Genomic DNA, 254,548 nt, shown 5'->3' with positions numbered 1-254,548 from the left:
TTTTTAAGATTTTATTTATTTAGAGACGTCTGGGTGGCTCAGTTGGTGAAGCATCTGCCTTCGGCTCAGGTCATGATCCCAGGGTCCTGGGATCGAGCCCCATGTCAGGCTCCCTGCTCAGTGGGGACCCTGCTTCTCCTTCTCTCTCTACCTCTTCAACCCTGCTCGTGCTCTGTCTCTCTGTCCCTCTAAAATAAATAAAATCTTCCAAAATTTATTTATTTATTTGACAGAGAGCACTAACAGGCCCTATGAGTATAGTTGTATTCTAGGTGTCTGTGCCTGGGAGAGAATCCCCGCCTGCCGGCCAGACGGGAGTCCTCCTTGTTTCTTCTAGTTGGTGTTGTTATCCACATCCTCCCGGAGAGGCGCCGTCGGGACGTTGGGTGGGTGACTGCGTTACCGGGTAATTAGAGGGGACTTACAGCGTTTCAGTGCTCTGGATTTTAAGTGGTAACCACCTGTTTTCAGATGAACACTTGAAGCAGCCATCAACTTCTAGTGGAGCCCCTGCAGGGCTGGGAGCAGTTTCTGTCCTTCCGGAAGGAGGACAAACTGACGTGGAGTACTGATTAGGAAAACCTGCAGCCAGTGGGACCTCGTCCCACCGATGTGAGGCTGAGTGCCTTGGGGAATCACTCCAGTTAAAATCCACCTGCTCCAGTGTCCCCGTGGGTTTGAAGCCCTCAGCTTGACCTTGGATTGGCCTCTTCAGTAGCTGGCCACTGCTGGTGCCGGGGAAGGGCCCAGGAAGTGGCTGTCACCAGAGGGGAGCCAGCACAGCCCCGGCAAAGGCCGGGAGGCAGCTGGGCGGGTGAGACCTTTCTAGCTGGGGCCCTCCACGACGGCCTACGACTACCCAGTGGAATAGCTTTGCTGCAGGGTCTAAAGCAGAAGAACAGAATAAGGAGCTTCCTGACCCTTGTGGAAAATAAAACAACAAAAGCCTAGAAGCTTTTCCAAAGAAAAGCTCTATTAGACCAAGTGCACTGAACTACTTGTGGTTTAGGTCACAGTCCCAGGACTGTGGCGATACTCAGAATAAGGTAGAGTAAGCCAGCGGAGAAGGGAACGCGCGTGAGCTTCTGTTTGTATTTGCTGCCTTCCTGATCGGTTTCTTTATTTCATTCACATTGTTTCTTCTGCCCACACCCTGCTGCCCCAAAAGCCTCCGTTTTGAACAAGGCCTGACTGTGGTCAATGAACATTGTAATACAAAGGCCGTATTTCAAAACTCAGATGAGTTACCTCAGAAAACCTTGGTGTCTGGATCATTCTGGGCAAAGACATTGGTTTCTTGGCTCCATCAGACAAGGGCCAGCCACCAGAATCGAATGAACTCTACAGTTGTTGCAGAGAAGAAGATCTCAGACACCAGGACAGGGACTGGAAGGTTCTGGTCCTCACGTGTGGCCGGGCAGTGCATTGTCCTCAGGAACCCGGCCTCAGCATCAGGCAGGGAGGGAGGTGGGCAGACCCACCCATGAGGTGGAGGTGGCAGTTGGCATTGCCCACACCTCCTGTGACATGTGGGGCACTTACCCTGCCGGGCACCAGACACCTTAGCATATGGCTTGGCATATTCCAGAAAGGACAGAATCAGCCTCTTCAGAAGGCTGGAACCGACTGTGTGTGACTAAAAATTGCCAATTTGCCATGCAGCCCATTATATGTAAGTGTCTTTGGAGAACTCTTGCCCCGAGAGCCAATTATATGTTAGTGTTTCTGCGAAGTGTGGCATCATGTATGAGCAACTAGTTACAAAGTGGTCCTAGCTCTTCCAGAAGTCATAGCCAAGTAGAAAGAAAGCTTCTCATCTCATAAATAACAATATGCAGGTACAAAAGTTTTATTCCTTCCATTCCCCCCTGTGGCTTACACTTGGTTCTGTTTTCTCCAAGGAAATAGGGTACTGACCTCTTTCTCCAGCCTGACAACTGGTGTGAGGGTTTGCTTGTCCCGGGTTAATGTCTAATGTCCCACATCATTCAATAAGAAAGGGTCACAACTTCAACCAAAGTCGTGGTAGAAAAGATCATTCACTGGGAAGATGAGATTTTAGCTAGTAGCTCTTTCCCTAGCCTTGGCTGTCTTTCTAAAATACTTCTATTCATTAAAAAATTCAAAATAGTACTACCAGGGGAGCCTGGCTGGCTCAATTAGTAGAGCATGCGACTCTTGATCTCAGGGTCGTGAGTTCAAGTCCTATGTTGGGCATAGAGCTTACTGGAAAAAAAAAATTGTACTACCATATGATCTAGCAATTCTGCTTCTAGGTATTTATCCGAAGAAATTGAAAACGCCAATTTGAAAAGGTATGTGTAACCCCATGTTCACTGCAGCATGATTTACAATACCCAAGACAAGGAAGCAACCTCAGTGTCCATCGATGAATGAATAGATGAAATATAATAGCCTTTAAGAAGAATGAATTTCTGCCATTCGTGACAACATGGATGGACCTTGAGGGAATTAGGCTAAATGAAATAAGACAGAGAAAAATACTGTATGATCTCTCCTATATGTGGAATCCAGAAAAAAAAATTTATATATAGAGAGAGAGAGCGAGAGAGCGAGCGAGACGCTCATAGATCTAGAGATCAGATTGGTAGTTGCCAGAGGTAGGAGAGGGGGAGTGGGAGAAATGAGTGAACTGCTTTTTTTTTAAGTTAGACCGATAAAAAAAAAAATGCATTGAGTTTCATAATTGAGAGCTTCCCTGCAGTGAATAGAATGTAGAAGGAATGAACAAAAGAAGGAAGCAGGTACGTGGTTTCTGTTAGTTCAATAGATTAGAAAGAACAAAACAGTTGCATATGTTTTTATTTTTATTTTTTTTTAAAGATTTTATTTATTTATTTGACAGAGATAGAGACAGCCAGTGAGAGAGGGAACACAAGCAGGGGGAGTGGGAGAGGAAGAAGCAGGCTCATAATGGAGGAGCCTGATGTGGGACTCGATCCCATAACACCAGGATCACGCCCTGAGCCGAAGGCAGACGCTTAACCGCTGTGCCACCCAGGCGCCCCATGCATACGTTTTTAAAGTGTCAACTTAAGATCTGGAGTTGTGGGATTGTGGGATTTTTTTATTGAGGCATTTTGGGGTCGCTTTCATCTGTTTCAGCATAATGCCATATACATAGATTATTGTGGCTTTGTGAAGTATGTCCCCTTATCAATACTTACCAGTACTTACCAATAGAAGTACGGTGTCCAAAGTGGGACAAATGCTCTACTCAATCTTGTGCCAGTCCTGGCCACCATCCTACAAGAAGAGATGATGACCAGTTAGGGGGTCTGGAGTCTAGGACAGAGGGTCCACATAGAAACAAAATGGTAGGGGCAGTTGGGAAGATGGGGTGAGTGGCTTGGTTGGTGCAGCACTGACTCAGGAGGGAACGTGGCATTTGTCTCCAGACTTCCTAGTCCCCTCTTCCATGTGGTGCATATCACCAGGAGTCAGTCCTCACTCAGTGGGGAGAGCGAGTTCCAGTGTCTAGAGCTGCCCGACTCTGGGACACGACTCCTCAGAGAGCAGGGACCACTCGGCTCGTTACTGAATGTCTTCTACCAGAGGCAGCTCGCAACATTGGAAGGTCCCAGAGGCCGTTGTCTGGGCAGGAAGTGGCCTTAACCCCAGGCTGTGGGCTTGAGCAGGACACCCCAGCCGGCCACCCTGATCTCAACTGAAGGGGAGCAGAAGACAGCCAGGAAGCAAAGCCCTGACCCCTGGGTTCCTGGGCAGAGGCTGTTTGCGATGAAGAAGGAACCTGAGTATGAAGACGATGGCCTCTCTTCACAGGATGCCCCCAGCTCCCAGCTGCTCACCTTCTTCCTCTTCCTCAAATGGAGGTGCCCACGTCCTCTCCGTTCAGGGGTAGCAGCCATCAGCACCAGGGAAATCCATGTCAAGTAATCTGAAAAGATGGCTGGTTTATTTGAAAATTTCTTTGCACCATTACGTTATCTTGTTTTTCCTTATGGTTTTCAGTTAAGAATCTTTAGGAACAAAATTTTAATCTTATGAACTGCACTTATGTAGCCCTCAGGGGATCTCACACAACTACATCCTCATCCCTTTTGTGAAGATAAAGCCTACCCTTCTGTCAAGATTTTGATTTCACACTAAGACATGCAATAAATTTTTATAAATTCTGTGTATCATGAGCTAAGTTCTGAATTCTAAAACATGAAGTATGGTATACCCACACACACACACACACACATACGTGATTTAATTCTGATATCTCATGTGATTTTTATTTTTTAGCAAAGTCAGTCTACAGTCAGCAACTTTGAAATGCAATCAGATATATTGCATTTGCTTCTCTCTGGTGGTTTCTTCTGGGGGAAGGAGGATATGATGAAGGAAATTCATGAAAAGCATCATGAATAATAGCAGAGGTCGGGCAAAGCCTGGCGAACCCGCCCTACGAATTCTCCCAAATGTAAAGAGGGATGGCAGGTCGGGGGGCCCCAGGGGCCACAGGCATGGCCAGACACTTGAGCCTTCTCAACTCTGCTGCTGATCCTGGAGAAAGGGGGCTTCCCGTGGGGGCCTTCTCTATCTCCCTCTCCCACCTTGTTCATGTTGGGGATGGGGGGCAGGTGCGAACAAAGGGTCTCCACCATCAGAGGCCGGATTGTGCAGCCTGGCTCTCCCTCAGCTGTTCCCATCCCCACTGCCTGTCATCCTCCCCCTTTACAGAAGCTTCTGGAATTGGAAGCATGAAACTGGGGAGAGCATCGGCTATCAGAATGTAGGTCCTTGTGAGCAAAGTGAGAGATGCAAGGAAAAATGCTTATGATTAAAAGCTAGGATGTGTGGGGGCATCAACAAAGCAGAGGGGCCACCGCTGAGCTTGGCTTTGGTGGTAGTATCCCAAAAGGCCAGAAGGTGGGAATCGTCATTAACGTAGAAAATCTTCCTGTAGCAAAATGTCAGATCCCACTTTCCGGGGTTCTTTTTACACTTCATTACAGAGGAATAAAAAGATTTGGAGAAGCATGTGCTTTTTAACTTCAATTCAGAATTACAACATCACAGCACATACTGGCTGTGTTTTAAGTTCTTCTGTAAGCCAAAAATAATTCTTTTTTACTATTATTAATTTCAGAGGTAGAGTTCAGTGATTCATCAGCTGCGTATAACACCCAGTGCTCAGCACATCACGTGCCCTCCTTAATGCCCATCCCCCAGCTGCCCCATCCCCCCTACCTCCCCTCCAGCAACCCGCAGTTTGTTTCCTAGAGTCAAGAGTCTCTTATGGTTTGCCTCCCTCTCTGATTTTGTCCAAAAATAATTTTCAAACACTCTTAAAATTTTAAAGATTTCAGATCTTTGCTTGCCCAACTTTTCAGTAAGCCATGAATTGACCTTTACTTCATTATGTGTTGTTGACCCCTGAGGCGATCACTTTCCATCGTGGTGACTTCCCTCCACCACCATCTTTCTGTCTCTTCCCTCCATTTTTCCTTTCTACATCTCTCTGCCTCTGACTCCTCTCTCTGCAAATTTCTCTCCTTCTCTTTTTTCCCTCCCTCACTTTCTCCCACCTCCCTCTGCCATCCCCTTCTCCCCTCTCTCTCTGTCCCTCTGCTCCTCCCGCTTCTCCACAGAACCTTGGTGAGCCCTGGAGTCATTCCCTGACTTTCCCCTCAATGTGGAGGGGACAGTCTGGGATATTCCTCCTAGTATCTGGGTCCTTCCTTTCTGTTCTCTGGCATCCTGGTTCTGAAGTCTCACTGCCCCACAGGGACTCTTACCTGCTCTCAAGTAGGGATGGGGGAGGTGATCCTTTGTATCAAAGACATCACGAGGACAGAGCCCCCCGAGAAAGAGGTGAGGCTTCAACAAGGAGACAGAAGACCCTTTATAGCCAGGAACGGATGACAGGATTTATTTTACTGACCCTCGGGGCCCGGCCTGCCATGCCATCCCTTGGGGCTCATGGGAATACTCAGAAAATCCAACAGCTGCTTTCTGGTTTGAGAGAGGGAACAGCAGAGGGAAGTGGACCAAAGAGCATTTATTAAAGAAACTTTTATTGAACTCTTCTAAACCACTAGATCCTGGGGATGAACGAGAACAGTCTTTTCCATCAAAGACTATCAAGTAGTGGGAGGACACACACACAAATACCTCCTGTCACCAGAGTGATAACAGTATATGAAAAAATAATCAAGGAACAATGGCTGTATTTTCTCACGGAGAAATGGGGATACATTGGCTGAACCATGTTCTGTCACTGGGGCAGAATATTTTTAGAGGAATTAGTGCAGGAGAGCTGTACGGGCCAGAGAGAGGTCAGGTGTGAATGTTACGTCACACGATGAATGTGCTTATTTGACGGAGTGAACCTGTGTGACACTGGTTCCTCTTGGGCCAAAGGCTGTGGGATTTGCCACTGGGAGAGTCTTGGGCCAGTAAGTACAGGCCCAACAACTGCGCCCCCGTTTAATCACCCCGATGTTACACGGCCAGAGTGTAAGGTCCACCTGTGTTAAAATTTGTGCCTAAAGGAGAAATGATTAAATCTGGAGGGAGAAACCTGCTCCTGAAGAAGTCAAGGACAACTGAACACACGATTTCCTGCACCAGGCACACCCCCGTCTCCCCAGTCCCAGGAACTAGAGAAAGATGGAGTAAGATTTGTCAGGGACTTCCTCTCCGGGGGGCCCCAGCCCTTAGCAGTAACCTGACCTCGGGCAGCCTGTGGTAAGCCTTGTGGTAGCAGTCACTTTTTGGTCACATTCACCATCCAACCAGGACAAAAAGTCTAGCGACCATGAGTAATCAAACCCCAAAATTGAGACCCATGATCTGCAAGATAAGCGTATTCCTGGAGATAACAGAAAGGCATCCAGAAGGATTGTCACCCTGCTCTGGGCTGTAGAGGGCTGGGAGAGTGAGAAGATGTAGTCGGCTTTCTCTGAGGTCAACAGCGTTACAATGACAAAAGAGAAATATTTAACCACCTGGTCTGACCTTGGTTCAATCATCTTCCAAACCAAATTTTTGGTCCACCCCCCACCTTCCTGGAATGTGTCCACCTCCTTTGAGATGACGCCCTTCCCATGTCTGGCCAGCAGAGGGCAGCAGAGGACACCTTATGAGCCTCAAATGCGGGTACAGGGTGCCGCGCTCACTCAACAACTGTGTTGAGTTTGGGATGGGGCAGTGTTCTAGCCACCGTGGATACACAGTAAACAGGACACACAAAGTCTCTATTGATCCCGAGCAAGGAGAGAACAATAAGCAGGTTATCCGAGACCATAAAACCTTCATGTCACGGGGCCGGGAAAGGGAAAGGCCCTGCTGCTGAAACCGGCATTCCTCCAGCAAACGCATCCCGGGTGCCGACTAGGCGCCAGGCCTCTCGGGACAGCCCACAGGACCGAGACCTCTGCCCTCCTGGGGCTTACAGTCGAGCAGTAGGGAGAGGACACAAGAAAGGAAAAGGTGGTCGGGCAGCATTTTAAAAGATAGCAGGTGTTTGGAAAAAAGAAGAAATAGGGTTTGTGGGTTGCCGGGGCGTGGGGCAGAGGGACGGGTCAGGATAGGTTCGGAGGCTCAGATCGAAACGTGTTCCAAGGAGGGAGTCAGCCGAGCAGCATGGGGGACCCACTGCAGCCCATCCTCAGCCTTGCCCACTGGGATCACATGGGGATGCTGGTCACACCCCGGCCAAGTTAGGGACTGCTGGTCTAGAGCACAGTGCCTGAGGGAGAGCAGGGCTTGCAGGGCTGTACACGGCCGTGGTGGGGCGAGAATGGGGGGCTGGTCAGGGAGGACAGGAGCAGCCCAGGGGGACAAAGGTGGTTCATCCCCTGTTGCGGGAGACCCGGAACGTGAGCACAAACAAGCAGGGAGCAGTGGGAGGGGGGTTACCTGGCCTGAGGGGCCAGGACAGGAAGTGGTTCCTGGACTAGGGAAGAGAGGGGGGAGAGGCAGAGACAGAGAGGGAGAAGAAGGGGTGGGGTGGGAGCAGCCTTGAGGCCACCCTGCCGGGGGCCAGGGGAATAAGTAGCCCCTTATCTTTCTCCTTCCCCTCCTCATCTCCTGTCCTGCTCCCAGGAGCCAAACCTGGACAGTTGGAAACCAGGGGGAGAGCAAACTGTGGCCCAGCAGAGGGGTGTCCAGCCCGCAGCACAGGCTCTGAGGGCTGCTGTGGACAAGCTGCTGCGGTCCTGTATGGACCCGGCTCTGGAGGAGCTCAGCTCCCAGAACTGTCCCCTCCTCTCCGGGGATCCCTGCCTGGAGGCCAGTGGGCCCTGGCTTCTGATTGGGACTTTGGAGGATGTGAAAACGGGGCCCTATCTGCTTCCACTTGGGGAGCAGTCCCAAAAAACCAAGGGGAACGCAGAGTTGGTGGGTTCAGCACGGGGCTCAGACACGCTGGAGGTTTCCAGAGAGCTGCACGGGGTTCCCTGCGGTTCCCCTGTGTCCCTGCCAAGGAGCCACACAGTACCACCTGCTTCATGGGAGATGGCAGCATGGAGCAGTGAGGAAGGTCCTCTGGGGAGGGACAGGACCCACCCATACAGGAGGCCACCCAGAGCCCAGGAGGCCCAGGGTCCAGGTGACTGGAGGGGCCGGGACGGGCCTGGTGCAGGAGAGGGGTGCGAGCTCCCCCAGCCCCCCCACCCCAGAGCAGGGAGCCGAGCAGACCTAATCCTTGGAAACCCCACTAGGTCCTGCTCCTCCAGCATGGCCTCGCCCTCTGCGTGGTGGAAAGTGCTGGGAGACTGTGCTCCATGGACCCGACTTCGGGGTTCAGCCTCTCCAGATGCGGGCTGTCCACGCTCATGCTAGCGAGTCAGCAGCATCTCTGGGCCTCGGCTTCCGGGGATAAGAATACCTGCTTGGTTTCCTTTCTAGGGACATTGGGACGATGTCGGGGAGGTGAACACTGAGTGACAACCCCAGGGCACGCAGGAGGTCAGCACTGTTGCCGGCCCCCTGCTCTCCATCACCCTGCTTCTTGTACCCAGGCGGGAGGTCAGTGCCGATCCAGGGATGGCCCTGCTTCCCAGCCAGCTCAAGCCCTGCTTCCCAGCACGCCGGCCGCATCTGCGGGTGCTCTGGGGCCGCTGGTACATGTGCCCCTCGTTAGCCCAGGAAAGGCTAGCAAGTAAGACATTAATCCCTAATCGGCTTGCTAAAATTGCATAGATAGACAGATGATGATAGATGATAGATAGATATAGATAGATAGATGATAGATAGATGATGATAGATGATAGATAGATAGATAGATAGATGATGTCTTTTTGCTAAAATACAGTGTGCCAGAAGTTGGCCCAGACGTCCCATTCTGGATCTTTTCTATCTCTGAGATTTCATCCTTCGCTTTCTGGTATGTTGTGGATCAGAAGCCATCAAGGTCCAGCCTGGGAAAGCCACCTGCACAGGGAAACCTCGGGGGTCGCCATGATGCCCTCGCTTCCCACTGCCTATTGATGGTCTGCAGTGCCCGGGGGGCGGAGGGCCCAGGAGTCCCAGCCACAACCCTCTGATTGTGTCTCACAAGCAACCATGGCTCGTTCAGGAAGAGGATTCTAGAACAATCCCAGATGTGATATGTGTAGTGGCAAGAAGACCTGTTGTGTCACTAGATATATTTTTCCAAAAAAAAAAAAAAAAGGGAGAGAGAGAGAGATGAGTCACGTGGCCCACGGTGTGTGGTGCTTCTGAAGGAAAGTTCTGGGTTGGGTTCCTGACTGTTTTTTGTTTTTTGTTTTTTTTTTACTTAGCAAGCTATTAGCCTGTTTGGGTCTCACTATTCTCACTTGTAAAACGGACACAGTGATTTTGCTTTACAGAGTGTCAGGGTGGGAAGACGGGGCCCACTCGGCCTTTCCCCCTGTCCCAGGGCCTGGCATACACGGGTCCGTCTGGTACCAGAAGGCCAAGTAGAAGGGAAACCATTCATTACCAGGGGACATGCAGAACGTGCAGGACACATTCTAGGGAGAGGCCAATCTTTCTGGGGTGAAAGTTAGACCTTCTAAAAGATGGGATCCCAGAGGAGGCCTCTCCCATGTTCCCTGTTCCTGCCTACCCCACCCCCAAGCAGCAAGAGAACCCAATGGGGAAAAAAAAGGAAAAAAGAAAAGATCCCAATGTGGACAGACAGTCCAGCTTAAAGTGGGGGGGGGGGGAGCGTGGGGGGAACGAAGGGATTACAGGTCCAGGGAAGTGGGGGGGATGACAGAAAGGGGCAGGTGGCTCCCCTATCTAGATCTGAGGAGCCAGGAGGGCAGAACGGCTGTAGGATCTCCACCCCCTCCCCACCTCCCTACTGAGCACACCTCTTGAACCCTAAGAAAGTACTTTCTTCTGAGTCTGTGTTTTACCAGCCACCCCGTTCGTGGACTGCCCACCGTTCCTTCTGGTAACAAGGGACAATTTCTCCTCAGATTTGCTCGTGTATGCAAGTCTCACAGCACAAGGGTGGGTGCTCAAAACATGGTGGGTTTTATGGAGAAGGATGGGGAACACCCAGGGCCCAAAGCGGGCTGGAGGTGTCCAAGTGCTTTAGAAGAGGGATTGCCTCCAAGTCAAACCAAAAGGTTTTACTAAACCTTAGGATTCAAGCTGTGTTGACCCACAAAAAGTGGAAAACAGAGGCTCCTCTGGGCTGTTCCCCACAGCAACTGCAACGTTTTGCTTTCCCACGCAAGGTGTACGAGTTTCCAGTTTCTCCACATTCTCCACGACACACGCCGTCTTTTCTTGTTTTGACAATAGCCATCCTGACAGGTGGGAAAGGACATCCTACTGTGGTTTTGAGTCGCATTTCCCTGACGATGAGTGCTGTTGGCATTTTATCATATCCCTGTTGGTTATTTGTATGTCTTCTATGGAGAAATTAAAAGCAGAACGACCAAATGATCCCGCAATCAGTTCTGGGTATTTATTCAGAGAAATGAATCTGGTTCTTCAAGGATTCGCACCCCCATGTTCACTGCAGCATTAGTCACGGTAACTAAGAGGTGGAACCACCCAAGTGTCCGCCAGCAGACAAGTGGATAAAGAAAATGGGGTCTATACATAAGATGGAATATTATTCAACTTTTAAAGAGAAGAAAACTCTGCCCCATGTGACAACGTGCAGGAACCCTGAGGACATTATGCTGAGTGAAATCAGCTGGACACAGAAGAAGCAAATATGTCAGGATCCCACTTCTCCAGGCACACCTGGGAGATCTGGCAGGTTCTCTCCTGGGACCGCTGCCATAGAGTGAATATCACAAGTGAGTCCAATCAGTGTTTTGGTGTCGCAGTGCAGATACAAGTTCTGTTTACACAAGACTGGAGTCTATTAAGTGTGCAACAGTATTGTCTAAGAACATAATGTGTGGACCTTAATTGAAAAAAACTTCATTGCTAAAAATCCCATCATCTGAGCTTTCTGCAAATCACAATCTTTTTGCTGGTGGAGGGCCTTACCTCGATATTGTTTTTTCTGTTTGTTTTTGAAGATTTTATTTATTTATTTAAGAGAGAGCAGGAGAGAGGACAAGCAGGGGGGAGGGGCAGAGGCCCACACAGGACTCGATCCCAGGACCCCGGGATTACGACCTGAGCCCAAGGCAGACGCTTCACGCACTGAGCCGCCCAGGCGCCCCTTGCCTCGGAGCTGGTGGCTGCTGACTCATCAGGGTGGTGGCCGCTGAAGGCTGGGATGGCCGTGGCCATTTCTGAAGACAGCAATGACTTTGTCGCATCAACTGACGCTTCCTTTCAAGGATGGTTTCTCTGTGGCTCGCGGTGCTGTCTGACAGCATTTTGCCCGCAGTAGAACTTCCCTGAGAATCGGAGTCGGTCCTCTCCAAGCCTGCCGCTGCTTTACCACTGGAGCGTCTGCGACGTTCTGAATCCTTTGTGTGCATTCCAGCGAACGTCACAGCGTCCTCGCCAGAGAGTCCCGCTCACGAAGCCGCGTTCTCTGCTCATCCCTAAGAAGCAACTGGTCATCCGTTAAAATTTGAGCACGAGATCGCAGCCCTGAAGCCGCATCGTCGGGCTCCACTCCTAATTCCAGTTCTCTTGCTGTTCCCACCACGTCGACGGCGCTGCCTCCACTGGAGACTGGAACCTTCGATTTGAAAAAGACAAGATATCTGCAAAGCACGACAGGCAAAGCGCAGTAATACAAGGCATGGCCGCCTAAGGAGCCTCCACTGGTCACAGTCACAGTCCAAGCGGACTGGGGGTCGCCGGGGGCTGGGAGAGGGGGTTACTCATCAGCAAGCATAAAGTCTCAGTTGAGCAAGAGGAGCAACTCTAGAGCCGTCCCGTACGACACGGCGCCTGTCGTCAGCAATACGGTCTTGTACACTCCAACGCTTGTTAAGAGGGTAGATCTCATGTGTGTTCTTATCAGGATAAAACAAAATTAAAAAAAAATCAGAAAACAGAACCATGACGGGTGCAGCCCAAGCGGCCGGAGGGGACGGTGGCCAAGAGCTCCTTCATTGCTATCCAGCCTGATGGGTCCAGCACAGCGTGGGCCTCAAGTGCTTTAAGCCAAAGAGATTCTGCCTCACTGCTAGGAAATTAATTCAGGCTTTTGCAGACCTTCTCAAGGAACAACACTATGTGCACCTGAAGGACCGTGTGTTCTTTGCCGGCCTGGCAAGGTGCTTGCACTCAGGGCCTGTGGGTGCCAGGGTCTGGGAGGGGCTGAAGGTGCCGAAGACAGGCCACGTGATGCTCAGGGAGACCAACCCTGCGGACTCCAAGCCTGGGACCATCCGTGGGGACTTCTGCACCCGAGCTGGCGGGAACATTATCCATGGCTGTGATTCCTCAGAGAGTGCGGGGAAGGAGACCGGCCTGTGGTTTGGGCCCTAGGAGCTGGTGGATTAGAAGAGCTGTGCTCAGAACTGGACCCACGAGGAATGACAGGAGAGCGGACCCCGCGTGCTCTGCCCACTCTGCTCCCTCGGCCTCTCACGGGCAGGGGGCCGGGCTCTGGCAAATCGGGTTATTTCTGAGAACTTCCTTAACGACTGGAGGGGAACTCGTGGAGCTGGACGTGTTCCCTGTAGTATTATGTGAAACCATCAGATTAAAATGTTTCATCCCGTGTTACAAAACAACAAGAGAACAGAACCATGAGGGGGTCACGTGGCAGCTGGACACGAAGCATTGTCTGCTTGGCTTAGTCAAGTGACTCAGCAGGGTGTCTCCCTGCACACGGTGAGGTGCCCGGGTGTGGAACCAGGGACAAAGAGGATCCTGTGTCTACCTCTGGGCATCTTTCGTACAAGGGTAAACAAGGTAATCTTTCCAGAATGGTCCACATTATTCTTGCCAAGAACTGGCAGCACAGGTTTAGGGACCGATCAGGGTCTCCCCGTGATCTGATGATTAGCACTGAAATAGGAAGGTGTCAGAAGAAAATCTGCTCCTGCTGGAAGGGGCCCCAGGGGTGTAGACTGCAGGCCCTATGTGATCTGAGAGACTCTGAAAGTCCTCCCAGCCCAGATGCCCCTTCCCTCCATCGCTCACACCTTAGAAATCTGTGCTTTGTCTTCTAAGCATCTCTGATGGAAGATAAAAGCCCCCAGCCCTCCGAGGGGGATAAACTGTCTCCGTTAATGGTTTAATGTGAAATAGTTAATTGCTATCATTCATTTTAATTCTTTCAGCCAGTCTTTCCAGAAGAATCTTGCATAAATCAAGGACGTGGGTTTTAACTATTTCCCAACTGGCAGCTTGGGAACACCAGTGAGACCCCGGTTCCTGCCTCCCCAGCAGCCAGGAGGAGGGAGGCGCAGACATAGGGAGCCACCGTTTACGGAGGGGACGGTTCAGTGCAGAGTGCTATAGAAACCTGAAAGAAGGTTCTGGAGGCCAGGACGGTTGAAAGTTAGGACTTCAGGGATGCAGAGCAGGGCCCAGACAGGAGTGAGGCAGAGGGCCCTGCGAACGAACAGGCTGGAAGTGGTTGGCAAGGGTCAAGAAGGTTGATTAAGACCTACTGATGACAGGTCATGGCAGGAGGATGTTTTCCTTTGTTTTCAGTTACAGGGCAGGCATGGGGGCTCCCGCTGTAAAGGAAAGCATTGTTCTGTGAATGTATATGCCGTTTTTTTTTTTTTAGGACGAAGGTCCATAGAGTTCTCCAGATTTACAGAAAGTCTATCATCTGTGAAGCGTTAGGCCCCCCGTCTTCTGCAGCCCTTCCAGGATCCCAGTCTCTCACGGTTCTGTTGCCAACACCCTCTCGTGACCAGTGGGCCAATGTGCGTGGGCAGTGAATGTGTCAGCCCTCCCAGGGGACACCTCCCTTTAGTCATGCCTATTGAGACACGGTGTCTCGGGGCGCCTGGGTGGCTTAGTGAGTTCAGCATCCAGACTCTTGATTTCGGCTCAGGTCATGATCTCAGGGGTGTGAGATCGAGCCCCACGTCTGCTCTGCGCTAGGATGGGAGTCTGCTTGAGATTCTCTCTCCCTCTGCCCCTCCCCTCTGCTCACATGCTCTAAATAAATAAATAAATAAATAAATAAATAAATAATAAATAAAATCTTAAAAAAAGAAAAAAGACATGGTGTCTTAACAGAAGGAGCAGTAGAAGGAATAATGACCCTGGAAGACAGCTGTCCCTGGAACCTGTGAACGCCTCGCCTCCTGTGGCAAATGGGAATTTCAGTACCAGATGGAGTCGAGGTTGCTGGTCAGCCGAGCTGGGGTCAGGAACTGGATTGTTCTGGATGATCCGGGGGAGCCAGTGTCATCACAAGGGTCTCTGTAAGTGAGAGACTTTCCCAAGTGTGCTCTCGGGGGAGGAGAAGGGTAAGAGACGCAGGGTTGCAGCCGCTGAAGATGGAAGGGGCTGCAAGTCGAGGGGCACGAACAAGTTCTAGAAGCTGGGAAAGACGTGGCCGCGGAATCCTCCCCCGGTGCCTGCAAAAAGGAACACGGACCTGCAGACACGTTGATTTTAGCCCAGCGGGCCCTGCGTTGGGCTTCCGAGGTCCAGACTCGAAGACACGACGTTCGCACTGTCTGAGCTGCCAGGATTTGTTACGGAAGCCACAGAAAGCAGCTGCGGCGGGGATTCCAGGCCGTGGGGAGACTTCAGGGCAGTGGAGACATTAAGGAGCTTCTCAATAAATTCGGTGCTGACAGACACCCGGGGCTCCATTTCTGTGGGGCTGGCCTTGCAGGAGAGCGGAGGGAGCAGGTTGTAATGGAAAGAGCAGGAACTCGGGGGCAGGTCACGCACCAGCATCTGTCTTTGTCCCCCCAAATGCACGGATGGAAGGCCGCGTGGAGAACGCCTTCTGTGCTTCCGAGTCGAGGAAATGAGCTCTAATTTCTCCCTGTGGGTGTGGGGGGGCACGACCTAAAGGAGATCGTAGAAGAACTTCGCAAGTGGTAAACCCCCGCGAACAGGGGCATGGTCTCCGGAGAGGCACCTGCTCGCGGCCCTGGGAGTTCAAGCCTAGGAGGATGTGGCCGGTCGGGTCAGGAAGTGCCCCCTGCAGGGACAGGACCTCATGCGCCATGTGGAGACACAGAGGACGGTGTGGAAGAAGGTGGAGCAGACTCTCCTTCCGGGGGCCCCTCCGGGCGCAGACAGGGCGGCTGTAAGCAGGGCGGGCACCTCCAGCCCTTTTCCTGCCTCTCACACCTTCCCCTCCGGCTGAACCTGGCTTTGGGGAGGTGGAGGCAGGACCTGGGCATCACAGTGCAGGCCATGCACCCGCAGGAGGAAGGAAGCGCTTGTGCGGTAAGAAGTGTGCTAGTGGGGCCAGGACTTCTGGATCCCAGTCCGGGCCCCGTTTGTTTGCTCTGATCTTGAGCCTGGGGTTCTTCATCTTTTATAGAGAGAAGATGGCCCACTGCAGGGGGTGACGGTAAGGGTCCAGTCCTAAGGCCCAACAGTGGAGCGCTTTCCCGGGGCCCGGAGCTGCCGAGCAGCGCGTCCGCATTACCAAGCGGGGTAAACAGAGTCTGCGAGCACGCTCTGTAAAGCTCTGCACTCGTGTCCTAGGGCGGCTGTAACAAATGCCCAACACCTTGGTGGCTTCAAACAACAGAAACGTACTCACTCAGGATCCCAGAGGCCAGCCGCGTGAGCCGGGGTGTCCGCAGGGCCCGGCGCCCTCCAGGGGCTCTGCAGAGAGGCCATTCCTTGCCTCTCGTGACTTCTGCTGGCTGCTCCTTGGCCGGTGGTCACGTCCCTCTGGTTTCTGACTCCGTCTTCTCACTGACTTCTATTCCGTGTGTTACATTTCCCTCCATCTCTCTTTCGTAAGGACCCTGGTGATTGGACTGAGGCTCCCCTGGGACCATCTCGGATCATCTCTCCACATCAACATCCTGAAGTGAGTCCCAACTGCAAAGACCCTTTTCCCTCACGTAGACGCTCCAGGAATGAGGACGCAATATCGTTGGGTGGGCATTATTCAGCCTACCGTGGTCCATCCTCTGGCTGCCGAAGAGTCCCGTCTCTCCCACGTGCAAAATGTATTCACCCACATCCCGGAAAGGCTCAGCCCGTGACAGCTTCCACTCAGGCTGAAACATCTCGTCTCTGTCTCACCAAAAGTTCCAGATCACATCATCTGAACTGGGTATCTATAAAACTAGAAAAGGAGTTCTCTCTTCCCAGAATGCGCACAGTGGGACAGGCACAGAAGAACAGTTATAAGGTTCTCATTCTGAAAGGGGCACAATGAAAGGGGAAGGGGATAGGCAGTCCCAAGCCACGTGGAAACGCAGCAGGGCCGATTCCGTTAGGCCTGCAGGTCTGGAGAACCCTCTGTGGCTTGAGGCCCCGCCCTGTGGGCCTGTGGCTCAGACACTGGGGATTGGGACCTAATACCCACGGTGGCCCTTCCTGCGTCTACCCCAAGGGCTCTGCACGTGTCACTTGGTATTACTGTGTGTCCCAAAGTACATTTTTTGTTCAGAGTCTAATACCTTTCAGCATGACTGTATCTCAGGCACAAGGCAAGCTGGCCTGACGATTGTCACTCAGGCCACCTGGCCTTACTGCACTAACCTTTCCAGGCCCTTCTTTCTTCTTGGCCTGTGGTCAGCTCTGGCTGATGGCGGGCGCGAGAGGGATCACGAGGAGGACAGCAGAGCCGGTTTTGAACTGGACTCACAGGCCCTGGGGTGGCTGTTCACGGCCGGTTCACTCCTCGCTCGCATTCCCTCGGCAGACGCGGCCATTCCAGCCACTCCCTGGTCGTGGAAGAGCAGGACAGGGGACGGAGGGCGCCAGCCTTTCCTGCAAATAGCTTTACCGATTGCTCACAGTAACGTGGGAGGCGAATCACTTCACGCGAGGACGTGCCAGCTGAGATGGGCTCCCTGCCCTGTCGGGTCACCCAGTCTGATCCCTTCTGCCACCCTGCGCCCTCCAAAGAGCGGGCTTTCCTGTGAGGAGACGCCACAAATTCCTACGTGAACAACGGCCCTGCCCCACCGGTCCTGCTTGGCCCTTCCGGAAGTCTTCCACAGAGACTGCTGGGAAAGAGCCCGACATGGATGTGTCTGAAGGAGCCAGCAGGGGGAAGAGGCAGGCTGGGAACTGGCCTCGTGGTGGGAAGGTTGCTGGGAGTAATGGGACCTCCCTCGGAATCGCAGATCTGTCTCCTTCCTTCAGTGGCTGCAATGACGAGGATGTCCCCAGGCTGAGGACGTTAACGGGGCTTCGGTCTGTGGGAGCCCGGAGGAGGGCTCCACCCTAGGGCGACTTGCCCCGGGACCCCTTCTGCTTAGCATCTCACGTCTCTGTAGATTTCTTTCGGGGTGCTTCATGCTGCTCACTCTACCCCAACCTCATCTGGGTGCCCCCCATTTCCTGTCCCAGTCTCAGAACTGATCTGTGTCCTGAGAGGCCGCAGGCACTCAGAGCCCAGAGTCTTTAACCTGTGTGCAGTGAGAATCCCAACAGGAAAACGCCTAAATACAAAATGTCTTAGGGAAAAGCATTCATGAGCTTATGGGAAGGGCAGGGCGGTGGGGGTGGTGGTCTTCATTTCCACAATGACGGTGGGACACAACAGAAAGAGCCCTGGAGGCACCTGGGGGCTCAGTCAGTTAAGTGTCTGATTCTTGATTTCGGCTCAGGTCATGATCTCAGGGCCGTGAGATCGAGCCCCACGTTGGGCAGAGCCTGCTTAAGAGTCTCTCTCTCCCTCTCCCACTGCCCCCTCCCCACTTTGTCCCTCCCCCTCTCTAAAAAAAAACCAAACAAATGGAAAAGGAAAAAAAAAGGAAAGAAAGAGCCCTGGGCCAAGCTTGAGGAGCCATAGGCTTGTCTGTAGGGACCCCACTGCCCCATCTGCCCTGTCTTCGTGTGGGTGGTGGACCTGGCTTTCTCTGGCTTCCCTGTGCTATGCTCTCTCCTCCGGAAGACACTTGTATCCACGGGACACACTTGTAATGATAACACTGTGGGTGGTGTGACAGTGACAGGCGGTGCTAGTTTGGAGAATGGGGCCTTTTGGAATCTCTCAATTCCATCACCCAGCAACCTCTCCACGCCAGCGCTGGCTTTGGACTCCCGCCACTGGAAGGCAGGCTGTGTCCCTGACGCACTGACATGCCAGAGACCATCCCTGCTTGCACAGGCTTCTGAATTGGAGAAATCTTCAACAAGATGGATTTTCTGTCTCTTGGGCCAACGTGGCTAAAAGAAAAGGACAGCGTGAAAGGGAAAGGAGAAAAAACAGAGTGATCACTGAGAGACAGAGAGAGATTGGTGTGGCTGATGGAATTCCGGTCAGGTGTGAGAGACGAGCTGCCAGCCCTAGCAGCTCTTTCCCCAAAACTATCATTATGGGAAGAGACTTTTGACAGACAGCAGTGTTTATCACTCTGGCAACTCTGCTCCACGCCCCGCCTTGGCGAGAGCCAAGGTCCTCTCTGGAGGCCTGCTGTCCCCAGCAGTGGGAGGACACAGTGGGTGGCCCCTGGAGGGAGCAGTCTGCTCACTGAACCACTGAACGTGGCTAGGACTCAGGACCACACTTCCTCCCCTTCCCCACCAGCCAAGAGCACCTTCAGAAAGGCTGGGAATTTATTATAATAACAAAGGGACAGCTTGGGGAGTGTGTGTTAGAGGGGTTGGGTGCAGCTAAGCTTGCCTGGAGAGTAAGGCAGAGAGCAGCCGCCTGGAACTGGTGTCCAAATTGGATCCTTATTGCTTCTAGAGAACTGACCCAAAGCCCATCTACTTCCTTATGGAGTTGATAGGAACAAACCGATTAAGCTCCTAATGTAGATGAAAAGGGAGAATTTGTGCTAAAATGCTTTCTGGAACACATTTCTGGGTTCTACTTCCTTCCCCTTCCAGGGAGGTGGTGGAAGTTCGGCCAGTCTATATCATTTTATTTGTCTCCAAATCCCTAATCCAAGACGAAAAGAACAGAGCTGGTTAGAGGCGTCTGTTATAACGCAAACCTTTTCCCCAAGTTGAGGAAGGAGCCAGCCTGCTTCAGCCTGGAGCTCAGGGGCCAAGGAGATTCGATTTTCTGGGTAAGTGCTCAGCTCACGACCCGATTCGGTACTCCCATGAAGCTCTCACTGTCCATATTTGAATGCTTTGTGCCACTCTTATTCTTTTTATCCCCTACTCTGATTTTCAAGATAAGTTATGTCACTCACAGGCTTCTGAACCCAAGGATTCCAAATTGAAATCACCAAGTGAAGACCCATGGTATTAAATCCCTTTGAGCTGCAGACGCGGGGAAAACGGTTTTCTGACGAAGCAGGTCAGAGTACAAGCAAAGTGGGAGAACCCCATTATCTTGCTTGTACAGCTCCATTCATATCATATCCCCGTTTTACCAATGAGAAAACAGAGCACAGAGAGGTGAGAACACTTAACCCAGGATCATACAATTAGAGTCCAAGTGCAAGCTCACGGAAGCTGGTCTGGCTCAGAATCCACAGCCTGAACACCACCTTACGGCTTCTCACCGCTGCCTGGGACTCAGCAGCAGACTTTTGGGGTTCTAACCAAGTGCTTTGTTCCTTCAAGTGCGCTCTCTGGACCAGAGGCCTCCGTGTCCCTTGGGAGCTCCCTAGAAACATCAATTTTCAGGCCCCACCCCAGATCTCCGGAATTGGAAATTCTGGAGGTGGGTGCAGGAATCCATTCCCACGAGCCCCTCCCCCGGTGATCCCAAGGCATGAAGCTGGAGAAGCCCTGGGTCTGGTTCATGGCCTGGCTGTGCTTCAGCTCCCCCGGGGAGCATCGCAGACACTCTGCAGCATAGCCCCATCGCTCTAGGGTTGGTGTGGGTCCCTGCTTTGGGGTTGTCTTTCAGCTCCCAAAGGAATTGCAATATGCCGCAAGGTTTGCGACTTGGTTCTGCTCACCACCAGCCGTGTCTGTCGAAGCCCCACTTTGCGCACCGGGTGCAAAGCTGGAAGTGACCTCTGGACGAGACCATTCGGAGAGCAGCGAGCACGGTCTCTGGCCAACTGCGGGCACTCAGTAAATGGGAGCTCTCACCGGACTAACCGGCAGCCTACTCACGCCCCCAGCTGGTGCCCGAGCCCCGGGGTAGGAGTGCTGGAAGGAGGTCTGGGATGCTGGGAAGCTCGCCGTCTGATGTGACCTCTGAGGCCCTGTCCTGTGAAGGCCAGCCCTGGGGATGTGCTCCCGCGTGCTCTCTCTGCACATCTGGTTTGGAGCTGGCAGGAGGCTGAGCCCAGCTGTGCGTGGGGATCTGGGGATTCCTGAGGACACCAGCCTTTGTATGAGTTTACAGGGCCGCAGCGAGTACTAAGTACCACACAGTGAGGGGCTGAAGCAACAGAAATTTATTTTCTCACAATTCTAGAAGCTAAAAGCCTCAGATCACGGATTCCCAGGGATCAAGGTGTTAGTTCCTTCTGAGGCCTCTTGTGGGCTAGTAGATGGCCATCATGTTCCCTCTGTGTGCGTGTGTGTCCCGATCTCCTTACAAGGACACCAGTCCCATTGGATCAGGCCCCTCCCCCCAATGACCTCATTTAACCCTAATGACGTGTCTCAAGACCGTGTTTCCAAACACAGTCACATTCTGATGTGCTGGGAGTTAGCACCGCAACAAATAAATGGGGGGGGGGAGGCAATTCACTTTGGGGAGGGATATCACACTCTGCTTTATGACCCCCCAAACTTATGTCCTTCTTATATGCAAAGTACATTCACCCCATCCCAACAGCCCCATTCCAGCATTAACTATAAGGTCCAAAAGCTCATCTAAACATAAAGCTGATACAGGTGAGAGTAGAGGTAAGATTGTTCTCGACCATCTCAAACTGTGGCCTCACACCAGACAGCAAGTTGAAAGAGGACTTCAACCACCTCCATTTTGACCTCAGCTGTACTAAGTAAATTCCTCCCAGCTTGTCTCTTAACACGGGCGAAAGCATCCCGTGCTGGGAGTGGAAGCCACCCCCGGAGCAGGCGGGGCTGCCCTGAGCCAGCGAGAGCCCGAGTGACTGACTGCAAGACCGCGAGGGACCTGACCTTCACGCCCCACTGCATGGACCCACCGACCTCGGTCCCGCGTTCTCCTGATAGAAACTCACAAGTATTTGCACTGCTCGGGACACAGTCTTTGAGACACTGGTGCGCTGTCTTCTCGGTGTTGGCCTCACTGAAATAAATCCCTTTCTTGTTTCACCCTCTTTGGATTTCTTGTGTCTCTGCCTTTGGATTTGGTCAGCGGTGAGCAGCTGGACCTGGTCTGCCGGGGACCCCCAAGCCACGTGCTCTCGCACTTAGCCATCTACTTCCAAAATATGGTGGGTCAGGCACAGGATAGACATCCCCAGTCCCAAAGGGAGACACTGGAAAGAAGAAAGGGGTGATAGTCCCAAGCTAGTCTGAAAGCTGCCAGGGCAAATTCCATTAGATTTTAAGCTCAAGGTTAATTCTCTTTGGCTCCATGCTCTGCCTTCCGGGCCAGCCAGGATGGTGGCCCTGACTCTCAGCCCTGTGACCTCCGGACTGCCTTCCGCGTCATTCTTGTCCTGCCTGGCGGATAAGGCGTGCTGTGCTCCCAGCTCGATGGCTCTGCTGGGCTGTCCTATAGAATCCCAGAGGCCCAGCAGCCTTCCTTCGTTTTGTGCTCTCTCTGGTCCCCTCGGTCTAAGCTGGCATCTCTGCTGCTGTAAAATTCCTACAACACTTGAGATGGGTCTGATGGGTCCAAGCCGTCAGACGGGAGGCTCTTGACGGATCTTTCCCGGATAAGGCCGTTTCTATTCCCGGCTTCTGTGGAGATGGCCGACCAGATCCTTAAGGGACACACATAATCTCTTTCTCATTTTTTGAGTGTAGACAGGCTGAGAACTTCCAACTCTTCAAGTTCTGATTTCTTTTTCGATTTGTCTCTCTTCTCTCGCATTTGACTACAGGTAGCAAGGAGAAAACCAGGCTGTGCCTCCCATCATTTGCTTGGAAACCTCCCCAGCGATGCAGCAAGCTGGCCACTCACGAGTTCTGCTGTCCAGAAAACACTAGAACACACTTCAGCCAAGTTCATGGCCACTTTCTGATGAGGACTGCCTTCCTGCGGTTTCCAATTACTGGTCCCTCACGTGGGGGGCGGGGAACTCGTCGGGAGCACCTTCACCGCCATTTGTGTTGCTACATGCACCTCTCTTCTTTTCTCGAGGAGCCCTCAAGAGAATTGTCTTTCACGTCTATATTTCTACCAACAGTTTCTTCAAGGCAATCTAGGCTTTTCCTAACATTCTCCTCGAATCTCTTCCAGCTTCTACACATTATCTAGTTCTGAAGCCACTTTCATACGTTTTAGGTATTTATTATATAGCGACCCATGTCCTGGTACCAAAAGCTGCATTATTTCGCTAGGTCAGCCAAGGAAGGTCCCATAGATGGTGCTTATGAACAGAAATTTATCTCCTCGTAATTCTGGAAGCTCAGAGTCAGAGAGCAGGGTGCTGGCATGGTTGGCTCCTTCAGAGGCCTCCCTCCTCGCTGTGCAGATGGCCATCTTCTCCCTGTGTCTTCGTCTGGTCTTCCTTACGTGCATCTGTGTCCTAATGTCCTCTTCTTATAAGGACACTAGTCATATTGGATTGGAGCCCACCCCAAGAGCCCATTTTAACTTCTTCATCTGTTTAAAAACCTTTATTTCCAAATAGAGTCACATCCTGAGGTACTGGGGGTTAGGACTCAACATGAATTTTTGGGGGGTGGGGGGAACATAACTGAGGCTCCATAACGAGCCTTAACCACTGTTTACCACCTCCTCAGAGCTGACCCATGTGGTGTAGTGACGTCACTCTGCAGCTGTGTCCTGCCAGCCCTTCGAGCTGCTGTTGCCCCCTAACGGAGAGACGTGGGCTAAGCTCTCACCGAGCCTCGCTCCTGGCACGTGGCTGTGGGGAGGGGAACACTTAAAATCGAGGGGTACGGGCACCTGGGTGGCACAGTTGGTTAAGCGTCCAACTCTTGATTTTGGCTCGGGTCATGATCTCAGGGTCGTGAGATGGAGCCCCAGTCAGCGGGGAGTCTGCTTGAGATTCTCTCTCCCTCTGCCCCTCCCCCCTGTGCATGCTCTCTCTCTCTTTCAAATAGAGAAAGAAGATCTCTCAAATAAAGAAATACAATCTTAAACAAAAAATCGAGAGGCGCTTAGCTGTCCCTCTCCTGAGGCCTGTGGCGTGACTTCCGGGATGTGTGATGGCGGCCCGACACCGCGCACTTTCTTGCCCACACAGTAACCTTCCCTGGGAGCTCAGAGTCTCTAATGCGGATGGCCTCGGTTCCCCGTTTCCGGTCCCCCCTCCCTCTGGGGCCCACACATGCCCACGAGCCTGCAGGAGAGGCCACAATGGCTTGTGGCAGCTGCAGCCCCGGCCCAGGAGGGAGGCGCTCTTCCCGTCTTACCTCTTCCTGACGACCACCCTGTGAGGCTAGTCAGCTGTGCCCGTTTCACAGACCTGGTTAAATGTGGAAACACCACATCTACCAATGTGGAAGCGCCACCTCTCAACTCCCAAGGCCTCACCTTTCACTCACGCGAAGTCCCCTGAGCCTTCTGGAATTGTCCCTCTGCCAGGCCTCGGGGAGGGGGGGCATCGACAGCCTTTCCCACCAGCACCAGTCACCTGCCCTCTGCTCCCCCAGACCCCTCTGTCCACCGCCCTACCCCACTGCAGCTCTGCCCCTGGGCTCTGCGCTCCCCCTTAACCAGCCTCCGACCCCCCCCCACCCTTCCCTTCGGGGCTCCTGGCCGCCCCCCATGGGGCGAGGACGAGGACGGATGTGGCACTGGTGCTTTTCTGTGTGCTGTGCGAGTAAACTGGACAAAGGCTTGGCTTCTAGGAGTCTCAGTTTCCCCGACGGTGAAATGGGGTAACAGCTGTTCTGTGGGCTGGGAAGATTAGAGGTGACTTGGAGGGCAGGGCACTTATTCCAGGGTCTGGCAAGTCACAGCCAGGGTCTTGGGGTCACCCCCAGTACGTCCTTCCTCTTGCCTTTCTTGCTTCTCAAGCCTTACTCCCTATCCTTAAACTTCGGTCCCGCATGGCACCCAACAGCGGTGCTGGACCGTTGATTCGCTCTGCCCCTTCCCACCCCACTCCCCCGCAGGCCGTGCTGAGGAGCTCCGTGGAGGCCGGTGGGCAGCACGCATGCACGTCCAGAGCTGCAGTCCACACAAGGTGGGCCTGGACATGACGGGGTCCTGGATGAGGCCAGGCTCGTGGCAGTCAGGAAACACCTCCATCTCTCTTATCAGGAGCACTTTTACCAAGTCCTTTTTCCGGCTCCTTGCTCACTGGGCAATCTTCTCCCTGTATTTCCCATGTGGCTCCAATATGCAGAGAGGTTGGTCAGAAAATCCCAGGCCCCTTATAGCCCACATGTCATGGGTTCAGCGGGTGGTTGGGTGTTCTGAGCACTTGGTGGTTCCCCTGCAGCTCCTCCTGGGCTCCCTCGCCCACTGCCCAAGGCATTTACTAGCTGTTATTTCTCAAGAGAAATGCAAAGTCAGTGACTAGGAGTCTTAGGGTGTGTGGTTCCCACAAGGCAGTCCCCAAGGGGCTCCTCTTCCCACTTGGCCTTCAGAATCGGGGTGGGAGCTGAGGTCTGGGGTCAATGTCAGACTCCCCTCCGCTTCGCTCTGCCTCCCAGGCCATTTCCAGCTGACGCTGCAGCAAGGAGACAGACCCCCTGAGCTGAGGGATGGTCCGAGATCACAGACGTAGCTCACAGATGTCATCCACACCAAGGTTCTTAGAATCCAGGGGATCCAGGAACTTTGATGGGAAAAAAATGACATCATTATTTTCACAAACCTCCAACTGAATATAAAACTGGGAACTCTGTTACCAGTTTAAAAAAAAAAAAGATCACAGATATTTTCATATTACATTAATTATTGCAGATTTTTCAAAACGCTGCTCACGCTCGTCACGACTTTGAAATCACAGTAGCTATTAGATAGGAGGCCTTGTTATTTAATGCATTGGGAAGCACATATTATAAAAATATTTTGATAATTGTGTCTCAGTCTAATTAGTCGTCTCTGTAACCCAGGCCATGTGTTTTATTCATTTGAAAACCTCAGAAGAAACCCCACGTTGCCAGCAGACATCAGAAGACCCAGAAGCCACTGCTCAGTGAGGGTGCAGTGAGAGTCTTCTCCAAGGAGAAGAAGGAAAGGAAAAGAGAAGGGAGAAAGGAAGGAAGGCAAGGCAAGGCAGACAGGAGGGGAGGGAGAGGAAGGGAGAGGAAGGAAGGGAGGGAGAGAGGGAGGGAGGGAGGGAGGGAGGGGAGAAAGCCAGGAGCAAGAGCCTGGGCGGAAGGGGTGGAGGCAGGGGTGGTCAGGCAGAAAGTCTTTCGTTTTTGTTCCCGACCATGTCAAGCCCCAGGATGGACCTGGAACCCTGTCACCTTTGGATTCCTTGTTATACAAGACAGTAAATGTCTCTTTTAATTTAAACTGCACGTAATTGAGATTTCTCACGTTCAGCTCCAAGTGCTCCAACAGAGAATCTTCTGCAGTTTGAGAGCAACATGACAGCTCATTTCTGTAAACGCGCCAGTGGAGCCTGGCCTGCTGAGGTCTCACGTGTCGGCCTCGGATGGTGACCCCCTCCCCCAGACAGTTCTCCACGCAGCACTGAGGAGGCCTGTGCCTTTTTGAGGCAGTCTTTGTTCTCATAACTGCATTCAAGGCCTGGTTCAAAGTCTGGCTCCCCGCGGGGGTAACCTGGGGTGAGGCCCACAGTGGTCTGTTCGGCAGCCCTGTCCCAGTGCTGGCACCCTGGGTCCTGGCCCCCAGGGGTTCAGGCAGGGGCTGCCAAGCCATCTCTCATTCCTGCTTTGGGACCCTCCAGTCCTACAGTATTTTGGAACCGATGTGTATCGTTTGCAGCAAGTATAATACAGAAAATCAAATACGTACACGTTGTATTACTGGTAAACTGGTTACGAATGGCAATAAACTGGTCTCAAAAGAGTTTTCTTTTTTTCTTTTAGGTAGGTCCATGGACAGAAAAGAGCATGAGAAGAGATTTTATTTTTCTTGGCTGAATATTTTTTAAAACGGTGGTGGGTACTGCTGCGTCAGGTTACAAACTTTGTTATAAATAAATTTTGCAAATCTGATCCTGAGAGCTCCCGTCCCCCTGAAGCCGCAGAAACTCCCTCCACACCCGACTCCACTACCGAGTTGCGTCTCTGCGAAGCCCCCACCCGGACCTGCACAGCACCCTGTCCCGTTGCTTGGCCTTGAACCTTTCCTCCCCTGCTAGGTCCTCAGGATGGTCAGGACCACACAGTTTCTCAATAAATACCGAATGAATAAACTCTTCCCTGACACCAACGCAGGAACCACACACACACACACACACACACACACACACACACACACATTTCTAAAGGGACACTGAGTGTCTCTGAGGGACACTGCACAATTATGCTAAGAGCTCTCTGTTTCTCAGATGGCAGGAGAACTGGGTTTTTGATCGTCTCAGATAATGGGGAAAGAGGACACAGAAATGTGGTCTCTGGAACATTTGAAAAACCTCATCTGGGCCAGCCTGTTCAGTATCCCCCTCCCAGCGCCCAATCCCCATCCAAACTGCCAGATAAAGAACAGGCCATGGCAGTTGTTTTCCTGATGCACCTGTGGGGTTTTTCGAAGGTAGGCATGTTACAAGGCTGAGGATGATGGGGAAGGCCCTCAGCCGGCCTCGGATGGCACTGGGGAGCCTCCGATAACTGGTAAACAAGAATCTGGATTTTAAATACCATAAAAGCTGTGAAAATATTTGCCTCCCCACCCCCACCGCAGTTTGGCGTGCAGGCTCTGAGCACCCAGGGTGGACTCGGGAGTGGCGTGACCTTGAGCAGGTTAGCCCGTGACCTTGAGGACGTTCAGGGCTTCCAGCAGCAGCCTCTCGGCCAGCTGTGAAAGGCAGCCTGTGGCACTGTCTCACAGGTTATGGCGAGACACGTTCAGGGCTTGGCTCAGTGCCTGGCCCATGACAAACACTGCACAAATGATAATGGTTAGTGTCACACAGCACGAGGGCACAACAGCTGAAAGTGAACACTTTTTCAAAGTGTGATAAGAAATGGTCACTGATGGGGCGCCTGGGTGGCTCAGGCATTAAGCGTCTGCCTTCGGCTCAGGGCGTGGTCCCAGGGTCCTGGGATCGAGCCCCGCATCAGGCTCCCTGCTCTTCTGGGAACTTGCTTCCTCCTCTCCCACTCCCCCTGCTTGTGTTCCCTCTCTCGCTGGCTGTGTCTCTCTCTGTCAAATAAATAAATAAAATCTTTAAAAAAAAAAAAAAAGAAAGAAAAAAGAAATGGTCACTGAGCAGGGCCCCCAGAGTAGACAGACCGTCTCCCCAGTCCCCCAACGCTTGTCGCCAACCTCCAGTGAAGGGCAAGAATGATGGCAGCCACCGCCAGAGAGCGATATCTATAAAGTATCTTCTCTTTATTTAAGTTAAACAATTTTCAAGGATGGTTTCCATCTATAAAATGGAAAAAGTACAAGCTCTGTACAGCAGTTCTTCTTAAAAATCAACTGGAAAAAAAATTACCAAACTATATTTTGAATTTGCAAAACATACTCACAGAGACCATCATTTTAGCTTTGATGACGACGTGGGAAAGACCGCCACAGACAGGACAACTACCTTCACCAGGCTGTGCTCAAAGGGCTCTTGGGAAAGAGTGTGTACTTACAGAAACAGGAGAGGGCAGGGTCGCCCGATGACTAAGAAGTAATGCCACCACAGGAAGTCACCTTGGCACGCTGTTGTCTTGTAAACATAGCTCGCCTCCAGAGAGCCCTCCCAGCCCCACCTCTGCCACTCAGGGACGGCATGACCCCAGAAGGGGCTGGTGGGCCTGTTCCGATGGTACAAGGTCCATGAGAATTCTGGGTGGGCTGGGGGTGTGCGGGGGAAGGATTCGTCAAGAACCTGACTCGAATTTGCTTTGCCTTAAAGCCAAATCTGTTTCCTAGCCATGGGGTATTTTTTGCGAACACTGGCAATGGCTCACAGGTGACAGGGTCTAAGATGGGACCCAGGGGCTCGGGCTGAGTCTGGTTCCTGCCCCACCTGTGATCAACAGCCTTGCACAGATACCTGGCCCTCTCCCCGAGGCCTCCCTGTAGTCAAGACCAGCCCCTGAAGACACACGTGTGCAGAGGTGATCCAGCTATGGCCTCCCTGTCCACAGAAGGGACATCTAGTTGTGGGGCAGAGGACAGTCCCTTAGCCACGCCTCTATGCCTGACCCTGGTGACCTGGAGCAAACACATGCGGGTCTTTTGCAGTGAAGGAAGAAAAACCAGTAGTGTCCCCTTTCCTAGAAGAAAAGGGGGGCGGGGAAGAGAGTGGCACTTCCCAGAATGTCAACCCAGCAGAATCTTCAGCAGCCACTTCTCCCTCTGTGACCTCCCAGGCCCACCCCTAAGGGGCCCCAGGATGTGCATTTCTGATGCACATCCCACCACGCAGCAGCCGCCGCGGGTGGCCTGGGAAGGGCCAGCCTCTCTGAGATCCGGCAGGTGTTCGGGAGGGGAGAAGGAAGGAGGGTGTGGCCACGAGAATGACCCAGGGGCCATTCTGTAGGGGGCTGGGGGCTGCCCTGGTACGGTATGTGGGGCCACTGCAAAGGCAAGGGGGGCTCTGCAGGGACATTCCTGGGCATCTCTTCCTGTCACGACTTCTATTTCCTAACTGGCTTGTGGTTATACTGACATCTGCTTCCTAATGCACATGCCTCCTGTTTTGTGCCCACGATGCTCCATGTCATCTGATCGGGCACTGGGTGACTTCCACCTCTCCTAATTCTTGACCCAATGCCCCAGGACCAAAAAGCGGGCACCTGGGCCTGGGAGGGACAGTGTGGGCAGGCTGGATTCCAGAGCCCAGGGACCAGCTCACGGGACACTCACTATTCGCCCAATGCCAGCCCAGGACAGCTTCCTACCGTCGCTTACTGGGAACTGTGAGGCTGGGTTTTTGTTTTTTGTTTTTTTCCCTAAGAGAAAAAAAAATTAATTAAAAAAGACCCAAAGCAACGTTTGTCAAAGTAAGTCACCCATCCGGGTTTCCAGACACCAAGGGCACAGCAGGTGGATCCGACACTTAGCAGCGAGTCCCAAGCTGCAGCCAGCGGAGGGGCCCGGGCCGAGGCCGGAGTCGGGGGACCGCGGCACCGCTCGCCTCTTGGGGCTCGGCCGCAGCCCCCGTAGCACCTGCTCACCGACAGGGTCCAGGGGGCAACAGAGGCCCGGCCCCGAAGGGCCCCGTCCCTCTTCCTTACGGCCGTGAACTAACTGCTTTGTGGGGAATTGACAAGATGAGGACAACCTACAGAAACCATAGGGAACTGACCGTACATTCTCTCTTTATATATATTTATATTTACTGTCCCACCATAGAAAAGTTCATATTCAAATAGAGCAAGAACATCACGTGGAAGAGGGGGTCTGTGCTGGGAAGACAGCTGGGAACAGAGGAGCAGGGACAGGGGAATACGACGTAAACCTGCAAAATGACTGGGTTCGGTGTCGTGGAAACCAGACGTGATTTCGATGGGATCAAAAATGGAGATTTCCAAAGAGTTCTCCTCACGGTGACGTAGCAACGACACCCCTTCCGCCCTCCCTGCCCCCCACCGGTCCGCGTTGGGGCCGCGACTTGGCCGTCCCAGGGGTTGCTGGGGGTGCGGGCGGCCGCGGCCTCGGAAAGGGGGCCTGGCCGCCTCCTGTGGGACGAGGAGCGTGGTTCTCTTTCCTGGCCTCTTCGCTGTCCACCCAGGCCCCGTGCCTTGCACGAGTTCTCCGACGTTCAGACCATGATGGAATACTGAGGTATATAGTTTCGCAGAAGGTTCAAGAAACATAATTGATAACGTGATCACCAAACTCAGCCGGCCGGCGTGGGGGCCGGGCCGGTGCGGCCTCGCGGGCTCTCCTACTGCTGCAGGTTGAGCGTGAACTTCCACTGCTGGGACAGGGCAGGGCCGCACACCTCCACACTCAGGCCCCCGTTCTTGGCCGTGCGGCTGTCCAGGCACAGGTTGCTGCCCACGTGCCGCAGCTTGGAGTTGCCCTCGATCTGCTCCCATTTCTGCAGGAGACAGGAGAGCGCCTTACAATCCCAGCACACACAAAACAGGAGGACACAGAGCCGTCCGCAGGGTCTTCAGCTCTGCTAAAAACCAAACCACCAAGTCTTTGTTTCAGTGTGGGGGGATCTCTGATCATAATGGAGGAGTTACCAAACGCCCCAAGACAAAGCAGCCCCTGGGGCAGCTGAGCGTCCAGGAAAGAAACCTATGCTTTCTGTCTCAGTTTGCAACTCAAAACCTCCTTTCTGGGCCTGCTAGGGGCCGAGTGTCCTGCCTCACCCCTTCGCTCCTTTGGCTGTCCCCTCATCCAAGCACCAGTGCTCTGGGCACCTGCCCATCCTCGGTCATGAACGCAAGGACTTGAGGTAGGGAGTCTCCCGTAGGGAATGTGCGTTCGTCCACAAGAAGGGCGCATCTGGTGCTATTTCACCTCAAGGAAGGAGCCCCAGGAAGCTGAGCCAGCTCAGAGACCCCCATCCTACTGGAAGGCAGCCTGGCTTGGAGGCCATGGCTTGGGCACCTCCACGCTCCCACTTAGGGCCTTCGGCTCAGTTAGACCAGGGGAACGGTGTCAGGTCAAACGAGAGGGAAAGAGATGCCTGAGTGGACAGAATATCATGTTGAGGAACCCGTTTCTAGACTGTTTTCTCGACTAGTCTGTGAGCTCCTTGGTGGGTGTGAGAAACCTGTCTCAGCCACTCTGAGGGCCCCCAGTGCTCTGCATGGCAGGGACCAAGCAATATTTGCTGAGTTCCAAATGTGACTCTTGTAAAGCACAGGGTGTAATGTCTCCTTATTTGAGTGTGCAGACCCTCCCCCACCAAGACCAAACCCATCAACCAACCTACCAACCTCAACCAACTAGCTAACCAAACTCAATCGCGAAACCAGTCAACCAACCAACTCACCAATCAGCTAACTAATCAATCAACCAAACCAGAAAGAAAACAAAGCCCACATCCTAGCCTAAAGGAAGTCTGAGGCCCCTCACCCTGTTGTTTACCCCCATGTAAAAATGTTTGTTCTTTAAAAGAAAAAAAACTATCACACTTTTTTCTCCCAAAAGCTTTCCCTTCATTAATATAGTCTGTGATTCTAATTAATTTTTTACACTGTGTGCACTAAAGCTCCTTTCCGTAAGTATTTTTGCAAATCCCTTTGACACCATGGAATTGAATTCTCTTCCTCCTGCCTCCCCTTCCCCTCTGACTCTGCAAACGCACACACAACACGGACACACAGACATGCCTGGAAACCAAATAGCCCAACTGGCAAGACAGTGCAGCTTCGAGATAAAATGAGCTGAGGAGGGTCCTCTCAAAGGGCAAATGGATGGGGTGGGGACAGAGGCAGAGAGAGGCAGAGAGGAACCCGGCACCCCAAGAATCAGCCTTCTGCACAGGGAGAACAGGATGCTGGGATGTTCTCGTAAGGACTCTATGATACTCATTCCCGCTGCCCGCTAACCTGGAGTTTCTGCCAACAGTGAAATTCAGGGCAATCAGATGAGCGTGGGGAGGTTGCGGCTGCCTGCCCATCATTGCCTCCTTTCTGGCTCCCTGGCTGTCAGTCTTTCCTCATGCTGGTTTCCTCCATTGTCATGTAAAGTGTGTATGCACTGCTGACAGCCCTGCGTGGCTCTGAGTGGCCAGGAATCAGCCTTGACAGAGAATGTGGAATGAATGGAATCTGATTCCCTTCTCTGGAGGGGCTCTGCCTGTCAGGTGTCAAAGCCTCAGCTAAACGGGGAAGGTCGTTTAAAAAAAATAACCAAACTCCAGCTCTGTCTCTGGAAGGTAGAATCTTCAGCCCAGAACCATGGGTCAGATTTCTGGGCCATCGAGGCTCTACCGAAACAGCCCCCACACGGCTCCGCACTGGGTGAAGTCTTGGGACATTTCCATCCCGTGGTGTGAGCCTCTTGGGGGTGTCCATTATGCCTCCCAAGAACTGGGATGGCACCGGGAATACCTGTCAGTTCTGGAAATAAGGCAAGCTCCTACTGAACTCCTCCAGACATTGAGTGTCTACCGGAAACCGGGCTGGGGTTCCGCAGTGTAGGAGACAAGGGGCACCCCGTGAGCAGGCCAGGGATGGACAGATGCAAGCATTTTCCTGACAACTGAGATCTAAGCCAGGGAACTGGTCCCGGCCTCGGTCCTCCCAGGTGACACTGGAGAGGAGGTGCTGACCCTCTGGGTCTCAGCCTCCCCTTCTGTGAAATCCGTCTTGGACTAGAAGCCCACTCAGGCTCCTGGCTCTGGTAGGCTCTGTGCCTCAGTTTCCCTACACCCATCTATCTCATAAAAAGGGACTGTACAAAGACAAGCCAATGCTCCACTCGCTGGCACAATGGAAGGTCCTTTTGTGGCTGCAATTCTCTTTCTGACACGAGTCACTCCCCCATGGCTCAAGAAAGGGCTCGCCTCCAAGTGACCACCAGGGAGTATGTCAGAGAAGGGAAAAACTATCCGAACTGTCTGGAAAAAGTAATATATGCACATAGGGGCTTGAGAAAGAGGGAGTGTGTGTGTATAAGGTCTCACCCACTTGAACTTACTCATTTAGCACTTTTGTAAATTTAAAAAGAAAAATATTTAACGAATAAGAATATGGAATTTTTCTTTGAAATATCCGGTGGCATGGGAAGAATGAGAACGTCATCAGAAGTAAGCTACATCAGACGCTGGCTGAAGAAACAGAGGTGTTGATAGGTCTTTCCTTCAGGGCTGTGGGCTTATCAGCACATCAGAATGAAACAATGCAAACGCCTCCCTTTGGTGACACGGTTATGGACCTGGCTTTCTTTTCTAGTACTTATTTGGGGGTCAGTGTTTTGCTAACTTCTCAGGGGGCTCTGCGCCTGGGCCGAGTTCCCCGCCGGGCGTGGCTGGTCACCGCCGCACGCCTGCTTGGCCTGCCCTGTGCTCCCGCTTCCGTGGAGAAGCCGCGAGCCGGTGTGCCTCTGCACGCGGGGGTCTGATGAGGCAGAGCTGATGGGGCTCCAGGTATCACGCCCTGCACGCGGACGTACACGCGCACCGCCAGCAGCACCCGCCTCTCCCCCGCGTTCGCCGGCGTCACCAGACAAGTGCTTTCAGGAGGCCCACGTGCAAGCGGCTGCTACAAAGACGCTTCACTGCTTACCTGCCCGGCACAGTCGGTGCTGGGGACCCTACTGCGGCGCCCAGCCTGGAGAAGGTGCTCACAGACCTTCGTAGGAGCTGAACATAGAAACGTGGCCCCTTCCTTTCCAGTCTGGCTGGAGGGTCAGGCACAGATATAAACAGATCAATCAAGAAGGTATGGAAGGGGGTGCCTGGGTGGCTTGGTCAATTGGGCCTCTGACTCATGACTTCGGCTTGGGTCACGATCTCTGTGTCTGTGTCGTGGGATTGAGCCCATGACTGGGCTGCAAGCTCAGCGGGGAGTCTGCTTGGGAGTCTCCCTCTGCCCCTCCCCCTGCTTACGCTCTGTCTTTAAAATAAACAAACGAATACATGTTTACAAAAAAAGAAGATACGGAAAGACACACCCTGGGATGGGCGGAGTCATGGTGGAGCCTCCTGCAGGGGGAGAGGACGGAAGGCACGCTGCCAGAGCCGGTGCACAGGGGCAGCAAAACAGCCTTCCCAGCACGAACGTCCGGATCCCACGTCCACCCAGCATGGGATGCACGGAGTGCTGGCTGCCCGCCAGGAGCTCCAGCTCGGCCGGAGACGGCGGCCAGCAGGAGCCCAGGCCCGACATGGCAGCTGGACGTGATTAAGCTGCGCTACGGTCAAGGCTGTGTGTGTGTGTGGGGGGGGCAGAGGGGCAGGGGCGCCCTACCTGTCTGGTGTCGTTCTCTCGGCAGCCCTGCAGCTTTATGACAGAGCCGGGCGCCCGGTCCACCACCGTCAGGCACAAGTCCATGTGCTTCACCGACTTCTCCTTCGTCAAGGCCCATTCCTGGAACACAACACTGGAGGTCAGGGCCGCGCCCCCCCCAGGGCTGTGAAGTGACCGGCCCGAGAGGGCAACGGTCACGCTGCCAAGCAGAGATTCCGAGCCCTGAGCCAACTCAGGGCTGACACAGGACTTCTTGCAGAAGGGCACATCTCCACCTGCGGGTGCCGGGGCGGGGGGGGGGGGGGGCCCTCCCAGCGCAGCACCAAGTTCAATGACTCACGTGACTGGAGGGCTTTGAGAACACGAGTAACTAAGATACAGTAAGAACCACTTTAGCCCCGGGCGCAAACCTGAGCGCCACACCCGGCTTTCTACCACAAAAGGTGAGCTGGAGCGTGGCTCCCACAGGGTGGACAGTTCAGGGTCGACTTTTCTGCCTGCGTTATTTTGCCCCCCTGCAGGTGGGGTTTGGAAAGAGCCTTTACGAATGTGGATTATAATGTGTGAAAATGATAAATTATACATGGCCCATTTAAGTAAAATACGCAGTGTGTAGTCTCACTGCTGAGCAGTGAGTTGATTTGCTGATGCTCACGGAGGTTGAGATCCCTAGGGATGGATCTGTGTATTTACACACACACCCCTCACGCTGACATCAGCCGCCTACTGTGTGCTGGGCACCACTATGCCCCGTGAGAGGCTGTTACTACCCCCATTTTACAGAGGGGAAAACTGAGCCAGAGGGTGCTAAAATAACTTGCTCATGATTTTTACGAATAGAAACACACACACACACCCCTTAAGGGCTGAGAGCACAACCATTTATGCGAAGTGCTAAATACGGTCTAAAAGAGCAGGAAGCTAGGGAATGAAGATGGATTGGGGGGGGGCAGGCAGAAGGTTCTGGGTGGGGCCACGGATGGGACAGGGGAGGTAGCTTCCGACCTTCACTCTAGTACCTGACCCTCTCAAAGGCATAAATACCCAAGTGAGCCCCCAGGATCCAGAAGCAGCCAGGTGTCTTCCAACTCAGAATTCCACTGGGACACACTCCCTACCACTGGATCCCTTTCTGCTATCTGCCCAGGAAAGCTGGGTAGATACGACTCAGCCGTCCTTCCATTCCAGTGATGTCCATGGCGCCCTGCAATGCCTCAGGTGCTGTCCCAGGGCCCAGCCCACAGCGGTTAACAGACAGGCAAGGCCCCGACCTCGCAGGGAGAATGCCTCACCCACAAATAAACGTATTATGTAACTTTAGGCGCTATTAAGTGCTATGAAGAAATTCTTTTTCTTTTTTTTTTTCTGTTCTCAGGGGACAGAGGTAAGGGAGGGAATAAATTATTTTTTAAAGAAGTCTCACTATTCAGTACCTCGGTCACCTTGAACCAGACGGTCTGCCCTGGACGGGCAGCCCATCTAGGAACTGGAGAAGCCCCCTAGCCTGTTCGCAGCTTCCTTTTCCCCTAGCAGGGAGGCAGTCCCCTCCTTCGCCTTGGCTTCAATGTTCTCACCTTTTAATGAGTGTTTCTCAAAGTGTGCTCCATGAGGGATTCTATGAAAAGTTAGTTTCAGGTCAAATAAGTTTGGGAAATAGTGAGTTTGGGCCACGTTTCTTTCTGCAAAGCCACAGACAGGCTCTTCAAGGCTCTGGAAGACTGAGCATAGCAGACAGGCTTGGACTGTTTTCCTTAGCGTCTCTCAAACTTGAGAGCACGGAGCCCCGTCCCCATCTGTCCCCACTGGCAGCTCCTGGTGGGGAGCTCTGCATTCTCTGGGAAGGGCCCCACGCCGCCCCTGAGGGTCGATGCCAACCTTCCATGACGCTGTCCCTCCAGAGCCGGTACATCCGAGGCGCCAACGGGCACTCAGCGTGACCTATACGTCAGGGCGGCAAAAGGTCCCAGGAAGGAGCGCATGCACCCCGCCTTTCATTCAGATACGCATCACGCCTCCGGTGAGGCTCGTGTGACTTAATGGCAACAACCCGCCCCCACTCGTGGGTAAGATTCTAGATGCTTCTTAGAAGCAGGTGTTGAAAAGATGTTGGAAGGGCTGCAGGTACCCAGTGAAAGCTCATGTACGAATGTTTCTACAACTGTCTTGCTATTGTATGCTTAATTATTTTAAAGCAGACTTTACAGTGAATTCCAGAAAAACTAATTCAGCTGTGCAAACAACGGAGCTGGCTGCCACTCTGTTCTTCTGTTGCATTTCAATGATCTGAATTTGTAAAATAAAGTTCATAAATATTTAAGAATTGCTTTTTTGAGCTGCCACTCTTAAAAAAGCACGGCCATTAATTTTCCTATTTCCTGTATGTCTGCTGAGGCTCAGCCAGAAACCAGATAAAAAACCGTACTCGTCCAGAGCATGGGGCCCTATTCGCAGTTAGGAAATGTTATTTACCCTCTCATTTCTCACCCATGTGGCACAGCACTCGAACAAGCATCACTTCCCATCCGTTCGGACGGGACTTACTCACAGGAGGGTTACGAGCTGGAACGTCTGCGAGCAGCGAGCATGAGCCCTGGCCTCCTGCCGCCTCCGGAACCGCGCTCCCCAACATGGTGGCCACTGTCCACCTTGACTGAGCCAAGTGTGCGAACACCTGACATCCTCAGTCACACTAGCTACACCTGAGTGATCGGTGGCCCATGGGGCGGGTGCGCACTGTACTGGATGGGGCACACAGAGCACCGGCGGGTGGTGCTGACCTAGGAGGCAGCTCTCTGGGCCGCAGCTGGTCCACGGAGGAAGGTGCTCCCCGCTGTGTGGTGAAGGTATGCCACGCGGTCATACTGCCCGTCACCCACTGGGGTGGCCTCCCCTGCTAGAAAACCCTCGCTGTGCACTTGCTCGTTTAGAATCGCCCACTTCCGGAACGTTCACAAACCCCAATGCTCTGCGACCCCAGGCCTATGAAATCGGGATTTCTGGACAGGGGACCTGGCATCGGAATTTCTGAAGAGCTCTTGGGGCGATTCCAGCACAAAACCATGGGAGCAGGGCTCAGAGCAAGTAGAAACCTGCTCCCCGGGTAGGCAGGGCCGTGTCCTTCTGTCCAGGATCCCTGAGCATGCAGCAGCTGGCGCAGTGGGCACTCAGCAGATATGCACTGGGAGGTGGGAAAGCTCCCCCGCCCCCGTGTGAGAACAGCAACGGTGGGTCTCGCAATAGCAAAAGGAACAAAAGAAGGAACGGAGTGCTCTGCACAGGCCATGGTGTCTGCTTTTCACGATAGCCCCGAGCAGAGCACTGGGACAGCCCAAGTCTGGCGGGGCCACGGCCCAGCACTGTCACCTGTGCACACAGCTGGGAGTAGCTGCCTCTGGGTGGCCTCCTACACCGTCCCAATCTCCTCCTCCCTCCAAAATGGCATCCTGAGAGCAGCTCGTCATCAATGAGCTCCACTGCCTATAAATATGGGGGCTATACCCAGGTCACCTTTGAGACGAAAAGGGGGAGCTACGAAAAACTGTGCGGGAGACAGGTGTAAAGCCGCAATGCGCCGGGCAGGCCAGGACGGTCAGCTTCCCACGGGCTTGCAGGGCAGTACTCGTGGGCTCAGAGACCAGCTTGCCAGCAGGATCCGGGGATCCAGAGCCACAGCCACCAGCTGTCACAGGCGGCGGTGACCATTGCTGCCCAGCGGCCACCAGCTTTTGTTACCGGCTGTGGGATAGAGGGTGCCATCCAACCCCGAGGCCATGCTGAGTGAGCAAGAGCTAAGCACAGAGCTCAGGACAGAAGCTGGCACCTGAGACCGGCGAGGACAGCGTGGAGAGCAATGGGAAAGCCTTCAGTAACAGCGCCCTACGTACTTTTCAAACACAACCGTCCTACAGAGTCAGGCTTCTCACTGCCCAGCAGAGCTGCTGACATACACGGGGGTGACCCCATGATGGTCGCTGAATCATCAGAACATGGCAGATGGGACCGAGGGAACCCCGGTGATTAAATGGGGGACGGGGTGAGGCCCGCTTGGACTCACAGTCTCACGATACAGATGCTATCTAACTCGGGTCCACACCTCCCCTGAACTGTAACGCGCAGACCGACGGCTTCACCAGCGCCATGCGCATTAGCCCCACTTCTGAGTTTCTGCCTCGAAGACCAGAAGCACCGCCTGCTGACGAAGATCAGACGAGCTTCTGGGGACATCACATTCGCTGTGTTTCCTGTCTTCCCAAAGCTTCGCTTTTTGGAAGGCAACACTTTAGTTCATTTTCACTCGACTATGGCCAGAAACAGAGAAAAACCCCACCTCTCCCTGCGCCCTCAGCCCCCCCCACCTCACACCCAAGCCCCAGACCCCTGCACGCTTCATCCCTGCAAGGTTCCCTGCAGTCAGACCTGCACCACGTGACCCCGTGCCGCCAGTGCTGTGTGCTTTGGGGGGACAGAGGCCACACCCTCCCCAGCAGGAAGTAGAACCACATTTCAGTGCCCCAGACGCAAGGGCTGACAAGGACACAGAGACACTCCAGGCAGGCACGGCGCCCTCCCTCCCTCCTGTCCCCACCCAACAAATTCCGCAGGACTCAAGTCTTCGCTCCTATGCTCCTCCTTCTCTCCCTCCTTATAGCTCCTCCTTCCAGCCGACTCCTAACATCTGTGGGGCCTGTGAAAGAGGACAAGCGGGGGCCCACCCGGAGGCTGGCTGTGTGCTCACTCAGAGCTCCCAGCCTGTCCCTGGGGAGCATGCGCAAGGGCCAGAGGCCGTGCTCCGAGGACAGAGGTGAGACCCTGGGAGCCCGGGTGTGGCATGCACATGCTGGGCCAGCCCTGGCCACCTCCTGAAGCCGCTCCCCCTCCCCTGTCTAATTTAGGATGTCCAGACTGGTCCAAGCAACTGCTAAGATGACGTCAGCAAGTGAAGAGAGGAGGCAAAGCATTTGGGGATTGCAGTCTGCCCAGGTACTCCCTGGGGGGATTCAGAACCACCAACTTTACAAACAAGCCAGGGCCCTCTCTTAAAAATAGTTCAAGTTACAGAAGGTTCTGGAATCAATAAATCTGGGATACACTGAGTTAACCACCCCCCTTGTAGGTCCTCTGAGAGCTTGGCATATTTTCAAGGAGACAAGAGTACCTAGCATTAGCCAAACTTTTTTGTGCACAAAGCCCACATTTTACCAAATACCTATGATTTTCTAATAGGAAAACTGCTTTCTAGAATGTTGTCCTCTGGAACATGGAGGCCACGGTTAGGCCTAACACACCTTCACTTCTCTGTCTTGTTTTCAATGAGGACAGAAGGTTGGGGGGGGGGCGCTGGTATTATGCTTCTAGGACAAGTTCTGCATGCGTGTGTGTGTGTGTGTGTGTGTGTGTGTGTGTGTGTCAGACTGAAGCTAATCATCATTACTATTTTCTAGCTAAGCCAGTGTTATCTAACAGGCAGGGACCAATAACGACTTTGGCAGCAACCACAGGGTCTGTGGTAAAGCACCTATTAAGCTGGGACCGAGCCGGTGTTGATAAGCACGCTTGGAGACCAGACACAGCTGCAGACACAGAACAGGTGCTCTGGGGACAAGCACACGCCACAGGGATGACAGAGGCGGCAGGAAGATGAGGAGGAAGAGGAGGAGATGAAGGTCACCAGCCCTGCAGCCCTGTCTTGATGAGAGATGCCAGATGTCACGTCAACCACTGTGCCTCTCGCTGTGGTAGCAGAGGCTGGCCCGGGGCTGATGGCAGGCTCCACACGGCTGTCAAGACCTGGGGTGTCCCACCTGAGCCTGTGGCTGCCTGCTAGCAGGTGACCAGCTGGAGCCAGGTGCTACCTCAGACATCCTGGGTCACGGGAGAAAGGCAGCAGCTAGGACTGTACGCTCAGGGCCCCTTCCCTGTTCTCTGGGCTTCCGGGGGCTCGAGCCCACCCCCCACACATACCTGGTTCCCCCCTGCATTGTGACACTCATAGACTCCAACGACACCATCAGCAAAATGTCCCAAAGTGTCCAGGCAGTTGGTTCCCTGCTGCAAGGCCCCAAAAGCTATATCCTGGTGGTCAGGGACCCTGGAAAGCAAGGGGAGAATCATCTGCTTAATTCCGCAGGCCCCCCGACTCCCGCCGCCCACCCCCTTGCTCGGTGATTCTGTCTCCGGCAGCAGGAACAGAAAAAGGCCGCTCCCCTGGCCCGTACCCCTCCTCCCACAGGCAGGGCTGTGTCAGCCGGGCGGCATTTCTCGCACGGCCTGGATTTCTAACCCTAAGTGAAGATTTCAAGTTGGAGAAGCATCCTTTCCAAATCAGGAAAATGTTTCTGGAAAGGAAAAGCTCCTACACTCTTCAATGTTAGCCTGTTGGAAGCTCTTTAGAAAAGCAGTTCATGAGATCAGATCCTGCTGTCGTGAACTTTCCAGGAGACTGAAGACCTGACCTTTACCAAGTAGAGGGGAGAACTTGAGTGGCTCTGTCAGGCGGCCTGGCACCAACAGAAACAGGACACAGTGGGCGGGGGCCACATGCCCTAGGATTCGACCCAAATCTGCGCCCGGGCCTGGGCCCCGCACCAGCTGTGGCCTCTGTCGGACCCCCACCCCCAAACTCAAACCGCTCTCGTGCACGGCACTCGCGAAGCAGATCCGTTGCAAGTGCCACAGAAAACATTTCACCGGAAGCACGTGGAGCCCAGGGCCTGGCACCCAGGAGGCGCCCAGCGCACGGCAGTGATTGTACAGACACCACACGACGATTAGGTCGCTGTCTCCCTCGCCGGGCACGTGGGGGGAGGCAGATCCCCCCGCTGGTGCGGTGCTCAGTGCTCTAGATACGGTCTGACGTGGCGCCGGCCCGGCGTCACCCCACATCATGGGCGTCTTCAGGGTGAAGCTGCATTTAGTGTCACTCAGTCACAGATGACCGTGACGGCAAAAGCAGAGTGGGCACCATTATGGGGCTACAGGCCACTGGTGTGAAGCACCCCCCTGGGTGGAAGAGAGACCGTGACCAGGCGCCCCCCGCGGGTGACCAACACTGTTCTCAAGCCCCAGCGAAAGCCGTCCGTCACAGAGGGGGCCCGAGGGAGGAGGACGCTGTGCTCCCCCGCTCTCTGCGTGCGTGGCACCGAGTCGTACACTGCTTCACGAGCAGGAAACCGTTCCAGAGGGTGACGGCTGTGAAGAGCAGCGATGGGGCACAGCCGCATTACCTAACTCTCAAACAAATCTCTGTGACAAGGGCTCGGAAGGAGCCATTAGCACAAAAGATAATGGTGGGGACTCCCGCATTCCCGTCCCGTGTCGGAGATATGCGACTCGCTGGGAGATGCTCGGGGAATATTCAGAATAAGGGATGTGCCACATTAAAGCAAAACCTGTCTGGCAATCCCTTTACGAAGATGAAGTTCGGCTGGATCCCGAAACCCGCAGACCTGCAGGCCCTCTGATGAGGGTCTCAAGTGCTCCCTTAGGACGCAGAGCTCACGTTAATTTAAGGTGAAGCAGCGGGTGTAGAAAGAAGACGCGGGAGGGTACTTCTGCCATCCATCAGTGAGTCTCCTGGAGGCAAGCGGGGGGCCGCCGCTGGTACTCCCATTTCCCGGGGGCTAAGAAGCGGGTTGGAGGCGGGAGGCGCCACTGTGGCCAGGGGCCCGGTTCCCAGGCTCTGCTGGGTGCAGCCCTCTGTTCGCTGGCCCACAGGACGGGCAGCGGCATCTGGGCAGTGGGAACAGAGTGGGAGGTGGCGGAGAGGATTTATTCTTCGGTCTCTGCCCAGGTCAGTACTGACCCCGCCTCCGGACACTCACTCGCGAGGGCAAGACGAGCAAGGAGGGCGGGGCCCTTGGAGCCAGACCGGGGAGGCCGGGCAGAGGCACCTGCTGGTGGGGAGGACCCAGAGCACACGCTGGGGGAGGCTGACCGCTGCTCCTCGGGCCACTTACAGAGCCGGTGAGACAACAGCCCTTGTCACTTAGCCCCATCCTCTCGCCAAGAGGGCATGAGGTAAATGAGGCACCCCCTGGGACTGTTTCTGCCTCTGTGGGGAATGGGAAGGTCTCTCAGCAGGAGGCCACCGTTCGGGGAGCGCATTCTCAGGGGTGCTCAAGGACAGCCGTGGGGTGAGGACACGCAGCTCTCACTGGGAGCCTCAGCTCCTGGCCTCTCGCCAGGGGCACAACCTTCACGTGTCACCCTTCTGGGCCTCCCCACCTCTCTGACATCCGCGGCTCCTCAACCCTTACCAAGCGAGAGCCTCGATCCCGGCGGCTTACCTCAGCTCTGGGTAGACGTTTTCTAAGTACCACTTGAAAGGCTTGCAGCTCAGTTTCTTCCTGAGCTCCAGTCGGCTCTGAATACTGGAGGAGAGGGAAACAAGATTCCTTTAGCAATTTTAAGAACAGACAGGCTCCTTACATCAAATCTGGAAAGCTGCAGACAATGGAGGCAGGTGGTGGAGCTTGGACGGTCCACACTCCTGTCCCACGGTCCCGGCCCACCTCCCACACGCCTCCTGCCTCGGGCCCTCATCCAGCCTTGAGAAGAGGCCCCAGCTTTGACACCTCGGCGACGGTTCTAGACTCTGGCAGGAGAATGGTTCATGGGGTGCGGGCTGACTGCAGGTTCCCCTCATCCCCCAGGATCCCGAGCAAAGTAGCACGAGAGGGCTCGAGTGACACTTACTTTCCGTAAGGAACGTTTCTGGCAGAAGGCACTGCTGCGTAATAGAAATTTTTGTATTCATCCATCCAGACCTCTGCTGCCCGGCGGGTGTTACTAGAAACAAAATAAATCTGCTTGAGCTGTGACGTGCTTCCTTTCCACGGCATCACCCCGTGTGCCCTTGTCTGCTCGGAGGCTACTTAGAAGGTCCTCCGAGGTGCGCCGGCAGCTGCGGCAGTGATGCAGAAAGCAGGCGTCCCCGCTCGGCACCCAGGCCCAGATTTGCGGGTAGCGGGCATTCAGCGGGTGCTCACTGAACACACAGAAGCCGCCTTCTCGTCTTCCACAGAAACAGATGGTCAGAGAGCAAAAGTCAGCGTTAGAACTGCAGCACAGGCAGGCCCTGGGAGGAAGAGACTGGGGCTGGACCAGCAAGGAGGACACAGAGCATCACTGCGGCAACCCGCATTATGTATGCACGGGAGGCTGGTGGGGGGGAGTCCAGCCAGGAGATCCTTGGCCTCTATGGCCCTTCTCATCACGGCTGTAACAGGACTAGATAGCCCTGGGGAAAAGTTAAAAATAGATAAGAATTACTATTAAAGAGACTTTTCTCCCTGCAGGCTTGAGCTGAGAGAGTGTCTTGTTTGGACAAGGAAGAGTGATGGGAAGAGGAGAAAAGCTTTATGCCCCACATCTGGGGCTCCGACTAACTACACCGTGCTAGAAGGACCCAGAGAGAACAGGCTTTTCTGCCAGGCAAGAAAACCGTGTGCTTAAATTTCAGAATCATACCTACTTAAATCTCAAAGCCATGCTGCATGATCAGTTAAGACCACTGGAACAGCTACTTTGGCATCTCCGGCCGGTGTGCAAGGCTCCCCCGTGCATGGGCGTCAGCATCTGACCCTGCCAACAGTCTTTTCAGGGCACGTACGAAGCAGCATTCATACAGTGAGCTCTTTGCTCCCATACCCTGGACTCGGTTCCAAAGCAGACTCACTCCTCCTTAAGAACCCATATAGAAGACATTACGCTCTTCCAAAATAAATATATTAAGGAGACAATGTTCACCTTTGAAAAGAATTCCTTTTCTCTACCAGAAAGGTCTCTTTTAAATAGTGAGCCTTTCAAATTACCTGAGCTACAATTATTAAAATAACTTCTATTCGGGGCATCTATCTTTCACACAGAGTGATGTATAGCCCCTTTCTCCTCTTCGTGAAGTAGAAGATGAACTGGTGAGAAGGCCATCTATGAGACAGGTGGCCCGATATGAATGAACACACCCCCTCCTCTGATCCGGCAGTTCCCACTTCTGGAAATTTACCTCAAGGAGAATATATAGCCGAAGATATGCTCACTTCAGCATTGTTTATAACGGCAAGAAAGTTTTTTAGAAACCATATGGTCATCGACAGGGAAACGATCAAATAAATGGATGACTCTGCAGCCACTGAAAATCCCAGTGGACATTTCACCTGCTGCCGTGGGACGATGTCCCTGATTGTTGTTGGGTGAAAGACCAGAGCACAGTAGGTCCGTGTGTGCAGGGAGAAGGGAGAAGGGGGTGGTGAGAGATAGGGCTGCCACATTGTAAGACTGCTATCTTTGGTAATGAGATTGAGGATATTTTTTACTCTCGCTCTGTAAGAAATACATATGTACAGCCGTGTGCATTTAAAGATCTGAAGTGCCTGGGATACTGGAGCCTAAGCATTACTTCTCAGACGAGCTACTAAACACTCCTCCTGGGATTTTGGGGGCTTACACAGTGGCCCATGCCTCAACTTACGCCCAATCCCAAAGCCGGTGTGTGACTTCCGTGCTCTGGGACTTGGATTGCTCATCAGGAAGATAAAAGGCTTGGATTCAAGCATCTCCTAGGTCCCTTTTAGCTCTAATGGCTTCGAGGTTTTGTGAATTCCAATCACACAGTGATTTTCAATCACCTAAGTCATGAAGTAATTAAGTCATTTCTTAATTCTAAATGCAAAACAACATCTCTCTGTCTACTTACTAGAGAAGGATATGTACGTAGCCTCAACGAGTCAGCGCCATGGGCTACTCAGTGCTAGTTTCAGTTCATTCATTCAAACGTTTCTTCGGTACCTACCATATGCCCAACAGTCTTGTTGGTACCATGGCTACAGTGGCACCCAGAAGGGTCCACTTTGACTGATCCAGGTTCTCCTCGCTTTCGCTCCCCCTCCACCCACCCCTAAACTTGGTGCAAAGAGGTTCTATCGGGAAGCAGGCAGCAGAGAGAAGGTGGGATTCGCATGGGCCAGCTCTACTGCTTGGTGGTAGTAACAGAAGAAAGTTCAGTAAGAGACTAACTTTAAACCACTGGTTTCCTCTAGCTAATTTCAATCCTATCAGTCAAGTCTCACCATTAACCCTAAACCGAAAACCGAATACCCACCTAAAGATCCACCTTACCTCCAGGCTGCTATTCTGATCCGGCGTCCCTGGCCCCAGGGGAGACTCCAATGAACACATCCCCTCAAGCACACACACAGCGCCCTCCAGTCTCTCAAGGGCTTGTGGGAGGCTAACTGGAAATGCAGCGAAAAACATACCAACTGGATCGCTCTCAACTGGTCTTAAGGGATGCGGCTGCCATCGCCAGGGACAGGAAGGAAGAATTTGCAGGTGGGTCACATCACCCTACCCTAAGTGCAGGTGCCCTCGTGCACAGCCGGGGGTGGTAAAACAATGTAAGACCCCACTGGGGTTACTTGCTTCATTCATTCATTCATTCATTCATTCATTCATTCATTCATCATTCACTTACTCACTGACAAACTAACCTACACAAATGTTCTATTGCCCATTTTAGAATCTGTACCTAATGGACGAATTCCACCGACCTCAGACACTAGCTGCCCCTACGGATCTAGATTAAAAAGATCAATGTGTGGTGACGACATGGAGTCCGGAGCCCAACGGCCCAAGTGGCGACCCAGCTCTGGCGCTTTCCAGCTGTGTGAAGTTGGGACTGTGGGACTGAAATTTTCGTGCCTCAGTTTCCTTAATAGCACTTCCTTCATAAGGTTTTATGAAAATGATGTAAGCTAATATTTGTCAAGTACTCAGAACAGCCACATGCACACAAAACGCTATATAAATATTAGCGGTTTCTGACGTCCCACTTTTTAAACGGTGAAATACTTATACCTTCGTGCCACAGACTAGAGGAAATCAGAGAGAACCTGGAACTGGAAAGGGATCTCAGAAATAATATAATTCTACCTTCTTATCTTTTAGCTGAGTCCATGGAGGCAGAGGGCCATGGAGCCCCACGGAAGGCCAGCAGATCTCGCTGCCTCAAATATGGAAAGCCTGGGTCTGTCTTCTCTCCAGGCCTCTAGTGTTCAGGCTCCTGGGCCACAAGACACAGTGAGGACGTTTCCCTTCTAAAGAAGAGTGCTTTAGGGGTGCCTGGGTGGCTCAGTCGTTAAGCGTCTGCCTTCGGCTCAGTTCATGATCCCAGGGGCCTGGAATCAAGCCCCGCATCGGGCTCCCTGCTCAGCGGGAGGCCTGCTTCTCCCTCTCCCTCTGCGCTCTGCTTATGTTCTCTCTCTCGCTGTCTTTCTCTCTGTCAAATAAATAAATAAAATCTTAAAAAAAAAATAAAGAAGAGTGCTTAAAAGTGTATAAAAGTATAAAGCAATGTCCTGTGTATGTTAACGGATTCTTTTCTACAAGCCCGCCATGTGCTGGTAGCAACCAATGGCTTTGATTTGGATATTTGATATGTCTACACAGGAGGTTTTGGGGAGGAATCTCACGTTGTCCCTGGGAAAAAACATACTTATCACTGTCTGTTTGATTTTGTAGAGCTCACTGGATAAGAACATATTTTTGTTCTTAAGAATAGTAATGAAGTCAGACAACATTCGAGAAAGGACAGGCTTTTGAAAGCAGGTAATTTGGTCAGAAGTTACTTGCTATTTGGCTTCACTAAAGTTTCCCAGAACCCAGAGTCTCTACGCTAAAACTAACTTCTGTGTACTATGTGTGTATTGTGCGATCTGTACTTTGAATCAAAGTTCTAAAATCCTACACAAGAGATAAGCTCGTCATTCTCCCCAACTCACTTCCACCCTCTCTCAAGTGCTCCTAGTTTGGTGGGGGCAGCAGGTCAGCAAAGTTATAGGACTGAAGGCCAAGGACTCACTCTTAATTCCTGGCTCTCGGTCTCTGGCCACTGCCAGGCCACTGTCAACGCTGCCCCTGGTCCAGCCGCCTCCTCTCGGCCTGGGCCACTGCAACAGCTCTTAGAAGTGTGTTGTCCCCCCCTCCCCCCTCCCCTGCTGCTCCTGTGGGGGAGGGGAGGGATACTGGAACCATCATTTCCTCCAGGGGTCACCTCGCTCACTAAAGCTTAAAACAGAGAAGTCGGTTTGCCTCAGAGGGGAGGGGGGTGGGGGAATGGGATAGACCGGTGATGGGTAGTAAGGAGGGCACGTATTGCATGGTGCACTGGGTGTTATACGCAATTAATGAATCATCGAGCCTTATATCGGAAACCGGGGATGTACTGTATGGTGACTAACATAATATAATAAAAAATCATTAAAAAAAAAAAAACAAAAAAAGCCCCCAAAAAACAGAGAAGTCAGGTAGCTGCTCAAAGGTCAGGCACCTACAGCAGCCTCCCCCAGCCTCAAAACAACAGCCAGTTTCCCAGGGCCCACATGGCGGCTTGGCTGGGGCCGGTCGAGCTCCCCCACCCTGTCTACTGTCCCCTCATTCCCTAGGCTCCAGGCCCAGCTGGGGTCCTCCCGCTCTGAAGAAGCCACGCAGACCTCGGCACGGAGGACCTGCTCGTCCTGCGGGGAGTCCACAGCTCCTCCCTCCCACCTGTCTGGGCTGAAACAAGCGCCATCTCCTGAGAGGGTCCCTTGGCTGCGTGCCACCCTGCAAACCTCTCCTCCTGTCCCTCTCGTGCTCGACCACGTGGCCACATGTTGTCTGTCTCATGGCATTTATCAGCGGCTGTGACTATCCTATTTAGCTATTCATATATTGGGCCGACTACTCCCACTGCCCGGACGCCAGGCGGGCTGGCTCCTATGCTGTTTTATCTTTAGCATCAGAAAGAATTCCCTAGAAAAAACCGTGGGCCCACGACTGGTAATTTGCCTATTTTCTTCGGAAAGCTCTTCATTTGGCATCTTCATGTTTGCTAAAATGTATCTATTATGTATCATAAATCCTGTCTACGTGCCGTGTGGAGTTTCTGGCAGCTTCACTTACACACTGTTCACGCATTGTTCCTTGGATGGTAATACATACAAGAAAATAAGCTCCTCTTCTTTACGATCATGTTTCCTCATACATTTTTGGGCGTGTACAGTTGCATGAGCTTTCACACGTGTACAGATTTGTATGACGGCCACGTGAGGACGCAGCACGGCACCCTCACCCCGGCCAGCCCTCCGGCTGCCCCTCTGTGGTCCCACCCCTGCCCCAGCCCTGGCTGCCCTCCATCGTTGTAGCTGTGTCTTTCTGAGACTGTCCTAGGTTGTAGAGTATGCGACTTTTCACGCAGCACACTGCCCCCGAGAGGCACGCACGTTGCTGTGTGTACAGGTGACCCTCGTCCGTGCCGTGTGGTATCCTGACAAAGGACACCTGTTGCCATGCAGCGCAAGGTTAAGTGCTGTCTGGATGGTGGTCACCAATGGCTTGGTCCTGCTCAGCCTCTCACGGCCACTTACCGGGCAAAGACCGTGCCGCTGCCACCCGGGAAAGTGTAGGGGTGCTGCTTCCGGAACACGTGTCCCACGCGGCTGCAGGGGACGATCTCCAGGCTGCCACCGCACTGCCACACGCGGAACGAGATCTCTGAGATGAGGAACGAGACAGGGTGACTGACAGAGCCCCGGGCTGCTCTGAGCAGCAGCCACGCCAGACAGGGTACCCCCCCCCCCACCGCCGCCACCATCCCATCAAAGTGCTCTCGTGCCCTCAACGGCTGAGGGAGATGGGAATAAGGAACCTGCCTCCCTCCAGAACATGGTCCTGAACTTTCTGCAGTGGAGACATCCGGCCCACCCTGGGTCTCCCGGCTCCACGGCATAATCCGGAAAGTAGGTGCAAGCGGATGTGGTACTCAGCTCGACTAGTGAGCATCTCACGAAGTACACATACCCTAAATGTATACAATTTCAAATTGTCAGCAGTCCCTCAACAGAATTGGGAAGACAAAAAAGATCGAATCCGAGTTCATACTTGGGTGTTTCCACAACAGTGATGTTTTACAGAAATGTAAAGTGATGTGGACAAAAAGAAGAAAAATGTCAAACCAATTACCTATGCTGGGACATGTATGATCTTAGATTTTAGCACAGATCCGAATTACGGAAGCCAAGGAGAGCTCTGTCACCAAATCCTGTTTTCACTAAACGATTTCAAAAGAGAGAGAGAGAGAGCACACGGAAACATTTTTCAGATTCTGATGAGACACCTTGAGACAAGTGGGAGTCTCTGGACTATTCCGAATATGAAGGACCCCGGGCATAAGAGCACGCATGTCTGTGTAGCACCACGGTATCGACCACTGATGTGCTTGCACCGAATTCTTCCCTAGCTGGGTCGTGATCCAAGCCCCTGCGGCGAAGGGCTTCTGACGTTCTTTCTCAGCGTCCGACAACACTTTGAATAAGAAGTTCTCTGTATCTCAGGACGTAAAATTTAAATATACATTTGCCTAACTGGAACATTCAAAAGCGGGGGCTAGGAAAGCCCTGTGGCTTCCATATGCGGAAGCTGTTAAACCAGGAGGGGATCCGTTCAGGGATCTGGTGGGAGATTCTGAAGGCCACATATGATTACAATTACATTCAGCTCTGATTTCCCTTGAACTCGGGGACGCTACAACGTGGGAATGGTTCCTCAAGATAACCTGGTGGATTCTGACCAAGGCGGTTTGTGTTTACATCTTGGCCTTTGCTAATGACCAGCTTTGAGATCTTGGGCAAGACCTCGGTCCTTCAAGAAAGCATGAGATGAAGTGTACGGAGTTGTCAGAAATCTCTATGCTGTGCACCTGAAACTAATGGAACCGTAACACTGTGTGTTAGCGATCCTTAAAAAAAAAAAAAAAAAAAAAAGGAAAAAGCAAGCATAAAATGAGCTGGAGTACCGGAAGCAGTTAGCCTCTATCCTAATGCTGTAGAGACACGGCACAAAGGACAAATATGCCCAAGGAGCCTGACCCCTGTGTCTCCCAGGGGCTCTCGGGATCAGGTTCTTTGCTCACATGACCAGCTAGGAAAAGTGGAAGCTGCAGTGGTTCTTTCTTCGGGGGGCGGGGGGTGTACTTGGAGGAGGCGGTTTTGGATTTTACTCCAGCATTCCTGGACCCCACCTCAGCCGACACACACATCCACGCATGCCACGCAGGCTGGACAACTGCCGGTGTGCACCCAGCACTCAGAGAAAGAAGTCACAACGGTCTCAGAAAGACTCAGACTGGGGACTTCTCTTGCTGAAACCTGTGCGCCTGCTTGACCTCTGAGGACAGTGGAAGACTCCTCGGGAGTGGCTTTACCAAGCCAGGCAAGGGGAGGGAAGGTGCCAGATGGGGCCGGGCAGGGGCTGCTCCAGGCCCTCCCTCCCGGCCCCACCCCAACCTGACCCCAGTCCCTTCAAGCCCTTCCGGGAACCTCCCCTATGGCACAGCCACATGAATATAAAACCAAGCCAACAACAACCAACAAAGCAGGTCATTTAAGAAAACTCTCCCTTCCTCTGGTCTCTCAGGGAAATGTCCCCTTTGATGCTTCAATCAACACTCTACCCTGTGACACAAAGACTGGCAGCCACCTCATTTGCCTAATCCGTGCTTTCAGCTAATAGCATTTTGAAAACCACACCGTGGCTTCAGGAGCCGGTCACCTAAGTAATGTGCTGTCCTACGGGGGGGTCCTGGCTGCCCCGCTCTCCACGAAGCCGTCAGGAGATGTCTGTGGAGCAAGGGTGACTCAGAATTCTCTTTAGAAGGTTAGTAATTCTTCTGAAGCCTTTCGTGCTCAAATGGCTTTAATACAAGTCCTCCCTACCTGTCAACGTATCATTAAAAAAAACCAAAAGGAGTCTGACTCATGGTCCTTTGTCCCAGCGTAGTTATTGAGCCTAGAGAAGCTTTCAACATCAAGCCACGGCAGACAACCGCTCCACAGCAGAGACGCTATCACTAACTTTAACATCAGAAAACAGAGAAGAATAAGAGGCTGGTCTAGATTTTTCTTTTAAACAAAAAAAATCCAAGTTTCTGTTACAGGTAAAACTACTAAAAATGACAGTGACGTCATGTTTCCCTCCTTGTCCTTGCCCTGCTTCCTCCCAGGGCACGTCCACCCAAGGGGGAATTAATTCAACAGCATCAGGGGCTGAGGAGACTCCGTTCAGAACCCCAGCAGAAAACCCTAAACAAACGATAAAACAAAGTAAGAAGAGTCTTTTCATCTTCACACAATAAATGACACACATGGCTAGTAATGTAGACCGAAGTCTATAAAATTTCATTGTCCCTAAACCTAAGGAAAACTGATCTGCATGGGTTATTAAAAACAAAAACCAAAAAAATCAAACCAAATTAGAACCATTCACAAAGTAGTCAAGAAGCGCTTAAATGTCAAGGCCTCTCGGCTCCGCGTGACTTCCAGCATCACAGCTCAGTTCACCCCATGAAGCTGGCCAGGGCTGGTTTTCTACCCCACACAGCTGAACACGATCCCACAGCCTGCAATGATTCCCCACATTTGGAAGCTCGCTGTCCAAACCCTCGGATCCAAAGGACATTAGAGTTTGCATTTCCCTTCAGTCTTCTAGCATCCTGCGCTCTAACTCAGGGCGACAGATTTAGCGCCCAAGCCCAGACACGGTAGAAGAAGGGATGCTATTTACACTTATTCGGGGAACTGACGGCACGTGATGAATGGTGACTAAGGTCTTTACAGGTTTTTTTCTCCAACTGGCTCCCTGCATACACCAGCTCTTGCCTAACAGCCTTTTCAAAGCTTCCACTTTTCATTTTGACGCCCTTGGTGGGTAGGAAAAGGCCATGGTTTCATCAGAATTAGAAAGTGAAAACACAGGCTCTCATGTACCTAGGTTTTCTCCTCCCCACACGTCCATCATCATGTCATACTTCCCCAGTTCTTCAAAGTAGAGCTTGTCCATCACGAAGAGCCCGCCAGCAATCATAGGGGTTCTGGAAAGGCAGAGATGGTGAAGGGAAGAAAGGGACCAGCCAGAGGTCAATGTTAGATCTCCTGCATTCTAATGCCAAGGTCAGGTCTATAAGCTGACCTTAAAAACCACAGCACAGCCATGGCTCCCTATTCAGAGCTAGTGATGCCCTCACTCTCTTTTTCCACTGCTGACTTCACATGCCTCCCACCTGCCCTGCTCAGACACTCCCACAGCACAAGGGACTGGACCCGATGTCCCTCTGAGTGACCGTTGGAGCTGGGGACACTCACTGACAAGCAGCCCTAGGCAGGTACTTGACCTTTCTGTGCCTCAATTTCCCTGAAGGATTACAAAAAATAATACGAATAAGGGGAAATGCTTGATAATGTCAGCTATCCTCCTCCTTTCCTGTTAGCTGGACCCCTCACCTTTGTGCTTCCTCAGCCTGGGAGGGGGCTTACTGAGCCCCTACGTCCTTTCCAGTAGATGCCCGAACTCAATGTCGAGTGCTGGCAGTCTAGAGCACACTGTGATGTTGGTTAAACGCTTGTGAGTGCCGGTGGTCAGTGTGCATGGTCAGTGCCTGTGGTTAGTGCCGGAAGTCAGTGCTTGGAAGTCAGTGCCGGTAGTCAGTGCCGGAAGTCAGTGCCTGTAAGTCAGTGTTGGTAGTCAGTGCCGGTAGTCAGTGCCGGAAGTCAGTGCTGGAAGTCAGTGCCTGTAAGTCAGTGCCGGTAGTCAGTGCCGGAAGTCAGTGCCTGTAAGTCAGTGTCGGTAGTCAGTGCCCAGAAGTCAGTGCCGGAAGTCAGTGCTGGTAGTCAGTGCCTGTAAGTCAGTGTTGGTAGTCAGTGCCGGTAGTCAGTGCCGGAAGTCAGTGCTGGAAGTCAGTGCCTGTAAGTCAGTGTTGGTAGTCAGTGCCGGAAGTCAGTGCCAGAAGTCAGTGCCTGTAAGTCAGTGTTGGTAGTCAGTGTCCATAGTTAGTGCCCAGAAGTCAGTGCCGGTAGTCAGTGCCGGAAGTCAGTGCCGGAAGTCAGTGCCGGAAGTCAGTGCCTGTAAGTCAGTGTTGGTAGTCAGTGCCGGTAGTCAGTGCCGGAAGTCAGTGCCTGTAAGTCAGTGTCGGTAGTCAGTGCCCAGAAGTCAGTGCCGGAAGTCAGTGCTGGTAGTCAGTGCCTAGAAGTCAGTGTTGGTAGTCAGTGCCCGGAAGTCAGTGCTGGTAGTCAGTGCCCAGAAGTCTGTGTTGGTCTTCAGTGCCCGGTAGTCAGTGCTTGGAAGTCAGTGCTGGAAGTCTGGCAGTGCTGCCGCTGTGTGTCTGGCCTGAAGAGGCACCCCACATTCACACCCACCTACAGGTAGTTGACTCCTGACTCCCCACCTGGACTCCTCAGCAGGGCATGGCCTGAATCTGAAAGCCAAGTGTTAATGGCCACAAGCTCTGTCTTCTGTGCACCAGCAGGAAAGCAGAGGCAGCTCAGGGATGGGAGCGGACCAGGAAGGGCAGCAGCAGAGGGGACTCATGGTCCCCCAGCCCTCCCCTTTCCCTGGTCCCTGAGTTCAACTTGAAGAGCCCGCCCTGCTGGAAACCGTGCTACAGTATAAACGTGAGGGAACTCCCAGAACTCACAGATCTGCCTCCTGTAGTTGTAGGTTAGGCTTCATCTGAGGAAATCTCAAAGTACTTTATTCTATGATCCCGTGGCAGAAACTCTCCCTCGAGCCAGGACAGGGGAAACGGTGTTGGCGGCAGATAGGAAGATGAAGAGCCTAACTACGTCTCTAGGAAACAGGGCCAGAGCGGGGGTCTTACCTAGGAGGGGCACCCCGAAGGCACTTACTTTATGGGGGCGACCGGGTTCCCTTGCCGGGATCGCCTCTGCTCTGGGGTCATGTAATCCCATTTGAAGACCAAGTTCCAGTCAAAACCTGCCGGCCGTGGGAAAGAAACAAAACATTAGGTGCTAACGAGAACTGAGTGTGCTGGCACCCCTGTTCCTCCCAGCTTAGATGTATTTGATATTTGGACAGGACTCACTGAAAACCACAAACAGCAAAAAATTAAATAAAAGCACCACCACTAAAGCAGCAGCAGAGGGGAGAACCTGGGGCAGGGGGACCGGGGGGAGGGTGCACACCGACTTCTTCCCCGAAAAGCTCACCCCAAACAGAAAATGTGGGTCAGCCCTTCCTACAATTAAAATGCCTGAGAATAACTAAAAAGGAACAGAGGGCTGCAAGGACAGAGAAAACAGGTGGGACAGAGTCAAATCTGCCACCATGCCTCCCACTCTGTCCCAGGGCAAAAGAACCCAGGGGAGGGACTAGAGCAGAGGTCCCCTGGCGGGCCAACTTGGCCTCCTCCATGACTCTTTTTTTTTTTTTTTAAAGATTTTATTTATTTACTCGACAGAGATAGAGACAGCCAGCGAGAGAGGGAACACAAGCAGGGGGAATGGGAGAGGAAGAAGCAGGCTCGTAGCAGAAGAGCCTGATGTGGGGCTCGATCCCAGATCGCCGGGATCACGCCCTGAGCCGAAGGCAGACGCTTAACTGCTGTGCCACCCAGGCGCCCCCTCCTCCATGACTCTTGACTGCAACTAAACTACAGGGGGCGAGGTGGCAGAGGGAAAACTTTTAGATGAAACCAAGCTGAAGCAAGTGGCAAAGCGGGCAGCAGGCTGCGATTTCTGAGAAATACAGCAGCTGTCCCAATTCGCTTTCAGAATCCACAGGCCGCTCTGGACGGCCGAGCTTAGGCCGGGTGCGTGGACCTGGTTTCTGACATTCGCGTCCAAGCTCCTGGGTCTTGCCCTCACGCAGAAGGCACCCCGCTCGAGCCAGTGGGAGCCAGCACACCCCACCTGCTGACGTTCTTGAGACGCACGAGGAGACCACTTCTTGGTGACAGGCGGCTCACTGCATTTCCAAAGGTCTGACAGCCACACCTAATCACTCCAGGGCCACCTACCCTTCAGCTCTGTGCCATCAGGCTTTTTGTCGGCAGGGCTTGTGCAATACCTGAGTTTGGCTTTCTCTTCAGTGTGCTCTGAGGTCAACGTTCGTCTGCCCTGCCAGCCCTCGTGTCTGTAGCCCGAGCGGGGCAGGATGGGAGGTGTGGGCTGGGGGGGGGTGTCTCCTGGGCCAGCACAGTGTACTTCATGGCCCAACCAGAGGCATGGGACCAAAAAGGTCTCCCAGCTATTATTGCCAAGCGTGGCAGGCTAGCAAAGAACAGCGAGCAGCTGGGAGGCCAGGCGGCAGAGACAGCAGCACACAGGGGAAACTGAGGGAGGCCCCACACGGGCTTTTCCTGAAGAGCCCAGCTCTCCCTGAGGCAGAAGGCATGCCTCAACCAGGGGAACAAGAAATGTCCTGCCTGTGTTATGAACAGACAATGCAAAGGCCTCAATGGGCCAGTCGACATAACGTTACCGCATTTTTTGAATGATCATTATTATTTTATAAATTTGGTCCAAAGAGACAACTTTATTAGGTTTGGAGAATCTGCTAAAAACATCATCCTTGATTTTTTTCCCTAAAGGGATTTGAGAAAATGCTCCTAGAGTCAATTTGGTGCCTCCTCTTCTTCTGACCCAGCAGGAGGACTGCACCCCTACCCTCCCCACCCCCCCCAGCCCTCCCCCCTCACCCCCCATGGCATCTGCATCCCTACACTGGCTCTCGAATAAGCAGTTGCTGTGGGAAAAAGAGAGCCCATCAATTCTCAGCTCTTGCAAATCTCCGCAGGAAGAAGACATTCTGAACACTAATGTTCTCTTGATAACTAGGGATCAGTCCTCTTTAAAACCCCAAACCTTCTCACCACTCGCTGAGAGTCTTTTCTGAATGTTACATTGCCTGACGTAAGGAGAGTCCTCCCACCATGACCGCCCTGTTGCTGATGCTTGAGATGGGGGAGCTGCTCGCTCACATCACTGACCTCATGCTGGCTACTCTCATCCCTTCGCTAACCCCTGTGGTGGGCACTCCCATTCCCCCCACTTCTCGGATGGGGATACTGAGGCGTGGGTGAAGTGGCCAGCCCACAGTGACATGGCAGGTGGGGTCAAAAACCCCAGTCTCACTGACTTTCTCAGCATTCTGTTTTCTAAGGTTGTGCCCAATTTTATAGTTTCACGGTCTTCTTTTTTTGATGCTAGACTATCAGCTAATCCTGTGTCTGTCTATCTGGAATAGTCCATCCTCCTCTAATCAGCTTCAAGTGTTAGAAGGTGGGGAAAGAAGCCCCTCGTTTCACATAAAGCAACTGGGGTGCTGGACAGCTGGAAAAGAAACTATGGATCTTAGGTGTGAAGAATCAATAGTGAAGAGATTACACAAACAGAAGCCAACGGCTTTGATATGTCTTTCAGCTGCTTCAAGCAGTCTTTGCTGACCTCTTGGCTCCCGGCCGAGTTCTGAGGCGTGGCTACCAACCAGCTTGAGTTTGAGAGCACAGAGCATTCCTTGCTGGGCTGTGGGAGAGCCTCGTGGGCAGAGTCACCAGCCCTCCCCACCTCCCCGGTCCTAGGGACACAAGGACGACTAGTAAGAGCCAGGCGTCACATGACCAGTTCCTTCGAGGGGGCTGGTGTGGCTCCTGTGTACCTCTCACACCATGAAGTGCTGCGTCCAGGAGCCCACTGGGGTCCGCCAACCCTTCGGGGGTCTATCCCATCAAAACTACTTTGATATTTGCACTAAGACCTTACATGCCTCCTTCACGCTCACTCTTTCAAAAGTACACGATGGAGCTTTCCAGAAGCCGTAGAGCGTGTAACATCGGTACTCTGATGGACAACGGGATGTGTACTTGCACTGTCTTGTGTTTTAACAATTTCTTGGCTTTCATTTCTAACACAGCAAATGTGGCTACATACAGCCCACATGAACAGAAGTTCTTTGGGGGCCTCTGATAGTTTTTGGAAGGTAGAGAGCATGAGACAGGTTATTCGTGGGGCCCCAGGGGTGGGTGGGTGGGAAGGAACACATCCGGAGGCTGTGAGGACCAACAGGAAGCTGATGCGGCCATTCCAAGCAGGATGTGGATGGCTGGCAGGGTGAGGAGGAGGGCTGCACAACCAAGCCAGGTGTAGGGGTGACGAGAGGGCTTGGGCGGTCAGCGGGAGCCTGGGAGGACCCAGGGGCTGATGGCTCTGTCACCAGGGAGACGCAAGCTGTCAGGGGAGCCGGTGTCAGAGAGGAGGCATGGGCGAGCCCGGCCCTTCCACACCGCAAACGCTGAGCTCTGACGCTCACCACGGACCACCTGTCAGCTCTGGCGACGTCTCGTCCCAGACTCCAACTTGGGAAGGCTTAATCTTTCCTGATTAAAATGACACCCGAACTGTGTACTAAGCCACACGTGCCAACCCAGCCGCAGAAGGTCAAGGAGATAAGAGGAAGACAGGAAGCACAGGAAGTTCTTTAAGGGAAAGAAGGCTATTTTTCTCTCTCTTTATGAGATTCTACTTGTCGGGCATGGAGACGCCCTTTGCTCGCGGCACGCGCACTGGCGGTGAGCAAGCTGCTGTCACTGTCACTCGTGACAGAGTGGGAGCAGTGCTCAGCCGCCATGCAGACGGCCAGAGCAAGGCAGGCTGGACCAGGAGCGGCACCTACCGCCTTTCAAATCAGCGGACGCGCCCACGTACTGAAAGTTGTCCATATTAATGACATCGATGATAGGGGACACAACCCGAGTCCTGTCCTGAAAAACAAATCAACAAAAGACGGGAGTCGGTATCACAAACAAAACAAAGCATCCCGCCCAGCAGAGGTAGATACTGGTGGCCGGCAGTTTCAGGGACACCCCGCGCCCCTCTCACCACCTGCCACCCCAGGCCCACGGAGGCCCCGGGGCTCCCCATCCCACGCGCCCTGCCCTCTGCCGTCACACAGATGGCGTCTGTTCTGTGCCGAGCGAGGTGAACAGCGAGTGGGCAGAGAGAATCGCTCCCTGAGCGGACAGCCGTGGCCATGGGATACCTCCGGCATTTGCTGCCCTGGCTGACGGCGAGGACTGCACCTGGGTGTCCCCAGTGTTCTTTCCTGTTTTCCCAAATGTCAAAACTTCCAAGCACAGGACTGCTTTCCTTCTGACAGAATCTAAGTTCAGCTGTCCTTAAGCATCCTATTCTGTGAGCTTCGCTCAACCCCGGGAATGTTCTCGAGGCTGAGACAGCCACGCGACAATGCTAGGAGTCTGTTTCTGGGGGCCTGTGATGAGGAGAGCATGGATATCATCACAGCCAAAGGTAGCCCGAGTCAACTCGAGAATCCCAGATTCGAAGTATGTCTCACCTGTGAGTCTACCCAACAAAACATTTTTTCCCCTTAGATGGAGGCAAGTCTTTTTGCCCCAGTTATTATGCTGGTGGTTTGTGAACATAAGGCCTTTTAACTTTCCCGCCCTCTTTAAAGCCAGATGCTTGATGCTGGTGCGAGGCGTTGCCCCATGCGGCTAGTTAACAAAAGAGCAAATGCGTTCCTCGAGCCGTTTACAGAACTTGTGGCAACCAGAAGAAAGGCTGCGAAAAACAAATGAGTAACAGAATCTGCAGAGCTGAGAACAGAATCCGTCGGAGGCACATGAAAGAGAAGAGTACAAAGTCCCAGTAACTGCAGGTGCCCGTTTATGGGGCAGGAACCCCCGTGCAAGGCACCGAGCATAGGGAATCCAATCTTCCTTGCCTGGCTCCTTCTGGACCTGGGGGTTCGAGTCAAAGAACATAATGTGCTCAACTTCAAAGGCCACTTCTTTTGTTTTGACTTCTTTTGATAGGACTGGAATTAGTGAGAATTACGGCTTTCCACTCCTTCCATGCTTACTCGAGGAGAGGGTACTGGAAATAATTCTGACAATTCCGCCGGGGAAGCATGGGGTCTTTGCACATGCCAGCATCTTGGCTGTGGCTTTCCTGTGTCCTCTGCCTCCCTGGGGAACAGCCTGGTGCGGTGAGGACTGGCCCGGGAGAGGTGGCGTGGGGATTCCAGAGGGGCTCTTCTTTCAGCTAGGTGGGTGTGATGTGTAAGAGGGCCATCCTGGCTCTCCCTCCTGTGTGGACTTTGGGAGTGATATTAAAGTTCCCTGGACCCCAAGTCCCTCATGTGTCAAATGGGGGTAATACCTGGCTTAAAGGTAATGTGTCTAACATGTGGTTAGTAAAGAGAACTGAATATCATCTTGTGTACAAGATCAACATCACTGTATCGTAATTACTAGTAGCTTGTGGTTAGTTACTATTTCAGGACTTACTGTCAGCTATGTTCTTGTCACGCCTGACTTGTAAAAGGCATGACTTGTTCATTTTCTATTTCTCTACGACTTTCATTAAGTTTGCTTTATCACCGCAAAGAAACACTTTCTCAGTAGGGAGGAAAGAAAGTCAATAGAACAAGTAAAAGGCAAGAGAAATGGCAAAAGGCCAAAAGTAATACCACTGATGATGTTTCTAGAGACAGAGGTACACAGAGTGTGCCACGGGTCACCCTGACAGCCTCAAAGGGTCAACGGTGTGGTCACGGGCACCCGTCCCGCCACAAGCCCGCAGGCTGGGTTTCTCAGCGAGCAGCACAGCAGGAGACGGCCACCCCACCGCCCCAGCCCTCACGCGGCAAACGCCCGGCTCGCGCTTGCTGGATGCCCGGCGCTGTTCTAAGCACTCTGCCCCTTTTGAGCTCAGAGAGTTGGCTGCGCAGCTGCAGGCAAGGAGGGAAGGTCCCCCGAAGAGAAAGAAAAGGGCTGTATTAAACTCATCAGGCTTTCGCCAGCCTCTGCTGATCCTTGCCTCCCACCTGGCAAGTGCTTTTCTCCCCAGCTGTAGATTCCTACGGTGAATAAAATACTCTTTGAACAGATGTCCAAGCGGCACTTCTTTCCCCTTTCCGGCATCAAGGCAAACCACAGCGCGAGCCCCGCGCCTCACCTCGGCCACCCGCTCCAGGAGGGGCTCCAGCCAGTGCTCGTTGCACTCACAGTGGCTGTCCAGGAATGTCAGGACTTTGGCCTGGGCTGCATCGGCTCCCCGGACCCGTGAGCGCATCAGGCCTGCGGAAGGGATTTCAAAAGCGCATCAGGGTATCTGAGAAAAAGCCCCAGAACAGCTCGTCCAGCCCCGGCATCGAAAGCCCACACGGCGCTGCAGCAAACCTGGCTGGTAGGATCAATTCTGCCCTGTGGTCACCAAGACAGAGCTCTGTCGGGACTTCTTTTGCCAAGTCAGCTGGATGACCGGGAAGACAACTTTCTTAGAACTATTGCCCTCTGAGAAAGGCCTTTACATAACTGAAGTCTCCTCTATCAAGCCACTCAAGCGTGGAACTTCCACAACTACTTTCCTGCGACACAGCAGCAGAGTTTTCCAATTAACTGGGCCATGGAAGGTGTTACTCAGATGCTTCCAGGGCTGACGGAGCCGAGTTTTGTGGTGATATTGTAACGAGAACAGTGTTGCAAATATCTTTGTCTTCCTAAGACTTAGCACAGCCCAGTAACATACATGACAAACCCCAGGTGATGGGCTTTTACACAAAAAATTAGTTTCACCATCGGTCAAATGATGCTATTGATATACTTTTGATCTGTTCCTAATACAGGGTTTTTATGATCACGCAAAGTCTTATCACAAGCAGTATATGTGTCACTGGAGGCGGTGGTCATAAATGCCTTCTGCGATGGATGCTGGGCTCTATACCGTATCGCCTGCCTCGTCTGTGGCTTTGCTTTTCACAGATTCAGTGACCCATGGTCAACTGCCGTCTGGAATCAAATGGTCCTCCTTCTGATGTCTCCTCAGAAGATCAGTAGTAGCCTGACGCTGCGTCCCTAGGTCTCAGTCACTCATGTCACGTCATCTCGTCACGTGGGCATTTTATCGTCTCACGTCAGCACGAGAAGGGTGAGGGCCATCCTATACTGCACTTTGAGAGAGACCACATTCACGTAACTTATATAGTACACTGCTATGACTGTCCTATTTTACTATTATTGTTGTTAATCTCTTACTGTGCCTAATTTATAACTGAAACCTCGCTGGAGGTACGTATGCATAGGAAAGAACAGTCTATACAGGGTCCTGTATGACCCGTGGTTTCAGGCATCCCCTGGGGGTCTCAGAACGTATAAGGGGGGATAACTATATATGAAGATGATGTGACTGTTCACAGCCAGTGAGGACCAGTGTTTTGAGTTCCTTCACACACAGTGGTCAAAGTGGGTTTTCAATGGTTCTTATAAAGCTGCATGCCATGGGAGGGAAAAGAAAGCCTTCTGGTCCCGGTGTTGCGAAGGCAAGAGTATCAGTGTGTACTGGGCAAACCCTTGCTCAGAGCACAGTTATAAACCCTCATCAAGATAGAAAAGGCAAGTATTGGAAAGGGCCAGACAGCAGTCAGAAGCAGGAAGAAACGGGAAGGGGTTCAATCCTTAAAAGAAGAAAATCACGTGGAGCGAAGTGCCCCTGCTTGTGGCGTTTCTCCTGAGGTTTCTCGATGACCACAACAACACTGCCTTTTTGGCCTGCGGTGTCAAGAGGACAGAGTCCAGGGTCTTTAGAGTGGCTGGAAACTGAAGGAGGAGATCCCGGAAAGGAGGTTAGCCCCCAGTCTGGCGATAACCTCCCCATAAATCCTCGGCTGACGCCCGATCCTCAGGCACAGGGGAGACCCCAAGCAGTCCGTGAAAAGGAACAATCGGAAGGCAGAAAGAACAGAGATTTCAGCTGGTAACCACCCCAGGGACACAGAATTTGGCACATGAGTCCCGCCAAGGTCATCTTTGAAGTTCCTCAGCTGATTCTAATAAACAGTGAGGTCAAGAATCACTGGCACAATAAAATCCCCAGCACTAAATGAAGCTAAGCTGTTCCTTCGCTGCCATATTTCATGCAACTGATTTTCTCTGTCATCTACTAGCAATACTGTAGGCACCTGTCCATATGTTCAAATACATGCGATATTTACACACACACACGCGTACAGCCAAGGACACATATATGTTTGTGTGTGTGCATTTTCTCACTCAACTATCGCACACTTCGTTTGTTCCAAACAGGCTTCCCACCCTCTGCCTTCCCCCAGCAGCCCCTCCTCATCCCGTTCTAAAACATAGCATCAATATGGGCTCTTACCCAAACGAACATCCTAACTTCACCCACTCAGAAGCACTGATTTCTGAGGTTAATGGCACTCTCTGACCAGGTTACCAAGTGATTTGTCAGTTATAAAATGCCAACACGAAAAATAATTTCTTTTCCTCCTCTTCTTTTTTTTCCCCCCTGTGCTAGAAGCCACTTCGGGTTTAAATTCAAAAAGTTATTATGCAGTTTGTCTGGGAGCAAATTTAAGGCAAGATTTTCAGTCTGATCTCAAGGTTTTGGTTTATGCTAAGCTTGGGAGCCAGATGGGAGCCCAGCAAACAGAGCTTGCTTGGGAGCAAGGCCGGTCCCATTGCTTATGTATCTTGAACATCTGGATTGATGACCTAGGTTGGTTACAATATGGTGCTGATGGCATTGTCCCAACAGGCTCAATCACTTAACCGCGGCTGAAATTCGTGCTAAGAAAACTGTACTGCTTGACTCCGGCTGGACTGTCCAGGGAACCAGAAGAAAGAGTATCTATTGATCAGGAAATGCAAGCACCACTCCGAAATCAACACAGTCATCCTCAAACAACCAAAATGGCATGTTTTAAGGCTGTGCAGTCTTCCTTTCCTGAAAGGTTTCTCTGGACTCTGATGGAGTCTAGAATCCAGTCACCGTGCCCTCCAACAGCACTGATACACGGGATGTTAATTACCTTGTGATTTGAGCTTCCTTTCCAGACACTTCAAAGTAATACTTTCCCCCTCTGGAGTCTCTCTTAGAACTGCCAATAAAGTCGACTGGATGAGCCCAGCTCCGGCAGATAAGACTGACAGCAGGTTCTGAAGCTGGCATTTGCAAAATCCAATGAGCATGTAATTGCAGCGCTATCTTCCTTCTCGGGATGCCTCACCTTCAGCGGGCTGTCAAACTTGAATCCCTTACTTTATCAGATGCCTGGAGCATGGAGTCATTAAACTTCTCACTGCTAAATCTTTGTTTTTCTTCTAAACTCTAGTACTCCAGGGACTGATAAGACTTCCTAGATTGTAAAAGGAAGAGAGGAGCCAATTTTCTAAATACATAAATAAAAATGTAATTTGAACGGCTGCCCTCGTATACAAACAATTTCAATTAAGCTTTCAATGTCCTCCCTAGGCTTTGCTGGGAGAGGCTCCCAAGAGGCTCTGGTAGAGAGAGACAGACAAAAAGACTAGAAAGTTAATTGTTCCTTTAGCTGAAACATTTCTTTAAGTTATTGCCGGGCTCGGGAAAAGTCAGAATTCAACAGTCTTGGTATTGAATTAAGAAAAAGGTCTTACCTTCTCGCCGATCATTTCTGAGAACCCTCACCTTCTCAATTTTCCCCAAGAGAGCCCCATCTTCAGCTAGGCAAAGAGAGAAGAAGAACATTTGGAAGGCGGCTGACAAGGGCTTTGTATTCAGGTACTGTGAATCTCGGTCATCTGTGGGCAGAGGAGCTCCTGGGGCATCAGAGAGGCACCTCTTCTTTCTACGGGCCCTGATTTCTGGCCTTTTCAGGAAACTCGTCATTAGCACCCACACTAAGGGAAGCTGGCGTCCAGGAGAAGGGCCGGGTGAGGGGGAGGACTCTGGCGTGGTACTCACGGTCACTGCTGTAGTCATCAACCAAGATGATCTCTTTTATGAGGTGGGGCGGGCTTTTCTTAAGCACACTGAGGAAATAGAAAGATAAAAGTTGGAGGCCTTCAGGGGTATCCTGTGGGGTGGGGAATTCTCATGTGCAGGTCCCAATCCTTGGCTGGAGAAACCATCGGCCACTCCTCCTGCTGCAGTGAGGGGACCTGCCTGTCCCCCCCACAGACAGCCCTGGTCTGGGTGTGCTGGGGACGCGGGGACATGTCTAGCATCCCTGCCAGCGAACGCCTCCCACACGGTGCAGCAGGTGAGCAACGGGGGGCCTCTCCTGCCCTCACCTGACCACTGTCCTCAGCAAGGCCGACCTGGCTTCATTGTGGAATGTGATCACCACGCTGGTGGCTGGCAGGTCCACCCGCCACTGCTTCCGCTGACACCTGAGGGGAGAGAGAAGACCGTTCTCTGAACGAAGAACCTGGACCAGCCTCAGGAAGGCTCTGGAGAGCACAAGCAGCCCGACCGGCCGGGGTGGACATTCTCGGACGAACTGGGTGTCTGCAGAAGGCCCCGGCCTATTCTGAGAGAAAGTGACAACGGGACATAAGGAAACAGGAAAACACAACCGGAGTTACATTTTAAAAGAGGATTTCAGCGAAAAGTAACATATTGAGAACATCTTTCTAACGCCGAAATAAAAAAAGCGTGTTTTAAAACAGTGAAGTCCCATTTATTCTCACATGCAGATACACCTCTAGAGATGTGCTTTTCACAATTCACAGTGGTTATTTCTGAGGGGTGGAACGAACCGCGTGTCGATGTTCTTTTCGCATTTCTGCAGCGAGCACGTGGGGCTTCTGGCATTCTTGGCAAAGCTGTATGTGGAACCTGGCTCTGTCCCGCTGACCGCCCTCCCCCCCGCCCCGAGGCAACAGGGACACACGTCTGTCACCCTGCCAGGCTGGAGCAGGGGGAGGGCCCGCGGGAACCTGAGCCCGCCCGCTTGCACCTTTCACTTTAAGGAGTACTGACCCCTCAGTACCCAGGCACTGCCTCTGAACAAAGGCGGTCCAGGGGGCCGGGGATAAACGATGGGCAGATCAAAACAAGGCACTTCTCAAGTCTGTTCTCCACAAACAGGCATAACGCTGCGAGGACACGGAATGGCTCTTTTAAGAAATCGGACTCTGCCAGATCAAGGTTGAAGACGCTAAAGTATCCCAGGCTAGAGGCAGAAAGGACCCATCACGGTAGACCCAGCTCGGCAGAAACCATCCCGGGGACCCTTCAAGGCAGGCTCCACGGACCTGGAGAACATGCCAGATGGCTCCAGACACAGAGCAATACATCTGGGATGGGCTTACGGCCTGTCAGGACCACGAGGCCACCGTCAACTTGGGGTTTCAGTGCCTTCAGTTTCCAAAATGGTGGTACTGTGGACACCAGCTTGGAAAAGAGGCTGGGGAGACAGTAAAGCATCTTTGCCCTGAGGAAAACCGTTCTCGAACAGTCTTTTCATACCCAAGGTCCAAAGAGTGAAAGAGTTGTGCTGGGAGCCTGCAGCAGGGTAGGGACCTGTCTGCCAGCGCCCACAACGAGGTCGCTCCACGCTGGCCTCTGTGATCTGTACACTGTCCCTGCGCTTCACACAGCGAAACACACTGCCACCAGCACGGAAGCAGCTGAAAACCTTCCACGGGGCCAATACACTTCAGAAACCTCGTTTTACCTGTCAGCTCTTAATGCAGTTTACCACGGTGGCGAGGGATCGGCTTCTAGAACTAAAGGCATCTATCTTAAATGGCAAATCAGTGGGAAAAGGAGACAGATTTCTTGAAAAAGTCATCTTTGGAGCTCAGCCACAGCTAAAAGCATTGAAGCAGTTAAGGACTGAAGTGGCCGAGCGAGCAGCTCACGGACAATGGCCAGCAATTCCACACAAACCGGTACCTCTGAAAGGAAAATGGTCCACAGACACTAATTTCCCCTCCTCACTAGGAGAATGACTTCAGAGAAGCAAATTTTGAAAAGGAGCAAGAAAAGCAGTGCAATTAAGAAGCAATTAGGTCAGAATCACAAAATGGACTTCTTTTGTTTATTCTGGTTATCTGGAGAGCTTGACTTTCATTAATCATGAGAAAACTGCATAATCTACCAGTCATTGTTGTCCGGGGGACAAATGCATTCTGGAATTAATATGGTACCTCATTATGGCTCCCGACAGCCGGGTCTTTAATGACAAGTAGACAGGCTAGTTCTGCGGTTATTCCTTTTCTTTCAATTTTAAGATTCAGCCAATTGTTGGATTAAGGAAGGATGTGCAAGGTTCAGCTGTAAACAAATACCTGAAGACGGTCCCTCCCCGGAACTCAATCCGTAATGCTAACGAGGAGCACGAGAAGAGCGATACCCTCTGCAGCGAGGGGCCACCAGCCCGGCGGGCAGCGCTGAGCTGAGCAGGCTACACGCACCACGGCTCACGGGCTCACCGGGCTCCGGCTCACGGAGCGAGGGCCGCCGTGGTCATGGGAGCATTACAACAGGGCAGCACTTTTCCTCCTTGAATCATCATCCACTTAACCAATCCAATCATGTCCTATTCTCTCGGCTTCCTCTTCTCTGCGGGAAGCCTCGTTCTCCGCGAGCACTGGGAAGTCTCAAGGGGCCCTGGAAACGTTTTTCTAGAACACAAAGGGCTGCTGCATCCACATCATTTTATGAAAACTCCTCTACATATTCATAAGGCCCCAAGTTTGGTAGGACTTGGCAGTCAGGAGGCATCCCATTTTTAAGGCAAAGAGGGATAACGAGCAAAAACTGAGAACTATCTTACACCCCATGAGCTAAGAGTGTATGTGTGTATGGACGTGTATGGATTCGGATCCGAACTCCTCCCGTGAGCCAAGAGAAGGGGGAGGGGGAGTGCAGAATTTCTTTAAAAAGAAACAGAATAAATCTTGCATTTAAAGAGTCTTCTCCGTGCCAACCAGTCTCCACTACTGCAGAGCGAGTGAAAGAAGGCCCAATATAGCAGCTCATCGGGGACTTGGCTGCGAGGGGCACGTTCATGCTGGAGCTTTCTTGGGGACTGGAGGACGAACCGCAGCTTCCTTCCAGTCTGTGGCAGGACGAGTTTGCAGCCGACGCGAGCTGGAAGCTGTGGGATGCCCGGGGTGCGAGACAGGGCTCTGGATCACACGCCAGGGACACAAGTTCGCCTGAGTCTCCACCAGTCTGGTACTAGAGTGGTCATTCTGGTAGCTTCCTAGCGGGTAAAGCGCAGACTTTAATCACTGTACACAAAGATTTTCTTTTTTAAGTCTTAAGTTTTAAAATTTCGCTGCAACCACAGGGCTATCAATATCGACTCTTGAGTGGCTGCAAATGGAAAAAATGGCCTATCTCAACCACCATGTGCTCCCGAGCCCTTCTGAAGACTGAATTGGTCTCTGGGGCAGACTCGTCTCTGATGCGGGGGTTCTATTTGGGGTTGATCTAAGGTTGCATCCCCAAACGCACTGGGAAGCCAGGGGCTCTGCTTGAGAACGCAGCAGTTGAATAATGTATGTTCTCCACTGCCATGGCTCCCCGCCATCCCGGCTGGTCTAGTATTTCTGCAAAGGGCCTGTGGTAGCCTTGGTTACCTACTGTGTCATCTGCGAAGATGGCTCTCCTAATCTTGCACGGTTATTGGAAAAATCAAATAAAAGCGTATGAAAAAAACTTCGAAAATGGGAAAGGCCACTGTAAGTATAACTCAGGGGTGTAATATGCATTTGGTGGTTGTGCATGATCCGTGCCTGTCATTGGCACATGGCGCTTAGCATGGCGGTTTTCTCTAGGAACTTGGAGTTGAGGCCGATGTGATGTCCACGAGACAGACTAACGCACACCACGGTCTGGGGGAGGACTGCACAGTCACTCAGGGGAAGAAGGGTTCCTGGGCTTGCAAGAAGAGCTCAGCAGATGGAAAGGCGGGGGATGGAGAAGCAGGCTCCAGTAGAAGAGAGAATTCCAGAACCCCTACAAGGTGCGAAGCAAGGCCACACTTAGTGAGATGGGGTCACAGGAATGAAGAAACACTGGGCAACTATGTTCCATCTCCCTGAAATGCTCATTCAACTCAGATTTTATAAGGAAAATACCAAACAACTTGACTGATTCATAATAAATTTAGTAATTAAATTAGCAATTAAGCATTATTCTTTGTTAGCATAAAGACTGGTTTCTGTGATGGAAAAGATGGGAAATACACACACCTTAAAAGATAAAAAAGCAACATCATAAACCATGTCAAGCCCACGATGGCATTTTTTGGTCTCCCAGCGCTCAGAGCTGCTCAGACCCTTTGTGAAGCCCGTGGGGCGCTTCCGGCCAGTCCCAAAAGAGGGATGTGTAGATCCCATACCCTGAGCATAACATGCAGTCCATATTCTGATTACAAGCTGGAGTCCCGTGTCGGAGGAAATCTGCCGGCCACGGGAACCTTGGATGTTAGTCTCTACAGCAGACACTTCTCACCGTGTGCCCCCAAGTCACCCTGGGGCCACGTCTCTGCTTCCCGTGGAACAGCTCAAGGGGAAACAACACCAGGCTCAGGCAAGGCCATGGGATTTCAAGGTTCTGGGTGCTGTCCTATGTATTTCTCTTTACAAATTATTAAGCTGGCATTCTGGGTTCATTGGATCTGTGAATTCAGTTTGAGTCTGGCCCTGAGAGACAAATCTAGCTTTGGTTTGCAGACAATGAAACAAAGCAAAGCATGGCGGGGGGGGGGGGCGCGGGGCAGGGGTGAGGAGCAAAAAGCAAAAGTTTCTGGGTTTGCAAAGCTAAGGGTCAAGTCTCGGACCACGATACATTCACCATGGTGAAGAGTTTCCCATGGCCTCTTAGGAAGAGAGGTAGCTGGCCTGCTTTTGCCCAGGCAATCTCTGCACCATCACCACTGGTGAGTGTCTACACGCAGAGGATTTCACACATACAACCTAGAGAGCATTGCACAAGAACCCATGCACCCTCCACTCACCTTTATCAAGTCTTAGTATTTTACGGGGAGCCTGGGTGGCTCAGTCAGTTGAGTGTCCGACTCTTGATTTCAGCTCAGGTCGTGCTCTCAGGGTCATGGGATCGAGCCCTGAGTCGGGCTCCACACTCAGCACAGAGTCTGCTTGAGATTCTCTCCCTCACTCTCCCTCTGCCCCTCCCCCTCTCTCATGAATAAATCTTAAAAAAAAAACCCCTATTTTACAACATTGGCACGTGACAAGTAGCAGTTCAGTCCCTTTGTGTCCTTCCCACCGCAAACCCCATTTTCGCTAGGGGTAACCACCATCCTGAATTGGGTGCTTCGTTATCCCTATGTGTGTTTTCAATAAACTACATATGTCCATATTCATAAATAATGTATAGTACTGTTCTGTGTATATTTGAAAGTTATATGGGTGACACTGCACAGTGACTCGCTTTTTGCACTTTGGGGAATACGCCTGTTTTGATCCACGTTGCTCTATTTACTTCACGTTCCCTGCTGACTAGCTTCCCACAGTAGGCACACAGCACATTCCATCCCTCTTCTGTGGATTGCCAACGTCTCTCTGTTAGGAATAACGCAACAGTGGACACTGTCTTTCAGCCTGCGTGAGACAGCTTCTCCGCATGGTCTACCCACAAGTGGGACTGCTGGTCGTAGATTATGGCCCTCCTCAGCTGAGCCTGAGACAGCCAAACTGTGCTCTAACATGGCTGCTAGCGGTTTCACTCCCACCCACAAGGTCAAGTTCATGTTGCTCCACGGTCTCACCACCCGTTGGTACCGTCAGAGTGTTTTAATTTTGTCAGGCAGATTGGTATGAAATGACTGCTTAGGATTCCGGTTTTTATTTCCCCAGTTACTACAGGCCACACGTCTTTCCGTAGGTTTATAAGCTGACTGGAGTGCTTCTTCTGTTATCTGCCTGCTCATATTTTTTGGTCTACTTTTTAATTAGATTTTTACCTCACTATTCCTCGATGACAGCAATTTGTATATTCTGGACATTATCCTTTGTCCACCAGAGGCACTGGAGAAACTTCTTCCAAGTCTGTGGCAGATCCTTTAGTTTTGTTTGTGACGACTTCTGTCAGACGTACGTTTTAAGTGTGCTTTTCAAACTGTGGCCCTGGGGTCATGTTCTTGTGCCCCAAGATCACTGATACACTCTCACAGATTTTCTTCCAGATATTTTAACTTCTACAAATACTTGTCACGTTACGTTCTCCACCTACCCCTAGATACTCTCATGAATGGCAGGACTAAGTCATCTCATTTTTCCAGCGTGGAAGATCCGTTGCCTCAGTGCCAGTGAAGAGCTCATTTCTTCCTCCTGGATTTGTAATGTCACTGCTGTCACACCACATTTTTTATACGTAGACATCTATTTCCGGTTCTACTTCTGCTCTGCTCATCTATTCGCGTAACCCTGCGTTCACACCACGCGGCCTGAACTGGAAGTAAGTCCTCACACCGACAAGGCCGGCTGCCCACGATGTGTTGTTCTTCAAGACTTTTATTGGCTATTTGGGGCCATGTGCCTTTCCTTTTGAATTTAAAGATCAGTTCTTGAGGTTCCATGAGAAAAAGCACCGTATGACACTGTACTGAATTCCCACTTTAAGTTGAAGAGAATTCATATCTTTATAACACCGAGTAGGGTTTTTTGGGGTCCTTCAATTATGTATTTTTTGTTTGCTTTTGTTGTTTTGTTCTTTAAGTAATGTCTACACCCAACGTGGGGCTTGAACTCAGGATCCCGAGATCAAGAGTCGCAGGATCTACCGAGAGAGCCAGCCAGGCATCCCCCTCGGTTATGTTTTGTACTTTTCTAATTTTCTCCAGAAAAGTTGTGCACATCTTGTGTTGCGTTCACTCCTAACTACGTTCTGCTTGCTCTGAAGAGCGGGGTCTGCTGCCCTGTTTCCTTACAGGCCCGTGCTGGTGCTCGTCCACACCGTGCTCGGCAACCTCACTGGGCTCTCTTCTTTGTTCTGACAGTTTGTAGGTTTCTCTTGGATTTTCCACTCATCAATTCATCCACATTTTGTCCTTGTCTTTCCATTTCTTACATACATCATGTTTCTTGTCTCAATAAGGTGCTGGTGATGGCCTGTAGCATAATATACGATTTAAAAAAACGAGGTAAAGAACATCCCTGCCTCCGTCCCATCTTTAATGTCCATGTGCTTGGATTTTCATCATCAACCATAACGTTTACTGTGGATGCTTTACTGATACCTTTAATCAGGCTAAGGAAATTCCCTTCTAAGTGCTAAATTTTACTGATTTTTTTCCCCTTCCATCTATTAAGGTGGTCATATAGCTTTTCTTATTTTTTTAAAAGACTGTATTTATTTGACACAGAGAGAGAGAGAACACATGCATGTGTGCAATTGGAGGGAGAGCCAGAGGGAGAGAGAGAATCCCAAGCAGGCTCCACAGCTGAGCATAGAGTCCGACGCGGGGCTTGATCTCATGACCTGAGCTGAAACCAAGAGTCGGACGCTCAACCAACGGAGTCACCCGGGCGCCCTTAGCTTTTCTTCTTTAATCCACTGAGAAGGTAAATTGTATTAATACAGTTTCTTTGCTCAGTCATTCTTGTAGTCCTAAAATTAACTGGCTATGATTTTTTTTTTTTTTAAATAGAGCTGTATTAGATCTCTGAGTATGTGGTTGAGATCTTTTGAATCTATAACCACAACCATGACTGGTCTACAAGTTTATGTTGTTATGCTTTCCTTTTCCAATGTCACAGCAAGGTATTCCTGCCCTCATGACGCAAATGGGGTAGCTTTCCTTCTTTTTCTGTGTTTTCTGTAACCCTACTTAAGCCTTGTCAATTTGGGGAAGGCAAACTTTTTATTGCTGTAACGATCTTTCATGGCTTGTTTTTATCCATATTATTTCTTGAGTGATTCTGATAATTTCCACGTTCCTAAAAACCTATCCATTCTGTATAATGCTGTCACATCGATTTGCATATAAGTGTACTTACAATTTTCTTATGGTCTTTATGAGCTCTACTGTATCTACAGTAATGTCTGTGCCTTTTTTCCTAATACTATTTAATCATGGTTCTTCTTTATTTCGGTTCATCAGTATTCTTGGAGATTCTATTTTTTTTGAAGAGCAAGCTATATAATCCTCTCTACTTCGTGTTTTCCTAGTTCATTAAATTCTTCTTTTTCCTGCATTATGTCCTTCCTTCTGCTGTTGGGGTTTTGCCCTGTCGTATTGTCCCACCTTCTTGAGTCACAAAGTGGGCCTGGTTTACCCTGTGGAACAAACAGGTGGCTTCAAATCCAATCAAATTCTATAGACGGAGAAACAAAGGCAGTTCTGTCCTTAACCAAGAGGAGGGTGTGGTGAAATGGCGAGAAGTGGCCTGAGGTGTAATAATTCACCTTTTAACTCCAGGAAAGAGCGACATGGCACGTCTCCATCCTATGCCAAAGTACACACCGAGGGCCGGGCCGGGGAGACAGCCGCAAAGGGAGCCCTGGGGCTGCGTGGACCGCCCTCTCCAGCACACCTAGCACCTGACAGTGTGCCAGCCTCCACGCCCACCTGCTGGCCAGGTGAGACAATCCAGGAGAACCTGCGTGAGGGTCAGGCTCAGAGGGCAAGACCGGGGCATTTCAAAAACCTTGAAGTAGATGAAAGTAGATTCCGTCACTTCCCAGCCCCTTCGCTTGCTGCTTGTGTAGTGAGATGTGTGAGCAGGAGATGTTAAGGCACAGGACACTGGGAGGAAGGCTCCCAACAGCAGGGGACCCCAAAGAGGCTCCGAATGCACATTTGTCCCCTTGCGCTCACCCACAGAGACCACTTCAGTGATTTCCATTTCCACGGGAAACAAGGGCGGGCCTGTTGTTTGCTTGTGTTCTGGCGTCCTGACACAGCTGTCCCCATGGGAGCTGCCACTTCCCATATAAGCCGTCCAGCCGGGGCACCTGCCAGGCTGGAGCCAATCAGCGTGTAGGCACCTGCTGGGCACATACCCTTCCTTCAAGATGCCAATGTACTCTGGGGGCAGGGCAGCTGGCGTGGACTCCTGGTCACCATGGAGTCTGGACACTTAGTGTCAGACTCTCAGAAGAGCTACTAAATGCAGATGCCTTGGTCCTGCCCTCCAGAGTAGGTCTGAATGATGCCTGAGAACCTGATTTTAGAAGCTCCCCTTTTCCCCAGGTGAAGCTGATGCAGGCTGTCCTTAGGCCTCATTTTAAGAAACTTTGCAGAAGACTGAAGGACATTGGTCCCCTCTAGGGAGCTGGACTAGACTCATCTGAGGAGCCCTGGAATTATACACTGAATTCTGATATGGACCACATAGCAGAGGTTTAAAACCACTTCTCTAGAAGATTTTGCTTTCCCATGCCCCGTAGACCTCAACCTGTGTCCCAGTGCCCATCAGGTAAGGACTGTGCCTGTGCTGTGTTCCTCATGCCCTCCGTTGGCTGGGAAGCCCAACACTTCAAGCCAAGTCCGAGGCCTTTGGAATAAGGCCCCAACATACCCAGGGCCCTGTGCAAGAAGACCCAGCCCACCCGTGAAGTCTGGACTCACTACAAGAGGTGGGAGGTCCTTGAAACAGGCTGGCCCTCTACCTTCAGAGCACGACAAGCATTTATAGGCCAGACTGGGTGGGATGCCTCCTGTACCCCCAGGCACTTCCTCTCTGGCCACCCACAGACAATCAGCCTCCCATGGCCAAGTTCACCGTGGGTTTTGCTGCGGAGTTCTAGGAAGGCTGGACAGGCCTGGCATAAGAATGGGTGGTGGAAATGGAACAGGCGGAAAAATTGAAAAGGAAGAAGAAAAAAAAGAAGAAAGCTAACTAGTTGTCATAGAGGTTCGTTTAATTAAAACACACTCCGAATAATCCTCCGAACAGTGCTCATGGCACTATAATATTCCATCTAATCAACTAATTTCTGATCAGTCCTAATAGCTAGAGGGCTTATTCTACAGAGGTCTCTTAAAGCGGAAGAGAACCAAATCCTAAGACATTTAAAAACCTCTACAGGACCCATCTGAAATTAAGCTTCTTAAAAATCTAGTTGGCAGGAGATGTGACTAAGCCCCATTAATCACCATGGGTTTGTCTCACTTTGAAATTATTAGTCTAAAACAGCTCTCTCGAATCCTGCAGCTTCTTGTATCCTGAGCTGCATACGAAACCGAAACCGGGGCGTGTCCTACAACAAAATATTTACCCCTGCTGTGACACAAGAAACTCGAGCCGGTCTTATTTACCACCCTCCCCGGGAAGTCCTCTGATGCCCTTGGAAAGCCAGGGGTTCCAGAGGCGAAAGCACACACACACACACACACACACACACACACACACAAACCCCGGGCAGGCGGACGATACACCAACACACTCTTCACTCACCGAACACCCCACGCTCAGGACTGACCACAGAAAAGGCCACCTGGGATCCAGGGCGTTCTCCTCCCGGGGAGGGAAAGCACCAGGTTTCCACTTGCTGCCTGCAGCCAGCACCGTCTGATGGAGGAAAGCTGTTCTTTCATTCCAAGAGCATCATCTGCCCTTTACTGCCTCCAGTTTTACAGGCACTAAATTTTAACTGAAAACTTTTTCAGGAGTCAAGAGCTATTGAAAGTTGTGAAAATTACAGCCCTGGATGAAGCCGTCGGAGCTTCCTGAGGCATCCAAGCACGCTTCTGCTGTCTGCTCCCGCGCACCGTCCGCATGGAGTCAGTGCAGAGACGGAGAGCACAGGACTTCACACTTCCTTTCCTCCTGATGCCAGCAAAAAAGCTGTCCTCTCTGGAGGGAAGCCCACGCTGTGTATCCGACCATAAGAACCATGTGCTCCATTCCTTGCCCCGTGCCTGTAGCCGGGGACACGCGGCACCAACGGTCCCGCTCAGCGACACCAGCTCTGCTTCCAAGCTGCCAAGGACTGAGTTTTTATTTTCACTGCTCTGTGCGGAGATGTGCTTTTATTTTATCTGCTCCCTGGTGTCCCGAAGTGAGTAATCTTTAAGAGTATTTCTCTTAGGGATTATTCAGGCAGTGGGCTTCCTTTTCCGCCCTGTATCTTTCTCTTTTGGCCGTGGCCTCAAAATAATGGAGTCTGGGTGGCCGCTGAGCAGGAGTTCTGACTTTTGAACTTGGCAGAGGAAAGCTCTGTGCCGTCAAGGATGATGTTTGAAGGAATCACTCTTCTCAAAGACACGGTTAACTGCTCTGTGTTGTTGACTGTCGGACACAGATCCACTGTTCATGCAACGATACGAGGACTAGCAATCGAAGGCTGCAGCGGATCCATTCCCGCACAAGGATGACGGCAAACAGCTCGTACGTCCCTGGACAAGTGTAATAGGGACACCTGGGCGGCTCAGTCGGTGAAGCGTCTGCCTTCGGCTCAGGTCATGATCCCAGGGTCCTGGGATCGAGCCCCACGTCGGGCTCCCTGCTCAGTGGGGACTTGCTTCTCCCTCTGCCTCTGCTCTTCCCCCCCCCGCCGCTTGTGCGCACGTGCTCTCTCACTCTCAAATAAATAAAATCTTTTTTTAAAAAGTGTAAGACTGTAACCTTGAAGTAGAAGATTCACTATTTCAACCGTCCCTGTGGCCCCAGCCTATCAGTGTTCTGTACAGAGAACCAAACACCCCATGTTTGTCTTGGCAAGGCTTATGCACATTTTTTCCAACCAATGTCAGGGTAATTTGTTCGGTTCCCTAATCCCTGCTCATGTCAAATGAAACAGCAATTTCTGGAATCTTGGGAAAACACATCACCTTCTAGTTGATGACAGAATGGCATGTTATGGTAAAGAATGATAAGGTTGTCTGACATATCTGGACACTGACGGATCAGTGTCCTTCTTTTTACGTTCAGTCCTTCTGACTCTACGATTCTGTGGGATGCCTCTAGGCACACCTGAAGGAGGGTACATCCTTCTCGGTATTGTAAAAATCGCCCTCTCTTGCTCCTTTCTGACAGATTTTGTTTTGGGTGAACTGCCAAGCCCCTGAGCTAAGTCCTGACTGCCCCAAGAGAAACTCATTTTCTCAGCCTCAGTCACGCTTACAAACAGCCATGACTTTGTTCTGGCCCAGGGATTGTAACAGAAAGTCTGCTGGGCAGACTTCCAGAAAAGCAATAAGCCACTGAAGAAAAGAGCATTCCTGACCCCTCTACTTCCTGTCTTCAAAGTGATCGCGATGCATGGAGCTACCGCAGCCTTTTTACAACGAGAAGGGAAAGAAAAAAAATGCTGACTACAGTGGCGAGGACATCAGTTCTCGGCCAGCTGAAGCAGCCTTAGGGTTTGCCTCCAGACCTCCTGTTAAATAATTTAATAAAATGTCTTTTTTGCTTAAAGTATCCTCACTGACACAACACAATAAACGAACCTGATCAGAATACTAAACAGAAAACCATGAAACAACATATAAGAGTTTCAAAATAAGACACGCCACAAGAATTCTATGCATTGTGAATTTACCGCTTGTGTACGTAGGGAGTGGAAAAGTAATTCTCAGGGTGCGCAAGCCCACAGAACATTTCAGTTATCTGAGCTGCCTGAAAATACATTTGAAGATCTACTCTAAAATAAATAAATTTTAAAAAATAATAATAATAAAACCAAGACTTAACTTACAGCATAATCTGGTAGGACGCATGAAAACTACTTCAACAGTGCGATCTAACAGGTTTGTGTAACGTACCGTGGTGTAAACGAAAAACCGCTTAAAAAATCCTTATATAAAATATAATTAAATGATTATATAAAACAACTTTAACAATAATCTGATCGAATTCCAGGTAAATCAACAAAACCAGAAAGTGTGTGGGAGAAAGTAAAAGCATATTAATCTGTCACCTGGAAATACATACGGTTTTATTCTTGGCATTAAACCAACACTCCTTTAATTTCAGTGTTTTTGTTGAACTTCTATAAATATGAAAAGGTGCAACTAGTTGACTCCCATGGAGGAAACAAACTTTCTTAGCCATGGGAGGGAAAAACAACTGACAAAACAGACGACCAGCAAAGTAAAACACAACGTGTTCTCCACATGAGGGAGGAAAGAAAATGGTGAGAAAAGCAGGTATGAAAAAAACGGAATGACATAAAGAATCAGAAAACAGATCCACCATACAAATGGTTAGCGTTCTGCAACACTTCAGACCATCAGGTTGGCCTAAAAATAAAAACACAGGACCGGTTGCTTACAAAAGGCAACCCTTAATCAAAATGACAGAAACAACACGAAAAGAAAACTAAAAGAAGACAACAATATATCAAGAATAAGCAGAATCAAGTAGGAAATTTACACTATTAAACATAAAATGCAGGACAAAACAGAAAAACGTCAGGTGCAATGCCAGAGGGTAAGTTTATGTTCATAAAGGTGAAACCCATCACGAATATATAATCTCTAGGTCCCGAATCACAGTAGTCTAATACTCTGAGAAATACTAGCAAATACTCTGAGAAATAAGGAGAAATTCATCAAACTCTTCCATCGAGCTTCAAACTCTTCCATCGAGTGGATAGTAATAAGGATCAAGAGCTTTTGAATACAATTAATCCAGTTGGTTTAACAGGTAAATTTTGAACTTTGAAACAGTGATAGATACTACTGGCTTCAAAAGAAACAAACAAACAAAAAACAAAAACCAACCCAAAAACAAACCCATCAGATATTTATAGAAATGAGAAGGAAAGATTGTAGTCTTTGAGTCAGGCTGCAGTTGCTTAGACTATCCCATTGCCGAGTTACGCAACTTGGGGATCCTGTATCATCAAGTATGAAACCACAGTACCAGGAGGAGCACCTGCGTCAGAGCTGTGGCGGGAACGACATGAGTAATGCTTGCGAAGTGCTAAGCATAGTGTCGGGGACCAAAACACTCGGCTGCAGGGAACTACCAGGGCCATCGCTCACACCACAGATACAGCCCTCCGTGTCCTCCATGTCAAATCGTCCTATTGCAATGTCCAACTACACCACAATAAAGTGGAAGAAAAAAAAAATAGAAAACAGCTTATGTTTAAACAGGTAAAAAAGAAAAAAAAATCAATTTCTTTCAATTTTCCAAACTGTATCCAAAATAAGCGTGGTATTAAAAAAGAATCCAAAAGTAGACTTCCAGATGAGTGAGAAATGAAAGGCCATTTAGAAGGAGGCTTAAACAACAAAAATTATAATGCTACATTTCCTAATAGGGGAAATTCAGCCAAAGTGGCACTCAGAAACAAATGGTACAGTCATAAAGTAAACAGTCAGTTCTAATGGGGACGGGAGGAAGAAAGCAGAGGGAAGAAAATATAAAATAACATAGGCTGACATGAATATGCTAGAAAACAGATAAATCTTAGAATGTACGTATCATCCCAGGACTTGGTTCCGAAGGATGAAAGGAAGAAACGGTAAAAGACAAAGAAGAAGAGAAAGGGAAAAAACCCAGAGAGACAAACCCCTGGCATTTCTAAATAGAAAAGAGATTTAAGCGCATATGCACACAACACACGCCAATAAATCCGAAAACCAAGGGAAACTTATGATCTTCTGGGAAGATACAAATTATCAAAATTAATTCAAATACAACATAGACAAACGTACCATATGTCAACATCCATGAGAGAATTTTTAAAAGTCATCAAAGGACTGCTTTGAGTAAAACAAAAACAGTTCTAGTTTCAGATGACTTTTATATGTGAATTTCAGGAAACAATTCCTTTGTAAATAAGTTTTTCTTAAGCATCTTTTAAAAAAAAAATGATTGTAACATTTCGTTTTACAAAGTTAGCATAAACATGAAGCCAAAGCCAGATGAAGGGGAGGGAGGAAGGGAGGCAGGGAGAGAGGGAAACCACAGATAATTTCAATTATGAATCTTAATCCAAAACCCAAAATCAAATAGTAGCCAAACTCAGCAATATATGGAATACATTCCGGTAGATTTCTCAGAACTAAGTAATACAGTGACATTTAAAACAGGACATCTTTGGTTATTCAAAAATACTCACCCCAACACTATTAGCATTAAAACCGAAAAGAAACAATCCTCACTTCCTTCACCAGAGAACTAGCTAAATAAACATAAAACGGAATATATAAAGCCATTAAAAATGAAAGCTATATTTAAAATGTTTCCTATGGATCAATGAGTGAAAAAGAAGGAGAATGCCAAACAGCAAATATAGTAATGTATTTTTATATAATTACATGCATCTAGCTATTGGAGGATAATATAAGAGATCAGGAAGGACATTCACAAGAATGCTAATGCTTATCCCTGCCTACTGAGATTTTCAGATCAGGTGAAATTCCTTCTAACTCTTTGGTACGAGCTCCTTTTGGGGGGTGTGTGGTCATCTTCAGCAAACATGTACCTACTTTTTAAAAGCTACTGTCAAAAAAAAAAAAAAGAAACTAAGAAATTAGGTGTCCTTTGAGGACGTCTGATACAAGCTGTCCTATGCAAGGTAGAACGGATCCTTCTGGATGGATCACTACCGTTTAGATGAAACAGGGACAGATTTGCCAACCATGGGAGGGGGTGTCATCATCACCACCACCAGCAGCCCTGTCATCCGTGTCTTGTCCACAGCTCCTCGGGGCTGGAACTGCTTACACCCCAGAATGGACAAATCATAGGGCCCTCTTCCCCTCTGGAGGCCGTAACAAAAGCGTGTTCAGATGACGACACTGCCGTGCACTGCTGGGCACCTCTTTACAAACGGGATTCTAGAGGCAACGGTGCCAACCGAGTCATTTTATAAAAGCAGCCACCATATCCGGTTCTGCTCACTGGGCAGGTGGCGGAGGGTGAGTGAGTTACAAAGCGTACCAGGAGCTGTGTTAGGCGTTCATCTCCAGCGTAAACCTCCAGATAACTCCAGAAGCCTTCCAGGAGATCAAGCTGCTTGAAGACTATTCCTGGGGTCTCTATTCCCCTCTCCACCTCTCCCCCACCATCTCACATGTCTGATAACTCGGGCTGTCTTAGTCTCACACTATGCCAATGCGGGAGGAGTAGGAGTAGTAACTGCTATTCACCATGGGGCAGCAGCAGGACGTTTATTTGCTACTCTTCCTTATTTACCTACCAGGAGTCCAGAATTCCTAACCTACACTTCCGAAATCTGACACTCTTAAAACAAAACAACTCCTCTCATATTTCGTGGCAAAACCTGAGCGCACCTGAATTCATTTGCCAGGAAAACCTGACCCGGACTGTGAGGTCTATCAGCTTTATTCATCTCGCTTCGTGTGAAAGCTCATGAAGTTTCCCCGCAAAAATATTAGCATTTAATTATAAGGGATTGCCCCAGAATTAAGGATATTATGTAATTAATCTATCTATGTAATATCTCTCCGGAGTGAAAACAAAGTCTGAATTCCTCGGGAGTTTAAGCGAGGGATTGGGGAGCTGTTAAAGCACAGATAGCTGACGAAATACCTGGAGGAAGACTATGTGAGCTGTGAAACAAGGGAGCCCCTCCGGCACACAGTGGGGACGGGCAGAGTGGAGGGCAGGGAGCCCCTGGCATGGGGCCGGTGGGAGGCGGCCCTTGGGAAGAGGCATGTCTTGGAGGACGAGGCAGGGCAGGAGCCAGGGCCAGCCGCTGCAGGATGCTGCTGCAAGGCCAGGAGCGTGGGTTATACTCGCGGTGGTCTCAGGTGGTTTCTTGCATGGGAAGGAGCAAGACTGGCGCCTGGGAAGGTGGGTCCGGGCGCTGCACCGAGTCACCTGACGTAGGCGCTCGCGGCAGTTCCGAGGGGAGGAGGCAGGGACTGGAGCGAGAGTGGCAAGGAGAGGAAGGAGTTCGTTTGAAAGGGATGCCAGCCAGAAGAAGAGCAAGGCACTCCAAGCCACGTGGGCCGTTCACAGTCCCACGGGCCTGTACATACCAGATAACCCGAACCAGACAGGCAGGGCCCTGGTTTCCTTTTAGCTCAGAACAACATCGGGGACTTTTCCAGTGTCGAAACATAGCACTTGCCTATGAGTATCGAAAACAAGAATTACCTTGGCCTTTGCACTTAATAGAAGAGAATATAAAAAAGAATTAACCATAAAAAGGTGTTGGTTTCAAGGGTCACAGTGTAGGTACCAGAGGAAATTCAACAATCACCATAAAGGAGAAGAATTCCATGGAGAACAAACCTATTAAGACCGAAGCCATTTTGGGGATCAGAAGTATCTCTGTGCTTAGTAACACACATTCAGGGGTGGAGAGCAGAGTGGTTTTAAATACCACGTAGAACCGTTTCAAAATCCCAAATGCAGAGCTTCTATCCAGGCTTGTGCCCCGAATTCCAGATTTTCACATATCTCCACTGCCCGCCTGACCCTTCCACTCGGATCGAAAGTTCTCTCCTAGTCCTCGCAGCAAGGCTCCCCTAACCACGGCTGACGTTCATGCAGTGCCTACTGTGTGCTGGGGAACTTCCAAGTGTTAACTCATTCACCCCTCACCACGGCCCCATGAGATGCCCACTGCTATCACCCCAAGTCACACCTGACAAGAGTGGCTCAAGGGGCTCAGGGATGCGCTGAGGGAACACCAGGATTCGAACCTGGGCTGTCTGGTGGCAGCACCCTCCACACTCCTGCTCTTCCTCGCAGGAGAGGGCCTTCTTCAGGCCGCGCGGACAAGGACGCTGGCCTCATCCTTCACGCTCCGCATGCTCCCGTTCAGCCTACTTCTTGTCTCTACCTGCAAAATGCATCCGGAATCCAACCACTTCTCACCAGCTCCTCTGCTAACCCCCTGCGACGAGCCACGGTCAGCGTCATTTCCACGGGTTTCCCGGGTTCTGTCCTTGCATCTCCCACTCCACCCCCAATAAGCCTGGTCTTACTGCAGCTACCTTTAAAAGAAGGAGCCTTTACACACCTAATTCGGATGATGCTCTACAACCGGCTGTGGCTCCCATCTCTCTCGGAGGAAAACCCAGTGTCCTTATAAAAGCCTCCAGGCTTCCCAGATGCCCTGGCTCCTGTCACATCTCCTGCCCCCTGCCCAGCCAGGCCGGCTTCCCGGCTGCCCTAATGTGCCGGGCACACTCCCTCTTTCGGGAACTTTCCCTTGCCCCGTCCCCGCTATCCAGATGGTGCTCCCCTGTCCCTCCCTCAGATCTTTGCCTAAATGCCTTCCTGTGAGAAGCTTCCCTACTGACCTGTTTATTTTCCCCCCGTTTTAGTGAAATATAATTGCTGTACAGCACAACGGCTGGACTTAATATTGTGATGTAATTACCACAATAAGTTTAGTTGACATCCATCACCTCATACAGATGCAAAGGAAGGAAGGAAGGAAGGAAGACATGTAGTTTTCCTTGCGATGACAACTCTTAGGACCCATCGCTCAGCACCTTTCCAACACAGCATACTCCGCTGTTGACCAAAGTCCCTAGGCTGCACAGTACTTCCCTAGTACTTACTGCTAACTGGGTGTGAACCTTCTGAGCGCCGGCCTTCAATTCTCCCTCCCCACCCTCGCCTCTGGTAATCACAAATCTGATCTCTTTTGCTATCAGTTTGTTCTTCTTTTTCCTCTCCTTTCTGTTTTGGGGGGGTTCCAACCATATGTGAGATCAGATAATATTTGTCTTTCTCTGACTTTTGTCACTTAGCATAATACCCTCAAGGTCCATCCATGTTGTCACAAATGACAGGATTTCCTTCTTCTTTATGGCTGAGTAATATTCGTGTGTGTGTGTGTGTGTGTGTGTGTGCGTGTGCGTGTGTGTATCACATTTTCTTTATCTATTCATCCATCAGTGCACAGCAGGTGCTCCAGGTATTGGCTGGTATAAATAATGTTGCTGTAAACATGGGGGTGTGGCTATCTCTGAGCCAGTGATTTCGTTTCCTCTGGATAAATACCCAGCAGTAGAATTATTGGATCGTAGGGTGGCTCCTTTTTTTCTTTTTTTTCAGTTTTTATTTATTTAAGAGAGAGAGAAAGAGAGGGAGCACGAGCAGGGGGGAGGGCAGAAGGAGAAGCGGACTCCCTGCTGAGCTTGATCCCAGGCCCCTGGGTTCATGACCTGAGCCAAGGCAGATGCTTAACCGACTGAGCCACCCAGGTACTTCTCTATTTTTAATTTTTGGGGAACCTCCATACTGTCTTCCACTGTGGCTACATCAATTTACATGCCCACCAACAATGTACAAGAGTTCCCTTTTCTCCACATCCTGGCCAACATTTCTTATTTCTTGTCTTTTGATGATACCTGTACTAACAGGTGTGAGATGATACCTCATGGTGGTTTTGATTTGCATTTCCCTGATGATTAGGAATGCTGAGCACCTTTTCACCTACCTGGTTGGCCATTCACGTACTTTCTTTGGAAAAATGTTTATTCAAGTCCTTTGCCCATTTTTAATTAAATTATAAATTAATTATATATATTAGTTATTAAATATTTTGTTATTGAGTTGTATGAGCTCTTTATATATTTTTGATATTAAACTCTTATCAGATATATGATTTGCAAATATTTTCTCTCATTCTGTTGGTGCCTTTTCATTTTGTTGATTGTTTCTTTTACGGTGCCTAAACACTTAATATTGGACTTTGGACCTCGACTATCACACTGTCTGACCACCCTTTTTTTATTTCTCTGTGTTGCCTTTAACATCATCTTATACCATATAATCACTTATTTTACTGTCTTCTACCCCTCCCCTACAATGTAAGCTCTATGAAGGCAGAGATTTTCTTTTTTAAATCAGTTTTGTTCATTGATGTTTCCCTAGTGACCAGAAAAACACCTGTCACACAGTAAGTCCTCAAATGCTTGCTAAACGAATGCATGAACGCAAGAGTCAAAAGAAATCAACACTGAATATAAAACTTCAAATCCGAGTGCAATTTTCCTAGTGGGATATTTCCTTCTTTTAATAGGCTTGGATTTCCAAAGACGTGGATTTTCTTTTTCTCTCATCATTGTCAGATGGAGGAAATCACAGTTGATGTGGTATAGTTCAGATGGGTGTTATTTTAAAAGTCTGTACTTCTAATTTTACAGACTGAGATGGAGACCTGGGTTCTCACAGACCCCACCACTAACACCTACCACTCCAGGACACAGGTGAAGTGGTCAGTTACACCGGCAAGCAGGTGGACGTTTAGGTGTAAGAACGCAGGTGCCATCAATGGGCAACGCCACTTCTTTCCAGCTCTCAGAAAAGTCACAGGTAATCTCTGAAATACTGTTTCAGAAAGAGTAAAATACACAGCCTAAGGGATCGAGAAAGCTGAAACACGGTTTATCCTGTTTTGACTACTTCCCAAAATATACGAAACCCTTCCGTTAAAAGAAGAAAAATTTTTAACAGTTACATGGTGATGGTGAAGCAATGCGTTCTAGTGGGTGGCTGACAGAGGAGGGTCTGTTCGGACCCAAAGATGCATCTCATTTACCAACAACATGCTGATGACCCCCATTTTTCTTGCTCTAATTTCTTTCTGAAATAGGTGGAATCACCCTGTCAAAATTATTTCCTCAACTGTTTTTGGTCAATAACAACACTCTCCAATGTCGCACTCGCATGAGAAGACCCACTTACCCCTCAGCACAATGGAGGCATTCATGCAGAGGAGGCTGAACGCCTGTCCTCAATGGCATGCACATATCGAGAGCAAAGCTTAACCGAATAACAATTCAGTCTTTGCTCAAAGCTGATTTCTCATATACACAAGCTGCTAGTCACGTAAAATAACAATACAATAATATCCTGTATTTGTGTAGTTGTTTGCAGCTTATGAAGTTCTTTCACTGATGTCTGAGCCTAATAGCAACGTGTAAGAGGGAGAGCGCATGCGTTATTGTGGCTTTGCAGATAAGAAACCCAGAGTTTACAGAGATTATTTCAACCTTAGTCTGGGAGTTCAGTGACCGAGCTATTAAGCACTCAAGCCCACAGTGTTTTCTACTTATTTTCCTTTGTGACAGACAATGCTGCTCAGGGCAAAATTTATGAACTGGCAAGATTCAGACTGAATTTGGATTCCAAAGAGAACACTCAGGTTTCTTCCTGCTTTCAGTGACAGTAAAGTTCCTTGGTACAGACCAACCTACCCACTAAAAGCAACTAGAAATTTTGAATGAAACACACCAAAAAAATCTACTTGAAGGCGTTGGAGAGTTAACGAGGCATCTGGGTGTTACAGGGCCAGGTTCCCAGAAAGAAAAGAGGTCCCCAGAGTAAGGCCAACTTTCTCTGTTCCTCTTGCCCTCAAGCAGTGTGAAGCCAAGAGACTGGATAAGCCAAGCAGAACTGAGGGCTTTGCAGGTGGGGAGGCAAGCCAAGGTTCTGCAGGTGGCATGGAACTGTGGAGACCAGAACTGGAGTTCAGGTGTTGCCAAGGAAAAGGGGCTCTAATAAACATCCCAGACTTCCCAGGTGGAATCCCAAAGGGCTACTTCCTAGTAACAAAAGAGAGCCGGAAACTCACCAGTGCTCTATGGAAAACTGAAACCCAGCTTTAAGCCAGCTCAATTCCAGACCTGACCCACGTGATCTGCCCCATTTTAACTGTCTGCCAGGGAGCAAAACTAAATCCTCTTTGGAGGATGAAAACATCAGCTAGGGCCTTTAAATATCTTCATATTTGTTCATACCCAACAAAACACAACAACTAAAATTATGAATGCAGTAGATGGACTTAAAAGGAAAACAGATATAGCACAGGAAAGAATCAGTGAACCAGAAGGAAGGCCAACAGAATTCTACCTAGATTAAAGCACAGGGAACAAAAAAGAATAAATAATATGGAAAAGAGCACAAGAAGGCACAGGACATTTGGAAATATCTAACAAAGATGTAATTAAGGCCCAGAGGGAGAGGGGAGAGAAAATGGGGCACAAGCAAAACTTAACCAAAGACATGAAGCTACAGATTCAGGAACTCTACAAACCCAAACAGGTTCAATACAAAGAAAACACCGAGGCACATTTTGGTGAAAACCAAAGACAAAGAGAAATATCTTTAAGGCAGCTAGAGGAAAAAGTTAAAATGCCTGCAAAAATGCTACAGTAAGATTAACAGTTGATATTTTACCAGAAACAATGGAAGCCTAAGACAACAGAACGGCTACATAAATGTGCCCCAAGTACTGTCAACCTAGAATTCCAAGTTCGGTGAAAATACTTTTCAAAATTAAAAGTGAAATAAAGGTGTTTTCAGACAAATAAAAGGATAGCATTCATTGCCAGAAAAGTGGTACTAAGAGAAGTTCTCAGACAGATGAAAAATGGTCCCAGGTGGAAAAGTGAAAATTATAAGAAATAAGGAAAAGTGGAAACATAAATATATAAATAAACTGAAAGGATATTTACTGCATAAAATAACAGAGGATGTCCTGTGGAGTTTACGCATAAAGAGAATTAAACCATATGACAACAAAGAGTGTCAAAGGGGAGAGGAAAGCTAACCAGATAACGTGCTATAAGGTCCGTGCATTGTTTGGGGAAAATAAATTATTCATTTATATTAGATTCTCATAAGTCAAGAACGCAACAAGCTAACAGAGGGGGAAATAATTAAACCAAAAGAAGCAGAAAAGTGGAGGAAAAGAAACACAAAGCAGGTGGTGGGAATTGGATACTGACAGAGGGATGCTAGCGTAAAACCCAAATACATCAGAACTTCTACTAAATGTAAAAGGACTAAATAGTCTAATTAAAAGACAAGATTGTCAGAGTGGATAAAAATCCCAGCCCAATTAGCTGCTACTCACAGAAGATATGCTCTAAATATAAGAACAAAAGGTTTGGAAGTGAAAGCATGGGAAATGATAGACAACAGAAACCACTAAACCAAAGAAAGATGGAGCAGTTCTACCGATACTGAGCACGACAAAAGCGTTATTAGCGGTAAAGAGGGCATTTCATGAGGATAAAAGGGCCAGGCCGCCCAGAAGATAACAGCAACTCACAATGAGTCTAAAACCTAAAGAACAGAGTGCAATGAAGCACAACTTCGAGTTGGCTCGGTTGCCCTTCCTAGACTGTGCAAGTGTCTGTGTATCCATCGGCCTCTCCCACTGCACTGCAAACTCCTCGAGGACCGAGAGGACTTTCGTGTTCATCACTGTCTTCCCAGGATATTCGTGGAAAGGGGACCAAAGAATAAAGAAACAAAATTACGTTACTCGTTTAGGACCATGCCATCTCTGCCCAAACTATAACCCACAGTCACTGCCAGGGAAACTGAGCCACATGTGTGCACAGCCACTTGGGGATTAAGCTTTCAGAACGTTTGCTACTAATCTTTTAAGAGAGGCCTCCATCAGACCCCTCGGAGCTGCTGACCGAGGCACAGACAATCTCCACTGTCTATGCCTTATGTTGTCTCCCAGTTCAGGGCATTTTTTATTTTAGATACAGATAAGGCCCCAAATAATCAAAAAGGGGAACACATAAAGGGAAAAAGAAGAGTAGCCTGTCACTGGAGTTGGTTTCATAAAAACACTAAAAATAAAAACAAGGTGATGGGTATTAAGGGGGGAAGGAATTGATGGAGCACTGGGTGTTATACGCAAACAATGAATCATGGAACACTACATCGAAAACTAATGATGTACTGTACGGTGACTAACATAACATATTAAAAAATTTAAAAAACCAACAACAAGCAAACAAACACAAAACAAAAGAAGCTGGTGAATGGTGGCAGGGCTGTGGTCGGAATTTTGCACGAAAGGTGCAACTCAGGCCCTAGGACAAGGTGGCAGAGAGCCTTGCAGCCGGCCGCCTCCAACTGCACACCCTCACGTCTCCCACGGAGCGGACACAGAGCGCATTCTTCCACTACATTCCCGTGGAGAACCTGAGACTGGAGGGGGAGAGACAAAAACCTTGCTTCTTCTCAATTTCTCAGGAGTCCATCAGCCTGTGGCCAGTGGAGAACCAATGCGTCTCAGGCTCTAAGTCACCACCTCTTGCTGCTTTTTAGGTACATTAAGTCCTCATGCCAGGACTCATGCCTGAAAACCAGGGTGGGAAAGACACCTGTGAAGAGCGATGGCAAGGCAGCCACGTTGGAGACAGAACTCCAAGTGGGCAGCCAGGTGCCCGGCGCTCCGGTTTCTCCACTGACCGCCGTGCCCGAGTTCAGGCAAGCGGTCCAGCTTCCGAGGCTCAGCTCCCCATCCGCCCCACAGACATGCCATCCACAGCACGGCCTCAGAACTGACACATGCTAGGACTTCCCAGGGGCTCAGGGCTCTAGATATAGGTGGTGCCTTAGTGGGGGCTGGGATACCCCAAGTGCCTGCCGAGCCCCGAGTGTGCTCCTGCTGACAACGTGACAAAGGGGGAAAGCCGCCTCCGCCCAGCACGCAGTCAGGGACTCTGCCTCCTGCGTGAGGCTCCCGTGCTTTCTGGAAGCGGACTCTCAATTCACGGGCTTCTGGAGACCAGTGGATGATGTCATCAGAAGAAAAATCTCCCTACCTACTTCGCAGGAGTGCTAGCAGATTAAATACAATCAATGCACATAAAAGGCTGAGCACAGGCCATGACTGATAAAATGTCCAATAAATATTCTGTTATTGTTATTATCGAACAGACTTTAAAGGCTCACTGCTATGCTACAGCCAAACTCCCTCTGCCCCACTGGCCACAAGTGCCCACAAGGCCACTTGAACTTAGAGTGTGCCTCGTGGGGCACCTGCCTCCTCCACTAGGACCCTGCCCGCCCCGACGGAGGGAGCAGGTGCTCTGAACACTCCTGCCCCGAAGCAGTCACCACATCGGGAGGTCAGCTGCGCGTGTTTGTAAGACACCACTTTTATAAGAAAAATGTGAAATGCAAAAAAGCCCTGAGTCCCCCAACAGCCCTCCTCTTCCATGCCCCCACTCACGAGGAGCCAGATTCCCTTCAGAGATAGACTTCTCTTGCTTCCCTGGATCCTCCGTTCTCCTAAAAACCAAACTCTGAGTCCTATGATAATTGCACCAGAGTGTCCTTCCGAGCAGCTGAGTTTGCGTAGAAAACTTTTTCTTGGCTTCCACAGTGTTTACTCTTACTGAGTAACAATGAGAGGTTCAGATTGTATCTTTCCCCACCACCCTTAATCCTGATGGGCCACTCTTAAAACAACTGACATCAACGCCGACATTCCCGCCAAAATAAACAGCACAGCCCATGACTTAAATGCCTGCCTTCTTGTTGAAATTTTCTAAAAAATAAAAGGAAGAAAGGAAGAACGGTCCCCTCAAGAGTCCTGGTCTTTGTGTTCGGGCACCGTTGCGGCCAGACATTTAGAACACCGGTTCAAAACACAGCCCTTCAGTGATGATTCCAAACAAAACCAAACCCAACCTTCCAACTCTAATTTATGGACGGAGTAAGAACAGTGTTTTCTCGACTTAGAGCCTGCCAGATGAATCCATTAGGTGGGCAGTTTGGGCACAATCCTCTCTGAGAAAAGGATCCTTCGTGGGATGCAGTCGAGACAGCCCTGTTCTCAGGAGCAGTATTCAGGTTTGGACTCAAAAATGTCTCAAAACCCTTCATTTTTAATTTAGTGATCAAAGGAAAGGGTGGTGACACAGAAAGAAACTTCCTCGTCATTTAACTTTTGCAACCTGAGCAAAACCTATTCTTTCACCAAGTGTTTCTCATTTTTCAGTGACTCGGATAAATAAATCCTGTTTGGCTGAAAGGGAAAAGAAGAAAACAAGAGAATAAGCTTCCTCCCCCTACAAGTTTATTTGATTTTACTTATGTAAACAATTTTAAGGCAAACCAGCTCCAGCTTTCCCCAGCAGACAGAACGATACTCTGTAAACTTCTCGGGTTGCACTTGATTTCCAGACTTGACGTCCCCATCAGACGCATTTCCAGGCAAACAAAACAACACACACATGCAAATGCAAACAAAAAACAAACAACACAAAACCCTTCTGAGTTGGATGCTGGAAAGGCTTTCACCTACCCCTACTCTAAAAAGGCAACAAGAGCACTTCTCCAATTCTCAGCACCCACAGGAAATAGTAAGCAGTCTACCATGTTGGACCCAACTCCAAGTGTTAGCCTTGGCTTCACAGCTTTACAGCTGAAAATTTCAATGGTGGAGTCATCCAGAGCTTGGTCTTTGGGCCTCTCCTTATTTCTGTCTACGTTTCACTGCCTTGGAGATGACGTCCATCGCATGGTTTTAAATACCATCTGCATACAGACCATTTCCAAATTTACACTGCCACCAAGACTTTTCTCCTGAACACCAGACACACAGCCAATCACATGCAGCGCGTCTGGAACTTAACATGTCCAAATGTTAACTCCGGATGTGTCCCCCACACCTGCTCCCCTCAGCCTCCCCCATCTCACTTAAAGGCCACCCGTCTCTTTCTGTGTTCTAGCCATAAACCTTGGAGCTCTGCCCCAAGGCCTACTCCTCCTCCAGTCCATTAGCTCGTCCTGTTGGCTCCCTCTTCAGTACGTATGTGTCTGGATCTGTCCGACTTGCATGATCTGTTACCAGGGCAGTAACAATAGCTTCCCGGAGGTGGGAGGGGGCAGAAACAAATAGTCTGAAAAAGCACTTTTGAAATTCCCATTGGTTTTTAATTTGCTTTTAGTTTTGATAGCTTATTTGAGATTTTAAATAACATTAAATGAGGTAGAGAAGCTTTTTTTTTCTTCTTCTTCTTCTTTGAAGTGGAGAAACTGTATTTTCAAGACTAGCATGGACCACTTTCTAACTTCTCAGAGTTTCCTATATGTCAGACCTGGGATTTCACTCCGGGCAAGCTCTCCTAGGCTCCCTGCTTCTATGTATGTATTTTTTTTTGGCACAGTATTTTTTTAAATACACTTAAAAAGGTAAATAAAACGTAGCCCAAATGTGTGGGGTTTTTGTTTTGTTTTATTTGGTGTTTTTGCAAGGCTCTGGACCCCTGATTCCTTGTATCTGTCCCAAACGACAGACAATAAGGAGTAGATTGTATTTGCAGTACTTTCCAGTCCTGGAAGAACATAAACACGGCTTAAAAATCTCCCTTTCACTCTCCTTTATTCTTTTATGACGGTTAATATCACTGATGACTCAGTGGGCACTCACCATATGTCAGGCTCTGTGCTAAGCAACACACTCACTCAACAAATATGCACCAGTTTACTGACTGCCATGAGCCGTCCAGTAACAGCCCTGCACGCGCTATCTCGCTATTCTAATGAGTAGGGGCGCCTGGGTAGCGCAGTCGTTAAAGCTTCTGCCTTCGGCTCAGGGCGTGATCCCGGCGTTCCGGGATCGAGTCCCACATCGGGCTCCTCCGCTAGGAGCCTGCTTCTTCCTCTCTCACTCGCCTGCTGTGTTCCCTCTCTCGCTGGCTGTCTCTCTGTCACATAAATAAAAATAAAAATCTTTAATAAAAAAAAAAAAAAAAAAAAGACAGACGACCGTGTAAATACGTCAAACGCGTGGTGTGCAGGTGGTGATATGAATTATGGAGAAAATCAAGGGTATGGGAGATTAAGAATGCTGGCGTGGGGGCCAGGAGGCTGCACTCTTAGGGGAGGCGGTCAAGATCAAGGGCCGCCTCGCTGATGTGGCTCCCGGACCAAATATTGTGGGAGGAGGAACCAGTCCTTGTGAACATTCGATTTAATCCTCACAGTAACCAGAGGTGATCGTGGGACATCATCTTATAAATGATAAAGGCCACAGAATTAAGCACTGGAGAGTCTGGGATTGTGACCAAGATCCGTGTGACACCAAAAACCTTGTTCTTAATTAACCACGTGCATTGCTTTCAGATTTACCCCAAGCGAAATATGAATTCAAACGTTTCCATAACCCTGGACCAAGGGGATATTGCAGAGACAAACAAACAAAAAAGTACATTTGTGTAGAAGGTCATATGCTGTAACTGCTCTCTGTTACAGAGACGGTGGGGGTGGGGGGATTCACGGAGCTAGCTTGATCTCCTTCACCTGACATTTAATTCGAGCAGTTCTCCTAGAGCTCACACTTTGAAGACAGGACTCTGGCTCCGTTCCAGGCATCTGAGGGACTTGGGTAGACTTTAATTTAGCCAAAGTCAAACAAACATGGAAGGCAGCCCAGCTGTTCCTTTAACACATGCAAATGAACGTGACACAGTAACTGGAACCAAAATTAACCCCACCTTTAACACATCCCACCATGAGATGAATAGTCAAACATCTGTTTGGACAAACTCCTATCTCAAAAACTGAAAAGAAGCTATGCGTGTCTATATATAGTCTGGGGGACTTTCAAGGGGCTCGCAATGGAGGCAGAACCACAGCCCACACACTGATGAGTCGTCACAAAAGGCACTACTTTCTCGCAGCCCTAAGGAAAAGTCGGTGGAGGAGGAGCCAGGGCAGAAAAACCACTCCCACCCAAGCGGTGCGGTGACAGGCGCACCGTCTCATGGAGCTGGGACTCCAAACAGTCGAGGCAAGCCACCAGGTAAGGTTTCATAGCTAGATTCTGCTAGAAGTTTAACCACTCTCTTGGGTTTAGCCCAAGCCCCTCTTAAAAGCCACATTGCCCCTTTCTGGCCTTCAGTCAGCTGCTCCTAATCCCTGGGCAAGTTTTCACACAGCGGGAGCCTCCGTGTCCTCTCCGTGCAGTGAGGACAACCTTTGTGTCCAGCGCTGAGTCCAGAGGATGGTTTGAGGGCGCCCCAAGGAGCGTTTGGCACAGGCGTGGTACAGAGTCCAGTCGGCCTGGGGAGGGATGGTGGTGGGGATGCAGGCCCCCGGGGGCTCTCCCCAGACACGCAGGCGTGTCCACACCTTGGGACGGTACACGCGGCTGTGGGACTTTCAGGGTCCCAAAGCTGCCGTGTGGGTCCCCCAGGGTCCTTATATCCCAGGTCAGCAAACCCTATTTTAGAGAGGGTGTTAAACGGTTAAGCACGCTGTCTTTAACCAGGAGTGCAGCATCAGGACTGCCCTTGAAAAAGAAGGAATGGATCGCAGGAGACGTTCAACAATCTCCACGACTGGATTTAGAAAAATGGTAAGATTTTAGTATCACATATCACATACATTTACATATCCATCATATGTTCCATAGATTAAATATATCCTACACACACTGCACACTGACTTCCCCAGTCCAAAGACTGGTAAACCTGCATCCTTCTGTGCTGCTAGGGGTGAACAGAGCTATCCGGAACGCAAAGAGGACTGTTAAGGGAGTGAGCACTGGCAGCTGAATGGTGCCTACGGTTACGTCAAGTTCCCCTGAAAGTAGGAAAGAAAAAAAAAATACTTTCCATGTATGCTACTGACTTAACAAAATAAGGCCAAACTTTTAAGATGTGCTCGTGTGTGATGTCGCTGACTTTCGTCTCTCGTCAGCTTACCCTCCTCTCAATCCCCGGACACACACCCAGAGCAATGAGACCCCAGGCTGGCTCCCTGGAAGCCCGGCGCTGCCTGTCACAGCCTCGTCCCTGCCCTTCCTTCTGGAGGCCTCCAGCTCAGGACCCACCCCTCCTTGGGGCCTTTCCTGGCCTTCCCACCTTCTGGGGGCCCCTGAATGCACTCACTGGGAATAGACTGTCCAGGCCTCACAGTACTGCACCCCCTTGCTTCCTGGTGCACCTGTCATCCGCCACCCGCCAGGACAGGACAGGGCTCTTCTGACTGGAATCCCAGGACCCGAACATAGCGTCTGAGTCATAGCAGATATGCATCCCCGATGTGCCATCCCTGACAGAGCTACTCCGTGAGCAGGAATGCCCACCCACACCCAGGAAAACGGCTGCCCTCTAAATGCAGCTGCTTGTATTTTCACAGTCCGAAAGAGGATGCATCCCCAGTGAAGCCCGTGTGAACAGCCTCCCAATCAGAGGTTCTCACCAGCAAGGCTCAGAGGTAAGAGTAAGGACTATGGATACCACTTTCCGCGTAAGCGGTAACGAACACACATTAGTATGGCTGGAGACCTTGTCAGCCAAGCGTGGTAAACCCCAGGGTGGCCTCCACCCTCAGGTCCCAGATCCCTGAAGAATCAAGAGAAGGATGCAGACGAGAGCTCCTCGTGTGGTCAGAGGTCACCCTGTGCCTCCTGTCTCAATGTCACACCTACCCTGCCAGATTGTTTCTTTCCCCTTTCTAGTCTCTACAGCATTTCCGACTTACAAGCAAGAATTCAGATTTTCTTCCTTCCCACGAGGTTGTGAACAACGGAAAACGATGCTTGTGTGTGGATGGACTTTAGAAATGACAAGTGATGAGTGAACATAAGGGCAGCAGGACAACCTTCTCCTGCTGACGCCCACACTCGGGCCAGCAACCCACAGCCTCCAGGTCCGGCCTCAGGGCATCCGAAAGACTAGAATCTGATCCCAAATGGGCCTGTCACTTCCCGTGGCTGAAGTCCCATTGTCGTATGCCTCAGAACTTTTCTTAGCTTTACCACCCTGTAAAGGACACAACACGGGGTCAGCTGCCCAGAGGACCAGAACGACGGTGGTGGCACGGTGAGGCCACTTACTGGGCTGTGGGAAAGCAAGTGAAGCCCCGGGCCCACACACGGCTCCGTACTTACTGGTCGTGTCTGGTGTCAGGTATGGCTCTGTCCATCCTCAGCTTATCACTCTCCACCTGGTTGAATTTGTTGCGGGCGTAGGGGTCCTGCCCAGAGCGGACCATCGTCCCTCCGACGTAAGCTTCCTGGTTGAAGTCCCGCCACCGCACTTTTCCTGCAGGAAGCAGAGCAGAGGGTGTGGGATGAGGGAAAATGAGCTCAGCGTGGCCAGCACACACCACAGGAACGGTGCTACCTTAGGAATTTGTGCCCAGGGCTTCCTCTCCCGGCAACTGTCGTCAGCAGACTAGCTGAAAACAGCCCGAGCAAGCACCATCATGTCCATATGCTGGAGAGCTGAATGTTTACAGTTTGCAACAGGGAAGTTCAAGACTTGGACGTCAGGTGTTGTCTAGTGAACAACAGTCTCTGCCAACCGAAGTATGCATAAGTACGGTACTGTGCACATTTTCTACTAGGGGAGATTATTATCTGCTTGTCCCACCTTTCCAGGGATTACGGTAATGCCCCAAAGCACCTCAGATATGGTGAAAAAGATAAAGTCCAAATTAAACGTAAGGCATCCCATCGTCTTCCAACAGGTGACACGAAAATAAATGTCTTTTAAAAAAGATTTATTTATTTATTTTGAGAGAGAGGGAAAGAGACCGTGTGTGCACATGAGTGGGAGGGGTAGAGGAGAGGGAGAATCTCAGGCAGACCCCACACTCAGTGTGGAGCCCGATGCAGGGCTCGATCTCATGACCCTGAGATCATGACCTGAGCCGAAACCAAGAGTCGGATGCTTTCACCGACAGGACCACCCAGGTGCCCCACAGAAATAACCGTTTAAACAAAGAATAACACCCCCAAGAACAGGCTGTCCAAACACCGCTCGGTGAGACTTCCTCAGGGATTCTTCTCGCAGCTGTTGCCACGTCTGACCCCATGACGGGGTGAGGGAAGCCATTCCTACCACACACACCTCCTAGCACACGGGTCGCGAGGGAATGGAGCCACGGTGGCCTGTCCACGCATGCAGCGTGCTGACTCATGGTCAGAGATGCAGCCGCCGCTCTAGAAGGCCAAGCACGGGGTTCTCCGGGAACACGACGAGCGGGCAGCGTTTACTAGGATCTGGCGTAGGGGCTGTGTTGGCAGTAGCCTGGGATCAGAAGAAAGAGCACTGCAGAGTGGGGTAGCCTGGACAGGCCTGGGCGTGAGGAGGGAAGGACCTGGAGAAGCAGGCGAAGGCGTCAGCACTCAGAGGGAAAGAGGTGGAAGGAAAGACAGACTCAAGGCAGAGGGAAAATTCAGGACCTGATGTCCACCCTGGCTTTAGACCGCCGTTTGCCACTTGCCACCTCCACGATCGTGGCCAAGTTTTTTACTCTTTGAAACAGTTTCCTAAAGATAAGTAAATTTAAAACAATGAAAAAAAGGTTCTTCATGAGGACTGAATGGCCTACTATGTGCCAGTCTGGCAGGTGTAGCAAACTCAAACCAAACTCAAAGAAAGAAAGAAAGAAAGAAAGAGAGAGAGAGAGAAAGAAAGAGAGAGAGAGAGAGAGAGAGAGAGAGAGAGAGAGAGAGAAAGAAAGAAAGAAAGAAAGAAAGAAAGAAAGAAAGAAAGAAAGAAGGAAAGAAGGAAAGAAAAGAAAGACAACTATGACAACAACACTGCCCCGTGAAGCTCATGAAATTCCAGGTGATCCCAGTGCTGTGAAGAAAAGGCACGAAGGGGCAGATCATTCTGGAGTTGCTGTTTCATATGGGGTGTCTAACAGGGGCTCTCTAATAGGGTGACTTTGAGCAGACACCCAGACAAAGGGAGGGAGGGGGCCATGTAGCCCCCTGGGAAGAGCACAGGAAAATGCTCAGGGAACCGCAGTGCAAAGGCCCTGGGGTGGCAGTGAGCTCGCCTGTCCAGGACCAGCCAGGAAGCCAGTTTAACAGAGTGAGGTGCTGGTCAGAGAAGTGAAAGCAGGCCGGTTGACAGCTACCCAGAACAGAGCCACGTGCGCAGGCAACAGCTCTTCCTGCCCACATCAACCCTGGGCTGGTTTAGGGAAGATCAACAGTACCTACATACATGCTTTTCCAACATGGATCTCTCCACATACAATCAAAAGAATGTCCTGTTCCTTTCTCTATTCCAGAGATAAGGAAACTGAGATTCACTTCTAGGAGATCTGTTCAAGGCCATAGAGTAAATTTTCCATCTGAAAGCTCATCTGCTTCTTGTTGCAAATGTCCTGCAAGGTCAAAGCCCCCATCTCATCGCAGCTGGTTGCTGTGGAAATGATGGTCGAGGTCACAGAGGTCCAGCCTCTCAAATGGAAAAGCAGTTTCAACACTCGCGAGCTCCCTGGCTGTGACGATGCCGTGCCCCCGATAAATGCCTGGTCGTGGGAGTCGGCCAGAGTGTCAGCATTTTCTCCCACCTAAAATAAAATGTTTCCAAAACATTTATTTATTTTTTTTTTGGAAACATGTTTTTCATGCTAAGGCAACCCTCGAAATACTTATTGATCCTCCCCTCTCCCCACCTTTCCGCCTCCCCCCTCATAGACTCTTGCAGAGAGAGGAGAAAAAACCACCCATCTGTGCTCAGACTAACACAGATCAGAGCCTCAGCTAAAATGTGTACCTGCGACACTATGGAATCCGAATGAGCTGGTTCCAATTAATGTTTAATGGCCTGACTACTCTTTACTGCAACGAGGGGCTTGTAACGATGGAACCGGGAATGGTGGAGCCCCATCCGCAGCCAGAGAAGAGACCATCACCAAGAGATGTTCCATCTCAAATTCTGCTTTTGCTTTCTGTGAGTGTCACCGGGAGCACTGGGGAACGGGAAGAAGGAGGTCCGCTCACTCTCGGGCAGCGTGGGTCTGTGTGTGGAAAAAGCAGTGGCTAAGGGCCAAGGCCTCTGCCAAGCTCCTGGGGCTTCGATCCCACCCGTACATCTTGTGCTATCAGACCCCCACCTCCTTTCTGGAAAAGACCTGAGTCCAGCAGAGGGTTTTATGGGATGCCTGATGTCAGCTGACTGTGGGGCCGTGCCCCAAGCCACTGCTGGATACTAGGTGTGGACTCCATGCTAGGCATCGTGTTGGCTCCTGCAGGTGCAATAAGAAAAACCAGACCTGTCCCGTGGAGGTCACGGTCTAGAAGACGGAGGGAGACGGACAATAAAATGACCATCCTAATCAATGTATCATTAAAAACTGAGCCAGGTGTTCTGACGGCAAGAAACGCAGCTCTATGGAGGCATCTAACGGAGGAAACGGATACAGACGGGGGAGCAGGGAAGGCTTCCCCGGGGAAGGACCATCTGAGCTGAGATGTGAACAGTGAGTAGGAGTGACAGAGGAGAAGCCATCCTCCAAAGACTGTGGGAACCCACTCAGAGGCAGCCCGCCGTGATTGCTGCCGACTAGGGAACATCTTCGACAGGACTCGGGGGCTCTGCCTTGCCTTGTGACCATTACTCTTCCCACACCATAAGACCGTTTTACTAGAGACAGGTTATAACTGGTTTCTCTTCCATAAAAGCTTAGCAGTATGTCGGAACCCAGCAGGGATGTTCGAATATGTTTGACTAAAGGACACACGTTTCCTCTGCTGTCCCAGATGTCATGACGTGCGTGTACGCACACAACTGAAATGAAGGTTTCGCCCTTCCGGCGTGTCGACGGTCTGTTCTATTTTTCTTACGTGGGTGTGAGAGGTCCTTTAATAAAGGGTCACAGCCATAATCTGAAAAACACAGGGCTAAAGAACCATTACAGAAAGGAGTTATTTCTGTGTTATACAGAATTCCTCAGGTCGGAGCCACCTGAAGAGGCAGAGGCAGGAGAGAGCAGGGTTCCCAGAGGCGTCGTACGCCCCAGTCCGATCCTGGGCAGCAAGGGAAGCCCCCAGATGGGGAGACCATGGAACAGGAGGGGCGTAAGTTACAGGTTGGAGAGGAACAGTCCAAACAGTAGCTATAATGTCTGAGTATTCTTTTAAAAAATGCCATTCATATATCATCTTGTACTTCTATTGCCTCTTTAAAATTTTTAGAAAGAGCCTTGCCGATTAAGAGCTTTAGAAAGCAAATGCACAGAAACACATGCAAATCTAATGACCGTGCACTTGGCTAGGCAGAAGCAGTGGATAGGAAATACCCCGGAGATAGAACACTTTACAGGAGAAGCCAGAAACCAGCTTCATCCCCAAATACGATGGGAAAACAGCCTGCAGTTAAAGAACACGACGGCAGAAAGCAGACATTACCCTAAGAAGGGCCATGAAAACTGCTCTTTTATTAAATGAGGTTATGAAAATAGTGATGAAGAAACTGATTTCCAGAAGATAGACTTCTCTGAGAAGGAGGGACTGTGTGGCCTCGGGAGTGTCGAAAATACGATTCTGAAAATCTGAGACTCTTCCTGATGGTGGCTGTGCGGGCAGGACGAGGCACCTGTCTGTGCCCTCGTTCTCACCGATGGGGCTGGGGGAGTTCCAGCCGAGCCCTCAGGCAGCCTCCCTCAGTCCCTGTCCCCTCTGTGAACACACGCAGCCAGCATGAGCCCACCCTGCCTTTCAAGGTCAAGCTTGCCCTTCAAGGTCAAGCTTCTTGGAGAAGCAGGAGGCTTCCGATGCTGCCCCGCCTGCCTCTCGTCACCCCGGGCACGCTCCTTCTCCTCCCAGCTGGACTGGGAAGAAGCTCCTCACCCAAGAGCCAAATCTGCTGTTTTGCTGCTATTTCTCACCCACGGACCCCAACACCGCACGTGCACTGCACGCACACGCTTGCTGACCCATCTACTCCGGATGGTCTCCACCTGGGTCTAAGGCACTTGAGGCGGATCCAGAAAAAGCAACCCAAATCCTGCACACAGCCTGGAAGAGCACAGCTTCAGACAGCCTCTAAAGAGGGGTTTCATTGTGCTGCTGACACCCACATCGGAGAAGCGCTCTCCACCCATGCCCGATGGCGGCCCCGTCCATTCGTTTGCTGGCACTGCTGCCCCCGTGAGCTCGTCCCACAGAGAAATTGAGGACACGGGTTAACGGCGGTCCCGTACCAATGCCGGGGTCACGGATGGGGCTTGGAGGTCCACAGCCAGCATTCACGGAATGTGAGTGAAGCAGCCGTGAAGAGCAAGGGCCCCAGGCCTGAGACCCAGGAGTGAGCTCAGTCCACCCCCCACACCGACCCTCCGGTCTGTATGAAATCAGAACAACATTCCACCTCTGAAGTTGTTATGAAAAATAAATGAAGTAATGACAGCAATAATAATTCCTAAGCCACTGACTCCCATACGACATTAACTGACTTTGTAGGCAGAACTGGCCGAACACAAACACGATTACCCCCACTTTGCTGATGTAACCCCTACCAAGGCTCCTCACTGGGGAGGGTCGCTGGGAGCTGCGGAGCCCACCCGGCCCCTCCACGGCTTCCCCAGGGTGTCCCACCTCTGCGGCTGACCCTGGGGAATGAGTGGGAAGCACTGGAGGGGAGCCTCATCTGCCTTCCAAGGTTCCTGTGGGCACCTGCCCAGGTGAGCAGAGGCCAGAACGTGCAGGAGAATGCACTTCACCCCTCACTGCGGCCCAGGCGCACCTTCTGCCTCTGACCTATGCGCCCAAGAGAAGAGAGCAGGGGGGCCTTGGGTAAGTTAACTTGTGTCTGCACCTCTATTCCTCTAGCCCCATTTGTGATGCCCAAGAAACACCTGGAAAAAATAATAAATGCAATGTCAGTCTCTGCTTGCTTCAGGCAGGGGGACAATGTAATACCATCACATTTCAAACGTGGGCAGGGGAGAGGGGAGGGAAGGCTTGCTGAGAAACAGGGGTGTTACTGCCAGGAAGAGGAACGGTCAGGACAGAGCCCAGGCTGGAACACAGGAAGTCTAGTGGCCTATTCTCAAGAGAGTATTAGTTTCACTGTTGGTCATACCATGATCATTGGGGCCCCTCAGTTTCTCAATTGTTTTCGAATTTCTTAGATGAGATAGACACCCCAGGAGTGTGGCCAGGAAGCACAGCGCCCAGCAGCCTAACCTGCATGCCAGGGGGCGCCTCCCTTCACCCTTCTGTCCTGCCCCCACCCCACCCTGAGGGCTGCGGGGGCCAGCTGCAGACACAGATACCCTCCTTCTGCTCGGAAGGGGATGGGGAGGCAGGGACCGGGCCGCCTGGGAAGGCCATGTGTGTGTGGGACAGTCTGGGAACAGGTTTCTGGTCCCATTTCTACCTTCTCATTTCCTGGGGAGCCCCGGAACCCACCCAGTCACATCTGACAGCTAGAAGACTCTCTTTTAAGGGGCAGCTAGCGTTTTGTGCCTGCTTATATGTGCAGTCCTGGGGAACTGCTCACGGCATCAAACAGCCGTTCTATTTCGGGCAAACTTACTGTAAGGAAGTTCTTAATTTTGGAGAAAACATCCACTGCCTTCTGTTTTCCCCAAGTTGGGTGGAACGGGCCAGTCTGGAGAAAATGCCAACCCTGAGCAAGCACACGAGACGGGATGCAGCCTCTGCCCTTGAGCTGCACACACCTCGTGGGAAAGGAGTGCCAACGAGCGATGTGGACAAGACGAGAGGAGTCTGGAATCCAGGGGCAGAAAAAGCCCCGGAGAAGGGGCATCTGGGCTATGCCTTGAGGCATGGGTAGGAGCCTGCCAGGCCCGGGGAGGGCTGTATTGGAAGATGCAGCAGGACGAAGGGAAGGGGGTATGAAGACAGGGGATGGCAGGAGAGGAGAAGGCCAGTCTGTGCCCAGGCCTGAGTCTCAGCCCTGACTCAAGCGCTCAAACTGTATTCTCTACACTCCGGGGAGCAGAAGCTTCGAGCAGGTGAGTGCTGACCAAATTCGCACTCCTGGAAGTGATTCTGGCTGTGAGGAGAAGGATGGATGCTCAGAGGGGGAACCCCCAAAGTAAGGGAGTGGATGATCCCCCAAACACCTGCCCCCTCCACTCCCTGCTCAGCAAGACCCTGCCTGTACCCGCGGAGGAGTCCCAGGTCCCCAGAAGCGCATTTTTTCTTCTCTAAGCCAAGCGTCTGTGGGCCCTGAACCTCGCTGTCCTCCGGTGTGCGTGGCCCTGCTCTGAACCCCCAGCCTGTCCCGTCTCCTCAATGAGGAGCCACAGCAGAATCCAGGGCCCCTGTGTGGCACCCCTTATTTATGGCTGAGTCTCATTCCCGTTCTTGTCAGCCTCGTCCCTCTACCCTCTACGGTCTACCTGTGAACCCTTACTCAACTGCCTTTCCCCATCTGCACAGAGCCCAAGCTGTGTGGACGTACAAATGAGATACCATAACACTGCAAGGCCGGGCTGCTTCTCAACGTGTCCACCTCCTCCAAGAGGCCCTCCCGGGTGTCCCCAGCTACGGCCTCTCGCTACAGCATTTCCTCTTCCCTCTTCCTCACACACAGCTCCATTCCAACCACAGCTTTGCCACAAACCTCCTACGCTCTAATAATTGAACTCAAAATTCTGCTGAGGAAAGAGCTAGGTCCACCCTTGGAAACAGACGAGCATGAGTGCCCCGCCTTCCCCAGGAATTACAAGCAGGTTCTGCAGACACCCATGGGTCCTCGCGGTGCCTGTGTTCACTTTGGTCTGCACCTGGGGACGCGTTCGTTAAAGCGGTCTGACATGACTGCTCGGCATCGCTTCACCCAGCTCTGCCTACAGGACCCCTTCTCACGGCGGCAGGTGCGCCCTTTTCAGTTTGGACATCAGTGTCTGGATGGAGGCGACGGAAACCAAATAGAAAGGGATGAGCTCTGCCTTCTCCCCCTGGCACCCCAGCTCTGAGCACAGGAGCAGGGCTGGCCTCCCTCTGTGGCCCACCCCCCAGCCCTGCACAGGCCCGGGCACACCTCCACTGCACCTTGCACACACACTCACATCGCCTGCTCGCAGCTCTCTTGGCTGCCTGGTCTCTTTGCTTGTTCGCTTGTTTGTTTGCTCTTTTTGCTTCCAGGCAGGGGCCCAGCCTCGAACCTGCCGCACAGTGCATGGTGAATAATGCAAAGAAGCGTCCCACAAAGGGAGCCTTCTGCAACCGGGGCATCGCCCACAGCCGTGGTGGTGCTGGAACTCTGGACCTCCTCTCCTGCCCGATCTGGTCTCTGCTGGGAGCAGAAGCCAGCCCAGGGTGGGGCCAGCTACCAGCAGGAGGAAGCGAGTGTTCCCACTCACCACCCTGGGATCAACACCCCGAGGCCTTCCAGTGTGGGCCGGTCCCCTTCTAGCCTTCCAACTATAAGAAACAACGTCCAGAGGCCGGAGAGGGTGAGGCCTGGGGCAACCGCCTTGGGAGAGAAGAGCCCGGACCTGAAGGGACAGACCAGACCCCCACCTGGGCCTCATGAGTCTCCACTCGCGGCCCCTGCGGGGAAGGGGTCCTAAGGTTGGTAGTGAGAAGACAACTTCCTGCCACTTGTACCTGCTGGTCCACGCCGCAGACGCGCACCTGCCCGCTCTGCAGCCATCACCACAGGCTCCCCGGCCACACCGACCTCAGGCCCAACAATTTCTTTTTGTTTTCTTTTCCCGTCTTTGACTTACACAGCAAACCTGCCCACTGACATGCTTCCTCTGTCACACCTGCTTCTTGAAGAAGTGTGAGGCTTCTTGATGCTGGAGTTTCTTCTCTGCCCCCTAATCCACCCCAGCAGGCCCCGATCTCATCCACACTGCAGAACTGCATAGCAGCCCTGGGGCGGAGGGGCCAGCCGGTGATCACAAGCACACACGGTCCCCGGGGTCCCCAGGGCCCAGATGGAGTCTGCGGGCTGCACAGGTGCTGAGGTCCGCGGCAGGCCCCGCTCTGTGGTCCAAGGTCAGGGGGGCCGTTCCAGCCACCGCGGGGTCCTAAGTGGCACCCAGGACAGCATTTCCGCAGAAGAGCTTGTTCTAGGCGCCTAAAAACCAACCCTAAAACTGATGTTGTGGAAAAGACATTTTCCTAACCGTTTGGATGCATCTGAATGACTCGTTCCGTTAAATCTAATTTATAAGAATGACACATTTCCGAACAACGTCATTTCTTTCTTAACACTTTCCGGTTCACTAAGCCTCATCTTTAAGGCAACAATGACGTCAATCTATGAAAATGAACCTTCAAAGGGTTAACACCACAACACATATGAAAACCTGAGTGCTCAGGGACATACCCGCGTGGTCTCCACATTAGAGACCTGAGACCTCAGGGGGGACGGTCCTCTGGCCGATCAGGACTGTGCTGCCACGTGTCCCTGAGGACAGCCTGTTGTCCACACTCACAGGTGTAGGAGGGGAAGGAAAGTGCCTGGGCCGGTGTGGGTCCCAGGGGGCCAGCGGATTCGGCGGGGGTGGGGGCGGGGGCAGAGTGAGGGAGGGCAGGAGGCTTCTGGATCCCACGTTGCTGTCAAGGCTGTGCTGTATTGTAGTGCTTCCCTCAAATCCTCCCCGGGAAGGACGACTTAAACAAATTGAAAGCTAGTCTGTATAAAACAGAGCAGCCTCTTCCGGGAAAGCAGCCAAGAAGGGAAATAGAATGTATTTTAAATCAAAGGACAAAGCTCTCAGATTTATTTTAACCTCCTGGTTGATCTCAAATGGAATGTAATTTTACTATGCTTAAGAGAAAAAAAAAATCCCTAATATTTTTCCTCTAGAAGGTCATAATGCTACAGAACATGAAAGAGGAGATGAGGGCAAGGCTGAGGCTACAAATATGTCCGTTTAAACGACAAAGACATGTACATAATACTTTCTTGTTATTTGTCACTGGGTGGCTGCTATGACAGGAAATTTTGCTCACCCATGAGAAACTGTCTCCTGGAATAAGAAATCCTACACAACTCATTTTTAAGGATGAAAGAAGAAGAAATTCAAAGAAGAGATTAAAAGTTCTTTCATCACTTAATGAAAATAAAAGAAAAAAAATCAGATGTTATAGGGTAAATACCCTTAATTATTTAAAATGACTGGTGCCATCAAGATAACTACAAAAACCCTGTCAAGCAGTTCTGTTTTGCATTACGAGGTCTACCCCTGGCTTGAAATCATGGAATCTTCCTATATTTCTCTTCCAAATTTTAAATGGAAACTCTTCATTTTTCCTCTAAGTGATAGAGTCTAATTATAATTAATCTAGTTTGCTGCACTTGGTCTCTACTGATCACATATTTTTTTTTTTAAAGATTTTTATTTATTTATTTGACATAGAGAGACAGCCAGCGAGAGAGGGAACACAAGCAGGGGGAGTGGGAGAGGAAGAAGCAGGCTCATGGCAAAGGAGCCTGATGTGGGGCTCGATCCCAGAACGCAGGGATCACGCCCTGAGCCGAAGGCAGACGCTTAACCGCTGTGCCGCCCAGACGCCCCTCATCACCTATTTTATCCCGCTATTAGAAGTATCAAAGTGGACAGCGTTGAAGCTGATGCATGGAAGGTACAGGTGGACATAGAAGGAGCCTATTAACCAGTGACCACAGGACAGACACGCCACCCGACCCAGTCCACAGCATACAATCACCCTGGAAAATATGTATTATTATTACTGTGCCCATTTTACAAATTGGGGAACTGAGACTTAGAGGTTAACGTGTAAAATGACGGCATCACAATGCAAACCCAGGTTTCTGTCTTCCCAATGCCGCACTCCTTCCACTGTGGCCGACAGCTCACTTTAAAGGAATCTAAGCGAAGCACCAAAGGCGCCCCACACGTCTGTGCAGGTCCCACTCCCGCTGGCAAGCACCCTCCCATTCCCCCGCCCCGTCCCCATCCCCGTCCCGGTGGCTGGTGCGATGGAGTCTCTGAGTGGAAGCCATGCGCCCCTCTCCTGAAGGCTGACATCCCATGTGACTGGAGGCAGAAGGAATCAGGGAAGCTATTTCTCTACAAGTGTGAGAATCTCTTCATCACCACCCCTAGCATCCAGCCACCGCTTCCGAGTTCCCAGTGATGGAGAAGTCATTATTTCAAGAGGGGCCTGTTTCACCAGACAGCTGGAATTGTTGGCGCAGGCCTCCTTACACCATAACGAAAACTGCCTGCCTGTGACTTCCACTCTCTGGAGTCTCAAATAAAAAGAAAAGAGTGAGACTCCAGCCTCTTTTCTATGGCGACCTTCCAAATATTTGGACATCACGATTCCATTTCCCCCTTCTAAGCCCTTCTGTAAAAACATGCCGTTATTTTAAGTGCTCCTCATCGGATGCTGTTTCCGGCCCCCTCACGTCTGAGTCACATCATCTGGACCTACTCTAGCTTCCGAGCATCTCAGCAAACCCCGTGCCCGGAGCGGAGCAGAGGGGTTCAGGTGCGGCGTGCCAGCACGGACAGCACCAGACGCCATCGGAATTGTTCTGGATGCCTCATTTCTACTAAGAAAGCTCAAGACAATTCTACTTTAATAGCTTCATCCCTTCCGGCTACTGACCTGATCTATGTCCTCGGTTTTTCTTTCTTATTTGTTGGAAGGTGGGGGGGAAGGACATGAGAAGGTTTGTTTTTTAATGCTGGCCAGGGTGCAAGGAACAGGCCCCCCCTTCTTTGGAAGACAATTTGGCAATTGATATACACAACCCTTAAACACATGCCTTGCTACTGACCCTGCAGTCTCACTTTTAGGGATTTATTTCAGGGAAGTAATTAAGGGCATATGAAGATTTACCTCAATGGATGTTTGCTGGAAACCCTCTATAGGTCCTACAATATGGGATAAGTTCAAGGAGCTTAGGTCACGGGTACCCTGGTGTCATTAAAAATGCTGTAGAGGAAGTATTTATGGATATGAGGAGGTATTAATGATAGACTACTCCAGGAAGAAACAGGTGAAGTCCAGTGTGGTGCCACATGTATAAAAATGTCGACGTCACCAGCTGGTAGGGGCTGCTTGTGGCCTGTCCTGAGCCACCCCAGGAGGAGGGAGGAGGCGGGAGGCGTCTTCCATGACAGACTCGGGGAGAACCCTGAGGTGCTATTACCGGGAAAGAGGAGCATGTGTGGCTAGACTTCTCAGCTAATCCCCCGAATCCTTAGCAGTGTTACTCGCCTGGTGGACTACTTGGATATGTCTTGTAAGAACTCACGAAACCACTGAAAAGCCCAGGAGCTGACTCAGACATTGTGTCTGGGGCCCCAGGCCTCCTGGACCTGGGCCTGGCACAGCTGGATGGACACCCGCTCCCCTTAGGCAGGGGGGTAAGTGCGCCTGGATGTATGCCTAGGACGAGAGCGGAGGAACGGGCAGGAGCAGAGGAAGAGGGGTCACTTTGGGGTGGTAGAATTACGTGTGAATAATCTTATTTTTGCTTATCTGAATTTCTTAAATTTTCCACAAATAACATATTGCTTGTTTGTAAAAAGATGCTTCCCCGAAGGATACTCAGTCACTTTGTCTCCCAGTGACAATGCTGTGCAGAGCCCTGGGCCTCAGCCTGGGTCACAGCGAAGCAGGAGGAGCTAGCTGTCCCACGGCTGTCACCCAGGGCTCCCCGGACAATGTGGCTAGCAGGGCACATGGTGCAGAGAGATACAGGGGAAGAATGTTCGACCCTAAGAAGCAAGGAAACTCTGACCCAGGCTACCACATGGATGAACCTGGAGAACACTGCACGGAGTGAAATACAAAAGGACAAGTCCTGTATGATTGCAACTTTATCTGGGGTGTGGAGAGGAGTGGAGCTCACGGAGACAGGAAGTAGAATGGTGGCAGCCAGGGACTGGGGGAGGGGGAATGGGAGTTAGTGTTTCATGGAGACAGAGTTTCAGTCTGGAAAATGAGAAAGTTCTGGAGAAGGATGGGGTGATGGTCGCCCAACAGTGCGAATGTGCTTAGTGCCAACTCTACTGTAATGCTTAGAAATGGTTAAAATGGTAAATTTTATGTTATGTGTATCTTACCACGATTTAAAAAAAAAAAAAAAAAACACAAAAACACACAATGCTGGAACCCAGTAAATCCCTCAGAAGGAGAAAAGGTCAAGGGAGCATTTCTCCCGACTCTGCAGCAAAGCTGAATAAATACACAAGTGGTTCATCTCATCCTTCTTCCGGCAGGTGGGAAGTAGAAAAGCTAAAATGTTTCCATTAGCATCCGTGGCAATTCACACCAGGATCGAGGTTCTATTAAACACTTCGCCATTGCCGTGTCATTCATCTTTGTGTGAACGCGAGCAATTTCTGTTTGGAGAAATCAACTGTCTCCGGTAATGAAGCAGCGGTGGGCAGGGCTGAAGACAGCCCTGTGGGTGAGCGGGAGAAGACATTGCGACAGATGGGGGGGACCTCCCAGACAAGCCACACGTCATCAGGACTCTCCCTTCTCCACTCTCTCCCTATCCGTTTCTCTCCGAGGCCTTGCCCCCTTACACGAGGTTATAAGAGAACACGAGAATGACACCAAGGTTTCAGGAAGGCAAAAAGAAAATCTGCTCTCAAAAGACACATCACCACCTGAAGGACAAGCACTCCCTACGAAGGACCTCGTCCCCAGCCGGCCTCAAAGACAGACCTGGGCCTTTCCACCCCTGGCCGACCTCTGCTCTTCACCATCCTGGATCATCGGCCAATCTGCCTGCTAATCTCATCAGTCAGATCGAGAGAAGCTGAGGACACAAGAGGAGGGGATGCAGGATGGACAATTACTGGGAGAGACTAATTTGTCAAAGCAGAAAGCTTTTTCTGTACCCAGGGAGTGGCGGGGGGAGATAAAATTCGTCTCCATCAGATTTTCAAAAAACAAAAAACTGACGAATGAACACTCTGTTTGAAATAACGCTTTGAAAATCAGCACCAGAAAGAAACTTCAGGGACTGAAACGGAAGGAACTGGTCCCGCAACCTCAGGGCCAAAGGCCTTCCATTCTAGATGTGAAATCTGCAAGGGGGGTGCGAGAACACGAAGATGTATTCTTACCCCATCTCCAAGGCAGTGCGGCTGGTGAACCTAATCTGGGAAGAGGGATGGAAAGGCAACAGAAAGAGTTAAAACAACAGAATCAAGGGATCTCAGAGCGAGAAAGGGTCTCTGTTTCACAAAGAAGGAAAATGGAACTGCAAAATAGTCACTATTTTCTAAGCCCAGATACCTGGGGGCGGTGCTGAGCCCGGAGCCCCAGTGCCCAGCTCAGGATGCTGTCCTGGCCTTGCCCCCAAGCCCTGTGCTCCTCGAAGACCACCCTCACGTTCTAGTTGCTATGTGGCCGCTAGCTCAGAAATGGCACAAGCACTGGAAAGAGGACATGGGGAGTGCTCACCCAACCTGCTCAGGAGTTCACAAATCTTGCAGCTCCTCCTCAACTTCTAGAAAGCAGTTGTCCTAGAAGCACGTGTCCACTTGGGAATGCTGTGCTCCCTCTCCGAAGCCAGGGGACGCCTAGGCAGCACTGGGGGGGGGAGCAGGACTTGTCCCCGCGAGCATGACCACGGCCTCCTCTATGAGGCACCAGGAAACCCTCCCTGGGAGCAAAAAAAAAAACAAAACAAAAAAAACAAAACCCAAAGCACTCCCTCCTTTCTTGAGCCAAACGGCAGAGAACTCTCGGACTTCTATGCTGCCTGTGACGTAGACAAGGGGCAGTTCTATGACGGGAAATGGAGGATTCGCTTGAATGACCACTGAATACAGGGGGCTTCCACAGAAGAACCTGAGTGAGGTCAAAAGCAGCCCGCCTCAAACTGCACCCGGTCTCCCTGATGACAGTGGGATCCAAATAAATGGAAGTGGAAGATGATGTTGACCAGATGTCTCACCCCAATCCCCAGACATCCTTCAAGGACTGGCTTTCAACTGGAGAACTTGGTGAGGAAATCACAGGTCTCTAAAAGGCAAACGTCGGATTGAGTTGCTTATAAATTCCGCTGCTGGTGTTCACGTTTGTGGTTCTGCTCCTGTACAATGCTCACAAAACCCTTCTCGGCTATGCTCTGGCTCAGGGTACAGCTTGGTCTGTGCTCCTCAAGCCCCATGAATCTCCTGCTGGAACACACGTGACTGAGCTTCCAACAGAAACTGAAGGCCGGGACCCCAGCCTCCAGGCCTCCCCTCTACCACAGCCACTTGGGTGGCATGCTTTATTGAAATTCCAGATTCTACCCGAAAGTAGGCTGGGCTGGGACAGGAAATCAAGTTAAAACAATAACCTGGGCTTTTGTGGCCATGGCTGACCCAAGAGCAGAGATGTCCAAAGTGGGGCCACATACGACACCCTTCTGGGATAAAGAAACGGTAGAGATTTTCAAGTATTTTTCCTAATCCTTTATAATACCATATTTAAAATATGCTTTGGAATGCATCAATAGATCAGTGTGGTAATATGTGTTTAATCTAGCAGTATTTTAAGATAGACAGAGGGAGAGTGATCTATACTCGAAATATTTTTTGCTAATAGGGTGCTTGGTCACAGAAGTTGGAGCCATTGCCTGGGGGCATCATCCCTGTCTTTAATCTGGCTCGTACATCTGTCAGTGGGTTTTGTGGCCATGCTGGAAGACACCAGGCTCCTATATTCGGCTTCGTGCTGCCTCCTCCCACCCATCTGTCTACAACTGCTAGATATCCAACACCTAGAACACAGGAAGCTACTGAGTTTCTGGGCAACCCACTTTACACAGTGGAAAGTGCGATGAGCAGTGGTTCCTTGTGGGCCACAAAATTCTGCCAGTGCCCGTCATTCTTGCGGAAAATATGTTTCTTAACCATAGCAAAATAACTTCTAAAGGAAAAACTCACGTGTAAGCCGATTTAGTGAGAAAAAAAGGTCACAACGAAAACAGATAAAGTCCACTGGCAAAATAAAAGGACACGGTGCCTTCATCAAAATTTATTAGTAATAACTCAAAAAAGAGGAAAATCAGTACATTTCTATCTCTGAAGAAAGTCAACTGTATAACAGCGGAAAACATGAAAGCCAGGGTCAATACCACACTGAATGGATTTTAACTAGTATGACTCTTAATAGTAACATCTAGTGTATGCCCTGAAGATGGCTTCCCCCTCCCTCTCCATATACGTCTTAAAATCCACCAGAACACTTGTTTCACAGGAGGTCTCTCATTAATCCACACAGTAGAAGCATATCCTATTATTATAATAAAGAAATGCTTATTAGCTAAGTATTCCATTCAGATGCTCCCCACTGAGTGGGTAATGCCTATTTTACATAGGAAGGAACTGTGGCTCAGGCTGAATGACTCATCCAGGAGTTGGGGAAGAAGAGAGGGGTCTGCCCTAACAGACAGATCTAATGCACGCACACATACATTCCCGTCTAGTGCAAGTGGGACAATGGGAAGGGTGCAGACAAAGGAGAGCCTGTATGCCCTGGGGTGATGCTTACCCAACCTCAGTAAGAAACATGAATATACGAACTCTTCGTCACCATCAAAGTAAAAGTTCCATGAACTAACTTCCAGTTTCTGGTCCAGTGTGTAAAGAGCTTGGAAATCATCACTCCACCCTAACCATAAACAAAAAGCTGAGCAAGGCAAAAAAATCAACAACTCTTCTTAGCTCACCCGGAGAAGTGAGCCCATAGAGCACACGACTACTCTAAAAGCTGGAGAGACCAACAGGTGAATACAGGGAATCACAACTTACTGGAGCACCGGCCTCTGGGGGCACCTTGTCTGGGTAGTGAAACCGGAACTGCAGTTCCAGTGAGCAGCTGGAGGGCACTGTGGACAAGCCTGAGAGATAAAAACTCCAGGGCCATCGGCCATAGGTGGGCGCCCATACCTCGGTGAGTTTTATCGCCAGGAGCTTAACTAGGGCTCTCATCGTGAATACAGGAAGACAGACCCCTTCATGCTTCCAGCAGGGGGAGAAGAAAAAGAATCATTTTGAAATATGCCAGAGCATTCTGTTCTTAACAAGGCCTGCCCTCAAGAGAAACTGTTTGACCATAGCTAACCTATTGGCTGTTTATCAGAGCCTAACCAACCTGGGGAAAGGAAAATACTCAACTCCAGCCTGTCCTTAGCCTTCCACAGGGAGGAAGGGAAATACTCATTTTTAATCACCTCTAGCCTCCCTATCGCACCTCTGTGGGAGAGAAACTGAGAAGCATTTGTGAAGCTGACAGCCCAGGGGCACAGACCTATCATATGACTATAGAATGTGTCCCCTCCCTGCTCTAGAACTTATCACCACATCACTAAAGGCCTATATACTGGAGCTCCTTTTACCCAGCACATCATACCTAGTGCTGAAGAAAAACTTACAAGGCGTACTAAAAGGCAAAAACAAAGTTTGAAGAGAGAAAGCAAGCATCAAAACAGATTCAGATATGACAGGGATGTTGGAATTATCATACCAGGAGTTTAAAACAACTATGATTAATATGTTAAAAGCTCTAATGGAAAAAGTAGACAACATGGAAGGACAAATGACTAATGTAAACACAGAGATGAAAACTCGCATAAAAAAATCATGAATTACTAGAGATCAAAACCACTGTAACAGAAATGAAGAATGGCTCTGATGGACTCATCAGTAAACTGGGCACAGCTGACGGAAGAATCTTTGAGTTTGAGAATAAGACAGTAGAAACTTCCAAATGGAAAAGAAATATTAAAAAAAAAAAAAACCCTGGGGCGCCTGGGTGGATCAGTCGTTGGGCGTCTGCCTTTGGCTCAGGGTGTGATCTCAGAGTCCTGGGATCGAGCCCCACATCAGGCTCCTCTGCTGGGAGCCTGCTTCTTCCTCTCCCACTCCCCCTGCTTGTGTTCCCTCTCTCGCTGGCTATCTCTCTCTCTCTGTCAAATAAGTAAATAAAATCTTTAAAAAAAAAAAAAAAAACCCTGAAAAAAATCAGAACAGAGTATTCAAGAAATGATGGGCTACTACAATACATGGACACACAATTGTATGGGAATACCAGAATGAGAAGAGAGGCAGGACTAAAAGAATTATTTGAAGTGATAATGACTGAGAATTTCCTCAAATTAATGTCAGACACCAAAACACAGCTCCAGGGAGCTCAGAGAACACCAAGCAGGATAAATAACAAAAACAAACAAACATACAAAAAACATAAAAACAAAAACTATACCTAGACAGGCATAGCACATTTAAACTGTAGAAATTAATGATTTTTTAAAAACCCCTGAAAGAAGACAGAGGGGGGAAAACAGCTTTAGAGAAATAAAGATTAGAATTCTATCCAACTTCTCATAAACCATGCAAGCAAGAAGAGAGTGGAGTGAAATATCTAAAGTGCTGAGAGAAAAAATGAATGTCAACTAGAATTCTATACCCTATGAAAAGAATCTTCAGAAGTGAAGGAGAAATAAAGACTTTCCCAGACAACAAAAATTAAGGCAGTATGTTGCCAGTAGACCTGCCTCGTAAGAACTATTAAAAGAAGCTCTTCAGAGAGAAGAAAAACGATACAGGGCAGAAACTCAGATTTTGGTAATGCAAGTAAGAACATCAGAGAAGGAATAAGCGATGGTAAAATGACAACTTTAGTTTTCTTATTCTTAATTTATCTAATAGATAACAGTTTGTTCAAAATAATCATAGCAACAGTGAACTTGATTATGTACGCTTATATATATGTTTATGTACACACATATAATGTGAAAGGAACGACAGCAATGATACAAGGAATACACAAGTGTTATACACTAACTGAAGAGAGCTAGAGCTATTTGAAATTAGACTTGGATTAGTTGTAAATACATATTGCAAACTCTAGGGCAATCACTAAAACAAAGGGAAAAAATAGGAGAGAAAAATGGAATCATGTAAAATGCTCAATGAAAGCTACAGAAAGCAGAAAAAAAGTGTGGAAGACAAAAATAAGGACAGAATAAGGGCAAGGAATAGAAAAGAGTAACAAATATGGTAAATATCAATGCAGCTATATTAATAACCACTTAAAATGGCAATGGTCTAAATACAACAATTAAAAGACAGAGATTGTCAGAACAGATCAAAAAATAAGACCCAACTGACTGAATGTTATCTACAAGAAATCTACTTCCAAAACAGAAAGCACTGAGCCCAGATGGGTTCACTGATGAACTCTACCAAACATTTAAGGAACAAACCATACTAATTCTCTACAATCTCCTTCAAAATATAGATGCAGAGGGAATAGTTCCTAACTCATTCTATGAAGCCAGCATTACCCTAATAACAAAACCAGACAAGGACATTACAAGAAAATAACAAGCTACATAGATGCAAAAATCAACGAAATATTAGCAAATTAAATCCAACAATGTATAAAAAGAATTATATACCATGACCAAGTAGGATTTATCTTAGGTATGCAAGGCTGGTTCAACATGTGACAATCAATTAATGTAATCTACTTGACAAAATTCAACTCATTCATGATAAAAACTCAGCAAACTAGGAACAGAAGGAAAACTTCTTCAGCTTGATAAAGAACATCTACAAAAAACCTAGAGCTAACTTCATATTTAATGGTGAGAAACTAGAAGCTTTCCTGCTACGATCAGAAATATGGCAAGGATGTGTACCACTTTCCAACATCATACTAGAGGTCCCAGCTAATGCAATAAGACAAGGAAACAAAAAGTGTAATATAGATTAAGAAGGAAGATGTTTGCAGATGATATGACTACCTGTGCAGAAAACTTTAGAACCAAAAACTCCTAGAACTAATAAGTAATTACAACAAGGTTGCAGGATACATGGTTAATATACAAAAGTCAATTGTTTTCTTATATATGAACAATGAACAAGTGGAATTTGAAATTAAACACACAATACCATTTACTTTAGTGGCCCCCAAATGTAAATACTTTGGTATAAATCTAACAAAACAGGCACAAAATTTATATGAGCAAAACTCTAAAACTGATGATAAAAATAAAAAGAACTTTAAATAAATGGAGAGATATTCCACGTTCACAGGCAGGAAGCCTCAACAGTGTCAAGATGTCCATTCTTACCAACTTGATCTATAAATTTGACACAATCCAAATGAAAATCCCAGAAAGTTATGCCATGGGTATCAACAGATTCTAAAGTTTATATGAAAGGCAACAAGCAAACAAACAGAATAACCAACACAACATTCAACAGAAAGAACAAAATTGGAGGACTAACATTAACCGAATTCAAGAATTACCATAAAGTAATCAAGACAACATGGTATTGGCAAAAGAATAGATTATTAGATCAATGGAACAGAACAGAAAGCCCAGAAATGGACCCACATAAATACAGTCAACTGATCTTCGACAAAGGAGCAAAGGCAATACAATGGGGCAAAGACAGTCTTTCCAACAAAAGGTGCTGGAACAACTGGACAACCACATGCAATCAATCAATCAATCTAGACACAGAACTTACAACCTTCTCAAAAATTAACTCAAAATGGATCACAATATAAAACCAAATTATAAGACTCCTGAAACATAATATAGGAAAAAAAACCTAGGTAACCTCTGGTATGATGATGACTTTTTAGATAAAACATCAAAGGCGTGATCCATGAAAGAACTGATAAAGCTAAACCTCATTAAAATTAAAATCTGTAAAGAAAATGAAAAGACAAGACAAAGACAGAGAAAAAATATTTGTAAACAACATATCTGATGGAAGACTGTTATCCAAAATACACAAAGAGTGCTTAAAATTCAATAAGAGGGATGCCTGGGTGGCTCAGTCCTTTAAGCATCTGCTTTCGGCTCAGGTCATGATCCCAGGGTCCTGGGATGGAGTCCCACTTCGGGCTCCTTGCTCAGCAGGAAGCCTACTTCTTCCTCTGCCTGCTGCTCCCCCTGCTTGAGCTCTTTCTCTCTCTCTCTGGTAAATAAATAAATAAAATAATTTTAAAAAAATAAAATTCAACAAGAAAATGAGCAACCCACTTAAAAAAATGGGTAAAAGACCGGAATAGATAACTCTCCAAAGGAGATAAACAGAGGGTAAATGAATATATCAAAAGAAACTCAGTATCATGTATCATTAGAGAAATGCAAATTTAAACAATGAGATTCTACTTCCCACCTGTTACGACAGCCCAAATTAAAAACACTGACAACACCAAAAGCTGCCGAAGACATGGAGCAGCAGGAACTCTCCTTCACTGCTGGTGGGAATGCAAAATGGTACAGCCGCTTTGGAAGACAGTTTAACACTACACACAGTCTTACTACGTGATCCAGCAGTCTTCCTCCTCGGTATTCACCCAAATGAACTGAAAACGTACATCTACACAAAACCCTGCACACAGCTCTTTACAGCAGTTCTTTTCACAACTGCCAAAGCTGAGAAGCAACCAGGATGTCCTTTAGTAGGTGATGGATAAACCGTGGTCCATTCAGACAACAGAATACTACTCAGTGATAAGAACAAATACACCAACAAGCCACGCAAAGACGTGGAGGAAACTTCACTACACATTATTAAGTGAGACAAGCCAATTTGAAAAGGCAACATACTGTATGATGCTAACTATAGGACATTCTGGAAAAGGCAAAACTATGGAGACAGGAAAAGGATCCGTGGTTGTCAGGGATTAGGGGGAGGGACGGATGAAGAGTCGGAACACAGAGGCTGTTTAGGGCAGTAAAACTCTTCTGTAGGATACTGTAATGGTGGATTCATGTCTCTATACTTTTGTTAAAACCCACCGAATGTACACCACCAAAAGTGAATCCTACCGTGAATGAACTGTGGACTCTGGGTGACTGTGATGTGTCAATGTTGGTACCCTGACTGTAGGAATGGACCACTCTGGTGGGATATGCTGACAGTGGGGGAGGTGCACATGTGTAGGGGCAGGAGGTATATGGGAAGCTCTGTCCTTTACACACAATTTTGCTGTGAACGTGAAACTGCTCTAAAAAATAGTCTTTTAAAATATTTGTGAACCAATATACTATCCTATATTTTCTATTTTAGTCTATTTTTTTTTCTTTCAACAAATTTTGGTCACCTCCTAGTAAACTTATTTCACCACCCACTAATGGGCTTGAAGGAAGTCCCCAAAACATTGCTATAGGGCAGTGTCTCCAGCAGCCCTATGAAATCCATTTTCTATCCCAGAGGCTCCATAGGGGCCAAAGGGCACATTCAGCTCATTCGCAGTTTCTGAGCAAGAGTACTTCACAGCCACTAGCCACCAACCACCAGCCACCAGCCCAAGACCGACGGGTCACCAGGGGCTGCCGCAGTACCTGGAGGGAGAGTCTCCACGCTTTGTGCTTTCTCATCCCCGTTGCTGTGATGAAGGTCTTTCTTTTTAATTGGGTCAATTTCATTCCAGTCCTCCTAAGGGGAACAAAGACACCAAATGAGTTGATCAGTTTTCCGAGCACACCTGCATTCACCAGTTCAATAAATAGTAAGTGTTAGGATGCCAGTGGTCCCTGGGGATGCAAATGATGAGGGAGAGAGAATTCCCATCTCCAGGACCTGCATCCCAGAACTTCTCAGATGGTAGAGACATGAGGGGAGAAAAGTGTGGGAGTGACCTTTTCCAAGGAAGGATTTCCACTTCCCTCTTCGTTTTATATTTGCATTGCAAATCTATGGGAAGGAAATAACTCCGGAAATTCCCAGGGCTCTGGATCTGTGAAGGTAGGGAAGGGAGATGGGGAAAGTAGATTAAATAAAATAATTCAATAGTGGTTAAATTAAAGCCATTAAAATCAGGGTAGCTGTCCAGACATCTTAGATGGTTTAAGGACACCCTAGGACCCGATTCTCCCTCCGGGCCCCTTGGAGCCCTCCTCTGCAGTTGCTAAATGATTTAATTCCACTGAATAACAGTGGAGGGAGGGAGAAGGACCAGCCAAGCTTTTCCTAGGGCTTACTCTAATAAGACTGCCAATGAAACAGAGCCGTAAATTAAGGGTTTAATGTGAAACCAGAATAAGATATAGCTCTGGCAGAATTTATTCAGCTCATCTGCACAAACAATTTACTCTAATCCATCAACATTAAATCAAACTAAAAAACATCTCCATGACCACAGAGCTAAATATATTTTCAACCACTTGAAACCTGATTTCTGCGAATCAAGTAAGAAAGGCTTCTGTATATAACCCAGATCAGAAACGTCCCATGGCTAGTCATCTTCCTACACAGACTTCTGAGAGCCAAGCATCGTCAATCGGCCATTCTCGGCCATTCTCCCGAGCAGATGCTGCCGGGATAATCTGCAGCATGAAGCCCTCCCTCGGGGGAGACCCGACCGGGTCCACACAGGTCTGTCTAGCCAGCATTCCACCGGACCAGCATGCGCTGCGTGCTGTGCAAAAGCTGACCACTGGAGACATTTTGGCTCTTCAAACTGTAAAGTGAGATCTGCAAGGAAGGCAATCCTCAGGGGCTGGGCCAAATCAGACATTTTTCCCAAATGCAACTTGCTTTGCCAATAATCTGCATTTTTACTCAAACAGTACAGTAATTAAAGAGAAGCCATGCCTAAGCTTCCTCCCTCTTGAGGCCAGCTTTTCCTTTGGCTGCTTCTTCAGTGATACAGCTGGGTTTAAACCACCAGGGTCAGCAAGGAAATGATGGGGGGGGGGGGGACCCGGGAGGATGACCCCACTGCAGAAACAGCGGGCTGCTGAGGAACCTTCCTGTGCCTTGGCGATCCTAGCCCCACCCAGCTGTCACAAGGCCTCAGTCCTTCAAGTGCCCCAAGTGCTGGGACTTTTGAAGATTCTATCCTGCATTTTAACAAATGTATTAAAATGTATCATTTGCGTCCTAATTCAAGTATTTCTCCCTGCAAAAGTTTTTTTCAAAGGTATTTATAATTTGGCTTTTGGGATTATTTGGTTAAAAATAAACTTTCAATTTACTAATGGCTATGATTTCGCAGCAAGCCTGGCAACCGTGTGGGAGGGGGAGAGTCTAACCTAGTACCTTTAGAATATATGGAAACATGTGAATACTAATTCAGTAAGTAATGGAGTAACCAGAGTCACGCTGTGCAGACTTTTAATTAAGCATTATTAATTCTTATTTTGCAGCTTGCTTGTAGCATTTTGTGGCTAATAACTTTTTTCCCCACAGGCATTACACTGGCTAATGGATCAAACCATTTAACCTTGTACTTGAACAAAATCAAAAGTGAAAGTTGCTGGTGGGGCCGGTGCCTTACTTTCTACGTGTGAGAACCAAGGCATTAGCTGTACTGTCGACAAAATCAACACTGAGGCAGGTCAACCATCCATGTTTTCTTGGAAAATAAATGCTTCCCAAAGGCAAGACGGACTAGTCCATATGCAACACTCCTTAGCCTCCCACCCCCCTTCCAGTCCCCCACGCCCACCACAAAACTAAAGCTGGAGCCCAGAACATGCCAAACAGCAAAGTCCCGAGCAGGTGAAATGATGTTACGTGGCATTTACAAATGCCTACTCTGCACCATGTGTTCTCGCCCCTGTCACGTCCCCTGTGGCCGTGTATCACTCCTCTTTCACAGTGGAGACCTGGAAGATCGGCGAGCCCAAGCACCTTGCCCACACGGGTCACACAGTGAGCAAGAAGCTATGGGTGACTTTTTCTCAATCAGGACGCAGTTTGAACCAAGTTACAAGAGCCCGAGTCTCACAATATCATAAAAATCCAAGGATACGTTTCTAGGAGGTCATTCACAAAGGACTCTTTTATTCTGGACTCCCGAGTCAAAAACTGCCAATTACCATGGTACCTACCTGCTCCTAGAGTAAAGTGAGGAGCAGGAGGAAGAAAAGGAGGAGCCGCCTAGGCCTCTAACACTCAGGGCGCTTCGGAGGTGCCGAGCCCCATCCTAGACACTGCACATACATTGATCCTCCTTACGTCGCTCTTATTAGCCCCATTTTACAGATGGGGAAGCTGAGGCACTGAGAGCTTACGTAGCACAAAGGACAAAACAAGGCTAGATTCAAACCTCGGGGGATTTAGTATTGATTTCTTGGTCTCAGTCATTCTCCTGTACTGCCTTTAAATAAACTATCTTCCCCTCTAACCAACTAGATAGACAAGGGTAAAGCAAAACAATGTATTAACCATTCATCTCAGGATATGTCTCATCACCGTAAATTCCTGATCGTTCAGGATCACTGATGGGATCCACTGGCTGAGACAGCCGCTGCCGGTGTAGGACCCACCACCTGTCAACGGCTCACCCTTCCAGACACTTGTCATGTTCCACTCTCTTCTCTAACCCTGACCCGTAGCCTTTGCTGGATGGAAGAAAGTTCCCAAAGACATGGTGGGGACCAGGGAACTTCACCTTGGCCGAGCGTGCCCGATGGGGTGCAGACAAGCATCCAACAATGATGGCACAGTGTCACACCCCCTGAAGACCGTGGGGGGCACGGCGCGCTGGCAGGAGTGTTGGGAAGGCTCCGAGAAGCCTGTGCACAAGAAGTGACATCTCGGCAGAGATCTGAGGGCGTCAAGAACTGACCTGGCAAGATGAAATGATGGGGGTGGGGAGATGAAGGTGTGATGGAGGCAACTGCACGACAGAAAAACAGACATGGAAGTGGCAAGATCCCGAGACTGAGACTTGTGTTCCAGAAACATCGCTTTGGCTGTAGTGTAGGGAGCAGATGGAGGGGAGAGAAGAGAGGCCAGGGGGCCAGGAGGGCAATGCAGCAAGGGACTGTGGTGAGCTGGTTCAAATCCGGGTCCTAGAGATGCAGAGAGGAGATTGGCACAGCCGTGGGGCCGTAACTGGAAGGGGAGAGCAAGAAGGAAGGCAGGAATCAGAGATGTAGGCTTCCTACCCGGACGTTTCAGACAGGAGGGGCACTCACGGCTAGGGAGCATGAGCGAGTGGTGTGGGTGGGGTAGGGAGCGGCACTGGGAAACAGAGACGAGTCGGTTGGGGAAATGTTGGGGTTACTGCGAGATCCCAAGAGGAGGTACCTGGCAAACACAGTAGACAGACAGCTGCAGTGCTGGAAAGGCAGGAGACAATCGAAGCTGCTGGTGAGCACGTGGGAGCATCCAGGGAGGGTGGGAGCCGAGTGAGGACGGGTCCCGGGGCAGGGGGGGGAGATGCCCACACTTAGGGGGCAGGCAGGACACGCGGCACTTGGGAAAGGCCGTGGCCCAGGAGCTGGAGCCTCGGGTTCTAGCCACGGGGGTCTGAGGAAGCCACCAGCCTCTGTCCCCTGGGCCACTGGGCTGAAGGATGTGTGGTCCCTGCTTGCCCTAGCTTTCCTGGGGACCAGACGGAGCCAGCACTTTCTGGTACTTTCTACCTACCTCACATACGTTTGGTATCCAAAAGCACTTGAGGTCCTTGGAGGGCTGGAGGGCCTTGTCACACTTCCTGCGTATCCTCACGGGGCACCAAGTGTGGCACTGGTCTTATGTTAGTTGCATAATAATACATTAGAGTTGGGAAAAAAATCCCCACGCTACTGTACTCAGATTGATTTGACTGGCTTCGCCCACTCTGCAGTGGAAGTGTTTCGTTACAACAACCCCCTGCCATACATCTACATACATTATGAGACTTATTTACACCCGTGGAGGCTCGTTTCACAGGGGAAGCTCGAGGAATGTAACTATATGGGGAAGCCTCTTGTGCCCAGGACCCACTGACAGCCAGGATGTGCAACCAACTGATCTGTTTGTTTGCTCCCTGTTAAGAGAAAATGACGCAGTGACAGACAGGTCCCCTTTTTAGTGACAAGGAGAAACTGCTGAGATTAGAGGAGTAACGATGTGGTTTGATGCTGGGTCAGAAGTTGCAGAGAACTCAAAGCCCGTGATCTGGTAAGCTTATTCCCAGGCACAGCCCCATCTCTGCTTTGTCTCTCCCGCCCTCCGAGGAGGGCTGTCGACACCAGATGCATAATGACTAACCCGCAGACAGCCTAGGCTGCTGACCAGTGTGGACAAGGGCGGGCTCAGCGGTTCTAGCCCAACCCTGGATTCTGCCAGGGAAGTTGAAGCAGCGGTCTGCCAACCACATCACCAATTGTGGAGCGGGGAGGATGCGGCTGCCCCGCTCGACGTTCCCATTTTGACCACACTGCAGGAGAGACCTGGAGAGCCTCACCTACGGCATGCAATGGCCTCGCCCCTGTTAAACAGTGTTTGAGCCACAGAATACTAACCCGATTTCCTGTCCTCCTACTTACTAACTGACCTGAGCTCGCAGCTGCTATTGTTCGTATTTGAACTGGGTGAGTTTTCATAGAGCCTTTAGAAGCTCTAGATATGCACTTTGCCCCCATTGTTCTTACAAATGTGTACAACAGCAGCAGTCTATTACCTGAAGTGGCACAAATGGAATTAAATCAGGCCGGGAGAGAGATCAGATGGAAATAAATGACTGACTGATGTCTACTTACCTACCGTAATTACAGAGTACAACAGCCCAAATTCATCCTATTTCCAAGAAGATAAAAGAACAACGAGTTTTAATAAAATGACATTCTTTTCAGAAATAGTAAATCCAATAGGTTGGTTTACTGAGTAGTTATGAAAATTAATTAAGTGTAAATATAGCTTTACTTATTAAGAGAATATTCCCCATCATATTCCCAATATGATCTGTCTGTTTCAAAACAAGAAGAAATAAGTAACAAGCGGGCTTGGCTTTTGCCAGAGACAGGTGTCAGTGTGTGGAGACAGGTGTGGAGACAGAAAGGCCAGTGTGGGGGGAGCAGAGAGGGTCAGCTGGTTTTGAGAGCAGCCTTTCACGTACGAATAGATTGCCATCAGCTTGTTCCGGGCACTGTTTTGTCCCTGTTTCTTGTCCCAGATGAGAAAAGCGACCCAGAAGGGCTAAGTGACTTATCGTGTATCAACCACTGCAAAACAAGTTCCCTCAAAACTGAGAGGCTTGAAACAAGAAGGATTTATTATCTCACACCGCTTCTCAGAGTCAGGAATCTGGGTGGTTCTGGCTCACATCCCCCGTGGGGCAGCAGTTAAGATGTCAGCCAGGGCTGCCACCATCTTAGGGTCCGACTGGGCTGAGGGGCTGCTCCCAAGATTGTTCACTCACATGGCTGCTGGCTAGCGGCTTCAGCTCCTCACCATGGACTCATGCAGAGGGCTGCTTGAGTGCCCTCACAACATGGCAGCTGGCCTCCCCCAGAGTAAGAGATCCGAGGAGAGGAAGGCTGGGGGAGACAGAGGAAGAGAGGCAGACGCCAGTTCCCTTTTACAACTTAGTCTTGGAAACCAGACGCTGTCACACCAGCACATTCTGTTGACTAGGAGCACATCACTATGTCCAGCCCACAGACAAGGGGAGGGGAATTAGATCCCACATTTTAAGAAAAGGACTGCCAAAGAATTGGTGAGCACATTCTAAAACCACTGTGTGTCCATGCCTAAGACCAAGAGTGGCAGAGATGAGGACAGAATACTCCACAAGGAGACAGAACACCTCTGCGACCCAGACAGTTACCCACACATGGGAGCCATGAGGTGATGGGAGTCCAAGAGATGAGTCACGAAAGGGTCAAGTCGGCCCAGTAAAAAATGTTACTTCATCTCACACTGACCTCTTGTCCACAGTCCAATATAAAGACTAACACCACTTATAGCAACACGTTTGAATCATGAACCACCACCGAAGCAAACATGCTTACACACATAAAATAGATGATAAAGGTCGGGGTATACTGCGGACTCAGCAGAGGCTGTCTTCATAAATTTTAAATGGCTAACACTGTATTTGTTAACAGAGATAAAAATATCACTGTGGAAGGAAAAAAGAAAATAAATAGGTTGTTTTTAATCTCCCGTTACCGAAATATATTTTGTCACTGTTAAATTATTTCAGCCGACTAGACCATATGCTCAGAGGCAGATTAAGTAACCAAAAATACCATCCGAATGACTACTTGATTTTTTTCCTCATCAACTGTCTACGTTCCACTGTTATTTAATGACTGTTCAGTGATCACCACCACAGCCAAACCATATAGCAATATTTGCGTTCTGGGGGGGAAAAAAAGCCAGGCTGCCAGATCTGTTAAAAGGATGTAATCATTTATATTTCCACAGCCCACTGACACTGAAAACTAACTAAATTGTTTACTTGAAAGCAAATTTTTTAAAGAGCAGACTCAGTTTCTTGCTAAAGACCAAGACCTCCTATGCCCCAGCATTCTCACTATGAAGTGATCCACAGAGGAACAGAAGGACTATTAACTGCTTCTAATTCTTCAGGGTGGGTACCTCACCAGATTAGTGCAGAGAATAATTCCTAGGTCTTCTTAAGAGAGGATGAAAAAACCTGCTGATATAAGGTGTCACTATCGAAATTTTACTTTCCAAATAGGGCGGGTGACCCATTAATAAATTGGTAAATGTAATTTTAACTCACTGGTAAATAGAATGCTCAGGGAAAGCCTTCTTAGCTAGGCTAGGAGTCAGGTCACTCTGAACCATTACCAAACTTTGGTGAAAATTGAAGCCTGTACCCTACAAACACTGACATCTACGCGTTTATAAAAGAGATGGTTTCTAGAACACTGTATATCAACTATACTTAGATATTAATTTCTTTTTAAATCAAAGCAATGAGATATGAAAATAACTGAGGGGAAAAAGATTTCTGCTTCTAAATAGGAGTTCCCACTGAAAGCAATAACTTAGGAGGAAGAGTGTTCTCCTGCCTCCTAATCATCATCAGAAGAGGAAGGGGACTGTAGAGACCAGAACCATGCAGGCGCAGTCACTCAACCATTTCCGAACATACATTTTGTGCATGGGCACCAGTGAGAACCCCCAACGCCATATTTCATCGCTTGGGGAGAGCAAGTCAAACAAGCTGGAAGAGTAGGAAAAGCTCAGGGTGAGCTTCCAACGGCAGCCTCCCAAAAGGTTCCATAACTTTTTTTCAGGTAAATATCAAAAGATAGGAAGGGGGATACCTGGGTGGCTCAATTGGTAAAGCGTCTGCCTTTGGCTCAGGTCATGATCTCACAGTCCTAGGATCGAGTCCCGCATGGGACTCCCTGCTCAGTGGGGAGACTGCTACTCCCTCTCCCTCTGCCACTCCCCCCAGCTTGTATTCTGTTGTGCACACTCTCTCTTTCCGTCAAATAAATAAAAATAAAATCTTAAAAAAAATGATAGGAAAGGTTTAAGAATCAGGATCTGGGTAGAGTGGCAATAGAAGAAACAAGACAGAAAGGCCAAGTCTCCTGGCTTTCTCCAAGGCCTGGTCCTTGCTCCAGCTGGGGGGCGGGGCCCAGCTTGGGCATTTTCTAGAAGCTCCCCAGGTAGCTCTAATCCACAGGGTTGAGAACCACTGGCTTCACTTTCCCATTCATTTCTCCAACATGAAACTCAATGCTGCTAAAATGGAAGGGGCAAATTTCTACTGTGGGTTCAAGTCACAGGCTGCTTCATACATAATCACTTGCTCACAAATAAAAAAACATATTATGATAAAGGTCACTGCTTTGTTTATTGTACAGCGTAGTTTCAGAAAAACGTGGGCTGGTGAGAAATACTGTGGGGCTGCTCGTTATTTGGGAGCTGTAATGATCAACTGTACTGAAGTCATGGGTTAGAATAACATTGCTTTTTATCCTCTGTTATTTAACTTTTCTAACATGCAGAGGGCCAGGCGCACCATCCTGTACGCTCACTCCATACACGGCCAGTCAACTGCCTTAAAGTAGTCAGAATCCTCCTGTTCAAATCGCCATGGTCATGTACAGATGAAATGTCCATCAGTGACCCCGCCTGCTCAATCCAGAAACTCTAGAGCCTGAGATGTGACGAGGAAAGGTGTGGGATGTGTCGTGGGCATGGCGAACTGATCCTGGTCTATCTCTATCACCTCGGGCACCTCAGGGCCTCAGGTTTCCAAGACGCAACACAGAAATTTACAAACCCCTCTATCCTATCCCATGAAATGTGACAGGGGCTCCAGTGGACTGTAAGGCATTATACAAGTTAGACATTAAGTCCCATTACTGAGAACATCAAACTTGCCTCTTCCAATCTGAGGGACCCGCCTTCACCCCTCTTTTTCCCTACACTACTCAGGCTACTGAACGTCCGTCCTCCTTCCTCCCCATCATTAGCTAGTTCACTGACTTGTTAACATGTAGACATGTTACTTCTGTGGTCTTCCTTCCCCAAACCCTAAACCCCAGTCTCATCATGAGGAAAACATTAGATAAGCACCAAATGTGGGATATTTTTACCAAATCCTTGACCACAACTCCTCAAAACCATCAAGGTCATCAAAAGGAAGGAAAGCCTAGGACTGTCACGGTCCACGGGAGCCGAAAAAGATCTGACAACCCAATGTAATGTGGGATCTGGGCAGATACTGGAAAAGAGAGAGAGTATTAGGGGAAAACTCAAGAAATCTGAATAAAGTAGGGACTTCAGTTCATAATAATGTATCAGTATTGTTCTTTAATTGTAATGAATGTACCATACTAATTTGAGATGCTCATCCCAGGGGAAGCCGGCTACAGGGTATATGAGAGTCTCTGCACATGTGTTCCCACTTTTTCCGCAAATCTGAAACTCTTATAAAAAACAGTCTAAAAAATTTTTGAACTAAATGTGGGCATAGATCTTATTTACATAAAAGGAAAATAATTACATTAAACACTCCTGGTCCAATATCTGTCAACTATGTATTTCTAGGGTGTCTGTCAATTTCTAATACCAATTTTAATTCCACTCCCTCTCCCTGCAGGGAGCTAAGGTGTGAATCTTTTGATAAATGCTGATTTTAAAGCCAATTTTTGCAATGAGACGCAGAGCCCAGGAGCAATCTATTTCACACCACAATTCTCTCCTCAAGAGCAATCAATCCATCCTAAACTCCCATGCTCACAGTAGATGACCAAAGCAGTAGGTGGCCCAGAGCAGGGGGGGGAGCACAAGCCAGGCTATTAACATGCAGCTTTTCCTTATTCCTGCTTCTAAGTAAGAGTTTATGAAGCAAGACGGCTCTTGGGCCAGGTCATAAACATTCCCGAATGCAAGAGCAGCAGGCCTTTTAATACAGAGTCATGGGCTGGCAGAATTAGAGCCCACAAGTTAGCTGAGCACCTGCTATTTTAAGGAGCCATTTATGGCCTCATTTTTTATCACTTGGTCTGATTCCCACCTCCTTCTTCCTGTAAACAGAGAAACAGCTTCTCCTATTTGGGGGAGGGGGGTCCTCAGACAAAGCCCCTTCTTCATTGCTGCTCCACTTCTTTATTCTAGAATGTTCAACATTAGCTGAAACAGGTTCTCTTGCTTTAGAGAAATGATGCGTTGTAGCAACCTTGACAAGAAAATGTCTTTTTTACAAAAAGAGAATGTATTTTAGAAAATTACTGGGATGCCTGGGAGGCTCAGTCAGTTAAGCGTCTGACTCTTGATTTAGGCTCAGGTCATGATCTCAGGGTCGTGGGATCAAGCCCCGTATCCGGAGTCTGCACTTGGTGGGGAGTGTACTTGAGAGTCTCTCTTTCCCTCTCCCTCTGCCCCTCCCCCTGCTCATGCATGCACTCTCTAAGTAAAATCTTAAAAATAAAAGACAATTATGTCCCCCTCTGACTTTTGCAAAGATCAGCTGTATATTAAAGTTAGGAAATCATAATTCTCAGTAGATGAGAAAAAGCGGGAAGAGCAAGGTTAAGCAGGCAGCCAGCAGGGAGAGACAGGTGGCATCCTCATCAGCCTTGTCCAGCCAAGATCCCCCCCGCCCCTGCCTCTACGTTGCACACCTGCGCCGCCGCACCTTCCCCCACCCCAATGACCACCAGGATTCCTCCAAGCCTGGCAGCACCCCAACTTGGGTGTCAAGACCCTGGCAGAGCTGCCTCCCCACTTTGCTTCAGCTCACATGTGTATCAGGTCTTGTAGAACATTGCCCCAGTGCTCCCCTGTCATCGGTAGCTGCCGCCCACTCGTCCATTTGCTGAGTAAATCCCTCCCGCTGGGGGCCCAAGGCCGCTAAGATTGGTTCCTTCCTTGCTCAGCTCTCTAAGCACTGGAGCCAGAACTCTCTAAGGGAAAGCGCCTCCATGGACATCAGATCTGTTCTGAAGAGCATCCCCAGGAGAAAAGCAAGTCCTAGAATACATGCTAAGGGCTCCAAAGGGGCCCGGGGTTAGAAATTAAATGGAAAATTTGACATGATGTTTCCCACCCCTCCTTATGGAATCACAGGTCATTAGAGTCAGAACTTGCTGGTAGCACAGGCCAGGTGCAGCTGACCAGGTGTGAGAGGGAGGGACCCTCTCTTATTAAAGCCTCGCCCCCCACGAAGCCCTGCGCCGCAGCTTGTCTTCCCTCGCTTATTCCTCCTGACCGCCCAGCGGGGTGGATACAGCCATTGTGCCCCCAGCCCGAGGTTCCCCTAACAGGACATTACCCATGCTCCTCAACGGGAAGACTCTCAGTCCAACTACAACTGAGATTTCAATTCCCTCTTCTGTGGGGCCAATTAAACTCAGAGAGATCTGAATGTTGGAAAAAGGAAAGAAGCAGAGCACTGAGGGGAGGAGAGGAGGCTCCCCCAAAGCGGCCCTGCGAAATAAGGGGAGGGGAGCAAAGTCCTGTACACCCCCACGACCCACGCCAAGGCTGTGCAACCTCAAGGCTGAGGAAGGACGTGTTTGGAAAATAGATGATAATTTGTGTCAAGACTAATAGGTAGATGATGGGGACCCACCTGGGTCTTTTTAGAAAATCACTGCACGTGGCTAGAGGACCAGAGACACCACGTGCAAGGCACAGCTCGGAAGATGCCTGTCACGGGCAGGGAAGGAAAATAAATCCATGAGTACCTCAGTGAGACGGTGAGGAGGAGTCTTCTGAAGTTTCTAACAAATGAGTAACAGCAAATGGGAACTACACAGCATTTACCTTCATGATTTTAAAATTTACTGTTGTCAATAACATTCTCTTCATCTGGGGTTCGATGCCTCCCTGCCTGCCATACAAACATACGAACATCACCCAAAAACCCTAGAATGGTTGTCTGAAATCTGCTTTCCTCATCAGGCTTTCATTTTATTAATTCCACATATTTCTTTCACAAAGGATTTGTGTGAACAGAACACCGCCATCCATCATTAGCCCATTTCATAGATAAGCAAACACGTGGGGAAAGGCAGTTGAGGCGGGACCCCTCTGGCCTGTTCCTGAACAGTGTTTTCTCCCACAGCTCCAGGCTCTTTTCTTAGGAGGTTATTTCCATGAGATCACAGAAGCCACGTGGAGTGTGCATATCTGTCCCCTAGTGTGAGCGGCATTCAGCCAGACTCTGCACCCAAGGACAGCGAAAGCCCAGCCCAGCCGGGCACCGTCTGCCAGCATGTTCCACGGGTGCTGCTGGTTGCCACAGAAGCTTCCCGCCCTCCTGTGTTCTGTCATGGGACAGGACGGACAGCCCTGGTCAGGGACAAGCTGTTTGATCCCTCGACCCCGGGCACGTTTATTTACACGTCCATTCTCTGCCTCCAGCAGCTGGGACATTTTCCACACTATTCCAGTATGTGGTATCACAACATGGGTTGCAAACGTCCCACTATCTTATTAAAGAGCAAAAGGAGAGGGTGTAAATTAGTTCGACCTGACTGGGAAGCAACCGGGCACCACACATCAGGAACTAGAAAGACACTTATAACCTTTAAGCTGAGAAATCGCATTTCTGTGAGTGTATCCTAATGAACTAACCCAGAATAAGGAACAAATCTCATGCATGAATGTTGCAGCATTGTTTCTAAGAAAAAAAAAGAAAAAAAGTAGTCACCAATAAGACGTTGGTTAAATTATGTTATAGCCCCTCAAAAGAACATTATGCAACCATTAAAAATTATAATTATAAGGATCACACAGCCATATGCAAATGCTTATAATATGTTAAATGAAAAAGCAGGAAACAAAATTTTATGTACACAATGAAACAACTATATAAAACTACGTAGCCATATGGATTAGCTTGGAATGAAACACACTAAAATAAAAATGGTTTTGTTAGAGTGAAGAATAATGAGTTTTGTCTCTACTTCTCAAACTTTCTGTCATGTTTTTAAATTACCTTCATGAATAATAAATTTAAACACAGACACGTTTAGGTTGGAACTTCAAACCTATGTACTATTTCACATCATTAAAGGCATCGCGGCAGTTGGCTCGTATCTGGCCAGAGGGTACAAGCCAGAGAGGTCTCCCCTCCCCCCCAGGAACTGGAAGGGTCGCTGCTGTTCTGGGCAGGGTTTGGTACTGCCAGGCCTATGGAGGGGCCCATCTCTGTGTGCATCTCTTTCCGTACCGAGTGTTCCTTCAGAAACTGGTCAACAAAAGACCAAATTGATCTTGTATGCTTATGGCCATTGCTGGCGCTGACCTTTTGAACTAAGGGGCACACTGGGCCCTAACACTCAGTTCATGGGCAAGTTCATGCACAGAGAGAAATCAAAGCATGCTCGTCCACCAGGCTGCCCATCCATGCTTCAACTGCCCCTGTTCCTCCAGCGTAGAACATGGAGGGGATGGGAATGACCATGGCAGTGATGCCACCCCCACAGAACAGAGATTTACAGAGAAGTTCCTAAGTGCCAGGAGTGGTAGGGTAGCTGTACGTACGCTCTTTCTGTCATTCTTCTCAGCGTTCTGGAGATGCAGTATTAAAGTCCCCACTTAAAGACGAGAAAATTGAGAACCAAATAGAGAACTGAGGGCCTGTGGCAAGCAGGCAGTGCATCCAGGGTCACACCCAGGTCTGATAGGCCCAAAGTTCCTGCTCCATCCACAATACCCGGCCAGGTCTGGGACGGACTGGCTGACTCAGCACCCACCCGGGTAGTTAGAATAACTAAATCCAGCTCATCTGAGTAAAGTGTAAGGCTCACAGTGTGTAAGACAGTAACTGGGGAATGCCCATCCTTCCTCTTATCTTCTCTTATTCAACTTCAGAAAATTATAATCTTATGCTAATATTTTGTTTCAAAGGCTGTTTTTCCTACTCACACACTTTATCTCATTTAACCATAATGGGAAAGTTGGGGAGAAGGTGATCTGCTTCAGGGAACTCAGGCTTTGCAGGCAAATTCAGATTTTTGGCTCTGGAGCTCACAGCAATAAGGATCGTGTTTTCCACCCATGGTGACGTTGCAAGAATTAAATGAGATAACATGCATGATGATGATGGTGCCGGCAGGGTCTGACACATAGTAGGTTCTAGATAAAAAGTGAGGCACAAGAAATCACCTGAGTTACCCAAGACCCCATAGTTACTGATAACCAGTCACAAGCCTTCTTTCCACTGCAGACCTGCAGTCTGTGGGATCCAGGAGTGGCCACCAAGGTGTGTGGACGCCACAGAATTCACTTCAAGTGGTGCGTGTATATGACGTCTACTGCACACTGAGGTCTGGGAAATTAACGCTCTTGACACAGCTGGTTTTTTTTTTAATGCTGCATTCCAAAGAGCCTGTTGACCTGCTAATTTACTCTCTGTAGGCCCCAAAGATTCACGTGCCCATTGTCTTTGAAACAAGGAAGAAATAGATGCAAATCCAGGTTCTAGGACTTTATAAATGATCCATCTCTCTAATACGTGGTGGCATCATCCAGAATGCTAGCCTCCGAGAGGATGAGAGCAAGCGTACCTAAACAAAGCAGAGGCTCAGATACAGAAGCCTCATTGTAACACCTTGAGATGTGGTGGACCAGATGTAGTAAGTGCCGGAAGGAACGCACCAGAAAGTTGGCTGGCTTACATGGTTGTGACACACGGCAAAGTTCATCGGAGTCCAGTCAAGCAGGACAAGCAAACTTTCATTCCTGTGTATACAAGCTTGGGCAATAGTACTAGCACCCTGAAGCTTACCAGCAAAACCAATGAACTGGGAGTGCCGGGAATTTTTAACTTTTTAAGGAAATTTGCCAGTAAGTCTTATCAAAGGTTTCTTTCTATCCCATCTTCTTCCAAAAGGGACTGGGTAGCTTAAAACAAAAGACATAAAAGATGGGACCCTGAGACTGAGGAAATGTGGAAGCAAGATTCTGTGGTCGACTTGAATTTCAACTCTGAGCTTCCCAGGGACAGAAGTTAAAGGAGCAACAGGAACGAGAACCGGGGTGTAATGAGCATCAGTCACGAGCCAGAAGAAATGGATGCAAGTAACCTGTCAAAGGCAAAATGCTACATGATCCAAGTAGCGTCTCTATTCAGCCCAGATCCGATGGCTACACTTCAACAAACTGCATTTTCAGCTCCCAAGTGAAGTCCTAAGTACGTTAAGAGGACCTAATTTCTGGTGCAAAATTCTAAATTTGTCACGAAAGTCATGGATTTGAGAAATGGACTGTGGTGGACTATAGACCGCTGTTTCTTAGCTCCTCCTCCTGCGGGAGCAGGAGGAAAAGGGCCCTCCCCTCGTGGCCGCTGGGCGTGGCCCTGTGACCGCTCTGGCCAATCGGATGCCCGCAATCGCGGGCAAGGGGTGGGGCTTGTAAGTGCTTGTATACATACGTGTCCTCCCAGGACACAGCCCCAAGGGCCACCACGCTGTCAGGCAGCTGACTGAGGTTCCCGACACTTAACCTGGCCATGGAAGCTGAGACACCCCAGGCCACAGCCAGCAGTACTGCAGGACATGTGAGCGAGGCCGTCCTGGACCAGCCAGCCAACTGAGTTATCACTCGACTGCAGGGACACGTGTGAGCCCCGGACGCGGGGAGACCGGCAGAAGCATTGTCCCCCAGGGTCGTCGGGAGTCATAAATCATTCTTGTTTAGGCCACTATGCCTCAGGGTGACTTGCCAGGCAGCAACAGATAACAGACAAGGATGTGGAACGAAATAATACAGGAAATCCTCAATGACAGCTGACAGAAAACAGGAAGCGATTTTCCATGGCTGTTGCCCATAAAACCGTGGGAGCACGACATGGAAGGGCAGTGTAGTCACAGGATTCTACGCAGAGCAAAACCAGTACCGTCCACACAGTCCGAGCCAACAGCCCCCATTTAAAATATTATACATGCCTTTGAGTCAATATAAAAGAGGATCTGGGAGAGCCGGTGTATCAGCAGGGCTGAAAGAGTTTCTGAACTTCTGAAGCCATCTGTGGTAGAGCCAATTTATTCATTTAACAAGTTTGTTTGTTTTTGAATGCTTACTATATGCCAGGTCCTTTACTAACCAGTAGAGAAGCAGAGATCACTGTGCATGGTCAGGCCCTGTCCTCAAGGGGATCACATGGTATTCTGGCTGAGTACAAGGTGTGCATTGCGATCTTGGGCACATCTACACCCTCCCTAAGGCTCAGCTCTTGTCTCAAGAATGGGGACGGCAGTTAATGGTCACCACACAGGATTTCCTGCTATAGTGCCTGATGCATACCACCTATTCCATAACATTACTGTTGTTATTAATACTGCTATTAATACTACAATCCTGAAACTAATACAATATCCCTTTGCTACAATACAGAAGATGGGCTGGAGAAGTCTTCAGTAAGAGGAAGTGCAGAGGGACTTTTAGATGACAGTGGTCATCCTGGAGAAAACAGATGAAGGTCTGACCAGTGAGCAGAGGCTTAGGACACTGTCTCAGAAGACAGGGAAGAAGCACCGGGGTGGGTGGCTCCTACAAAGAGAACACCCCCCAAGGGTTGGGACTTCAGCCTCTCCACCCAACCCTCCAAAACTCTCAGTAGTCATTCTGGATCAAAAGGCAGGAATGGAAGGCACGTTGGCCAAATCCTCCAGAGCTGGGAACAAACTGGCCACAGGGCTTGGTCAAGGGGCTCAGAAAGCTAGCACTCCCCCAGGATTCTGGTTCCCTAAATGCATCTTGGTCTACCAGGTCCCTGGTGAAAAAGGGATGAAGGGAAGGCACTGTGGCCAGAACCAGCATGCCTGCAGGTGGTGGGGAAACTCTGTGTTTCCCTCCTGGAGCTGACCGATATTCACCTGGCCCTGCTCCACGTGGGACATCAATTCACAGTCTTCACTGTGTTCAGTGGTACAGCCCGTCCCGTCAAAGCCAAGCTGGCCCTGGGCGATCTGACACTCTGAGGCCACAGGACACCCCACGGTTCCCTGGAGACTCGGTGTGGTCCTCGGGCTGGCTATGGCAGCGTGGAACCCTAGGGCCATGAGCAAAGTGACCATCCTTTTCCCACTGAGGAGAGTCTGTAGGTCCCAAATTAGACTACAGTTTTAAATGTTTTCTTCAGACCTGGCTGAAATGCAAAGCAGGGATGCAAATAAACAAAATAACTAGGTGAACTTCTCTTGCTGACCCCTCAGTCTCACACTGAATATCTCCTTTCTTGAGACCCTCCTAATAAACTCAAGGGAGAACTCAACATTTTGAGAGAAAGCGGTGGAATGACTTGGCGTCCGTCATGTGCAAATACAAGTCATGCGCATTAGACGTTTTTTTGTGGAGGCAGGGGCAACCCGTAAGAGAAGACAGTTCCCTGCGTAAATAAAATATCACGTCGATAGCAGCCAAAAGTGCAGGGTGGCTGATGCTCTTCCCGGGCTGGGTAAACCTGCGTGTTTACAGACTGCAGGTGAGAGAGCGCGCTTCTGATAAAGCTCTATTTCAACCCCGGCTTTTTGTCTCATTTTCGAAAGGCAGTGTCAGCATCCTCAGCAGACACACGGGGTCTGCCCCTTCACCCACTTCAGGCATGTGATGCAAGAATAAACACACTGCCACCAGGCGCCAGGCATCCGAGCGACAGGGGCTGGGGCGCCGCGTGGAAACACTGGCTCTGAGGCTGGTTCTCTTTGTGGCTGCTTGTTCATAGCTCTGCGTAGACAGGAACAAAGCCATCAGACAGCATTCTTCCAACCCACTTGGAAGCCAACGGTACAAAATCTTTATCTGTGCCAGGATGGCAAAACGCAAAAGCTCCCAAGGGAGAGTCAACCTGACTTGATTACCCTGAAAGGAGAGATGGTGGGAAGCCTTCCAATAGGCCAGGCCAGCTGTCTGATGGGGTGGTTTGAGCTTGCCTGCTGGCTGCTTCTGCTCTCCTGTGAAGAGGGGGACCTCTGGCTGGAAATATCCTGCAGCGCACCCACTGGCCCAGTATGCAAAGTCTGACAGTGTCACTGGAGGCCTTAGCTTGCACTCCGAGACTGGGCATTTTTCCGAAACAAAAGTCGTTGGCTTCCTACCTTAGTGACCCCATCTCCAGGACAGGCAAGCATATGTTAGCGATGGCCTCAAGCCCCTCTCTACAATCCTTTGACAGATCTACTGCGTGCCGCCTTCACCCATATGCTGGAGAAACACACTGGCCCCTGGCCGGGCCCTCATCCGTTCCCGGAGCAACCCAAAATGCCACCATCACCCTGCAACCCACTGCCTGGGGAGTGCTGAAGGCTCACCATTTTACATCCCCTCAGGCACACACACTTTCAAGCCCCCTGCAGCCAGGTTCCACCCTGCCCACCCAAGCTTATTTCTTTCTTACTCTCCCCCCCCCCCACCACCCCCCACCCCAAGCTGCCCAATTCCAGGCCTGGTCCAGCAGGTTCTCTCAGTTCTTTGACTTGGTTCATGATTTGTTTTCAAGGAAGGTACGATTTATATCCAGCGACATGCACTCTAGTGTGCAGCTCTGTGAGTCTGGACCACTGTGCACCTTTGCACCACCACTATGAGCAAGACATAGAGCAATCGCATCACCCACAAAATTCCTGTGTACCTAACTCAGCCCCCTGGCATGCCCTGATCGGCCTTCTGTTGGCTTTGCCTTTCTAGAACATCATGTGAATGACATCATACAGTAAGTGACCTTCTGATCTCGCTTATTTCCCTTACTTGGTGCATGAAGATCCATCCACATGTGTGCATCAGCGCTGGCTTCCTTTCAGCCACGGGGTGGATCTCACTGGGCACTACCACGCCCCTTCTTATGCCGGTACCACAGCTCGCTCATGCATCCTCCAGCTGAGGGGCAGCTAAGTCATTTCCAGTGTGGGGCAAGTATGAATGAAGCCATCATGAATTCTGTGAGCACATAAATGTCCACTGCCCTTGGGGAAATAGCTAAGCGGGATGGCTGGGTGGCAGGGCAGCATGTGCTGACCTTTATAAGAATCTGCCAACCCACTGGCCAAACTGGTTGCACCATTTTGCCTTCCCGCCAACAAGATAGGAATTCCAGTTGCTCTACATCCTTGCCGGTACTTGGTATTATCATTTTGGTTTTTTAGGAAGTCATTCTACACAGGTGCACAGGGACACGATGCAGCTTTCTTACTCGCTGTCCTGACGCTTACTACATGCTGGGCACCAGGCTCAGCGGCTCACGTCCACCTCAATAATGCTCACTCCAACTGTGCTCAGTAAGTGCTAGTACTTTCTCTGCTTTTAAATGCAGAAATTGAGGTGGCACTCGATCCAGGGTCACATGACTAGAGAGTTCATGGCCTTAAATGAGATCTCTCCTAGGATGACCTTACTTATGGCTTCAATGGATTCTCTGCCAGCTTTTGGGTTCTGGCTCACATTTTACCTTCTGTGTGACGGTTTCTCCAAATCAAAACGTAACACAGCCCAGTCTGACCTTGCCTTCTATTGTACTCGATCAGTTCCCTAATTATGGCATTTATCTTCAATGAGAGAACCGAAGTAGTCTTCAAATACCTCCTGTTTCTTGTCTCCCAAACAGGATGTTCAGTTTCTTGAGGCCAGAGCACCTGTCTTCCCACCACTACTTTTCATCTTCTACGTTTCAGGCAATGACTGAAATGAATCCGAATATGCAGAAAGTGTCTGGAAACCAAGGAAGGAGGTGTGCTACGGAAAACAGACAGCACAGCTTGCGCGCCACGGCCTCGGCGTTCCAGAGGCTTTACACAGCCACAACCGGCAGGTCGTACTCTGCCCCTCCACGGGGACCAGGAAGTTACGGCAGTTTAGTCACAGAAGTTATGACAGGTGAGAGGTCAAGGTAAAGCACATCTCCTCTGTCCCCACAAAAATTACCATAAACAGATCCATGACAAACGGTAATAAAATATCCAGTGTCTGGGAAACAGGGTGAAAATAATTGGTGACATCGTGAAGGAAGAATCAGTTTTAGGAAACAAACATTGAAGGCAAAAGAAACACAAGATGGAGCCTCTTCAGTTAATTAACCTATTATTCTACCAGGGACGAGGAAACTTCTAAGGATGACAACGCAAACTCGTGCTGAAGCCAGAAGAGACCCTAAAATAACATAGCAGGTACCTGGAAGCTGCTGGGAAGCAGCCGCACCCGGAGCCCCAACAGCACACGCGGCCAGGTCCTCACACGGCCAGGTCCTCATGGGCCTGACCCCCTGTGTTGCTTCCCCCACAAGATTCAGGAGCCAGGTCTTTGCTATAAAGCCACCTCTCTCTACTCTGTTCCCTCCCCTCCCCCAGCCCCAGCCTGAGCCCCATGTCATTACCATACCACCCAGAGGCTAGGCCTACATGTTGTCTGGTCAGCATTTCAAATCAATGACCCCACATCCTAGAGAACTAAAGCCTTTTTGTCACCCACAGAAAGCTCCAGTCACCTTCACCTCCTCCCTCGCCTCACCCCATCCTCTGTGTCCCATGGGTCCTACCACAGTGTTGCTCACACAGCTCTGGCCATCCGCAGAGCCAGGGAGCCCAAGTCTGTGGCACGAATTCCATGGCATCTCCTGACCGGACTCAACGCTTCCCTCGTCTCTCCATGTGTAAACCACTGGGGAATCTGCCCTGTTAAAGCACCACTTCAGCCTCTGCTCAGAGCCCGAGAGCAAACTGTGCACGGATGTTTCACTTCTTAGAACCCTCAGGGCCCTCTCTTGATCTGGCCCCTCTCCTGGTCAGCACTCCGTCCTCTGGTCAGACTGGGCGATTCTCAACGTTTTGTGACTCCTTCTGTCTGTGCTCTTCACTTGGGAATCCCGTTTGGGGTTTATAATCACTCTTTCTCTTGGAAACGGTCTTCAGATTACGAAAGCATCAGACCCACAAAGCCTGGCTCTGCCCAGGGGACTGTGCTAGGAGAGTCCTGCCCTGTCACCACCAGCCCCAGGAACGAGACCCCAGGGATGAGACCCCATGCGGCCACACACCCTACACCTGTACCCTCATCATAACACCTGGGGTGGGGGGACCTTAATGACCTATCTCCAAACATTCCAATCTCTGATCTGTTTTTGAAGTTTCTGGAATAAGCTAAAATTTCTTTTTCTTAAACAGTTGAATTAATGGCCATTCTGAAAAAGCTCCTGGTTGAGTTGTATGCCAATTATCAGTTCGGGGACAGCCCAGCTAACACACTGACTGGAAGTGAGGGGGGGCTGTGATGAGGAAGGCAGAGAGGGGCCGCTCTCCCACAGGTCAGGGGCAGCAGGCCCAACCGCAGAGACCAGACAGAGAGCCAGAGGCAGCAGGAGAGAGAGCCAGAGAGAGCCAGAGCTCAGCACGCATGGCTTCAAGAATCCTCGGGCAGAAATCAGAGGACACTCGCCCCACCCAGATGTGGGGGAAAGCGGCACTCTTTGACAGAAGGGAACCTACGAATCCGGGAAACTGCTTGGAAACCAGCCATAGGCTCCACACTGAAACTCAAGTACTTAGAAGAGTGGAGAGCCAGCCCTACCTGGGAGGGCCCTGCCGTTTGGAAAACAAAGCCCCAAACCTAGACCCCCCACCCCCCCGCCCAGTCTCTGAGTCCAAATTTCCCCATTTTATAAGGACAGCATCCATGTACAGACCTTACCTCAAAATAAGGCCACATTCTGAGGTACTGGAGGTTAAGATTCATCATATCTTTTCTGAGGGGGCACCTATAATACCACCTCTCCCCCAGAGATTTCACAGAGGGGGCAGAGTATACAAACAGAAAGGCCCAGACCCCTCTCACTCAGCTGCAGTTTTCCCACTGACCTGTAGCTATTTGTTCACATTCCATCTGACTCAAGACCATTTCTCAAAAAGGCGGAAAGCGTCGGCTCTGTACCACTAGGGGAAAGCTGGAGCGGAGGTCAGCGAGCTCAAGGCCTGTGGTCCCGCTCTAGGAAGAGTTCATATCCTGTGGAGAAAACCTCACCCACCGTGTGACTAAGGGCCCACATCTTGATTCCAAGCACAGGCAGCTTGATCTCTAACAGGACTGAACAGTGAAATATTTAAAACGTACAAAATATACATTCCCGTTGCACAACAGGGATAAGTTCTTGGCGTAACAGCTCAACAGACACTCTGATTATGCAAGCTCTTTTCAAAAAGCGTCGAGTCTCCAAGAAGCTAATCTGACAGAGACTTATTATGCTCTCCAAATAATGGGTGAAAAAAGAAACCATTTCTGAGTCTTTATAAGACAGACACCCGGGCAGACAGGCCCACACAATAAATCTGCACAGAAGTTGGTAAGAGGCCTGGACACCAGTAGCTTTTATGAACGTATCAATTCCACAGACCCCAGTGAAGGAAGGAGAGGGAATGTTCAGGGCCACCGGCTGGAGGCCCCCCGGACCCCACGGCCTCCTGCGGGCTGCTGGCGTGCCAGGCGCGCTGGGGGGCAGAACAATAGCTGTAATCCATCTCGCGGCAGCGGGGAGCAGGGCCACGGCCAGACAGGCTGAGCTCACTGTGTCTGACAAAAGGAACTTTTCACAACCGAGACCTTTGGGCTGCAATTATGAAAAGACAGCAGGGGTGGGGGGTCGGGAGGGCACTTTGGGGGGCCGGTGATTGGTGAATTGAGAAGGCGTCCTCAGACAAAACTGGACTTTCTCTCGAAGTATTTTCCGAAAGGACTGGGTAAATTAACACCAAGGTCACTGCGACACTGGTTTCAACGTAGAAAGCATCACGGGGATGTTTTCTGTTTCCCTAAGACACTAAAATGTGCTTATTGTGACGCTGAGAAAAAACAAAGGTAGATCTTTAAAATGTTAATGGATGAGCCCTCATAAATTGCTGTTTAGGGAGTTTGTCAAATCTGACTACAGAAACACTCTTCTATGTAAGAGAAACAGAACACAGGATCAGTAGCTACTGAGCGTCCCAGGCACGGCACCGAGCGTATCTCTTCTCATCATCCGTTTTCATTTTGCCTCCTTTAAATGTACTCAGACAGACTGAATGCACTGTAGTCAGGTTGCCAAGTATTAAGTTTTACTCACAGTAACCGAAGGCGCAGGGAGGTGGGAGTGATTTTCTGTCCCGAACCAGAGCCAGGCACGAGGCCGTAAAACAGGTAAGAGGGTAAGAAGGCAAAGCCTACGAGTGCAGACCAAGGTGGGCAATCCACCATCCGGGTAGTGCGCCTGGGGGCTGAGGACCGGGCGCTGCAGGGAGATGCGGGGGATGGGCAAGTGGAAGGGGACCCTGCCCCTCCCCCTCCCAAGACGAGTGATTTCAGAGGAGCAGACCAAGGCTGCACATGACAATGACGCTCGTCTTGTCCCACCCAGAACACAAGTATGCGGTCTAAACCAGACTAGCGAGCTCCTCCCCTCTGCCATCTCTCCCGCTATTCCTGTCCTGTCTATGCACCAGCCCAGCAGCTTTCAATTTTTTTTTGGTCAAAACCCGTAGGAAGAAATAAATCCCGTGTGGAGACCCAGTACACAATTCATATATTAATAAAGATACTACAGATTTATACACAATGTGCATACACATCCGTGTATACGTGACAAGTTTTATACAATACTACCTACTTTAGTATCTTCGGTATCTTCTCTTCTATTTAATTTTTCTTTTAAATACTGATGCCATCCTCCTAAAGTAGTTTCATGATCTGCTTTATGGGTTGTGACTTAAAATCTGAAAACCCTTGCCCTAGTCTTCGCAAGAGTCCTGTTCAAGATTCCAGCCCGGGGTCAGGTACACATATAGGCCACAAGTTCAAGCCTGAGTCAAAAAAGTAAAAGGAAGACCAACAGTCTAGACCTTCCAAGGGCCTTCTTTTTGTTCACCTGTAGCTGAGGACGTAGATGCAGTCCAGGGGCTATGCTGTCCTTCCTCATACCTGTGTGGCACGGGATGACCAAGACTAGGAACCCCAGGGGAAGGCAACGCTGAGTGGGTCGGAGAACTGGAACTCCTCTTCCAAGGGCCGTGCCGGGGAAGATGGGTGGTCAGGGTCTCGGTGCCTTATTAAGGAAACATGGGCCTTGCACCACCTCTCTAGCATTTGAGGGCTCCAGGGGCAGTTTCCATTTTTGGCTGGGCCATCACCACTGGCCTCCTAGCACCTAGATGGACAAGGACCACCTCCCTCATCAGCCTCACCTGGACCTAAACATGCAGCACTGTGCCAGAATGTAAACAGAGAAGGAGATGCAAGCAGAAGGTTCTACTGGAGTCCCTCCTCCAGGCTCCTGCCTCCCAGAGGTTGCAGGGGCACGAGGAACAGGGAGGGAGAGGAAGGCCACGGTGACCAACCATCAGGTGCTCTGGAATCACAATGCTGACAAAGCTACAAAATCCGCTCCAGGAGGCCACACAGAACTCAGGTCGTGGAATTTAAACTGGAAAGAGGTCAATGACGTCACACAAAAGCACAAAACACACCTGCACTCCTGCGGCATCCACCCTAGTCCTAAGAGTTGCACATGGTGGCCCTAACTGGGGGTTCCGCGAGTTGCTTTAGGACCACAAGGACAGATTCCTCAGGGAAGGAAAGGCAAAGATGGGTTCCTGGGTGCTCAGAAGACAGACAGCAGGCTTCCACCCCGAAAACTCATCAGAGACGAGCAGCAGAGCCCCCATTTGGGAGGCTAACCTCCTGGATGGGGAGATGGCCGTTCGTGGGCCTCCTGCCATCTTGGAAGGCTGAGGGGAGGGCAGGGGGTTCCGGCACATCCTCTTCTGTAAGGCCAAGCACCAGCAGCAGCTCTACAGAGGTGCCCTGGGCAGAACTATAAGTAGAGCTTCGAGTTTCAAAACGAGACAAAAAAAGAAAAGAAAAAAAAAAAAGAAGAGCTCTGAAACCATTGTACAGAGGGTAAGACATCTCTGTAAGAAAGGTTTTTGCAACAGAAAAGATTAGACTTTCCTTTCAGAATAAAACAAGATACACACCCCTCCCCAATTCCCAACTCAATCTCCAATGGACACATTCACTTTTCTGGGGAGGCTGTTGACAAAAACAAAGCAGAAGAAAAGAGGAAGCTTGCTGTTTTAGTCTCATTTCCGAAAGTAGTTTTCAGAAATAGGTTCAAAAGTTAAAAAAAAAGAAAGAAAGAAAGAAAGAAAAAAGGGATTTTTGTTTGTTTTATCCAAACATAAGTTTCTGGGAGCAAATATGCCACCTTGGGAGATGTATGAAATATTGCCTTTTATTTCAAGCCTGTGAAGTCTCTTCTGGGCGTTCGATCTCAGGCTTCCTTTGGTGAAATAAAGAAGTGAGTCTTCTATCCAGAGAAACAGAAGCGCATCTGGGTGGGTGGCTGCCCAGACCCTAAATGAACCGATGAGTCCCTGGCTCCACAGCCCAGGAAGGGAGAGGAACCCGGCAGGTCCCCCGCCCACCAGCTCCCTGAGCCCGGGCGGCCACCCCCACCCTGGGGGCCGTCACACCGTGTGACTGTCACTCTGCATAACGGCATTAATCAGGTAAGACGCGGCACGACGGGAAGGGTTGGTAAGGATTCAATCAGGGCGGGACGCCCGCAGAGCCCCCCTACGTGTCGGGATGGATGGCCCTGACGGCCACCAGAGCGGCCTCGCTGGACTAATTCAACAACGTGCCGGGTCTCCAGACACGAAATCCTAACGAGGTGGGACAGCCTGGGAGGCAGTTTTGCGGGTGTTCCGTCACACCATGCTAGGGCTGCAATTTCCCGCTCTGGACACGGAATTCTTCAATATACTTGTCTGTGTATATTTACACGGCTGAGACTAGAACAACAAAACCCAGACAAACCCATCACCCGCCTCGTTCAGCCAGCCGGGGCGGCACATGGAGCAGGGCACACACACACACACACACGTGTGCACGCACACACGCACCAGTCAAGTGGTGTTTCCAGTCCTCTGAACACCAGGATCCTCAAACTTGTGCTGCACTCCACTGCCCCAAGTGAGTCCTGCATGCCCCGTTGTGACCGTGGCCCATTCCAGAATCGCTATGAAGGAGAGGGGATGTGTTCAGCTCGGAAACCTCCGTCCCCGCAACACCAGACCCAAGAATCACCATAATCACAGAGGGCCCCAGCCACAGAGCTGCACACACACACGGCAGGCCCCAGAAGCCTGCAATTACGCAGCTACCAGGGCCGGTGCTTCTAAACCCTCAGTGGCCCTGCGCTGACTCCCTGCCAGGAGAGACGACATTTAGGCCACAAGACGACGCCAGGAGCCAGAAGACAGCAGCAGCCACTCTTGCAACCAGACGGGATGACCAAGACTCAGACAAGGGAAGCCCCTCGAGAGGCTGAAGGCCCCGAACTGACTTTGAGGGAGTGAGGCACACCCTTCTGGAGAGACATTCAGGAAGAAAGCATCCAGCCATCTCTGCAGCAGGGAGGGGGCCTGGGGGGCTCTCCCAGTCCGGCAGGCCCTGAGGAGCACCTGCCACCATCACAGAGACTGTACTGAAATGGTCCAGACCTCAAGAAGGCCCCTGGTGGGGATCAGGTTTTCCGATGTCAGCCTGGGACACAGTAGCTCGTTACTGTGTACTCTCCCTCAGTGAGCACTGGGCAAGTGTGGGGCTTTCTCGGGTGATCTGGCCGTCCGGGACCGGGTGGGGCAGCCTTCACCTGCGGGCTGCTTCTGCCGGCTGGGTCAGTGCCTCTGCTTTTGAGACTCAGAGCCTAAACACAGTGGGGGGGGGGAGGGGCGCTGGGGGCGTCTGTGTCCGCTGGGCTGGACACAAACACGGGTGAGCCAAAGGGCCACACCTGTATTTATTACTATCAGCAGCTGTCTGAAGGGTCGGCAGGTGTAAGAGTTTCAGAAGCAAAGATGACGCACGGGGTGGCATCTGCTATGAAGACCTGGGACATGGGCCTCCCTCCATCCAAGCACTTTGTACAAAGGCCTCTGGTGAACAAACGTCCCTCCAAATAAGGCTTAGGGTAAGCTCCTGGGCTGGAAACCACAACACCCACCAGGCCAAGTGGAGACAGAAGTTCCCATGCAAGGGAGGGGGTGCCGGGGAAGGTACAGTCCCGGCAGGAGGAGGCAGCCCCTCCCAACAGTGACCCCCCAAAGCCTCAGCCCCTGCGGGGGGTGCAGCAAGCTCATCGGCCGGCAAGGGCTCCCAAACCGAGAGCAGCTCTGCTGAAAGCACACACGGGGAATGGCCCCGGCCTGAGTTCTCACAGGAGGCGGGGGGGTGGGGGGGGGTAGACGAGGGGCCACAGGGCCGGGAAAGGGGAACCAGCCCTCTGTGTTTCTATTTCTTCTGTCCCAGGGGAGAGGCACTCACCCACCCTGCAGCACACGGTCCCAGCCTGCCCAGCTCTCCCGAGGCTTCTTCCAGGAGTTGAGGACAGGGAAAGCGAACACCAGGTGAGACCACACCTTTCCCAGGAAGCAGGCTGCTGTCTGTGAGAAGTTTTCACCATAACAAAGGTTTTGTTTTAATTTTTTTTAAAGATCTATTAATTTATTTGAGAGAGAGCAAGCGTATGGGGGCTGGGGGGGGGGCAGAGGGAGAGAGAGAATCTCAAGCAGACGCCCTGCTGAGTGCAGAGCCCAACAAGGGGCTCGATCCCACAATCCCGAGATCATGACCTGAGCCAATATCAAGCGTCAGACACATAACTGACCGAGCCACCCAGGCGCCCCACCATGATAAATGTTTTTAATAAAATGAAAATCACTACACCTCATGATTGATCTAAGGCAGGAGATGACAAAGGGAGAAGGTCTGGGGGGTGTTCATTTTCACTGCCATATGTATTGGTCAGGTGTCAGCATGCTGAAAGAACACAAAAGTAATTGCTGCAAACTGAGGATGATGTCAAATCACGGAACAGCACGGGAGAGTCAAAGTCGGCCATCTCTCCAGACCCAGTGACTCCGCCACCCTCCCTGTCGCCCCTAGCACTGCCTCAGGACTTTGGACTCTGCCTCTCATTTCTCCGGCTCCAGCCCTTCCCTCCCGATTCCCTCATACAGACCCTTCTAGTGGTCCACCTCTCGTCTGGCTTCCCACCCCTCCCACACAGTGCTGCCAGGGGCAACGTTCCATCCATACACAGGGCCCTACACACTTCTCACGGGTGCATTTCCAAACATACCCCCACCCCCCAAAACATACGAGGCAGCATGAGCTACGTGCAGCTCCCTGACCTGCCATCATACTTCTTAGGCACTGTCCCCTCTCCCCATCCCAACCACCCCTCAGCGTAGACCACACCTCCGGCTCAGTCCTGGTCACACTGCATCGTAATCAATTATTTTGGTGTCTTTCCTTCTCCTAGAAACATCAGCTCCCTGACTGCGGGGTTGGTTCCTCACTCTGCTATCCAGCAAGGGCTGCACCCACAGTGAAAGCTGACCCAACAGTAAAGGCACAGTGGAGTGCCAAGGCCACGCATGCCTGCTTTCACGCCAACCTGGCTGGGAGGGAGAGAGGCAAGAGAGTCTAATCAACACTTAGATAGAAAAGGAAGATCTTTCTCGGAGTGAGGACAGATTCCAAAACATGATTTAATTATTAATAAAAACTACTGGAGAGGGAGGGGTAGTCATGCACATACATGAAACGGCATGGTCAAGTTCTGAGCCTGTGGCTGGAGACGTGACTTGGGACCCTCCGGCTCTGCTCCTCTAGGGCTCTCTAACCATCCCATGAAACGGGGTGGGCAAAACCCATCAGTCTGCCTTTATCAGTCCCTCATGCCCGACTCCAAAGAGCAGACTTACAGTGACAGTCTTTTTAATTCCCAGCTCAGGAGGAAGAAGGAAAAAAGTGCTTATTTTTAGCCAAGCCCAAAACCATAAGCATCTACAGATCAGTAAGGAGCAAAGGAGAAGTAGGAACTCTCACAAGAGAACAAAAGTGGAAGCAAACCCCCGAGGAGCACCAGACACGCGTGCAGTGACAGCCGGACGCGGCCCGGATGAGGAGTGGGCCGTCTTCCCTCTTCTCTTGATAATTAATCTCAGGATAATGAAAACGCATGCCCTAAGCGTCTTGAAAACACACACACTTCCCAGAGGAGCTGGGCAAGTGGGGAAGAAAACAGCAGTGTGAACGCCTGTTTTGTCTGTAATTAAGTTATTTACAGAGACCTCGTTTCAAATGTGATCTTTCCAAGTCCAGACAGAACCACTGCCACTGAGACTAGAGCGGGTCCTGAGAGCCACTGACTTGGCTGCATTTTCTCACCCACCACCAAAGTGTTTTAAAAACAAAATACAAAGGAAACTGGAGGTTGGCTTCAAATACTAGATACACAGGGAACCAATCGCACAGAACAAAAGACCTGGCTTCCATGACAGGCCATCTTTCAAGGTCTGGTCCTGACCCAGAAGACTCCGAAGCTTTGGGTGCCCAGGGCAGGGGCTTAAAATGTAGATTTCAGAGCCCACCCCTAACCCCAGGGATTCTGATTCAGAAGGACTAGACTGGAATCAGCCCATTCTCAAGCAACACTGGGGCACTCTGAGAGATGGTGGTCTGAGGACAATCTTGGTAGTAAGATGGAAGGAAAAGGATAATGAGTGAGAAAGGCTGTGGACATCACAGCAAACAGCCGCCCTTTACTCTGAGGGGTCTCCAGGGAGCCGCTGGGGTGCTCAGACTCTTCTCTCCTTGCTTTTGTAGGTTATCTAGCAAAGGGAGCCCGACTTCACTCAGAGAACTTTCTGGAAGGCCTGCGGGGAGATATCCGAAGGTTGCCAAAGGTAAACTTAGTCACCATCCTCTCCTCCATGTTTGGAAGTCATGATTTCACAAACGCTCACCATAACCTGTGCTCCAAATCAGCCAGCTTCTCTGGGGGCATCTGACACCTTCTAAATGCAGCTTCTCCCCCCCCCCCCCCCCCCCGTCCTCTAGTCTCTAATTAATCCCTCTGCTCTTCCTGCCCCTTGTGAGAATAGGGACACAGGCCAGTGAGGCTTCCTTTGAAGTAAGCATTCAAGGAGAAAAACAATGCCTGGGATTTGCTTGAAACAACAATAGCAAAAAAAAAAAAAAAAAAAAAAAAGGTGCATATAGGAAGAGACAAATCAAGCACAGTAAAATCCCAGTGACCACTGACAGCGTAGTCAGGACACAGTTCACTGCATCTACTTCTGCGGGTTCTTCATAATAAAAAAAGAAAATTTAGAAAAATTACTAAAAGTCTATAGATTTATTACAATCATAATCGTAATTCTTGCGGCAAGGAACAGAGACCACGGGGAGCCACTGGATCTGGGGTCATTTGGAAATAAACAAGTGACCCCAAGCGTCCTGGTCTGGAGCTACTGTCCCCCTATAATTATGAACTCTCCTTTGCTTTCACTCCTCAAAGCACCCTGGACCCTAAATTGCAGTCACTCCAGAAACAGGGAACAATGAGCCTGTCATAACAGGGCTATCTCTTTGAAACGCGGCCCAAAAGCAGAATAGTAACATTTACTCCCCTGACCTGCTCTAAATCATGATCTAGGTCAAAATACTGACCCAGATCTGCATTCACACACCTCCTCGCTACGGGCACCAAGCTGCAAAGCATTCATGGTGATGCTTTTGGAAGTTGAGCGTGTTTCAGCAGATTTCAGAGGCACGGCTGTATTTGAAAGGGAGCTATTTTAAAACTTATTAAGATTCAAAGGTTAGCAATTAAAGCCATTAAAAACAAAACTCTGGGTATCTGACAAATGCCCAGATGACAGGAGGAACATCATCTGGGAGAAACAAAATGAGCTATTTACCACTGAACACGGTGACAGTCAAATGCTGCCCGAAAGAAACGTCAACGAATAGCTGTCACAGCTGGAAAGTCTGGCCATCTTATGGATGACACCCACGTGGTATCACAGATAAAGACAGGCCCAACACCCTCTGAATTATCAGAGTGGCAACAGAGGACTAGGAAAACCAGGGGCTTCAATAAGGGTGTGGGACTGACACTTTCTCATGCAAAAACCATATGCTGCATAAAGCCAAGGAAAAACAGACAGCATTCAGGGCCGACGATCTCTTTCTCCTTGGTTCCTTCTGCATCTGTCACATCTCTTTACAGAGCAACAGAGGCATTCACAGAAAAGGCAGCTGGCCTCCGTGGCAGGTTCCTGATGGAATGTCAGGGTGATCTGAAGGGTGGGAGCCATCATGTTGTGCTAATGTACCCACCTGCACACCCACACATTGCCATTTCCAACTCACCTCATGATCCAGTTTCTGTGTTTCATTCCTGTTGCTACTGCTGCTACAACAGATGGACAGATGGACATGGGACCCCTCTGCATCTCTTATCGGAAAATAACTATTTGCCACAGAGCCAGTCACATGGGCTCTTCCCCTGAGTTTTCAGATGTGCAAACGGAAAGCTAAGAGAATGGGGACACTGTCCAGGTCACAACGCCCACTGGTGATGAGCCAGAGAGTGCCCCAGTGCCCTGATTCCCAGGGTCCACTGCTAGAAAAGACTCCAGGATTCTGCCTCTGGATTCTGGCTCCAGGAATACCAGAAGCCAAACTGAGCAAGCACCATTCTCTCCACCAGCTGCTCACACATAGGCAGCCCTCCAGCCCTCTCCTCTAAAGCCAGCTGGGCCCAGGCGCTGGCCTGCTTGCACACTGGGGCTCTGAACAGCATGCATACAGGCTAATCTGCACTTTGGGTTTAAGATGAACATTAAAAAGATCATTTCTAAGTGAGTATTCAGAGAAAAGCCATGAAAACCAGCCTACCTAGACACCCAGGTGAGGCAGGGGGATGAGAAGTAGCTGACCAGTAAGTACCCAGAGGGCATCTAACAAATACGCAAATGTATTTTATTAAGGGATTGAACAGAACAGGCGATGCCCAGGTTATAACAGTTACATTGCACACCCCCAGACTCACCAGAAGCCTGGCCTATCTTCACATGCCTGCCTCCTCTGCCTTTTCTTCTCCCCCGCCCTCCCCTCCCCCTGCCCCTGCAGCGGTTCCTGATCCTGCCAACAGCCCAGACCCTTGGACCGACACAAACACCAAGTATAATGATCTTCCAAGTTCCAAATAATCAACTCACAAAAAACTAAAAATGTTTCATAGTCCCTTTGGAATCACTTGCCAAAAACAAGGAGAGGACCTGTTATGACACGGGGAAATATGAGAAAGAAGAGACTTAATCCAGTCCACTATCTAGACATGGCCCTGAGGTGACTCACGGCATTGCCCTTGACCTTATCAGGTGACCCTGAGAAAGGGCGTGTGTTGCTGTCTGTCGTCAGGGTCTCCCCTCAGCTTCCTTGCCCATAAACTTAAACTTGACACAAATCACTTAGCCAGACCTGTGGAGCGTCTAGGAGGCTCGGCGCCCTTTACAAGCGTCAACTCACTCAATTCTCTTAACAACCCAAGGTCAAAAAGCAAAGTAATGCTATCAGAGGGAAAAGAACAACAACAAACCCAGAAAATAACAAGTGTTGGCAAGGATGTAGAAAAGTGAGAAATTAGAGCCCCTGTGCACTGCTGATGGGAACGCAAAATGGTGTAACCGTTAAGGCAGACAGGATGGTGGCTTCTCAAAAAATCAAAAGTAGAATTACCAGACGATCCAGAAACCCCACTTCTGAGTATAGACCTAAAAGAATGGAAAGCAGAGATTTGAACAGATACCCATATACCCATGCTCATAGCACCTGAGTCACAACAGTAACCAAGTCAAGTGTCCACCTACAGATGAATGATCAACAAATCAAGATACAGACATACAGTGAGATTCCCTTAAGAGGGAAAAAAAATTCTGGCACATGCTACGACATAGATGAACCCTCAGGACACACACAAGTGAAATAAGCCAGTTACACAAGGACAAACACCGGATGATTCCCCTTATGTGGAGTTCCTAACGGTAGTCAAATTCCTAGAGACTGAAAGTAGAACAGTGGCGGCCAGAGGCTGGGGGCCAGGGGGAAATGGGGAGTCAGTGTTTAATGGAGACAGGATTGTAGCAGGTGGATGGTGATCACGGTTGTACAACAGTGTGAATGTTCTTAATGCCACTTAACCATACACTTAAAAATGGTTAAGATGGCAAATTTTATGTTATCTATATTTTACCTCAATTTAAAAAAAAAAAAATTTTTAAGCAAAATAAGGGGCACAGCTAGGGTCTGAAGCCAGCGTCTGGACCTGAAGCCTGGGGCTGTGTTAAATGATGGGTGAGGCCCCTTCTTTCAGGGGTAATATCAAAACTCCATGATACACTGTTGCAATAGTGTGAACGTTTCTGAAATACATCAGCTCCTACGATTCTCCCATAGGGTGACCCAATTCACATGTGAAAAAAACACACCGTCTGTTTTGGTGGTTTTAAGAATCTTTATTACATCGCTATGCATTCTTTAGTTTGTGGTTTGTTCCAAAATACACACAACTGCAAGGAATGCTGACATTTTCCCATGACACAAAACCAGAGCAATAAGGATAGAGCTCTTCCAAAACCATAAAGGACCCAGGAAAGCAGAGGTCTTATGTTTTTTCTTCCCCTTAACACCATCATTTGGTAATCGGAAAGAAGATCTTCTGCATAAATTTAAATACCGTATAAGGGGGTTGGATGAAGGCACGTGCTGTGGGAGCCACCTTATTTTGCCTTATGCTAAATGATTTAGACAATTCATTTACTACTGAGCCGCACACAGGCCTCTCCCTGAGGAGACAGGGAAGGGGGGCTGAGGAGGGGCGTTTGTAAACAAGATGATATCTAAACACCGACACAGACAGAATCAGGCGTAGGAGGAGAAAGGAAAGAACTGTAATATATTTGCAAAAGAGCCTCCCGCCGTGGAAGTGAGCCGCACGAGGAAATCCGGGACACAGAAGGAACACACACGGAGAAGAAAAAGTACGCGGGCCTCTACACGAAAACCATGACTCTTCAGATTTGCCAGTTAGACCCTGGTTTACTGAAATTTTCTAAATATAACATACACCCATGCTTAAATATCCTCTAATTTCCTCATTTATATATAAAATGTCCTACACGTTCACCTAAATTTCCTCATTTAAATATAAAAACTTAGAGATGGGGATGAATCTACCTGCCTTCACAGCAAGGAAAGGGAAGCTCAGGGAAGTGGTGACTGCCAATGGGCAGTGGTCAGTAGCTGGCCTCAGCAGACTGTAACTCCCTGGAGAGCAGATGCGGGGTGCGGGCTCTGGGCCCAAATCCCCAGCAGGTGCTTGGTCAACAGCTGATGAGGCAGCAGGGTGGGGCCACAGCGAGAGGACACAGGAGAGGAGCAAGCAGTGACAAGCAAGGTCACTTTTTTCTATCGAATTGTCACTGAGCAAAATCCAAGGAGAAAAAGGTAAAAGGGATGGGGGGAAGGGTGGGCATGAAGCACAGCACAGTTGTTACAGTTGTGAAACAACTGTGTTTACAAGCACAGCTGTAAAACAAGTCAGAACTAAAAAGCTAAGGAATAATAACAACACTTAAAGTCTTGATGGAAACCTTTATTTCTAAAAAGTCAACAGAAGTCTAAGGAGAATGTGTTTCAATCTTCATTAATGAAGGAAAATAAAAGCTAAACCATATACAGTAGCAACCCTGTGCCAAATCCTACTTTCTCCTGATTCTCCCCTCTTTTTGGTGTGTTGAGTTAACTGGGCGGGAGCCTCGAGCCAGACACATCTAGAAAGCCTAGTGGACAGCACGGTGGTGGCAGGGTGCTGGAGCGAGTGGCAGCGGGCTCCCACCCTGGAGCCAGGAGAATTCAAGCGAGGGCCACGACCCTTCTGCAAATAACTCAGTAATTCACATCCACCCCTCAGCCTGGGAAGAGAAAGGAAGTCCCCCCTCACTGCTAGAACTGTGACAGCTGGCTGCCCAGCCGAAGGTCACCTGCGAGCACCCGTGTGGGTGGGAGCAGGTGAGGAGGCGTGAGACCCACTCCCCAGCCTCGGCACCTGACCACGCGCGCAGCCGGGTGACAGCGCTGAGCACGGTATGAGTCAGAGACGGACTTGGCACCCAGTGAAACCCTCCTGCTGCGTCTGCCACGTCCGAGCAGGCTTTCTGCTGTGCTGCACAGACCCAGCCCACACGCCGTTCCATGACGGAGCCCACAGCAGCAAGACACAGCATGTGCTTCCTCTCCACAAAGCACTTGTGCCTCCTAGCACCCATTCATGCCTGAATGAGCACTACCATCTGGCTCCGCCCAGTAAACCCTGGGGAAGCCCCCTTGTTCCTCTAAGGAAGTAGGGTACAAAACAGGAGCTCCTGGTAGGGAAGGATCAGCCTTTTGTCACAACAAATGGTCTCTTAACTTATGGACAACCCACTGACTACGGGAAGCTGCTGTCCCCCTGCAAGCCCCCACCTATCCATCTCACCGCCCTACACACTCCGTCGAAGGAGCCCGATGAGAAAGGAAGCAAAGCGAAGAGCTCAAAGGGCCGGGGCCATGGTGTGGGAAAAGCAAGACATGCAGCTGGCGGGCTCTGGGGTCTGAGGGTCACTGTGATGTGTTCTTACTGGATGACCTCGGACCAAATCATCGACATTGTAGTTTCTTGCAAAATGACATTATCAGGAAGCTCCTCCCACTTGCCCTGGCCCCCCGAGTCCTGGGAGGCTACAGACAAGCAGTGGTTTGAAGAGTCTGATAACAGCATCGAAGCAGAACACTGCCCCCATGATTTCCGAAGCGACTCCGTCATGTCCAGTGCTCCAGAGGCAAAGCCCTACACGTTGATGATGTGGAGAAAACACGTTCCTCTTTAGGGATGAATGTATCTGGACTGGGAAGATGGTGAGTCCAGTCCGGAGGAGGTCAGGAGGCCACACCGGGCTACAACTCACATCAGGAAGAGAACACGAGACAGGCCTTATGGACCTAACTGTATTTCGAAATGCTAGGTTCAATGTAAAAACTCAGGCAACAACGTATAGAGCCTACTCTCTGCTGTGAGGTCTGTGGCAGGGTCATCTACAGAGGGCTGGCGGCCAGACATAGCTACTGAAGGGGACCCTGGACAGAAAGACGAAAGAAGCAAACGGATCAGGCTTGATCGAAGAGGGCATGCAAATCTACGTGCAGGCTCAACTGTACGTACTTGACACATTACCAACTCACGTCCCCTGCGCTCTGTTGTCACCTACAACTTCCAAGAGAGGCAAGAAGGAAGGTGATGTTTACGGAGTATCCAGAATATGCCCAAGAAATGTTGCTAGGGTTCTACACATGTTAGCTCATTTAATTCTCTTGACAAGGCTCCGGAAAAAATATTTTCACCCTTATTTGCTAGAACAAAAAACCGAGAATCAGAAAGACAGCATTTGTCTCAGATCCCTCAAAGAATAAATGGCAGAGACAGAATTCAAATTCAAAGCCAGACTGCGAAGGGTCTCGGCAAGGCCACAGGATGGAGGGCGGCTGACTTCCACACAGAAGGCCGATGCTGATGGCTTCTCTGGCTTAGGCCCGACAATTCAAAGAGAGACAAGAAGAAGACACCTGGGCTGAATTGAGAGTTTCTCAGTCAGCACAATGGAAATGAGATGGAGAAATCTGGAGAGTCGCGTCTTCTCTAAGAAAAGCACCACAAAGTGGAATTACAAAGAAGAAAAACGAGCCTCAGGACTCGGGCAAAATGAAAATTCGGTATTGGAGAATAAAATATGGGTATCGCAATGACTGTCTTCCTCCGCAATCCTTACACAGGCACCCAATATCCATGCCTGTGGCTAGGACACCCCTCAGGAGAGGCAGGTCCAAACACCAAATGTCATCTGCTCCAAGATGCAGCATTTTTCCCATCTTGACATCTCTGAAATGGAGATCAGTCTTAAAATTGATGGCAGAACACCCTGGTCACAGTTTTGTTTTGTTTTCTTAAGGATAATCAGATGATGGTATCTCTTACAATCCTTAGCACCTAAGATTGAATTTAAGATGCTGTAATGCTTTGAAGTTATATACATTTCATTATTTAACACTTAAGAAGATTCAACATGCTCTCAAATACTTTGTTTCATTTGAGCTTCACTAAAGGTAAGGCAGATAGGGTTTTTAATTCCCTCTCTTCTTAGTTAAATAAAAATGGAGAAACTGAGGCGGACTGCTCAGTGATTTGTTGAAGCAAGTGGCGGCACCAAGACTGGACTTGAGTCCTCCCGGAGCTGGGCCCACGGGGAGGAGCCTGGAATTCAAACGCAGACCACGCACGTTAGGACGCTCCAGGACGCGCTGTCCGCTCACTGGGCTCCTCCCCCTCCCCCGGCGCCTCTCCCTCACGTGGCCAGGAGGGTGAAGAACGCAACCACGAGATGTCCCGTGAGCTGATGTGGGGAAGAGCTTTGTCAATACAGAGCATCACTGGCGTCCAAAGAAGCTGAGTCAAGGAAGCTAGTCCTCCCCACCCAGCCTGGGACTCCCTCCACCTGGCCCCAACCCAGAGGGAAGGGAGGAGGAGGGAGGGACAGTTAGAAACTGCTCCCCTGGAAATGAAGAAAAAGTGAACGGCTGTCATGCCTGGACCACTGCTTAGCTTCCAGGAGGAGAGGGGGAAAGCAACTCAGACTTCCACTTCTCAAAAGTGCCAAATAAATTCGGATGGATGAAGTTAAACACGGAAATCAAGCAAACAAACCAAACACCAAAAGAATATGTAATTATTATTTATCTGATTTCTAGATGAGAAGGGCATGTCTAAGCTTCAAAGCAAAGGAAGAAACCACAGAGGAAAAGAATGAGAATTTAAATGCATAAAGTGAGGTTCTCCCTGTTTAAAAAAGGCAAGAAAAAAAGTCAGGGAAAATATTAGCCCCAGAAATAGACAAAGGGATGTAATCTGTAACCCTTATTAAACAGCATATTAAAAGTGATGAAAAAACAGGTCACGGAATCAGTTAATACACACAGGAAGCTGTTCAACAGAACTAAAGCATTGAAAAGGGCAATGTCAACCACCCTTAGGCAAGGAATAAAGATTTTATTTGCAAATGTTAACATTTCCGTGTGGCAAAGGTACACAAGAGGCTTCTGGTCCAAGTATAGACCGGTACAACCTTTCTGGAAAGGAGCTGGTAACACCTATCAAAAGCCTTAGCAAGGTCCAAACTCTCTGACCCTGTCATTCCTCTCCAAGAATTTATTCTAAGGAAATAGTGAAAAATGCAGCCAAGGTTTGTGTAAAAATATGTTTGTTGTAAGTTAAAAGACTGGCAGGGAATTAGCTAGGAACCCTGGGACATATCCATACAATCTTCATAAAAGACACTTTTCAGATCATGTAAAAATACTTATGATGTATTGTTAAAATTTCCAAGGAAGAAAAAAAAAATCTAACATGTTATTATCTCAGGTATATTAGGAAACAAAGAGCCTAAAGCTTAGAAGGACCCACAGCAATGTTGCTTATATATATGGATGATATATGACTTCGTTCTGCTTCCCCATGCTCTTCTGGAGTTTTATCATTAATGTGCGACAGCTCTGATGGGGGGGAGGGGGAGCACGCAGTAAACACAAAGATTCTCACCCTCTCACCCCATGCTCAAGAAACACAATTCCAGAGCAAAGGGAGGCCGGCACAACAGATAACCACAACACTTTCAGAGGTATTCAGAAGGAAGAGAAGCATCTAATACGCAGCCTTTCCTCTGCAACAAAATGCTCAAAACGTGTTTTTAAATCACTGGTTTAATTCTGTCAATCACTGTCTTGTCCATGATTGAAGAAATGCACATTTGAGTATTACCATCCTGTACTACTTCTTCCCAAGTAAGCTCCGAGACAGTTTGCAGCTCACCATGGCTCACTGTAGTTCCATCCTTAAGACTCCTAATTGCACATTTATTTATCAGCAAGACCCAGCCCTGAAACAAAAACCAGAGGAGGGGGCAAGGCAAGCGGAAAGGCATCTCCATCCCATGGCCACGCTGGGGGGCGGGCTGGAGGGGCCCATGACCTAGCCCTCCCATGGGCTTTCCCAGGGTTCAAGGAGCTTCAATGTATAACCAGGGAGCCACACCATGGGTCCAGCCAGACAGATGGCCACGAAGCCCCTCCTAGGAGAGGAGTCAGTGTGTTCTTTTCCCAGATATCTGGTGAGCCTACAGTTCCCGGGCTGGAGGTCCTAATGTCTCCCCCATCTTTGTCCCCTCTGGGGTTGTAAAAACCAGCTCAGAAGAGTTACCCTAGGGACCCCACACCTGGAGCGGCCAGCTCCCTCCCTGGGGCTTGCCCTCCAGCTTTCCGCTCCCATGAGAAACAGAAAACAGTTGGGTGTGGAGGGCAAGAGGGGCCAGCCCCTCTGCCGCTCCTGCCCCAATCCACCCAGAGCACATCCTGCTCCCACCGTAGGTCTACCCGTCCCGCCAGCTGCCATCCTGACCCGGTCTGCTGCTTTGCTGGTGGCCCACAAACTCATTAAAGTGATTTAGCCATCATCAGCCAAGCCTGACCCTGAACACTCGGAGCTGTCTCTCAGACTAGCAAACCTGTCTAAGTGGAAATTCCAGACACTCCGCGGGGCACCGCAGGCAGGGGCTCCCTACTTGGGAGAGGAGACAGGGTCAGCCGAGGCCCCACTGTGCTCCAGATACAGCATGGCTCGTGCTGGCGGGCTCCTCAGTGAGCCCCAAACAGCCTCTGTGTGCAACTGGTGTTCCTTTAGGCAGCCCGGCCGACAGCGGGGGTAAACACAGGGCTCCGGGACCCCTCCCAGCGGGGCTCTGGGCACAGCGGAACCTGTGCATAAGTTAACACACAGCAGCATCTAGAAAAGCATTTAATGAGTGCTTTCTAACTGCCAGACCCCATGTTAAGTGCTTTTCCAAAGCCACTTAATTTACTTAACAAGGAAAGCAATAGTGGCCTCAGCTCTGTGCTGACATTAACTACAGTGGACATGAGATCGCACACAAAGGGAACACAGCTCTGGTTAGGAAGCTCCACGGAGCACACAGACAACTGGAAGCCAAGGGGCTGCTTGAAGGAACTTCCCCAAATCCTAAAATGTGGAGGAATCGAGAGGTTTCTTTCATTTACAGGTGGCAGAAGAAGGTGGTAGAGTAGTTCTCAAGTATCTGGGAGATTTTCACGTGCGAGATCCTAGGACCACACTGGTGGATATCAGCTGACTAGAAGCTTCAGAGACACAGAGGGGCTGTCGACCCTAACTCTGCACTTTCCAAAGAAGGAAAATGAGGTCCCCCAGACCTTTCCCCACCGCTCAGACAACAGCCCGAGGCTGCGGTGCTGCCTCCCCAGGGAATCCCAGCGGGAAGGCGAGGCCTGTCCTCAGGGACGCTGCGGACGAAGCGCCTGGATTGGGACCAACTGGGGTCACTTTCAGTTCGAAGACTCTGACGCTAAGTGAGTCATGGAACGAAGGACCCTTTCAGTCCCAGGGCACGTGGCCGCTCCTGAAGGATACTCGGTGTACTGTCTCCTCTCAAAGATTTAGGTTTGTGGCTTTTCTCCCCAAATAGCACACGGGCTAGAGGATAGCAAAGAAAAAAAGTATTAAGAAATAGAAAAATTCACAGCATATCTGCAGTCAGAATTTGGCTTTAAATCCTGGCAACACAATCTATTTTGAGCATGAGACAAGTTTGCTAATTCCTAATGAGCCAGATTAGAAACAGACTACAAACGAACAGCAAACTCATCACAAAACTATGAGGGCGCCCAAAATACACGGCATTACTGATGCACCGCGAACAGCGGCCATGTGGCTACTGAGGGAAAACCGTGTGACGGGTGCTTCAGGAAGTCTTACTGATCACCCAGAAACTCCTCTCCATGGGCTCTCAACGATCCAGAACACGCCAGGCTGAGCTGCTCTGAAGGACACGGAGGCACAGGGAGTCCCGGACAGGGAAAGCACCAGGTGCTCTGGGAGAGAGTTTAGGGGCACGGACCCAGATCTGGGAAGATGGAGGTTCGAGAAGGCCCTTCGGGGCTGGGCCCTTCAGGGCACATGGAAGAGTGTGCTCTGGCAGAGGCAAGGGGGAACTTCAGGAGAAGGGGAGACTGGGACACAGAAGGGTCTGGAAGATGCTTGCTTGCCAAAGCTCAGGTACTCTGACCGTTCAGGCAAGACACACCCAGAAAAGAGAAAAGTCTCACGTAAACATCCTCATCAAAGTCCCTCCTCTACTTTAAAATAGTTTCTGCTTTTCTTTCTCTGTTACCTCCCTGCCCAAGAAGCAGTGATTCTGTGGAGACAAACCCAGAAACCAGTGTTTCCAACCCCAGCACAAGAACCAGCTGAAGATCTTTATTTAATAACTGGGACGGACCCAGGACGCCTGGGCTCCACGCCCTCCAACTGATTGCACCTCTGAGGACCACGCGGGGCGCGAACCGTCTCCCAGGGTCTGAGAGGCCAGCGCCAAGCGCCACTACCACCAGCGGCAACAGAGCACTTGCGTGACCCCATCAACGCCAGGACAAAGGTTCTGCAGACACCGCTCTTCTCTACAACCCCACGTATGCCATCCTCAAGTGCACCTGCATTTAGAACGAGCTGCATATGGTGAGTGGGGTGTGAGAGAGCAGCTATAACAGCGGGCCTGTTTGGAAGGCAGGACAGATGGCCTCAGATGGGCTGGGAGGGCGCTAAGTCACAGCCGAGCCGCACGGTGGCCTTTTGGGGGCCCATATGCTCCCCGCCCCCATGGGGACCAGAAAGGACCCACAGACTGTTCCTGCAAACCATCAAGCTTGCAGAGAGAACCTCCGGAGAAGGAGGAGAAAAATGACCCCCGAGGCAAACAGCTTGGCTCTCTTTGCTCCTGCAGCCCTCCTGCAGCCCACAAAGGCCACGGGGTTAATGAGTCTCGGAGAGCACCGAGGGCCACAGCCACCCGCTTTCAGGGCAGGACCACGGGCACACTCTGTCTTCGCCTGCAAAAACGCTCTATATTACACGCCCTGGAAGCAATACTCTGGTAACAAGGAGTGAGTTATAGCACAATTAGTTCACACCTGGAAAGAGTTCACACGCCCAGTGGTGTGCAGGGAACAGCAGACAAACGGCACTGATGAACTGAGAATGCGGGCATGTCAACGGGGACAATTAAGGTACCCAGCAAGGTGCTCCAATAGATTCGATTCTTTTTAAAGCCACTTCTCATGAATTTTAAATCGAACCATCAGGACCATCCTCCAAAGCAGCCGGAAGAGGAAAGGCACAGAGATGAACAAGGAGGGGTCACCCGCACAACCCCAACACGTGGGGCTCACAGCAGGATTTCGGGGGAGCCTCTGACCCCGTCCCTCTTTCCAAATGAAGTGCCGCATGGCACCCAACAGGAGGGAGCATTTGTTTTATGGATCTTTCTCAGGCTCTAGAGCTCTGCAAAATATTAACATCCATCCCATTAACCGACCACTGGGAATATAAAACCCCCAGACTGAGCAATTTAGGTTGTAAGTTTACAACCTCAAGGCTTAGGTCTGGAAACAAAAGTTAGCCATGTCAATCCTTCCTGTTCACTCCGAGCCCTGAGGGAGAGAGCCATCAAACTGTGCAGGCCCGGGCACTAGTCATCAAGTGCTACATGTCATCACCCCCATGGCGCTCTGACTGGCTTTGGGAAAGCATACCACAGAGGCCACGGAAGCCTGCAAGCCGGCCCCCGAGGCCCCCGTCCAACTCAGAGACGTGACATCTCTTGGCCTGGTCGGGAGTGTGGATGTTGACCTGCCATCCTCATTCCTGCTCTTTGGCCCAGTGGTGCTGACCTATTGCTACTGGCCTCAGGGTGGGGCAGGGTGGGGGGGCCCTCTCCTCCTCGCCCCAACCCTCTCAAAGCGTCAGCATACATTAGGCCTCAACCACAGTCCCACACAAGCTAAGGTGAAGAAGCACATGGTTCTCCTGTCAGCAGGCTCCTTGTCCTGTTCACACCCATCTCCTCACGGCACCCCAGGAGCCCCTGAAGCCCACGCTGACCTCCCCCCTGGACTACACTCTTCACCAGGAGCCTCTCTGCACTCCGCCTGCCCCCCACAATCTGGCCCTGCCCGTGCCCCCACCCTGGGCTTCAGACTGTGCTCCCACAGCACGGTCCCCACACCCGCCCCTCCAGGCACCCCACCCCACCAAGTTCCCCATCTCGGGGTCTCTGCTCAGGCCATCCCCTAAGCCACCCACTCTGCCAACAAATACACTCTTGTCTGGGAAACTCGCCAGTCTTTAGGTATGTCTCAGGGGTTCCCGCTCCAAGAGGCATTCCCGCGTCCTCCCTCCCCACAAGTGCATTAGGGGTCCTCCCTCTTTCCCCTTGCCTCACCACACTGCAGGGCCACTCTCCATTTCCACATGGCTTCCACCTAGCCCCCAAGTGCCTAGATGGCTCCCGTCCTACCCACATCTGGCCTATTTTGGTCAATGAAACCTAGAACTGAGGCAAGGAAAGACAGACAGGAGGGGGACATCAGGAACTCTGCCGAAAATCCCTTTGAGAAGGATTGGCACACATGTTCCAGTCCTGAAGAAATGATGATATGAAGCATGACAAAAGGTTTAAAACCAGCTTTTCACTTAAATGCAAGACTGGAATATCACTGCAAGAGCTCTCAGAATCTGGTCATCCAACACAAAGTTGCCTGGTACCCTTCACACCACAAGATAATTTTCTCATTGCCTGGAGGCAGCTATAAACCCCACTCTCCAGCCTACCGAAATCTAGGAGCTCTCAGGAGACACTCCCACCAGCCCCCCCCCAACTTTGGACTTTTTTTTTTTTTTTTTAATGTGATTGGCCTTTCCTAGGTGCAGTATTATAAGATACAAAATTTAAGACACAATCTTGGCTGAAAGACTCACAATCCAAACACAGAAAGTAAACCTTTCATCTCTCATTATTCAATCTGCCTTTAATTTAAACCACATGATGCTATCAGACTCTAGCCCGGCCTGGCGTGACATCCTCAGGGAGGGGTACCCGGCACATTGCAGAATTTGGAAAACATAGAGACATCTTCCCAGTTGTTCTTTCGTTCTCCACTGTCCCCCATCGCCCTGCCCAACATCCTTCCCCCCCACCCCATCTCAGTTGGTTTGCTCTGGGGAAGGAGACGCTGGACTGTAATTGTGTGACCGGTTAGAGCACCTTCGACAACAGTGCTCCAACCCAGTACTGACTTCAGACTTCGGCAGCCTTCTTTGGAAGTCTACTGACTTCAAACATTTTTCAGCCAACAATGCATAATCAGGCTTGAGAAGCCTTCACATTTAACAAGAATAAAGAATAACAGCTTGGTGGAGATCAGCTTATATAGCACGTCAAGTCGTTTCAACTTCGTCAACAAATAAAGCAAAATCAGAGGGTCAGGCTGTGGTCTGTTTGGTAAAGAACAACACTCATGAAAATGGACGGTGGTGGCAAATGAATGCCATGATCTTCCAGTATTCGTACAATTGATGAGAGGACAGTAACCTGGATTTAACAACCACATAGTTGGGTTCTCAGAGGGAAAGACCATATTCCCGAAAGGACCCTAAATCCCCAAGACACCCATTTTGGTTGCCGAATTTATGGGAAGGACTCAGGGCAAAAATCAGTAGAAGGTCCCAAACCCCCTATCCATATTTCCTCCAAGGACCTGAAGAATTTGGTGTATTCTGGAACAACAGGGAAAGTACCTTCCAGTCTTTCTAAGGAGAACTGCCACCTGCTTCCTTGAAATGCCAGGAGCCCTGGAATTCCTCCCACTGGGCTACACCACAGCTACTTCCCGACATAGCACAACCAGAGAGGTTTCTCATGCCATGGGCAGATTTCGAGAGAACTCGTAATTATATTTTCCTTGCTTTTTAATAACATTAAACATTCCACTGGTGACAAGGTGACATGGCAGCTTGTCACAAGCCCGGAACAATCACAGCTTGGATCAGAAGGACCGTTCTTCCAGCCATGTTTACCAACAAAACAACACACCGAATTCTTAAGACTTGGTGAGTTCCCCTTGCCTAGTCTCCATGTTTGCATCAACAATTAAAGAGAAAGAAAGAATAAAAATTTACTCTAAGAAAGTACCTATCCAAACTTGTACTTATTTTAACTCCATCTAAATCCATGCTGGCTGATATTTTTGACATTGTACAGATCTGAGAACATCTGTGTTTCCGGGCATGTGAGTAGTTTAAGTGCCACTAGGAGGTCAAAAGACAGGGACAAAATCCCTAGCTCACCTACGTGTCACTCTGTGCATGCTTTAGTTACACGGTGAGAGCTCTACTTTGGGGCCTACAAAGTTCACCAACAGAGGAGAATGACTAAGAAAGCATTTCTAGGGCTTTCTCACTATTTCAGAGTGCTCGCACCATGTGGGTTTGGGCTTTGGTTTCTATATCACATCTGCTAAGCGTACAAGTCATTTTCAAAACTGCAGATGCTGAGAAACAAAAGTTACGATCATGGGGCTGATGTAGACAAGAGAAAGCAATTAAAACAGTCTTGTTTCCCACAGTACAGGAGAAGGGCTTAAATACACCTGCTGCCTTATAAATAATCTATATATAAATTTCATATACATACACACATACACACACACATACACACACACACAGACACTTCCCCTTCTCATGTCAGCAGAAAGCCAAGAAGCAAAAAAGGCCTCTAAGAAATGCAGTAAAGGTCACAACATGGGCTTAGGCAGAACGATCCCAAATGGGTATACCGTGAAAGACAAAACTGAAAAGTGGTGAGGGGCCAGGTCCCAGAAGCCTGAAACACTCATGAGTCTAAACTTAATGGTGGAGGCAATGCAAATACAGCCATCACTGGGTTCGGGTGGGCTATTTTCATATCTGAGGACTCATACACCTGTTGTGTGGGCCACCCTTCAAAACAGTCCCCTTGGGAGACCTTTGATCTGCCCACGAAGGTGCCATTATGCAAAATATTTCCGGAGCCCCTCTAATGGATTGGCTCTCCCCAGAGCCAACAGCCTAATTTTCATCCTTTAAGGCATCTTTGAGTTTTGGAAACGGCTACTAATCACTCAGAGCCAAGAGTGATAAATAGGGCAGGTAATCAAGCTCAGTAATTTCATTCTTGGTCAGAAACTCACAGTGGGTCCCGGACAGCAAGTGCAGTTTTCGCACACGGCCCGTAAACCAGCTATTGATGACAATGTCAAAGGCAGAGCCCCAACACTGTTCGGAACGATGACAGCATCAGTAAATTAAGTGGGTATCCCCCTCCCAAAACAGCATCTCTGAGGATCGCCCCTCCTCTGAATGCACCCACACTGAGGAGTCTATTAAATCCAGTCTCCTGGGGCGCCTGGGTGGCTCCGTCAGTTAAGCATCATTTGGCTCAGGTCATGTTCTTGCAGTTGTGGGATCGAGCCCTGTATCATGCTCCATGCTCAGTGCAGAGTCTGCTTAGAATTCTCTCCCTCCCCTCGTGAGCACTCTCTCTCACCCTCTCAAATAAATATATAAATAAATTCTAAAAAAAGGGAAAATTCAGTCTCATGATTTTTATAGCCATCCCTTGGTACATCACTACGATGCGTTCCCCAACTCAAAATAACCCCGAATAAGTTATTATTAATGAGGGGCGAGGGGCACTTCAACAGCTAATCAAGAAAATCATGAGCCGCGACCCTGCAGAGACGTTAGCATCCTGTGGGTATGTGCCAAGGCCCAGAAGTGTATACATGCATTACACACGTGTGCAGATATACACACACAGCACAGATTTATGGCTCATGCCCGAATCCTCTTTAGTGGGTTCATCCTAAATATAGATAATAAATTCAATGCTAATAGTAGCTGAGACCTTTAAAATCCTCCAGAGGAAAACACAGCGCTACCGTTCACATCCCCTCACACTGATTGATCGACTGTGGTTTTCTGGCTTCTCTAGCCTTGCAAGAATAAAAGGGCATTAAAAAGATACAACCAAGAAACATACAGCAGAGTGGAAGCACAAACGCTAACACAGGACTTCCCCACAACACTTGCTTCCTGACTTACAATTTGAGAAAGTGTCGGTTTCACAGAGACTGGTTTGGGGGCCTTGAGGTTTGGGGTTCATATTCTTTAAACCCTGTTCTAATGCAAAAGGACCTTTTTTAAGGCAGAATTACACCACTTTTTCCCCCCCACCCAACTATGAATGAGTTGGTCTATCAGCCTCTGGTTAACCAAAAACACCTGCAAGAAGCAACAGCTGCCGACCCACGCTTGTGGGGCAGAGGTTCGGGAAGAAAACGGCTTTCTGCCAAGTCCTGGCAGCTAGGCTGTTTACAAGAGGCGGGACTGTCCAGAAGGGAAGGGCAAACATTAGATTCCGAGAGACCTGGGTGCAAATTCTCCGTCTCCGCGCCACCCTTCTAGCTGTGTGACCTTGAGCAAGTTGCTACCCTCCCAATGTCCCCTTTTCAGGAGCTATACAAGGTGGCTTCTGTGACAGCGAGTGTCCTCCCAGGGCTGTGGGGAGGGCTGACTCTGTATGTCAAGTGCTTGGTGCAGTGCCTGGGACATCATCCAGCTGTTCTTCCTTATGGCGAAGACAACAAGTCCCCCTCCCACCCTTGTAACCCTCCTCCAAGGGGGACATGCACACAGCACTAGTGGGCTCTAAAGGTGACACCATCCATCTTCAAGAGGATCACAGCGAAAGAGGACGTCTGCCCGGAACAGAACAGGTCCTGCTGTTCTCTTACAGTAGAAACACAGCCTGGCAAAAAGTCTCCTTGCCCAAACCCGGAGTCTTTGGAAACAGCGCTGGGGCTCTCCTTACCAACGACATAGCCCATCAGGAAACAGACAGACTAAAGGAAGGAGACATCCAGGGAGCTGAAACAGCGACTGAGGCAGAAGCAGAGAATATGAGAGGGGGCAAAACAAGGAAATGAAGAGGGGAGGACAGGTCACCAGAACAGAGTTGCCTGTTCACGCGTCAACACCTTGCTGGCGCTTCTTCCAGAGTTGGGAGCGCCTTCTCTAGCACGTGGAGGGCACACGGAGGACGGATGCTCCAGCAGCAGAGAGGGGACACTGGGAAGCAGACATCCCGATCCGGAAGCGGATCCAGACCCGGGGAGTATAAAGGGAGGCAGCTCCGTCGCACCTGGACACATCGCACTCACTGCTCTCAAATCACCCTCCACAGGGAACGCGGAGAAGCACCTGCCACATACCCATCCTAGGGAATGCTTTCAGTAAACCTGGAGAAAGATGGGAGGTCCAAACCAACGTTAACCACTTGCTAGCCTGGTGTCCACATCTAAGTTTGCTTATGAGCCATGCAGTCTATCAAAAAAATAAGTCACTGGAAATTTTATGTTCATCAAGGGGTGGGAGCTATGGCAGCATGACCTAGCCTGAGACTCAGCTGTCTCTGGCCGTGTGATGACCTCGGGCCATGGGCACCAGAAAGAAATTTACTGAAGGGTGTGTGTGTGTGTGTGTGTGTGTGCGCGCACACACACGTGTGTCAGAGAGAAGCTCTCTCCCCCAGGCAGCCTGGAGAAGACACGAACATTGACTCCTGTGGAGGGAAGGGCAGAAAAGAAGCTAAAGGAGCATTTCCACATCCAGCTTTGACCCACAAGGGTCCAGACAGTGGTGTCTGGCCAGCACAGTGTGCCGCCAGAGGGGAGAGGCGCGTGGGCTCCACTTAAACACGGAACACAGTCTTCCAAGAAGCCAAGACTCCAGGGACACATGGACAGGACTCAGGCACCAGGAGATACACAGCTTGCAGCCTGGCAGCTCCAGGAGATACACCCTTGGCGGGGACCTCATCCTTCTCAGGAAAAGTCCCGGCCAGGGCTGATTAGCGTACAGGCCACATCCACAAGGCAGACTGAGACGTACATCCAAAGGCTGCTCCTGACCAGCGAACCCTGAACCACTTAGAACCAAATGGATGAGACTAAGGGAAGAGACAGAGGTTACCCTTATGAATGTAATAACCTCACTGTAACCCAGGCTGGGAGTGGGGACCTGGAGAAAGTCAGGTGTAGCCTTTAGAAATGCCTTGCACGGGCTCCTGGGTGGCTCAGTTGGTGAAGCGTCTGCCTTCGGCTCAGGCCATGAGATCAGGGTCCTGGGATCAAGCCCTGCCCCACATTGGGCTCCCTCTCCCCACCCCCCACTCATGCTCTCCCCCATCTCTTTCTAAAGTAAATACATAAAATCTTTAAAAAAAGAAAAAAGAAAAGAAAAGAAAGAAAAGAAAAGAAGAAAGAAAGCCCTTGCAAACCCGATGAGGCTTTAGTCAGCAGGTGTTGCACGGAGACGTACTATGTGGCAAGACCAGTGCTGGAGGCTAAGCATACAAAGATGGGCGAGCCAGATACTGACCCGGAGACGCTGATATCCTAGGTAACAGAAGAAGTCATAGGTAACAGATCATTCCGACATATGCTGGCGGTACCTGCAGAATTATCAACCAGGTGTTAGGCAAGCGTTAGGGAAGGAGCACAAGAAGCCAGCTACCCCAGGGCCCAGACAGTGGCTACAAACACCATTTCCTAATAAAAGGAATCAAGGCTTTCTGGGAAAATGACTGATTCCAGGTCTGGGGCAAGAAATGCACAATGTGACCCCAGAAATCTTTCCATACCCAATAGCAAGACAGTGATCAAAGGTAACCAGAATCACACAAGAAGGACCTAGGAGCCACCTAGAGAAGGGCTCACTAAGGCGGAGATAATGTGAACATTAAACAGAAGAAGAAACTATAATAAATTGAAACACATATTTAAATCCATGAGTTCATAATGATACAAAACCAAATCCAACCAACAAAAAACACTATTTGGTCACCACTGACTGAAAACCAATAAGCAAAAGAGAAAGAATCAAGCTGTGTGCGGTCTTTCCCATATGGGCAGCACCACAAGGTAAGCAGACAGGGGATGAGGAAGAGTTTTCCTTTCTAGAAGTATTCAAGCAAGGTGTTTAAAAATGGTTTACAGAACGAAAATGCCACAATGCTGTCATCCACAGCTGCTAACATCACAGACAGGCAACCAGTAGTTACCGTGGGACACTCTGAACAGTGCGACCTCACGTACAATGAACGTTACCTTGCTCACCCTCCTCAAAAATTAAAAATCGAAACTCAAACCTGAATCTGATCATACTTCTAGATCCAAATTCCAATCTGCAGGAAATAAAGAGCACAAAGGACCATGGGGGTGCAACCAGCAAAATCCAGACTGCGGAAAAGTGCAGGGCAAACACCCAGTTCCCTGAACAAATGAATTGCAAAACCAAACCCAGAAAACCAAACCAAACCATAATAAACAAGAGAGAGATTTAAAAAAGAGAGAGTGATTTAAAAAGACTTAGAGGCAAATGAATCAGGGTGACTTTATCTAAGTCTTGATTCAAGAAGAAAAACCTGTAAGATAAATTTGTGACCTTTATGAACCAACAGGAAATCTGAACTATTGAATATTTGATGATTTAATAAATATGCTAATTTTCAAAAGTATGATTTATGGTACTATGAGTTATTTTAAGAGCCCTTCTGCTTTAGAGACACATACTAAAATACTGACAGATGAAAACAATGATTTCTGGGGCCTGCCTAAGAGGGCACACGGATGGGGCAAGGTTGCCCCTAGGCTGATGGCAGTTGGAGCGGGGAGAACAGTATGTGGAGTTCATAGTAATATTCTGTCTACTTACGTATATTTGAACTTCTCCACAAGATTTTTTTCATCAGGCTGGACTGAGAGCAGGCGCCTCCCAGAGGAGGTGAGCTCCAAATCAAGCCTCCAGGGTAAGGATGCAGGTTGGGATGGCATTGCCACTAAGGTGGCGTGAGCAAAGGCCCTGAGGTGAGGAGAGGAGGAGCCACGCAAGGAGCAAGCTGCCCGCCAGGCGGCCACGTTCCAAACGTTTGTGTCGCCCCCAAATTCACGTCTAAACCCTAACACCCAATACGATGGTGTTAGGAGGCGGGGCCTCGGGAGGTGACCAGGTCATGTGTGGGGGTAGTGCCCTCACAGAAGAGCCCCCCGCCCCAGTCCCTTCCACCAGGTGAGGACACAGAGGAAAGTGACCTGAGAGACGGCTCTCCCCAGAGCCCGACCGTGCTGGCACCTGACCTCAGCCCTCCAGCCTGCAGGACTGTGAGCAGTCAGTGCCTGCTGTTTACCCCGTCTGTGGGGTTTTGTGGTCGCAGCCCGACTTAGTCACACACAGTCCTTGCAGGGCAGAACAGGGGGAAAGCTGAGACCTGGGAAAGCTGAGACGTGAGCAACCTGGGGAAAAGCCTGGTCACGCATGGCCATTCCTCCCAGCTGTCAACCCGGGACTCTGATGAGAAGCCCGGTGCCATCGCTCGTGGTTCAAACGCTACAGGTCACTCTGATGCCCCTGCAGACGGTGGCCCTGAAGGGGCCTAGTCCTGGTCACTACACATGACTAACCTCCCTCCTTGATGTAAGGCCCGCACGCTGGAAATGGCGAGACAACACACGGCCATGCATCCCATTGTTATTAATGTGACACCACATGTTGACTGCGAAGATCAAGGGACCAATCCAACATTCTAGAGGCAAAGGCGAGCTGAGGCACGTTGCCTGGGCCGACTGCACCATTCCCATCCCAACAAGCCAGCTCTCTGTGTCAGATCAGCACTCACCAGGTCAGTGCAGCTGCTACCCACCTGGGGGGCCCAGCCCTAATTCCAGTGTTCAGGTCATTTCAGGGCCTACTGACGGCCAATCACCCTCCCCTCGCTAAGCAATCCCTCCCTCTTCACTACCACCTAAAAATAAATCTTTTAAAGATAAAGAGGTAATAACAAGGAAAACATCTGTCAATTTATTAACCTCAAGTGTCTTCCTGAATTTTCCTGAGAAAGAGCCACTTGAGAAAACTCCTTCACAAATAACAGTCTGAAGTCACCAGGTGACAGCGGAGAAAGGGCAGGAATGATGACTAGAATGAGGTGTGAAATCACCAGGAAGCTAAACTGAAAATAGTCAATGTGGTCAAAAAGGAATCATGGTGGCCCAGTTCCCGACACTCCGGGCCACTCGGCACGCCGCTCAGTGGGCGGGAAGCTCCAACCCCACCTGAGCCAGCTCCGAACTTAAAGGGAATGAATCCACGTCAAAACTGGCTTCCCTTCAAATGAGATTCTGACGCCCGAGGCTTGTCACAAAAGGACTTTCCTTCTGTCACATCATGCGCCGCACAGAGTTCAACTCTGCATCCAACTGCCTCACCCTGAACGTCAGAGACACAGCACACGTGGACCTGAGTCCACAAAAGAGAACCAGTGGCTTGCCCTCACCACCGCGACGCGTCACAGCAGCACAGGGAAGACAGGTCCCCCACCTCCCAGATCAGCGCTCTGGCCACAAGCCCAGGGGCCCCACTGACACCCTTCCCCTGAAAGCACCTTCACAGGGAGCGTGACCTTTTATCTAGTCAGGCCCCAGCGAGCCCACACCACTCACTGGGCTCTGAAGGCAACGAGAGGAGTACTGGAAACCCCACGTGCTGGCCGCGTTGGGGAGAGGTCCCACCGCGCACCACCCGCCACAACCCACTCTCAGCTCCTAAACCCCACACGCGACGGGCCGTGCCATCCACCCCCTCGGCACACTGCCTGGGACACTCCACCAGAATTTCATGTTTGCTCAACTCTCGCCCCAGGATGGTCTTTAGCCGTTCTGTGCGGGGTCCTTGTCCTTGAGGGAAGGCCCCATCTTCTAGTTCTTACACCTCTCCCACAGTCCCATCCCCAGGCCGGTGCTCGGCAACAGCCTCCCGGGGATGGCAGCTGCGCCCTTTGGCTCCACATACAGACCAGACACAAATGCCAGGCAAACGGGGCTGTGAATGAAGGAGGGGAGAAGAAAAGAGAAAGAGATGGGGACGAGGAAGGCTGGGCTCCACGAGAAGAGCACAAGGCTCACCTTTCTCTAGGGCCCCCGCTTCTCCGAGCTGGGCTGATGCAGCCCCAAGCAGAGGTCCGGGTGCCAGCAGCGCGGACTGCACCAGACCATTCCGAGGGTCTGGGCTCTGGGGCCTGCCCCGTCCACCCACACGCTGCGCTCGATGTACGGCAATCTTGCAGGCTGCTTCCTGCAGAAGAGATTCGAAACCCCGCACAGACAAGCACAGACTGGTCCTTCTGTCCAACTGCCACCCAAGCAACGTGGGTGTCGAGCACCTGAGCAGGCCAGACAGCACGGAAAGAAAGCCCCACCGAGACGGGCGTGGAACAGCAGGCAGGAGGGTGCCGAGGACATTCCTACAGTCTTCCCAGCGCCCCTCGCCCGCTCCCACAGTCATCGGGGAGGCCTTGGTGGCAGGACAGTACGCGATGATGGTGGGGATTTCCTAAGTGTGTGAAGACGCCGTGCTTTACTGGGAAAGACACTTGCTCACAGTCTGCTTTTGTCCTGGCTGACAGGCAGACCCAGGCCTCCGAGGGCAAGCCCACAGCAGGTCATCTGCAGTGCAGGAACCCCCATCCAATGGCCACGCTTCCTCTCTCCCTGCACTACCCTCACACCACACACCAGAGGGAAGGCTTACGCTGAATCACCTAGGAGAGGACCAACAAGCCGGCGTGGGCAGGGTGGTTAGTCCTCCGCTCCAGACAGACCACGTGCTCCCTGCGCCTGTGCGGCCACCTCCATTCCCCCTCTCTGCCTGCCCCCTGTCAGCTCAGGCCAGGGAAACAAAGTGCTCTCAGATCCTTCAGACTCCCGGACACCAGAAGCAACCCACGTGCTTCGGACACATGCTTAAAGGCAGGTACTGCCAGCACCTCCTTCCTTTAAGCAGTGCCCCAGCCCAGGCACGCAGGCCACGCCATGCCCCCTCCAGATGCACCAGGAGCGGGCACCCATGCTCAGCTAAGCCATTCGGTTCCTCCAGGGAGGGACTGGCTCCGTCGAGGCCGGAAGGCCGAATCCAGGGCGAACAGAGACATGGGATTCACAAGGCAGAGAAAAGCCCTGCTCAGAGAGAGAGGAGGGAGCAGAGACCTGGGGCGGCTGTTGCACTCTGAGCCATGGCCCAGGCCGTGCTCTGGTCTGCGTCCACATCCTGCTTCCCACCTGGCCTTCTGAGGCCAGGCAGCCTTCCTACCCTCAATCACATGACATAACCTCACTTCCCCACGACAAATCCTTCTCTGCCCCAGCTAGCAGGCTGCTTTTGCTTGTAACCAAGAGGATTTCATTAGACATTCATTAAAAATCAAAGAAAACAAAAACAGGTGGCTGGCAGGTGAATCCAGCAGCCCTTCCCAGCCAATACAGAAAAAGAACAAGAAGCGGTTTGTGCCCAAATTTCAGGTCCTTAGCTCTAGACTCTGCAATCATGATACTTTTCTCTTCCCTCCTAAGACATTTCCAGAGTGAAACAGTTTCCATTTTCATTTTCAGAAGGTTCCAGGCAACCTGACAATTAATTTAATGCAACAAGCTAATCACAGTGAGAGGCATAACAGCAAACTTGTTTCCATTCAAGGGCTGGCTCTGGGGTTTAAAAGGAAAATCAGAAGTTAAAACTAAAACAATCCCTGATGATTTCAGCTGGCTAGAGAAAGCCTACCTGGGTCCCTGCCCGAGGGTGCAGCGCTTTCTCGGTGCAGCGCTTTCTCGGGACAGCGTCTTGAGGACCCCAAGAGCATCACCGGCCAGAACCGAGTGGAGAAGCCTCACCGTGGAACATGCAAACACACACACACACACACACACACACACACACACACACTGGTGTTTATACACCTATATACAAATACACACCCAGCTCATACACATATTCTCCTGACACCGTCAACTCATCCATGATCAGCTTCTGCCTGGTAGCGGTGCCTCTTGTATTAGAGAAGAGTATGAATTTCACCCAAGGTCCTATGGTCGCGCCAGTAACCTGCCCAAAGAACACTATATACCGCAGCCTCTCCATTTCTGCAAGGCCAGGCTCAGGTCCAAACCCCTCTGAACTCATACTCAATGCATCTGCATTCTGGTCTCAAACCGGAAGAGTCCCTAGAAAAATCCTGGAGACAAACAAAACAAAACAAAAACAGAAAAGCACAGCTGAGAGGGACCCTCAGGGCTTAGGCATAGATGTCTAGAAACCAAATAAATAAAGAATAGCAGCAGTGTGAGCAATTTACTGCATTATTACCGTGTCCAACACCCCATTACACTCACTCATTCAGTCCTGCCACAAGCCTCTGGTTATACCCACGTGTAAGAGGAGAAACTGAGGGCAGAAATCAAGCATCCCCCAGATAACAGGACTGGGGACAGACCCCAGTGAGCCATCCTGGGGTCACTCTGAGTCCTGCCCCTGTGTGATGCCAGTGGGGCGCCCTGGGCCCTGCAGTTCGTGACAGCCCAGTGACTCAGACAAGAACAGCCCAGAACATTCTGTGTTCCATCCTCAGAGCAGGCACAGGGCAGAGACAGAGATCCTTTCTTCCCTTAAAATGTCTCTACCACACAGGAAAGACACAAAGGAGAGGGTGAAGGAGGCACAGAACTTAAAAACCACCATAGCGGGGCACCTGGGTGGCTGTCAGTGAAGCATCTGCCTTCAGCTCAGGTCGTGATCTCCACGTCCTGGGATCAAGTCCCATATTGGGCTCCCTGCTCAGAGGGGAGCCTGCTTCTCTTTCTCTCTCCCCGCCCCCATCACTCATTCTCTCTCTCATTCTCTCTCTAATAAATAACTAAAAATCTTTAAAAAAACAAAAAACAAAAAACCACGCACCAAAGCGTGTGACAAATGAGCTACAGGCTGGACCGAGAGCCAGAGGGACCACTCAGTGGGCGGTCAGGGTCCTGCAGCGGCTCTGAGCAGGGGAGACCATCACCCCAGTGCCTAGCAGAGGGCGAGGTGCCAGGCACACGGGGCACAGGCTGCGCAGGTGGTTCTCCACCTCTGATCCCACAACAGAAAACCGAAACAGACGCGGAACGATCGATAACCCAAAGCGAGGTAAACGACCGGCACACTCGTGAAGTGGCCTTGCTTGGCCTTCCGACGTGGGGGCTCACCGCCTGCTTGCCTGAGGCTCTTCCCTCAGTGCACCCCCATCCCACCACTCTGCATCCCAGGGCTGACCCTGCGCCCCCCGTCCTCCTGCCCAGGTCGCCCGGGCACCAGCGTCTGGTGCGCTTCCTAAAACTACTTGGGTCTGCAGCCTCCCGCAGGACCCCTGGAACTCCTCACACCGCCGTGGACCCCAGGTCTCCTGCCCCAAGAATCGCCCTCGGCCACCCTGCCTCTCCTCTCCCTCCCCCAAACCTGCGCTGCTCCTGCTTCCTCTGGGGTTGGCCCCCGCCGCCCCAGCCCACCCCCCGTTTCCACCAAGCTGGGCCCTGTGCCGGGCAGGGCTCACCGCTCCAGAGGGCCCCCCACCACCCTGCCCTGAGGCTTCCTTGCTCACTCCAATCTCTCAGGATCATCCCAGGGAAATGGCCCAAGTCATGCGATCCCTCCGGTCACACTGCCTCTGGGGGCCAAGGAGCAGTTCCAAAGTACAGCCTCCACTATATCCTTAAGCCGATGTCCTTCTCTTTCGGGTCAGAGGTCAAGGGACAATGGGTAAAGTAGCTTAGAGGCACGGGGTGGAGTTTTCCACAACCCCTCAGGGCACTCGTGGGGAAGACATCTCTGACCACCTCTCTGAAACCAGCTCCCAGTCCTGAGTCAACATCTCCTCGACACTGCTTGTGGTGTTACGTTTCCACGGACCCCAACTTCACAGCTGTGAAGCACGCAAATTCTCTAGCACATTCTGCCAGTCGCAAAATACTGTGCTGGGCATGGAGGGGCTCTGTGGGGGACAGGATGGCCCCCCCAATGCTGGCACTGCTGCTAGGGTCCTCCCATCCTATGGGTGTGTGGGTAAGGATCATCTGTGAAAGAAAGGTCTTCTGACAGAAAAAAAGGAAGCGAAAAGCATGTGGGTAGCCAGGGTCCTCCCACCTCTCCTTGGGTTCTCTGTGCTCTAGGACTCTGCTGGTCCGTCGGGAGGCCTCTGGTGGAGTGAGGTGGGTGGTACCCAGAAAAAACAACTCACGTTCACTGTGCCTGGTCAGCACGGAGCTAACACGCCTTTGCAGGCCTCAAGGCAGATGAATCTTCATATTTCCTTCCCTTCGTAAGTAGGGAAACCAAGCAAAGCAGGTCAGACTCCAAGTCCCTGGTGAGCAAGATGGCTGCCACCCCATGGAAGAAGGTGGGAGAAGGCAGGGCACCCAAGCCAGCCCCCAGCTGTAAGAAGGTGGTCAGATCTAGTTAACTGGTTACCCAGCACTCAAGCTGCGCGGCCCTCTGTCAAAATGTCCAGATGGGACCCAGCTGTGTTACAAGAACTTGAAGCAGGAGCTGTGTGCTCATGTCTGGGCGAGAGACTTCAAGGGCAGCTCTCCCACCCCCAGGCTGGTGTGACCATAGCAGTGACTGGGAGGGGCAAGGGCGGTATGAGCCTGGAAGGATCATTTGGGGCTTCCTGCCCCCAGCTGCCCATGACCACACGCTCTTCCTCAAGGCCCATGATATAATTCTATTCATCCTTGCCTCACAAATTCCTGGGGTGAAAATAAACAGGTGAACAACTGTGCCAGGGTGAAAGTAACCAAGTGTTATAAGAGGTACAGGAAGAAGTCTCTGGCAGCAGCAAAGGGGAGATTTCCTTTATTATGTGGTTCTTGACCTTGGCTGCGGATGCCTGTCCCCCTGTCCCAAGAGATTCTGAGCCTGAGTGAAGGCTGACCTGGCATCAGGCCTTCCACAGAACAAGCCTCTGCTTGCACAGTCACTTCTGTTCCTTATAGGTGAATATGGTCTTGACATATGTTACACTTCTCTCACATCCCACAGAGCCCAGGACAATCGTTGAATAAACACTGGTTGGTTTCTGATGAATCCTGATGAATGATCTGCCAATCAAACGCACATCTCTAAAAGGAAAGAGCTATCTTTTTTTTTTTTTTTTTAAGATTTAAAAAAAAAATTATTTCAGGGATAGAGAGAGAGAGAGTGTGTGTGGCGGGGAGAAGCACAGGGAGAGAGACAAGCAGACTCTGTGCTGAGCACAGAGCCCAACAAGGGGCTCAATCTCATGACCTAGAGATCATGACCTGAGCCGAAACTAAGAGTTGGACGCTCAACCGAGTGAGCCACCCAGGCAACCCAAGAGCTATCTTTTAATAAGCAGGGTCCACTTACAGTTCTGCTGTTAACCCTTTAGTGTCCAACCTGAGCAGCTTCGGCCTGCCCCATGTCACCACGGTCTCTAAATGCCAGTAGGTCTAAACTTGATAGATACAGCAATTTCATGTCGCAGCTGGGAGTTGTGACCTAAACAGTAACCCAGCCACAATACGCACATGGGAGTCGGCCCCGGCTGGGCCAGAGAATCCAGGAGCCACCCCTGGTGGCCCCGAGGAACTGGTGGCTCCAGACACAGACACATGTCACAGAGAGACTGACCACGAAGCCTATGCACACGGCAAGGCTGGTGGCCCTCGTCCTGCTGACCGCTGGTGGCTCTCTCCCACAGGGAGCTGGCGCGGCCCCATGCCCAGTGCTGCAGCAGGTGGCCCACCTGCTCCTCTCCCACCATGCCTGCAGCAAGAACACCTGGGTGGGCTCACTCACTACTCCCGAGGCATCTGGCCCAAATTCACCCCGACAAAGCCGCCCAAAGCAACTAGACCCCCTTTATAGGACTGCGGCAGCCACTTCTCTTAGGTAGACACAGATCTTAGGGGAGGAGGCTGGCAATGGAGTGTGAAATGAGCTCAGTGGACCGCACAATTCCACGTGGCTCAGAGCAAGAGCTCCCGGCAGCGGCGAGCTTGTCCTCTACTGCTGTGCGTACCCCAACCCCACACCCAGAGCGATGCAAGCCAGCGAGCCCAATGGAGGAGCCTGTCCAGACCTCAGCAGCACTCTGCAACGCCTCTCACAGCACTTGACAGTTTACACCACTAACATGCACCTGTTCGCACCTGCAAGATGAATGGGGGTACACGACCCGTCCGACACTGCCGAGTCTAGGAATCTGGGCTCACAACACGACCGCCCTCAAGAGGCAGCCTCATCGCCACGATAGCTCCCCAGTGAGCTCTCAGGCTCTGCTTCTCTCTTTCCTGAACTTTTACTCTGATTTTTAACAGCTCAAGTCTAATGAACATCTTCTAGGAAAATTTTTTTGCCTTAATTATTCATATAAACCACCCTCTGAAATTTCTGCTCTAGCAGCAATATGTAAACTACTTTTAATCATAGAAAATCTATGTGGAAGTTAGATGATCTCCGTAATTCTCTTTTCTTTAATCAACAGCTTAACACACACACACACACACACACACACACACACACGCACAGTCTGTGAGAAGAAACGACGATTCCTTTTTTCCTGACTACAGCCGCCTCTCGGTCTGTACAAGCAGCTGATCGCCCCCCAGGAGGAAGTAATGGCCCACGTCTACCAGCGGCCGTCTGAGCCGCTGCTGTCCCTCATCGCGACCCCTGCCAGGCGTCTCGCCGCGACTATTCCCGGTGCACCCACTCTGCTGATGGCACACAGCCCTCTAAAGAGTTTGCCTGGGGAGCCCAGCCTTCCTGGCACTGCGGTCCAGCTTCCAGAACCAGCTTCTTTTGTTCAACCCAGAGCACGGGGTTTGGGGCTCGGCCCGCCTGGATCCACGGGGTGACCCCCGCATTGCTGCCACGTGCCCACTGGCAAGTCTCACAAACGCAGGGCCTCTGTGTATCACTGAAAGCAGGCGGAGAATAATATGGCCATTTCCGTGGTGTGGTTATACGGATTCTATGAGATGACGCAGGTGAACAGGGTGAACTTACTCGTTTCACCCGAACGGGAACGCTCGTGGACGTGAAAGGGACTGTGTTCATCACCACCCTGGGGCAGCAGAGCGCCCCAGGCCCGCCAGGGATGCCAGCACATGGCCAACCTACTAAGAGGGACTGTTTGCGGGCTAATGAGGAGAATCACCAAACGCACTCTCACCGATGCCTGGTCTACAGCAAGTCCTCGATCCTTCCTCATGACCGTTACGTCATCCGATTCCCATCTCAACCCCCAAAGCCTTCGATGTAAAACAAAAGGAACGGGGACTAAAGCTAAACACAAAACAGCAGCACTGAGGTCACAACCTCAGCGACGGGGTCCCCAGACAGTGGGCCAAATCACCAATGGCGTCAGAACTGCAGGGACACGGAGCCCCAGGCGTCCAGGGACCCGGCCTCGGGCCACAAGGCTGCACCAGCTCCCAGGGCAGGCACTTGGTCATCATCTCCCCCTACTGCCACTCCTCATGCTGAAATCTGGCGATGGAACACCCTCCCCCACAGGCAGGGCCAAGCTCACCCAGAAACAAACCTGCTGCCCGGAAATCTGGGGCTCCTCCGTGCGGAGAACACAGAACTCTGCTATCACTCAGAGTCCAGGACACAGAGCAGACGACGGCTGGCAGTTCTCCAGTGCGTAGCCCTAAGCCGAAAGAGCCCACATGCCCTCGTTGGTGGAGTCTCCAGCGGTTAATGTACAACAATTGCACAACACCGGCTACTAAGAAGCCAGGTTGGAAGACTGGACTAAAAGAATGAATCATCTTTACTGTGTTCACCCGGCCGCTATCAGGGCCGAGAACAAAGGTGAGTGGGAAAGGCTGGAAAGACAGTGGGCACGCGGACAGACACACAGGGTACTGGCCTTGGTGTCAGAGCTCCTCTGTCACTTACTAACCGTCCATCCTGACCAAGCTGCTCAGCCCCTCCCTGGGGGCCAGTCCCCAATGTGTAAAATGGGGATAATCATCCTCCTGAGCCAATGGGACATGAACCCCAAAGCAGAGTAAAACACAGATATTAGTCTCCATAAAGCCACACTGTGACGACAGGGACAGAAGTCCTCACTGTCGCAGGCCACTGTTTCTGTAAGCTTCAATGCTTCCCCCTTGCTGACCACTGTGAGTTATGGAGGAGGCGGGCCAGAAAGAATACACCCCCACTAGAGCTCAAGCAAGAGCAACATGGGTCATTGAATCGGCCACCACCAACTGTGGGGCACACCATTAATTTTACACACCACTTGGGAAGAAAAATGGTATCAATTAAACCATGAAACACTGTTCCTCCTAAGATGCATCCTGATTTCAGAAATGTTAAAACATGAGAGGGAAAAAGGTGCATTTTAGAATCAATGAGACACGGTCCTGACAAGGACCCCAGGGTGGCCTGGAACTCAGGTGTGGTCCTCACGGGACAAGGTCCGAGGCCAGTGTGAGCCCACTGAGCAGTGGGTGTCCAGTGGAGAATAACCCCTGGGAAACTGCACGCATTCCAGACTCCCTGGCCCTCCTGCAGATTCTGACTCAGAGGATCTGGAATGGGGCTTGAGGACCCTTTATTCAAAGCTCCTCAGGTAACATGTCATCAGGACCCCCAGTCTGAAAGGGTTGCTGCCCCCCACCGGCTGGCCTTCGCCACCCCACCCCACTGCCATGCCCCGGGCTGAGAAGGTGGAGAGAGGTTTCCGTGCTTAGGGCACCCTGTGCCAGCCAGGGTTAAAGCCCGGCTAACCTAACAGAATGGATCTACTCCACTGTGGTCCCCCCATCCTCCCCTGCCCACTAACCTCTGGCATCAGGACACGCCTTCGGTGAAGACCGAGCAGGACCAAAGGTGTGGGTCTCTATATACAGCACCATTCTGTGGCCCTCCCACACTTGCATTTCTGCTGAGTTTCTCTTGCACACTTTCCCCCCACTCTGATTCATTTTCTGAGTGTGCAGTTGCAAACCTCCATTTAGAACAGGGGGGAACCGAAGGCGTCCTGTGTGGCATTTCCCTAAGTCAGCTGTGACTCAGCCTGGCAAAGCCCCAGGTGCCTTTATAGAGGCTTCCTTCTGCCCCTTTATTAGCTCAGCGAGCAGCAAAGACCAGTAATAACAGGCCAATCGCTGCTCAGGGGCGCATTTGCCACACCTCCAGGGACCCAGGGAAAGAGCAGGAATGCGGGCCCCTTCCTGGCTCTGCAAGCTTCATTTACATTTTGAAGCGACAGGGGACATGGGTGGAACTCCGTGGCTGCGAATTACGCACCTATTAAGAAAGGGGAGCCTAAGGGGGCAGCGAGCATGAAGCAGCTCCAGCCACCTGTCCCCTCCCCCCGCCAGCACATCACATTTATTTTATGACTCAAGGTATCCAAAGCTTCCCATTTCTGATGCTAGAGCACCAGGGGGCTGAGAATCCAGATCTCAAGCTAAAATGTCAGCTATGGCCCTCTGAGGCCTGCCAGCTGGTTCTGACCACCCACTACACCATGGGAGGAGAGGGATTCCCCAGCCAGCCACGCCCAGCTCCCCAGAGGACAGGATCTCAGGTTTTTTTCAGAGAGTGATTCCAGGAAGCTTCAGGGAAAGGAGCCAGGGTGACACTGGGTGTGAGAGCCCTGTGCCAAATATAGTCCAAGCCCATCTGCCCTGCCTCCAGCAGCACTTCCCAGCCCCAGTGCCCCGCGGCCACAGGGTAGCCAGGACCCCCGTGCCACATCCTAGAAGAACACAGAGAAGCCAAGGGTGCTGTACCCCGAATGTTTCCGTATACCGAAAAGGAACAGGGTGCGAGCCTTGCGTGGTGAGCACGCAGTGAGCGCCGTTGAGTTGATGAGTTAATTAAAGCCCATACAGGGCTCTCTGGGGCAAGTGCCTACACCCTGAGGAAGGACTGCTGCTGGGGAAGCACAGCTGGACGGGCAGCACCAAAATCAGCCAAGGTCAGGGAGGAGCAACGCTCGCTGAGTAAATGACTAGGGAAGGAAAGGAATAAATAACAAGCCAGCACCTAATCAGGGGTCTGTCTAACCAGCTAACTTGTTCCAGAATTGAGGCCAAATCAGGGTTAACTGCAACAGTGCCTACATGATAATTACACGTTTGGGGGCTTTTGTTGTTTCCTTCCTTGTTTCTTTCTTTCCTTCCTTCCCTCCCTTCCTCCCTCCCTCTCTTCTTTTTTCTTTCTCTTTCTCTTTCTTTCTTTCTTTCTTTTCTTTCTTTCTTTTCTTTCTTTCTCTTTTCCTTCCTTCCTTCCTTTTTTTTACCTTCCTTTTTTTTAAAGCCACGTCCTCCTCTCCTTAGAGCCACACAGAAAATCCTGCAAGAATCTCTTTCCTGGAAGCAGCAATTTATCCCTGAGAGCCCCAGGGATAAAGACAGCCCCGGCAACCCGCCCACATCTGCCCCAAACTAAGCAGGAGGGAGGCCCACTTGCATTTCTTCTCAAGCCCCGAGGCTGAAGACGGAAGCCGGCTCCTGGCTGTGGTGCTCATCCAGGGAAAAGAAGGCATCTGTGGGAAAGCATCTTCACACTCAACCCAGTTCCCGCTAAATGAAAAATAATCGCCTTCTACAAGAGCATACGGTCACTCATATCCACGAACAGGAACAAGATAACCCAAGGTGGAGAGACTAAAAGCCCCATTAGGTCCCAGGACGTGCAAACTGAGATTCCACAACCGTTATTAACATCCCTTAAGGGGGGTTGGGACTCCTTGAAATCTAAGGGACGATTCCTAAAACACAAAGGACTACAACCCTCTGCCTCTGGGAACAGCTTTCTAGCAGCTGTTTTTCTGGACAGCCTTGCCTAGGAGGAAGTGGAGGCTGTTAGAATTTCTCCAAAACTTGACTAGGGTTGTCAGATCCCCTTACCGCAAAGTGCTGTATTCCCAGCACCGCCTCAGGAAGACCTAGATCTCAGCCTCAGTATGACGTAAGAAAAGCAAAATGTCACTTCTGGTCGCACAGAGGGACTCCTATTCAAATAACACTCCTCTCCGTGCCGCTTCTGAGGATTCTCGGCTCTTCTACGACCCACCCTCACCACTGCTGCCCCCAGAACAGCCCCCTGGGCACTCCACTGTAACGGCTACTGCAACGTTTTCAACCTCTGCACCACCCAAGTGTCTCTTTGCTATTTGCCCCCTGGAACCTGTGTTTCCATCAATGCCTACCTGAAAAACTGCGAGCGACTTAGTTTGCTCTCTCTTTTAAAAAATAAATAAATAAAAAGCCACAGGCTTCCCAGGTTCTCACACTAAGTGCATATCCTTTTGACCCAGAAGCCTGTGCAGCCTTAGGTCAGATCGACAAGCAATTTCCACCTCGCTCTTGCAGATACTAACACTTCAAAGACCCCGAACTGGGTATGAACTTTCCCCACAAAACCACATCTGCCACAAGCTCTTCCAGAAAATAAACTGGGAACTCTAAAACAGGGATTCATCCGTTTGGGCTTACAATTTCAGAGAGACACCACTTCACTCTTGAGACCAAAATTACTGATTTATTTTGGAGCTGCAGTTGCCATCCCGAGCAGACGCTCCCCTGAGCACACTCCGCCCCTGCATTTACAGCAGGGAAAGCCCAGCCGCCACCCAGGGGTTCCTGGGTGCCGGGCATGCCCAACCCCGGTCACTCCGGGGCCAGCGAACAAGACACATCTGCCCTAAGGGGCTTCGTCTGGTCTGTCCTTTTCATACTTTAAAATAGGCTTGTTTTACAGGTGGGAAAAGTGCTTCTTCTGGAAGAACAGAAACAGGTTTGAGTCTTGTAAGTCCTTAAAATTTACCAGCACCTAAAATTAGCTCCTCTGATGGACAATTTGTCTTTGCACTTTTACACGATGCGGACAGCTCACCCCGAAGGGCCAACAGTACCTGCACCAACCAGGAAAAAGCATTGGGGAAACGAAGAGGAGAGCTAATTTTAGGAGGCGACTTTTCGCTCCAACCACTTCTTGTGCTTCTTTCTGGCAAAGGGACCAAAGAGGAATACGTAAACTGTCCCCCAAATCTCCCCTAGGAACGTCTCACTACACATCAACCCTCTATCCCAGGCCAACACACTCCAAGGGCCCGGAAAGGAATCCGTATCACATACCTGCTTGAGGCAAGAGACGAAGCCTCCCGGGAAGAACACGATCATTATACACAAAAAAGCAGGAACAATAATCCATCCCAGATTCACAGAACCCACAGTTCCACTTAAGGCCCGTGCTTTTCCTCCGTCACCCTTACATTGTTTATTAAACATTTACTCCTGACCCAGAGCCTGGCTGACCAGGACTTGAAAACTTACTAAAACACCATGAGGATCGTGTCAAGAATCTTTTAAGTCATCTAAAAAAGGCATGTGTGTTATCTGTCTTGACAAACTGGGAGTACACCCTGCAGGCTTAGGAATTTCAGTTCAACAGACACACTCTGGCATCTGATATGCTCGAGAGGAGACAGTGCTGTCTGAGAAGACGGGTGCAGAAGCAACCGGACCTGGCGAGCACCCGATGGGAACCGACCTCAAGGGCCAAAAGGGTCGTAGCCCCTCAAAGAAGGAAAGCCTGGGGGAAATGCTTGTGCAACATCTATTGCCAAAGCCAGAATTACAACGAGGCACCCCTGGCGTACAGCACATGCAGGGGGTGTCAGGGGACATGCACACGCATGCAGACACACACACAGCTGACCCTGGGACCATGCAGGGGTTAAGGGCGCCAACCCCCGCAGAGTGGAAAATCTGCATCCCCCCCAAACCTTAACTACCAATAGCCTGCTGTTGACCAGAAGCCTTACAGAGAACATAAACAGCCGGTTAACACATACTCTGTACACGCATTCTTTACTGTACTCTTACAAAGAAGTTAAAGAAAATGTTATTAAGAGAATCATAAGGCAAATACATTGATAATACTGTGCCTTATTTATTGGAGAAGATCTGCATATAATGGGCCTGCGCAGTTAAAACTGTGTGGTTCAAGGGTCAAAGGTACATACATATTGTGTGTATATTTCCCGCACACGCACCTCCTAAATGTGTCATACACCAGGGTGTGTGTACACCATGCATGTACACGTGTGTGTCCACGTCCTAAACATGTACACACATATATGTAAGTCCGTGCGTATATCAACTTCCACATACACGAATACACACACACACAGGTTGTGGAGGGAGGCAGCCCCGCGTGCTAGTGACACTTGTCTAACTTAAGAGCGTTGTGACCATGAGCAAGTTACTCAGCTCTCTGCACCTGCTCATTTGCGGGATCCGGTGAGTAACAGCTGCACGTCACAGGATTTCTGATGTTGAAAACAAACCCTGGATGTCCCCCCTCTGCACGGGAGCAGGCATACGGTACGTAAAGAACCACGGAAGTGTCTCCAATGTCCTTTGGAGCCATTTGAGGAATATTAGCTACACCTTAGAATTTAGAAAACGGAGGGCAGAATGAGGGGCACGCTGCCTGGAACTGCAGCACGTTAAAACTACTTCCAGAACTTGACCCTTTATTTTCCAAGCGCTCATTGAACAAACACCACACTGAACTCCCACTCTTCACCACAGACCACATGAGAAGCTGGGATAAACCATAGACCTTGCCCTTGAAGCACCCGGGTCCAAGGGGAGAGGAAATAAATGCTATTAACTAAATATTCGCACATATAGTGTTGGGACACCAAGCCACGGAAAAGCAGTTCCTTAGAGCCAGACGTCTCAGAACCCTAGAATGGCAAGAAGCTGAGAGTGATGGCAGCAACTGGCCCTTCCTGCAGGCATCGGGCCCAATGGAAGGACGGAGCCCTCTTGCCTGGGTCTGCGAAGCCATCTGCAGAGCCAGATGGAGGGAGACTCCAGGAACTCCTGCCTGGCAGCCTCACAACATGGGGGAAGAAAAAGCCTCCTTCCAGGAATGAAGGCCAAAATGCCATTAGGCTGTCCACAGTGAACCCTCTGAGGGCAGGGGCAGTTGCCAGAAGACTCACAGTGGCTGTGGGCAGGGCAGTGTCACATACGCCACCGCCAAGCCGGGTCTCCCTGCCGGCGTCTCTTGGGTATCACAGCGTGGGACACATGAAGCACTCTGACAAGGGGAGAAAAGTCCAGAGCTGTATGGACTCGCTGCAGACTCATGAAACACACTTGTATATATTAATTAAACACTCATATATTAATGCTTTCGAGAAACTGGAAACACAGAACATGTCTTAATTCCATTTACTGTCCTGGACTCCCCAAGACATCTGACATGACATGCTCCCGCCAGGTACCCCCGCCCCCAGCCTGGGGCTCAGAGAAGCCTGGAATCACTATTGTAGGATTGTGGAATAGCCTTGTGTGCATGACTGGGAACTAGCAAAATGGACAGGATGGTGTGAGGAAAAGAAAACCTGGGCCAGGGGGCAATAAGACTGCTCTAGGTCCACAAGCAGGCCCAGAGCACACAGTGGGTCACCTGTACTTTGTAGAAACGCCACCATCAAAGATGGCCAGTATGATACAGGAGGACATGGAAGGCTGACCCTGCCAAGAAAGCAAGTAAAAGTCTATAGTTAGAGGACACTGCCGAAGCTCGGAATCTCCTTCTCTCGTATATGTGATTTTGCGTGATCAGGAACACTGAAACGCAACAGATGATTGAGTAATACCAGTCCAGCTGGAATTTCTAGCCAATGTCCCAGATTCATCTAGGACTGAATCCCCCCATATTTCATGCCACCTCTTGGGCAGTCCCTGGCATATAATCAATAAATACATCCTGGAAGGGGACATGGGAAATCCACAAGACATCTGGGTGCTAGCCTCGATGTCCACCATCTTGGATTAATTTCTGTGGCCTAGAGAGGGTCTCTTTGGCTAGGGCCAGTGATCCCAGCAGCCTCCAAGAGCCTGCAACCCACACAATGGCTAAAATACAGTCTGTTATAGGAACTGCTCACATTGGGTTGGGCTGGGCTACCAACAGGGCCTGGTGGTCCAATCTGGCTAATCACTGGGAGGAAAGAAACTGAGGCATAAGGTGGCTAGATACACAAGTCTGGAGAGAGGTAGGTTTAGTCCAGTACCCTAACACCCCTACCCTAAGCTGAGCTGTCAAGGCGTGTGGTAGGCAGGGGCCAAGTAGCCTAGGGTAGGATATAGCCCATGCCACTTCTGGGGTGTTGCTCCCTTCCCTTCTGGGGTGTTGCCCTCCTGCCTGGGAGCTTGTTCTTTGGAGGATGCTGGGCCCAAAGTGTCCACAGTCAAGTCAAATGCCCTGGTACCACCTGCCCGGTTACAGGGCCCTCAAGAGTAAGGGGAGCCATGCCTCACATCCTTTTCCATCATGCTGGATTTGTTACTATTTTGCACTGCCAATAAAGACTGTCTATACTGAGCCTAAAAAAAGAAAAGAGAAAAATCATGCACATGCTGTCTAGAAAGTATGATATCCTACATTATGGCCCTCACACCTTGTAGGAACAGAAAGGGCAAGCAAAGAGAGAAGAGGGAAGAAAAGAGAAAACGCTGGCATTCTACGGGAGTGTAGGACATACAGGAGTATAAGACATATGGGAGTATAGGACATCCTGCCACACTGACTCTAGAGAACCTGCATAATATTTAGATATGCCTTCAGACCTCGTAATCCCACAAATAACTCCCTTAGTTCAAGTCTATGCTAAAAAGAGTGAGTGCAAAATGTCTGAAGTTTCTAGAAAAACATGGTTATAAAATGCCTACTTACCCAGAATGCAAACAAGGACATTCAGAATTTATTCTGGTATTAACTACTAGCATTTATACACTCTTTTTTACAAGGGGCACTCATACATATTAACTCATCTTTGATCTCTGAAATCAAAGCAGAATTGGCAGTATTATCTATTTTATAGAGGCCAACCTAAAGACTCAGGTATGTGCGTCAAACGGAACTGCCAACCAGTTAAGTATGATACAACGTGTATTTGGTACATATTACCATAATTCTCTACTATTAAAAGATATTTCAGGGGTGCCTGGGTGGCACAGTTGGTTAAGTGTCCAGCTCATAATTTCGGCTCAGGTCATGATCTCAGGGTTGTGAGATCGAGGACCGTGTCGGAGTCCATGCTCAGCGGGAAGTTGGCTTGAGATTCTCTCTCTCCCTCTCCTCTGCCCCTCCCTGCTTGTGTGCACAGACGGGCATGCTCTCTCTTTCTCCCTCTCTCAAAAAAGAAAAAAAGATATTTCAAAGTTTCTAAGTAACAAAGATAGATAATTGTTTCATTTTTTAAAGTTAAAATGTAGGAAAAATGTTATTTACAACAGCCAAAATGTGAAAGCCACCCAAGTGTCTACTGGCAGAGGAAGAGATAAAATGCGGTCTAAATCCATAAAATGGAATATAACTCAGCCTTACAAAGGAAGGGAATGCGGATGCATGCTACAATGTGGATGGACCTGGAAGGCAGGATGCTGAGTGAAATAAACCAGTCACAAAAGGACAAATGTTTCACAGCTCTACTCATACGAGGTCCCTAGAGGAGTCGAATTCATAGAAAGCAGAATGGTGCTGGCCGCGGGCTGGGGGAAGGGAAACTGGGAGTTAGTGCTGAATGGGGACAGAGTTTCAGTTTTACAAGATGAAAGAGTTCTGGGGGTGGATAGATGGTGGGGACGCATGCCTGACAACATGAACGGACTTAATGCCACCGAACTACCACTCGTAAAAACGGTCACAATGGAAAAGGAAATATACTGAAAATACGCTGAATAATGGTCATCTCAACATGATAAAACTGTATCTCCTGAGCAAAGTACCTAGTGTTTTAACAATCTGGATCAATAGCTGATTAAATTAAGCGTCCGGCGGGTAACGTTACTGAGGTCCCCCCGTGATCCGGGGTCTGAAATCTCCGTCCCCTCTTCCCAGACACAGCTTTGGACAGTAACTCAGTATGATCCTGACGTTCTCACAACAAATTTAATAGGAAGAGGGAATCATTTTGTTTGCTTCTAAACAAACCATTCAGACAGAAATGAAGGAATTACTCATTCTGCAGAATCCATTTACCATCTGTTGCTGAAGGGAAGTCTTCGCTGAATGGGAGCCTAAGTTGGAGGACCTCGGAGTGAATTAAACCCTTCCAGGTTTCAGGTCCCACTGAGTCTATGCTTGTATAGAATTCAAACCAAATGACTCTTCCCTTGAGAAGAAATACATGAAGCACCACTGAGGAGGTCCAACATGGACAGCAGCTCCCCACCCTGGGACCCCCGGGCTGCTAAGGATTATGGGGAAGAGGTTGGAAAACTAAATTAATTATGAATTAAGAGGGGCGCTTGGGTGGCTCAGTCCATTAAGCGTCTGCCGTAAGCTCAGGTCATGATCTCCTGGTCCTGGGATCGAGCCCCACATTGGGCTCCCTGCTCAGCGGGGAGTCTGCTTCTCCCTCTGCCTCTGCCCCTCCATCCCACTCATGTTCTGTCTCCCTCTCTCAAATAAATAAATAAAATCTTTAAAAAATATTTTTAAAATATTATGAATTAAGAAAGACTTTGCCTAATGGATAAAAAAAAAAATCTCTCAAACAAAGTAAGAGTCAAATGCGGAAACACTGCAGAGGTCCTGGAGAAGAGGAGGAAGGGCGGGGAGGAGCAGCTGCTGTGGGGCCCTCAGGACAGCCTCTTGGCCCCCTCAGGAGTAAGCAGCCAGCATTTCCCCTAATCACCCTGCCCCTCATGATTCCCTTTGACAAGATATGCAGATGAACCGCTATCATATTTAAATCACTGAGCAAATGACTAAGGTGTATTGATAAGGAATTCTTTAGTCATAATTATCACAGAAAAGTACATATTTAATATGTTCAGTTTCAGTAATTAAAATCTGAAAAGGGAAAATTTTCTATCATGGCTCAAGCCACATTGGCAGGTTCTGGAATGAGAAAGACGCCACAAATGCAGGCTGGTTTGTAGGTTTTCTTAAAACTGAAAGCAAACCCAGCTGAAGCCGGCCCGGCTCAGCGAGAGAATCATGACAGCAGATACCTCCTGACACGTGGTGGAGCCCACGACATCCCACTCCCCAGAAAGGCCTCCTCAAATGCAGTGGCTTAGACGACAATGATTTATTGCATCTGGGGACGCTCTGGGGTGCCTGGGCAGTTCTGCTAGCCCACCGGTGTCCCCGGTGCACAAGGGGGGGGCCGGCCTCTGTCCCCTGACTCCCAGGCCCGTGGCTCTCCCCAACACCACCGCCCCCGTGGAGTGTTCTAGCCTCCGGGGCAGCTCCCCAGGCTTCTCTCTCTGGCAGAGCCACCGGGACATCTCACAGCACAGCAGCCCAGCTCCAGGCAGACACCTCACACACAGGCGGAGGCTGCCAGGCCTCTTAAGGCTGGGCCTCCAGAGCCCAGTGTCCCCCCTTTGGCCATCCACTGGTCCAGTAAGCCACCAGACTGGCCCGGATTCCAGCCGGGTGAATCCAGCGCTTGGTGGAGAAGGGACATGCAGAGCGAACAGGGAGGAGAGCCTGCGGGAACATCGCTGGAGACCCTCGCTCACGACAGGACACTGGAGTCACCATCTCCTCTGATGCCAGAACTACTTGGTGCGAGTCCGAGGAGTGCGCACTGGAACCCGTGGCGTGGGGACAGCAATGGCGTGTGACGGTGAAGGGCAGCCCCGGCCCGAGGGCCAGCAGGAGCAGGTGTCCACTCCAACCTCCCCACTTCCACGTCTGTCACCTAAGGCAATTCGATTAACCCCTCTTCACTGGCAGTCTGTCCACAGACGGGACGATAACACTGCCTCATGCAATGTTCAGAAGGGTGAGAGGCGCTAACGCACACAACAGAACACGCTCGGAAGAGTACGGGGGACAGTCAGTTCTCGGGGTCACTGTTTTTATTCCCCACGGGAGGGGCCATGCCAAAGTCCTTCCCAGCCACAGGCCCACTGTCCACGGCCACACCCTGCGCCCGTCCTCTGCATGCCAGGTACGTGAGGAAGGGCCAGGGTCCAGGCCCCCAGCTCGCGCTGACCGCTTTGCTCTGTCACCCTGTTCAATCCGACACAAGCGGCAGCAATCTGGGAACCCGAACGCCTCGAGGGGCCAGGGTGCAATCACAGCGAACACCCAGTGACCAGCAAGCACGTGTGACCCAAGCCCTGTGCCGAGAGCTAACCCTTGCCACCCCGACGGGGGCTACGAGCGCACCTGACACGGGTTAGGCTCCACACCGGAACCTGTTTTGTCTATCAAGGGGGACCTCACCAGCCCCCTGCAGACCTGCGGGGACAATTAACAGTCACCTAACAGTACCCGAGGTTAGTCCCCACCCACCTGGCTCTTCATCTCCTCTCCCCAAGTTGTTTGGCTCTACTTCCCTTCTGATAGTTTTGACTGCTACTACGTAGATTCCTCTTCACATCAGCTGTTTTGGGGAGGTCTGTGGATTTAAGTCAAAAGAACAATAACATGATTATTACGCCCATCTCCTGAGTGACAAAACTAAGGCCCGGACAGATTGGCAGCTTGCCCAAGTTTAGGGTGGGTTCAAACCCGCTTATCAGAAGCCTGCCCTCTTGGCAGCGGCCTCACGCTGCCTGTCAGGAGTGAAGTGACATGCACGATGGGGCGCCCGGCCAACGGCCCCCTGGGGCTCCCCCGTGACCGGGTCAGAGCGGCAGAAGGCGGGCTCTACGCAGAGGCAGTCCTTCTCTGTCGCAGGATGCCTTTACCCAATGGTGAGTTCATGTCTCGCTTCAGCTACAGGAAGTGACTTAAATAAATGGCCACGTGTGCATCTCTGCATTTGGTTTTTGATATTTTTTTTTTTTGTCCAACTGACACTATCCATTATGATGTGCAGTGACCTTTAAAGTCCGGGAGATTCTTATCAAGTGTAAAGGCTACAAAATATCGGTCTCTCACAGGGAAGTGCTTCGCTTTGTTAGAAAATGCGGGCTACGTAACCCGACATGTTTCCTCTGGTGACCGGATCCGACTTTGCAGCTGAGGGAGCTTCTCTCGGGCTGGCGTCAGAGCACTTGATGAAGAGCTCACGGGCACAGGAGCCCTATTCACTCAACTCTGGGTTTCAGGCTCCTGCTGTATGTATGGAGATAACAATACCCATCGGGCAGGATTATGTGGGGGACTAAACTCAACACAGACGGGCAACACCTACCCAGGATCTGGCCCAACGCAGATGCTCAACGTTCATTCTCCTTCATCCTTCAGTTCTCCGAGCACTTCTATTTTCTCCCCTTTTCTCCCCACCCTATGTTGCCACCTCCTCACCCCTGCAAATCACTGGGCCTTAGATTTTTAAACTCTTGTTTTACTGAGTCTATGTTTACACACAATATATATGCTTTTGCTTAGGTGCTGCCTCAAAGCTTTTTTGAAGTGTATACAGCTTAAATACACAAGAGCCAACATCTGGAAGTTGAAGGAAATTTCAGCATTGTCGTGTAAGGGGCATAGAATTTGGCGATAAGTTTGGAAAATGCCACCCTCTGAAAATAAGGCCAAAAAGAACCAAGAGAATGAATGGCATTAGCCATCTGGGCGATATTTCCAGGAAATAGCTCACTCTAGCTGATGATTTAGAAGTGTAGCTGATGAGAAGAGAGTTTGTCTCAAGTCTCAAAGAGGAATCGAAAACAAAATCTCATCAGGATGACTTGAGCAAAAAATCTAAGGAACGTAACATAAACCGTAATCCAATTAAGGACCAATATGTCTCGGAAATAGTTCTGCCGACTGAATACTGAAGAATGTTGAAAAGAAAGTCAGATCTATCAGTCGGGATCCAACTAGAATTCAGACGCCACAGCAGCGTTTTGAACAGAGGGACTCTCATAGGAATTGTTAACTAGGTGTAAAGTTGTTAACCAGGTAACTGAAGTATCAGGGAGGGAGCAACCACAGAAGCAGCCACCGCCCCCAAAATGGAGGGAACAAAGGGGAGAAGTCGGAAGGGCTGACCCTTACAAACTCGGAGAAGGGGCCCCGATGCCCAGAGCTCTGAGGATGGGACGCTACGATGGGCGGGGGCCATGAGGTGGTTTCTCCAGCACCAGGAAAACTAGATTCAGCTGCCACAGGTGAAGCGGACAAGTGTCCCTGAAGGCCGCTCATGGGAAGAGGAAGCCTGGGGGAAGGACCAAGTCCCTTCTCTGCTGCCCATCTTGCTGGTCCCTTGGCTGTTGCTCCCCCCCCCCCCACCACCACCCAGGCCTGCTGGGGAGCTGCTGGCAGGTGCAGAAATGGGCTGACAGGCAGAGTCCAAGCTTCAGCATCACAGTTCAGAGTCTGGAAGGATTTGAGGCTGAGACAATGGTTTAATAAATCGCACATTGGGTTTTTGTGAAAAATGAGTCTCCATTGCTACCCTAGGGAGAGGGCATTGATTCTATACACAGAAATATCCCCAGAATAGCAAAGGGCAATTCATCAAGCTTCATAGGCAGAGGGAAATCAGGCTACAGAAAACATAGCTGCTCACCCACCAATGTTGTGGTTTCCTGAGCACATGAGTCCCCAGGAGCCTTCTTACAACAGCATGCTTCTCGTCATCTGTTAATGAACTGTCAATCTTATTTACCAGCATTTACAACTCTGATTCATGGGAACCCCAATCTTTGATTGATAACTTCTGAAGTAAATTAATACAATGGAGTTTCCAAACCCGTGAAACCCAGAGTGAGACCCTGGCCTGTAGCAATTCCCCTCTCAAAGCTCTGTCTGTGGGGCGCCTGGGTGGCACAGCGGTTAAGCGTCTGCCTTCAGCTCAGGGCGTGATCCCAGCGTTATGGGATCGAGCCCCACATCAGGCTCCTCTGCTGGGAGCCTGCTTCTTCCTCTCGCACTCCCCCTGCTTGTGTTCCCTCTCTCGCTGGCTGTCTCTATCTCTGTCAAATAAATGAATAAAATCTTTAAAAAAAAAAAAGCTCTGTCCGAGACAGCTGAGTGGCTTCTCTTACTTTAACTATGTGTTTGACCACATGTGATTTACACACTGGAAAACTGATCAGCTATTCTGAAGAAAAGAATCATGGAGGTCTCAACTGTTTCTACAAATGTGTTACACACACACACACACGGGCAGAATCAAGAAAACAGACACAAGACTTCAACCTCCCCGTGGATAAACCTATTCATGATATTCCTAAATTCTGGCCAGTTTATCCTTCCACAGAGAAATCAGTCAAAGCCCCTGGATTTCAAAAACCTCAGAAGCACAAGGACCTCTAGCCCTTCCCTCCCACTCTGCTTCTCAACGTGCCAACATGATCCATCCTAAGAGGTGACAACAACAGGGAGACGAGGACAGACGCACTCCTAGAAGGTCCTCTACCTTGCATTCAAATGAGGGTGTGCAAGGCGGTGGAGGGGAAGCAGCGGGGCCACTGTGCAGAGAGCTTAGCAGCACCCCCAGTTCCAGGTCAGCCCAGGACAGACAGCTTTGTGTATTTCCCCCCAGCAGATAAGTGGCTCACAGGCAGTCCGACGACAGATGTCAGTGTTCTCTAATCGTGAAAAAGGTCCCAACCCTCCCAGTCAGGTGGTACATGATCCAGAATAGGTTGTCTGGAATGATTTTTTCTGGAGATTCACAACCACATGGTCACTGACACTCAACATGACGGGGTCAAACCTCCCTCCTTAAAAAAAACAAGAACAAAAACCCAACCAAACCCCAGATTTAAAAAATACAGAAAAACAAAACCCATGATTGCTCAACTACTGAATACCCTATTCGCTATATTCTTTCAGTCCAGAGCCTATAAGAAAAGTTGTATTTTCTTTAAGCGTTACGCTGTCATTTTGGTATCTTTTCACCATTATTTTCTATTGTAAACAGCTAATTCTTGGAGATTCCGGAATAACTACTTATGACTAAGAGCCTCATTCGGTAATCCAATGGGCAATCCATTATACGTTCGTCAATTTTCAACTCTGAGTATAAAATCAAGCACCCGAAGAGAAGACCCAAGTCAATTCAAAGCCCACAAAATGGACCAAACATACATGATGTTTAGAGGTTACAGCCAAAAGATGGAAACCCTCAGTAATGCCTTCCTGACCAACTTTCCAAACCTGACTGCATGAGAATCAGGTGTGGGGAGCTTTTTCTAAAACAGGCTTCAGCCCTGTGGCCCAACACTCCAATTTAATTGGCCTGGGTAGGTCCTAGGCATCTGTACTTCTAAATCTCCCCAGGTATTCCTCCCGCATGCCCAGCTTGAGAAACACTGGACAATAGTTTGGGGGGGGTGGACGTGGATGAAAGATGTAAGCTGCAAGGAAAACCAATGAAGACACGGGAGAAGGAAGAGGGGAGAAGAAAGATGGTAACAGACAGAGTCCGGGCTACTGCAGTCCTTGAAATTTCATTTCAATGCAGCAAATCAAGTGCTGTCCTTGGGCAAATGCCTTCACTCCGCGAATGCTGCCTTTGCGAAATTCACTAATTAGTACCGGTCATCAGATGAGATGGCTCTTCAGACACGTGGACACTATGCACACCCTAACAGGCCACATCCCCTTCTCTCCGGGAACACTGTGCATGGGTTTCGAAGGGGCTGTGCCAACTGCTTGCTTGGTGCTGCCGTGTGAAAGAAGGAGACAGAAGCGAGTTTCGAACCAGGACCTTCATTTCCACCTTCCCTGGTGAAATACGTTTCTCCCTGAGCTGGACAAAAAGCGCGCTGACCTACACAAAGTAACGTCGCATTTCTAATGAAATGACATAGACACCTTTTCAGCTGGGAAGAAGCAAAGACGTGGGAGTGCATGGCTGTACGTGTGCGTACACGCGTATGCACAAGTACACGTGTGTGCAGCTGCAGACAGAAAATGACTTTCAGCTGAGTTAAAGACAACACACACGCACACACGCACATGCATGCTTACACACGCACATCACACCATACTGAACACTTTTTACCTATGCGCCGGGGCACAGGGTTATACTAAGTGCCTGACAGGCAATATCTCATTTAATCCTTGTAACAAGAGAGGCCCTGTTATTTCCATCTTACAGAGGAGGCGACGGAGACTTAAGGAAGGTACCTGTTCAGGGATAGACAGCAGTAAGAAGGGCTGAGACTGGACCCAGGCAATGACTCCAAAGCCCAAAGCTGCCCACGCCACCTCTCCAGACACACTCTCAGGGTTCCCCAAAAGCACAAGCAGCATGGCCAACACACAGCTGGGGAGAAAGTGCCCTAAATCCACGTTATTAATAATAAGTTATTAACTCCTGCAAGAGATCCAACGCAGGACGTTCAGTTCGCAATTGAATCCGCATTTCTGCAGAAGTTACGTTCTGGGGGGGAGGCAGGGACCAAGGAGGAACAAGGAGCAAAAAGGGAAATCAATGCCCTCGGCATACAAAGCACTCATTTTACAGCTGTTTTCCTCCCCAGCCAATAAGAACAACCCCCCCAAAATATGAGAGACAGAAAGCGCCAACCTCCAAGAGGGAGTGAGCTGTGCTGCAGGAAATTTTCCCTCCGGGCTCACCTCTTCCCCTGTTCTCCCTTTTCCCTTGACTTAGGCATTTTTCTAGCCACCTGCACCCCGTTCACCCACTAGCTGTTAAAGGCTGAACTAACCACTTCTCAGCACAGGGCAGAGGGATGCACGGTATCGCCGATCACCACTATCCGTTCTAAATTCTTGCTCGGATGACTCCAGATGCCATCCCCCAGGGTCTCATTACTCTACCTCCGAACTCTCCAAACAATGGAGGAAAACATTTTCTCGGTTCCTAAGAACGCCAAGTCCTGGAGTAAAATCCTACTGTTGCTTCTCTACATTCCACAAAGGCGGACAGAACTCTCCCCTGTTGCTCGGCACATTGCCGGTGGCACCTGCGTTCCTCCCTTAACTTGGTAGGTTGGCTTCAAACCCTTCGCAGGTTGCTGCAGGCCTTCAGACAGATGCCCCCAAAGAGCTTGCTCCCTTGGCAAGCACGGTCCAATGACTTCAGGGGCGCTGACTGACGTGTGAACAGACCGTGTGCCCACCCAAAGGCCTCCGAAAGTACTGCTAGAGGTGCCCCCACATTTCACAACATAAATCCACCTCCATCCTCTCTGCCCGATGTCCTAAATCTCCCACCCTCTACAGCAGAAGTCAGCGGTGTTAGCACACAGGTTTATCTTGTAAGTGGCTGTCAAAGGCACAGAGCATTAAAATAAGCAGTCAGACGCAGCTCCCAGAGCTCAGGAATGTAACACATAAGAGCACATCAGCTGCCTAATCCGAGTCTATCAGCGGGTCTCCTACACAGCCAGACTGCCCAGAGACTCTTTAACCTAGGTGACTGCCTCCAGATTCCCGTCTCGATGCAGAGCAGTTTTATGATGATGGATTGGTGGAAGGAGAGCTCATAATGAACAACTCCCCGCTAAATACAGCTGGAAGGAACTAAGAGGGTTTAAAAACAACTGATAATTCTATTGCTCATTGTCTCTCTCTCCTCGACTTCAGCATCCCTGCATGGTCTCCCTGCGCTTCTCCAAGGAGGTGAAGCAGCTCCCCCACTGATTAAGGCCCAGTGATTTAACAGCACACGGATACAGCTGGGGCCTGTTTGGCCACCACAGCAATGCAGTATTTCTGGAGGAAAAAAACGCTCTAGGATGCACTGCACTTAGAAAAGCCAGACTTACACCCAGAAATGATACCGACTCCCTACCTTGACTATGTCGGCCAGACCACAGCTGTTACGGACCAGAGACAGAGCATAAAGGGGCAAGTGACTTATAACTCAAGGCTAGGTCACCCAGCCGGGGAAAAGGCCAGGGAAGGGTAGTGGCAGGGGCCAGCATGTGTTGTAATAGTATGGCATGGTTTACCAAGCAGCAGACCCTCCACTGAGTCTGGGCTCGCAGCCATTCTCATCACGGTGACCCCACCAGTCTGACACTCATCTCACTGACCAACGTTTACAGACCACCAACCGTGTGCTGGGTGCTGAGCCATACTCAGGGAACCCAATGATACACACGAATAATTCCTAAATGCTTACTGACCTGGTGCTTCCCTTGCCCACCGTGCTTCCATTCACCAGCCTTCTTTTTGCTTTTAGTTGCCCAATCACACCAAATTCACTCTGACCTCAGGACCTTTGCACATGATTCCTCTTCATGACTGGATAGCCTTCTACCACATCCTCATGGCTGGATCCATCTTCCCCAAATGTCCCCCCCCCCCGTCCTTTCTGCTGATTATGCGAGCCCCCTGGAGCTCCATGTACAGCTACCCAATACTGGTTTGGTGGCCTTCAACCTGCACCCCTCCCAGGATGCAGATTCTCAGGCCCACAGGGGCCTCATTCCCCAAAGCCTCCCTCCAGTTTGATATGCCATGGTTGTTAATGCACCTCTGCAAGAGGGAGGAGGGCAGGAAGGGGAGTAGCTAAGCACATGCCAGCCTTCAAGATTCTCAACAGCCTGTGGGACGCAGGCCATCAAAAATTACATGGTGCTGCTCAGAGCAGGTTAGGGAGGTCCTGGGTGTCAACAGGGGCACATGGTGAGAGACCCGGGGACAGTGGAAGGCCGTGCCTTGCTATGGGCTGGACTAGCAGGATTCTGGAGATGCAGACCTCCTCCTCCATGGGCACACAGCCCTGTGTCGGCCAACCCTCAGCTCCAGTCCCTTTCCTTTGTCCCAGGCACCGCTTCCCTCTACTTGCACACAGAGCAGAGGACAGAGCAGTAGGGCCCCCTCCTGGGGAAAAGGCTAAGAGACGCCCAGGGGGATCTTCATGGCTTCATACACACACAGGTACAGCTGGTCCCAATCATTCCAGAGACACCGAGCACGAACATAGTATCCTTATTGTTTACCTCCCAGAAGAAACTAAATGCTGAAAGCTGTCCATCTCCTAAACTCTCTGGGCACCATTTAACAGCCCAGCCTTTTTAAAGGGAAGAGCAATGCCTTTGAATGGGGATTCTCTATCTTGAGACATCTCAATGTGCTGCAAGTATCAGAGGGCTGCAGACAACCTTTAAAGGTCATCTCTTAGCCCGGCTCCCAGGCTCCATCATCCTAGATGCCTAATTAGCACTTAAATGGGTATGTTCTGTGCACAGGGCTTCCTGACTGTCAGGCAGGGCAAGGGCTAGGTTTCTAGGCTTTATCCACTATTTCTCTGTGTGCAGACCTCCAAAGCCAGGATTCTCCTTCTCACAGTGTAACACTCCCTTCTTGGAACAAATAAATACTGTAGACCGTAAGGAAGGTTCCCAAGCCAGACTCTCCGCCAGGTTGGCACAGAGGGGGAGGAGTGAAGAGAGCCCACCTCGGGGGCATATGGGGCATTGGTGGGATCCCCAAGGGTGGGCCAGCTCCAGAGGCCTTGGGAAGAGATGACCAGCCCAAACGTCTATGGACGGGGAAGGCAGGACTTGAAGTCAGACACCCATGAAATTGCCCTCCCATCTGCTCACTCCCTCAGGCCATTAATCCATTAGGTCTGCTCCATGCCCGTGCCCCTGGGAACCACACTGCACTTTGACCAATTACGATATCTTAAAAATGTAACCCCAATGTGACACTTCTGGTCTCGCTCATCACCACAGCTTCACCTTAAAAACAGGAACGTCCCTCCGCCCATGTGATTCCATGTGGTCTAAGAAAGGGAGACAGACCACCGAGGAAGGGAAAGCTTCCAGCATCAGGGCCTTCCGCACCTGATTTCATGCCCCGTCCAGGGAGTCACACCATGATGTCACCACCCACTAGGGTGTCTTCCTCCAAGCAAGCCCGCTTGTCCAGCAGAGAAGCCCAAAGCATCTGCAGGGAAGGAGAGCAAGCCCACGTGCCAGGAAAAATAACAGAAGGCCCTCGTGAAACTGGTCGGCACCAACTCCCCACAGCACATGAACTTCCAACAAGCCTTTCCCCAAATGAGGAAATGGAGGCCAGAGGACCGGCAGCGTCGGAACCCGGGCGCTTTGCGTTATCATCACCAAACATCCGCGGTTCTGCATGGATTGTTCTTCTCGAAATCATCACGCAGTGTATCTATTAATTTGCAGTCTAGTTGTAAGTTGTCTTAATTAGAGGCATCAGAGAAAACCACATGACCACCGTGCTAATTGACAGAACTAGTCCTCAGCCCTGGGGCGGGGGGGGGGGGGGGGGGGAGGGGCAGTGGGGGGGGAGGAGCTTTGTTGCGTTGCCACGATTATTAATTTGTCTTCCACTTGTCACTCACCTACAGTTTCAAAAGCAAGCCACAAAGTGAACTAATGAAACTGAAAGAACGTTTACTAATTAAAACCTTGTGGAAAAGTTCTCAAGTAACATGCTGCATTGGGATAATAACAGCTCAAGATATTGAAAAAAAACCAATTGTCAATTAGAGTTAAACAATTAATTATACAGTCACATAGTTAAAAACCACATCCTGGAGTAATTTGCAAAGACGAGAGATTAAGGGGTAAAACTGGGAAATCAGCTCTCAGTAACCGCACACTGCAGGAAAAGGTTCTGCCTGCCGCCTCCTGCCTCCGGTCCGCAGACCCTGCATCAACTCCGTGCCCGCCCCGGCACCCTGCCCTGCTGACCCACCGCCCTGGGGCTCAGTTTCCTCACTGGAGAAGGAGCAAGGGCTGCAGCAATCCCCTATGTCCTTACTCTCCTTCCAAGGCGAAGGTTCCAGGCAAGGTCCATGGAGGTGAAGGGACTAATGGGAAAGTGGGCTCGTCTGCTTCAACACGGCAGAGGAAGGCCAGCTCCAGTGGGCACCGCAGGCTGGTGAGCCCTGGCCACGGAGGACAGCCCCCCCCCAGCTTGGGGCGCCAACACTTGTCACTCTAACAACCCGAGAATTTACATCAGAACCAGTGGTTAGGGGCACTTACCACCTAGTACCAGGCCCCATTCTGACTACTCTTCTGAACCACCCGATGAGACACATAAATGAGGAAACTGAGGAACAGAGGAGTTAAGTAACTTGCCTGACTTTCCACAGCTAACTGGAGAAGCCAGACTTCAAACCCAGGCCCGCAGCCCCCGTGCTATACATCCCCTCAGCCACATCACCCCAGAGCCAGCTGCCCCACCGAGAGCTTCCCTGCACAATCTCTCTGGGCTCTGCAAGACCGCTTCCCATGCCCCAACGTGGATTCCCTGAGCTGCCCCCCGAGATGCAGTCCCCCTCCGGACACCAGCTCTTAGGGGCCAAGCAGGCTGAGCTCCCAGTGCTCAGAAGTCACCCCATATCACACACGGAGCCTGGGTCATCGAGACTCCACTCTGCAGGCAGCTCAGACCCTGAACACACTCTGACCACAGCGGCCTTCTAAAATACAATCTCGCAGAACTGAGGACAGCTTTGCTTGGGGACACCTATGGTGCAGGTGGGAAGGACACCAGCACTTTCCGATGCCTGCGTGAAAAACGAGACGGATCAGATCATCAGAAATCCCATTCTGGGGCCAGTGCAAAGCAGACAGAGGATGAGCCTCAGCAGCCCTCACACAGGGATGTTCCACAGGGGGCCCCACCGGCCTCCGGGGGCCCATCTATGAGGCCTGGATGACCACAGCTAGGCTCCTTCCGTGACGCCCACACTCAGGCTGGAGCTCAGATCGCCTAAGAACCCACACCATTCCCCCTCCCAGCTCACTGCCAGCTCACGCACACCAGCAGCTTGCAGCGAGAAAGGTTATGGAGATGATCCCCAGCCCCCACGATCGGCACCTTCCAGGCCTGCACCTGCTGTTTGTAACTCGTTCCTGGGTCCGGGACTGCAGTTCTAAAACCAGGACGGCCACAGCTGACTTTCTCCAAAGGCATATCTTAAGTAGCCGCGGGGACCATGACAATAATAGTCCCAACACTGCTACTGCATGACCTGGGGGGCAAGTTCACAACCTTGGGGCCCGCTGGAAACCGCACGCCTGAGTGCAGGAAGAAAACTACCTCCTGACACTCTTCCGGGCATGCAGAAATGAAAGATAAATGAGCAATGTCTCTAAAGTGTCTCGGGCATCTCAGTGACAAGGCTGATATAAATGTGAAGTACCAGGAATTACACCTTCCAGAAAACATGAATCATCATATATTTGTCACAAATCGCTCATTTACAAATCCAATGTAAAATATGAGGTGTTAGCAATAATATCCTGCTGGGGAAACAAACAAACAAACAAAAGGAATAATATATATTTATTGAAGGCCTCCCACCCTAGCTTCCCAAATCATCCACAGCTCCCAAGGGACTGTTTATTACAACAAGCAAACTGCCCAGGACGAGTGGAAAAGCTGGCAGAAGGACTAACCATAGAGCCGTGTTTTCTGCCCACTCACACCTGTCAATGTAATATAATATCCACACGAAACTCTGGTGGGTGATAGGGTCTCTGGGCCACTGAGCAGGCTGGTTAGGTGTAAGCAAACTCACAGAACACCCTAAACGGACACTCTACCACCAAAATGATCACCAAAATTAGCCATTTCCTAAGAGTTTAGATAATTTTTTTAGATTTTATTTATTTGTTAGAGAGTGTGCACACACGTGAGCATCGCGAATGGGGGGAGGGGCAGAGGGACAAGCAGATTCCTCCCTGAGCATAGAACCCAATGCAGGGCTCAATCCCAGGACCCTGGGATCGCGACCTGAGCTGAGGGCAGACGCTTGACCGACTGAGCCACCCAGGCTCATATATGTATGAAAAATACATATATGCTCTTCGTCCACATTTCCTGGCTTATAACTCCCCAAACCCTTGAATTTCCTGAGCACACAGGAGCTACTTTTCTCATAATATTTGGTCTGTTGTCCTCTCTCCCTGAAAAGTCTTTAAAGCCAGAAAGGTAAAAATGGGTGTCTCGTTACTCCTAACAAGGCCCCTTCCACAACCGGGTTTATGTTAATGAGGTGACTTTTGGAAAGCACCAGGGGAACCAACCATGTGACTAGAGGGCTGGAACTTTCAGTCCCACCCCGATTTCTGGGGACTGGTGGGGAGCAAAAGACTGAATCAATTACCAATGGTCAATGATTTGCTCAATCATGCCTCTAATACAAACCCCTAAGGAGGGGGTTCAGAGAGCTTCCAGGTTGGAGAACCAGAACGCTTCCATGTGCCACCGTGCCAGGCCCCAAAGTCCACGAGGACAGAACTTTCTTTGTCTGGGACTTTCCCTGTGTATCACTTCATCTGGCTGTTCATTCATATCCTTTCATATTCTTTGTAAGCAACCAGTCAACTAGTCGGTAAACGGCTTTCTTGAACTCTGAGCTCTTCTAGCCAATGAATTGAACGTAAGAGAAGGGTGGTGGGACCCTCTGCTGTACAGTCCATCAGTCAGAAGCACAGCTGAAAACCTGGGCTTGCGACGGGCATCAGAAGTGGAGGACGATCTTGTAGGACAGAGCCTTTAGCCTGCGGGATCTGACGCTGTCTCCAGGGAGACCGTGTCCAAACCGGACCAAACTGTAAGGAACTCAGCTGGTGCTGCATCATCACCTGGGAGAACGGAAACTGGGAGCCGAAATCTTCCACTGACTCTATCGCTCAGGCTTCAGGCCACTTTTTAAAAAATACTAGTTTTCACCCGGTTTGCTAGTTTTAGCTAGGAACATCTATAAACTTCTTTTTTTTTTTAATGTTAATGAAGTTTTCAAAAGTACACATAAATGAAATAGGATGGACCCCAGGTACCCATCAGTCAAATTCAGTAACACATTTGCCCTATCTTACGCTCCCATAATTTTCCTTCCAGACATGGTGTCACTGCATCCATAGACACTTTCAGTTGGCTCTACACAAGGTAAGAGTTGTCAAAAAACAACCCCAAGACCATCGCTGCCACTAATAAAATCAATAATGATGCTTTCCATTTCATCTAGTATCCAGTCCCTATTCAACTTACCCCTTTTTTTTTTTTTCTTTTTAGGTCTTTCTCTAGTTGCTTTGTTCAGTGATTCTGAGCTCCACGAAGCAAGACAGAGTGCCTTGCTCACTTCTGCAGATGTCAGCATGCAACAGGGTAACTTGGAGATCGAGAATGCTCCAAAGTGTTTCTGAACGGGTTCATGCTCATTGCTGTTCATCTCTCAAAAATAAAAAGAAGTAAAAATAAAAAGAAAAGGGAATACATAAAAAGACATAAACTTCTGTTTACATGGATCCCGGGAATTGGGAGTGAATGGATGCACACGTTCCAATGAGAGCTACCATTTTCCTTTATCAATGACAGGAGGCCTGGGGCTGCGTTTTCATAAAGATGAGTAATCTCACACATGAGAAAAAGAAGACCGTAACTCAGCAATTCTAATTTGCCCTCTTTGACACAGTTTGACATGAAATTGGGACACATCTCACAATGAATGACACTGTATGATGCTGTGGGTCAGGCCATGAGGCACCTGCCATAAGAAGCACACGCTCAAACATACAACACACCAGCAGCAAAGCCCACGTGACACCCATCAGTGGCCTGGAAGAAAGTCCCAGAAACAACAAGAAAGTACTCATAATCTTTAGAAACCAAATCAAGTGCAGTAGAAATGGACAGTGAATTGGGGAATTAGGGAAAATTCCCAAGTGAGTCAAAAACTGGCTAACTCTACATAATGGCCAGCCTATATTAAGAGCCCAGAACCAAGAGCTTTGAGCACTTTCATTGTTTTTTTTTTTTTTTTTAATGATGAATCACCAAAGGTCTTGGTGGCACAGATGACTTTGAGGCAAACAGGCACGAATATCTCTGGGCCAAACACTAGACACTGTAAAAGTTTTAAGAACACCTAACCCAATATATTTCATATGCATTTTCCTTTTTATCTATGCACAAGAGTGATATATGAGAAAATCAATGTCTAATTAAGTCTAAAAGAGCTCTTTAAATAAGTAGACAAATAAAAATGTTAACTGATAAAGAAACCATTGTGTCACAGTTCAATGCACAGTGTTTTTTTCCTTGCCTCGTGGTACATAAAATAATGGTTTCATGAATAACGGCATCTTAGATTTGATAAAAAGAGGTATATTCTACATGAAGGGGAAAGTCAGGGATTATCAAAAGTGAGCAGGAAGAAAAACAAGTGGGTGAGCTGATCGGCACAAGGGAACAGAGAAGGGCCCGGAGCGGGCAAAGGGGGAAGTGAAGAGAGAGGAAAAGAGGGTAAGCTTTGTGAAGGTCACAGAGCAAAAGCTCAAAATCTCGGTCAAGGGGAGAGCCCCTGAGGCGGAAAGCGCCAAGACAATGAGATGTGGAGGCGTCCCACGCTGGGCCGAGCAGCCCATCATCCAGGACAGCCCTGGACGTCCCTCCGCGCAAGAGTCGCCGCCACTCACCACAGCCTGATGACAGAGTGCTTAGTTTATGGGCATCTCCCAAATGCAGACTCTAATTTACATCAGCTGCTCACGCTCTCCCGGGGGATTCAGCTACGACGGACCCCTCAATCGAAGTGTGTCATCTTTCTAAAGCAGCGCCCTTCCACGAAGAAAGCGTTCAGTCCCCACACTGGCCTCTGAAGAAGCAAGAAACCACCACTACTGCTCCTAAGTCTTTAAAATGACCTTTCCTTTGCCGCCATGCAAATGTTCCAGGTTGTTGTATCCAGTAACACACTGGGGGCATCATACGTAACCCCCTAAAGTATCCAACAACCCCTCATAAATGCCAACATTTTCTCTGAAAAGCAGCTGCACGCTCCCACTGGAGAACCAGGAGGACCTGTAATTTCCCACCGTTCCACCTCCCTACAACAGCTGTAGGCAATGAAGTCACCCGTCCACCTCATTTCCCACAAACACTAGACTGCAGAGCCTCAACATAACCCACGTTGCCAAGAACGACCTCTCCAGAACCCGGGTATCGTACAGGCTTCTGACCTGTGGTTTCCTACAGGCTGGTTTTCCTGCAGGAATCAACAAGCCCCATCACCCGTAGCAACTCACGAAGATGACATCACAGTGGAAATCCACCGCTGCAGCAGGTGCACAGGGACCCGCGGGGATTCCTCATTAAATGATAATATGCGTGGAAGGCACTCCATCAAGTGCAATGTCATTTAATAGTGTGCTCAACAATGGACAACGGATGCTTACCCGGTCCAACTCAGCATTTCACAGAGATCAGCTCAGAAAGCAAGCAACGAGATTGTTCCATAAGCACATCCTGCTGAGTGAACGAGCAAGTTAACCTGCGGGCACCTAAAGCAGTCCCAGGTCTGAAGTGGGAGCCGGGGGCAACAAGTACGCATACCATTTTCACTAGGATGAGTACACACATCACCCAAGACACCACTGGAACAAGAAGACCCAAGGTTTCCACGTCACAGAGGAAATTTCACCTGTGACAAACCAAAGGCCTTCGGGAAAACCAGCTCATCTATTTAGCAAAAGCCAGCAGAAGGAAGTATCACCAAAAGACAGGACACGGCTAAAAGCAGGGGCTGCGTGTGAAGCAGAGTAAGCCCCGAAGATCCACCTGCCTCCGGTCTTGGCTCAAACCTGCTCAAACCTCAGTTCCCCATCGAGCCGGAGGGACCACCACGGTAACACTACAACCCCCACCCCGTTCCTGGGCCCCTTACGCTGCTGTGTGTCCCACGGCACTTAGCACCTATTTTCACACTACATCATTCACTTACCTGTCATGTTTTGGTGTAGCTCCCCGACCCCCAGAACGAAAGTTCAATGAGTACAGGGATTTTGTCTGTTACATTCGCTGCCATATTCCCAAGTACCCCCAGAGTGCCTGTCACACAGCAGGGGTTGAAGAAATACTCATTGAAAGAACGAATGAAAGGAACCAGAGCCTGTTTGCATTTCTGCTCCTGCCAGAGGGCAGTGGAGGATGTCATCTTCGGGACGGGCAGATGTTGGACAGATAAGAACACACAAAACCGGGGCGCCTGGGTGGCACAGCGGTTAAGCGTCTGCCTTCGGCTCAGGGCGTGATCCCGGCATTATGGGATCGAGCCCCACATCAGGCTCCTCTGCTGGGAGCCTGCCTTCTTCCTCTCCCACTCCCCCTGCTTGTGTTCCCTCTCTCGCTGGCTGTCTCTATCTCTGTCGAATAAATAAAATCTTTAAAAAAAAAAAAAAAAAAAAAAGAACACACAAAACCTCTCACAGCACAAAAGGTGAAAATGAAGGAAAGATGGACCGACACTACCATCAAAGCATGACTGAGCGTGCTCCAAAATGCCTTCCAGGAATGTTGTGACACGGTGCAGCGGGACGAGCGCAGTGCCAAAAAGCACGGAAGGGAGCACGGGAAGCCCAGCTCCCGAGAGCAGGCCACGGGCCACGCTGCAGGCCGGCAGACACCTCCAGGCCCTACTCTGGGGACAAAGCCCCCTGCCTCCAGGGGCCCACGGAGAGTCCTCCCAGCAGACGACCCTGGGTCTGCAGTCCACCAGCTCCGCGACCTTGGGAAAGTGACTCACCCCCGTGCTTCAGGCTTCATCAGTAAAATGAGAGAACAAAAGGGCTATTATGAGGAGGCGCTGAGTTCATATCCATACAGCAGCATTAGGACTGGGCCTGACACACAACGGGTGCGAACAGCACAAATGTTTATTTAATTAAAACCCTTACCCAGGGGTCCACCCCAGACCAGACAAAGAGGCCGTCCTATTCCACAAGGGTCTAACCATAAAGGTCACAGGGAGAAGAAAAGAACTCAAAGTTAATAGAGACACACCAGTGGCTCTAAATGAGGGGGGACTCTGTCCTCCAGGCGACACTTGGCAGTTGCTACATACGGGGTGGAAACCAAGGAAGCCCCTAAAATCCGACCACGCACAGGGCAACCCCACACAACCAAGACGATCGGCTCAAAACGTCAACCAGGTCAAGACTGAGCAACCCTGATCTGGACGGGCCACTCCCCAAAAGGCCCCTTGACCCTGACAAAACACGTGTCCGTTTCTGCGCTCTGGAACTCCAGTAACTCTGTCCCGGCCGCACACCAGTCCTCCTCCCAAGGAGTCAGCAGGCAGGAAACAGCGAGCCCTGGCAGGATCGGGTGCCTGGCACTCGGGGCCTGGGAGACTCGGGGAGGGCAGAGGGGCAGGCGACAGTTGGCCAAGGCAGGCGGCCCAACAAAAGCTCAGTGACCCACGGGGACCGGCCCGCGTCACGGCCCCAGACAGCCGCCCCTCAGCTGCTGCTGCACGACAGCCAGCTCCTGGAAGACACGGGGCACACGGCACAGAATTCCCAAAGCCTGGCAAAGCTGTTTCAATTCAGGCCCACGAGTGAGATTCTACGTGACCGTTTTTGGTTTCTTCAAGCCCAGCCCCAGTGAATCACTGCCTTCGACATTCCAGCACGCTAAGAAACCCCATGTGTACAAAATGCCATGTTTCCCGGGGCCATAATACTGCACCTGACAGAACACAAAAAGACCAAGTGTCTCACCCTAGGCTGTAAGGGGCAGAGTGAGGCCAGGAACAGAGATCTACCTGCCTAGGGCACGGGGCCAAGGGCGAGGAGGATGTGCTCCGCCATGGAAGGCCTTGTTTGCTCCTTGAGTCTGGTTTTTTTATTTCCTAGAAATGGGCACATGGTCAGAAAGGAGAAAGGTGGAGGAGGCTCTCTCAAGTGGACAGGTAAACCAGACAGGCATTCCTGGTACATCCTCACCTGGAGTCAATCATTCAGGTCAAGCACAAGGCCAAAGGCTAGAGAATCCTCGCGCCAGCTAAGAGACAAGGTCAAGTTCCACCCTGAGGGCACGAATATCCACTGGGGTGCTCCCTCCAACACTTTCAATCTAATTCTCGAAGGAGGAGAGCCCAGCCTATCCTGAAGCCCACCCAGGAGGGTTTGCTCATGGAAGTGCCAGGAGGTCCGCCTTCAAAAATTTTACCAATAAGGCAGTCTAGAGGCAAGGGTCCAAGACAACAGCAGGAGCAAGGGTCCACAACAGCAACAGAAAATCAAACAGTCCCTCAAGGGAAAGGTGACCTTTCAGGTCAGAGAAGTGAAACCAGGCCAACACTTCCTTGAGTCCAAGTGGCACAGTGACAGGAGTGACACTCAACACACAGGTTCCAAAAGGCCCCTGCGGTGGCAGGTTTCAATTCTTTGGTTGATCGTGGAGGAGGGATCCCAAGGGAAGCAACCAGGACCGCTGGGGGCTGGGAGTTCCTCGGGGTCATGAGAGGGGCATTTATTTAACAACCAGTACTGAAGCATCCCCCTATTTTAATCTGTGTGGCATCACTGTATGGGTGTGTTTCCATCTAGACATCCACCCGGCTTATAAATCTCAGCATCATACATACGAACCTTCCAGAACAGGATTCACAAGGAGAAAAGCAGAAGAACAAAAATGGGGAGTGCATTTGGCCAGGTTTGGCTATTTTCTCATCACACAAATTCTGCTGGGCCAGCTAGGAGACTTCATAGATTTTTTCCCCAGGAATACCCTGTGTCTTTCCTGGGATCTCAGCCAGAACCACAAAGTCAACTCCTGCGTGTGCCTCGGTCTCTGCCCCAGGCGGCCTCACCCTCAACACCACCACTACCTCCTCCTCCTCTTCCCTCCACCAAGCCAACTGCCTCCGATTTGCTAAAAGGCAGGCAGCACAGCGTTGCCTGCTTTGAAATCAACACCTTCCAAAACTTACTTCCCGCTCCCCAAAGATCTGAAAAACATGAATGGCAGAAACAAGATATTATATGTATAAATAGATATAAATGTGTATACGCCCATCTTCCTGACCACGTCTCAATGACCTCTTCCTCTGTTCCAAAGAGGAAACCCACCACACATGAGGAGGTGCGAGGGAGACGGCCTGAAGCTCACGCACAACCTTTACCAGTTGGGTCTCCCCGGCCCTACCTCCAGGTCAGACAGCCCGAGCACCCTGACCTACTCTGTACTGGGTAGGGTGGCTTCTTTCTCATTTTTGCTAGAGGGTTGAGGGAAGCGCTCATTACTCTAGCACTGTTTATCGGTCACAATCTGTTTCCATTATGTTGGAGCACCCGGAGGCAGCCACAACATAACTCGGGAACAGGGAAACCTGATTTTCCTTAGAGAAAAGTTTATATTACAGTGCCATTTGTCAGATCCTCTAGCTATAGCGGTCCCCCCCCCCACTACTGCCCTCCCTACCCCAGCTTCAAACTGACCCTTCAAATGGAATTTCCTCAACCTCCAAACTGATTATTGGTGGCCAGGTATAGTATGGGTCCCCTCCTGCGCATTCACCCGCTGACTCCCATCAGAACATGTGGCAGCTCCATGTCCCACCCCAAACCAGTCGCACGAGGGCAGTCACAGCCATCTCCCTTCCTGCCTGGAGAGGCAAGGCTGCAGAGGCAGAGTAGGGGAGCCCAGATCCTGGGGGGGGGGGGGGGGGGGGGGGGGCACCGGGCTGGTTTCCTTGCCACAAGAAATCTCCACTTAGGGCCACGTTCACAGAGATACTCCCACTGTTTACACAACCTGCAGAGAAAGGTGTGTCCTCCACCCCAGCTTTCCTGCTGGCTGCTCACAGGTGGGAAGCCCACTCCGACACCGCAGCTGGGCACCAGAGAGCTGGCAGGTCTGGACCACTTCCCCAAAAGGCGGTCCTTAATGTCATTCAAGGTTCTTTAGCACCAGCCCAAATACACCGAACAAATCAATCTCAGAGGAATGGATGAAGGATAAAAGAAAAAATAAAAACATCAACGATTTTCCAGAGAGCAAGAAGACACTGCAGATTCCTGGTTCAATATATTTTCAAGCAGTATTTCGGCTTTTACTTTTTCTTTAACTCCCCCCAGCCCCCAAAACCACTTACTCGGTGTCTACTATTTCTCAACACGTACTAATGGCATTGAGCCCACTGCCACAATGTGAAAATGATGATCCCCACCGTAAAGATGAGAAACGGAGGGTCAGAGAGGTTCAGTAAAGTAGTAAAGGTCACTAAACAGAAGGGGATAGAGAGCTAAGATCACTCAGTACTAATAAATGGATTCGTGCTGTTCCTCTTCCTGTGACTTTCCACTATCCAGCTCAAAACACATGACTGTTTCCCTACGATCGACCAAATTAAGAACCAACAAGTCAGCCTGGCATGTGGAGCCCTCTCTCTACAGCCTAGTCCTCAACTCCTTCTCCAGTTTCAAACCCTACTGTTCCCTGTACATGTCCCATGTCCCAGCCAAGGGGGCCCCTCATCATTCCCTCCTCCCCCCAAATGCCTCCTACAAGATCACCCCCAAAGTCCTCCACCCTCGAACCCCCAGAGCAGGGACTGCAGCATTGTGCCCACTCATCAAGGAAGGGCGGTGGAAAGCAAACGGGCTGCCCAGGCCCTCGGTCCTGTCCTTCAGCTAACGCTTTCCCTTCCCTCCCGAGGATATGAGCAGCACAGACAAGGGGTCTCAGGCTGGACACACTCTCTTTGAGGAGCGATCATTCTTCACATACTGGGAAACCCTTCCCTTTCCATCCTCAACAGCCACACTTTACCCAGAGGCAGGTTCACTGCAATAGAAATCCCTTCTTCGCTTCTACGGCTCCATCCACCACCAACCTGCCACGGCCTGGGGAAAACTTAACATGATTAAAATTTTAAAGCATTTAAGATGCTTAAAGGAAAGGCATCCTTGGAGTGCAAGTCATCAATTTAGGGGGAAGGAGCAAACTATGGGAGGAGTGGAGAGATCTAGACAAATGTAAATGAAATAATTTCAAACAATATTACGCATAAACTGATTGACCGCACACCCCGAACCTCAGCACTGAGTCCCAGACGGTGCGGCAATGCCCCAACTGCTTTTGAGCACCTACCTGCTCCTGTTCACTTTATTAGATCTGCAACGTGAGGTGAGTTGGCTTTCTGGGTTTTGCCACGTGGAGAATAACAGTCCTGAGATGAGTTATTTAACAGGCAGGGCACACAGTGACAAGCCCGGCCAGGGGTGCTGAAGCAGCAGAAACACCAGGCAGGCTCCCATCAGACAATCCCCCAAAGCCTAATACTGAAGCCCGGGACCCCGTGAAAAACGCCAGGGCAGAGAGAAATCGGCTAAATACAGAAGGAGAGCTTTGACTTATTATAGCATAGTATGAAACAAGAGAAGAAACATTAATTACACTTGCATCTAAAAAACTATAGCTAGTATTTATATTCTGTCTTTACCTGCATACCACGTGATCTTTTTTATGTCCATACTTTGCAAGCTAAAAAAAACCAAAAAACAAAACAAAAACCTACGTATTTCCTTTTATCATAAGGATGAACTAGATTTGAAGACTCTTAAGTCTTGAAATCCATGGAAACAATTCAGGAGGAAGGAAGACCATGCAGTTTTATACTCTAGATTTGGAAATTCAGGATGGCGGGGCTCTAGTCAGGCCCTCAAGAACAAGTCTCACGGTTTCAACTTTTATACCAGGGTCTACAACACTAAGTTAATGAGTCTTACTGCGATTTCAAAAGCTATTGCATTTACACACCTCTTCCTCAACTGACAAATCACTAAACCATTCTAAGGGCTAGGATTAAATTTTATGGTTCGTTGACAGAAAGAATAGAATCCTAAATCACCAATCCATGTATAATTGTTCATTTCCCACACATTTTTTCCTACCTGATCTCTCTACCTTCCTACTGCCACTAGGTCACAAAGAGTTCTTGGATTTTTTTTTTTTTTAATTAAGGATCCCACTTCAGAGGGACCCCTCAAAACCCAGCAGCTGAAGCCCACCAGTGAGAAGTCAGCCTCTCTGGATGCTAAGGCCACACTGTTGCAATTTCTAATCACATGTACTAATGAAAGTCCCAGACCAGGGAAAGAGAAATACCGGTGTGGCTTACTTGTTTGTTTTTCTTTTGCATGAAAGGCAGAAGGCTTTGCCAGGTCCTCCCCGGCACACCAGGCCATGTGGACCTGCCAAGGCCCATTTTACTGCAAAGCAAAGTTTTGAAAATAATTCCAGTTTAACATGAGCGTAGTTTTCAAAGAGCTGTACTGCTCCTACTGGATGCAAGGCTCTTTACCATTCAAGAATAAACAAGAGATTCAGCTACATACACAGCAGTTCCCTGCATTAAAAAAAGAAAGAAAAAATTGGGCTAAGAGCACACTGTTGGCTCAGAACTAAGCTAGGCCAATTCAGCACATGGAAAGACTTTTCATTTCTGCCCCCTCCAGATAAAGCAAACCCGTGCAATTTCCCAAGACTCAAACAAGATACCTACCTCCATCTAACACCTTCAGGTGAGAATGAATGAATGAAACAAACCAACCAGGAGGGAAACCTCGGAAGCCCCCAAACCTCGGCGTTGACTTCACCGGTCTGACTTTAAGGCTAAAAATAAAAAGTCTGTTCATCTACAGCCAGTCCCATTTGCCTTGTTCCAGAATACCATTCCCTAGTCCCAGCCCAACCCGTGGTCCACCTCCATGAACTCAGAATTTCCTGGGTTTGCGGTGACACTAAACGTCAGAGTAACGAGGGTTACAGGATTTTGGAAAAGATAACGCTGCTTTCAAAGCCTATTCTCCACCAAACACCACAACCCCGCCAGTGGCATGTGCACAACCAAAGCCCTCCGCTCCCAGCCGGCGCCCGGGCGCAGAACCCCGCCGTCGGGGCGTCTCCGGCCGCTCGATTTCCTCCCGAACACTCCGGGCTGTCCAGGTGGTTTACACGGTCCCCACGGCCTAACCACTCGGCCCTTGGGAGCCTGCTCAAAGCACACCCATAGAACAGGGACCATCCCCGCGTAACCGGGCAGCGGGGCTGGGGAAGGCACGCGCAGGGGGCCACGGCCGGGCAGCGCGGGCCGCCGGCCGGAGCGTAAAGCCGGGGCCGAGAGGGGAAGGTCGGGGGGGGGGGGGGGCGGGGATGTCCGTAGCGGGCCTCACTCCCAGCGCAAAGGCGCGCTGGCTCTCCGCTTACACCCGCCCAGGGAGTCCGTTCTATCCGGCGCGAAGCTGGCTGCATCGCCCCCACCCCGCCCCCAGAGGTAAAGGACAGAGAGAAAGGGGCAGAGACCCCGAGCTGCCCCCTACCACCACTCCCCGCCGCGGGGTGACAAGGGGGAAACGGGTGAGGATTTGCAGCGGCTTTTATCAAAGAGCTGAAAAGAAACTTGGACTCCTCTCTCCTGTACATGACACTTTGGAAAGGCAGCCGCCTCTCCCTCCTCTCCTCCCCACCCCCTTTTGTGTGTCCCAGCACCCCCACCACCAAACTTCCCACCGCAGGGGATGGGGCTCCCGGCGGCCGGACAAGACTCAACTTCAATTACGTGGAGCAGACAGTGGGGGACGTCTACGGAGGGGGACGGGGGGGGCGACAAGAAAGGCGTCCGGGGTCCCCAGCCCCGCGGGGCTGCCTCGGGTCGCCCTCTCCCGAGCCGGGCGAGCGCTGAGGGGCCGGGTGCGCCCCCTGCCCTGGGGAATCTGTTGGGAGGCCCGGGGAGGGGAGCGGGGGCCCGAGCCGAGGTCCCGGCAGAGGAGAGCAGGAGGGGCGGGAGCCCCCCTCGGTGCCCGGCCGACCACGTCCGAGTAGTGGGTCTGCAGCCGGGCAGGGGGCGCGTCGGCGCGGGAGGGGCCGGCGAGGGAAGAGGAGTCAGGGGAGTCAGGGGCTGGGGGGGGGGGGGCCGGGCCCGGGCAGGGCGCTCCACTCACCTTCCTGCCGGCGCCGCCGCCCGCGCCCGCGGCCAGCGCGGAGCCGCCCCCCGAGTACATGTAGTAGGCGATGCCCAGCACCCACAGGAAGGCGAAGCAGAGCAGCATCCGCGAGCGCCGCCGCATTCTCCCCTTTCGGCCGCCGGCCGCGGCCGCCGCTGCTCGCAAGTGCTGCCTGGGGCCGGCGCGGGCGGGGAGAGGGCCGGGGGAGGAGCGGAGGAAGGGGAAGGGCGCGGCGGCGGCTCCTCCTCCGGCGCGGGCTGCTGCTTGGCCGCGGCGAAAGCGGCGCGCGCCCGGCGCCCGAGCTCCGCCCCGGGCCGGGAGCGCGGCGCGGCAACCGAGCAGGAAGCGGTGGCCTCGGAGGCGGCGAGCGGGTCAGGGAGCAAAGGGCGACCAATCGGCGGCGGCTGCGGGGGCCGGGGCGCGGGCCGGAGGAGGGGATTACCGCGTCTCCATGGCTGCAGCACGCGGGGTTCCGCCGGGAGGGCCTCCGCGGGACCGGCCTCGGCACCGCCCCGCTCCGGCCGCCGCCCCGCCCCCTCTGCGTCCTCTCCGCCGCGGCCCCTCCGCCCCCGTGAGTGACAGGTGGCTGCCCGGGACCGGGCGGAGCGCGCGCACACGTGCGCACACACACGTGCACACGCACCCGGGACTCTGGCGGTCACTGCCGCCTCGCGCCGCCCCGCCGAGGCTGTCACCTCTTCGGTCCCGGGTCTTGGGGACCTCCTCAGACCCTTAACAGCCTCGCTCTTACTGGCCGGCCAACCTGAGTGTTTTGGTGCAAACCCGCCTCCTGGACCCGACTTTGCTGCTGCTCGCTGCAGTTTTCTTACTAATCTCGCAGCAAAACATCCCTGATCCCCAGTTGTCAGTTTTATGTATTTATTTAGTCAGAAGTGGGGGCCCACAGGTAGAATAAAAGAGGTTATGGGAATATTTTTCCGAGAATAGACAGCCCTGAATAGCAGGATTTTTTGTTGTTGTTATTTTATTTTGTTTTTAATAAACCCGAAAGAGGAAGAAGGGACGCAGTTTATTTTTTTTAATCTTTTCCTTTTAATTTGTTGCTTTCTTAAAAGAAGAAAGAGTTAACACATAAACATCTCAGGAAGACACATCTGTCTTGTAACAGAATCTGTGTAACCTTGACTATGCCCTTGCTACACGCAAAGTTTCCCGTGCTCCTAGGAAAGAAAGATATGTTACTGGGCACTTAGTATTTCAAAAGTGATTTCAGGAGCTTCCAGTCTGGAAGATAATGGCAGCTGCCTGAATCTCAGTCTCCACTCACATCTTCAACAAAATACAAACACCAACAAGACTTCAGCACTACTAGGAGAGGGAATGCCGTGAACTGAACTTCTAATTACTTCTTAAGTAGAAGAAAGAAAAGACCTCAAATTCCAGCAGAGCTCCCTCGGCTGTTGCCAAGGACTTAAGTGAAGTCTGGGCTTAACGCCTCTACAAAGAGAAAGTCCAACACCAAGAACTAAAACTGAACACAGGTCGGGTACTTGACAGGGAAGAGGTTTGAAAGAGAATGGGACAGGAGGTGGCAGCCTTGAAGAAGCCTTGCTTCTGGGAAAAGTCAAATAAATAAAGAAAGGGTAATGCCCTTTGGAGGCCTGGCAGTGAAGGGAAAGAAGGAAGTAAAAAGGGCAAATTAAAGATCCTAAAGAAATAAAAGACAGCCAGTCCCTCCCCCAGATACTGTTATCTATTAAAAACTGCACTTCACTCTACAGATAGAAGATAACATTCTCGAACTGGGAACCGTGTGTCAAAATTCCTAGTAACAGAATAACATCAAAAGAAAACAAAAAAGGAGTCACATTTCTTATGATGAAAAAATGAATCCTAGCATTTTCAGCTGATGAAAATACACACACACACACACACACACACACACACACATAAAACCAGGAAGCAGGAGAAATCGCAACACCATACATCAAACTACCAAACTGACCAAAGCATCATGTGTGTGGACACACGCTCACACACACACATACATATATGCATCATATAGACAACTACAATCAGAAATTCAAAAACTAAGAACAGACTAGACAACAATTAGGAAGCGATGCAACAAAAATTGATCAAATTCAGGAAAGAAATTGAAAATAAGACAGAACTATCTGAGAAACAAAGAATAATTACAAAATGCCCACGGGAGAATATAGTCAAATAAAAATATGTAAAAGGACACTGAAGAATGGCAAGAAAATAATCAAGAAATTGAAAATAAGACAAAAAAAGAAGCAAAAGTGTTCAAAGAGAAGTGGTTGAAATGAAAGAAGAACCAAACGACATATAACTGGACTCCTCAAAGTAGAAACACCGGTGAAGCAGAATTAGTATTAAAACTGTAATCTCAGGGGTGCCTGGCTGGCACAGCGGTTAAGCGTCTGCCTTCGGCTCAGGGCGTGATCCCGGCGTTATGGGATCGAGCCCCACATCAGGCTCCTCCGCTATGAGCCTGCTTCTTCCTCTCCCACTCCCCCTGCTTGTGTTCCCTCTCTCGCTGGCTATCTCTGTCTCTGTCAAATAAATAAATAAAGTCTTTAAAAAATAAAAAAATAAAAAATAAATAAAACTGTAATCTCAGGTATAATATTCAACATAACTACATCGTGATAAATAATGCTGTACGGCGTGTTGGAAAGTTATTAAGCGAGTAAGCCCTAAGAGTTCTCATTACAAGGAAAGCAACACTTTTTTTTCTTTTGTATTTAGGTGAGGTGATGGATGTTAACCCAACTTTATTGTGGTCACCATTTTGCAGTATGTGTTAGTCGAGTCCTTATGCTGTACAACTTACAGAGTTATGTCAGTTATAAAGTTAAAACTGGGAGAAAGCTGTAATCCCAGAAAAGAATTTAGAAATAAGAAAAAAATTTAAATTGTATACCAAAAGTAACTTCCATGTACCCTGAACAACTGTCCTGGAATAATCAACTCCAGACTTCTTAAGAACAACGTACAAAACAAGGCAACAATGGAGCAGCATTTACAAGAAACTCAATGCAAGAAAATACCAGCCAAGGATTTTTGTGTGCAGCTATAAACAAACAGAAAGAAACTGAGTGCAAAAATTCAGAGACCATTATATACCTTTCCTGGAAGGTGAGCTTTCCCCATCCAAGAGAAAACAAAGGAAAACCAACAAAATGACTGATGGAGAGCATTTATATATTTGATTGGTGGAAGAATAGTATGTACACATTATACTTTCTGGTAAGTAAAACACCAGCAACTAAAAGCAATTGAAGGAGAAGGAGACAGAAAAGAGAAAATAGAATCAAATCATTGACTATTAAATAGGCAATAGATGGAAGGCAAAGGAGACCATATAAAACGCACAGCCAGAGTTAAAAGGTTAAGAAACAAAGGAAGGAACTAAGGGTGATATAAAAATATGAAACTTGACCAAAAGCAAAATATATATATTCCCAAATATCAGAAACCCTATTCTAAAACCCTAAGAGAAAAAATTTTAAAACAGCAAGGAATACAAACCAGACAGTGGGGGGGGGGGGGGAAACCAGAGTAAGTATAGCATAATACACATGGCAATTGTAAAAGAAAATAATAAGAGCTGAGACCAGACCATATCACAGTATCATTTACAAAAGGGCTCAATTTGCCTACTAAAAGATTTTCAAGGGATGCCTGGGTGTCTCAGTCAGCTGAGCGTCCAACTTGATTTCAGCTCAGGTCATGATTCCAGAATCTTCGGATTGAGCCTGAGTCAAGCTATGCACTCAGCGGGAAGTCTGTTTGAGAATTCTCTCTCCCTCTCCCTCTGCTACTTCCCCTGCTCATTATTTCTCTCTCTCTCGCAAATAAATAAATAAATCTTAAAAAACAAAGATTTTCAAATTTGTTTATGAAAGAATACCCAAATCTAGGGGCGCCTGGGTGGCTCAGTCAGTTGAGCATCAGACTCTTGGTTTAGGCTTAGGTCATGATCTCAGGGTCCTGAGATCGAGCCCCAAGTCAGCCTCTGTGTTCAGCAGGGAGTCTGCTTGAGGTTCTCTCCCTCTGCCTCTCCCCCTCAAAACAAACAAATAAATCTTTTTAAAAAAAAGGGAGGGGGAAAGAAAACCCAAATCTAAAAAAAGCAGGAGCTTTTTGGGGGGTAGAAAAAAGTCAATGGAAGTCTATTTCTGTTGTATGTGGCAACAGGTCTGAAGCGACTGTAACTTTCAGACCTGGCAGTCAAAAAAAAAAAAAAAAAAAATGCTAGGTGTGGCAGCCTGAAGTCATTGAAGTCACTGAGCCTTGAGGATGTGAGGCGAAGGAAATAAGCCAGTCATAGAAAGATAAAGACTATAGGACTCCACTGATACAAGGTACTTAGAGTAGTAGAATTCCTAAGTGTAGAGCTTCAGCTTGGGAAGATGAAACAGTTCTGAGGATGGGTGGTGGTGATGGTTGCACAACAGTGTGAATGTACTTAATACCACAGAGCTACATACTTACAAATGGTTCAAATGGTAAACTTATGTTATGTATATTTTACCCCAATTTGAAAAAAGGCATGACGGATTGGACAGAATTATTTCATACTCATCATAGATAAAAGGGTAATATCCTAATATATAAGGAACTTAGACATTGAGATGGGCAAAATACATAAAAAAAAAACAATTCACAGTAAAGATCTTAAGAGTCCATAAACATGAAAAGACGTTAAACTTCACTCGTAGTAGAGTTGCCAATTAACACTACAGAGAAACTATTTATCCCTCCCCCCCTACAAACTGGCAAAAATTCAAAAGCTTGACAAAACACTATCGGCTAGACTATAAGAAAGAATAAGGAAGACTTCTGTGAACAGATACGGAGTGACTTCCAGGATATGCTATTAAATTAAAAAAGCAAACTGTGACAGAGTATATATTATATGCTATTTGTTGTAAGAAATAAGGGAAAATAAGAAAGCATACAAAAATCTGCTTTTTTTTTTGGCAACACACACACAATAATGATATGCCAAAAAACAATGAAATGAGTTACCTATAAAGGGCAAGAGGATAAGGTAGAGGGGATAGAAGAAGTGACACCTCCCTGAGCACACCTTTTTCCTAGGTTTGACTTTTGGAAACATGTTAATGTCCTCCAAAAAGTAAAATAAAATCAACAAGATGGGGGGGGGCATCTATATTGACCCATCTATATTGCAAATGAATGACATAACCACCCTGCGAGGGGGTAAAAGAACTAATATGCACACCTTTTAAACAAAGCAATTGGGCTATATAACCTCAGCCTAGGGAATGAAGGAATGTCAAACAATTTTTAAACTCTTCTTCATGTGTTTTTCATAGTGTTATGGTGTGGCCATTAAACTATTTTATGCATATTGTGCAATTGAGCATATAAGAAAATGTATTGCTTTGGGGAGGTAGGATATTCACTGTGGAATAAGGGAGATATGATATGGAATGATCTATAATGTAAGACAAGGAAAGGGTAAGGAAGGCAAGGAAAATTCCTGTGGAGTAGATTTGGAATCAGAATTAGCAGTATGAGGTGCAAATATATACATATATATCTATACATATACACATGTGTGCATGTTTCCTAGATCTGTCCAGTGAGAAGATCCCAGAGCAATGACACCTCAATGGCAATGAGCACATCTCGCAACCAGATCTTGGTTTCTAACACCATTCTTCACCGTAAGAAGGTTTCCTTGGAGAGATGATTGATTCAATGGCCGGAGCCTAGAAGGTACTAATGAGCCTAGAAGATATTGTTGTAATGGAAAGTAAGAAACAGTGGTGGAGGAATGTTGAAACATCACAGGAGCCAGCTTGAAGGGCCCCTACTGGCTAAATCCAGACATGTATGTATCAAAATAAATATTGAATAAATTAAGAATCTTTGAGTACAGGCTGATAATAAATAGGTAACCAAATGAAGGAGATGGGCGAGATCTTTGTTTCCATAGAATGCCAACCGATAAAGGTGAAGGGAAGGGTGAAATTGAAAATCACCGTCTTGCCACCATCACAGTAGAGATTGGTTGGCGAAAGGGGAGTTTGATGAGAAGGAAGATATTTATAGTCTCTTCAAATATCTTTCAATAGGATGCTTATTCGTTGCAGAGGGAACTGAGGTATAGAGGAGAAACTGGACAATACCTTGGCCAGGTGATCAAAATTAACATCACTCATGAGGGTCAGATGGATATCCTGTGTCTGCAGATAAGACATATCACTGTTTTGGTATTCTGGCCAGGGATTCATAACTTGAATCTACTAATGAACAAATACTGGGGGAAAAAAACAAAATTGAGGAAAAGTCTGCAAAATAACTGGTCTGTATTCTGCAGAAACATCACTGTTACAAAAGACAAGGAAAGGGCAAAGAAGTATTGCAGATTAGGGGACCTAATGAGACATGGTAACTAGATGCAATACATGATCCTGAGTCGGGGACCGAAGAACGCTGTGGAGGACATGAATAGGACAATTAACAACACTGGACTATGGCCCATAGATTAGGGAACAGTATCGTGTTACATACTACAGCAGACTTAGCGTATCACACAGCGTTGCACTTTCTGATGCCGATAACTGCACTATCGTCACGCAGGAAGATTCTCGTTCTCAGGAAATGCGAACTGAAGGATCAAAGGTTCAAGGGGCAAGATAGAACACAAGTTACTCTCAAAAGGTCCGAAGAAATAGACACAGAGGATAATGCAACCAATATGGCAAAATATTAGAAAGTGGTGAGTCTGGGTAACTTATGAGAATTACCTTCATCATTTTTCTGTAAGGGTGATATTATTGATATTGATATTGTTTTCTTTGAAAAGTAATTTAACTTACAGTGTGTGGACCCTGGTTATTAGTGTCATTTTGCAGGTTAAGGAAGGTGTAGAAACCTGAAATCGTTTGGCTAAAGTTATTACAACCCCGGACTCTAAACTCCACTGCCTCTCTTTTCTCTAGGCAGCCAGCACACACGTAGCTCTGTCTTTCCGCTTCTTTTATTTTTGCTTCCTTCCCTACCGCACCTCTACTCACACTTTCAGCCACTCGTGCATGGTTTCTGTATTTTTATAGGTAATGAGCTGAGTAGCAAAGTCTCCGTAAATGTTGACTTGCCCTTTATTCAGCCCCCGGCACCATATGGCACTGTGGCTGCCATTGATCAATGTAATCTTTTCATGCTGGAAGCCCTTAGGGCTTTTTTCTTGACTGTATAGTACAGTACGGACAGCTACATATTTGTAGCAACACATAAATACAGCTTAGATATTTCTCCTGCCAGTTCACTGCGCTGGTTACTGCTGTCAGAGATGTCAGGAGCCCTGTACAATTTAATGATACTGTGTCTTTATACAATGGAAACTTTTTTAGAATCTGATAGCTCCATTTTCCTTTGCCTCGAATATTTGAATGAGGGCAAAATACCCAACTAAGAGAGAACAGAAAAAACAAAAGTATAACGCCTTCCATAGGACCAAAATATTAAACACTAAGATTGGATTCTCAGAACTCCCCCTCCCTCCCCCCCGCAATTTGAAATGTGTTTACACAGAGACTTTTGGCAAAAGGGGAGATTAAAGAATGCTGCCCAGGTCCCGTCAGAGTCTCTGGACCCACCACAGGCTGGCTTTAATGGGAAGGGACACTGGAGTATAACACTTCCGTCCCTTGTAAGTCAAGGACTACTGTCCCTCAAAGGTGCCACTCTTAGTGACAGAAGCTCAAAGCCCGCACACCCCGTGAAGACCTGCGGTGACCACCTGCCACAATCTTCCCAGCGATTTCCTCCTCACTTGCATTGCAACTGAGAAATAATTCATCAATGTGATTTAAGTTAAGGAATTCAATTGCCCTAAAAATATAAACATTCATGATGTGCTTACTACATGCCAGGCACTGTTCCAAGCGCCGTTCGTGTATTATTTTATGCGATTATTATTAATCTTCCCAACAGCCTGATGAAGCAAATGCCATTATTATTCTAGTTTCATACGGAGGCGCGACACTGTTACGTTCCTCGCCCAGGGCAGCTCCGAGGGCTGCAGAGCCTGGGAATGTGAGTGACAAGGAAACATTTGGCCACACCGCAGGCAAAATGGGTCACCTGGAGGGAGATGGCTGGGGCCTGACGAAATTAGCACAGCAGGGGCTTGGGGGATGCTGGAGACCTTCTGGCTGGTGAGCTGGGTGCTGCTTACCTGCTGTGTTGTGTGTGGGAAAGGTCAGTGGGTCATACACCTGTGATGCACGCACTTTCTATATGAAATCATACTTCAGTAAAGAAAAAAACACATCAGGATGAAGAATCACTGACTTCCTTTCAGTCTCCATAAGTGCTCGGTGAAATTCGCCATCAGCCTGTCTGGAACGACCGCAATATAGCTACTTCCTGTCACCGCTTCCCTTCCTCGCCTGCCCTGCAACCCACGCGGCTGGAAACATCCCCAGAAACCTCCACACAGCCTCCGGGGCTTGTGGACGCGGAGCTCCTCACCTCACGTTAGGGGAATGTCAAGCCATTAAGGATGATGAACAGGCCACCGGGGCTGCTCGCACACGTGATTCTCGCTGTTCATCCCATGGATCATTCTGCCTGGGGCCTCGTCCCAGCCTCTCCAGTTCCAGAGGTGGGGAGGGGAGCTCCAGATGACAGCTGGGTTGTCAGCGCCATAGTCCTTCACTCCCCATAGCTCTTTCCCCCTTTGAAATGCTTGGGTCGTAGGCCACACAGGCCTGGGGGGAAGAGGCTTGTTGGCGGCTCCGAGGTGACCCCCAGCCCCTCCAAGTCCTCCGTAGTAATTCCTGTTCTCTCTGGCAACGCTGTGTTGCCAGCTGGAAGGAGGTGTTCATGCTCCTGCCTCCCCCTATTGTACCTGCCTTTACCCAAGACCCCCAGGAAACCTGTCCACCCATGGCTGTGCCGCTAGCGCCCCCTGCAGTACCACCTCTGTCAATGCCCGTGAGCTGGAGAGCTGCCCCAGGATCAGGGGCCAGGGTCAGGGCAGCTGACGGCTGCCTGGCCCCTTACCCTGCCCACATTCTCCAGGGATGACGAAGACCCAGCTCCTTTAGTTTTGGTACACTCTGGTATAATAGCCTTTCCCTCCCTGGGTCCCGGACAGTGAGAAGAACCCTCTGGATGGAGGGCAGATGCTTCCCTAACCTCAGATGCCTCTCCCCCTCCCCCCTGTGGATGAGCTCCCTTCCTTCCTGATGAGCTTCATCCCAGGAGGCCTCTCAGTTCATTGGGTAAATGAACTCCCCGTGTGCCTGCCCCAGCAGTCCCCCAGATAGATCTGGGTTCCAGGGTGAATATATCTCCAGCTCAACTAGACTCCTGCTGTGGATTTCACAGTGTTTTCACACGCACCATCCCGTCAAGTTCCTCCTGGGGCAGGTAGTACTCTGCTCGTCTTGGAGGACGACCTGGGGCTCAGAGAATCCAGGTAAGTTATCTCAAACATTTCCCGGGCTAGCAGACAGCAGCACCAAGGGCAGAGCCAGGCCACCTCCCTCTAAATCCCCAGCCTCCTCCCCCACCGCCTGCCCATGCCAGCTGCAGAGTCCCACGATTGGCTCTGGTGCGCAGGGATGTTCTGAGGAAGTCTCTGATTTATTTATAGTTTATACTCCACTCACTCCCAAAGATAATTGGAGTCATCTGAAAAACCCACAAACACACATCCATGAGATGTACAGAGAAGTGTTGTGTAGGCAGACCATGTAATGGGGGATTTTCCATTCCCCCTTCCCCCTGCCAGATTTCTAATCCTGGAGAGCTTTGTAAAAATATAATTTCCTGAGATTCCCATCCCAGACCTACTGAATCAGAATTGCCAAGAAACGAGCTGACTTGTATATAGTGTTTTTATTCCACAATGCAAGGAGATAAAGGAGGCTGGCGACAGATTTAAGAGAGAGAGAGACCATACAGTGGATATCTGTATGGGCTGAGCAGCCCTAATAGCTATACGGGGCCCAGGGCAGCCCTCGGTGTCCAAAAACAACACTTCCCCTGCTCCTGCTTGAGGATGGACACGGTCTGTTCTGGAAACAGCCCATCTTTGGGGCTCAAACAGCCCTTTATCATCCGAGAACCAGAGAATGCAACTGTGTTCTGTGAACTACAGGACCGTACCACACCTGTCAAACCCGAGGAATCTATAAGGAACAGAGACTAGAATTAAGTTTTGGAAAGCAGAGTCATTGTGTGGTCCGAAAGCAAACGTCTCCAACGTAAGAATAAATGAAAAGACATTCTATTTCAAAATGATCAGTAATTTTTAGCTGTGATAACGCTGCTGTAGTTATATAGAAAAGGTCCTCATTCTTAGGAGATGCGGGAAGCGTTTAGAAGGTGAAGTGTCATGATGTCTGCAATTGACTTCCAAAATAGCCTGCAACAAAGTTTTTATATTTATAGGAAGAGTTATAAAAATATAGGCATAGTCATATCTATGATATATAGAGAGAAATATATGGAGAAAGACAGAAAAAACAAATGTAGAAAAATGTTAATTGTGAGATCCAAGTGGAGAGCCTAATGGGGTTATTGCGCTATTCTTTCAGCTTTGTCTCAATTTAAAATTTTTCAAAATGAAAAGTTGGGAAAAAAAGAAAGAATAAAGAACAAATGAGGGAGAACTGGTGAATAATTGCCATGAAAATAATCACAATTTTTCCCGGGGGAAAAAAAAAACCAGACATTATAGCCAGACATAAACATCCGGCATGCTTGGCTGGCTGTCAGTCAATCAATTATTCAACAGGTGTTTATTACAGGTCTGTGCTGGGTCTAGAACTTCTCTAAACAGTGAAAGGGAAACGAAGTTGTATACTATGGGGCTCCTGTCCTTGAGGCCCTAATGATTGAATTCCGTTTCATGAAACGTTTTTTGCTCTGGGTCTAATTCCTTGGGGGATTCTAAAAAAGCACCTAAGTTATACCTCTGTGAGCAAAGATTTCTCAGTCCCAGGAAGAATGTCTTTGTCCCAAACTTCACTGGGAAGAGAAATAAAACAGGATGTTCCAGGATGTCAGAAAAGAGAGGTTATACTGAGAAAATTCCTGAACCAGATCCCAAATAGGGCCATATGTTCTGGAAACGTGGCCTGCCGTGTCTGGAAATCCTAGGAAGGGAGGTGAGAGCAGAGCTGGGTCAACATTAAGGGTAAATGGAAGAAAGGTCTGACCTCAACGGGGATGAGGGACACAGGGAGCCCCAGAGGGGAGGAGAGCTCGAGAGAGCCCTAAAGAGCCTGTAGAAACAATGATGAGAGAGGGACACAGCCACAGGCCGTCCTCCTCTGGTGACCAGCAAGGAGCAGGGACGGTGGGTGGTGAGGAAGTCACCATGGGGCAGGTCAGGCCAGCCAAGGGATCTGTTTAACAAGCCTAGTGGTAATTTCAGGGGTATTTTTGCTTCAAAGAGTAGAGAGAGGGAGAACATTTCTCCGCATGAAGATAATTGATAATTCCTCAACATTTCATTGAGTAATTGGGGATAAAGGTTTCAAAGCATAAACTCCTACTGAGCTCACCTATTCCACAGACATTTTCAAGAACGCGCTTTGTGCCAAGCTCTGTTCTAGATTCCTGGAACACACTGAGGAAGAACACAGAGGAAAATCTCATAGCGTCTCATCGTGTGTACCACCATTCATCAGTGCACGTGAAGGACAGGTTCCCAGACCCATCTGCTCCAGAGGAGGCTGTGGGAGTGGGGAGCTGGGGGTACGTCCTGTAGAGACGCCTGAGGAGCCTCAAGATGGCGCTGCCGAGGCCCCAGACAGAGTGAAGAGACTCCAGGCTCAGGGACAGAGCTTCCAGGCTGCTGACACCCCCGTGATGGGCCCTGTCGACTTCAGCATCCGTGGAGACAAACAGAAACCGCGTTGAAGTATTTCTGACACGCAGCTGTAAGCAGGCAGCTCTGCTTAGAATGATTTATGAAGATGTTTTGTTTTTATTTTTGCACATAGTTGACTTTGAGTAAATGAGCCTTGTTCCTGAGGAATTTCTAATCAAGGTATCGCTGCATAAAACAGCCTGTGCCCTCAAGGATCTTATGGCCTTGCTTGGAAGACAGAGCACACACCCGTGGAATGGATAAGAAGGCCATAAATAAAGTGACAAAATGGGGGGTATGGACAATTAAGGGGTCAACAGAAAATTTAAAATGCAATATCCATGACCGAGAGCAAGCCAGGGTTCTACCCGACTCTCTTTTGGATTTCCACATGAAAAAAGGTTTACTGCACTTAATCTCTTGCTGTATTGATCCAGCATTAAATCGGAAGCCGCCCTCGATGGCAGTTATGAGAAGTCAGAGAAGGGACAGCCACGTCCCTGTGAGACTCACATCAAACTTGATCCAACAGGCCGTGGGGGGGACCAAGATAGAACCAAAGCAGCGTGTTTAAAAAGATTCATTTAACAGATGATTCCAGGATGCACTGGGGTAAAGAGGACCGTTCCCTGCCTTGGGATGGCAGACTGCACCTGGGGAGTGAGGATGCATCCGGAGGAAAGGGGGCTCGGTGTGGAAGCCGCCTTCAAAGCCTCACGCTTCAGGGAATGTAGGACAGTGGCGGATGGGCTTACGGGAGAGTTCTATTTCTTCCTTCAGCCAACATCTATCAGGCACATGCTTGGTGCCAGGCACTGTTCTAGGAACTTGGGTTGCAACTGGGATAGAACAGACTTAGGTTCCCTCTGGAGTTTCTCTTCTAGCAGAGCGATGAGATGAGTGAGGGGAGTGACGGGCACTAAGCATTGCATATAATCAGTAAGTAAACGGTATGCCGGAAGGTAGAAGGTGCTCTGGCCAGACGGCCAGCAGAGCAAGGGAAGGGTGGGTGATGGGCATGCGCCGTGGAGGGTCAGGCAGGCCCCGTGGAACAGGTGAGACCCAAGCCTAGAATGGAGGGAAGTGAGAGAACTGGCCAAGCAGGTACTTGGGAAAAGGGGATCCCAAGCAGGAGCCAGGGTGGCCAGTGCAAAGGCCCTGGGGCAGGAGCTAACCCAGCCCGCGAGATAAACCCAGGGAGGTCATTGTTGCTGGAACAAAATGAAAGCGAGGGAAAAGAGGTCAGAGATGGGCCAAAGGTCGCAGCGAGTTGAGAATGTATGGTTCCGTGGACTACCATAAGGATTTTGCTTTTATTCTGAGTGAAACAAAAAGCCTCTGGGTTGGAGCAGAAGAGTGACATGGTGAGGAACGGACTGCTGTGTTGAAATTTGATTGTAGGGGTGGGGGGCAGGAGCAGGAAGATCTTTCAGGAAGGGACCAAGATGGGATGGTAGCTCGGACCAGGCTGGGAACAGCGAAGGAGGCAAGAAGCTCCGCCTCTCGATGGTTTGAAGGTAGAACCAACTAGATTTCCTGTGAGGCGGGAGGCGGGGTATGGGAGGATAAAAGCAGCTAAGGCTGAGCCCAAGGATTTGGCCCCGAGTCCCTCCAAGTCAGGAGCTGCTGAGCCGAGAAGGGAAGGTGGCAGGCAGGCCTGGTTCTTGAGGGACGGCCAGGAGTTCATTGTGGAGTCTGGGCCACCTCCGAGACTCTCAAGGGAGGATGTCAAGAGGCAGTTAGATGCGTGTGCCTGGAGCGTGGGAGAGAGGCGTAGGGAAGAGAGACATCTGAGGGTCTGGGTGTGGACAGGCCATGTAAAGCCGAGAGGTGGCGGAAAGCACCAAGAGGCAGGACAATGACCGAGCTCTGTCTTTAATGCTACTTAAAAGTTAAACAGTAAAATACACTGTAAGTGTAGCATGCAGATAAAGAGAATGGGAGGAGGGGAAATGGAGGGAGAGAACCGAATGGACACTTCGGAGTTTTGCTGCAAAGAGGAGCCAAGAAATGGGGTGATCGGTGAGATAAGGATCAAGAAGTGAGCATTGTGTTTGAGGAAGGGGAGTTTGTGAAGGGGACCGGATTGGACGGCGAGATGACTTTGAGTCTGAGGGGATGGCAGGCCATCGGGTGAAAATGCCCGTCCCTGTGAACACGGTTGGGCCCGCTGAGAATGGACACCGCACGGGCAAGGCCCCTGGCGCCTGCTCAGCCGATCTGAGTCTTGCTCGACCATGGACCACAGTGGTTAACACCAGAAACGGACCAGACTGCTTGACTCACGCGCTAACTAAACCCCTTGTGCTTATTTCTTGTCACGCTTTCTTGAGGCATCGATGAAGGTGTTTTGCAACGACTGGCACTTCCCAACCGCCAGAGCAGCAAAGCCCTGAGAGCCGTGAGGTGCCTGAAGACCACCCCCGCACGTCGGCCTCCCTGCCCGTGACCGCTGGGCTGAACGCGTCCTGCCCCGCAGCCGTGATCACGCCCTCTCTGCCTGCTCTCCTGCACACACCCCCTGAACCTCCCCCCTTAAACTCTGGGTGTCCATCCCGCAGGCCGAGAGATTGGTGAAGGCTTGAGCCTGCCATGTCCTCCGGCCGCCGGCACCTGAGATGAATTTCCCTGGATCTCCTGTGCAAACTCTCATCTCTTGAATCACTGGCTTCTCTTGCAATGAGCGTGTCCCAGTTTGTTCGACAGCACTGTCAGCCAACCCAGCCCGGAGCTATGCCTCCGATTGTCCAGCGCCTGGAGTTCCCCAGGATGGAGCAGTCGGCCTCGGCAGTGCTCCGGGGCTCACCTGCTCCTTTCCTTAGTGGCTGTGACAGATGGGTCCCTAACCTGAGGGAGGGCCCGAAGCGAATTAAAAATGAATGGAGAGACACTGGAAGGGATGCATGGCCCGCGGAAGGAAGTAGAGGGGTGAGATGGGGCCAGGGGAGCCTCAGCAAGAGACGTTAGCCATGTGTGTTGAAGTTCGGGGACAGGGACTTCTTCCAGCGGTGGAGACTGGCCCCCTGAGGAAGGCGGGCACAAGCCCTAGGCCAGGATGGAGATCTACGGTGTTCGGTCTGCTGGGGCTGCCGTGACAAACCAACACAGACTTGGAGCTTCACTACGTCATCTGGCAACAGTTCTGGGGGCTGGAACTCCAAGGTCATGGTGTCGGCAGACCTGGCTCCTTCTGAGGCCTCTCTGCTCAGCTTGCCCGTGGCCAGCTTCTCCCTGTGTCCTCATGTGATCTTCCCTCTGTGTGCCTGTGTCCTAATGTCCTCTTATAAGGATGCCAGTCCCATTGAATTAGGGCCCACCCCCGTGGCCTCGTTCTACCTTAATTACCTCTTGAAAAGCCCTGTCTCCAAACACGGTCACATTCTGAGGAACTGGGAATGAGGGCTTCAGTGTACAAATTTTGGGGTGACATAATTCAGCCCATAACACAAAGAGACTAGATTAGATCACATTTCCTCTTGAGATGGTAAAGCTAGTGTCAGAATAAAGCTGCAGTTGAGCTAAGGACAGATGCTGTCAGCTAAATCTCCCCACCAAATTAAGAGTGAGGTCAAGAGCAGCAATGGTTAGGGGCACAATAAACAGAATCTTCTTTGCTTAAGCAGAAAAGGGGAGGTCAGAAAATGTGGCCAGGCCCCAAAGGGACTGGTTCTCAGAACTGAGATTTCCAGGAGAACCGGCTTCCCTTCCCCCTTCCCAGAGCCCCTGGTTCTGCTCATTGCTTCGTTCTTCTCTCTAAAGCACCTGCTTTCTGCACGTCAGGGCTGATGAAGCCAAGCATGGCCCTCCCAGGCCCCGGCCTCCCATGGCTCCCCAGTCCTACCACCTACAGATCGCAGGGATGCCCTCTGAGGTTCAATTCCTCATCCCCAGGAGTTGAACATTTGGCCGGATTGAGTAAAATGTATCCCCCGCTCCAAACAGCTAAGGCCTGGGGGTCAGATGGGGCCCCATGGAAAACCCTTCCAGGCTGCTGGTGGAGAGGGCATGTGCAGGCCAACCCCAGCCGCTACTGGAGAAGGTGAAGGGTGGGCTGGGTGGGAAGGGAGGAGTCAGAGCTAGGGTCTTGCAGAAAGCCAGAAGGAGCTGTGTCGGATGAGATGAGAGCAAGGGAAGCCAAGACTGGGTGTGGACGGCTACGGGAGCGTGAGAATCAGGAACACACAAGAAAGAAAGTGAAATTTCCCCAGAGCAGGACGATTTAGGCCAGGTAGTGCTCTGTTGAGTGGGATTGCATATAGTGAGGCAGAACAGTAGGGAAATGAGTGAGGCCTCAGACACTTTCTAGGGGCTGCTACGAGTAACTTATTGTGGTATTGTTCCTTTCACGGGCTTTGAATACACCTGACAACTTCAGACAACTTAATTTTTTTTGTATGGAATAAAGACGAAAAATGCCCCATGGTCTGTGTCTATCGAGTAGTTCAGCCCACATGCAGAAACGGATCGATTCGAGAATGAAATGAATCTGCCCAAAGATAGGAATTTTGGAAATATTCAAACCTTTAAAAATTACTGACTCTGTTTTTGATGGTTGAAATTTAACAAATAAGATTAGTTCTGCCACCTCTCTCGGCCTCTCTAACCCATCCAAGGCAAAGAGCCACAGGTGAACATCTTTTCTTACTGATGCCTTGTCTTACTTACCGTAAGACCACGGGTAAATCACAGTCTCTTGGAATCTTAGTTTGCTTGTCTCCAAAACGGATATCATAACACCTGTCCTCCTAACTCTCTGGGCTAACCTGAGACTTGCCTGGGGCTCACCTGACACCGTGTGTGTGGAAGGATTTTGCAAAGAGCCAAGCTGATCTGTCCTTCAGCTCACCTGCCCCAGAGGGGAAGTTCGTGACACTCTCCTGTGTCTTGCTCTACGTCAGTGGCTGTCAGCGGCCATAGCGGGCAGGGGCGCGGAAAGCCCCTTATCCTACCTGGCCATTGCTGCAGTGCAGGCTGGCTGGCTGCCAGCCCAGGCCCACCGGGGACTGGCCATGTCACATGGATTTCAGCAGCAGCTGCAAGTGACGTTGACAGACCTCCACATGCTGAATGCTACAGTGCAGACAGTTTTATAAATGATTAGAGAAACCACCATCTTCTATGCCCTTGTTCGCTCGTTCAGGAGTTCATGGAGATCTAGACTCAGGGTTTTCTAGGTTTATTACTTTGTAGTCTGGACCTCAGTGCCAGAGTCGAAATACCATATTCACAGCAAGGCAGGGCAGCTCATTGTCATCAAGGTTAACAAGTTAAATCCATTGTTCTGTTTAACCAAATAGGATGAATTTTGTTTCTCTCCCTTCTGTCTATTCAACAATTTTTCATTCCTTTGTCCCCGGCACCCAAGGCAAAACGTGCTAGATCTGCAATCCTATAAGGAAAGTCCCAGGCATACAGCCCCGTACTCTTGTGAATAACACGAGGGCACTCACTCCCAATTCAGCTCAAGGGCTCACATGGAAGCTGCTGGAAGCCTCCTGGATCAGGCAGGATGCTCCCGGTACAAGTCCAATTAGAAGTGGCGAATAATGTCATTCAGGGACCTGGAAAGGCTGGCGATGGTGGTTTGCTGCCTGTTTGTCAATCTTGGCTACTCAAAATCCTTTCAACATCTTCCCTGCCTTTTGGTCGTTGGCCACGTGGTGACCTCCACTTTGTCAACGGAGAGGCTCAGCCCCCTTGCTGCTAAGTGGCGTGGGTCCTACCCATCACCGGCGCTCTCCAGAAGCTTCGGTTGGGAAGTAAGGTGACCAGCCATCCTGGTTTGCCTGGCACTGAGGGAATATGACACTTTCGATGCTGAAATTGGCCAAGTCCCTGGCAAACCTCACCAAATTGGTCACCCCTTCTGACGCTGCCTACATGCGGAAAGAGGCTGGGCCGGGGCATCTTGTTTGCCGGCCTGGGGCAGAGGCGGCATGGGGTGACCATGGTAGCAGTTTCTTTTCATACTGGTTCTGCAAAGGAGCGTGTGTGTGTGTGTGTGTGTGTGTGTGTGTGTGTGTGTATAAAGGCAGCCCAGAGCCTATTTCCAGCCATTCTCTGGGCTTCTGAACATTCTCTGTGTATCACTTCCCCTGATCTAGCTACAGGAAGCTCAGTGACTGACAAGACACAGGGGGTTCAGGCTTAGTTGATCAGGGGCTCGGTGATATCAAATACTATTGTTATTTTTCCAATCAGTTGGCCAGCTCAGGTGGCTCCCCTTGGGGCTGTCGGGTGACTGTCACGTGCAACAAGGGCTGTGGATTTTTCTCACTGGTATCTAGTGGGAGAGAGAGTGCTTCTGCCCCAGAATCCGAAGCAAGCCTCCAGGAGTTCATCCTGATTGGACTGACTCAGGCTGTGTCCCCCACCAAAACAATGACGCGGCTCAGGGAACCGAAGGTGCCAGTTGGCTTCAGTTGAGTTAAATGTTTCCCAAAGGATGCGGACTGTGCTGGCAAGAAGGAGATACCAGAATTAAAATCAGTTTTCTGTTAGGAAGTGGAAAGGTGGGGGGGAGTGGGGGCTGGGGAGGCCACAGCAAGTGTCATCACAGAGGGCTCTTGCCTTTGCTGCCTGTGAAAGCTGAAGGTCCAGCTCCAATGTGACCTCTTGAAGAAAGCCTTCTGCGGACCCAACATGCAGGGACTCTTTCTCCCCTGAGCTCTCTTCGGCCTGTCGGGTGCGGCACACTCACCCATACCATACATTCTTATTATACAGCGATTCTTCCTGTACCCATGCACCTCCCCGACTGTACTGCGAGCTGAGAAGAGGCCAGGGTCCTCCTCCAACAGTCCGTCATTGCACGCTGCCTTGCACCTGACAGCAGAGAGTGGCTGCTGAACGAACAGCCCTTCAAAGTCCCCTACAGCATCCCCTCCTAGGTGTCTGAAGCCTGGTCTCCCGGAATCTCTGTTCCTAAGAACTTGTCCTATGAAAACATGAACAGCTCAAGGCTTTATTTATTCATGTATTAGTTAGTTAGTTAGTTAGTTAGTGTTAGTTAGTTGCACGGCGCCGAGGACTCAGGCCTCTGGCTTTCTCCAAGTCCTCTTTGCCCCATTGCTCCTGCTTCTGCCCTGTCTTTTATCAGTCACCCTGCCGCATCTTCATCCTGGGAAGCAGATGCCCTTCCCTGCTCATTGGAGACTAAATGAAATTGAAGAGTGGTCAAGACCTGGCTTTGACGTGGGAGGAGGCTCTCCAATTGGATCGACTAAGTAAGCAGTTTGAAGTAGAGGTGTTGGCTCATTATTGGAAAACTTCTCCCTGTCAGTCTTGCCTTGGTCGGGTAGGAATGAGAACAGAGAAGACAACTTTTTTTTTTTTTAAGACACCTTTAATCAAAGAGAACTTGGAAGAAGGGCTGAAAGAGAAAACCTGTCATTTTTAAATGAGCAGGCCAGTTGTTTCAAAGGAAATTATTAGCATATTTCACGAACAGCATTGGTAAAGCAGGTTTGAGAATGCAAACGCAGGAAAATCACACGCCAAATGTTAAACAGAGATCAATCAGGTCTCAGTGCTGAGGGGGCTGGATTCAGAGACATAGCAGCAGGCATTCTCCATAATTATTTCTCTGTCTCACATGCAGCCGACATGATTGCAGAGGGGCCTCGGCATTTCCTCCTCACCTGAGGAGAGCCCACGATCCCTCTTGAGAAGCCCAGAGAAAGCAACAACAGGAAACAGGGAAGACAAAAATCCACACACCAACTTCCCTATATAATGAGATGCTCTGTAATTACCTAAGTTTGGGAAATGCTCTAACTCTGAATTCCCTTGCAGGTATACTACAGACATTAGTATATTAAAAGCCCTGAGAAGTCCTGCAGCAAAGAAATCTGTTTAGCTGCCTCTAATCCCAGATTTCTCAAGTGTATTTGACCAGACAATTTTTTTTTACCCATTAAATGCCTATTGTACTAGCATTTCATAGAACATAATTTGAGAAATATTGCCTTGGCCCATGTCCAGGTCACATTTTGGCCATCAGCTTCAGGCTCTTCTCCTACCAAAACTTTCTCAGTGAACAACTTTTCTGGACTGTCATGTGTTATGCTTCCCGCACTCTAGGAGCAGCACTGAGGAACAGCAGAGGATCCTAAATACTGAAGTCAAGAGAGTGTCCAGACCCCACCTGCGATGAAGAGTTTCCTAAGAAGATCCTACAGGTCAGGCCCACGGTCAGAGCAAGTCTGGTAGCATCCAGATGTGGGGTCAAAGCAAGACCCCAGTTTATCAGCTTCGAGTTTGAAGGGCATGGCCCATGCGCTTTTGGAAATGGGAGTGACACTGGGTATTTACCACAAAGATACAAATGTAGCAATCCAAAGGGGCACCTGCTCCCCAATGTTTATAGCAGCAATGTCCACAACAGCCAAACTATGGAAAGGGCCCAGATGTCCATCGACAGATGAATGGATAAAGAAGATGTGGTGCATATATACACAATGGAATATTACTCAGCCATCAAAAAATGAAATCTTGCCATTTGCAACAACATGGATGGAACTAGAGGGTATTACGCTAAGCGAAGTAAGTCCATCAGAGAAAGACAGTTATCATATGATCTCACTGATACGTGGAATTTAAGAAACAAAAGAGAGGATCATAGGGGAAGAGAGGAAAAAATAAAACAAGATGAAACCAGAGAGACAGGCAAACCATAAGAGATTCTTACTCATAGGAAACAAACTGAGGGTTGCTGGAGAGGAGGGAGATAGAGGGATGGGGTAACTGGTTATTATATAAGACTGATGAATCACTGACCTCTATCTCTGAGACCAGTAGTACATTATATATTAATTAATATAAATATTAATTAAGTAAATTATAATAATTATATATTAATTAAATAAATTATAATAAATAAATAAATAAATAAGCATGGCGGGGGAGAAATAGGAATGACTAGCAGGAACATGAAAGGATAGAAGGCCTGGCTGGTCCTGTACATTGACAGCCTTTGGCGGGGTGGCTGGGAAACCATAGCTCTATTTCCATAAGGGGCTCCAGGAACTCAGTTCACCTTAAACAACCTGGCTAGCAGACAATGGCACTAGCCTCCATGCCCCAATAAAGAGGTAGTTTCTCCGAATACATTCCTTGTCTTGACCTTCATTGTTTCAGGAATTAGTAGTAAGGAGCAAATAGCCAGCAGGTATAATCCACCTGGGTGGGATTGGGGTCAACCTGGATGGACAACTGTACTGGCTTATAAAATCCAGCAAATTCAGTGGCCAGGACCAAGCCTGGCAGGCATTATTAATTAATAATTAATCGTGGCAGAAAAACCACGATTAATTGTTAATGCCAAGAGAAAAGTTAGGAAACCAAGGCAAGAAGATCGAGGGAACCATGCCAGTTGTGTGCAATTGTGTGGGTTGTACACTGTACCGGGGTCACTAGTCAAGGAGGTGGGTGGGGGCAGAAATCTAGCCTACATCCACTTGCAAAGCTAGGAACCCTCATTTGGGACTATGTGTACTTACAGCAAAGAGTATCTTTTACTAATTCATGCAAAATCTGAGATATCCAGATGAGTGTGAAGTGAAAACTTGTGAAGTGGAAGAAGAAGGGATCTGGCTGGGATCACTTAGCACACTTGACATACAAAATTTGGGCAAAACTGGGGTCCTAAACTGAGACTATAGACAAATCCAAAATCTAAAGTTGGCAGTGATTGACAGGCAAACAAGACACAGAAAAAGGGCCTCATATGTGGTCACTCCAGGTGAAGCCAACTGCCCTGTTCCAACACTGCCTCTTTGAAAGCTCCGAGTGCCCACCCCATGGTACTCTTTCATAAGAGTTAAAGGAATGGTTCTGACCTCAGCGTCTGACCATGTATGAACTCTTCTTTATTTTTAATAGAGTAGCAAGAGCCAAGGATTTCAGGAAGACTTTACAGCCAGGCCAAGGAAAGGGGATGGAATGCAGCACTGATGGTATTTAAGCTCTGGGGTGTCAATCTTGCTCGGATTCCCAGTGCTGAGGGAGCCTAGAGGAGTGATATTCGATAAGGCTCAATGAACATGAACCTTTGGTGGTAAGCAGTGATCTCATGGTCAAGGGGTTCAGGTGGGGATTACTCCTGCTCCTCAGTTTACCGTTCTTCTTGATCAGCATTGTTACAAATTTATGGGTCCTCTAATCTGGTCATCTGTCTTTTTTTCTCCCCCTAATTAGCTCTACTTTGCCCTTCTTGCCTGTACTAGCTACTCTTTATTTTATTTTGTTAAAAGATTTTATTTATTCATTTGAGAGAGAGAACATGCATGCTAATGGGGGGAAGGGCAGAGGGAGAGGGAGAAGCAGATGCCCTGCTGAGCAGGGAGTCCAACACGGGGCTCAACCCCAGACCCTGGGATCATGACCCAAGCTGAAGGCAGACGCCTAACCAACTGAGCCACCCAGGTGCCCCTACGAGATACTCTTTAAATCTTCCCATTTTCTAAGTCTCACACCATTTTGACTGGATTACTGTACTTCCCACATTTCAGAGGAAATAAGTGTCCCCAGAAATGAGCTCCTTCAAACTTTCTACCCAGTGTTGCTGTGACATTGTGATATAATAAGAAATACAAATTTTGTCTGTGGTTCCTGGCCAGAGTTCCTAAAAAAGTTGTAATTTCCTAAGTGATAAGAACCATAGGAACATCTTTCATGATAATATTTGATTTTTATCTCAGCTCATGAGGGGAGTGATAAAGATGAAAGGAGTATCTTCTGTTGTTAATGACAGACTCCTGTCATCCACACGAGTTTGTGTTAATGAGGCGACTTTCTGAAAGCTTCTAAGGATGGGAGACCATTTGCCAGGGCAACCAACCATATGATTAGAGGGTTGGAATTTTCAACCCCACTCCCTACCTCCATGAAAGGGAGAGAGATACTGGAGAGTGAGTTAATCATTAACAGCTAATGATTTCATCAATCATGTCATGTAATGAAGCCTCCATAAAAAACTTAACCAAAAGGGTTCAGAGAGCTGCCAGGTTCATGACCACATTGAGGTGTTAGGAGGCTGGTGCACCCAGACATGGTGTGGAAGTTCTGAGCACCCCCCAGTCCCAGACCTTGCCCTATGTATCTCTTCCATTTGGCTTTTTCTGAGTTGTATCTTATATAAAATATAAGTCAGCATTTCTCTGAGTTCCATAAGCCATTCTAGCAAGTTGTTAAACCCAAGGAGGGAGTCATGGGACCAAGAGTTACAGCTGGTCAGTCAGAAGTACAGGACAGCCTGAGACTTGAGGTTAATGTCTAACATAGAGGGCAGACTTGTGGGATTGAGCCCTTGACCCGTGGGGTCGGTGCTAACTCTAGGTAGTTATTGTAAGAACTGTCTAGTGTAGGGAAAAAGACCCACCACACATTTCGTATCAGAAATAGGTGAAAGTAGAGAAAAACAGTTGTTTTTTTTTCTTTTAATTGCAAACTTTAGTTCTCATGGTCTTTATCCTTTGCTCATTTTCTCTTGTGTGCAGGAGGAAATGTCTTTTCCAGACTAAAGAAAAAGATTCCCTTGATTCTGTGTAACCTTTAAACTACTGTTTACCCCTCTCCCTCCCTCTCTCACCACAAAACTTAAAAGAATATCAGAAATCTGCTTTTCCCATGATTGAGTACAGGGACTGAATTTTCCCTCCTACCTTAAAAGGTCATAGAAAACTGGACATAATTACAAGAAACAATTTTTCAGACACTGGGCACAAGCAGTATAACACTGAAATGCTGAGAGAAGAGAAACAAACATGACGAGCCCTCAAGTGCTGACATTGGTGTCTGGAGACAGTTTCCTGGCTGTATTGCAGGATTGTGGCTCCCAAATAGTCTGATGATCACACTGAGTTGAGGAGAAAGAGATTAGAATTGGGGGCCAAGGTGGCTAGAATTCATGGGATACAATACTAAAACAAACAAACAAACAAACAAACAAACAAAAAACCCCCAAAACTTTGCAAAGAGCTCTGGAGATGCATAGAAGGAACCACTTAAGTCTCTTCGTGAGTACTGATCTGCCCATGTGTGAAAGGAAATTACCTGAATTTTGGAGGAAAAAAAAAAAACCCTGCAAAACAGAAGGCCAAACATTCCTAGAGCTCCCTCATGGATAGGAGTAGTGTGTGTTCCCACTAGCCAAAATGAATGGACATTGTAATGCTGCACCGGACATCAGGTATAGCCCTCAGGAAAATCCCATCTTAGTATTGGGATAAATTAGCCTAAACTAAAGCCTTCTGCAGACTTGTCTTAAAAAAAAAAAAAAAAAAAAAAAGCTTAATGGCAAGGCTTGAAAGGAGCAAGGAGATTCCAAGCAACTTAACGGCCTACTAAAATTAAGCCCAACACTTTTTAAAGGAACACAAAAATATCCAGCACCCCAACGATGTAAAATTTACAATGTCCGCCATCCAATTAAAATAACTAGACATATATAAAGCAAAAAAATATGAACTATTATTAGGGGAGAAATCAATAGAAACAGACACAGAAATGATATAAATAATAGAAATAGCAGATGAAGATATTAATAGTTGTTATAAATATGCTTCATTGTTCAATGAAGTACAGAAAAAGCAGATATGATGAGGCAAGAAATGGAAAATATAAAAATACCTGAATAGAACTTCTAAAGATGGAGAATACAATATCTGAAATAAAAAGTATATACTATAATTAAAGTAGATTAAATACAGCAAAAGGAAATATCTGTAAAAGTAAAGACATAGCAATAGAAACTCTTCAAATTTGAGTACAGAGAGAAAAAGGCTGAAGAAAAGAAGTAAGAGTATCAGTGATGTGTGAGAAAATATCTAGCAGTCTGATAAACATGTAATTGGGAAAAGAGAGAAAAAAAAAACAATTGAAGAAATAACAGCCAAAACTTTTCCAAATTGGATGAAATCTACAAACCACAGCTTTAAGAATTTCAACAAAATCCAAGCAGAAGAAACATAAAACTACACTGAGGAACATCATAATCAAATTGCTGAAAACCAAAGATACAGGGAAAATTTTGCAAGCAACCAGAAGAAAACAACACAGAGAAACAAAAATAAGAATATCAGAAGAATTCTTGCCAGAAACTATATAATCCAGATGACAACGGGATGACATAAAGTTTTGACAAAAAACCTGTCAATCTAGAATTTCACACCCAGCAAAAATAGCTTACAAAAGTAAAATAAAAATACAAACTTTTCCAGATAAACAAAAGCTGAGCTGTTTTGTCACCAGCAAACCAGCACTGTAAGAAATATTATGGGAAGTTAATTCTTCAAGGAGAAGAAAATGATACTAGGTGGAAATTTGGGTCAATTTCCAATAAAATATTTGGAAATATTTGGAAGTGAGATGATACACTTGTAAATAACCCATGGGTCAAAGAAAAAGTCACAGGGAAATTAGAAAATATTTGAACCAATAAAAGGAAATATATCACGATTTTTTGGTGTCTGCTAAAGGAAGAAACCAATGAGAAGACACAAATTACTAATATTAGGAATGAGAGAGGAGCACTATTCTAGATTCTACAAACATTAAGATGATATAAGGGAATAGGGGCGCCTGGGTGGCACAGCGGTTAAGCGTCTGCCTTCGGCTCAGGGCGTGATCCCAGCGTTCTGGGATCTAGCCCCACATCAGGCTCTTCTGCTATGAGCCTGCTTCTTCCTCTCCCACTCCCCCTGCTTGTGTTCCCTCTCTCGCTGGCTGTCTCTATCTCTGTCGAATAAATAAATAAAATCTTTAAAAAAAAAAAAAAAGATGATATAAGGGAATAGTATGAACAATTTATGTCAATAAATTCAACCAATCAAATAAAATGGGCAAAGGCCTTGAAAAAACAGACTTCACTTGGGAAGAAGTAAGTTATCGATAACCCTATATCTATTAGTGGAATTAAATTTATAGTTTAAAACTTCCCAGGAGTGCCTGGGTGCCTCAATTGGTTAAATATCTGCCTTTGTCTCAGGTCATGATCCTAGGGTTCTGGGATCGAGGCCCACATTGGGCTCCCTCCTCGGTGGGAAGCCTGCTTCTCCCTCTCCCTCTGCTTGCCACTTCCCCTATTTGTGTGCTCTCTCTCTCTGTCAAATAAATGAATAAAATCTTTAAAAAATTTATAGTTTAAAACTTCCTAAGAATAAAAAAAAAAGAAAATTTAGGGTAGAGAAACCTAAAAAACACTATCTCAGCTAGGCGGTCAAAGTTAGTATCAATAGTGATGTTATGTTAATAGCATGTACCCTTGGTTTAATGTGATGAGAATGGTATTTTACCTCTATGGTCTTTATCCCCCAAACTCATCACCCCAGCCTAATCATGAGAAAATGTCAAACAAACCCAAATGGAGAGACATTCTACAAAATATCTGACCAGTATTGATGAGAATCATCAAGGTCACCAAAAACAAGGAAAGTCTGAAAATGGTCACCACCCAGAGAATCCTAAAGTAACATGATGACTAGAACTAATGTGATACCTTAGATGGGATTCTGGAACCAAAAAAGCAAAAAACGAAGAACAAAAAACCCCAATATCAGCTAACAGGCGTGACAAAAGTCAATGCAAAATATTACTGGAGTACACTATGGAGAAGTTCTCTGTACTATCTTCATAGCTTCTCTGTAAGTCTAAAACCTTCCTAAAATAGAAAGTGTATTAAAACACACACACACACACACACACACACACACACACGCTCAGGGACGCCTGGCTCAGTTGGTCAAGTGCCTGCCTTCAGCTCAGGTCATGACCCCAGGGTCCTGGGATCAAGACCCACATCCGGCTCTCTGCTCTGCTGGGAGCCTGCTTCTCCCTCTCCCTCTGCTGGCTACTCTGCCTGATTGTGCTCTCTCTCTCTCTGTCAAATAAATAAATAAAATCTTTAAGAAAAATAAGTTCTTAAAACAAGAAAACCCCAGGCCCAGAAAGCTTTACTGGTGAATTCAATGAAACATTTAAAAAGAGTAATACCAATTTTATACCAATGCCTCAAGAAAATGAGGTGAGAACATTTTCCAACTTTTTCTGTGAGACCAATGTTGTCCTGATAACAAAAGCATACAAAGATATTACAAGAAAATTGCAGACTAAGATCCTTCAGGAACACAGAAAAAAATTCTTTGCATAAGTTTAGTGAATAAAACCTAGTAACATAATTTAGAATATATCATTACCAATAGAGTTTGTATCAAGAATACAAGTTTGGCTTAACATGTGAAAAATCAATTCAATTCACCATGTTAACAGATTTTAAAAAGGAAAACCATATGATGATCTCAACAATTGCAAAAGAAGTATTTGACAAAATTTTACACCTATTTATGATTTTAAAAAGCTCAACAAACTAGAAATGGAAGGGAATTTTCTCCATCTACTACAACATCATACTTAGTGATGAAAGACGGCTGCTTTACCCCTTAGATCTAGAGCAAGACAAGAATGTTTGCTCTTGCTTTTTCCATTTCACTTTGTACTGGAGGTGTTCACTGATTCAATGAGTCTAGAAAAAGAAGCCAAATGCACAGAATATAAAAGAAAAAAATAAAACGAATGATATTCACAGATATTGTGACATGTACATGTATAAAATACTAATAAAATTACAAAAATGGTAGCTAGACTATTAGGTGATTTTAGCAATATCAATATACAAAGGTCAATTGTATTTCTACATAGTAGCAATAAACAATTACATTAAAAACTGTAATACCATTTATAATTACATCAAAAAATATTTAGTGATATATTTTACAAAATATGCACAAGACCTGTACACTAAAAAACTAATGTTGAGAAAAATTAGAGAAGACATAAAGAAATGGGGTGATACATAATGTTCATGAATTGGAAGACTTAATATTTTTAGTGTCACTTTCCCCCAAATTGATTTATAGATGTAGAGAATACCAATCAAAATCCCAGCAGGTTCATTGGGTAAACATTGGTAAGCCAAATCTAAAATTTATATGTAAGTGCAAATGACCTAGAAAAGCCAAAATAATTTAAAAAAATAAGATCCAAGTCGGAATACTCATACTACCTGATTTTAAGATTAACTCTAAAGACACAGTATTAGAGAGAGCATGGCATTTGTATTTAGACAGATCAAAGGGACAGGATTTCAGCAAGAATGGCAGAGTAATAAACTCTGAAAATGCTGTCTTCCATTAGGGCAACGAGACCACTGAAAAAATCAGTCAAGTTCAACTTTTTCTGACCTCTGGAAATTACCCAAAACCTTGAAGCAAACTGGGGAGTCTTCATTCAAGAAAAACAGCTGAATCTCAGTAAAAAGTTGGGTTTTGTGGTGTTTTAACTTGCCCTATTCCCATTCCCATTTCCCCAGCTCTGCAGTAGCTTTGGAAACAAACAGCTCACAATCACATGAAAACCAGCAGCCTGTTAACCACTAGAGGGGGCAGCAGCAGGTTGGAACTCTTTGAAGCCCCTTTCCCAGAGCATTGTCATTATTTGACCCATTTGGTGGTTCTTTAAAAGAGACCACTCTCAAAATTTCTCTTTATTTGACTTGACTAGGAGCTTGCCAAGTGTGAAAAGCCATTTCTCAAGGGGTGTTTGTTGGAAACAGTTAGGGGCAATTGCTTAACCTTGCAGCTGTCTGAAGCAGTGGATTAGCATTTTGGGAAAACAAAAGTTACCCAACAGCTTAAAAGTAAGCACTGGGGAATGAGAAGTCTACAAGAAGCTTTGAAAGCTCTGAGATATTCCTGGGAATCTGAAAGTTCACATGTACATGTAGGGCTACGTGCATGCTCAGGTCCATGAGAATCCTCAGGAAGGACCTGAAAAGGGTCTACGCTCTCACCTCTGGCTGAACTTGAGGCTGTGTGCAAGCAACAAGAGAAGGTCAGGGCAGAAATATAGACTGCCTGTCTGAGGGTTGAATGTGTTCCTCAATATATACACAGAGCTCCACCACAAAGACTGGGAGACTTATTGGTTCCAAGCATTTAAGGAAATTTTTGATAAGCTGATCACTAAACTATTCATGCACACATTTCAGAGACCACACATGAAAAAAAGTATAGACTCAATAGAATTAGTTCAGAAAGGTCACTACACAAACAGCAGCAACAACAACAATAACCCTAGAGAAGGGGTAGATTCTGACTTCCAGAATTGCCTCATTATATTAACAGAAAAGTATGAGAGATGCAAAGACAGAAGAAAGTATGGCCCATGGGCAGGGAAAAAACAGTCAATAATGGAGTATAGACATTAGACTTACTAGACAAGACTTTAAGTCAGGTAGTTTGAATATGTTCGAAGAACTAAAGGTAATCATGTCTAAAGAACTACAGGAAAGTATGAGAACAATGTCTCAACAAAGAGAATACTAATACAGAGACGAAAATTTATATGTGTACATATGTGTATATCTAATATATTATATATGCATATATGCTCAAATAGAAATTAGAAATTCTGGAATCAAAGAGTACGATGCCTAACATGCAGGGCAAGAGGAGCTCAACAGCAAATGTGAGCTGGTAAAAGAATCAGCAAACTTGAAAATAAGCCCATTGAGGAAGAGAAAGAAAAATGAAGAAAAGTAAACAGAGCATCAGAGAATTGTGGGATACTACCAAACATCTCAACATAAGCATAACGGGAATTCTAGAAAGACAGGAGAGAAGAAATAGGCAGAAAGAATATTTGAAGAAATAATGGCTGAAATCTCCAAATTTGATGCAAAACATTAATCTACATAGTCAAGAAGCTCAATAGACTCCGAGTAAGATAAATTCAAAGAGAGTCACACCTAGACACATCATAATCACACTGTTGAAAGTCAGAGAGAGGGGTGCCTGGGTGGCACAGCGGTTAAGCGCCTGCCTTCGGCTCAGGGCGTGATCCCGGCGTTATGGGATCGAGCCCCACATCAGGCTCCTCCGCTATGAGCCTGCTTCTTCCTCTCCCACTCCCCCTGCTTGTGTTCCCTCTCTCGCTGGCTATCTCTGTTAAATAAATAAATAAAATCTTAAAAAAAAAAAAAAAAGAAAGTCAGAGAGAACCACGAAACTAGCAAGAAACAAACAACGCCGTAGAACGTCAAGAAGATGAACAGTGGACTTCTCATCAGAAACCATGGAGGCCAGAAGACAGTGGGATGACATATTTAAAATGCTAAAAGAAAAAGAATGTTAATCAAGAATTCTATATCCAGCAAAACAATCTTTCAAAATTGAAAGAGAAATTATGACCTTCCCATATAAACCAAAACAGAGAGAATTGGTTTCCAGCCAACAGGCTCTACAAGAAATACTGATATAAGTATTTCCAGCTGAAATGAAAGGGCAAACAGTAATTTGAATCCACATGAAAAAATAAAGAGCTCTAGTAGTGATAACTACATGGGTAAATATAAATATAAAATATATATGCGGTATAAATGTATTTTTTAATTTCTAACTTTTTTTTCTCTTGACTGATTCAAAATACAATTGCAGAAGTCAACAATTAGATCAAAAGGAAAAGAAATAGGGATCAGAAAGAGACCCACATGCATAAGTTGAATTAAATTTGGGGAAAGATATCAAGGTAATTCAATGGAGCGGTGGATATCTGTTTAACAAATATTAGAGCACCATATAAAAATGAATGTTAGATCATGTTCAATATTAATTCAAATTGGATAATAAACCTTCATTAAGATATAAAATTATAGAGGAAACTCCTAGAAAATATAGGAATAAATTTTGACTTGTGTTGAGCAAAAATTTCTTGGGTAGGACACAAAAATCATCAACATGAAAGAATCAAAATATTAGACGTCATCAAAATCAAAGATTTTGCTATTCAAAAAAAGCTATAAGAAAATGAAAAGGAAATCCACAGCCAGGGAAAGAATATTTGTAAAAAATATATCCGATAAAGAATTTGAATTAGAACACACAAAAAACTTTTACAACTCAATAACAAAAAGACAACCCAATTAAAAAGTAGATAATATTTTAAATAGACAGGTCACTAAATTAGATAGATAAATAAGCCTATGAACAGATGTTTAACATTATTTGTCATTTGGGAAATAAAAATATCTATCCCAATGATATGCTACCACATTCCCATTAGTACAGCTGAACTTAAAGGGCTTGTCAGTATCAAGTTTTGGCAAACTTGCATGGCAACTTTGCTAAAACTTGCCATTTTTTGGTGAAAATCTCCCCCAATGCTGGTAGGAATGCAAAACGACATAGCCACTTTGATGAACAGTTTAGCAGTTTCTTACGAAGTTAAGTGTAAACTTACCTTATGCCCAGAAATCCTCTGTTTTTACTCAGTGTTTGCGGAAGAGAAATGAAAATATACGTCCACATTTTCTCGTTTGTTTCTAGCAGCTTTATTCATAATGGTCCCAAACTGATAACAAGCAAATGTCCATCGACTGGTGAATGGATCAGCACCTTTTGGTGTATTAGAAATACAATAGATTATTTGGTATGCTAGGGAATAGTATTTAGCACAAAAAATGAGCAAATGGCTGAGACACACAATAACATGAATGTGTCTCAACAGCATTGTGCTAGGTGGAGAAAACCAGACACAGAACACTGCATAATGTATACTTCCGTTTACATGAAATTCTTTAAAAAGGCAAAACTATAGTGACAGAAAGTAGAAGGAGATCAGTGTTCGCCAGGGGCCTGGGTGGAAACAGAGGACTGACTAAAAAGAACACAAGGGAATTTTTTGGTATAATGAAATTGTTCCATGCAATTTCATGGCAGTTCTACAACTATATACATTTGCCAAAAGTCATCAAAATGTACACTTAAAAATGGGTGAATGTTACTAATTATGAAGTTATATCTCAATAAAGCTTGTATAAAACACATACACAGAGCGAGGAACACTTGTTTCATGTTCCCCCCATCATGGCTCAGCGCACACAGCAATTTGCCCTCACTTTCCTACTGAGATTCCTCCAGGTTCATGAGCTGCCTCCAACTTCAGTCTCCAGCTACTCTGTCTGGCTGCCATATTTCATGTTTTGGATCACTCCCTTCTTCTCGATGTTTTCTCTGCTGGCTTTCGTCATCTTCCTGTCTCCTGGGTTGCTCTCACCTCCTGCTTCATTTTGGTTTTCTTTCCAAGCTTCTCTGTCTGCCCCTTAGAGGTTGGTCTTCACTAAGATGCTTCTGTTTTCAGTCCTCTGCTCTCCTTAAAATGCTGGGCATGACTGATCTCATCCCCGCATGACCTCACTCACCACTTCCAAATATAACAACCCAGGCCAACCCAGTCTTGGCCTCCAAAGCATCTTAAATTATGTCAAGGGATGTAAAGAAAACCTTAAGAGAAATGAATCCAAATTTGCTTTAATTAAACCCAGCATATACCCACCACTGGAAGAGATACATAAGAAAAATCAATGAACATTAGTGTGGCAACTCCGGTGAAAGTTTATAATCACTGCCCTCAATCTAATTGGAGCTTGATGTACAGCCACACAGATGAGACCTGAACCCTCCATTATATGATAATGCTAACTTCCCTTGGGACTCCCCTCCCCTCAAATCCTCCCCTCCTCCCCACACACACAGTGTAATTCATCATGACAAGTCTATTCCTCTTAGGCCGAGCCCTTAGCACATGTGCATAGCTGACTGAGAGATGGCCCGCCCACTGGGACTATTTTCCAGACAGGCGAACTTCCCTTTGCTGTTCATTCTCCTTTTGGTTCCAGGGCACTTTTTAAACCAGGAAACTACCTCATAAAGCAATGTGCCTGCCACCCTACATGAGTCAAAGGAGCATGTCCCCATGAATTTAAGAAAATAAAATCATAGTCCACAGTAAAATGGATTTAATGGTCACAGTGGTGTTCATAAAACACTTCTCCTCAGCTTCTTAAACACAGACTTTAATAATTTAATGTTTTTTCTGCCGTGACACTGAGATTTTTCTGAAACAGAGAGAAAGTCAGCAGTAAAATGAAGCCTACATCTATCCCCTCTTTCATGGCAGCAGAACTAATGCCTCTTCTGCAACCTTTCACCAAGCCTATGTGGAAAGTCTCTTCACACCCATGCACTGACTGACTTGGGATGCCCATAGCCTCCCTAACTCACTGGGACGAGAGCCTCAGTTTTCAAAAAGTTTAGCAAAGAAAAAAGATCTCATTGTTTGCATTGGGTCGAGCTTATTTTAAATTATTTCAAATTCTGAATCTTTACCCTAAAAACAAAAACAACTAGCATATAACAATAGGAAAACAAAACAAAGCACTTGGTAACCCGCCATATTGACCAGACATGTGCTTCAGAATCACTTTCCCTCATGTGGGTTTATTATTGTTATTAAAAATTTCCTAATTAAAGCTATATACCCAAAGTTCTAAGCATATATAACAAATATATAAACACTTTTTAAAATATAAAAAGAAATAAATGTTCCCTTTGAAAATTTGGAAAACAGAATATACAAAGAAGAAAACAAAAATTACTCGTAATACCAGTGGTGAAGGATTACTGTTAGCGTTGTTTTGTAGATTTTCAGGGGTTTCGTTTGTTTGTTTTTAAAGATTTTATTTATTTATTTGACAGAGAGAGAGAGACAGCCAGCGAGAGAGGGAACACAAGCAGGGGGAGTGGGAGAGGAAGAAGCAGGCTCCCAGTGGAGCAGGGACCCCAATGCGAAGCTCTATCCCAGGACCCTGGGATCACGCCCTGAGCAGAAGGCAGGCACTTGACAACTGAGCCACCCAGGCACCCCTAGATTTTCAGTTTTTTTATGTACAACTGATTTATGATGGGTTATGTGGTCATACTACATACATTGTTTTATAACCTGCTTCTCTTCATAATCCACTATGAGCATTTAGTCTTCATATACTCCTCCAAAATATTATTATTTTTTAAGATTTTATTTATTTATTCGACAGGATAGAGACATCCAGCGAGAGAGGGAACACAAGCCGGGGGAGTGGGAGAGGAAGAAGCAGGCTCATAGCGGAGGAGCCTGATGTGGGGCTCGATCCCATAATGCCAGGATCACGCCCTGAGCCAAAGGCAGGCGCTTAACCGCTGTGCCACCCAGGCGCCCCCAAAATAGTATTTTTAATGTGTTTGATAGCATTCCACCATATGCCCTGAATCATTTATATAACCCGGATCCTATATTTAAATAAAAAATGTTTCCGTTGTTTCTATTTGTTTATAAATATCATGTCCTTGCATAGTTATCTTCAGTACACATGTATTTCCATAGGATGAATTCCTGGATGATAAACCCATAATTTTTGATGAGATAAACCTGGGAGTCTGAAATTTCCTTCAAGGTCTAGAACATTCCAATTAAGAGCCCACGCTTCTAATAAAGTCTTTTGAATGATTCTTCTTCGAGCTTAGCTGTAATCCCGCCACTGCAGAAGGCCTTTAAGAGCATGTACTGATTAGATATTAATTCCTTAACCTGGCATTCCCAGACCGTTTTTATAGTTATGTGCCAGGCACTTTACACATATTATCTCTAATCCTCACAATGGCTCAGGGCAAGTAGTGTTGTCTCATTTTATGGCATGGAAATCCATATTGAGAAAAGTTTGATAATTTGCCCAAGGTCACCTCACTAATTAATGGGTATTTGAATCCAGGTCCGCAAAGCCTGTGTTCTTTCCCTCCGTGACTCTGACTAATGCTCCAACCAACCTCCACGGGAGAGAGGCAACCTGCCACCCATGCAGGAGCCAGTCTGCCAGGATTTGAACCCTGGGTTCCCATCTAGCCTTGTGACCTTATGCAAGTTACTGCCCTTGTCTGTACTTGTTTCCTCATCTCTAAGATGTGGATAGTACCATAGCCACCTCATAGGGATGTGGTGAAGATTTAATTAGTTACTATACATAAAGTGCTTAGACTTGTGTCTGGTGCATTGGAATATTAATTACTTTTATTATCATTAGCATCACCATCATCATGTTGTTCTTACCGTTTTGTTTTAAATATGTGAAAAATGTTTAATCTCACTGGTAAGCTAGAAAAATACAAATGAAACGATATATTCGTATTTTTTTCTTTACAAATTAACACAGCAGATCATTCAAAACCACTCTAATACTCAGTGCTGATGCGGGGGCAGCAGGACAGGCATATTTTATTCTATCGCTGAAGGTGTAAATTGGCACAAAGTTCTTAAAGGCATTTTTTCAACATATGTGACAAGATTTTTTAGATTGTTACTTAAAAAATTCTTTTTTATTTGCATGTAGTTGACACACAATGTTACATTAGTTTCAGGTGTACAACATAGCGATTCGACAAGTCTATATGTTATGCTGTGCTCACCACAAATGTAGCTGCCATCTGTCACCATACAAGGCTACTACAATATCATTGACTATATTCCTTATGCTGTGCCTTTTATCCCCATGGCTTATTCATTCTATAACTGGAAGCCTGTATCTCTCACTCCCCTTCACCCCTTTTGCCCATCCCCCCACACCCTTTCCCCCATGGCAACCATCAGTTTGTTCTCTGTCTGTATTTACAGGTCTGATTCTGCTTTTTGTTTGTTTATTCATTTGTTTTTTTTTTAATTTCACAGATGAGTGAAATTATATGGTATTTGTATTTCTCAGTTGGACTGATGGTTGCCATGGGGGAAGGGGGTAGGGGATGGGCAAAATGCGTGAAGGGGAGAGGGAGATACAGACTTCCAGTTATGGAAGCACTTTGGTTGCTTTCACATCTTGGCTATCGTAAATTATGGTGTAATAAACATAGGGGTGCATATATCTTTTTGAACTAGTGTTTTCATTTTCTTTGGGTAAATACCCAATAGTGGAATTATTGGATCCTATGGTATTTCTATTTATAACTTTTTGAGGAACCTCCATACTGTTTCCACATTGGCTGCACCAGTCTGCATTCCCACCAGCAGTGCAGGAGCGCTCCTTTTTCTCCACATCTTCACCAACACTTGTTATTCCCTGTCATTTTGGTTTTAGCCATTCTACCAGGTGGAAGGGGATACCTCATTGTGGTTTTGTTGTTGCTCGGGTATTTTTTTTTTTTTTTAAGTAGACTCCATGCCCAGCAGAGCCCAACTTGGGGCTTGAACTCCCAACCCTGAGATCAAGACCTGAGCTGAGATCAAGATGCTTAACTGACTCGACTGAGCCACCCAGGTGCCCCTCTCACTGTGGTTCTGATTTGCATCGCCCTGATGAGCGATGCTGAGCATCTTGTCATGTATCTGTTGGCCATGTATGTCTTCTTCGGAAAAATACCTATTTAGGTCCTCTGTCCATTTTTTAAATTGGATTGTTTGGGTGTTTTGGTGTTGAGTTGTATAACTTCTTTATATGCTTTGGATATTAACCCCTTCTTGGATATATTATTTGCAGATATCTTCTCCCGTTTAGCAGGTTGCCTTTTTGTTTTGTTGATGGTTTCCTTCACTGCGAAAACTGGTGTTAACTATTACATTCCAGGCAAACCAGCCTTGCTGGTCACTTCCCAAGCATAACGGTTACTTGATCTATGCCTTTGCTTACACTGTTATCTGCTGTTGGCATGCATGTCCCATCTCTTCCTGATACTAACTTTACGGTTAATATTTTATTGATGAGGCTGGTAGAAATAAATCCTCCTTATCTTTTCAAAGCCACTCTCTTTCTTATTGTTGCATGATCGCTCCCTTTTTCTGACACCACCTACAACTCTTTTTTATTTTTCATCCTCTCTGTCTGCTTTTAGAGTTATGCATGTACCTGTTTACCTTCTTACTACATAAAAAGCTTGCTGAGGGCAGAGACCGTTCTGGGAACCATCATTGTGGAGAATAGCATGAGGTGGAGCCAGACAGTCCGTGTTTAATTTCCAAGTCTGCCCCTTTACTATCTTGGCATTATTTAACTTCTCCGTTCCTGAGTTTGGACATGATCACAGGACCTACTTTGTGGAGTTGATGGGAGGATTAAATGCGTAAGTATAAGCAATATACTTGGAATCATGTCTGAGGCATAGCAAGTGCTCAATAAATGCTAGTTTCAATATAATTTTATATAGTAAGCACTGAATAAGTGTTAGTTTAATGAATGGAGGCACTCATGAATCATGATTAGTCACTAGACATTTGTCCGAGCTAAGCAGACTCTCTCTGGTTATTATTTGGTACCATCAGGAATCATATCCTAAAACTAGTCTTTTCGCTGGGGTGCTAATGGGATTGAGAGTAGTAGTGGTAATTGCTGAACTCTAATCTCTGGGTCAGAAAGTGAAGGTATAGGTAAAGCTTGGAGACATAAGGAAGAAAATAACCTTTGGCAGATGACTTTTTTAAATTTCTCCAGAAGTCAAACTGTTTCTGAGAGCACAGGCCCCCTCTGATGCCAACTGCAAACACCTCCCCTGTTGAGGGCATCTTGGGGCCATAGCAATCGCATTTTTGGCTTGTAGTGCTATATACAAAAAGATGATCAAATATAAGTAGGTATGGGAGGAGCTGCAGTTGTCCCGTACATTTTATGTTTCCCTAGAATTTTTTGCTTCCACCTGAAAGAGCAACATGTCCACCACCATCCCATAGTCTCATTTACCTGTTGGTGCTCTGACCTCTCACTTTGGATCTCCCGCCCAATTTGAGCTCAGTCTCCAGCTCTCAAGATTTTGCACCTTCCCTTTCTTGGTTGGGGAGTTATGCAGTATGTTTCTATATTTAAGTGGTTACCCTAGGAATCACAACATATGTTCTTAATTTATCATAAGCTAATGTTAATCTATACCTTTACCCTCCTTCTGAATAACATGCTGCCTCTTTGCCAAAATTATTGTATTATATCACATGGTACTAAAATCCATTTCTCTGGTCTAGTGACAAGCCCTTCTGCCATTAAAGGGGCTATGTCAAGGAAGAATAGGTTTCAGTTTTCATGCCAACCTCAATCAGTTAGTAAGAGCCAGAGTTCTGCAGCAATCTTCAAAGTCAGAGAGGAAACTGAGCCCTGAAGTTTTAGGAGCCTAGGAGGAGCCCAGGAGAAATCAGAGACTAGATAGGAGAGTAATCAGAAATAAGATCTTGCTAGAAAAAATACAACCTACTAAGATTGAATCATGAAAATTGCGAATCTGAGCAGACCAATTATTAGTAAGGAGACTGAATCAGTAACTTGAAAAACTCCCAACAAACAAAAGTCCAGGGCCAGATGGTTTCAGTGATGAATTCTACCTAACATTTAATTAAAGAAAATTTAATTCCAATCCTTCCCAAATTCCTCTGAAAAACAAAAGAAGAGGGAACACTTACAAACTCATTGTATAAGCCAAAACCAGACTTTTTTTTTATAAGCCAAAATCAGACTGTGTCTGATACCAAAACCAGACAAGGATGCCACAAGAAAAGAAAATTATAGGTCAATGTCCTTAATGAACGTAGATGCAAAAATCTACAATAAAATATCGGCACACCAAATTCTACAAAATAAAGTTATAAAAACTTTCAACAAACTGGATATAGAGAGAACATACCTCAGTGTAATAAAGGTCATCTATGATAAGCCCCCAGTTAACATCATTCTCGAGTATGAAAAGCTGAGAGCAGTTCCTCTAGGTCAGGAACGAGACAAAGATGCCCACTCTCGCCACTTTTATTCAACACAGTATTGGACATTCTAGCCAGAGCAATTATGCAAGAGAAAGAAAAGGCATCCAAATCAGAGAGGAAGAAGTAAAACTGTCTCTATTTGCAGATTATCTGATATTATATGTAGGAAACCTTATGACTGCACAAAATAGTTGTTAAAACTAACAAAGGAATCCAGTAAAGTTGCAGGATGCAAAATCAATTTCCAAAAATTAGTTGCATTTCTATATACTAACAACAAACTATCAGAAAGAATTTTTTTAAAATCTTATTTATAATTGCATCAAAAAGGATAAAATCCCTAGGGCTAAATTTAATCTGGGAGGTGAAAGATAGGTACACTGAAAACTATAAGGTGTTGTTGAAAGGAATTGAGGAAGATACAAATAAATGGAAAGACATTCTGTATTCATGGATTGGAAGAATTAATATTGTTAAAATGTGCATACTGCCTAAAGCCACCTACAGTTTAAATGCAATCCCTATCAAAATTCCAATGTCATATTTCACAGAAATAGAAAAAAAACAATTCTAAAATGTGTATGGAACCACAAAGATTCTGAATAGCCAAAGCAATCTGGAGAAAGAACAACACTGGAGGTATCACATTTCCTAATTTCAAACTATATTACCGAGTCATAGTAATCAAAACAATATGTATTGTCACAAAAGCAGACACATAGGTGACTAGAACAGAACTGAGAGTGCAGAAATAAACGGATGCGTATGTGGTCAATTAATTTATGACAAAGGAGCCAAGAATATACAATGGGGAAAAGACAGTTTCTTCAACAAATGGTGCTGGGAAAATTGGACAGCCACGCATAAAAGAATGAAATTCAACCACTAGCTTACATCATAACAAAAATCAACTCAAAATGGACTAAAGACTTGAACCCGAGACCTAAAACCATAAAACTCCTCACAGAAAACAGAGGGTAAGCTCCTTGACATAGGCCTTAGCAATGAGTTTTTTGGATTTTATAGCAAAACCAAAGCCAACCAAAGAAAAAATAAACAAATGGGACGACACCAAACTAAAAAGCTTACTGTCCAGCAAAGGAAATCATCGACAAACCGAAAAGACAATGTACAGAATGGGAGAATATTTCTGTAAATTATATATCTGGTAAGGGGTTAATACTCCCCAAATATAAGGAACTCATACAAATCAATAGCAAGAGAAACAATCTGATTAAAAAATGGCCAGGGGAACTAAATGGACATTTTTTTCAAAGACATACAAGTACGTAAAAAGGTGCTCTACATCCCTGATTATGGGAAATGCAAATCAAAGGCACAATTAGGTTGTTAAAATGGCTGCCATGAAAAAGGTAGGACAATTAGTGTTGGCCAGAACGTGGTGAGAGGGGAACCCTTGTGTGTGCACTGTTGGTGGGCATGCAAACTGCTACAGCCACTGTGGAAAACAGTATGGAGGCTCCTCCAAAACCTGAAAATAGAACTACCCTATGAACCAGTAATTCCACTTCTGGGTATTTAAGTGAAGGAAATGAAATCACTATCTTGAAAAGATATCTGCACCACTACACTCATTGAAGCATTATTTCCAGTAGCCAAAATACGGACACAACCTGTGTGTGTGTGTGTGTGTGTGTGTGTGTAGTGAAATGAATCAGAGAAAGACAAATACTGGATGATACTTCACCTATATGTGGAATCTTAAAAAAAAACAAATTCATCAATACAGACAGCAGATTGATGGTTGCCAGAGGCAGAGTGGGAATACATGAGGGTGGGGAAAAGGTACGACTTCCAGGGTAAGATAGATAAGTCATAGGGATGTCATGTACAGCCTGGAGAGTATAGTTCACAACACTGTATGGTATATTTGAGAGTTGCCAAGAGAGTAGATCTTACAAGTTCTCATCACAAGAAAAAACAAGTATAGCTCAGTGATAGATGTTAACTAAATTTACTGTGGTGATCATTTCACAATATATACATACATCAAATCATTATGTTGTACACCTTGGGCTAATCCAATGTTTCATGTCAATTACATCTCAATAAAATGGGGGGAAAGAGTTGCCCATAGAAAGACTTTAGCAACCCAGTGTCCCCTGGGGGTTGTTTAAGGGTTTCCTGGATGACTGGTGACTCAGTGCAGTCTAAAACCATTGCTCTCTAGGGGAGGGGGCCGGTCACGGTCGGAGGGAAACAACATACAAATGGAGGCCCCCCGAGTGACGTCATCAGGATGGTTGCCATCACTCTGGGGAACGAACATGCAGAACAAGGAGTTGACAAGCAGAGAAGTGACTGAAAAAAACCTTTCTGAACAAGAAGGAAGGCTGTTCATCCTATATGATGCTGTCTTCTACAAATAAAATGTGGGACACCGTTTAAGCTCACAAGCTTGGGAGTGGGGCTCAGTGGTTGAGGTGGCCTTCGGTTCCTTCCATTGGTCTGTATGTCACATTAGTCCGTATGTGTGTTGAGTGGCAATGTGGGGGAAAAGATAAATCCCCTGCTGGACACGAGCCTGTGAAACCTGAGACCCCAGGTTCCTAGCCCTACTAGGGAGCGCCTGGGAGTTCCTAGGCAATCCCTCCGCCATTCCGTTCATTTGCTCACAGGATCGTCAGCCCCGTGGGACACCCAAGAACAGGGAAAACCAGACTTTTTTCCCTGTTCCCCATCTCAGAGTCTGGGGGGTGAGGGAAGGGACTTTGAAACTACAGGGAGCAGACCGTTAAGTAGAATGAGGTAAATCAACGTGAAATCTAGAGAAGGAGGCTTTCTCCAGAGACGGATCCTGCATGCTGACACTTGCAAATAAAGCTCCAGGAAGCCACTGGGTAAATACAAACGGAGAAAGCCAAGCCCTTCTTTAAATTGCTTTTGGAAGAGAAGTAACCACAAGCTGACATTGCCCCCTGCCTCCCTAGGCATAAAATGAACACACTGAAGGAGAAGCTTGACCCGAAAAAATATTAAACTTAATTGGTGTCTAGTTCTTAATCTTTCTAGGTGCAAGCTGGGAACCACTGAGAATTGGTGTTTAACAGGACTGATATGCAAAACGAAGGTTTTCTCTGGGGCTCTGCCCCACCTCCCACCTGGTACTCTCAAAAGAAAAAAATATATTGCTGATAATACCCTAAGATGCAAGCCATTCCCACGGACATTTGCATTTAAATGAACCAAACTGTCAAACTGAAGGACTTGTCTGAGAGAAAAGATCTCTGGGCACCCTGACTCGGGCTTCACCCGGCTTTCCTGTGGCCCAGGATGGTTCTAGATAAAAATGATTGGGTGTCCCTTTTTTGAGTGGCTCACCTGAAGGCAGAATAAATGAACATCATTTTTATGTCCTTTTATTTGTCCTGCCTTCCCCCCAGCTGTCCTCAAGCCTGAACATCCTAAGCATTCATGCATCGGCCAATTTATTTCTGCATTCCTTCTGACTGGAGCAAAATTTAATCTAATTAGAAACTTAATCAGGTGAAGCAATCACCACAATATGGAAATCCAGGCTTTCTACCCTTTGCATAATGTACAAATAAGAAAAAAATATATTTACCTGAATAATTAGTAGTTTCAAAGTGTCTAATAATTAGTACCTGCTGGGAACAAACTCTTGGAGAGGAGGGAAGGTGGAATTAATTTAGGGGGCTGATCAAAAATGTGTGTGGATTACCTATTTTAAAAAACAAAATCAACTGAATAAATTTGAAGATCTAATTGTTTATTAATTGATTCATGAATCGGGCAGCAGCCCATCTAGCAAATAGAGAGGAGCTCTGTCTGTGGAGTTGTACAAAATGGAAGGTTTTTATAGGAAAGAGGGTGGGCCAAGGAGTTATCAGCAAAAGAAAAAAAACCAATGGGATTGTTTCAGGCAATGTCACTTTCCCTTAGGGGGAAGGGTAAGGGGTCTTATCATGCAGAGTAAGTACCTCGTCTTTTGGGGGAAAGGATGGAGAGACCCAGGTGACAGACTATCTCCTTATGCTGGGCAGAAAAAATGC

At 49.0% G+C, this 254,548-nt stretch overlaps 1 protein-coding gene and 1 pseudogene across 1 annotated transcript; one reads left to right on the top strand and one right to left on the bottom strand.

Annotated features, from left to right (window-relative positions):
- Positions 1 to 3,759: 3,759 nt before the first annotated feature.
- On the top strand, positions 3,760 to 12,915 carry LOC113259279 (uncharacterized; annotated as a pseudogene).
- A 15,028-nt stretch (positions 12,916 to 27,943) lies between these two features.
- On the bottom strand, positions 27,944 to 212,329 carry GALNT2 (polypeptide N-acetylgalactosaminyltransferase 2). The gene is made up of 16 exons (XM_044386074.3): positions 212,066 to 212,329; positions 116,758 to 116,851; positions 94,608 to 94,761; positions 64,367 to 64,465; positions 64,038 to 64,105; positions 63,731 to 63,796; positions 60,252 to 60,373; positions 57,946 to 58,033; positions 54,162 to 54,249; positions 52,248 to 52,351; positions 48,852 to 48,978; positions 43,144 to 43,236; positions 42,735 to 42,818; positions 40,411 to 40,537; positions 34,450 to 34,569; positions 27,944 to 30,617 (listed from the first exon to the last, which is right to left on the bottom strand). The coding sequence occupies exons 1-16, from the start codon at positions 212,189 to 212,191 to the stop codon at positions 30,462 to 30,464; spliced, it is 1,716 nt and encodes a 571-aa protein (XP_044242009.1). The 5' UTR covers positions 212,192 to 212,329; the 3' UTR covers positions 27,944 to 30,461.
- Positions 212,330 to 254,548: the final 42,219 nt, after the last annotated feature.

The sequence above is a fragment of the Ursus arctos genome, unplaced genomic scaffold, assembly GCF_023065955.2.
Source record: "Ursus arctos isolate Adak ecotype North America unplaced genomic scaffold, UrsArc2.0 scaffold_7, whole genome shotgun sequence".
Lineage (NCBI taxonomy): Eukaryota > Metazoa > Chordata > Mammalia > Carnivora > Ursidae > Ursus > Ursus arctos.
The sequence above is the reverse complement of the archived record's forward strand: the minus strand, read 5'-3'. Positions and strand labels throughout refer to the sequence as shown.

Bases quoted from the DNA above. Each gene is read 5' to 3' on its own strand.
- GALNT2 (XM_044386074.3), bottom strand. From the start codon at position 212,191: ATGCGGCGGCGCTCGCGGATGCTGCTCTGCTTCGCCTTCCTGTGGGTG. The intron at 42,819-43,143 runs GTAAGTGTCACT...CCTCTCCTCCAG, and splicing joins AGAAACGTTCCTTACGGAAA to TATTCAGAGCCGACTGGAGC. The intron at 30,618-34,449 runs GTAGGGCGCCCC...TGTCTCCTGCAG, and splicing joins GAGAGAACGACACCAGACAG to AAATGGGAGCAGATCGAGGG.